The 279,123-nt window shown below is 40.1% G+C and overlaps 20 protein-coding genes, 2 long non-coding RNA genes and 1 other non-coding gene across 43 annotated transcripts in view; 6 read left to right on the plus strand and 17 right to left on the minus strand.

The window, feature by feature from the left end:
* The window catches only part of LOC148065414 (uncharacterized), an 8,697-nt gene extending 2,826 nt beyond the window's left edge, over window positions 1-5,871 (minus strand). Inside the window, exons 1-3 of the long non-coding RNA XR_015713400.1 lie at window positions 5,671-5,871; window positions 3,983-4,030; window positions 144-242 (exon numbers count right to left, since the gene is read on the minus strand). This is a non-coding gene — a long non-coding RNA (uncharacterized LOC148065414). The remainder of the gene's footprint in view (window positions 1-143; window positions 243-3,982; window positions 4,031-5,670) is intronic.
* A 15,624-nt stretch (window positions 5,872-21,495) lies between these two features.
* On the minus strand, window positions 21,496-36,853 carry LOC148065415 (uncharacterized). 3 transcript variants are annotated; one of them, XM_087809111.1, is made up of 19 exons: window positions 36,347-36,853; window positions 35,260-35,359; window positions 32,788-32,836; window positions 31,504-31,548; window positions 31,352-31,434; window positions 31,124-31,217; window positions 30,916-31,058; window positions 30,681-30,853; window positions 29,777-29,880; window positions 29,549-29,653; window positions 29,344-29,456; window positions 29,135-29,198; window positions 28,742-28,799; window positions 28,607-28,658; window positions 28,189-28,458; window positions 27,997-28,119; window positions 24,180-26,444; window positions 22,929-23,019; window positions 21,496-22,843 (listed from the first exon to the last, which is right to left on the minus strand). In XM_087809111.1, exons 1-19 carry the CDS (start codon window positions 36,510-36,512, stop codon window positions 21,860-21,862), a joined length of 5,082 nt encoding a protein of 1,693 aa, XP_087665237.1. In that variant the 5' UTR covers window positions 36,513-36,853; the 3' UTR covers window positions 21,496-21,859. The 3 variants fall into 3 exon arrangements, 2 of the variants coding, with proteins under 2 accessions (XP_087665237.1, XP_087665236.1); XR_015713399.1 differs by adding an exon at window positions 23,137-23,211 and having other exon boundaries at window positions 22,823-22,843; window positions 29,549-29,880; XM_087809110.1 differs by having other exon boundaries at window positions 29,549-29,880.
* Window positions 36,854-42,959: 6,106 nt separating this feature from the next.
* Window positions 42,960-63,868, minus strand: cacng3b (calcium channel, voltage-dependent, gamma subunit 3b). Its single transcript, XM_087809126.1, has 5 exons — window positions 63,458-63,868; window positions 62,875-63,380; window positions 50,614-50,697; window positions 47,983-48,123; window positions 42,960-46,501 (listed from the first exon to the last, which is right to left on the minus strand). Exons 2-5 carry the CDS (start codon window positions 63,089-63,091, stop codon window positions 45,993-45,995), a joined length of 951 nt encoding a protein of 316 aa, XP_087665252.1. The 5' UTR covers window positions 63,092-63,380; window positions 63,458-63,868; the 3' UTR covers window positions 42,960-45,992.
* An 11,703-nt stretch (window positions 63,869-75,571) lies between these two features.
* Window positions 75,572-124,439, minus strand: LOC148065417 (protein kinase C beta type-like). Of its 2 annotated transcripts, none has more exons than XM_087809121.1 (17): window positions 124,113-124,439; window positions 122,020-122,051; window positions 107,646-107,728; window positions 103,007-103,118; window positions 102,805-102,933; window positions 99,376-99,532; window positions 98,851-98,985; window positions 97,591-97,687; window positions 95,766-95,909; window positions 92,126-92,299; window positions 90,764-90,855; window positions 89,476-89,538; window positions 88,996-89,134; window positions 88,841-88,921; window positions 88,086-88,193; window positions 85,684-85,824; window positions 75,572-76,003 (listed from the first exon to the last, which is right to left on the minus strand). In XM_087809121.1, the coding sequence occupies exons 1-17, from the start codon at window positions 124,295-124,297 to the stop codon at window positions 75,848-75,850; spliced, it is 2,028 nt and encodes a 675-aa protein (XP_087665247.1). In that variant the 5' UTR covers window positions 124,298-124,439; the 3' UTR covers window positions 75,572-75,847. The 2 variants fall into 2 exon arrangements, with proteins under 2 accessions (XP_087665247.1, XP_087665246.1); XM_087809120.1 differs by lacking the exon at window positions 75,572-76,003 and adding an exon at window positions 81,095-83,277.
* Window positions 124,440-126,957: 2,518 nt separating this feature from the next.
* Window positions 126,958-136,130, minus strand: LOC148065418 (serine hydroxymethyltransferase, cytosolic-like). Of its 3 annotated transcripts, XM_087809125.1 has the most exons (16): window positions 136,011-136,130; window positions 135,736-135,827; window positions 134,125-134,214; window positions 133,662-133,783; window positions 133,344-133,499; window positions 130,856-130,964; window positions 130,398-130,543; window positions 130,213-130,328; window positions 129,959-130,119; window positions 129,458-129,539; window positions 128,879-129,091; window positions 128,706-128,819; window positions 128,512-128,634; window positions 127,864-127,980; window positions 127,687-127,797; window positions 126,958-127,610 (listed from the first exon to the last, which is right to left on the minus strand). In XM_087809125.1, the coding sequence occupies exons 1-16, from the start codon at window positions 136,021-136,023 to the stop codon at window positions 127,438-127,440; spliced, it is 1,938 nt and encodes a 645-aa protein (XP_087665251.1). In that variant the 5' UTR covers window positions 136,024-136,130; the 3' UTR covers window positions 126,958-127,437. The 3 variants fall into 3 exon arrangements, with proteins under 3 accessions (XP_087665251.1, XP_087665249.1, XP_087665250.1); XM_087809123.1 differs by lacking the exons at window positions 133,344-133,499; window positions 133,662-133,783; window positions 134,125-134,214; window positions 135,736-135,827; window positions 136,011-136,130 and adding an exon at window positions 132,036-132,105; XM_087809124.1 differs by lacking the exons at window positions 126,958-127,610; window positions 127,687-127,797; window positions 127,864-127,980; ... (6 more) ...; window positions 130,398-130,543; window positions 130,856-130,964 and adding an exon at window positions 132,224-133,053 and having other exon boundaries at window positions 133,348-133,499; window positions 136,011-136,038.
* A 353-nt stretch (window positions 136,131-136,483) lies between these two features.
* On the plus strand, window positions 136,484-137,677 carry bud31 (BUD31 spliceosome associated protein). Its single transcript, XM_087809130.1, has 4 exons — window positions 136,484-136,652; window positions 136,902-137,024; window positions 137,090-137,256; window positions 137,342-137,677. Exons 1-4 carry the CDS (start codon window positions 136,559-136,561, stop codon window positions 137,390-137,392), a joined length of 435 nt encoding a protein of 144 aa, XP_087665256.1. The 5' UTR covers window positions 136,484-136,558; the 3' UTR covers window positions 137,393-137,677.
* Window positions 137,678-137,782: 105 nt separating this feature from the next.
* smcr8a (Smith-Magenis syndrome chromosome region, candidate 8a) lies at window positions 137,783-143,836 on the minus strand. Of its 2 annotated transcripts, none has more exons than XM_087809119.1 (4): window positions 143,626-143,836; window positions 142,809-143,414; window positions 140,412-142,016; window positions 137,783-139,321 (listed from the first exon to the last, which is right to left on the minus strand). In XM_087809119.1, the coding sequence occupies exons 2-4, from the start codon at window positions 143,408-143,410 to the stop codon at window positions 138,862-138,864; spliced, it is 2,667 nt and encodes an 888-aa protein (XP_087665245.1). In that variant the 5' UTR covers window positions 143,411-143,414; window positions 143,626-143,836; the 3' UTR covers window positions 137,783-138,861. The 2 variants fall into 2 exon arrangements, with proteins under 2 accessions (XP_087665245.1, XP_087665244.1); XM_087809118.1 differs by having other exon boundaries at window positions 142,809-143,417.
* A 652-nt stretch (window positions 143,837-144,488) lies between these two features.
* top3a (DNA topoisomerase III alpha) lies at window positions 144,489-152,409 on the plus strand. The gene is made up of 19 exons (XM_087809117.1): window positions 144,489-144,930; window positions 145,024-145,083; window positions 145,154-145,227; window positions 145,361-145,436; window positions 145,775-145,883; window positions 145,972-146,115; window positions 146,225-146,395; window positions 146,479-146,579; window positions 147,005-147,079; window positions 147,160-147,242; window positions 147,320-147,530; window positions 148,172-148,357; window positions 148,426-148,555; window positions 148,760-148,873; window positions 148,946-149,111; window positions 149,187-149,333; window positions 149,479-149,601; window positions 150,308-150,981; window positions 152,010-152,409. Exons 1-19 carry the CDS (start codon window positions 144,721-144,723, stop codon window positions 152,165-152,167), a joined length of 3,012 nt encoding a protein of 1,003 aa, XP_087665243.1. The 5' UTR covers window positions 144,489-144,720; the 3' UTR covers window positions 152,168-152,409.
* Window positions 152,410-161,778: 9,369 nt separating this feature from the next.
* cbx7a (chromobox homolog 7a) lies at window positions 161,779-168,341 on the plus strand. Its single transcript, XM_087809532.1, has 6 exons — window positions 161,779-162,130; window positions 162,940-162,983; window positions 163,985-164,050; window positions 164,128-164,194; window positions 166,266-166,578; window positions 166,648-168,341. Exons 1-6 carry the CDS (start codon window positions 162,062-162,064, stop codon window positions 167,088-167,090), a joined length of 1,002 nt encoding a protein of 333 aa, XP_087665658.1. The 5' UTR covers window positions 161,779-162,061; the 3' UTR covers window positions 167,091-168,341.
* Window positions 168,342-169,174: 833 nt separating this feature from the next.
* ep300b (EP300 lysine acetyltransferase b) lies at window positions 169,175-191,507 on the minus strand. Of its 3 annotated transcripts, none has more exons than XM_087809107.1 (30): window positions 189,981-191,507; window positions 187,804-188,390; window positions 186,900-187,079; window positions 186,529-186,823; window positions 186,263-186,376; window positions 185,941-186,183; window positions 185,292-185,394; window positions 185,077-185,205; window positions 184,880-184,997; window positions 184,630-184,804; window positions 184,482-184,559; window positions 184,297-184,382; window positions 184,058-184,210; window positions 183,326-183,820; window positions 182,933-183,178; window positions 182,298-182,493; window positions 182,070-182,188; window positions 180,219-180,458; window positions 179,271-179,359; window positions 178,342-178,422; window positions 177,715-177,771; window positions 177,526-177,603; window positions 177,318-177,385; window positions 176,720-176,870; window positions 176,359-176,619; window positions 176,113-176,278; window positions 175,013-175,180; window positions 174,785-174,946; window positions 174,424-174,705; window positions 169,175-173,708 (listed from the first exon to the last, which is right to left on the minus strand). In XM_087809107.1, exons 1-30 carry the CDS (start codon window positions 190,072-190,074, stop codon window positions 170,421-170,423), a joined length of 8,502 nt encoding a protein of 2,833 aa, XP_087665233.1. In that variant the 5' UTR covers window positions 190,075-191,507; the 3' UTR covers window positions 169,175-170,420. The 3 variants fall into 3 exon arrangements, with proteins under 3 accessions (XP_087665233.1, XP_087665232.1, XP_087665231.1); XM_087809106.1 differs by having other exon boundaries at window positions 182,037-182,188; XM_087809105.1 differs by having other exon boundaries at window positions 178,342-178,452; window positions 182,037-182,188.
* A 109-nt stretch (window positions 191,508-191,616) lies between these two features.
* On the minus strand, window positions 191,617-199,784 carry xpnpep3 (X-prolyl aminopeptidase 3, mitochondrial). The gene is made up of 11 exons (XM_087809122.1): window positions 199,518-199,784; window positions 199,032-199,154; window positions 198,725-198,912; window positions 198,076-198,295; window positions 197,824-198,008; window positions 197,282-197,344; window positions 196,851-196,964; window positions 196,629-196,714; window positions 194,787-194,970; window positions 194,594-194,714; window positions 191,617-192,851 (listed from the first exon to the last, which is right to left on the minus strand). The coding sequence occupies exons 1-11, from the start codon at window positions 199,585-199,587 to the stop codon at window positions 192,685-192,687; spliced, it is 1,521 nt and encodes a 506-aa protein (XP_087665248.1). The 5' UTR covers window positions 199,588-199,784; the 3' UTR covers window positions 191,617-192,684.
* Window positions 199,785-200,989: 1,205 nt separating this feature from the next.
* st13 (ST13 Hsp70 interacting protein) lies at window positions 200,990-204,497 on the plus strand. The gene is made up of 13 exons (XM_087809866.1): window positions 200,990-201,093; window positions 201,445-201,580; window positions 202,350-202,398; window positions 202,482-202,572; window positions 202,705-202,778; window positions 202,871-202,937; window positions 203,003-203,087; window positions 203,159-203,269; window positions 203,339-203,441; window positions 203,507-203,623; window positions 203,701-203,746; window positions 203,815-203,972; window positions 204,035-204,497. The coding sequence occupies exons 2-13, from the start codon at window positions 201,471-201,473 to the stop codon at window positions 204,170-204,172; spliced, it is 1,149 nt and encodes a 382-aa protein (XP_087665992.1). The 5' UTR covers window positions 200,990-201,093; window positions 201,445-201,470; the 3' UTR covers window positions 204,173-204,497.
* A 351-nt stretch (window positions 204,498-204,848) lies between these two features.
* Window positions 204,849-206,424, minus strand: rbx1 (ring-box 1, E3 ubiquitin protein ligase). The gene is made up of 5 exons (XM_087809867.1): window positions 206,322-206,424; window positions 205,819-205,897; window positions 205,249-205,319; window positions 205,072-205,157; window positions 204,849-204,995 (listed from the first exon to the last, which is right to left on the minus strand). Exons 1-5 carry the CDS (start codon window positions 206,397-206,399, stop codon window positions 204,983-204,985), a joined length of 327 nt encoding a protein of 108 aa, XP_087665993.1. The 5' UTR covers window positions 206,400-206,424; the 3' UTR covers window positions 204,849-204,982.
* A 182-nt stretch (window positions 206,425-206,606) lies between these two features.
* trnaq-cug (transfer RNA glutamine (anticodon CUG)) lies at window positions 206,607-206,678 on the minus strand. The gene has a single exon. It is a non-coding gene; the product is annotated as a tRNA-Gln (tRNA).
* A 296-nt stretch (window positions 206,679-206,974) lies between these two features.
* Window positions 206,975-211,762, minus strand: chadla (chondroadherin-like a). The gene is made up of 10 exons (XM_087808390.1): window positions 211,604-211,762; window positions 210,206-210,400; window positions 209,991-210,146; window positions 209,783-209,928; window positions 209,478-209,716; window positions 209,147-209,397; window positions 208,244-208,580; window positions 207,827-208,179; window positions 207,385-207,551; window positions 206,975-207,248 (listed from the first exon to the last, which is right to left on the minus strand). The coding sequence occupies exons 1-10, from the start codon at window positions 211,760-211,762 to the stop codon at window positions 206,975-206,977; spliced, it is 2,277 nt and encodes a 758-aa protein (XP_087664516.1).
* Window positions 211,763-213,012: 1,250 nt separating this feature from the next.
* On the minus strand, window positions 213,013-220,306 carry LOC148065429 (ran GTPase-activating protein 1-like). 3 transcript variants are annotated; one of them, XM_087809873.1, is made up of 16 exons: window positions 219,495-220,303; window positions 217,322-217,441; window positions 217,001-217,128; window positions 216,847-216,906; window positions 216,504-216,683; window positions 216,273-216,407; window positions 215,640-215,798; window positions 215,439-215,552; window positions 215,209-215,308; window positions 214,900-214,984; window positions 214,673-214,826; window positions 214,493-214,609; window positions 214,266-214,371; window positions 214,097-214,185; window positions 213,733-213,854; window positions 213,013-213,475 (listed from the first exon to the last, which is right to left on the minus strand). In XM_087809873.1, exons 1-16 carry the CDS (start codon window positions 219,553-219,555, stop codon window positions 213,394-213,396), a joined length of 1,812 nt encoding a protein of 603 aa, XP_087665999.1. In that variant the 5' UTR covers window positions 219,556-220,303; the 3' UTR covers window positions 213,013-213,393. The 3 variants fall into 3 exon arrangements, with proteins under 3 accessions (XP_087665999.1, XP_087665998.1, XP_087666000.1); XM_087809872.1 differs by having other exon boundaries at window positions 214,493-214,826; window positions 219,495-220,306; XM_087809874.1 differs by lacking the exon at window positions 219,495-220,303 and adding an exon at window positions 217,966-218,030 and having other exon boundaries at window positions 214,493-214,826.
* LOC148065430 (zinc finger CCCH domain-containing protein 7B-like) lies at window positions 218,259-227,080 on the plus strand. Of its 3 annotated transcripts, none has more exons than XM_087809868.1 (23): window positions 218,259-218,496; window positions 218,557-218,640; window positions 218,733-218,800; window positions 218,867-218,903; window positions 220,339-220,536; window positions 220,609-220,767; window positions 221,118-221,198; window positions 221,596-221,659; window positions 221,723-221,880; window positions 222,019-222,511; window positions 222,582-222,628; window positions 222,697-222,775; window positions 222,970-223,131; window positions 223,784-223,998; window positions 224,099-224,199; window positions 224,264-224,445; window positions 225,010-225,080; window positions 225,168-225,331; window positions 225,414-225,522; window positions 225,793-225,898; window positions 226,061-226,197; window positions 226,270-226,439; window positions 226,650-227,080. In XM_087809868.1, the coding sequence occupies exons 3-23, from the start codon at window positions 218,742-218,744 to the stop codon at window positions 226,828-226,830; spliced, it is 2,973 nt and encodes a 990-aa protein (XP_087665994.1). In that variant the 5' UTR covers window positions 218,259-218,496; window positions 218,557-218,640; window positions 218,733-218,741; the 3' UTR covers window positions 226,831-227,080. The 3 variants fall into 3 exon arrangements, with proteins under 3 accessions (XP_087665994.1, XP_087665997.1, XP_087665996.1); XM_087809871.1 differs by having other exon boundaries at window positions 218,259-218,470; window positions 218,546-218,640; XM_087809870.1 differs by lacking the exon at window positions 218,259-218,496 and having other exon boundaries at window positions 218,503-218,640.
* LOC148065431 (uncharacterized) lies at window positions 225,118-229,549 on the minus strand. The gene is made up of 3 exons (XR_015713442.1): window positions 229,418-229,549; window positions 227,387-227,614; window positions 225,118-225,329 (listed from the first exon to the last, which is right to left on the minus strand). It is a non-coding gene; the product is annotated as an uncharacterized LOC148065431 (long non-coding RNA).
* tefb (TEF transcription factor, PAR bZIP family member b) lies at window positions 227,701-235,913 on the plus strand. 2 transcript variants are annotated; one of them, XM_087809876.1, is made up of 4 exons: window positions 227,701-227,840; window positions 230,417-230,998; window positions 231,550-231,758; window positions 232,930-235,913. In XM_087809876.1, exons 1-4 carry the CDS (start codon window positions 227,738-227,740, stop codon window positions 233,143-233,145), a joined length of 1,110 nt encoding a protein of 369 aa, XP_087666002.1. In that variant the 5' UTR covers window positions 227,701-227,737; the 3' UTR covers window positions 233,146-235,913. The 2 variants fall into 2 exon arrangements, with proteins under 2 accessions (XP_087666002.1, XP_087666001.1); XM_087809875.1 differs by lacking the exon at window positions 227,701-227,840 and adding an exon at window positions 229,916-230,134.
* Window positions 235,914-237,363: 1,450 nt separating this feature from the next.
* On the minus strand, window positions 237,364-243,539 carry tob2 (transducer of ERBB2, 2). Its single transcript, XM_087808452.1, has 2 exons — window positions 243,278-243,539; window positions 237,364-241,383 (listed from the first exon to the last, which is right to left on the minus strand). The coding sequence occupies exon 2, from the start codon at window positions 241,193-241,195 to the stop codon at window positions 239,981-239,983; it is 1,215 nt and encodes a 404-aa protein (XP_087664578.1). The 5' UTR covers window positions 241,196-241,383; window positions 243,278-243,539; the 3' UTR covers window positions 237,364-239,980.
* Window positions 243,540-248,852: 5,313 nt separating this feature from the next.
* LOC148065434 (uncharacterized) lies at window positions 248,853-257,886 on the minus strand. Of its 7 annotated transcripts, none has more exons than XM_087808460.1 (17): window positions 256,606-257,008; window positions 253,860-253,931; window positions 253,463-253,546; window positions 253,291-253,398; window positions 253,070-253,189; window positions 252,642-252,775; window positions 252,441-252,566; window positions 252,239-252,347; window positions 252,044-252,177; window positions 251,812-251,968; window positions 251,611-251,750; window positions 250,551-250,619; window positions 250,219-250,352; window positions 249,995-250,118; window positions 249,853-249,918; window positions 249,662-249,769; window positions 248,853-249,368 (listed from the first exon to the last, which is right to left on the minus strand). In XM_087808460.1, exons 4-17 carry the CDS (start codon window positions 253,391-253,393, stop codon window positions 249,270-249,272), a joined length of 1,623 nt encoding a protein of 540 aa, XP_087664586.1. In that variant the 5' UTR covers window positions 253,394-253,398; window positions 253,463-253,546; window positions 253,860-253,931; window positions 256,606-257,008; the 3' UTR covers window positions 248,853-249,269. The 7 variants fall into 7 exon arrangements, with proteins under 7 accessions (XP_087664586.1, XP_087664582.1, XP_087664581.1 ...); XM_087808456.1 differs by having other exon boundaries at window positions 253,459-253,546; XM_087808455.1 differs by having other exon boundaries at window positions 253,459-253,546; window positions 253,761-253,931.
* A 1,311-nt stretch (window positions 257,887-259,197) lies between these two features.
* Window positions 259,198-264,153, minus strand: LOC148065435 (extracellular serine/threonine protein kinase FAM20C-like). The gene is made up of 10 exons (XM_087808391.1): window positions 263,738-264,153; window positions 262,849-263,027; window positions 262,369-262,447; window positions 262,214-262,306; window positions 262,006-262,121; window positions 261,755-261,935; window positions 260,629-260,738; window positions 259,896-259,977; window positions 259,484-259,543; window positions 259,198-259,420 (listed from the first exon to the last, which is right to left on the minus strand). Exons 1-10 carry the CDS (start codon window positions 264,151-264,153, stop codon window positions 259,198-259,200), a joined length of 1,539 nt encoding a protein of 512 aa, XP_087664517.1.
* A 10,700-nt stretch (window positions 264,154-274,853) lies between these two features.
* Window positions 274,854-279,123, minus strand: part of nptxra (neuronal pentraxin receptor a) — a 7,330-nt gene continuing 3,060 nt past the window's right edge. Inside the window, exons 2-5 of one of the 2 annotated variants that reach the window (XM_087809480.1) lie at window positions 278,553-278,835; window positions 278,172-278,386; window positions 277,931-278,110; window positions 274,854-277,656 (exon numbers count right to left, since the gene is read on the minus strand). In XM_087809480.1, coding sequence (XP_087665606.1) covers window positions 277,429-277,656; window positions 277,931-278,110; window positions 278,172-278,386; window positions 278,553-278,835 — 906 coding nt within the window. In that variant the 3' untranslated portion in view covers window positions 274,854-277,428. Of the gene's footprint in view, window positions 277,657-277,930; window positions 278,111-278,171; window positions 278,405-278,552; window positions 278,836-279,123 lie in introns of both variants that reach the window. The other variant, XM_087809479.1, reaches the window with a different exon arrangement.

Raw genomic sequence — 279,123 nt, forward strand, 5'->3', positions numbered from 1 at the left:
GGGAAATGGACATTACAAGTTGAACCCAAGGAAGTACACATGAGGCTAATGTACGGTACCATGTAATTCCTAAACACCCAAACGAGTAATGTTATCGTGAAGATTGTTTTTCTGAGCAAAACTGATTTCTCACAGTTGCTTACCTCTTGTCCTGACTTTTATCTTCTTATCCTCCTTCCTTGTCACACAGTCTGTCTCTCCCTCTCTTCCATCCACTGCAAGTCCCTCTGTGGGTGAGTTCCCTGAGGACAACATTCAAATAAACGTTTGCGTCGATAATTAAAGACAAAAAAAGGTTCTACATTATTTATCATAACAACTGTAACATACATTTTCTTACGGTTAATATGACCTCTACCCTCGGACACAGGTGCAAGTAGTTTTCTTTTACACAATTATCAGGTGCTATAATATGTCAACAAATCATCCCCCTGTCTTCAGAGAGAACATTTCATGTACACAGGTTCATAGTCAGGTAGTCGTGTATATCCCTGTGGGCGAGCCCTTTAGCCTGCAGGAGAAAGCCCCAGGCTGCAGTCTAATCCGTTAATGGGATTACAGCATAGCATTTACCCGAGATATAAACAGACAGACTTATAGAAATGCTGAGAAAACTTGCTCTAGTACTGCACCATGAAATCCTTCTTTGAGAAACGCATAAAATATTAGAATTTTGCAATTTAGTATCTAAACCTATTATTTTAGTTGCATTAAAATACAATTAAAATGTTGCACCATGAAAATGGTTCCCGCATATATTCCCAAATATAAAAGCTTGTTATAAGATAATCGTAACACGTTACATAGCATTCATTTACATACAATTTGTCCAACAATAAGTGACTTCTTCCTTTCACCTAGAGTCACCGGCAGCCTTGCTTCTTGATCTATCCTATTGCCCTTAACATCAAGTACTTCAGCAGATGGTTCTGGATTCACACATCCACACAAATGCACCACAGACAGCATCTGTTAATGAATGGGCCGACTGCCCATCCCCCGACGTCTACAGCTGACGGTGAAAGCAGAGCAACCAAATAAAAGAAATCAGACCAAAAGACAGCAGGCAGACATAAAGTTGCATTTTCAAGCAACCTTCATACAAAAAAAAAAAAATCTAAATTTAATTTAAAGTCCTTTGCTCATATTTAGCCTGTGACTCCAACAGCTCATTATGCAGGATTCGTACAGTTGCAAGAACATAGATATTTTAAATGTAAGAAATGACTAGCAACTGATTTCCTCAACAAAATACAACAATGTACGTGTAATCATAAAAAAAGGCTTGCAACAGGTTTATTGCCACAGTTCCAAATAATCATGAATGAGATAATGTTTAAGCCTCAACGGGTGCGGATCCTGACTGCAGCAATAAAACTATTAATTTACTTCATGTATAAAATCAGGATAATATTACAATCCCCCCCCAAAAAAAAATGAAACAAAAAACAACTACCCATTTAAAAGGTCTTTATTCAATAGCTGCTAATCTTTTCTTAACCATGTGATATCTTTCCAATACATGATGAAAACACGATGCATTTGTTGACCAACTTATTTTTAAATTTAGAAACATTCCTATCCTGGTTATCTCAGCTATTGAGGTCGTTTCTAAACTTACACAAAAGTTCATCACCCAGAAATGTATACTGGTCTACCTGCTACCAGAGCAACAACATTTTCCAAATATCACTAATGTCCCCAAAACTATGCCAGAGGAAAAAAAAAAGTGTAGGCCAGAAGAAGAAACATCAATTAAAAATATAACCAGCTATAGCCTAATGTATCTTTGCTAATAAGTAATAACTACATATTGCAGCCATTTCCTTTTAACAGACTTGGGGGGGAAAAGAGTGACGATACCCACAAACAATCTATAGTTCTACATTCTTCCAAAATAAACTATATTTGTGTTTTTGGCACAGCAGACTAGAGACATGAGGGCTTCAATAGGCCCATCTCCGTCAGAATCCAGTAGGAGTATTCTTCAAGCCAAGAATTGTTTTTTTAAGAGCTCAGGCATTGCAAGTCTATTTGTAAAAATAAAACGACCTCAATATAGACATTTCTTGATAAAAAATATGTAGTTAAACATGAACAGAGAAACATCACTTGATTTGATATTAATTTGCGTTAGTTTGCGCTTACATGTGGATAAATGCCAGAAGCTCTTTGCCATGTGTAAAAATAAAAATGGCAAAAACAGGTGGATGTGAGCAAATGCTCACCTGATGAAACCGCGTTCATCACCATGAGATGTTACAGTTTGCTGTGATTTCACATTTAAAGAAAAACATTTTTAAACGATAATAAATCAGGCCCATAATTATGTCCACTTTTCCTTGCACTCTTTACAGTAGATCCTCAAGAATTCATGCTGCATTTTGATTGTCACAATGAGCTTGAGATACTTCTCTTATGTACAGCTGTTCGTTTTTAAAACCAGGACTTATTTTCTCAAAATCCACATCATGACGAGACGAAGACACAGCTTGTTTCCCACAGCTGTCAAACATGATGAACAGAGGTACTCTTACTTTCATCACCATCATCATCGCTTATGTTTGTCCCTTATGTCATTGTATCACCGTCTCTCAGGAACAAGCTTCACTTTTTGCCAGTGTGTGAAATGACAGCAAAAACTCTTGAATCAACAAAATATCACAGTAGTTCCTACGCAGAATGCTGCATGAATGTGTGCTGCTGTGAACTTCTGATGTTCACGTGTGAAGTTTAAATTTAGACAAACACTCTGTCTGGGTCGTTTCAGGTCCACATGGCGACGGCTCTATTGCTGTGGTGAAAAGCTCAAACCATGAACATGGTTTCCAAAAGCTGTTAAATTCGTCTTCATTATGCTGGCATTGTTGCAACCAATACAGAACAGCAGAAGATTCCAGGTGTTAACAGCTAAGAAAAAGTGGCAGCAGAAGCTTTGTGTAAAAGATTTAAAAGACTTGATATTTCCGGTCGCTGCTGTGAATCCATTTCTGAAATTGTGGAGGCAAAGTTTAATTTAGGTCACTGTAGCTAAAAGAAATGGAATAGGTTGTAATATGAGGTGCACAATATTTTTATCCGACGACATCTCAACTTCAACAACACTTCCAAACAATATTCAATGAAAATATAGTTATGTGGCGTTAACTTGCCTCCCAACATTTTTTTGACTTCACTGCATAACTTGAATTTTTGCTTAGTGTCGTTTCTTTCAAGTCTCAACTTGTGTAGGTCAATAACAAAAAAAAAAAAAAAAAAGGCTTTTTGTTTTTACATGAGCATGTTGTACACAGGGCTGTGAGATGGAAAATGAGGATCAGCTACCTCATATTCAAAGAATTAAATTCATCTTCACAAAAAGCGAAAGTGAAACTATGAAACATGAGTGACATAGAAAACAAATTTGTATATAAATCATAGTAGCTAGTTTTACATCTTATTTTAATTACATCAAACTGTCAGTTTACGACAATATAACCAAAAAGATCAAAACAAAATAATTCCAAAAGACTTAAAATAATAATAATAATCTCCATTTTATGAGCCTTTTTTCCATGTATTGATAAAGTATATGAACGTTGATAATGTTGTCCTAAAATGTGTTAAATGTTCAACTCATGCTCTTGTGGTGGAAGGGTTGACTTGTTGGGCTCCACGGCTCTCCATTGTGTGGCCGCATGTAGGCCAACTGTATAGATACAATGAACTACACAAACACCTCTTCGAACACAAAACATCAGGACTCAGGCTTCTCATTTAGCGATTTTAAAACGGCAAAGCTTACTCAGCACAATTTGGCCGAGACCAAACCAGGCCCTCAAATTCAATTGAAACGGAACTGCATGTGCTTGCATAAGCAGCAGCTGTCTGTCCTGCAACCCCCTGCTACACACACGAGCATTAGGTGCACCACGCCACACACACCAGGGAGGTACAGAGGGGGAGAAACGCATCATTACAAGATGGTAGCGAGAACACCGACCTGTTCAGATGCTTGTTTCTTTGGTGGCGACAGCTTCCAATTCCCAATCTTTAGAAGAAAACACAGAAACACAAATGTTTTTAATCCCAGTTATTGGAAATATGAAATCATCCGAGCCACAGATGGTATTTAATAACATGGCAAGACAACAGCTCCTGTATAACTCCTAATAATTTATGTACTCTAAATTCACTTCAAATGAGCCTGGTGAAAATCTTCTGTTTCTTTCCTGCGTCATAACAGTAGAATAAGGTTCAGTTGAAACAACATTAAAAAAAAAAAAAGTCTATAGCAAGACTACAGCAAATGGTTCTCTGACGTTTTGCAAAAAAAAGTATATTAACGTGTTCCGCTTGCCTTGAAATCGACCATTTTTGCATGAGAAAAACTATCAATAAAAGTTAGTTAATGAATAATTAATTAACCAGTTGGTTAAAAGAAAACAGTCCATTTGAAATGACACAATAATCATAATATTTTGTCAGTAAAATCTCTGTCACTAAGCAACAAAAGGTGAAATAAATGACAGCACTACATCACAATAAATCAGAATTTTGTTTTAAAAACAATGCACCGTTTAATATATGGGTGTAAATAGTCTACGGGAAAGGTAAACAAACTTGTCAGTGCTCAGCCCTAGAGGCACTTCAACTATGTGGAAAAGCAGGTTGCACTTTATTATAAAAAGGCATGTAATGGGCCTGCCGTGCTGGGGCCTACAAGGTGAATGTGTGTCTGGAAATGGCAGATAAAGACAGAGTGACAAGACTCGATGTCGTGTTTAGGTCAGAGTTACAGCTCGGGTCCTGATCGGCCATTATCTCAGCTGTTCTCTGGCTCGCAGCTTAACCAACATGGCTTCTCTTGAGCCCGAGGTTTTTTTTTTTTTTTTTTTCCTTCAGCGCCACTAGTACTAACAATGACCTTGTCGGGGCTTATTGTTCACGGCGATACAGTGCAAAAGCTCAGTCGTATCGCTGTTGGGAAGCTCGATATTGTGCTAGAAAGCAGGAATTATTGAAGAGAATCGTAAAGATCCGACGTTAAGCTAATGAGCAGCTCTACGTTTTAACCAACAGAGGGGGGTGAAAACGACATTAAAGCGCACATCTGCGGATTAGCACTTTTGGCTACAAATAGTACATCGATTCAAATGTGCAGCTGGAAAAAGCAAGCTAGCTTCGTCGTGCAACTATTAAAAATATCGAAAAATCGATTTTAACGGCCGCCGAATAATCTGCGACGTTAAATTAGCATACATGCTAACGCCAGCTAGCAGCTAATGCAGCTAGTTCAACCGATGAATCGTTACATTAAAAAACAACAACTATTAACACTATTGTAAGCGAAATAAATGCATTAGTAGGTACATATATAATTCTGGGGTTTTGTTTAAGCGAAAATAAAACGTATGCAAAGCTTCCGAGCTAAGGTTAACCAGCGACTAGTTAGCGATTAATGGCAATAAAACTGAAACATAATGCAAAAATGCTATTTCGCATCAAGACTAACCTACTGAAGTGGTTAGTTTTACTAAAGAATAAAATGAGCGGCTAAAAACATTGGTTTCTCTTCCTACGCGTTAGCTTAGTCGCAGGGAAACAACAGCGTCGCTGGAACTTCTCGACACCAGTCCCGTTTGGACCGGTGCTGCCCACACAAAACAAACACTCGAACATCCGCCTTACCTCATTGAAGTATAAAGTGCAACAGAGTGGAAAAGAAAGCCGACTGTAAGGCTAAAAGAAATTCAACGCGTTTTGCAGCATCTACGAGGGAAGGCATTCGTCCTGCATGATCGCCATTTTCTTCACTCGCTGTTGGCTGTAACCTTCCGCTGGAGCTCGCCTGTCCTCTTCTCTCTCTCTCTTTCCTCCCCCCCCCTCTCTCTCTCTCTCTCTCTCTAACACACACACACTCACTCTCTCCCCGTGTGTGTGTGTGTACTGCTACACAGAGCAGGAAACAAACACCACTTCCTCTGACTTATTGAAACCAAATAACCACAAGTAACTACACAATGAAAAGAAAAATAAAAGTGCAATCTTGTGAAGCTCATTTATGACCTTGCATTTAAAAAGTAGTAACAAAATATTTCAATAAATACACTGAACTAAGGTTTGTTTTGGTGAAAACATATCAGAGTTGTTTTATTCGGAAATCCTACTTATTAGAGTCAAATACAATGGCACCAAACAAAAACAATTAAATTGTTTATTCATATTGTAGCACAGATTTCATGGAACCTATCTCAGCTTCTTGGATATATATATATACGACACGTAAACATATTTGTATGCTTTTGTACCACTCAAACAGCACTATTGACTTTCAGCATCTTTTTTTTCCTAAAATAAATTACAATCTTGTGATCCACCATCATTTTGTCGTGTTACAGATTTATGAAAAAGTAACAGTTAATCTGAGCATGGTGTTTAGCTTTTTAAACTTTCCTATTTCACTTCATTTCCTGTGTGTCAATTCAGTTTACTTGCACTTTCTGTCAGGTGAAGCCTTTATTTGTGTTGTTACCAAACCTGCGGCAGCGCCCAGACAGTAGCATAAATAATCCATTCACTTTTAGCTAATTTATTATTAACCATGTGCACCCAATGATGTCCAGCGAGGAGGAAACATGTTGCATTTTCCAGAAAATATCCAAGTTAAATCCGGGTATGATATTTCGGCACTTGAACCAGTCCACATATATCTGGATAGTACTGTGCTTGGCAAAACTCCTTAAAATCCCTTTTAATTTGTCGTCATGGTTTTCCAATGAATTTACTGCAATCGATTAATGACGTTTTGAATCTAAAAAGAAGATTACACCATCAACTACATCAAAAGTATGTTTGTTATTGTTGTCTTAGCCTCAATGGCTAAAACTTGTAGTGCCTTGCAGGCAGATTACTAATCTCAGAGTCGTATTGACTGAGAGTGAAAGGTGAAGTTCATTTCCTGCCAAGTAATGATTTGGTTTCACCAGTATCAAAGACAATACGATTAGATCCAAGCGAGTGTAAACAGGCCAAAGTAACCTCCTGGAACTGGCAATATATTTGGGTGTGGCAGTGTAATCCTCCAGTGGCTTGTGTCCATGTGAATGACTTGTTTTTTAAATGGTAATGCCTTTTAAAAAATTATATCTGACAAGTCCAACTGGTATTACCACCAGTTTGATGTTTGTTTGTTGTAAGTAAGTAAGTAATTTATATTTGAAGAGCGCTTTTACAGACCAGGTGGCTTAAGGTTAAGTATTCTATTCATAGATAGTATAAAAGTCCTGACACTTTTTATTTCTCGAAATTCTTGCCTGGAAATCGCTAATGCTTGCTGAGACCGCAAGATTCATTAACCGCAGCTTCTCTGCACCCGACCCAGGTTTCAATCCCTACAAAAGGAGCCAGCTTTCCAGTCCTCGTAGACTAATAGCTTCCGTGTAGCTGCTTGATGTATTATGCAAACAAGAAAGTTATTTTTAAGGGACGTAAAGCTATGGTTTAATCACCATCTAGAAACAATTTAACATAAAATGTTCACGGATCTGTTTTGCATGAGTGCCAACTGAAACTGTGAGAGGCCGCTCAATGATGCTAATCTCTTCAGCCAATTGGCACCCAGGATACTGGCCACTGCACTCTGATTGATCCATCCATTAACCAATAGTATACAGCGTACCAAAGCAAACGAAAATAAAATAACAGAAGCACCAGACCAGATCCCAGAGAAGCCAAATAATATGAAATGAGAGACGAGACATCAGAAGCATCGGGTCTGATCAAGTCATTTTATGTGGCCCGCCTGATGATCACATCAATGAAGATGACTGTCCATGTTGATATGGTGACCTATAAAGTGACCAATAAAGATGTGAGTGTGTAAGATAAGAATCAGAGATTATGGATGAACAATACGAGTAAAACTGGAATTTGTCTAGTGAAGGAGCTCATACATCAGATAATCATGATACATTGAGCCTCAAAAAATGAAAAGACAATATCAAAATCAGACTCTTAGAGTAAATAGACTTGTTGTTTGCTAAAAGATTTTGGCCCATGTGTTATTGAAGGGGACATGCCTCATCTACGATACAATTCACAAGTACTTTCAAACAAGTAGTAAGAGAACCACAATTAAAATTGTTTTATGCCGCATCAGGGATGTGCATTTTCGTGCAGCTTCGACCTGGATTCAACCCATCTGCAGCCCACCTGTGTCAGCTGACACGAGAGGTTGGGGCACTATGACATTAGAAGCTAAACAAACCATTGTCAGCGGTCACATCCTCGCAAAGTATTCAAAACATGACCCGCGCGGAGCTAAAAGCCTGTTAATGTCAAGCTCCGATGTATTTATTTTTCGATAGTGAACAAATATAAACAGGGATTAAGAAGGCAACATTTTTAGTTGCACACACGTGTACTTAAGGGAACAAAGGACTCAGTCTGTTGACTCTGGTTTGGTAATATTCTCTGTAACTACTGTAACCTTGACGAGTTGAGCTGTGAGGCCAGAGCGAGCTGTTTAATGATTGACACACAAACACAGTCATATTGACATGGATTCAGAGTACAAGGCGTTTGAGTGCAGGTGTTTATGGGGACAATCTTCACCGTCGTTTTAACGACTCAAACAAGATCATATGACTCCAGGTTGTTTTTGTGAATAAATGCAAAGAAAGAAAAACTAACGATGCTCTTATCGGAGTCTTATACACCATTGATGATTTCACACACACACACACGACACAAGTGGCTACGTGGACATGTAAGACTTCATTGAGGATTTCTAATGGAATCCACCTTTCTTCAGGAAAGATGGTGTTTGTCAGACGTAAATAAACGTGGCATTTGAGTGGGCTTGTTCATTCACTACCACTTTTATATTTGTGAAGATGACTCAGTGTTTGCTCCTGTCGGAACAGTTCTACATTCCTTCCACAGTATTTGTTCTCCCAGAACTCCTCCAGTTTAATACAGAAGGGATGTTTTTTTGCCTACATGTAAATTTGTATCACAATGATCAGTTGCAGCTGCAGGAGAGAGGAATCCAAATCGCCTTTGTGTGCTGGACGCTGGTGAAGGACGGCCCGGAAAAATAAAAGTGAAATGTGGAACGTTTGAAAGGTGAAGAGCGAGTGAGCAGAGATACAGAAAGTTGGTTGAGGTTTCTTTGTTAGAGAGTAAGATGGACAGACGGACAGAAGAAGGTCAGGCAGGAGATTTGCATGTCAAGTAGTAATAAGCTTGTGTCCAGTACAGACACGAACGCTGCTGAGCCGTGTTGTTCCTGTGAGTGTTGCTTTCGTGGTATGTGCAGCCGGCAAGTCTTAACTAGCAGATTCAATTATCAACAAGTACCTGCAGTCAGAAAACATTTCTCTAAGAGGCAGAGGATGACATAAATACTTGATATCTGAGGCATCTATGACAGTTGATGTCACAAGAAAAAAAGCAATATATTCAAAGATATATGGGGAGTCTAAGCTGGGGGCCACATTCTACTATACAAGTTATTACAGAGGAATCGCCTTTTCTCTCTATCCCCTCTGTCTCTCCTCTCCCTCCCAGCTGGTCACCGCAAAAAATAAACATCCACAGTGAGTCTGTTTCTGCTCAAGGTTTCTGCCTACAAACAGGAAGTTTGTCCCATCCACTGTCGCTCATTGTGATTGGCTGGGACATCCCTTTCTCGTCTCTTATATAGTGTTATTTACGCTGTAATGTTTCTTGAGATAACTATGTTATGATTTGACACCTTAAGTGGCAACTAATATTATACTAAAATGGGCTTAACTGCATCAGACAGACTCACTAGCTGCTCCCTCAACACAATAGTTTCTCCACTAACTGTGGATGCAGTAAGACCATCATCGTGACGAGGTATTGAAGTTAATACTTCATATTCTGTCTGAAATCTTATTATAGTTTATTCTTCTCATTTCTTGGTTTTTATTCAGTATGGCTGGGAAAACTCCAGAGTGATAGTTAGCATAAAATGCATGACAAAGGTTAAACTAATTAAAAATAATTTTATATTAAAAACCACAAATTCTCTAACACTCACTAATAACAGCTGCTTACCTGTCTTGATAAGCACAAGTTGATCTACAAGTACATAAATAACGACAATGAACCTCATATAAACTCATTTCACAAATTTCACTTTAAAGCTGCTGGTTGTTATAGATGTTGACTTTGGTCTAGAAAAGCGATATATAAATACAAATGACTAACTTACTTACTTACTATGATATTTGTTGTGTTGTTGATTTCACCAGCACTAATGTAAGTAAGCTGTGGACCCAAGATTGATATTGAGCATTAACACAGTGACACACATGACAGGTTTATCCTCTCTTATTACCAACTGATGGTCAGACTGTGAAACCACTCAAGCCCATCCAGACACACACACACACACACTGTAAGAGACCACTGCAGTTAAGTCGTACCAGCACTCCGTGACGTGACTTTTGTAACAGTGTTAGAAGGAGCCTTGACCAGTCTCTATTGTTTATTCACCAGAGTGCATGTGTGGGTGTATACGCAGAGGTGATAAGAGGAAGTACAAAGCTCTGAGATTAAAGTGCTCTTTTGGCTCTGCTGCTAACTTTCTTAAAGTAAAATCAAGAAGTGTTGAGCTTGTCTTATACTTTCTTTTGGTATGTTGTTTGCACTGCTAACTCCCTTCTCCAGAATTTTTCATGGAGGTTTTTAACATACATTAGGAAATAAAGGTGCAGTTTAAATAAACTGTAGTAATAGAGCAAGAGAAAAGGAAGGAAAACCAGCATACATTTTTAGTTTTCGATGGAAAATACTTTCATAGCACTGGTACTACACTGCCTCGATCTGGAGGTGATAGTTGCTCGTTAAAGGACGTAGGTTACAGAATCAAACACCATTATGTGAAGGAGCCATAAAACCGGAGTGATCTAGAAAGCTCCAGGACTTTGATCGCTTGTGTCAAGTAAATCTATTTTTGTTGCATTATTTAGGCATGTTTAAAGACAGGCATGGGGGGTTATTTGCAGCTTTCTCCCCAGACTTCCTTTGGTCCACCATAGAAAGAAAATATTTCAGTCATGCTGTACAACATAGAATACTTTGTAGCGGCAGTACAGAATATAAATGACTAAAATCATACCAGATAAGCACTTCCTATAATTCAATGGGATGATTTGGGATCCAAATATATATACATTCTATGTTGTGTTTACATTTTAGGAAGATTAATAACCGTAAAGTACTTTAGGCTGATTGGTTTCCGGTGAACCATCATGGAGGCTCGATCAGCGAAACGACTCTGGACGCAAATATTTAGTGTAAGAATTCACAGTCAAGTGTCTCTGCTGGGTGGCCACGCACTGCGAGGCATGCAGGCAGCTTCGCAGCTATTGTCACGGACACAACTGCTGCCGGTCCATTGTTGAAGCTGCACAGACCCCTGACGGAGAGAGAGAGCGAGCGAGAGAGTGTGTGCTTCAAAGTGTGAATGACAAAGAGAAGAATGGTGTGGAGGGAATAGAGGAAGAAGTGGCAGACAGGGAAAAAGGAGCACTTTGTTTGTTTCATGGTCAATATCTTCAAGGGCTATGGCTCACCCTGTCAGCTCCAGGCTGCTTTCAAATTTGAAGAAAAACATTCTTACAATCAAATATTTTTGCATTGGAATTAACTGGATATATCCCCTTTTATCTTTACGCCACATTCCTGTTCCACGTATGGAAGAACACATGTCCGCCAGTCTGAGCAAGCTAAAAGTGTGTTAGTCTCAGAGATGTGCACAGAATGTTCTAGTACATGGGGGAAGGGGTGTGTGTGTGCGTAGTATTGTCCTGGCATGCTGCCAGTCTCTTGGTCTCTCATTACCAGTGTGTGTCTGTGTGTGTCTGTGTGTGTGTGTGTGTGTGTGTGTGTGTGTGTGTGTGTGTGTGTGTGTGTATGAATGTGCAACTGCGCAACTGGGTCCTGCCAGTGTGACGGGCGTTGCCATGGAGACGCCAGAGCAGGTTCCAGATGCACTGCATCATATTTCTTCAGGACGGTGCACACACACATACGCACACACACACACACTTAGAAGCAGCAGAGCCTGGAGTGGTCACAGAGACAAGCTTCATCAGTGAATCACGACTGATTTAAATTCTTCTTCCTCTTATCTGTCGTCAGTCCTATGATTGACAGCTGTGTTTTTATATTCATCTGCATCAGCTTTGCTGATGTGTCTCAATAAAACACGCACTACATAAAACATTTGAATTAACTCTTATTTTCAGATCATTTATTGCAAAGTAGTCGAATGACTTAATTATTTTTAAACACCTTTTAATGAGATACTGTCATGTATTGACTTTTTAAAGAGCCAATTTTATACATTTGTAAATGCATTTCTTATTTTGAATTGTTTTTGAGCCTGTTTCCATGTAAAAAAGATTTGAATCAAGCACATTAAGTGTCATTAGAATAGCATATATAAACGTTACATTAACTTGAACTTTCTAAGCACACATTCTAAAATAAAAAAAACATGCACAGGTCAAGAATGATAAAATAAAATGAAAAAGGTTTACTGTCGACCACCTTCAAATCTTCACGGCCCTCAAAACAATTTGACGGTGGATAATCAAAGTGTCAGACCAAAAAGCAATTTTTACTTGTCACTTCACTGAAGGGAAATAACTTGTTTTTGTGTGCCGCGTCTGGTGGTTTTGTGTGTTTTTGAACCAGTCGGTCTGAGAATAAAACGGACATGTCGCAGCAGACTTCGACACCTCTGCCACAACCCACCTTTATTTGTTAGCAGCTTGACATAAAAGGTACCTGTAGGAACTATAATAGAGAATTAAATATTTCTTCTCGAATAATAAAACATGTGAATGAGAAAAATAAAAGTCTGAGTAAACAAAACGGAGCGTCGAAGTGGAAGCGAGAGTGTGTTTCTGGGACATCATGACTTATTTATCGCAGCATTGAATTACAGACATAACAAACACAAACACACTGGTTAACTCCTACAGGCAAAAGCAACAAGCTAACATATCTTTTCACATGTTGCATTTCATAGCTACTTTAAGACAGATTTCATGGAATACCAGAAACATCTACAGTCTGAAATAAATAAGGTAAAGTAAATGGAAAAGATGTGAAAATGTGTCAAAGTGGGAATTAATATTACTAAGCTTAACTGATTCATTTTTCTTTATTTTTTACCCCGTCTATTTCGTTTTAACTTTCAAGTCGTGGTACTTCTGGTGATTGACACATAAGATTAACAGGATAAATGTATGAATCAGAAATAAATAAAAGTGGTAATATTTATTTCTATTTAATTTCATTCACTTTTTCTCTTTAACTTTGACATGAACTTCCAAATAATGGCACTATATGGATTCAGTTGACTGAAGATGTGGAAACCCAGTCGGATATTTGAGGAATGTGTGTGAGCCAAGATGCTCTCCTGGGATAAACTCTGCTAGATTGTTGAGGGAGAAAAGAGCAGTGTGAGGAACAGTCGCTGGTCTGATGGAGCTGCTGCTTCAGTGTCACAACACCTCCCACATACATTTCTTGACCGTTGGGACACATTTGTTACGTCACTATACAAACGATTGTGACAGTCAGCTGACGCCAAACATTCTACCCTTAAATATCCTTATAATGCTAATAAAACCAGAAACTATGGAGTCGAGCTCATTCATCGAGGCACTGTGCCGAAGAACAAAAGAGCAAGTGAAAGGAGAAAAAAAGAGAGAGGAAACAGGGGGGGAGTGAGAGACTGGTATAAAAAGTGAAAGCCAGAGGAGATGGGGGAGGGGGGGCTGCGGAGATTTCACAACTCAGTGGGCACACAGGACGCAGAAATGAGCTGAGATTAGAAATGGAGAGTGCAGGAGAGAAGAATGGATTGAGGGGAGGAGGAGATGAAGGTGAGCCGTGTAATTACAGAAGCGAGTCATTGGATTCATAAATGGGTTTCAGGTGATCCACAACCATACATAACGGTGACCTTTGTGAGGCTTCACTGGCTCCAGATACATTTGGACAAAAAGCAAGAGAATAGTCGGAAGTAGGGGTTTATTTATAAGGAAAATAAACTAATGTTACAAAGAGTATGTTTATGTTTTACGATTTGTGTTTGTAATCATGTGTCATCAATATCTGGTGGTTGAAGGAATATTATTTAAACATATACGTTTACAGTGATAATATGATGTGTCCATTTTGGGGAAAATGCAAACGAAAATTTAAATTCTGACTAGTTTCTGACACAACATATGTTTTGATCCTGCCCACAAATGTGTATCTGGCCATTCATTTTTTAATTTATTTCTGATGCGTTATCTTTACAGGTTCAAACTTGCCACATTTGGTCACTCCAGAGAGATATATCTTAAAGAATAATTATTTTAAAAGAGTGTAGCAAAACACATTAATGGCCAGACATCTTATTCTATTGGAAAAGCTTAAATGTTCTAATCATACTTTAGAGGAGATCCGACCTATTATAAGATATGGCAGCCAATATCTTTTTTAAATATATTAATATTTAAATATCAGTAGGAAATCAGTATCAGGATCAAATATATATAATGCTTTGATGATTACTGTGTGCATTTACATTTGACTACTGTTGTATATCATTAAATATTATTCTCCTAACTTTATTTAATTGTTTTTTTTATCTCACAGAATTGTATTTTTGTGGTAAACAAAAATGTTTTTTTTTTATGTAAATAGAAATGGAAAAATGTAATTTGTATTTAATAACAAAAATATTTAATAATAAAAATGAAACTTAATAAATGTAACTATACTTCTAAAGTGTTAATATTGTATATGTTGTGAAAAGTGAAATAATTGTATTAATGAAAGAAATGACTTTCCTGATAAAATCTTATGTTCATTTATTAAAATAATATAATTCAGATTTTGGTTTATAGTGTCTGTGTATACTCCTGACATTACTCGGACGTAATCGCTCTCTGCATATAAACATCTGTGTTCATCTTAGTTACATTTGCACATGTACCTTGAGAAGCTTTAAAACTAGACTGTCTAACAAGAGAATCTTGCTTAAATAAACATTTACATTACCGTTTCAAGAAATGTAAACTAAGTTCTCACCCTCACAGATAAGTACGCTTCACTATGTGGGGATGAAGTATGTGGCAGAAACATCTTCATGTCATTACCAAAAGTCTAAATGTGAGACCACATCCACGTGTGTGTCACTGCAGCCGTCACTTAACAAACAGCTTCTTATCTCGTCGACGTGTTAATGAGCTGCAACAATCCTGCGCTAATTAGCCGCGGTGCCGCTAACCAGTGCGATGAACACAGGAATGTCGACATCACACGCAGTCACATGTTTTCCTGTTTATTTCTTGAGACGGCACAAAGTAAACACATGCCTGGTACAAACACAAAAGAAGCATAGATCCGGCCTTGTTACAGCCACAAACACATACATAAATATGTGTGTTTAACAATCTATTAGCAACTCCAGTGATTCATGCGCGGCCACAAAAAACAATAAATAACGACGTCTAGACAGCGGAGAGTCTTTTCACCATGAACTCAGTGACATGGAGAGAATAGAAGGAGGCGATGATCATGATAAATATTCATGACGTGCTCCTCTTTTATGGCTCTCCACACTCTTAATGCAACATTTTTAAATACATTTGTGGCCCCATCTTTTCAACCACTCGAGCAGCTCACATTTGTCATGAAGGCTCATGGGAATTACAGCTCCCTGGACTTAATCTGTCGCCTTGGAATGTCCTCCAAGTTATTGATGCAGGAAATATCTTTGTTTTGGTCATTCTATCAAACCATTGCTTTTTGTTTCCATGAGCCCCAGAATTGTCCAAATCTATTTTAAAAATATAAAAATGTATGTATTAATACATTTACCACCATGTCACTCTTTGTTTGAAGATAAAACTATACATTCTGCTAATTCTGAAATCTAATAACAAACCTATAATTTCTAATATTAAATGAAGAATTTTATTTTTAATAAAGAGAAAACATTTAATGATTGTAACAGATGGAGTGCATCTTCTACGTTGTGGGGTTGAAAACAAATTATACACGGGTTACATTACATAGGAAAATATTCATAGGGATTAACACCTGAAATTTAAAGTTTTATACGATCTTGGTGAACCAGCAACATTTTAATCACATTTAAACTGATTGGAATTCTTATCTCTGCTTTATTTAAAACATGTAAAACCGTAACTTGGTTTATTATTATCCTGATGCTAGCAAACAATGAATTAGCCATTAAATCTGACTTTTTATTTTCTTGTGGGCTTTCAGTTTGACATGTGTCTCCTGGAGGATTTAACCAAAGTGGACATGGCAACAGCAGTAAGAAGCCATGCAAGTGAATGACTCTAAACCATCTTAAATCCAGATCAAACAACAGTACACTATCTCTAAATGTAATCACTTCCTGGTTTATCAATTATTGACATGTCATAAAAAACCAGTCATGCTTTTATGAGACAAAACAACACGTAGACTGAAAAGGCTTTTGAGTTATTCTAAGACTCCTCTTGTGTCTGCTTCTCTGGAATTGTCATTTTCTTAAAAAACTTTTTTTTACTTCCAGATGAGTTCAAAGTGAGAGAACTTTCTAGTTGAACTCGGGGAACAAAAGAGGAGAGTTCTGGAACTCCATCCATTGACAAAAACACACACTGGGCTTGCAGTCTGGGAAGCCTGAGACGCTTATTGTTATTCTGCACACAGTTGTGGTCACAGACGAGGCCGGCTGAGGAGCAGACACACACACACACACACACACACACACAGATGCACATGGGAGGCATTAGAAATGCAAAGTACGACACCAGATTAGGAAGTACAAAAGCCTCCCCGAGTGCGAGCATACACACACACACACACACACACACACACACAGTCACGGACGCATTCCATCACTACCAGAGAAACATCTGCCGCCAACAGACTCATTCTTTCAAAGACACTTCCATTTTCAAAGCCCCACAGTGGAGAACTTCAGCTGAACTAAAATAAGACAAACACGTGTCCTGATGTGACTCACTCTTGTTCTAAATATAAAAATGGCTACTTCATGTTTGATCGTTTATTGGAACGGACGTAACAAGAGTAATCACGTAAACATTTCAAGCACCCACAATACAGAAACACAATAAATAAATACACAACAAGAATGTTTTTAGTGTTTGGTACTCAAGGTCGACACTAGTGCTTGTGTTTGGACAGCAGGAATCCAGTTTTGACTGGACGACGCGCCCGGAGTCTGAGTCTGAGTGTCATGTGACCACTAAACTGCTTTACAGCAGTCGTTCAGAGACAGTTTTCATATGAAGTACTCAGACTTTTTGGAAGTTAACGGGAAGATAAAACTAGAAAGAGACAACAAGAGCCTTTCTCTTCTTTTGTAAACAAATGGGGGGAAGTTTCCCGAGACAAAACAGAGAATTTATGACACAGCATTCACAATATTGCGACAACTGTGAGACATTCTTTAATGCATTTTGATTAACTCCGATACATGAAATGATGCTTGTGTGATCAGTTTGAGTTTAGGTGTTTGTAGAAATAGTTCCCGTGAGTGTTTGAAGGTTAATTTTACAATAATCTAATGATAATTTAACACAAAAGCTTTGCACAAAAACATCAGGACAGAGATGAAGGCGATGAAGGTTTCATCCTAATAAGTGACTCTGATAAGTAAACTACTAAGCTGTCATAAATTGTACATAATGATTAATAACATTTAAAAACAACATATTATCCTTAAGAAAGCACAGTTTAAATGATAAACTAACCAAAATTTGGCTGAAATTTAGAAATATGTGCCCCGGAATGGGTGTCTTGTGGCTTGGTCAGTTTTTCTATTGCTTATTTTTTGTGTTATCTTATTTAATTATTTTATTCTATATTGCCACCATAAAGAAAACCTTTTTTGTGTTTACAACACTGGCAATAAAAGTTTCTGATTATGATTTCTGATACTGAATGTGTTTGATTAAAATAATTTTAAAGGCACTAGTGCTCTTACTATAATAAGTGAATTTTTAATTATTTTTACTTAACACGGAGAACGGCAACAACCTTCACTTTGTGTATAAGGAAATAAAATTTAAATACACAACATGTGAACGGCACCGTGACTTAAAAGCTCAACGCACAACAACAGAATGATGATGTTCCTTATATTGATGCCAAGAATGTCAAATTCTGCCTCATTTACTTTCCATGCGCCAGGCTTAACAGTAGACTCATCCTTACAAAGTGTTTCAAGCAGTCGTACGGACTCACAAGATGTAGAGTCAACAACAAATAAGAGCCCACAGCACTGTCAGACTGTGTTGGCGCGGCGCCCTGAGACGTCGACTAACATGGGCACAAAAAAAAGCAGGAATAAAAGAAAGAGAAGAGGCTGAAACGCGAAGAGATGCTAAAAACACACTGCTTCTTTATGAAGGTGGTAAACAAGAGCAGAAAACCTCATGGGAGATTAAACTGTACCTGGAAGCTGATCCGGGGAGGAGGGCAGGATGTTGTTATGATTGCTTCTATACACACGAGTATGTGAGGGTGTGTGTGTGTGTGTGTGTGATACAATTCTACCTTTTGTGTCTTTTCTGTCGAACACATGTCTCCATTCATGTGATCCAAACTAAAGTATTTATATATATATGTTCGGAACACTGCAACTGGCTCATTCCTGGTGTGGTCTGTTTGTTTTGAGTGTGTCACTGCACTCTGCCATACCTGAGAGCTATGTTTCAACGTGTAACACACAAAACATGACTTTGACATTCAAACACTATATTTAGGTTGACCATCCAAGTCCTTTCATTGGGGCACTGGTTGGGGTGATTTTAAAATCCTTCAAATGTATGAGGTTTGTTTACTTTATCTTTGCATCACATACCATTTTATCAGAATCAGAATCAGAATCAGAAAACCTTTATTAGTCCCGCGAGGGGAAATTCGGTTTAACAACAGCAAGAGAAATAAAAACACCCAGAAATAAAAACGAGAAAGAAAATCTAAATAGAATAAAAGATAAATCTGCGCTATATAATATATACACAATCATATTTACATAAATAACAAGAGGTGCAGTTAAATTCCGTTAACCATTCTTACCCATCTATCGCTCATTTTCCCTTAAAAACCTCTATTGTCACATCAATCTTGAGGGGTTTGAAATCTAACCTTGAAATTCAATTTTTTTTTCGTTTTGTTAAGGCATTTGATTTTGAAGAATTCACTACCTCAGTTTTTTTATTAGACTAAAAAAGGGATATTAAATTGAATTTTGTTAAAAATATCAATCTTTATAAGGGGCTATTACTATCAGTTGTTGGTTAATATATTGATTATAAACACATCTTTGTTCTCCTGGTTGTGGCCTGGTTGAGTATTTTGGTAATTCAGAATATGAGTTGAACGGAGTTAGAAGCTTAAATGATACTTGACCCAACCTAAGAAAACCCTCAAATTTTGCGACAACTCCACTCTACGTACTACTGTCCCTTTTTTAGAGGTTCAGAATATGGTCACCTGACAGAGAGCAGTGAGTACGTCTGCTCAGACTGAGCATCTTTGTAACCCAGATAACAGCTCAATGAAGCCTGGATGAAACTGATGGCTAGTCCGGTCTGAACGGATGATATGCTTCTGCTGAATTGATGTGTAGACTTCATTTGAGCCCATTCAGGATGGTTGGGTCTTAGGTGCCTTGCTAACTAGGATTAGCTTGCACATCCATTTCAAAACAAAGAAAACAGGTAGAAAAGTGATGACTACTTTTTCACCCAAACAAAAGCAAGCTATTAGAAGCAGAAGAGTTTATGGACTGGATGCATGATCCTTACAACCTGCTGATAATTCATGGACATCACTCCCTGAATGATTCTTCTTGTTCTTCATGTATGTCAAGACATAAGAAGACATCTGGATCAACCAGCTTCATCGAGCCACCGCCTGAGAACGACTATCCTGTTAGTGTGATCAAGTTGGAAACCTCTGAGATGGAATAAGCAGCTTCTTTGCACACATGAATAGTAAAGGTGTTTTATAATTCAACAGAGCAAATTTGGAGTTGAAATGGACATTTTACATGCTAGTATGAGGCGTCACATCTACACCACTGAGCTCCACTTGGATCATCACTAAGAAGTTCTCTGGGACACCGTTGAATTGAGCTTAAGATCACAGGACTGACTCGGGCTGATTATGAGGATAAAACATGTTAAATACAGATCCATGCAGGGAATTATCGAAGCTCGTGGACTTTTGGAAGGATCTTGAAATGATCAAAACTCGGCCAATTAGAAGAAAGCAGAAGCTACTAACTTGTTATCTGCTGCAGCTTCCTGGTGATGATGAAAGATTCTGCACAAGTCATGTCTGGCATCCTGTGCCCACGAGACTCTTCCTGTTCAGTCCCAGCATGATCTGGCACTGACTGGAGAGACAAAGGCAAATGAGAGAAGACCCCAGAAGAAAAAAAAGTCTGGATTGTCGCCACATCCCCCCTGCAGTGAGGTAATGAAGCAAAAGAAGCCTGGATGCACTTCAAACAAACATCACACACACACACACACACACACACACACACAGACACACATCTTCTGTCCAAACATGGATCCCTGCGATGGACCACCAACATCTCCAGGACAGACTGACAAGCATGTTTTTACTTTGATGGCTTCATTGATGCTTGTTTAAGATGAGAAGTTTTATTTGTAAAAACGTCTTCACATACCAGGGTCACAAGGCGCCCAAACAACAAAACAACACAGTTAAGAAAGGTGAGTTAGAATAGATTACTAAACGCGTTTTTTAACATTACGTGTGCGTCCAGTTGTAGTGTTAAAGGCAGTGACATCTAGCGGTTGGGATTATTATTGCAGATCTCAACTGATATCGGCTGTAAATTAAGTTAAACTAACATGAAACAATAAACAATAATTCAAGAAGAATCCATGTTGTTAAATAAAAGGAACAGCAGTATACATTACTAGTTCGAGAACAAGTAATGTAATTTCTTAAATACTTGAGGCAGAAACCAAAACGATCTTTGAGATTATATATAAATTGCACGACCTAACAAGTGATATTTATAATACCGTCTCCACATAGTAAAACAAAATAAACTGACAGGAATAAAGGATTTCACTGGTCGAGCTATAGCTAATCTAAACAACCAGCCGTTCAGGAAATAGCTACTTAGCATGCTAGCTGCTGTGCAGAGATAATCCCCATAATGTGCTGCTTGTTTATGTACATAAATTGACTTCTAATAATAACCAAAGATAACAAGGGGGATTGTTTACATACCTTTGCGGCACATTTCCTGGTGCCAAAGCGTTTAAATGTTGGCGAGACAAACGATGAACCATAAGTGATCTAAAATAACAGTCGCATTTTAAAGCGAAAACATAAATAAAAAACAACTAAAGAATGTAGGTTGGAGTCGAAAACTGCATTCATCACAAGTTTATTTTTTCTTCTTTTATTACCTTCAAAACAGGAAAACAAAAGATCGTACTGGTTATTTAAATACACCAGAAATTGTTTTTAAATTAAATATTTTAAAATGAAAAAAAAAACGAAAAAGAAAATAAATAATTGAAATTGTTCACAGTTCACCTGTACAGGCACTCTAATGGGCAGCATTTTTCATTTGTGTCAAGCATAAACTACAATGATCACCTGTGAAAATCAAGCAGGTACAGTTTGAGTGACAGCTCTACACAGTAGCTCGTCAACTGTAGATAAACAAAGAACATTCAGGCACTTTATTGCACAGCGAGAGAGAAATTATTCAAGTATTTCCTATTTTCTAACAAATTCACATTGACCTTATCCATCTGTCATCCACTTGTTGAACAGACGCCTTTAGCTCTTCCTCTTCCTCCTCCTCCGTTGGCCTCTTCTTGCCATCACCCTCTTTCACGAGTGAATCTGTGCCGTTGCTTGAAGAGCCAATGCTTGACTTCACATCCTGCACTAAATGTGCTTCTCTTTGAAGATGCGTGAGACTCATTAGGTGGAGAATCTCCTGCCTTTTTTCTTCTTCCTGTCGCTCCTTCTCCAGCTTGTACTTCTTCCACTGTTCCTGCCTGCTCTCACGTTTCCCCCCTTCTGTCTTCCCCTTGATGGAACTCTCCCGCCGTGGTTTAGGCGACTCTTTGCGGGAACTTTTAGACTTGGGGAGGTCAGGATGTGGAGTGTCTTCAACAGTAGGGTCATCAAAATCCAGACCAGGAATGAAGACTTTTGGCTCTTGAGGTTCAAAAGTGAAAGACTCCATCTTGTTTTTAGGCTGTGTGTCTTGGTCTTTATCAGCCTCCCCGACTGTCTGATCATGACTGTTAACCTGTTTTTCTTTAGTGTCTTTTACCATGCTTACATTTTTATCAGGCAGTTTAGTTTGTGGAGCAGAGAAAACTTTGATGCTCCCTTCAACCTCTTTTACCTCTTCGTGATCGGACAAAGGGGGGCTAACGGACGGGAAAATCCTCTCAAGGATATAAGCGGAGCTGCTGCTCTCACTTTCCTTTTCCTCCTTATTAGCGGTTTGTGATTCCCTCTCAGTAATATCAACTGCATTACTCTGTGTGTCCATCTCCTTCGTTTCCTTTTCTCCATCGTCTTTATTCTCACTTCCTTGTATGAATGTTAGAGCGTTTTCTTGACCACTAGAGGGAGCCAGGCAGGAGTTTTCTCTACTCTCATCTATTGGCATCAACTCTTTGTATTCATTCGCTTCATTCTCTGTCGTTTCTTCGGTAACCTCATTGAATGGAACATCTTCCTGCTGCACGGGAGAAGCCTGATTAAAAAAACAAAAAAGAACAAGATTATGTTTGTGTATACATTACACCAAATAAAATAACTAAACAGTAACAATGACTCACTTGACCACTGTAATCTTGGCTGCAGAGGTCAAGTAGGATCTTCTCCAACTCATTCGACCCTTCTTCAATCCTGCAGTTGTCGGTCACGATGCTGTTTTAACAGACATGTGTAGATTTTACATTTTAAGAACATCTGAACAAAGTTTCTGACCACTTCATTTCATTTATGAAGTTTCTCATTTGGTTTTAGAACTCATCCTTATCTAACCTCAAACTTGGTCACTTTTTGCTGCATCTTAAAGGTTCACTTCTCCACTTCCCTCTCCTTGTCTTTACACAGCAGCTGTGAAGTATATTAATACCATAAACTTGATGACTCCAACATGTCCACTGCTACCTTCACTGCCAGTTAGAATGAAAGCTTATTTAAAGTCCTTTTACCACAACTTGGACAATTTCCTTGAGTCTGCCCATTCTGGAATATAATTAGCAGAACCTAGAATTTATATTATTAACACGCTTTATACACACATTATTCATTTATAAGGTTATATATATATATATATATATATATATATATATAAACTGTAAATATCTTTATCCTTAACTATGTTTACCCCATAAACCTTCCTCATACAGCAGACAACGTATCTGAAACCCTTGCGAGAGCCCAGGTCTTCAATAAGTTAACAAACAATGTGATATAATGACTTTGTCCATATTTGGTTGTTGGACAGGATCACTTAAAGTGATAGTTCACCCCAAATTTTAATTTAATTCATTTTGAACTCACCCCCATGTAGACTTCGGATTATTTTCAAAGTAACAGTCGCTACATTAAAATTGACATTTTTGCCCATAACTCCAAAAAGGAATGGGTTACTCATAATAATAATAACAATATATATATATATATACATATAAAATCGCAACCTTGAAGGTGAGAAGAAAACAAGTGAATTTTTGGTGAATCAATTTTTTGTCCTTGCCAAACCACAGGACATTTTTATCTTTTAACTACAACATTAAGTAACTTTAAATATAATGCTACACTTGCTAGTTTAGCTTGTTGCTAACTGGGCTAGCTGCAGTCATGTTGAGGGTAAATTTACTACCCTATAAACACATGCTCCAACAGATTCCACCAGGACGTCCACAGGGTGGTTAAAAATGACTCCTAACAATAAAAGATAACACTCTGCTTATGAAATATAACTTCATGCCTGATATAGTAAAACAAAAATGTTGTCATTTACATGAACAGCACTTGTGATGCAAACATCTGCATTTAGATATCTCAGACATTCTGACCTCTCTGAGTTGAGGGCCACCACTGGTTCTTCAGGTGCTTCTTCTTGTGCCACCGCTGTGACAGTCTTTTGAGAATTGACCTCCACGATAGGCTCCGCACCCTCAGGCTGGTCATCCACTCTCTGTCCTTCCCATGTCTCTTCTGTTTGACTCACAATCGAATCCTTAAAAACCGTCTCATCTCTATCCTCTCCATCTGGAATGATCTTTTCTTCAAGTTTAACCTCTTTTTGTAAGGCCACTGATTTGACAGTCTCTTGAGAGTTCACCTCCTGATTAGGCTCCGCCTCCTCAGGCAGGTCATCCACCCTCTCAACGTCCGATATTCCTTTCGGCTGACTTGCGATTGAATCCTCCAGAATATTCTCATCTCCATCCTCTCCATCATGAATGATCTTTTCTTCCTCGAGTTGAACCTCTGTTTTTTGTAACGCCACTGATTTGACAGTCTCTGGAGTTTTCACCTCATTAATAGGCTCCGCCTCCTCAGACAGGTCATCCACCCTATCAACCTCTGATGTCTCTTCCTCATAAATCCTCTCATCTTCATCTTGTCCATCAGGGTTGAGCTTGTCTTTCTTAAGTCGAGCCTCCTCTTCCAGTGATGCCTCTGCTATGACAGTATCTTGAGGTTTCACCTCATCAATAGGCTCCGCCTCCTCAGACAGGTCATCCACCCTATCAACCTCTGATGTCTCTTCCTCAAAAATCATCTCATCTTCATCCTGTCTATCAGGGATGAACTTGTCTTCCTCAAGTTGAACCTCCTCTTCCTGTGATGACTCTGCTATGACAGACTCTTGAAGTTTCTCCTCATCAATAGGGTCCGCCTCCTCAGGCAGGTCATCCACCCTCTCAACCTCCGATGTCTCTTCCGGATGACTCACGGTCGAATCATCCAATATGTTCTCATCTTTATTCTCTCCATCAGGAATGATCCTTTCTTCCTCGAGCTGAACCTCCTCATTTTCCTTACTGAACTCCAAGTAGACATCCGTCACCTGCCAGTCTTCGCTCGTCTCCACGCTGTCCTCCTCTCCAATTTCAGTTTCTCGTTTTAATTCCTGCAATGTTTCTGCAACAGTCTCTGCCTGATCTGTGCCTTCAGAAACTTTTTCATCTTTGGTCGTCATGTTTATTTTGATATTTATCTTCTTGAGGGTGTTTACCTTTACTCTGTTTTCCCAGACGTCTTTCTCCTTCGTCTGCGTTTCCCTTTTCTTTTCTACTCGCTGTTTTTTGTGTTTTAAAGATAAATAGCGACTGTTTTCAGAACAACCTTTAGTTTTCTGAGAGTCTTCCGCTTCTCTCCTCCCGTATTCCTCCCTTCTTCTCTTCCTTTTTTTCTCTGATCCAGACGTGTCACCAGCATCTGAGAGGTTCTCGGATGTTTTTTTTGTGCGTCTAGAGCTTGTGGATCGTCGCCGTCCTTCTGGGATCTTCTCTGCCTGTTTATGTCTCTTTTCACTTCTACTGGATCTTCTTTCAGGTCTGTGCAGATGTTGGACTGGTTCTGAATGTCCTGCAGGCGTTCGCTGCACATCTTTACCATCTTTCTGTCCAGTTCTGCTTCCCGTTTTGACAGTACCGTCAGTGAGCACAGAATTGCACGGCTTCCCAACACCCTGCCCTCGACTCTTAGTCTCCTGTTTTTTGTCATTATTTTGATCAGAGTCTTTTTTCAAATTGAGACTAGTGTGGTCGTCCTTAGGTGGTGATGAAGAAGAGTCGCTGGAAAGGTTAGAAGCAGGAGAACGACTTTCCTTGGATGATTTGGAGAAGGGGGAGCAGCTGTCACTGGAATGACTTTCGCTGGAAGATTTCCGTGTGCGCCGAGGATGGGATCGCTTGTTGTCTGAACAACGCGCCTGTCTGTCTTCCTTCGGGTGAGGCGGGGGGTGAGGCGGGGGGTGAGGCGGGGGGTGAGGCGGGGGGTGAGTCACGTGTTGCGGTGGTAGTTGTTGGAAGTGGTTCACATAGCTGTTGAAATACTTGTCGCACCACTCTTTGTACTGACGCTTCCACTCAAGGTACTGCTGGGACTCCTGATCCTGGCTGCTGGGTTGACTTGCACACGGGTCGCGTGATGAGTGACCCTCGACCTTTCTGGAGCCGCTTCTGCTGGACCTCTTGTCGTAATGGCGGCCGGATTGGCGGCTCTTCCGGTGGTGGCTTTCGTGAGAGGATGATGACGAGGACGGGGTTGGCGAGCGGGACCGCTTGTAACCATAAGTGTAGGAAGAACCAGTGTGTTCAACTTTGACCCTGAAAGAAAAGAGCAGAGGTTATTAAACACATTTTGTAAGCTCCAAGAACATTTGACGGCTAAATATATTCACATTAAACGAATCACAATGTGTCATTTAAAACTTAAACCATAATCTTAAATGTAATTATAAACTAAACAACATCCCTAAATCTCTATAGCCATTAAAAATAAAATATCAGAGATTTAACAACTGCCTCCAAGAGAACCATCAGAGTCGGGGGGGCATTGAGTTTGAATGAGCCATGTTGTGGGGGCTTATTAGAACCATAAGGAAGCCGGTGCATGGAAGGAGAAACCGTTTGTCAATGCTGTGTAAAGTGGCCATGGGGAGCTGCTGTACTCGTCTTGAGACGTTAATTGGTGAAAGAATTACTTCAACTACTTTGACCCCTTCAATCCTGTCAATGTGCTCTCAAGGAGGAAGGTTTTGGTGAATCCAATGGTGGCCCGGTTGTTAAAATGCTCCGTGGTGGAACAGGATTTGATATGATCTAGAACTTCTCACAGCTCCATTACACATAACATTTTACTAATCCCCATTGCGTCCGCCAGGCCATAGGGCAGCAGCATAGTCCCCCCACTGCTGTTTGTGTTTGGCCATCCTTTCGATAGTTCCCCAGCTCTGTTGACGTAGTTGTACTTCCTTCTCTAAAGTGCTTTGCCATGGCATTCTAGACCCCCCTTTCCTTCTTTTAGGATAGTGTTTGTTTCCATCCTGAGGACCATGGCCGATCCAGGACCATCTTCATCCGGTGATTATGTTATGCATGTTATCTTGTAGGGCTGTTGAGAAGTTTATCGTTTCAGATTGTGTTGTGCCAGAATATACTGTATGTAGGATTTTGCGCAGGCATGATGAGTGTAAAGTGGATAGTTTGTGTATATCACTCTCTGTAGTCTTCCAGCATTCTGTACCTTTTGGCGTAGCTCTCCCTTTACTGAACAGAATTGGTGACAAAGGGCAGATCCACAGAAACACACATGGACAGGTTGGACAAACTACCATGCACCCTCAAAGATCCTGCCAAAGGTGTAGGAATGAAAATTGCATAAAATATTTGTTTCGCTTTTCTCTCCCATCTGGCAGAACCCTGATTTCAACATTAACAAAATGACTACTATACAGGGATTCCCTTGTAGGTGTAGACTTCCGGGTGACCAGAAGTATTTGTTCAGACAGTTAATGAATGAGAGGAATGAATAATGATTAAAGATGGAATGCTTCTGTGTTTAGGAAACATCTGCTCTTGCTACCTGGAGCCCACAGAAATCCTGAGTAGTTTTTTGCAGGTTGATTATTGAAAAAAGTGAAGCAGCTTAAGGTGTCGACCATCTGTTTGAGAACCACTGTGAGGAAATAAACCAGCTCTTTCTTCATTTAGCTATGCTCATGTACGCAGTCAGCAGTAAACACTTCAGTCCTTGTGCGGATGAATTGGAAAGAGTGTTATAGGTTCCACAGGTGACAAAAGTGGTTCGTTCAGCATATTATCCACTGGCAGTAATAAATGAATGAAGGGGTAAATACAGTAAAGGTGTATCAAATACCTTGATCGTTCTTTTGATCTTGACCGAGATCTTGATCTGCTGGGCGAGTGAGAGTAGCTCTTGGAATATTTGGACTTGGACTGAGAATAAGAGCTCCTGTAGGTGGCTCCTCTGTCCGGTGACCTTTTGGTTAAAACAAAGAAACAGGTTGTTGTACAAGATTCACATATTAAAACTCTCACAGCGCGCTACCTTCTGTTGTCTCTGTACCAGTCTTTGGGGATGAGGGGAGGGATGGAAGATGAGGAGGAGACTGGTGGACACGAGGGGTTCCACATTGCCGAGGGAGGCGGGTATCCAGGTGGGTAAACTCTTAGAGACTGCTGCTGCGACAGGTGGAAGGGTGGAAAGGGAAGCGTGGGGAAGAGTGCGGGAGGCATGCCATGAAGGGAGGAGTTGAGGTGCCGCTGTCGGTTATGATCAGCTTGACCATTGGTGGAATAGGACGAGGAAGAAGTTGAGCTGTTGAGGAAACCAATTTTAAGTCTTAGACTTTGTTTTTTAAAACTCTTCTACACAACTAATGTTTGGTAAAAAATAAAAAACATTTAAAAGACATTTCTTGTCTTTCATATTGTATAAACTTTATCAACTAAAATCCATCATCTACCTCATCGGCGGCTGCCAGCTGTTGGAACGACTTGACTGACTTTGTGCAGAACCTTCGAAAGAATACAGCGAATAAAATATCAGTCTAATCATATATGAATACATGAATTCATTTAAGCATGATGTGCTGGCTCACCACTGGAGAACCCTTGAGGATTTGTGCTCGCAGACTCCAGATGTTCTGGCGCTGAATCCTGATGTGAATGACAATACCAGAAGATATAGGTTTCATGCAGCAAAATAAAGCTGATCAATGAGGCTTATCAAAATATTGCTGCATTTCACTGTTGATTTATATGTGTTCAAACTAGAAAAGGCAGAAAAGCAGTTCATTTAAAGATATTTTTAGAACAAACAGACCTATGATTAAAATGTAATAATAAGGTTGACACACTTTTAGAGATACACTTAAATTTAATTTGGAGAGAAAATGAACACATGACCATAGACTGAAGGAGTGTAGTGTTTAAACCGTGATGACATTTTAAAGAACGCTTCAATTTCATTGTAAACCCAAAGGAGAGCTCACCAGAGTTGTCGCCTGTAATGAGGCAGTAGTTGACGACTCGTTTGACACTTTTCCTTCCGCATCACTGTGACCAGAGAATATAAAGACATTTGTAGTGAAGTACAAAAAAAAAGAGGAAACGATCAGAATTTTAATACGACACACAAAAATATGCTCATCTGCCTCTTGACCAAAAAGATCAGAGCAAATGTTCAAAGGTGAGCACATACGTTCCTGGTGATTCCCGCTGGACTGTTGCAGGCTGGTGGGAGGTGTCAGGTGTGCTGGAAGTAGAGGAGGCCGCAGGAAGTGGAACAGATACACGAGATTGAGGATCCACCTCCTGGAGATGGGGAAGAAAACCAGAACATGTTCTGTGAGCTCATGAATAGTGTGTGTAAATAACAAATATAAAAGAGGAAGTTATTAACTCACCTGTGTCGGTCTCTTGGGGCGGGCAGGAGGCAGAGTGGCTGCTGGAGTTGCACTTGGAAGTGTTTCCACGGCATCACCCTTCTCTTTTGTGTAGTTATTGACAGCCTTTGTTGAGAATAAAGCCGTTACATTATTAACCACAACTAAAATGCTGATAGAAATAGAAATAAAAATCAATGAAAAGAAAATTGAAAAAAATAAAATAAAAACCACAGAAAGTAAATTTACCTGCCGCAGGAATTTGTTTGCAATCAAAGTGTCCGGTGAGACACTGGACTGTTGGCAGGTGGGGCAGATATGGTCCTCCGAGTCCAGCAGGGCACTGCGGATACCTTGAGACATGCAAACACAGCATTTTGAGCAAAAATCCAAGTGAGAAATTAAAATATTATTGCAAATACTGTAATCCTTTAAATCTTATTAAAATCTTAATGAAGCATAATCTGCTTTAAAGGATCAATCCACATTTGAACATTGTCGCGGCTCAATATCATTTAATGATGTCTTCTAGATGGAAAAGCGTTGAAAGACAACATACCCCTGCCATGGAGAGCAATGCACGTCAAACAGCAAATAAACATCATACAATCAAACAACTTTTATGTTTCAAGAACTGCATTAGCTCATTGATACAACTGATTATTTGATGGTGCCTTGGCCTGCACCAGTCCCCAGTTATTTTAAGCTGCTACAATCAAACATAGTAAACCTTAAAACAATAAGCCAGTTTTCGACTTCAGTCATATTGGACTTTTGTCGTTTTCCAAGTTAAGCCCTGAACAGAGAGGCTGCAGTAAGAAGCCATACAAATGTTTATTCTAAAAACTTAACCCAAAACTGCTGACTGTTAGATCTCAGTGGCAAAGCGAAAGCAAATTTAAATTAGTAGGGACTGTTCAAATGTTTGGTTATAGTTGGGTGAATCCGACCTTCACAGTAGAGGTAATGAATAAGATTGTTGCAAAAGCAGTGATACGTTAAGTTAAATGCTCTCAACATGAACCCATCATAAACACTGAGCCTTTCTTAAACCATAAAAAGTGCATCTGCTGGATGATACATAATGCTATTGACCTGACTTAGGGGTTTATTTCTTGGACGTTAAACATGAATTTGGCATCAACACACTCACAGTCATCGCAGTAGCTGTTCCCACAGCAGGGAATGACCACAGCATCACTCATGAGGTCTTGGCAGATCAGACAGACTAGTTCCTGTGGCACCGGTACCTTCTTGGTCTCCAGCTTTGGAAGCTCGTGCAGTAGGAATGGAGGTCTCTCCTTCTTACCGATGGCATAGGCCTCGCTGCACACATGAGAAGACGTTCAGCATAAACACTTCTATAAGTTTGTTTGTGTGATACTCACGCATCTATAGTTGGAATGGCATAGCGCCCACTGCTGGTCAGCATGGCTCCCTTGGTGTTGGGATCATCCACTTCCACCATAAAGGAGCGAGGGATACCGGAGCTCTTCCTGATCTTCACGTTAGGCTCCATGTTTTTGTCAGTCTGAGAAAACAAACTCATCATCACACAGGAAGTATGTATGACGATGGTGCGAGAAAGTCTCTTACAGCGATGGTGGGGCAGTTCTTGATGTGGTGTCCTCCGTTGCCACAGCGATAGCAAGTGTACTTGGCATGTGGCACGTTAGTGAATTGACTGTAACTAGAGCACATTTAAAGTATGTAAGCCAAGATTAATTAAAATGTATACATTTTATACATTTATTCTTTTTTTAAATGTATGTTTTCATTGCAATCTCCCTTTCTGAATGATAAAGAGTTGATAGATACACTCACGTCAACGGGTCATAGAGGGATTGATTAGACAACGTTCGAAGTTTATCTTCCTCCGACGCGTCAGCGTGTGCCAGGTTTATCATCTGCACCGAACAACAAGGAAACGACAAGGTTTTGTTCTGTCACATGTCTGGATCCATTTAAGTAGTTACCTTTGAGAACAGTGGAGCAGATACTGAGAAACTCTGGTGGCCCACCTGTAACATGAAAAAATATAAAGTGTCTGTACAAAATGTGACCTTAATGTGATGGTTTTTGAGTTTTAGGTCAGAAACTTTTTTTGACAGTGTGGCTGACAAAGTGGTACGAGGGTGAACGACACCCTCTTGTCTTTTTGAGTGTAGCCTGAGAAACATGGGAAATATAGATACTGAAGAAATCTACCCTCTATAGAACTTTGGCAAGTTTACGAATTGGAGGCCGGGATTGTAACCATCAACAGTGACATAAATATACAATAATCATTGTTCTCTAGTCACAGCTGAGCCCATTAGAAGACATACATTTAGTTAGGCTCACACCTTCGACACAAATCTTTGTCCACTAGTGCGATATTGAGGATAATGGTACAAAATGAAGGTAAAAAGAAGGAAAAAAAAAACCAATGGCAAAATATTAAATAAATGAACATGAAATAAAAAGTTGCTTTATTTAATTAAGACCATTTAATTGCCAATAAACAACAATATGTAACCAACAGACATTAAATAGTTTAAAAACCTTAATTTCTGTGTAAAATCCCCTTCAGCACAAAGCTCTTGTTAAAAATAAAAGTGCTGACTTAGAGGGGCGTAAAAAAGTCATGGTATTGGGACAATGCTGCAGGACTATAACAACAAATGAGTTCATGGGAACTATTTGACCCTGATGGGCAACTAACCAGGCAATTCATTCAGAAAAGGCTTAAGATACCGAATCAAAAAAAAGAGAAGTTGAATTTTAGAAAACATGGTTAACATTAAAACCAGCAGTTATAGCAGAATTCAATTAAAAATGTGATTAAACAAACAAATGAACATGATTCAGATATTAAAGTGAAAACTAATGACAACAAAAGGCAGCAGAGATGTTCATTTTTTAAATAAAAATACTCATTTAATTTCTGTCGTACATTATATTCTTAAGTGAGGTTATAAAATAGGAAGGGCTGCATTGATGTTACAAACATGAAAAAACAGCAGTTTGTTTATCAGTAGTACAAGGCTGGTTTCGAAAGATAAACATTCACTCAGCGACCGAATCGATGCTCAAATAACATCTCACTGTGGGAATGATTAGCATTCTTGGATGATGGTGTAACTTTTATTTTTTATTAAACCACATATTTATATTAAAGTTACCAACTCATGAGTTGGAGATTTGAAGAATAAAAATATTATCAACACTAACTTTTATTTCAGTGAGGCGAGTGTGGTGGGATAAGTCTGGTTACGTACGGTTTTGACGGCTCCATAGTTGCTGTGAAGGCGAAGATCTGGTCGTTGGCTGAAATGGAAAAACAACATTTATTAGTCATCAACACAATTAAAAATCAGAATCTTTTAAAGACCATTAAAAACTAAAGTGAAAAAGCTTTAATCTTTGTTCAGTGTTGTGTGACTGAAAAACAAATGTACATGCAAGTATTCATTGAGTGATGAGAGAATATGACAGTTCTCAGTGACTTAAAGTCAAAATAAACATGAAGTTCATCTTTCTCTGATCATTATTGATGTCACAGAGTTCGTCCAAAGTACACAGGATTTTCCACAGACGCCAATCTTAAACCATTACACTTCTGTCTGCTGACTTGCATGGTCATGTGACCACCGTTACCGACGCTTCATGACTAAAGCTCACACAAGGCTCTAGTCTGAGCCGCTGATATCTGAATAATCCAACCATGTAACACTACAGCCGCTGTGTGGACTTCTGCCAGCCCACTGATGTCGGTGATGAGCTTTGTTTTTCTCTCCTGCTCCCAAATGACTCAGCAGAACCAGAGCTAGCAAACGCCATAACAACATGTCTAACAGTGCAGTCCACGATGAAACCAGTCCACATGTTCAGAAGAATATAAGGTAAGGTAAGGTAAGGTAAAACTTTATTGATCCCTCAGGAGGTCTCCTTTGGGAAATTGTTTAATTTGAATATGAGTAATATCAGACCGGTGATGAAGAAATATACATGTTCAAACATGCATTATGAATAGAGGCACTTCAGCAAACATTAACTTCTGCGATGTGCACGCATACAGATTGTAAAAAAAAATTGTAGTTACAAGCAACCCAAAGATTTTTTCTTGGTCTAGATCAGGGGTGCCCACACCTTTTAGGGAGCTACTTTTAAGTCCAAAAGATCTACCTTCATCAGATTTTCTCAACATAAGTGAGTGCATACAGATGACTTTCACTGAATGGACTGATAATCAGTCATGATGGAAGGATGTGTGGATTTAATAATTTCACAAAAATGCTGACTCACATAAATAACTAGTCAAATAGTGCAGTCAGTAATGAACATATTTTCACATATTTGGATAATTTTCCTCTAAGAGTAACTTCCGAAAATGCCCATAAGCCTTATGTACCAAGAATTCCATTGGTTTCCTACTAAAAATGGTCGTACGCTCAAACCCAGAAAATGCTGCACAAAATTATTCAGATGTATGAATCTGTGCGGAACAAGATCAAGCATTTTTGCTTCGAGTTCATCCCTTTCCATGCCTCCATTTCAATATGTCACTCATATCTAAATGAACCACAAGACCAGAGATTCTCCTTTCCGTGATCATGAAAAAACAAGTGCAAACATGAATTCAAACTTGACTGGACCTACAGTTGTTGTTCGTTAATTTTAAACATTTCTGACAAGAATCACACATGTGAATTAGTTCAGATGTGCTCCAGTGTAAATGTTTATATTTAACATACACAATTATTAAAAATAATACTGTATCTTCAGATAAAGTTTAACGTGAATAAAACTGTTAATGAGTAACTTATTAATCTTCACATCATCATCACTACCGAGTGTTTCGTGTGATCGTCTCTGAGAATTTGTGGCTCATCTGAGCAACACACACGCGCTTATTATTACTATTATTATTATTATTATATTATCTAAATAATATTATATTCATAGGATAAAAGTGTTATCCTGTATCTTATAAATAGTCATCATGTGATGGTACATTAATACAAGTGTTTTTAAGGATATAGCTCCAATCTGAAGAAAAACGCTTTTGTGGCGTTTTCAATTGAACCTGAAAACTCACTTTAATAAAACTGACTTTGTTTCTGTGACTCTCATAGAGGAGATTTGAGGCAATCCAACATGCATGATTTTGTTCATTATATTAAAAACAACAACAAGCCTATAATTCCTTCTCGTTTTTTTCTGAATTGGGTGAAATGCCTCTTGGGAAGTCCACACTTTTTGCCCTTTTCATTCCTGATCGGCGTATTGGGCAGCCCTGGTTTAGACTCTTAGAGATTATGTGAATAGCAATTATGTTCAATTTATGTTTCTCCACAAGGAATTGCCTTTTTAGGAGGACTCCTGAATTACTGGCTGGACATGTTCAACTGAGAGGAGACAAGTTGGAGAAACCATATCTCCTGCTTGACCTGGGAACACTTGAGTGTTTTCCGGGTATACCTGGAAGAGGTGTCTGGGTAATATGTCCGGACCCATTTGCTCCAACTGCTGCCCCCACAACCTGGGGACTCTGATACTATTTTAAAAAAAAAACAACTCCAGGAGCAGTCCTTCTCCAAAAATAATTAAAATTAAAAAGAGGCTGAGACTGAATGCAGTTTCATGAGTCTGATATTGAACCACAGTCATCTGATATTTAACACTTGAGCCAGGATCATTTGCAAGAGCAGCATGAAGACAGAAGGATGGAGACACACAATGAAACTCACATTCTGTTGTTCTTGCTGCCGACTTTAGCTCCGATGATTGGAACTCTCTTGACGATTACAGACGCACCTTTGGAGATGAGGCCTTCGCTTTCCGTGTACTCTGTAGGAGAGAAACAAAGTCAAAAGAAAATTGGTATCTTGGATTGGGAATGGGATCTGTGAACTGTTTACAATGTTTGCCGTTCATGATACAGCCTTTTTAAAGACCCAAACCTTTCGTCTTATGACCATTGTAAGTAAGTAAGTAATTAGTATTTATATAGCTCTTTTCCAGACCAGGGTCACAAAGCTTTCTGCATTTAGAAGTACTTAATAGGTATAAAAATTTGCTCAGCAAATCTTTTATTTTTAGTCAAATATGTCGAGACTTTGATATCATAGGAAATTGAAGAGCTTTCTGTACATACAGTCGTCTTTCTGAAACTAGAATAAAAAGTTTTATCTTTTTCATCCGTTAGTTACTTTAGATGTCTTTCGCTGAATTAAAATAAACAATAAAATAAATAAACATAGTAGTGGTCATAGAATGAAATGAATTTACAATAGTTTTGAGGTTCCTTCCTTTTTTGTAAACAAAAAGAATCAAACTTGATGTTTGTTAGCTTGCAGTCCATTTGAACTAGGACAAACCTTCCGTAGAGCTAAACTACACGCTGAGAAAATCTTAATAAATAAAAAAAAACATGGAAAAAACGAAGACACACGTTCTTACATATGCAAAGCTTGGGGTACTTTTCTTTTTAATCTTCAAACTGGTGAGTTAAATAATCCGTGTTCATTCATAGATATTAACGCTAAATTCTAAAGTATTGATCGTGTGGGTGGTCCTTTTAAGGTCCACTTGCTCTAGGGGCCGATCATCTGAGCTATTCTAGTCCTGGTCCTCCATCTCCAACTATATTCACACACAGTGCATTCAGCACTCATCTAAGGATTCATATTTAATGTGAATACACAAAAGTTACTCGTTCCATGTGCTGCTGACAGATGACAAACACGGACCACGTGTTCCCGCACACAACCGCATGCACGTCCACACAGCTCGTGAATTAAACCACTTTTGGACCGAGACCACCGCATATTTTACCTTCTCGGTTCTGGGCATTGGTGATCTGGAGGTCGCAGTCCGAGGCTCGAAGCTTCTCTCGGCCCATGATCCGGCTCTTCAGGTCCGCCAGGGTGATGTGCGGCCCGTCGAACACCAGCGTGTCGTAGCTGAGCTTCGAGGAGAATTTGTAATGCACATGAGCCATGTTGGGTCCGACGAGGAGGGCTCGTCGTCCGGCAGCAGGTGTTTGTATGGACCGGGAAAGTTAACCGGCTCTGTTAGCAACCGGCCGCTGCGTCGAGCGATTCTGCTTCTCCCTCTGTGAACAAGTGCCTCTTAAAAGTGAGCCACACCGGGTGACAGTCCCCGGAGGCGGTTTTGACAGCAGCAGAGACACAAAATAAGTCAGTTTCGAGTCAAATACAAACTTTTATTTCCGTTTAAACCGCTAATCGTCGTTAGCAGTCGCCTGACAGAAACTACCAGCTGTTTCCAGGCTCGTCAGCGTTGGTGCTGCGTTCAGGTCCGCCCCGGAAACACGGGCTTCCTCACTCGAAAGTCACAAATGCGACGATTTTATTTTTCCTCTCGAAGGCTGTTTCGCGATTCGTGCAGATGCGAATTACCCACAAGCCCATTTTAGACTGTTTACATAAAACGATTGAAGCTATATTTATAAAAGCAGGTGTCTTTGTACTCTGTTCTACGGTCATTGATGTTTTCTACCAGTGACGTCACCGTAAATCATTTTAAAGGAAAACTGTAAAATAAACAAATCTTTTGTAAACAATATTTTCATGTATCATAGCGAGTGCGTTAATAGTGTATTTTGTGATTTTGGGGCAATAATAATAACACTTCTTTAACCTCTATAATCGTATGTCTCATTAGTATATATTGTTTTTTCTGTTGTTACAATTTCTGCTTTTGTTAAAGATCCTCTTTTTCGACCAACTTCAACCAAACGCTAAAAATAACTGGAAATAAAAATGGCACAGTATTGTGAAGCAGTTTAGTTGTAATACTATCTTCTACCTTTGGGGGGAACTACAGTATCAATAACGGTGCTGACGATTGTTAAACAGATTTATTTTGAGTTATTTTATATATATATTACAATATAGCCACGTTTAATGATTAATTGAGACATATTTTTAGTCAAATTTTTTTAATGGCGTCATAAAGTTTTTTTTTCAAGTTGCTAGTGTAATTTCATCCAAGATTCCCCTTATCCCAGCTACTACTGACATAAATGCACTGGGATGTTCCACTGTACAGATGTGATCTCTCTAGACTGGATATGACCCCTAGACTATTCCCAGCTGCATTAAAAAGCTCCAGAAAGGAAATGGGTGGACAACAACCTCCTGGAGGCAACATGGCACAGTCAACCTCTGAAGTCGCAGCCTGTGTCCAGTTCGTGGGGCATTCCTTTCTTGGCCGACATAAATAATAAATACTTGTCGTATATATGATAATTTTTTTATTTACAAAGATTACAAGATTTCCTCTGATCTAATATTGGCCTGTGCCTCTTAAGCTGTCCAGGCATGTGTCTCGGTCATGTGATACTCAAATATCAATCTGATAAACAAGCCAAAATAAGTAAAAACAAAAACTAAATGGGACATAAGAACTAGCCCAGGGATCCTAAAAACTTTGTTATTTTTAGTGTTTATATGTTGGCTTGTCGATGGTGCTTAGAACATCAGAAGTGGAAGGTAGCGAAGAAGAGAGTGCAGACGTTGAACAGAAGATCTGTGACAGTATGATCATTGGTAAAAGGATGATAAAGTCATCTAATAGTGGGTTCTGAAGTTGCTGACAGCGTTTTAAGTTTGTTGTAATTGAAGTGTGAGAATGCGGGCTTCAAGCTGGACATGTGTGTAATCCTTGATCCACTTCATGGTTTGTCTCTCAGCCAGACCAGTTGAGAAAAATCTGGATTGAGACACAATCATACTGACATTTGTCAGCTAGTGGAGGTTGAAGATGGATCAACAACACCTTTACTTTGTTGTTCTTTTGCCTCCTTCTGTTGCTCCTCATCAAACACAACGGCGCTCATACTATCACCCCTTTATCTGGAGATGTTGGTTGTATTCCTGCTGACAGCAAGGCAGGAAACTAATGCATTAGAAAACGGGAGATGAGAGAGGAATGTTGGAGGAAGCTCAACTGCTCTCTCCTCGCTCTCCTGGTTGCTCAGCTCAGAGGAGGGATTTGTCCTATCTTGCCTGGCTTAGCACACCATTGTGAGGCAGTGGGAGGATGGAGGGATGGAGGATGGAGGGATGCGGAAGGAGAACGAGGGAGGAAAAGGGAGAGAGGATGAAAGGGAAACAGCTGCAGCCTTTAAACTGATGTTCTTATCGTGATATGATGCAGGACATGTTCAGTGAGTCACCATCAAAGCCACGCTTAGAAACAATTATACTCTGATGTGTGTGTGTGTGTGTGTGTTGTGTGTGGGGGTTTGTGTGGGAGTGTGTCTCTATGTGTGTGTTTGTGCGTGTGTACTCATGTGTTTGAGTGTGTGTCCATGTGTTTGTGTTCAGTGTGTGTTTGTGTGTATGTGTTTGAATGTGGGTGTGTATATTTGAGTGTGTGTAAGTGAAGATCTTCTTGTCTCGCTCCATCAATCTCTCAGCTGCTCTTCTGCTGTGTGTTTTTAAATATGAAGTCATGTGACGTGCACATGATCAAGAATTCAAGCCAGAGTTCAGGACTGGTGAAGTGCTAAAAAGACTAACTGGTGTGAGATGAAGAGAGAGTGAGGGGTGCACAGTGGTCACAGAAGATGTGTTAAGAGTCCATGTACATGTAGGAGCAGTTTATCTCTCCAATAATGTCTCATCCTTCTATAGTCTCTATGACGACGGAGAGCTCCATCAGTGACGTCACGTTGCAACATTCGTTCTTCCTTCACTCTCATCTAGACGTCTTTGTCGTTCCTTCGGTTGTCGTGTGTCCTGGCTCAGCTTTAACACAATGTTCAGTGTTGTGAAGGATCGACGCGACAACAATGTGAACAGACACAAGGTAGAGTCACACAGGTGCTTTTGAAAAGAGTGATCTTTATTTTCCAATGATGATATCGTATATAATATTCTTCCTCTTTAGATATAGGTCATCATATTCATATCATGTAAGTAAAAGTGTGCTTTTATTCACAGCGTCGTCTCAGTGCGACTGCTGTTAGCTGGAGGTTTACATTAGAAAGTATACAGTATATGAGTCTCTCTGGCAGCTGTGTGTGTGTGTTTGTATCTGTGTTTGTATCTGTGTGTGTGTACTGCTTGTGTGTGCAGATATGTGTGAGTGTTTGTGTTTCTGTGTGCTTGCAGTGAGACTACATGTCGAGGTTTTCCACACACTCAATCCAACACTACAGATTTAAGATGCTTCTGTTCCTCGTCTGTTTGTTTGTAGACTCAACGAGGAACACTTAAACACGTGAGATCAGAAGTATATTAACATATTACTCTGATTTAAGTATCTTTCATTAACAATATAATCCATGTTTTTAGGCTAGCTAATGCTTATCAAAGGCAAATATTGTTTGAATAAATATTATTTAATTCAAGTCTCTTGAACTGCTGCCATCATCAAGAATTTGTTAAATTTCAATTAATGTTAAGGATTTACTTAAGTTAACCATCCTATAACACACAGAAAATGTTCAACTCATGTTTTTGTTACTTTATTTCTAATGCTAAGGGATTTGAAACTGAATGCTATACTTTTTGCTATCTTAGCATGTGGCTAACACTTTATGTTTGTTTATGTGGAAGTTCGTCTACATTCTGTAAATCTAGAACGAAGCAACTTTCTAATTATAAACTGAGATATTTTGAAGACAGGAATATCAGATGGGACTGAGATTGTAGCCAGGGAGAAGACCCCATCTCTGGTACTCGGGGCATAATTGATGCATGGATCACTCAACCATGTGACATATATTCTACTGAAGCGCGACTCTACACTGAGTCTCTAGTGGAGGTTAGAGGTCCACCTCTTAATGTGAGTGTTGTTTTGAGTGACAGCTCCAACCGTTGGATCTCTAAAACCTTCCACACGTTCTACGATATGACGTTCACATCAGTTTCTTCGATCCGGTCAGTAATACTCCCTGACTGTCTTCACCGAGTCTGTCTGTGGACACACTCGCCGGGACAACATCTTCTTCACCGTTGATGGTTGACGACTGACTTTCATCAGGAGTTCATTGTCTACGTGGCTCAAGAACCCCCTCAGCCGGTCTAGAGTATCAAAATAAAACACTAAGAGTGGGAGTTGGAGTTCACCAGACTCATAAACAGTCCTTGTAGCAAATATGGCTGCATCTGCTGAGTAATGGTTCCAGCTCTGATCCCAGTGCAAAGTTCTGTGTGGAGGATGAGGAGGGTGTTCTACAGGAAGCCCCCGTTGGCTGATCTGGGAGCAGTCGGAAGGCAGGCCGGGCAGGCACTCGGTGCACAGCTAGGAGAGTCTATAGCGTCACACACGCGTCTGTTTTCTCACACACAGACATGCAGACACGCAGCCGAGAGCCCTCCTCACACAGCAACCTTGAGTGTGTGTGTGTGTGTGTGTGTATGTATTGAGTGCTACTAATGTTTCACAGATCAGTTGAAGCTTCAACATTTGCTGCCCGACAAAACACAACGATGATTGTTTTCTAGTTCATACATGACACAGTGATTCTTCTTCACGGGACGCACACATCCAGACAACACACCGGTATGTGGTGATGTGTGTGTTTGTGTTGGAGTGTGTTTCAGTCGATCTCTACTGTTGAGGACAAATTGGCCACACACGGTTTTCTTCCTTCTCAATCTGTTGTTATTGTCACTGCTGATAGCATTGTTGCTATGACGTTAGAATTCTTGCTCTTATGTAAGAATTTTTTTTTTGTTAATTATTAGTATTTACATGTCATAAAGACAACACCTGCAGTTCAATCATATTATTGTCTAGCATTTTGGGCATTAGCATTGAGGGTTGCGTTATTTACTTGTATGGCTTCTCAGTGTTGTTTGCAAAAACTGGAAAACACAACTTGGAAAATCTAATTTAATATTAACAGTTACCGTAAAAGGTGTTGAACAGATAAAACAATATTCCTTACATTCACGCCTAAGGAATCTTGTTTTATTTGTTGCAGAGAACAACATGATTTTATAATTTCGACCCAATACGGTGTTTAAATGAAATCAGTTGATGAGGTCCTTGGCGGAGGTATGCACTCGCTTAGTGCTTTTCCTGGTTTTAAATAATGGGGTGACTAATATTTAACTTTATTTACACGTACATGTTTTAGTGTGTTTAGATATAAAAGAGAATCCTCTCAACTAAGGTAAGCATGAAACTTTATGTTCAACCATGTGGTTTCACTGATAGAATTTGAAGCTAACATCACTTCACGTCTAGCAGGACGCTAACTGGTTAAAAAAAAAAGGCCAAGTTGTCCTCACAAGTATAGCCGTTAAAGACGCAACGTATGAACCAACATTAGGACAGAGGCCGCCGGTGCCGGAGAGGTGAACATCCACAGTCCAAGAGTACTCCTCTGCCGTCCTGTCCAGAGACTTCAGATGTGATCAGAACAACACAATCGCACAGACCACGTCAAGGTAGAAAAGTCAAACTAGAATATTAGAACATTACAAAGACTACAACCCTCCCGTCGATCGCCCCCGCCCGCCCGTAGATTAATAATCGTGACAGACTTGGTCACGGTGGCACCTTCATAGTAGAATATCTTTTTTTTTTTTGTTTACTAGTTATACAATTATTTGTTGATATCAAAGCTGTATGGCGGTAAGAAGAAGCTGAGAAAGACACATCTCAAAAAGCACCCTCTGCTCTGTGGAGTAAACATCAGTGAACACAGTTGGGAGCTACACGCCCCCCTCTAAGGCGGCAAGAACGTACCAGCTGGATTCCCGACAGATTCCAGAGATTAGGGTGCGATCTGAGACCGGTGTTACAGACACAGTGGAAAAGTGCTGGAAGAAGATGGATATGGCATGCATGATCGATCAATGCTGATATGGCTCATGGAAGGCAGTTCTTGACTCCGACCCCGGCGACAGGAGTCCAACACCAGAGCAAGCGGTGAACCTACGATCTACGGCTACACTGGAGGCCTTAATGCAGGAGACACTTGGAGTAATATTTGGCCTGATACTAATACATGACTCAGACAGCTTCATTTGTCCTACGTGTTTAAGGCAGTATTAATCGGGTCTAATCACTTGCAGGTCTAGCTAAGGAGCACAAAAGCACAGTTTTAAGCTACTTCTGCTGAGAGTTAAATACCGTAAGCTACACAAGCTGGTTTGAAAACAGTGGTTCCTGCGTGCAAATGTACTTTTGTCTTCAACATAACACCCTCACAAGGACAACGCCGCGGCGCGAGCATAAAAAGCCCTTGTGTGCTCCTGTCTTTTAAAAATTAAAAAGCCCTTGCTTGGAGAAAAGTACCTTTTCTCTTTCACAGCCCACGACAAGTATGGATGTTGTAAAATTAATATTTACATGTGAGGAACCGCCGGTGAAGGTCTGAGCCTGCACATTTGTCCCTTCAAGATGAGAAACACGACAGTGGATGAGGCTGCAGTGGCATGAATAAAACAGCTCGACTAAGTTTTTACAGCATTTTTTATTATGCTGTGACCGTGTGGCCCATATGTGTGACTCGCTTGCACACAACAGTGGGCGGTCAAGAGCGAGTGCAGAAAATATCTTCTTTTTACATTTTTCACTTTAAGATTCATAAAGTCTCACAGTTGTTTAAGACAATTTATTCCGTGAACTCTGCTTGTTCTGGTACCAGCATCCACATGATTTAAAGGTTGATTAAAGGTCCCAAATTATGCAAAAGTCACGTCTTCTGGGTTGTTACTTTGATCACACAGTTTACAGCCCACATCACAATTGAAATGTTGAGCTTTATTTCAATTTCTTTATTGTAAAAACAGACAAGGGTGATCCAGGTTTCAGGACCAGTCTCTATTCCTTATGTTATGTGATTGTCTTGTTTTCTGGCCTTCGGTTCTACACACCTCAGAGCAGAGACAACATATTTTCCTGATTCTAATTGACCAACAGCATTTCATAACTTTCTGTCGTGGTCGAGGGGAGACAATGCTTCTTCTAATTAGGTGGTGCCGAGAGGAAAGCTACATTTCTACTGTACATAAGATTTATTTTTATAAAAGGGAACTCACGATTATGCTGTACTCAGCCCTAGAATGGATTTAAAAAATGAACAATAAGTGGGACCTTTATAATAATTAGTTGACAATACAGCACTTATAGTGACCTATTATCAAACTATTGTGTTTAAACTGCTCTGTTTCAGAGAGCTGACCTTTAAAATATCTTCAGCAACATAAAAGACAGATGTACAGGCTCCGCCCTCTAAAAGGCTTCACTATCATAATCAACACTAGCAAAGCCTAGAGGGCTGTTCATGTTCTCGTAGACATAGAGTTTCACGTCTCCCCGATCTTTTCCTGTGAGCTGAAATGAAACTTTGTGTAAGGTGCGGTACACTTGAGTGAGTCGATCGATTATCACAAATGTTTACTACTAAAGTCAAACAAAAATTATAATAACATTTAGAGCTAGCGGGAGGTCAGAAAACACGTTGATATTTTGGATAGAACACATTAATATTTTGAATGTGGGAAGGTTAGGGGGGTTAGCATGTTAGCTCAGAGCCTTTAATAATGTTAGTCCAAATCTGTCCAACTATTATAGAGTTCAAGTTTAGAAATTAAACCAAATTCACATTTTGTAACACAGTGAACTCTCAGCTCCACAGCCAAAGGCTTGAAATAATCATGTGAAATTGAACTTGTCAATTGGCAACTCACAGTGTCACATGAATTCTCTTGCTGCAAATAAAGCCCTTACTTGGTCCTTCAACAATATGTTGCAATTCACTTTACTTCCGGATAAATAAAATCCACTCTCCACATTTTCTACTCTCATTTCCCGATAATAAACTTTCCTGAACTGGATGACTCGTTTAAGCTTTAGTCAAGTGCTGGTAGTTTTTGGTGACTGCATACTTTCTTGGCTTATTTTCCTTCACACACGGGCTGCTACATGTAGGACGAGTCATTAACAAGTGTGGCAGGACTTGAGCAAAGGTGGACACATTTCATCGGAAGTGATGCTGATATGATGACGTGAGTAAAAAGCAACCCAATCCAGCCCTGAGCACATCACTACATGTAGAGGTTATAATCGATATTTTCATATTTTTAGGGTTCAAATATATCTATCACTTTGCTCCATGATGTATTTTTTTTAACATGAGATAATTACGTTTTAAGCTCAGAAACTAACCACAACATTGTAGCCTTTAATACTTTTGGTCAAATATTAAACTTGTATTTACAGATATGTACTTTCCTCAGTGTTACAATTCTTCTGAGTTCGATATGAATACAGTGCGAGGTAGTGGGCGACTTATTTTTGGCTCCTGCCTCATTGCAAAAGCTCACTGGACTCATCAACAACCTCCTGAAACGTCGCTAGAAGCGACACCAACGGAAGACAAGACCGACAGCGAGCCCCTCGTGGACATGGAGGAAGAGAAGCAGGTGAAGGTGAAATGGGATTCAGAGCAACATGGAAAACCATTGGAGGTGGTGATGAGGAGTGACAGACACAAGTATCATAATTCTTTTAAGAAATAAAGTAAAGAAGACTAAAAACAGGATAAAAGGAAGCACCAATGATCTTAGATTACCCTTAGATTCTTGTTTTCCTGACTTCAGGAAGTGGAGGACTCAGGTAGAACTCAATTCACGTCCAGTTCAGCTTGTGATTGATAAATAAATTCAACTTTTATATACAAGATGTGTACAAAACAAAAGTGCCACACTGCTCTGAACATTTATTCTGAACTGAATTTGAATCAATTGGCACCTGAGTTCCTCTTACTTTTAAAACACGTCGCTATCCTAGAGAAGCGGCAGCGACATCCACACGGGTACGTTTTCAGGGATGAACGTGATGAGAATGCTTCTGGTTCATGGACGCCAGGCTACCGCATCATTACCCTGCGCATACGTCAGCACGAGCCGGTGTCAGCAGGTAGTTGATTATCCAATTGATTGTGAGATGAAAGGAGAAACAAAAGAGAAGCCCCCGTTCTTCCTGGGGCTCATCACCACTTTTGTTGTGCGGTATCATTAGCAGTGTGGTGATCTTGTAGCTACTGTGTAACTGAAGCGTTGTGGTGTAAGCAAATATGAAACAGATGTCATTTGTGGAGCGGTGACTCTTCTGCCTCATGGAAGGAGCATGAAAACGTAGTGGCGTGGATGTGGCTACACAGTTCCTTTCTGATCGGTCCTCTGAAAGGCAAAGAAGACGCTTATGAAAGACTTTCCTCTCCTCCGTCTGGGAGAAGCTGCTCCAAAACCACGTGAAAACCAATCAAAGGTGTGGACGTGTGGGTGGTTGAGTGGAACAACTTCTCCGTCGCTCACACTCCTGCTACACAAACTTTCACAGGGCTCAGAATTCACAGTTCAAAGGCTAAAAGTTCACAGTTCACAGTCAGAGTTTATCAAACACCCTCGGCCCCTCCCTCCCCGTTGACCCTGTGTGTCCCCCGCTGAACCTTCAGTGTGTTTCTCATGGGCTGGTTTCTGCTCCCTCAGACAGGCGTGGTCCTGCGGTTGGGGTCCTTGTTGTAGTCTTTAGTCAGAGTGCTGCTCTGGAGGAACTCCCGCTCCGAGTTGAGCAGCCCGCCCATCCCTCCTGGTTTGGTGCCGGCATTGCCCGGCTCGCGCGGGTTCAGCGTGTACATGGGCATCTCAGAGGCGGCGGGTCCCGTGTAGCCGCCTTTTCCTAGTGGCGATGTGTCGCGGCTCGGGACCTCTGACGACCGCACGCTGGAGCGACGCCGGAAACGGTAGCGGTAAGAAGGGATGCGGCTGAAGGCGGACTTCTTGATCAGCTCTGTGCGGGACTTGGCCCGTAGCTTACGGTGCTTCTCTATAAACATGTGCACGGCGAGGACTCCCACCATCTCTGCCATGATGAAGGAAAGAGCCCCGAAATAGAAGGACCAGCCGTACGAGTAGGACTTCTTGCTGTCACTTTGACCCGGGTCTCCGGAATTGGCTGAGATGTAGACAATAATTCCAATGATGTTACTGAGACCTGGAATTGGAAGAACAAAATAGAATCCAAAAATAGTCAGAGGTGCGAAGAAGAAACGAAGCTATGAACCACAAATAATGTTGGACACGTGTTAAGTGTTATTTTTGTTTGCATGAAGTTTATGGAAGGAATACCTTTTTTTCCACATTGTGCAATTGAAAAAAGTTGAACATTTGAATTTTTTATTAGTATTAGTATTAGTATTAAATATTTGTTTCAAGAATTTGATTCAATAATTTCTATATTGAAAAAGCAATATACTGTGTAAAAACATATTTTTAAATAATTAAAATGTTCAAAATCGAATATTTACTAAATTAATGGGTCTTAGGAGTTTGATATTCTACTTCCAATAATTAAAAAACAAAGTTTAATTAACTATATTTTAGTCATAGCCTTTTAAATGAAATAATATTATATTTTGGTATACAACCAACAAAGTATTTGAGAAATTAAATGTTTATATGGAGTCTAATTATTATTATTTTGTTTTTTTTAAGTGTTGGTGTGTGAGAGGTTGTTAGACGTTCGATTTTGCATGTGTAAAATTGTATGTGTGTGCTTGTAAAGACTTGCTCCATAGCCCATTAAAACAATATTGATCAATCCTGTATGTGATTGATTTATTGTTTCTTTTTGGTGGGCAAGGGGTGTGTCTAAATGACTCTAAGATTCTTCATTGTATTCCACATTAGTAACACTGTAAGTTTAATTCTTCTCTGTCCATATTTAGAAATGAGCGTCTTAAAAAGACACAGAGCTTTTAAAAATCTCCGGGAATGGAGACAATGTTCCGGCTGTAATTAACCAGAATCAATCCTCAACTATTGAGGTAAATAATTACCAATTTGGCTGCAGGAATTTACAACAACACCCAGAGGACCCTCATGTTCCACGGAACAGCAATTACAGCCCCTTTAAGTTCGCGAGTGCGTTGGTACTCTCAGACCCCCTCAGTGCATCATGACATTCTCACAATTGATTCATCAGCGTCCACTGTACACACTCCAGTCCCTCAGACTGTCTCATTCGTGTGCTCACAATCTCCCTCAACAAATAATTGAGCACATAAACAGTGGCTGAGGGAAAACACTCACACACACAGATTTGCATTCTTGTGTTTGACTTTACACTAAAAATCCTGGAGAGCAGATTAGAAGGAGGCAGCTTAGCTCCTCGGGTCATGGTACTTTAAGTCATTTGGATGCTACTGCAGCTAAGATGGCTGCTGTATTGTGTTCGGTGGTGTTGTCATGGAGATGCGCATTACAGCTGTTTAATATTGCATCTTTGCTGGCCCTCTGGTCGTTTTCTTACAAATACAACAACCCTGTGTTCATGTGGAAACATTCAGGATTCAGAGTCACCAAAATGAATTCTCACAAATTTTCTTAATTGGAAAAAATAGTAATATTTGTTTCAATGGTGCAGGCGTGTCATTCTAATGAAGCCAGAGCTTGGTTAATAACGTTTAGACGGACCTGCAGAGACGAAGAATATCCCTGCGCTGAGGATGACGTTGTGCCGACTTCGGTAAAACTCGCTGGCAGCAACACACAGTCCCCCCAAAAACAGCAGCCCCACACTCATGATAGGGAAAATACTGGAGGCACGGACAGCACCTGAAGAAGAGACAAAGAGGGACATTTTATTCTTACATGAGAGTCAAAATCATTACCCTTGGAAATGACCAAAATCTTAATATTGCAATAATGGAAACGCCTTAGTTTTTTAAGACATTTTTCAGAATCCAGCTCAAGTGTTCCTATACTAGTGATGTTTCCGCAGCATTGGAGTCAGGTTTCAAAGCAGACAAAGGAAGAACTTGTATTTCAATATCAGAGTAAGCAGATCTGCATTGAAATCTAGTCCTTTTTTAAGTCCTTGAAAGTTTCTAGATCCTAGACCTGGAAATTGTTGTGATGAATAACACATGAAATTATTATTTACCTCATTTATCAAACCAGGTTTTTGGGTTTAAATCATGGTCAACATATAATGAGATGATGTGCCATATTTTGCACCTAATGCTTGCACACATGCCTTCAGTGCAATAAACTTGCCAGAAGTGGAAAAGCCAGCAGTGAACGCTACAGGTCACATCATTACACTTGTGCGTCACATCTTTGAGGGGTGAGCGAGTTATAAAGTATTAAATGTAAATAAATAAATGTGCCTGTTGAGGACGAGTGACAGAAAAAAAATGATGATCACAAACTAATCTCTTTTCCATTTCAAAACCACCACAGCCGTAATGTCATTGCGATTGGTCCAATTAAAATCCAATTGTGTAGAGTGGGCCGGAGATAAATCAATGCAGTGCGAGCGCAGACTCAGAAACCAAGGCCAGCATGCAGCAAGGCGGTCGACTGAGTCTGGAGTCAGATCATGTTAGAGTGTTCAGAGGGCGAGAGAGAAAACATGGACAAGAACCAAGACAGATGGAGAGCGGCTCTGACACATATGCAGGCTAAATAACAAGACGGCAGAAGGAGCGAAATATTTGTGGAGGGCCCATATGTGTTCTGGATGTGATCACGACAGATTGCAAATGAACTGTGATGTTGTGTTAAACTGCTGATTCACAGGCTAAAATGTTGTCAAGCTAAACAAGAACTGACGTGTGCGAGGGCCAATGGCAACATGTGGTGGTCATTTAAGCCACTCCCACTTCAGTCCAAACCCCAGGGCAGTGTGGAATACCGGTCACTAGGTCCGGCCTCTCAATTGGCTGTCCGGTTCAGTGTCCTGCAGTGGCATTGGCTGCCTCTGGGAATGTCGCTCAGTGTTCAGTGGAGCAGCAAAAAAGGCTGAATACATTTTTCCTCCTTTTTTCTTTGATGCTGCTCATGTTTTTCAGCACCATCCATCTTTACTCAGCAATTACAATAGAAGAGTGAAGCTGCTTCTTCTCTTAACCTTCCTTCTCTTCCTCCTCAATCCCGGATTTCTTTTTGGAAGCAATTTCCCTTGATAAATCAGGGACAAATTAATGTTTTTTTCTTCTTTTTCATTTGATCATGAGATTTGGATGTGAGTTTTGGAGCCATTTTTTATGTTGGACAATTTTCAGAGATAATTTTTCACAAGTTTGGATTAAAGAAATGAATTCATCCAAATAATTATTCAAATCTAACAAGTATAGAATCATTAAATACATCACTCATCCTGTTTTAGTAGAATTCTGGAACTCTGTTTTTTCAACAGACATGACTCAAGTCAGAGACGACAATTGCAGCGTACATGGGGAGAAAACTTACCCAAAAGATATTCTCTGATGTTTTGTAAACAAATCCACATAATGACAGTGGGCCGAGCCAGAAACATACACAACCTTCTGTATTGCTGTTTAAACATCCAACATGTTGATACCAAAGAAAAAATCTGATTCATTTTAGACATCATTGAACTCGTTGGATAAAAATAACAACAAATAAAAGTCCACAAAACGCAGTTCTCATTTTTGCTGTTCTTTATGGGATGTTTAGAGAAATGTTATTACAAGAGGAATTGATTGTTGATGGCCCATGTGCATGTTTCAGGTTTGACCATCAGGATGATGTGGGTGCCATCATTCAACAGTCCTAAGACTCGGTGGTTAAAACACGAACCAAACAAAGACTAGTCCAGCCACCTGCTGCTGCCCCTCGCCCAGACATTGTTCTACGTCGTACATTATACGCCAATGCCGCTCTTGTTAAATCCGTGTAGTAGCGGTAGAATGCCAAGAAATTATTTGGTGAGACGGATCTGGCATTGTGGCCTTGAGTTTGACCCACATATTCTTATCTAATCTTCCAAAAAAACGCTATCATGCTTGGATGAAAGATTAGACAAAGCGATGATCAGCAATAATCCTGAAAGTGTTTGTTAAACGTTAGTTTAATGAGAAGTCAATTAAAGCGAGTAGAAGTGCTGGAAAACTCAAGATGCGCTTGAAATCCAAAATAGGTCAAATGTGTGTAAGTTGTGCGGAGCTCTTTGTAGAGGGATTCTCTGACCTAAAACGCGGAGTACAAGTGGAGGATCGCTGTGAATAAATAATGTGCATGTGTGCATTCATGTGCGAGGCTCTACAGGCGTGACACATGCATCTCCATCACTGAACTTACGGAGGAGATATTCAGCAGCGTCTGCTTCGTAGTCAGCATCCTCTGGGAAGTGATCAATCTTCTTACACACTCCTCGGAACGTTCCTGTGGATAAAGGAATTAGATAACGTTAATTCAAACTGGTTAAGGAAAACCATGGTATTCTCAGACGATACGATTAAGAGTAAACGTTAAGATATGAAGATGATTTATGATACATTGGTTGACTCCAGCATGACAGAAGTTACATTGGTATTAAAGGCAGATTATGTTGGAGAAAGAAAAGGAAAGACAAACATGATGATGTATATAATAAGTAAATATTGAGAAGAAAATGGAGTTAATGTAATTATAGGTGTGATGGGGATTTCAATGAAACAATAAAGATGAAAGATGTTGATGACATTCAGTTATTGTGACACATATCAGAGAGATGCTTTATGCTAAAATTAACGTTCAAGACAGAGACAGTTTTTTCCGACTTCCTGTTAGATGATGGACAGTGAAACACCCATCAATGAACATGAGACAGCGTGTGATTGACAAGTATAGAGAAAAAGGAAGAGCTTTACGTGATAGATCACAAACTTTTATGAGTGACGTGTGATGATAAGTATAAATAATGTAATGAATGGATGAAGTACATGTGAATAAAGTGGTAAAAATAGGCAGACTAGTTGATGAGACCAGAAACTGGACAATTGAGATGAAAGAGAACAGTGGGATACTAGAGACAAAACAAGAGTGAGAGATGAAGTGAAGAGAACAAATAGAAGGACAGAGAAGAGAATACAGATATAGTATTGGTAGTCTATGAATAAAATAGTGTTCACATGTCAACGAGGTGAGAAGGATTGTGTCGAGCAAAGGAACACATTTGTCAGAAGAGCGAGCCGTACATTTCCAGTCCAGCTACGACATGTAATGGAGATTTTTATTATCCTATCACACTGAATCTTGTGTCGAAGCAGCCTCTTAAAGAAAATGAAATGATTACCCTGAAAATACACACTTGAAACAGACATGAAGAGAACGGACACAACAACCAAGCTCATTAAAGTGATGTACAAACACCATCAATCATGCATGTAAGTAAAAGCCCTCTGCATTCAGCTTGTTTATGTCACTCACTCACTGTGTGTGTGTGTGAGCATGTGTGTTTTCAAGCAAGTGCGTGTGTGTGCGTCCAAGTGAGTGGGAATGTGTGGGTCTGTGTGTATCGACTAGGATGCGGTCCCTCATGAGTGTCAGCCAGAGAGTGACTCATCCCTCTTTGTGCGAGAGCGTCCACACACACACACACATTTAAATCTGCGTGTGTGTCGAGAAATCTTCCCCACACATCATTCCATCCCATTCACACATGGTCAACACCAGGGGGGATCGGGAACGGGGGTGAGATGAAGGAGGATGGAGGGAGTTGTGAAAGAGGTTGGGCACCAGTGAGAGAAAGAGCAGGGAGGATGGAGGCTGAACATGAACAAATGAAAGACTTGGCTTAATGACTTATTTTGCATATGAAGAGTTTCTTTCTAGCAGCTCCACTTGTGATGAGTGATTCATCCAGAACATGCAGGCCCGGCTCTGATTGAGTCATGTTTCCACTCTTTGATTCCAGGATTTTAAAGGAATAATTACCACATTTGACACAAATCAATCTTCTTCTTTTTTTTTACCCATTTATATATCACTGACTAAGCAAAAACACTCTTATCTAGTGATCTGAAGATCAATTTTATTTGGTTCTCCTTAAACAGTCCAGATTCAATAGATATTGGGCGACTAGGCCTTTTTGTGATGGTCAGTAAGACAGATACAGGTCTAATATAGGGTTGGTACACCCGATGTTTGAGGCAACAGGCAATTGAGAAAATTGTAATGGCTTTTAAAAGTGGCCTACAATAATAATTTAATGAACACATTTTTCAAAAGGTTGACAAGATTTCCCAAATTGGGATGTAAAATGTGTGTCTCTCGGCTGCAATAAAAACAAAATCATTATGATTTGAGCTTTGAGTTCAAGTGGGGCAGCAGCAGCGGGGGCGATCTAGAGTGTTTAGCTACGAAGCTTCAAGGTGTAAAACATCACCGGTCGGTCTGGAAACTTATTACACCTCCCGCCTTTTAAAAGGACAGCTTTGTATCGAGCCGTGCTGATAGATGGAGCACCAAACAACATCACGCCCAGAAATAAAGCCCCAATACACACTCGTGAACACTGAGGAAGGAACAGTGAGATAAATGGCTGCTTCAATTTCTCTCTCTGTGGCCGCAGTTGTACTTTGGAAAAACACAAAGAGTGGTTTTCATTTCTTCTGATGATTAGCTTGAGGATTTATCATTTAAGTAAACGGTCTAAAAGGTCTTTAATGTGTTTGCGAATCAAAGCTCGGAGGACACAGAGCAGCTGAGTCAACAGATAATAAAGGTACGTTTATTTAGACAAAAGCAAACGAGATCATAGATGATGCTCATTAGTTTCCTTGATATGTCTCTGTTGGTGTTTGACTTTGCTGTTCTGCTTACATGGAGGGAAAATGGATTGATAGTTCTACAAGTTCTACTAGCATAAAGCATTCCATGATAACAGGACAACCAGTAATAGCCTTTCATTTTACCCTGGTCATAATGTTATGACAATAGTTTTGAAGGTGGTTTAAGGTTAAGGAGAATATCAGTGCCTGAAGGAGTTTACATTGTATAATCTAAATGAACTTCAATAATAAAATGTATGTCAGTTGTGACCCACAACAACAACAGTGTTCAAGCTTTGATAGGTATCACTATCACTGCAGAAAACTGACCAGAAACTGTTTCCTTCAACTGAGAAAAATCTCTAAATTTAGGAAAATGTTGTCACAACACGATCTGGAGCTTTTATTCCATGCGTTTGTATCTTCTCGCCTGGACTATTGTAACAGTTTGTTTTCATGTCTTAACAAGAAGGAGCTGTCTCGCCTGCAGTTGATTCAGAACTCCGCAACAAGAATTCTGACCCGCTCTAGTAGAAGAACTCACATTTCTCCTGTCCTTAAATCTTTTCACTGGCTTCCAGTTTCTTTCAGGATCAACTTTAAAATTCTGGTTCTTACTTTCAGATCTATTCATGGTCAGGCTCCTCCTTACATCACTGATCTGATCCAGCCTTACACCCCAGCTCGGGCTCTGAGGTCTGTGGATCAGAATCTACTGATGGTTCCTCGCACACGGTTCAGGACCAGAGGAGAGAAATCTTTTCAGGCTGTTGCTGCTAAGCTTTGGAACGATCTTCCTCTCCCTCTTTGTTTGATGATCTACTGACTCCTTCAAGAAACATCTTAAGACACTTTTATTTGTTCAGGCCTTTCCTTGATTTTCTGATACTCCTGTGTTTGTCTCTGTGTTATCTTGACCTTTTAAGTATATATTTTATTGAGTATTGTTTTGATTGTTTAAGTGCTTTGTGACCCTGGTCTGGAAAAGCGCTATACAAATATAAATAACTTACTTACTATTAATAAAGTTAAATGAATGCGGAGGGAATGGAAACTGTGTCACTAGCTTTGAGGTGGAGTCCCCAGCGAACCACAAACATTTCTTTATGGAAAAAGTCCAACTGATTATTTAGATTATAATTTAATGCTTAAGATCAGTCTTGAACCAACAAACCGACATGTTGTAAATCTTTTTTCTAAACCTGTTACGAATTTATTTTGCAATAAGAACATGCTGTGTGTATCATGCATTCAGAGACTTAAAATATGTTTGTATTTTAGTTAATTTATTGTAAATGTAGAATTCCTCAAAAGTTATGTTATTGATAATCACATTTACAATTGCTGATTTATGGGATTTAATAGAGAAGCCAATATGTAAAACCTGGAATACAGAAGCAACAGACAGGTGAAACACTCCTAAAATAGACTAAGCTGTGTGAATGTTTATGATGGAAACAAGCGTTAGTCACACTTCTGCCTCGTTTAAAAAAATCCCTATGACGTTCTCGTCTCCAGCAAATGAGTGTGTGTCACTCCTATGTCAATCATTTAGTCACAGATCTTGAAGTGTGTTTGTTTCACTTGGAGAATAGAAAAAGTAACACATTAACATGTAAATACATACATGGCCACACACACACAGGAGTGGCGATCATGAGACATTTGCCTCATAAAGGTCAACAGGGCCAGAGGGCCAGCTGAAACCATCACCACAGCAAAGCATTATGGGGCACAGAACAGGGCTTCCAGCTGGTGTGTATGTTTGTCATCATATTGTGGATTTGGGGCTGAAGGCTATGATACACCATGACATCACGAAACAGAATAAAACCAACTATAATAGCAAGTTCTGCTAACAACGAGGCCAACAATGCATTGCAACAGCTGATGCTATGTGAGCTACTTGTTATCTGATTTGATTTGTTACTGATAAAAGTGTGGCGATAAAAGCAGGCGAGTCAAGTTGCAGGAAAAACAAAATGTATTTGTTTACCTAACAGGATGTAGGAGTCAGATATATATATATATATATATATATATATATATATATATATATATATATATTTTATTCTTTATGGCTAAATTTTTAATTACCTGTGTTTATATTGTTCCATCATCTCTGTCCTTTTTTAATCTAAACTATGGCATCTTTATAGGTCACTATTTCACCATGAACATTTACTTTAATTATTAATTAGACATAAAATGACACATGTGTTGTAGTGCAATTGTAACAGTAAAAACTAAATTCTCACCAACCACAGTTGATGGAAATAATAGCAATTGCCATCTTCCACCTACTGCTGCATAGCAGTTTTAAGGTCACATGGTAGCAACTACATCCTTTTGGGTCGGCCAAACAAAGTTGCGTAATGAAGAGCAATGAACGCTTGACAGCAAGACAGATCTACTGAGTCATGACTGTACAACACAGAACCATATTTATCCTGGTCAGTCTAGGGATGTAACACAAAACGTGAATCATTCTGAAACTGGTCAGGTGACTTGAGTCCTGTCGACAGCAGCAGAAAGCGAAAAAGCCGTGCCTTCAAACAAGGTTAAAGATTGCGAACACAACAATGTGTCCAGATGCGTCAGCATGTGTGACAAGCTGGTCATGAAGTGGCAGCTTTTTGTCTTTGATTTACTTTGATTTGATTACCGTCACACATTAGTTAACGTAAGCCACAACCGCACGTGTGACACCAGACAAGAATCCATCTGAAGTGAAATATACATAATATAAATGATAAATGAAGATTAAGCTTGAAATTAAAGACTTGTATTAAGATTAGATATAACCATATAACTATTTATCCTTTGGGATTAACGGGTTCATTTAGTAATATATCCTGGATATGTGAAACCATCCTGAAGACATCTTGATGAACATTATTTGATCCATTTCAAAGGTTTTCAAATAATGCATCTATTATATACAAAAATAAGGAATGGAAAGCATGGAGAAGATGAAGCTTTAATAGGAAATAATCAAACATGAAAAACTAAACAAGCTTAAATATATATTGAGATGTGGTAAACCTTTGATTTGTGCGAAACACAGACAAAATAAAAGGTTACTGAGCAGCTAAAACAGTGAGCAGATGAGGAGGCAGGAAGAGACGCAGGTAGAAAAGCCGAGCAAATTGGACTGGATGTTTTCTCGGAGCACCTCTGACAGTTCGGCGTGGGTGACTCGGCTCCTTCCACCATATCTCTCTTCTCCTCCTTCCCTTTCTACCTCGCTCGCTCCCTGATTATCTCTTTCCAGGCAAGGGGGAGCAAAGCCAGGAAGAGAGGGAAGGAGGGAGAGGCCAGTTTCCACGGTGATGGCAGATGAAAGCAAATGAGACAGGTTCTGCTTGGTTGCATGTCTTTTCTCTTTCTTCCCTCCATCCTGGGTTTGTTCATATTCCAACACCACTGCTGCTCTTAAACACGCCGTTTCTGCTGCTGTGCTTGAGTGCATCATTTTGCTTTTCTTTATTCCAGTATATATTTTTGGATATGTTGGTGGGTCACCGGTCTGTCACAGGACACAGACACACAGTCATAGCTGCAAATTAGCCTTGAAATGTTCCTGGCTTGTGGAAATGACTCATCCTAGCACCCTGAGGTTTCAACCTGAAGACTCTTTTCTCTGTCCACTGAATTATAATATGAGGGAGCTTATTGCTGCTTTTGTAACCGTTTTCAACCTTTTTTTCTTACTATAGATGTTTTAAATGCAAATCTCTGAAACAAGCAAAAGCCCCATTTGCACTCCTTCCTTTATATTGTTCAATTTTTAAAACATTAGATCTTATTAGTAGGATTAAAGAAACAAATTATTGCTTATAGATGAAACAACATGAACCTCACAGGGCTGGTCGAGCCAGCGTAAGCTGTTTGGCTAACTTAAGACAACCGACATAATGATGAATCATCCAGACATGACGTGGAATTGACTTGACGAACGTGGAAATAAAAAAAAGGATCAAAACGAGGATTTAACCAACGCTGAAGACTAAAAATAAACAAGGAGCCAATCTTCATTATTACATCTCTTCTTCTGCCAAATTGATCCTCATCTTCCCTGCCAGGTGTGGTCACCTGTTTTTCATTCATCTCTTTCTGTCATTCCTCCTGAGGCTCAATCAAAGCAGATAAATCTCCGCCTCCTTCTTTGAAAGATGTATTCATCTCACAACTAACCTCTCCTGGTATTCACCCCAACGATGACTCCGTTCATCGTATCATCAGAATTTTAACTGAGGAACCAACAGCTCAAGCAGGTCCTACTGAATCAAGCTATCCATCCAGTGCAGAAGCTACATCCACGTGGGCAGAGATAGATATCAAATGTGAATGATGAACAAATGGGTTTATTACAATTAGTGTCAAAACTATTTTTGTTTTTTTATATACAATATTATAACTGTTCATTTAAAGTAGTAATGTTGGCTTATTACTCGGATTACTACTGTAAACATGTTTTACTGTGAGTCAAATGTTTGTAAACATACAGAATATTGTAGGAACATACACTGTATTTTTTTTATTTTATTCGAAAGAAAAATTCAGCCTTTCGATGACATTCCTGCCTCTGCAGGTATATAGTTTCTATGCTGGCTAATGTGGGGCAGATATTTTATTTTATTTTATTTTTAAGACTGTAAAGACATTTTTTAAGCCAAACAAAATATATTTTTGATCACGTGTACCACAAAAAACATATTCCAGTCCAAATGAAACCAGAACCAGTGACTCTCTGCAGCCTCAAGTACTGGTTACACACGACACGTTTTTAATTCAATAGCATGAAGGAGTAGATGGCCTAATTTTGTCACCATTTGTCATCTTAACACCACTTGATAGAAGTGAGCGGACGACTAGATAATGTGCTGAAGGACCCTGAACTTCCTGAAGAAGAGTTGGACTAAACCTCCACACAAGCAGTGGGATGTTTTGTGCTAGAGTTGAACACCTGGTTCTTTGCAGGGGTTGATCAAACACGTACAATTAAAGTTGGTCCTATAAAACACACGATACTTTGAAGAAAATTATTTGTCGTTTTCTTAAGCCATGTTCAACCCTGCAGCCCCTTCAGTGATGATTTATATCCCGGATACAGTCAACACAATCCATTTTTAATAATGCCCAATTTCCCTAAAGCACCAGCCTTCCTCCTTCATCCTGTCCGGGAAAGTGCGTGATCCATCAGAGCCCTCACTCTCCTCCCCTCAATTCTCTCTATTACCAGGGGATCATTTAGATCTCCGTTGTGGTCAAACACTCCCAAGAGATTCACCTGAAACAGAGGCCGAGCTCAGCTCATCCATCACTGTCTGTCGTCCACCGCCCACGTCCCAGTGCAGCAGCTTCATTCATGCACAGCCACTCATTCATGCACCGCGACAGCGCACAGGTTTTCCTTCTCTACCTCCATGAATGTTTGATACAAAGTCAGATTAAGTCAGAGCGGGTTCAATATTTAAAGCAGAAATATGACCGGGGAGCAGGTGGACCCAAGGAAATCTCTACACATTTTACACATGGATTCTAAGCTACAAGTTGCTTGATGGTCACTAATAGGAGTTTGAATCTATGCAAGCCAAGAAAAACGTACTTTACATACGTGAAGATTATATGAATATCATTTGGTGAAGGAGAGAGTGCAGTGGAGGTGGAACAGGTGGAATTTTAGATCCGAAAACAATTATTTTAAATGTCATTTAAATGACAGTTGGCTAATCATATTTATTTCTCCTTAAAAAAGAAGGAAAAATACAGATCAAATAGACACATGAGTTTTTGTTTTTTATATTCAACATCCTACAGTATTGGAGCCGTATGAAGGGCAGCACATGTGATTGTGAGGCTGTGGGTTGCAGACAGCTGTTCCAAAACAACTTAAATTACTTATGTTTAAAAATAAATGAAGAAATGTTGACTTGATACATTTATTACTGACCTCATTAGGCTACAGGTCAAAGTATGACCTGTCATGATGTCATTGCCACTAAGGAACTGCATCATATACCAGGAATGTTGTGCACCATAAGTCAGAAGAAATTTGAGAATATATATATATATATATATATATATATATATATATATATATACAACTTTAATATGATGCCTTATTACCAAATTCAGTTCAACCCAGTCGGGCCCACGTGCCTGAGAGAGAAGGTGATGTATTTTTAACTCCCACGGCTGTTTCAACTACAATAAAGTTTTAAATCTGTCATTCGCAGAGGAACATCCAGATACAAGACTACCATTTGACTAAAAGAAGAACAACATGTCGGCACATGTGCTTAAAGTGGGCCACTATAAAATGTACGTGGCTCATATGCATGACTGCTCTATACATTGAAGAACACCAGCGCAGGAGTTCCTCTGATGTACTGGCCATGTGCACATCAGCCGAGACATTTACTGTCACTTTATGAAGCTTTAATGAATTATAAAACTGTGACATGCTGCGACTCAGAGAGGGGAAACTTTCATTCACTGCAGTGTTTGTGGATGAGCGAGTCCATTTGCATGTTGTGTGTGTGTGGGTTTGTAGTGACAGTGTGTTAACTGTTGTTCTGATCCCACGACTGTGCTTATTTGAAGGCTCGGGAATATTCTATTTATTCATCCATTTACGTCCATGGGCCTGTGTGCAAGTATGAATTAGAGAACGTGTTCTGTAAATCTTCGTACCTGCGCCATCTGGCCCCCGTAATAGCTTGTGATGCCCCCCAGAATGAGATGGTCATGACTGGCTGCCTCTCACTTCAGGTTGAGGAAATGCAGAATCAATCTAGCGCTGATTAAAAAGTTCACTTTCCCATCAGGTGGGAAGTTTATCACACGGATCAAAGTCAAAGCAAAGACGACAACCCATGCCAAATATTCAGTAACCGACACCATTTCACATTTAGACACAGACAAACTGATAATACCTTTGCGTGTCCAAAATCTCAAATTGTATTTAAACATATCAGAAGTGAAGTGAACTCTGCACTTTTTATTCATTCAAAATGATTATTGATTAATCATCAATGCCGCTGTTATAGTTATGCTCTCGTTACTGCACTATTTTTTGTTAAAAAAAATAATAAAGTATATTTTTATTTGTATGAAAAAAATGCCCTTTCCTTTCTGTGACATAACATACAGCAGATAAAATTACTAGAACAGCAGTGGTGGTTTATATGAGATGAGTATTACTTCACTTAACTTAACCAACCCATGACACATGACATAAACTGTTCTTTTGTTCTGTAATATAAGGTGAAACCAATTGTATTCTCATACCTGAAGCAACTGAAATTACATTTGCCCCCCCCTTTAACACTGTAGCATATTTCTGTTTTTTTAAAGATTAAAATATAAATGTATAAATCTCCAATGACACTCTTAATTTCAATGATCAAATTGAAACATTTTGCATGTTTTCAAATACACATATGTCTTAAATAAATGCATCTTGTCCATAACAGGGGGGTAAAGAATGAATCTGCTCTAAAAAAAACAGACAACAGGGTCGCAATAAAGGGATTATATTAATAGGGATTTGGAGTATGCCTGAGGTGGTCAAATATTCTTTGCAGGTCATTTGTGTCTTACATAATGTGAAGGTCTGAAATGGTCCTAGAATCCTTTTTTTACATTGTTATGTAAGACGTGAAATCTTTGGGTGTATGTTGGACAAAAACAAGAAAACAATGAAATAAAAGTTTAACTTCAAAATGTAATAGTTCATCGTTTAAAGAGTTAGAACAAAATAATAATTTAGATGATTCCACAATAAGTGTGTCCTCATCCCTCGCAGGAACCAGGTGGTTTTCACTTCCTAACAAGATGGCTTCAAAGCCAGAAACACCAAACAGCCACAGAACGGATCCAGGAACTTGTTAGTGGCACAGCAGCCGGTGTGAAATCAGTGCCAGCTGTCTGAGCTTGTGTCTCTATTTGTGCCTCTACTGTGGCACGTTTGATGAAAATCAGGCATTCCTTTTCGTCGAATCAACACAAAACTGATCCCAGCTCTGTTGTCCTGGAATTGTATCTAGAAATGTGTTAAACTCTGGGGCCAAAACCTACTCACCAACTTATTTTATGTGGCCAACAAAAGATTTACATTTTGAAATGGTCTCAACATCAAGCTTGATATTAATTTACAATGACCCACAATTTCAATAGCTTGTCAACAATGAATCTGTAAACCTCTAAATGAGAATAATATAGAAGACTTCTGTTAAAATGGATAAGTAGTCTCAACTAATCATTTTTCTGTTGGGACTCATAATTTCTCTTATGTTGGTTGAAAACTCTGATATATAGCCTCTCATATAGCCTAAAATAATATACAATCATTTGAATATGATATCTTACTTACAAACAAATCTCATTAATAACAAAATATGTTTTCATATGTTTCATTTATAATTTATAAAACATTTAACCTTTCAATTTATTTCCTTCATACACCTGTGGTGTCCTTATGTATATTCCTTTTTTTGAGTTTAGTTTCAGCATGTGACATTTTATCAACCTGCTAATTATTATAATTTACTTCATCACATGAATTTTAAAGAAAATGCATGTGTGTTATTTATATGCCAAAGAACTAATTTTATATTTTCTGCCCTCATCAGATATATATAATATCTGACCAACGGTGTGTGTGTTTTCGCCAACAAACCAGGGTAGAAGTCTTCCATGGTCGCCAACATACATGAGGTGCAGAGCAGGAAAAAAGTTAAAAGTTCAATCTGTTCCCTGCACCCCCAGGACAGAGGTTTTTGTTGTCAACAAAATGAGACCAGAACAGACTGTAACAGACCAGGGGGAACACAGAGGTTCATTTGCTCTCCATCCAGAGCGCTTACGTGGCCAGATTTAGAAAGAGGGCAGTCAACATCACCAAATACCCTCTGGACCTCTCCACATACAAATTGTATTGCATTGACACCATCCAGATACAATGATATGAAGACAAAGAGCGTTATATGGACACGCTGGTCATTTTCATGGCGAGGACAACCTCGCTGATATTTCTCACGACACTCGTCTGCATCGTCTGTTTTCTCCCCCAGCGAGTGAACAGAGCAGCAAAAGACTGACCCTGAAGCATTTGCCGCTCAGATAAACCTCTTGCTTTGCCGCCTGGGGATGAACATGTTGAACTTTGAAAGCAGCAAACGCCCACTAGCTAGCTCGTGTTAAGATGCCTCTGAAATGTTACAGAGCTGCAGTCACAGGAATAGGGGGGGGGGGCGAAATATGGAACTATGTTAGAAGTATGATTTTGTATTTTAACCATTTTATGAGCCTGTTTGTATCAATTGTAGACATTAGCACACCAATGCTTTTGCTCAACTCACAACGCAGAGTGGAGATTGGTCAGTGTTTAGCACAACATGGACGATTTTGTTTGTCTTCATAGCCTTAACTTCTTTGAAGTGACCACAATGGCTTCTGCATTTGACCTCAGAATAACCTCAGTTATCCACTAGCCTAGCGAGCAAATTCCATAGTTACTAAAAGGCGCCCCCACCACCCCCAAAATAAGCCTGAGAGAGAGCAGGAGCTGTGTCATTTGTCCGAGACCTGGAGTAGAGCCGCTCGTGCTGGCTAGAACCCCAGCAACAGAACCGGGCAGGACTACATGGACAGATGTGCTGATGCAGTCCTTCATGACATGTGAACCTGTGATGGACCACAGCACGTGCGGAGACGCTGTGCACGGTGAGATCCGGACACACGCACGCACACGCACACACACAGACACGGAGCCAGTCCCTCACCCCGACAGATCACGTACCTTCCAGACAGCAGGTTCGCCAGAGGCCGGAGTGCGTCATCACCTCCTCGTTCTTGCGGCTCGTGTCGTTGTCGCCGCTGCTCTTCACGCGACAGACCCCCCGCGAGTACAGCCAGTAGTCGGTGCCCACGGCGATGGTCATGAGGCTGAAGGCGGCGAAGGCGCCCACCGTCGTCACCAACATCTGGACGCCGCGGTCACACATCAGCATCTTCATATAGGCGGCTCCTGTTTTTTTTTTTAATTTTTTTTATTTGAGTCAGCCCTTCCCTGTCTCCTCTGCTTTCTCGCCTTTTATTTCCTCTCTATCCCGCGAGATTTGGAGCCCGCCGCTCGTGAGACACACACCGCCGTGAACGATGGAGTTACTGGGGAGTTCGGAGGAGGTGGGAGGAGGCGCGTCACTGGCATCCAGGAGCCACTTGCACTCCGACCACTTGTTCTCTGTTGGACTCACAGCAGACAGAGGAGCGACATGTCCCTTCACCTGGCTACAGTCTCCATCTCTGAAACACAACACATCCATTTCTTTGTTAACCATTTTCTTCTTCTTTTTTTTGGCGACAACCGTCCAAAGACTCACCAGTGCTCCGGCCGATGGAAACGGGAGTCGAGGGTTCAATTCCCAGTCCGCGGAGCCGAGGAAGCGTCGTGTGTTTTCCCGCGCCAGCTGTTCTCTCACAGACATGTCCACATCTGTCCTCCCGGCCGCGTGCGAACATCTGCAGTGAGGCGCGTGTCCCACACGGAGTCTGCTCGTTCGGCTCAGATACCGCCCGCCGAACGAGGTTCGCTCCCGAGAAACGTGCCCGATGGTATAGATGAAAAAAATGACAGCTGTCGCCTCCTCCTTGTCCTCCTCCTTCAAGTCTTTCCTCCTCCTCCTCCTCTCGCTCCAACCAACACAAACTAACCGCGCGTCTCCTCCAACTCCGCCCGAGGCCGCGCTGCTCCTCTGTGATTGGTCGCCTGCTTGACAGCCGCTATTCGTAGCCAATCAGCCGTTCGCATTGAGCCATGTCCCGCCTACCGCCGCATCGCCGCCAGTATAAGTACGGCGGCTGCTTCACTGTCGTCAGTAAACTAGTGCTGCTGCTTCGCTCGGTCAAATAAGTCGTGAAAATGTCAATGATCGCTTTGCTCTCTTCACTAGTTTCAAGAAACTAGTTTGGGCTCAAAGAGGGTCGTGTTTCCCGCGCTATACGCCCCTGTCCGAGGTGCTGAACGCACTGTCGCTGTCCGTGGTCCTGGATTCGAGCAGCAGTGACGAGCACAGCAGTGATGAGCTGGAGGAACACAGGGATGGGGGAGGAGAGAGGGAGAGAGTTTGGCAAGTGATGCATGAAGAATCGCGCCCGGGAGAGAAGCAGAGATGCCACTTAAAGAGCCACGGACCGTTTTTAATGATTCCACTCCAGCGAGGCTCCGCACAAGGCGGTCTGAGCTTCACAGTTCAGTTGACACACTCAGTGTGTGTCAGTGTGTGTGTTTTTGAAAGACGTGTTTGTGCCGCAGGCGGCCGAACAGATATGACTGTTTTAAAGCTATTGCCTGTTTAAACAGCAGCCAATAGAAGACGACTGCGAAGATGCACTTTAGGCTTCACTGGACACACACACACACACACACAGAGACACTTGTGCTCACTTTTGTGACACCATGTTAGTTTTCAGAGAGACACAGCAGCACAAGAGAAGTGGGAAAATGACATGATAGTTATAAAAGAAGCTGGAACCATTTTCTTATCAAGATGTTTTACTGGAGCCATCAACGTTTTGTGATGGTGTGATAGTGGTAGTTTGTGTTCTGGGTTGAGGACTGATGAATATTGTTTCAACTGGACCTGGATAAGGAGGAGCAGAAGTCTGCTGTGATGTATTCTTGATGAGCTGCTGAGGTCAGATGTCACACGCATGAGAAACCAGCAAACTAGCTTCTTGAAAAGAACCTTCCAAGACGCGGTACATGGTTGTGTGGAGCGGATGTGAGGAAGCTCCGGGGGCCCGTCTCACCTCAGGACCTGCTGTCTTTCTCTCTTTCTGTCTCTCTTTGTCTCTCCGTCTCTTTCTGAAAACAGGAGGAGAGGCTGGTGCAGATTTCCGGATCAAAATAGTGATGAACAGATCAAGAGAAGCGGAAGTGACAGGTGCTATCATCCCTCTCAGTGATGTACCAGCATGTGTGTGTTTGTGAGAGAGGGGGTGTGCGATTGTGTGTCCGAGGGCCACGGTTGGTGTGTTATCTCTAAAAGAGACTCATTAACATAGAAATGACTTCAGGAGGAGAGGAATGGTGTTTCACCTCTGCTGGGAGACAGAGAAATGGAGGGAGGGTGTTGGAAAAAACAAGGGAGAGTATACAGGAGGGCATGGAAGTAAGGGGAGAGAATTTGAAGAAGGAGGCAGTGAGGAGGATCTAAGTGGATGCAGAGGGAAAGATGAAAGGATGAAGATGTCAGCACAAGTGATGGATGAGAGAAAGATGAATGAGTGCAAATGTGTTTGATGAAGAATGTTCCTGTTTGTATTGCCAAACACGTTTCAAGGAGGATTTGAGTGTGGACTGACCAACTGCTGTTTGTTTTTTGAAAAGACTCACAGTCTGAGCTGCTAACAAGCTAACGTGGTCTCATGAGCGCCTGCTGCTGCTGTTCGACAATCTTCAGGTCATTTCTTGAGATGTTGCCAGACTTGTAATCTGGACTAACAACGTGTCGAGCTAGTACAGTCTTCGAGTCATTTGGGGAATCCTTATACTTTATTATTGTTGCTCTTAAAATACAGTCAGGACATGCTTCTGATTCATGACACTATTAATTCAATACTCAAGGGTCCTAGACAGGGATTCATCTTTCTCAGTGCATAGTGCAGAACACACGATAAAACATAATACATTTATATAAAAAAAAGTTAGGTTTTCATTTAACAAAATGTTCTAAATGTGATTTATATCATCATATTGAATCAGAATCATAGAGATCCGTGTTACCGGATGGTAGAGACACTGCAGCTAGCACTGTTAGCAACTAGCTAATGTAGCATTTTAAATTAAGTTTAAAATAAAATACATCTTAATTTGTATAGGTTTTTGTATCTGCAGTTACACTTATACCCAGACACTATTACCCAGACAAAAGTATTAAAGGTAGCATAAATATAGCAGTATATATATTGTATTAGTATAAATAATTGTATCAATAAAATGTGGTTATTTATTCTGTGTGTGTGTGACAAACCATCAATTTTGTTTATAAAGATGACTGAAAAGTGGAGATGACATTACAACATGCATTATGCACTTCACAACATTTAAAATAATAAACTATAATTAGATTTTGACATGATTTTCAAAAAGAACTTGGACTTGAACCTATTATAAGACCTAGCGTTGATCTTTGCCATGTTGGGAGTAAAATAGAGTCAGGAATAGAAGGTGAGCAACTATAGGAGATTTTCTCAGGTCAATATGAAATCTGTCGACCTTTACATGGTGAAGAACAATGTTCAGCTCCGCGTCTTGGTCGACCACGTGAAACGTCATCATGCCTGCAGTGTGTGAACGAGCTTCTTTTCCTTTAAAGAGGGAAAGATGGATCGTTCTTGAAAAGCGGAGCTGGACTTGTGGGTTTTTGTTCAGTGAGCTGGAACCTCCCGACGCCCCTGGCCGGCACTCAGAGTTCCAGAGGAGGAGGAGGAGGAGGAAGAGCGAGTCAGGAAAGTGGGATAGTAGAGGAGCTAAAACATGTTTGTTGCTACACATTATGTAGATGATGCCTTCAGGCGCCGTGTGTTGTAACAATACGTGTCATGGCTTGCTCTGCTTTTGTGTCAATCACTGTTTGTCTTGGTGATTGTGTTCCTTTCACCAGATGGGAGTGTCTGCGGGGCGAGAGAGCGGACATATGGTGATGTGGCATGATTCTGGCAGGAAGTAAACATGTCAAAAAATATGATTAATGACTTGCAGGTCTGCAAACAAGCCACAAGTTTCCAGGTCAGTATGAGTTTCAGATTGTGATATACTCATATTTTGAGTTTGTACCTATGCATGTCACACTATTTTTGTGTTTCTCTGCAGGTGAATGTGTATATGTAGTGCGTCAGTCACAATTACCTTTGTGTATGTACGGTTTGTTTGTGTTTTCAACCTTTTTTCTTTCTAAATGTCCGTGTTTATTCTTTTATTTTTGTTTTGTTTAGTGTTTTGGGTTGATGTGTTAACCTTTGTTTTATGCGTTTATTGCTTTTACAGCTGAGAGTTTGTCAGTGAGCCTCGATCAGGAAATCTGTTGACCTTTAATGGAGCCGCGGCCATCATATCATCAGCACCACAGCCATAAACTGACCTATAATGTCTGTCCATACGGTTCCTCATAATGTGAAAGGGTTTCTAGTATAAATGTATCACGACATGTGTGTGAGGGGCAGCGATGTGCGTGTGAAGGACATCGATTGGTCAATAGACTGAGAGAGATTGATTCATTAAGAGAAGGTGAATGAAAAGGAGAAGAAGATGTGTCTTAATTGAGATGTGGAAGTGTGTCTAATGTGTGTTGGCTAATGAAAATGTGTGTCGGCGAACAGCGAGAGACAGATAGGTGGAGAGAGAGGGGTGGGGTGGAGGGAGAGAGAGAGAGATGGGGAGGGGGGTGTAAGAGAAAGAAACAGTGATTTTTTCTTTTATTTCCAAGTTTATCAAATTTTCATAACTAAATACATCAACACAATTATAAAGAAAAACAAAAGTGAAAGTTTAAGGTTGAGAAGTTAACAGTCGTCTCTGACTGAAACCACATTTTCACAAACATGTTTTCCTAACATGGCTGTAGTAAGCAAAATCCACCCCGAGTCGAGCTGCCACGTCAGCATCAGCACCATGTCCTCAGACCCCTTCCCCCTCACACGGTTCTTCCTGGTCTTCCAGATTGTTAGTTTGACTAGTCCTACGACCATGATTGAAGATTGTTGAAAAGTATACTCTGGAAGATTGAAGAAAACGATTCTAGATCCTGGGCTAGGATCAAGGTGCACCAGATGCCTCTTCGTAGCTATGACCCCAACATGGTCATTGATCCACCGCGACACCTTTAACTCTGTCAGGGATCACAAGATAAAGTCTTCACATTGATTTTGTACGCTACTTTTTCAGTCTTAAAGTTGTGGAGTTAGCCTGACAGCAGCAAATATGTTACTAAATAGTTACTAAACAAAATGTGCAGGTCCATCATCAGTCGTCCTCACCCTGCCACCGTCCCACAGCAGGGGAGGCAGACAGGGAGAGAAAGATACACCACAGGTATCCTATTGGTCGGATAGAGCGTAAGCTGCTGGATACCAACCGACTCTTGGCAGGGAGACACAGACTTCCTCCGCCAGCTTGAGTAGCAGTCGGTGGGACAGGGGGTCTGCCAGTACATGAGTGGGGCGCTTCATCCAGTAGGGGGCTCAACAGCAAACCTCGTAACATCAGCCCGGATAGCCTTGAAGTATTGAGAAAAAGCTCAATTACTGAAGAATCCAGGTGTGCAGAGATTAGACAAACCTGCCTGACGCCCCTCGGAACCTCTACTGGACAGGTCAGGTCCCAGTCCCACTTTTGCACCATGCACAATCTCTGATGAGAAATACATTATCAAAGATCTCATCTCTGGATCAGTCGTCATTTGACAATTTGTGAGCGATTGACTCAAGAAGTTGAGCGTCCATGCCCTTATCGTTGGTGGAAGGTGCCTGTGACTGGCTGTGAGGTTATCAGTGGCTACACTTTCTTCTACATCCATGATTTATTTATCCAGGTTGTGAATTACATGTTTCATTCTGGTTGTGAAAGGAATCGTGTATTATTGAAGGAATACTTTCCTACCTCAAACCACTGGCTTCTGGACTCAAAGTCTCTCCTTCTTTCTCTACAAATCGTCCAAAAGGTCTCAAGTTCCAGGCGGAAATCTGCGTACTGGAGGATTTGAATTGATTACTAGTGCCAGTATCTAGTAGTTTGTGATCTGTGTAAGACTAAAGTCACAAAGTTATGATCAGGGAAAACAACTTGAGAAATGAAAAAAAATAGTTTCTACCTTCACCCGTGTTAAGTACCTGGCCTGATGATATTTAACCCTCCACACAACCACCACACTTGTGATAATGTTGAGGAGGATAGTAGATAGAGTCAAGTCTTTGGTGCAGTTCTAGTCTCCACTCATTGCCACACAGTCGCGTGGATCTTGTGGAAAAACTCAACCCTGTCTGAGGCCTTGTTTGAAGCATGGATGTTGTAAGGAAATGACAACTTTACTGTAATCAATCATCTAGATTTAACACACATTTCAAATAGTCACTTGATTAACTGATAATCTTTTATATTTAATTCATATTAAATAATCATATTCTTGCATTGCATTCACTCACTGTAACAACTCACAGGCCGAGGTCACAAAGCCTTGCACACACACAGAAAGATTAAACAATCCCAGATTCCAGCAAGTCTGTGGGAACCTGTTTGAGAACTCACACTGAAGGACACAACAGGCCAGCAAATCGCTGGGAACAGACAGATTCTTGAAGACAACAACTTTTGGTAATTTTCAACTCGATCACGTGCGACCGGCCATCTTAAAATCATGTGTTTACAGTTACTGATCAATCCTACATGTACAATTGACTAGAGGCGTTAACCTGAATATTTTACTATAAAGATCCACCATTTTGTCTGATCTTTGCGTTCTGGCATTCGAACACTGCGTCTGCGATAGATCTCTCTGCTTGCTAGCGCCCGTGTTCACGTAAGTTTGTCTCTGACTTCACTAATAATAATAATTATAAATAATTCACTAAACGAACATTTTTCTTAAACTCATCCATGTGTCTGTCCTTCATTCCACCACCACGTACGAGGCTGGGGAGGGGTCGTTTCATCGGAACACAAAATCCCCACAATGTTATTATAGAAACAAAAAGATGTTGTGTACTTTGCAACTAGCTATGTGGTAGACAGGATGTTCACATGGATGAGAGTAAAAAACAAAACTTAGTTACTGCCCTATTAGAGAGAACATCTTGTCCTCTTCACCACAGACTGCGATCTACCACATTGTTTGAAAACAATATTGAGTGATTTCTGTGATATACGTTTGTGTTTGGGCACAGGGGGGAGCGGTGGTTTGCTCAATCGCCTCACAGCCAGAAGGTTGCCGGTTTGCTTCCAGGTTGGGCGATAGAGGCAACTTGTGACCTTTCTTTGTGGAGTTTGTATGTTCTCCCCGTGTTGCGTGGATTTACTCCGGGCACTCCGGTTTCCTCCCACAGTCCAAAAACATACAGAGGTTGATTGAGAACTTGGGGAAATTGTCCATAGGTATGAGTGTGTGTGTGAATGGTTGTAGGTCTTTGTGTGTCCTGAGACAGACTGGCAGAAGAAACTGAAATGGGCTCCAGCTCCCCTTATAAGGGATTAAGCGGAATACAAAATGAATGAATTAGTTTTGGTCTTGGTTATTTTCCTCTATTGACTGCTTTTTATCCGTCTCAGTTTGGTCATGTGTTTCTTGAGAAGTAAACCCTTCTTCTCATCCAGTAAATCTAGTCCCACTAATCTCTGCGAAGATGACATGCTTTTAATATATTATTTTCCAACGGGGAAAATAATCAGCCACACACAGACTTTCCAAACGTCTGAGAAATAGTTGATCTAATGGGTTTAGTTCTGCACGGCCAGACTGTGAGCCACCCAGTTGTGTCCTTCTCCTCACCTATAACACTATCATGGCCACGCTTACTGTTACCTGTTCAGCAGGAGACTGAATGACTGCCAATTGCAATGAATTTCATCCACGTCTGACACTCTCTGTTGTCCACCTACCTGTCCAACCACCGCATGCGTTGAATCCTTTAACCGCCTCAACCTCTCTCGGTGGGGGGTGGAGGGGGGGCGACATGGCAGTTGGCCCGGGAGCAGCTGCGCAAAAATCGTCCACTTGTCAGACGACTCTGCCCTTCAGCTGGTCTGTGCGTACAGGCGGCCCACCCGTGCATCACATCTCCACATTCAAAACCTTTCATGCTAAGCTACAATTTGAAGGAGTCCTCCCCAGTGTGTGAGGGACAGGTAAGAAACAGGAGCACCTGTCTCTTAAACGTCTGCACATGCTTCAGCTTCCCGTCTTTACACCTTCACCCCACTGTCCTTAAACTTGAGTTTTTTTCAAAGCGTAGCAGCTGCTCTTCCAGCAGCTTGTTGGGGATGAAACGGAGGAACACCTGACGCAGCGATCCTGGCGGAGGACACTGCGAGCAGGGACAGTGATCCCTTGCCACATTGCAGTTCTTCTGCTGTCTCGGAGACTTTTTCTTTTGCATACAGTTCTGCATTTTTTGATATTTTGTTGTTTTCCAGACTGACTATGGCTAAGAGATGGTCTTTAGATTTTTATAAAACTGATTTGATAACTTAAGCACAGGATGCTCTCGGTCACAGCCCAGGCTAAACTCGTCTGTTGCTGTTCAATAACAATGACTCTCTTTTTATCTCTTTTACCCCTGAAACCAAAACACATTTCCTCAAACTCAGCCAATCAGAGTCAGTCACACCTTCACTGACCTATGTAGAGCGATCAGAGGAGCTGTAATATATTTTATAGGGCAAGTATTCTTTAATTATATAATTTTGTAAACATTATATAAACTTGTTAATTATGAAATTGTATAAACCAGGACTAGTCGACCAAAAATGCATATTTTTAAAATGGATTCACACATGTGACTCTCTTGAGCATTTGCTTTATGTAGATATTTAACTTCCGTTCAATGTTCAATCTTCTTTTTTTCCGTGTCAACTTAAGGTTGCTTTGACACGACCAAGCATTATCTAACGTGGAAGGGAAAAAAGGCCTCCGTGCTCTTCAACACAAACAAATGTTTTCAGAACAACATAACCACAACACAAGCGTCAAACACAGAGTCAGAAAAGACAGACTCACACTCAGTACACTCAGTCCCCAGCCTGCACTCCGAGAGAGAGAGAGAGAGAGAAAAGATAGTGAGAAATAAATCCAATAAGCCTCTCAGTCATGCTCCCTCTAAGATCCACTGAATAAATCAATAGAATTATTTTTTCACAACCACTGTGACCTTAGGCCTCGAACACTACCCTGGACATTTAACACCAGAAATGTTTTAATAGCTTTTGGTTACACAAAATGATTGTCGAGTATCATGGGCACAAATCAGTGGATCAAGAGACACATGGAAACAATATTTTTGCATGCATTTATCCCAGTGTCATCTAGTCAAAGTCTTAAAATATATCTATATTTGATCATGTCACTGATCTCATCGTGCGCTGTAGACACTTTATAACGTTTTATTGTTTGTTTTTACTTCTTGCCAGCAGATTCATGAGTATTACAACGCAGTGATTCTCCGTTATATGAATGAAATGACAATAACATTTCCACATATTCTCATATTTTATTCCAGACTGCACCACTGCACCGACACTATGACACACACAGAGTTAAAGTAATTTATTATTCTACAGTCAATACTTCACACATTAACTGAGCGTCTAACTTCTGACTCCCTTTGACCAACTTTGAGCAAAAAAAAATGCTGATTATAAACTTTGTGCGAGTCATCAAATGGAAGCATCTCATATGGAAGAGTATGGTGTGTATTTGCTCATCTCAACAACATGACATGATTCAATTTATCTAAAGAAAACATAGAAAAAAACAACACTGATGATGGACCTGTTCATTTTCTTTAGTAAGTCAGACATCTTCGCTGCTGTCAGGCTAACAATGCCATGTTTAACTGGTTAGCTGTGATAACTAGCTCAACAAGATAACATTGCTAGTCAACGAGGAAGTGCAGTGAGGTTGCTTGAAATGTTCTTCGAGGATTTCACATGGCTGGCAACAAAAAAATAAAACAAATGAAACCTTGTGTTTTGAATCAATTTTTCCGTCAAACTTGCAGCCTCAAACTCATTAAATTTCATTAAATTATTTAGAAAATTACATTGAAAACCCATCATTCTGGCCTCAGTGTACCTCAAAGTGATCGCTTCCCAAAAAGAATGAAATGTTTTATTCTAACTTTTATACACAAACCATAGCTTATTCTCTGATTTTGTAAGAGCATTACAGTGCCACATACAGGCCTGGCATGTGTACTATATAGTTTTTAGGGATCTCATTTTATATAAAATACAGGTTTTCGTGTAGACAAGGCTTAAATCAGGGGTGTCAAGTGTAAGTATCGTTTTTTATTCTTGGAGAGTCATTATAAATGAATTATCTCTTCATTTGTCCTCCACTATCGAACAAATTTCTTTCTTTCAACATCGTTTTACTAGGATTTGAAGCTTCTGTAAAATTATTAACATCAATGAGCGATGATCCTTATCTTATCTTAAACACTGGCATCTTTATAGGTTACTAAATAAACATGAACATTGATCTACTTTGATTCTAGTCAACTATCCGGCCGGCCGCATAAAACATTAACATGACGAGATGCTAAAAACTTTGAGGGACGGATTTGGCTCCTGGGCCAAGAGTTTGACACATGTGGCTTAAATAAAATGCAGCTCAATCTAGCCGAGAACGCTAACATCTGGAAAACAAGACAATGATTTGTTTGATTCCAGCCAAAACAATATTTTCTTGCCTACAGTACTTGAGCCAAGATGGTAAATAAGCCAAACTTCGTCACATCCTGTGAGATGCAATGAGATATTATGTTATTTTTATAATGAATATCAAAATATCTGAAAGACCTGTGCAAATTTTTTTTAAGCGTTTATATGACATTTGAGAAGTTGAAAGGAAGTAAAAGCACAAGCACTGTTGACAAGCTGGTGACTCATTTGTGGAGAAAAAGCTCATTTTTGGTACAAACAATCTCTTGAATCGTGGTATTGTAGTTGAATTTCGACAGCCGGGAAGACTTGATCGACACAAACATGAGAGTCCAGATCCCACCACACTAACAGAAGAAATCATCTTAACTATTAACTCTAAGAGAAACATGCAGTGAACACCTCGTCGAGAATATCCTGAATATCGCTCACACGTCGACAATATATTTACACTTGACTCGATCCTAAACTTGACCGTAGATGAGACAGAAAGCAAATGTGATGCAGATATTTAGAGTTGATGACATCATAGGATGAGTGACCTACAGTAGACGTCTCTGGCGCCTGAAGGAGCAGATATTTCTCTGCTATTGTTACGCTTCGCTTCCTATTTCATCCCTCAGTCTCAATACATCACGCTGGAAAACAGAGGAGATGATTCATGGATGGAGGAATTCTTGTTTGGTGTTGTTCTTGGCAGAGGTTGGAGGTGAGGGTGTGTGTCAGCACTTTTGTAGGACGGACAAGCTGGTAGAGGCAGCGGAGTTACACTCATCTAATAAAAGGATCTAAGAAGTGCATAAGCTGGTGTCAGCGCTGCAAACAAGCAGGTGTGAGTCTTCAGGTCAGTGAAGCAGACCTGCTGCTGTCCCTGTTCTGATGCTGCGTTCAAGAGAACCGTCATTTCGAATGTTAATAAAGAAGCTTGCACCCACAAGCTCAGGTTGTTTCTGTCGTCTGGGACTACTTCTAGTGTTTCAACGTTTTGTTGAATCTTTGTGAACTTTCTGGGATTTTATACGGAAATCACTAAATCGCTCGTCCTGTTTCTTCTGCGCTTGAGTTCGTTCTCTTCGCACACTCTGACCCTGACCCGCCGATGATACCCAAATACACTCCAACAGTTGGAGCTTATGATATATTAAAATGTCTGAATCACATTTGTTTTCCTGTTCAGTCAGTTTCCAAAAAATCTGAAGAAAGTTCATTCATTTGAAATCTAAGGGCGGCTCCAACTTGTTCATAAAAAGGTTGAGTTGGTGAAGAGAATAAATCATTTCCAATGACTACAATCAGGAAGACGGATGCTAAGTTTCTTCTGCCTCTTTAGGTAACGTTTTTATGGTGGAAATTTAACACAGACCCAGCTGAAGTCAGTCAGTTTGAGGATCACATGAAAATTAAAAAATGAATAGGGTTTTGAAAGGGTATCAGTGCCTTCAAAATATTAACTGCTAGAATTCAACATTCTAAATTTTGAAATATTTATTCAAGCATTGATTTTTATTTAATACGTCAATTTAATAATTTTTAATTTAGATTTTTCTTGCAGAATTATACTAAACTATTAAAAAATATATATTTGAAAATATATGTAGCCTTTTAAATCCAATATAAACGTTTTGGCTCTATTATAATAACATTTTTCTATTTAATTAATTTGAGCCTGAATTTAAAAGGCTACAAATAAAAAATATAGATGGAACTCTCAAAATATTGAAATTAGAATTTGAAAATAAGTGTAAAAAATAAATAATATTTTAATTTTGAACAATATTTAATAAATAATCATTTAATTAAATTATTTAAAAACTAAACCAATTTCAACCTTTCAATTTAGAAAAAATTGAATACAATTATACCTAAAATAACAATCCAACCTTCCGATTTAAAAATGATTGAATTAATATTGATTATTGAAAGAAAATTGAAAAAAAAAATTATAATCTTGATTTCAACCATTCAATATTCTGATGGAACTGATATACTTCCATGAAAATATTTCCACCCAAACGTAAACTCTGTGACAGAAGTGATAAACTCACACATTCACACTTCAGGGTTCAACTTCTACCTTGTATTGCTCATGGGAAGCGTTTCATGATTGATTTTAGAAAAACACATCCGTCAAGGTTTATGATTCATGTCTGGTTAACCATTTGTCGTTGGAGGAACAAGGCTGTCGTTGCACACTGATGGTGAGAGTTAAATATTGCTACGTCACTAGATAATAATACTGATAAAGAAAAGGAGAAAAACTATTGAGCGTAAAAGGTGTAAAAGTATTTTTCTTTGCCATCTTAAAAGAAGCATTGAGCTGAAGAGTCTTGGAATGGTGTTAAATTTTGGGGGCAATATATTCAGGGTTGGTGTAGGTGAAGCCCATGAAGTCTTCCTGGTCCATGTTCATGATGACCAGCTTGTCCGTGGGCGTCAAGTCTACGGGCATCTTGGTGAACTCTTTGTCGAAGTTGCACGGTTCCTTTCGGTTCTTCTGCAGATGGAGGGTGTGACGGGGAGGTGGAATGAGTCGGAGGAGTAGAAAGAGAAGCCGTTAGAAACGCAGATATATTAGATATTAATATTACATATTTGTAAAGATGTCTGACTGTAGGAGAGGACAGAGAGGAATACACAGTTCTGTCATTTGCGTGGATCATCACACCAGAATTGTGAAGGACGATCATCTTCATCCTTGATTTGATCCTTTCGTCAGTTTGTCGATTTATAACACGATTTAAACGCTGCGGCGTGAAGCAAGAGTGAAGTCCACTATGTGGAGAAGATGCCTCGGGACTCGACGCTGGTCACACAAATAACCACGGACGACTCACACAGAACCACACAAGTCTCGGCAGAATCCACAAACATACATATTTGATGCAAATACAGAGCACCAGAAGCCAGAGACTCACAAATCTCCACAAAAGTCAAGAGTCCAAACAACACATAGATGAACCGAACACACAGAAACAATGGAATCAGTTGGGTTTCAGACGATACCAGCGTGAGGAGTATCGCGAGTGTCCACTGTTTATTTGTCATGTTCTAGTTGAATGTTTTATTTAGACTTGAGCTCCTTCACAGATGAAAGTCTTGGTCTCAGGTTCTCTCAGGCCGGGTCCATAAGAAGTATGGAGCGGCCTGGCTGGTTGTATCAATGGCGGTGACACATGATATGATCCGTGTCGATGTTTCTGCAGCCGAAATAATGCAACACATGTCATACTTGAGCAAGCTTAAGTGTCCTACAACTCATGCAAGTAATGTGTTCAAATAATATATTTTTCCTGGTTTTTAGTGTCCTGGTCTCAGCTGAGGTGGCAACAGGTCCAGTTTTTTTTTGGGAGTGAAAAATACTATTTTGACTATTCAAACACTTCTTCGAAGACAGGCTTTTTTAGTTTTGAAATTTTTTATTTAGAATAAATAAGGGACATATTATGTTTTTGATGTCAGGTTACTAGCGTCTACGTCAGAACTGCTGCCAACATGGTACGGCGTGTCTGTACCCATTCCTACACGAACGAGGAGCAAAACAAGAAAGTTCCTACCTTGGTCTCGCCGGCAGCATAAGATCAAGCTTTTGTCCTGCCACACATCTGAAGCCGTGTTCTTGTCATGGCTTCTTGCGCAGAGAACGAGACGTCTTCATGACAACTGAGGCTCAGTTCATTGAAAAAGCTGAATTTCTTGAACCTTCAAATGTTGGTGGAGAACACACACACACACACACACAGACGCTCACACTCTTGCTGGCAGCAATGGAGGCCAGCTCGTGATGTGTTCCATCACAGCATGCTTCAGTAGCAGCTGATGCTGTGAGGCAGAAAGACGCAGATATGGAGGCAGAAGGAAGAGACGAGTGAGAGATGAGTATCAGCGTCGAGATGTTTAGATATAAAATGGGAGGAAATACAGTAGCGAGCACCAGAGGCTGCATGTTTAATAGAGAAGCGTTCCCTGGAGTCTTTAATTTAGTCTTTACACATCCTTTCCAACTCACTCTTCTCTTCGGCTTCACCCCTACCCACTCTCTCTCACCCCATCTCTTTTCAGCAACCGGAGGATTAGTGGGAGACGAGCCGATGTCAGCTGAGGATGAGGGGGAGAGTGGGAGGCACAGAGGAGAGAGGAGGTGAAGAGGAGAGGGGGTGAATGAAAGGCAGGATCGAACGCTGACCTGTTTTGGGCTGATAAGCGCAGCCTGCTTTATGCAGAAGCCACCAGCTTTAATTTGGGGGCTGCAACATTCAGAATTAATTATCACACACACACACACACACACACACACGAGCGCTGCAGCAGCTTACGGTGTACTCCGGCTATTACATCCACTCCGATACAAAGTTTACACAGCTTATGTGCCGGAACTCCACGCCACGTTCTCTCGGATGTTCCAAACTTCCGGCAGTGTTTGTACACACAGATCCAAACCGTGTTTGTTACAACGAAATCTACTGGAAGTTCAGGACGTCGCGGCTGCTGGGAAACACACCCATGCTGCTCACTTGACATCCTGTCACTGGACGTCCATTCTTCAACACTAAAGTGGTCCAAACCTAGAGATCTTTGCCTGGTCATAGTTAGCGTGTGACCACAGAAGCCTCTGTAAATTATAACATACATTGGAGTTTGAAACATGTGGCTTGAATCAAACGCAACTCAACCTAGCTGAGAAAAATATCGTCAGGAAAACAAGACTATGAATTGTTTGATTCCATGGAAAAAATGGGATGTATCCCACTATAACATTTTCTTACCTACAAATTGAAAGTTATTATTTAATGAAAAATGATTTTAAGCATTCAATCGTTTTCTTTAGATATAGTAAGTAAGAATAATAACTTTTATAATTTATTTTAATTTATTTTATTTACATGTAGTGTCTAATAATATACTGTATATTATATATATACAGTATATTTTTAAATACAGTATTTTTTCATTCGTAAACTTCAAAATTAAATTATAAATAATTTGGTATAGTATTGCCACCAGACAATACCGAAAGATTAGCAAGTTAATTGATCGTACTTTTACAAAATGACATAAAAGAAGCACTGGCTCATCAATTCATTCGTTGCTTTGATGGATTCCAAAACAACAGTAAGATTTCATCCTATTGCAACCAATAGTAGTTTTACATATTGTTGTGAATTATTAAAAAAAGATTCAACCTTTCAATATACAAATGATTGAATTAAAAAAAAGTTTAACAAACTTACAGTTTAACATTTAAAATGTTAAATTCAACCAGTAAACATTCTGATGGCCCTGATATACTTCCATACTATCTATGCTCACCAGATGAAACTCATTTGAAATTATTTAAAGCAGTTTTGTTCATCTTTTATTTTCCCACAATCCCTCCTTTTAACAAGTGAGGGTTTCATCATATCTATGATGGTCATTATCCTCCTCGAGCTTCAGAACCCCAGATAGTTTTCATTGAAAGAATAGATTGAAAGATATTTTTTCCTGAGCTAATCCGATACTTCAGCTCTCTCTCCCTCTCTCTCTCTCTCTCTACGTCGTCAGTTAATGACGTCTCCATCGCTTCTTCCAGTCATCCAGATTGACCATACTTCCGACCAGCTCACAGGTGCTTTGCACTCCTATTTTGGGAACATCCAGAAATGTTATGGTTGTACGTCCATGCGACCAGTGACCATGCCTTGGCCCACTTGAGGGACCCATCTAAGACCTTCTGCAGAGTTGGCTTCAGGGTCGAGCATTCACTGCTACAGAGGAGAACAGATTCAACTGTAGCGTAGAAGAAGCTGAGTTTGATTTCTCGGGGGAGGTTGGAAGTCCATATACTGGCCAGGCCTAGAAAAGCTAGAGGAAGCTCAGAAGCTGATGTTCAATGAGGGCAGTGAGGTATGTCCCATTACGGTTTGTTGAATCGTGGTAGGGTCCGGTCCTTACGTTGAAGAAACTCCTCAGATGGTGCCACGTTAGTGGGTGAGTACACAACAGTTGTTACTGGGTTGCCCGAGGACTCGGGGATGAGGATCCTGCTGGTATGGAGAAAGCCTTTGACCCAGCAATAGGCCTACGCCCTCTGTTGCAGAACTGGGTCTTATTTCACCATGTAGATGCAGTGACGGATGTGCATCGCTCCAGTCTGTCGTACGTGACCTGCATCCCCAGGATCTCCACAACTGTTGCCTCTGGTTCCTCTAGCCGAATTTGGGCTGACTTGGTTGTCCATTGTTGGGCTTACTATTCTAATTAAGGACCGTTGGGTGACACTCCTCGCAGTCCTGGTTTTTGTTCAGACTGTCCTTCTCCTGGGTGGGTTGCCCGCCTAAGGCCCGTGCCATTTACCCATAGCTTGGACAGTGGTTGGTAAGAGGCTGGGGCATGTCCACTCACGGGCGGGCCTGCACACCTTACCTCTAGGTCCCACTGCTGCCCCCTGTTGGATGGCGCTGTTGTCTGGATCCTCACCTTCGACCTTACCACCAGGATCAGTCGTACCAGGAGCTTGAGCTCCAATTCTATCTCCGATCGCTTGATGGCAGGAGTCTTTCCTTTCTTTTCCTCCTAAAGGAACAATGAAGATACCAGCCCAGACTGAGGATAAGAGGATACAGTCGACTCCTGCAGCCTTTAGAGCCGGTGTTTGGACATATTTTGGTTTCAGAACAAATTCTGCAATCCCAGAGTCAAGCGCTCGATACTAAACTAATACTGATACTAACTAAAGATACTCGTTCCTACTGTATTGCAATATATTGCAAAATATCATATTGTTGCGTATCGTGAAACGTATTGTATCGCCAACACACACCCCCGAAACTGAATGATCATCCGCATAGACAGTCCGTCACAGGAGCTTCTTCGTCACTGCAGACGGCAAGTGTCCATTTTGAAAAAAGGACCAGCAGGAAGCTCGTCCACAGAAACGAACGTGGAATGTGTCGGATCAGCTGAAGAGGCGGCGTGAGCGGCTCAGCAGGACGCTGCGTATGTAGGCCGTGTTCTGCATGTTATTTCCTGGAAGTCATCTGACCTGTGCTCCTCATCAAGGAAAGGCTCTTATGATAAGTGGCATCCATGAAATATGCACATCCCGCAGCAGCGGCACTTCTCCAGTCTTTCCCTGCACTCCTGTCCACGTCTTCCTCTTCACCCCTCCTCCCTTCTTTTACTCCTTTCCACTTCCAAATTCTGTGATTCCCTCTCAGTCTTCCTTCATCACTCTAATCTGTCTTTCTGCACACGCCAGCTCGTCACTCCATCTCAACCTTCGAGAGCACAATCTTAAAAATATGATTTTTTTCTTTAAATAATCGTTTTAGTGGAAAATTAATATTTTTATTTATTTGCCCTTTTCAGACGCTAGATATAGTCAAGCGCTTCACTCGACCACCTTGTAAAAAAAGTTAATTAATAATTGAGTAAACTTTTGATGATGAAAAGATAATGATTTTCTTTTCAAAGTGAAAGAAATGTTGAACTGGTGTACTGGTATGCTATCTCAGGTCCTGACGTACACTTTTCTTTCAACATTTTTGCAATTTCATGTAGCTTAGACAGGTGAAGCATGCACAGAAGAAATAAAAACATGCCTGAACACAGTCAACTCCTTTATTTTGCCCTTTGTTACGCTCCTAAACAAACTATTTTGGCACATGGAAAGCATCTAACGCATTTTTTCTTTTTTGGTACAGTACATTTGTTAGCACAGAACAACAGCGACATTAACTTGCAGCTGAACAGACAGAGATTAAATGCGTATAAATCCAATATGATATTAATTTTAAAAATCCATGCATGTAAAGATTGCTTGAGAAAAAAAAAAAAAACTTTTTTTTTTTTTTTTAAATACTGACCATCGGCATAATTCAACATTTGACACGCTGAAAAAGTGGTATATTTGTGGTATTTACAGAAGACTTTTGTTCTTTTAAATGAAACAAATACAATATATTTAGCTTTTCTTAATTTTTTTGATGGAACAACACAAGTGGATTCTAAATCGTGGTCCAGAAACAACACTGTTGTTAGTTATTCTGGGAGATCGTGTAGAAACCAGTGCACAGCAAACATGCTAGCTGCTGTTTACATGCTAGATCATCTGTGGATCGAAGGGTTCTGTGGCCCCGAGGTCGCTTCAGTGCAGGAGTGGGTCATTGTGTCAACAAGATTATTGCTACCTTGAAAGAAATAACTCAAGCGACGCGTAGTTGTCCAGCTTCGCTTCTCTATTACACTTCATATGTGCTTCAGAACACGTGATGTTGAGGCTGCTAGTGAGTGTGAGTTAGCAAGACTGTGAATCGAAGGATCAGGGGAGCAGGGTTCTATACCTCCACCTCAACACCAGGAAACACAGAAACCATTTCAACAAATAGAAACAACTTGGAACCATATCTGGTCTTTGACATTCACGAGGAAGATTCTAGTAGCTTTCTACAGAAAAAAAAAGAAAAAGGTTTGTCTTTTGGTTTGGGTTATTGATGTTAGTGCTTAGTGAACCGTGCATCCCCAAATTATCATTTATCAATCCATCATTTCTCTTCTGGGTGATAGAATGTGTCTGAAATGTTCTGATGCCGTGTAGAAAAGTGACTTTCTTATTAAATCACCAAACCAGAATCTATAGTTTTAAACATTTTGGTTTGGAGGCCGCCTAACAAACGGATCACAGCTTTGTTGTGGTGCTCACTTACATTCAGTGTCTTCTTATTAGTGGGGTCACAGATGGTCGCCATAGCAACAACCTCGCTCAGTAAAAAACAAAACAAAAAAACACTCACAAACGTAAAAAAAAGCTGTAAACGTAAGTCATGCTTCTGAACATTGAGCGACGACATGTCTCTGTTAATGCTCGACAGTGAAGTCAGATACAAGAAACTCTCCACAGCATTTGACTGACGGCGTCGTCGCCACATTCATTCAAAGCCCAGCCGGGTCCAGTTGATCATATATAAGGTAGTCATGCAGGTCAGGCATTCACACTTTGGCTAAGATAAGAATAAACATACAAACACTGACGATTGATATAGTCAAGAGCACGGCGGGGTCAAAGGTCAGGACGTGCTGGAAGAGGCGAGAAATAGAAGATAAAAGGGGCCAAGCATCACCTGGCCGGTATGATGCAACAGTTTCTCATCAATATATTGTAAATATGTTAAGTTTGTATCTTACCATAACATTATGACCACCTGCCTAATGTGTCAAATTCACTATTTGCAGGCAAAAACAAGGCTCTTGTTGAGATGCAGTGGTCAGTAGTACCATGGAAGAGACAGACAGTTGCCGGATGCTAACATGCACACAACCCTTTTCAGGATGAGACTTCCACACACACAACGTTCCCCTCTAACCCAGTTTCTGATGACCGGCCGCTGATACACTTGGCAGCCAAGCAAAGGCAGCCTCAGGCAGGTGGTCATAATGTTTGGACCAAATGTCTAATGTCTTGATTAAGTGTGTTCACGTGTATTTTAAAGCACCAGCGAAGGTGTTGCTTTTGTATATTTGAGGACTGTGGTATTGAAGAGAAAGATTCTTGGTCAGCAGATATAAGTGAGCAGTGAGAGGTGAGGGTTCTGCCCTAAAGTCCAGCCTGAATCAAGCCACTTTGGCAGCGGTGTTGGTGGCATCGAGGGTTCCAGGAAACTCCGGGTTGATAAAGGAGAATCCCTGGAACTCGTCCTGGTCCAGATTCTGAATGACTTCCTCGTCAGGGGGGGTCAACACCGGCGGGTGGCGAGTGAAAAATCGGTCAAAGTTCTCGGCGTCACGTCCGCACTGTTGGGGGGGAGGTTGAGGGGGGAGGAGAAATGGGGATGGATATGAGCAGGAGAAGTGGTGGGTGGGAACAAGATGACATCATTTGAAGTTCAAATATGTGCGAAGATGAAATGCATTCAAAATAAATGTTGAACACAGAAAATATCATTTTATAAAATTGATTGTTTGATCTTTTTCAAGTAAACTTTTTTTCTTTGCATTTAAAAAAAAACTGTCACTTTACAATAATGGTAAATGTTCGAAACATCACATTTGCAAAGTATGAAACATGATTTGTTTTTGCAGGTTAGTTTAATTTCCTGGATCACAGTAGGTCAATACTAATTATAGGCATGATTTACTTATTATTGTTTTTTACGAAAAGAAAAATATGTTTATAATAGTGCATCTGTACAAAAGTATAATTGTGTTCCAACCACAGTTAATGTGATACCATAACATTATCTGGAATGTTAAACACAGATTAAAATCCTCTTTGTTAGTTGATAATTACATGCATCATATGTACAAAATAAACTATATCTTCCTTTACATGATAACAACTCAAAAATGTGAAATTATTTGTTTGTTAGTGAAGATCAAACATCTAAATAAACACTTTATTTGATATTTTTCTGCCACATTCATACATTCAATCAAGATTGATTCAATTTGGTCGACACCATGTCAGGATTAAACAAGGAGTTCAGCTCAAGTCTTCAACAGGTATTTGAAACCCTCAAGCGTACTTCGCCGGATTAACTCCAGCATCTAAATCCTATGGCTTGTCGTCCAGAAATCTTAATTTAAAGCTAGAATAGAAACTCAATGATCATATTTGGTTTTGTAAATTCCTATTATTTAACCTTTCAACTCTTCACCGACAGAGGAGGGGTTGAGGGGTGAATTCCCTGCAGCATTCAGTTTCACCATCAATTTGACAAGAAAAAGTACTGACAGGATTGAAGTGAAAGTATTTTAAGTTTAATTTGGGGGAAAACACTAATCCATGTTTGTAATCTCGCACTTATCTTGTTGCTTTCACGCAACCTTGCTTCAGTCTCAGACTGTGCAGTACATTAAAGAAGTTATTAACTTAAAAAGTATATTTTCCCCGACAGTGACGCTCGTCGAGCCTCTGCTGCGCCTCCATCATCCAGCTTTAATTAACACAACAAGGATCGGGCGTCCTCTGACAACATGACCCAGAGGAAAACCACAAACTCATTAAATCTCTGCGACTCTCAAACCAGATGAAATTCAGCCAGACGCTGCAGAGTTTGGGGAGAAGCAGGAAACGTGGAATACACACGGGTCACATAGTGTTTGCAGCTAATTACTTGCTCCTGCACCTGTTTATGGGAGCAGATTGGGAAATGTTCCACGCGGGAAAATCAGGATTAGAGCTCAAAAATATTGAGTTGTGAAGTGGATTATTTCCGTCAACTCCTCCTCTTTTGACCCGGTGTTGATGACAAGAGCCTGAGAAAACCTTGTTTAATCTTGGGACACAATAAAGCTTTTTCTTTATAGTTTAATTCTGAGTTTGAGTTTGATGTGCACTCCATGATCATGCAGAGAAACCAAATCAAACATTGACACTCAAAGAAACAGTTGGACAGTAAAGATGTGATGAGAATGAAAGGATGGAGTGAATTTGAGTCGTGGATAAAGGAATGAAAGACGCTCGAAAATGTTTTTCTGTTTGGGATTATTGCTTCATATGGCTGTAACCGTACCATTAAAATATATATATATTTTTTTTAAATAACTGTAGGTCTCGCTTGCATGTCGAGGTTGTGTTGCCCTGACTTTGTTCTTCTGGGAGAGCCCTGCTGTGCTCCCCGGTCTACTGATGGATTATTTTTTGGCATTTTAGAAATGACATTGTCATGGAAACCAAGCTTTAGTTTCTCTTAATTAATCAGTGACTCCTTAAAGTGAAAAAAAACACAGGGATACTCAAATATTCCACCCTTCCCCTGACTGAGCACCATGGTCTTGGTGTTGGAGTAAGCAACTGAATTCAATGACTCAGAACATCATCTACAATCTGCAGTGATGAGACCCTTAGGACGCCAGACGGAGGAAGCTCTTATAAACTGGCTCCTGCAAAAGCACCATAGTTTTCCATAAATCAAATTCTGCTTTAAAGCAGAGGAAAAATCCCTGTAGGTGGACTCTGAACTCTGTCCAACCTTGCTGTCAGCAAAAAATTCCTTAATGTTTAATTAAGAAACGTCTTCAGCTGACGCTGTGAAGTCACCACCTCAAGTGTTGCCGCGATCTCAACTTACCTGAGAGCAGCTCCACACAAAGACATTGAGGAAGAGAGGAGGGCAGAACAGATAAAAGTGGAGACACCTGGAGATGGAGAAAAACCACAGGGACGCACAAAAAGCCTCTCCCTTGATTTCGACTTACGGATCGGGGCTTGAATGGCGGCTGCACCTCCTTGTTCTCAAGCTTCTCCCAGTCCATGTAGCGGAAGAAGCTGTGATCACGGATGTCCCGCTCGCCCTCCGGGCCGCAGCCCAGCCGTTTGGCAGGATGTTTCGTCATCAGCTGTGCGAGAAAAAGGAAATAATGTGAAAAACAATGACATCTAATGAGGAAGTTTGGAGAACAAGCAGCCATTGTTGATGAGTTGTGGAAGTCAATATGTGTTTAAAGGTTGAAAAGTGTGTTGTGAACTCATCTTCATCACCTGCCACCTCGTACCATGTTTGCATTGTTTAATTGAAGTTTCATGTCTGATATAAAATAAACTTAGTGTTGTTTTCTAGATACACAAATGTAATAGCAGCACCAGGCTACTGTGTTCAAGAGTGTGCACGGCCCATTGCACGCCATGAAAAATAGATGCAGGTACGAGTGAAAATGTTCCTGATCACTACCTGCGCTCACACACACACCTACCGTGCACACACTCTGTAGTATTATCCAAGAATAAATCATTCATCTACTCAGAGTGAAGCTATAAACTAGTGTGTTAAACATGCTTGTCAAGGTTCAGATGAAAAACAATCAGCTCTGAAATATTTACAAAACACAATGATGCTTTTTGCTTTCCCCAAAAATGGAAATAGCATGTTTGTGGAGGCCGACTCACACAGACACACTACGTTAACCCAGGAAGTGCTGGCAGGCTGCAGTGGTAGCTGTGAGGGTGGACACAGGCTTTCATGCTTCAATGACAATCCACTACAACAACGTAATCATCACTTAAACATAACATGTTAGTGTGTGCGCGTCTATGTGTGTATATATGCGTGTGTGGATGTGTGTGTGTCTATGTAAAGTATGTGTCTGTATGCCTGTATATGAGGGTCTATGTGTGAGTTTATATGTGTTTATGTACAGTATGTGTGAGTATATACAGTGGGTACGGAAAGTAATCAGACCCTTTTCGATTTTTATCTCTGTTTCTTTGCAGCCATTCGCTAAAATCATTCAAGTTCCTTATTGGTCCTTATTAATGTACACTCCCTTCTAGACAAACATTTCTACAATTCTGTTTTTTTTCTAATTTAAAAAAAAAAGGAAAACTGTGACCCTTTGCTGTGACATATTTAACTCACTAGTGTTCATTTCTTCCGATCCTCCTTGAGATGGTTCTACTCCTTCATTGAGTCCAGCTGTGTTTATTAAACTGATTGGACGTCATTAGGAAACACACCTGTCTATAGAACACCTTACAGCTCACAGTGCATGTTATAGCATAAGAATAATATCCAACAGTGAACATGGTGGCGACAGCTTCATGCTATTAAGGTGTTATTCAGCTTCAGGAACAGGACGACTGGTTGCAATTGAAGGAAAGATGAATGAAGTACTGAGATATCCTGGAAGAAAACCTTTTCCAGAGTGATTAGGACCTCAGACTGGGCTGAAGGTTCACTTTCCAACAAGACAATGACTTTAAGCACACAGTTAAAATAACAAATGAGTGGCTTCAGAACAACTCTGACCATTCTTGAATGGACCAGCCAGAGCCCTGACCTAAACCCAATCGAGCATCTCTGGAGAGACCTGAAAATGTCTGTCCATCAACGTTCACCATCCAACCTAACAGAACTGGAGAAGTTCTGCAATAATGGCAGAGGATCCACAAATACAGGAGCAAAGGGTCTGAATAAGATGGGGAAAAAAATGAACTTAAATTATTTTAGCGAATGGATGCAAAGAAACAAAGAGTGAAAAATCAAAAGGGGTCTGATTACTTTCCATACCCACTGTATGTGTTTATGTTTGTGTCTAGTCTCGTAGTTCCAAAGCGAGTTCATCGACTGAGTAGAGTTTAGGAAGACGTTTCATGCCAGAAGTTTCTTTAGTTCCAAGTGAGCTGGTGTGAGGAGCCAGTACATTCTAGGGGGAGGAACAGGGAACAATAGGGAGGGAGTTGAGATCAATGTGTGGTGCTAGGCCTGGTGAGGATCATCATCACCTAGAGAGGGTCGTTGACTCTCAGTGAGGGTTGGATGTTTGGAGAAATGTACATCTACAGGGAGACTGTATTATAAGTGGCTGAGAGGTTTTACCTGAGACTTCCACCTGTGTTGAGAGACAGTTTCTCCAGCTTCTTTAACTATGTGTGTATATGTGTGTGTCTGTAGGAAAGACGTACAATGGGGAGGCAGCAGCTCAACAATGAACCAGGAGGGGAGGGGAGATGGAGCAGGAGTGAGAGTGAACGATGTTGTTTCACTCAACAAAGATGTTCCTCCTCTACCGTTTTAATTATGCAAATCATTTTCATGTTTCTCGTCCTCCATTTGTTCCCACAATCGTGTCCGAGCGTGACTGAGAGAGCGTGTGGCGCTCACCCCTTTACATATAGCGACGGCCTCTTTGGACATGGACTTGGGATACGAGACGTGATGTTCCATGATGGACTGAAACAACTCGTCCTCATCCTCGCCATCGAACGGAGGCTGAGGGGAGAGAGAGGGAAAGAATGTTAATCATCACATGATGTATTGTTAATTTTAAACGGCTTCATTGATTAATTCTAATTTGACAAATGATATTTTGAAGGTTACATTCATGTTGGAGCTTCATATCAGGAATACATTTGGAATATACTGTCAATCATCACATTCCTTGTTAGTGATGTACCTCAACATTTTTTATAAATCAAACTTGTCTCAAATTTGTCTTAATTCTTACAGATTCCATCATTCATTTTTGTGTTCGACTGTTGTAAAGGACATTTCTTGTCCAAACCTGCACTTTTGTTATTAGCTTTAGCCCATTAGCTCCTGCTAGCATTAGCATTGCTTACCCCAGGACATTCCTTTATGCAGGTCTTGAGTGTGACAGTCACGCTATTTGAACCATTCTCACGCCACACTTGACATTTCTCACGCATAAATTTACCCATTCAATACTATATATTTATTTTTGGATGATAATAAACTTTGGCTGGATTTACGCAAAAATGACCAATCACTGAAGCCACCAGGCAATATTAACCAATAAGAAACAACATAAGGCAGTGACTGTGAGTTTAATTGTGAATTATGTTTACATTAGTTTTGTCGATCATGCTCGGGAAGTTACATCCTTTTTAAATTCTCACCTGTCCTGCTAGCATTTCATACAGCAAAACGCCAAAAGCCCACCAATCCACAGATTTGCCATAAGGTTGATACGCTATGATCTAGAAGGAAGAAGGGAAAATACGTGAATAAGAATGTTGAGATGAAGTGGAGTTCACTCTTGTGCACACCGAACCTCTGGAGCGATGTAGTCTGGTGTTCCACAGAAGGTCTTAGTGGTGACACCGTCGTTCATGTTCTCCTTACACATGCCGAAGTCGGCGATCTTGATGTGGCCCTCACAGTCCAACATCACGTTGTCAAGTTTCAAATCCCTACAGAAACAGACACTCGCTAACATGAAAATATAACATTTTATATCACATTTTTGCTTCCAATATTTGAGTTAAAAGGCCATAAATGTGAGTGAGTGGTTGTGTATGTGTTCTGTGATGGACTAGTGATCTTTCCAGGGTTTCTCCCGCTCTTACCCCAGGTAGCTGGGATGGACTGTAGCCCTCTTTTGAGCAGGTTAGGCAAAAGAAAAGTAAATTTGAAGTCTCTATTCATGGAAATGTTGATTTAAAAAATCATAATATATCCCAAAGTTACGAGAACTCCGTCTCTACTAAAACAACTTGGATGATATTTATGAATGCTATTTACTCAATTCTACCTGTAGATGATGCCCTTTAGATGCAGGAAAAACAGACCGATGGCGATCTCAGCTGCGTAGAATCTAGACCAGAAAACACACACACACACATACAAAAGAAGAAACAACACAAGCAATTTGAGACAAGATGAAGGTAAGTCAGGAGGTGAAACAAGGAATCATTTGTTTGTGTCAATATAAAGGTCATAGCCGTCTCAGATAGGCCAGAGAGCAGGAGCTGAGACCGACAGGAATCTGGACACGTCAGCTGTTGTCGATCATGCATGCATAGATTAACAGCACCAGTTAACTTTGGTGCGATTATAACCTTAAAATCACATCTCGAGTTCATCCACACCATGGACACGCCAGACTAATACAAACGGCTACACGGCAGGATTTAGATGAAAGGATTTAAGTACGGATCTGTGTCTGTGTTCGACTTGCCCTTCAGCGTTCTAAACATTCTGCCAGAGGGAAGTGTCTCTAATTCCCTACAAAGCAGATGAAGGGCAAACTCCCGCGCCGCACTCACCTCCTCGACAGCCCACTTGTCAAATTTGTCAGCGCGTTGGGTCGGCTTGACACCGGTGATCTCGCACGTTTCCCTAATTACGCTGCGAGCTTCGGCGGGATTGGACCACAGTTGGTGAAAATGGGTTTGCACTTTGTTTAGAAGGTTAACTAGCAATGTTCAGTATGTCCTACTAAAGGCAACATGTTCAACTCATTGAGCTTTTTTGTAATCACGTCAGAACTCTATCCATAAAGATCAGGAGCCTCTGGATTACAAATGTCTCTTGTTTAATTATAGATTTATAATCAGATTCTGATCTTCAACATATAAAAAGATACAAAGTGTTTGATTTCACATCACGGCAGCTAGGTCTGTTAGCCGCTAGCAAGTATAGTATTGAGTGAAGAATATCCTTCACTTTGCACGAGTTCATTTTAACAGCTTTACCAGAAATGTAAGTCTGGGCAAAAACCATGTTTTGGACCTTGGCTCTTGCAAGGGTTTGAGTGATAAAGAAAGAGTGTCTTTGTAAGCTTAACATGTTGGTATTTCAAACACCGAGCACGATGTTAAGATTTTTAATTAAAAAAAACAACTTTAATTTAAATGTAATCTAGTATAGCATTACGTGTATGATCATAATACTGATATCTCTTAACCCAAATAAATGACTGGTTTGATTTGAAAACTTCTAGAAATAGGTGAGAAGACCTTGCCGCAGCCAGAGTCTACCCACCATGTCATGACCTCATACACTATGATCGCAGCAGCAGCTGTCAACTGAGGACTCACACAGCGTGGGGCTCTTTAAACTTGCCAACTTGCTGGATCTGGTACATGAGATCTCCACCGTTGATGTACTCCATGACGAAGTACAATCGGTCCTGCAGACAGAAGGAAGCGAGAGATTCGTGTCACATGAAAAGGACCAGAGGGACAGATAAGATGGGATCAGGGTTCAAGCTGAGAGAGAAAATGGTGCACAGATTGAGGAGTGGAAATGGAAGTGGTGACACTAGAGGGGTCATGGGTGAGCTTGACATTGAGGCCGGACAATTTAAGAGACAATATCTGCAGTGATTGGCAATATTCGGAGCGATTATGCTCAAATTAAATGATTACAGATATATCGACCACAACATTATGACCAGATGCAGCTAGAACGGTGTGTCACAAAAATGCAGTTCTGTGCAAGAGTATGTGTGAATGTGAAAGAATGTTTCTTATTATACATTTATAATTTAATGAATGAAAAAAACTTTCCACAGGTCTGTCACACTCACATACTTAGTTAAGTCAACTTAAGAAACTCATGTTTCCGAGCATCAGCACAAGTTTCCACTCGTGTGTTGACTCATCTTCAGCCCTCGTCAGTGGATGAGCAGAACTCAGGCAGCGGTTCCGTCTGAGTTCCTGCTGTGAGCCGGTGACAGCAGGAAGGACGGCTGCTGTTAAGACCACAGAGCTCAGCAGCAGCTACCGCTGTGCCCTCCAGCAGGACATCACACAGAGGCTCACCTCTGGTGGTTGATGTCTCCAATTCCAGATGAGGAAAAGTGTATTTTTTAATAAGTTTGTTGCTGTGAAACCTGTCCCTTTTTATGATTTAAATAACACATTTTCAAAGAAACTTATTTAGAGCTGCCCCTAAAGTAGTGACAGGCAAATTGACCAATCAGGAAGCTGTATTTAATTACGCAATATACAGAAGTACCTTGTGTATTGTGAGGGTTACATACTGAAAATCTTCATTAAACAAAATAGTGACAAGCGAACAGCGAAGTGGTGTTATATTTCTCACTTGTTCAACATTTCGTGAGATGCCATACTTCTCACCAACCCTCAACAGCTCCCATAATTCTTTGCCGCCCAGCAAACCAATCACATTTGTATAATTTAAATACAGTATTGTTGTTATTATTTTATTTTTATTTTATATATTATATATTATTATAATTAGTGACTAACGGCAAGACAGTATAAGTAAAATGAGAAGTGAACCATGCAGGGTTTTATCTTTTTAAATATACAGCCAGTGAACTACCAGGTTCAACACCAAAATTCCCACGATGCACTGCAACAGTTTAACCATTATGGGAATGCAAAGTGAGGCTTGGAATTCTAAACAAGGTGGAAAAGAGAGTTAGTACGCACCATGGTTTGGAAGGTGGAATGCAGCTGAGTCAAAAACGGAGGCTTCCCAGACAAAGCCAGGACTCTCTTCTCCACCATGGTACACTCCACGTCGTCGTCCTGGATCACCACATCTTTCTTCAAAATCTTTATGGCGTAAAGATCCTCTGTTCCTTTTCGCTCTGCTAGCATCACCTGCAGGGGCGGAGTAACAGTGATTCAAATAAAAGAAAAAAAATGTCATTATCTTACGTTGATTAGCATAAAATAAACATTCATGAAGGCAATGAGTTTTAAAGAAAAAAAAAAGATGCATCAGAAAAGCTAATGAGCAGAAGTGTAGGCTTCAACCATCCAAGGTCACAGCAGCGAAGGAAAACGCAAATATTATTTTACTTCCACTCAGTTAAAACTTGTCAAAAAACCTTTGATACTCAAAAGCATCTGCTGCACAGATGTAAAATAGCCAAAAATCGCAGACGGGCGGACAGATGCTAGGTGACGACAGTGACCTGCCATCTTTCAGGCCAGAGGCAGACATCTGCACCGCTAGCTTCACCAAATATCACCAATGCTATTAGCACACTGTGGTTTGAGGAGAACACAACAGAGATGGGGGAGGAGTGATAAAGCACATTCGGATTTCAGTCGGTCACAGTACATGAAACGCTGAATCATCGTTTTAGTCACAACACCTGAGTGGAGCCGACATGAGCGATAACGAAGACAAAAAAGGAGAGACACCGCGAGAGCTTTTAAAACGTATTTACTGCTTAATTGTTTGTGTTCCACACTTCTTTATAAAGTCTTTCACAAACTTGACGCAGATAATCTCGAGAGCACAAACCTTTTAATCCAGCGTCAGAAGTTGAGAATGTCGCTGTGACTTTTCTTTCCAAACAGAGATTGTGACGGAAGTGGGAAGTCAACATTGAAATGATCAAGTGTATACTCTTTCGTCTGCACTAGGGTCACAGATGGAGGGGAAAATATGCTGATTTTTTATGAAAGTTCAAGTTTAAAAATATTGACCTTTTATTTCATAATCATTTCAATTTCATTTTTTTGCATAATACTGTACATCTGGGATGCTAGTATACACCCATTTCTAATGACTGTTAGAAATAATGCTTTGTTTTCATCTAATGTCTTATTTCATTATTTTATTCTGCACTGCCACCACAAAAAATCCTATGTTGCGTTTACAACACTGGCAATAAAAGTATCTGATTTCATTCATCCATCTACAGCTCATCAAAGGTGGGATCGTGGGAGCATCAGAGGTACACTTTCTTCTCCCTAAAAACTTATTCTAGCTCTGAGGTGTTCCCAGGTTAAGTAGGAGATATATCTTCTCAAACATGTCCTGGGTCTGCATGGAGGTCTCCTCCCAGTTGGATGTTCCCACAACACCTCCAGATGAAGGCAAAGAAGATGAGGAACATACGGTGATTGAAACAGAGACCTCATGACCGAGGTGGTCTGCACTGATCAACCTGTGCATCTAACACTCTGACGCCAACAAAGCCTTTTAAAGTGGGAACTGCTCAGAATTTTTTTATTCAAGCATCTGGGTTTAAAGACAAAAAGAAAAGCTGGAACTGAGCTTTCAATTCAAACATCCGACATGGACGGTGTGCAGCACCAGCGAGGCTAATTAAGTTTTGGGACCTCCTCTAAAAGCTATTAAAACTCTTTCACATCACTTTTGTTCATTTGCATAAAATCTCCGCTAAATAAAGGAGCTCTGCGGCTGCTGCTCGATGGACGGATGAGGATTGTGCTTTAGTGAGAGATGAAGTGTCAGGAGAGATCAGCAGTTCAATACACGTTAAAAGGTACAAGAAGGTGCACGGCTGAGTCAATATCATCCTTGTTGACGATAATAAGACTTAACAATGCTTGGATTCAGGGAAATATGTGACGACATGTAAATACAACCGAGTGTTGCAACACTGATGACACCATCAGGGCATGGAGCTCCTTCGACAAACAGATGATCCTGTGATGGAGAATGAGGAGTAGAATATGATGCATGTTTAAGGATCATTTGCTTTCAAAACACAAAATCATGTCCATTAGTCTTGAATATACAAGAAGGATTGGAGTATTTGTGCGTCTGTGTGTGTTGGATGATCTTGGACGTAGTATCAATTCAACAGTGAGTACACAAGCATGACAACATACTGTAGTTACACTGAAAGGCCACATGCGTGTGTTTGTTTGCATCATGTATGTCTGTGTACGTGTGATGTTTGTTATATGTGCGTATTGTGTTTTTGTTGTACTGCAAGTGCGTCTTGTGTGCGTTAATCGTGTGTGTGCATCAGTGTTATGTTTTATTATATGTGTGTGTTGTGAGTGTGTGTATGTGTGTATGTGTGTGGAAGAGCAGCAGTACTATGATGTTTTCAGGCAGTGAGGCAGAAGATCAGCTCTGAAGGTACGAGCCTCCCACGCAGGAAACATGAATCTACACACACTTGTTCAGCTTGTGTTGTTCCACCATTGTGTGTGTGTGTGTTGTTAGGTATTCCGGTAACGACAGACCCTTGACTTTGCTGCTCCACATCGATGTGGCTTTAAGAGCCTGTTACCATGGAAACAAGCAGCTGGTGCACAGGTCTGCTCCACAGACAATGGTCCCTCCTCCTCCCCTCCCTCTCTTTCTCCGTCATTCCACTTTCTGTCATTTCTTCCTGCTTTTCCGTTTACCCAATTTTCTTTCTCCTCCCTTCTTTCCTCCCATTCCTGCCTCCATTTTCATTCATGTCAGTGTTCCGTCGCCAAGGTGCATCTCTCCTCGCCCCCTCCCCCCTCACTTCATTCAGACACCCTTTTTTTTTTTTTTACCTCTCACAGCTCATTCATGTTGTCATTCCTCACCCGCCACTCATCACACAAATCCTCTTTGTCTCTCACCTTTCATCCATCTTCCTGCGCCTCATTTAAGATGCCTTCCCTCAATCGCAATCTAACCAAGACGATTCATCACAGCTTGATTTGTTTTCACAAGAGCACTTAAGGTCATTCAAGGTTGTTGTCGTCTACAGTTCTAAGCATTCGTTACACGGTCTTAAACGTACATCCTCCTGCCCGAGTCAAGAGCGGAGAGAAAAACTACTTCAAACACATATTCAGGGATGAGTTTATAGAGAGGGTGTGAGAGGGAACTAGAGCCGCGTCTGAAAGCCATTTGAAAAACAGTTGACGGATGTTCATTGTGTTCGACAGTTTCATATTTTCAGTTTTTATCAAAACTATCTATAAAACCGTATCATTTTAAGTTCAGGAGATGTTTCAGGCCCTAAGACAGAAGCTAAAAAACATTCAAATTGGAGTTTTGCAGAATCATTCTTAACTTTTACCTTAATTTAAATCGTGATATATTAAATGTACATACACAATCTTTTCTAACTTGAGAAAATCAGATAAAGACGGAAAAAATAAATCCATGAAGCATTTGACCACCTTTGAAAATATTGAAGACCCACCATTTCTGTTTAGTTTTTTCTTCATTCTGCTTATACAACTTAATTATGTACTAACCAGTTTGTGCCAAGTGATAAGCACTGCCTGTTTAAGGAAAATAATAATAATTCTACTGTTTAAAACCATATTGTTGCAAGACATTGTCAAGCTTAGTCTTTCTTTCTCTTACCTTTCCGAAGCTTCCTTTTCCCAAAACCATGAGGAAGTTGAAGTCCGACAGTTTCATGCGATCCTGGTTTCCGTTGGAGTCAAATCTGGCCGCTGCATTTGCAGATTTGCCTTCCGCGTTCTTCCCAGGACCAATTTTTGCCCTCTAGATAAAGAAAATGAGTTTTCATTAAAATTCAGGATTTCAACCTTTTATTTACAATTTCTTTCACCGAGCTGGATTTACGTGCACATTTCAAATATCCACAATTCCAAAAAGTTTATTTTATCATGGATATTCAAACAGCGGATTACTCCAAGTGAAAACTTGAGTGGATGAGTTCACTAGTAGTAGTAAAGTTAAGTCACATTCAAAGAGAAACCTTAATATCCAACATTTTCAATATTATGATTAAAAATAAATTAGATCAAATTTATGTTGGAAATTATTCTGTTTTTCATAATGATCAATATGATTCTTTAAATATTCAGGTGAAAAAAATTATATTGTTGCACAATACATGAAAACTTTTTTGTTGTTTTTTAAGTGTATCTAGGAATAACAGCTATAGCAGCACAATTCATTGAGATGTGTCACATGCTGAGGAATTGGAATAAAAGTCAGACTTTCAAATGTTCTGATGTATAACTATCGACACATGCTCAGAGGAACAGGACGTTTTATCTCCATTCAACCTCAAAACCTGAACCTTCATCCTGGATACTCTCTCTGATCTCTTGTCCCTAAAATTGGCTACACTGAGTCTGTTTAGCAAGATGTGAATGATGTGACATCACACACTGACAAAGTCATCAATGGTGGAAAACACTTCATCTCTCGTCATCTACTCTGACGCACAGGACACAATGTAACTTAACACTTAATATGGTTTATCTTTCAACTCATGAACCCTCATTGCACTTATCTACCTAGAGGGCGCTGTGGTGTATCTCACACTTATGTAAACATGTGTGTGAAGGATTAACATAGTCTGTTCTTCTAAATGACAGTTTCACCCTGGAGATTTAATGTGCATGTGTGTGTGTGCGCGTGTGTGTTACAGCACGTGCCCCCTCGAGAGCGAGTCTCACAGAACATCTGAGGACCATGACCTTGAGGAGATGGAGGGAATGGAAAACAGATAAAGTGAGAGAAGCACACAAGGGGGCGCTGAAGGTGAAGGAGGACAAAGACCCTGATAGGAGGAGAAGTAAAATCATTCATTCATATTTCTGACACACGGTGAGAGCATGAATGTTTTCTTTGCAGAGCGTGTGTTCATTTTACAATAATAGAAGTTTTCATGGATTTATTTATATTTTAGGGGCCAATCATGAATGTTGTGCAAGTTCTTAATAGGATTTTTATTCTACTGTGGTGCTTCTGTATTTTCACTGTGGTTCCATTCCAGGTCAGGTCACTTTTTAGGTTCATTAGCCGAGCTAGAAGAGTTTGATTTAAACATGTTTATTGTTCAGATGAACATAGAAGTTAAACATTTTAAACATTTAGTTCAGCTGAGAATCTAGTAGTTGTTATCATCACTGTTAATATTATTTTGATGCCATTATTAGTGACTCTGAAATGACATAGTTGATTGAAGTTGAAACCGGACGGAGATTAAACATCATAGAAAACGTTTTAATATACAAGTTTAAGAACACACACACGCACACTCACTCGCCTGCAAACGCACACGCCTGGACCAGCCATGTGCCAGACCGGATGGTACAAGAAGTGTTCCTGCCAACTGCTAACAGCTCTCCCAGAGAGCCTCTCAGACGCTCACAGATGCGTTGTGGACACACACTGGCACACACACACAATTCTCCATAACTCTGCACACCTCGAATTTCTGCCGGAGTTCCTCGTTGCCTTCCTCTCCTTCTGGAGCGACGGGAACATTGAAGTACTCGCCTTCTTCCTGAGAGAGCATCTTAAACCTGAGAAGAACAAAAAAAAAAAACATCTTCAGTGGAAAAAATTAAGGCTTTTAAGTGCAGCCATTAGCTGAAGCTGCAGACTGTAAACGCTGCAATTTGAAGCTGAAAACTCTGTAATGAGATGATTATTTACTAATTCACCGTCCTTCATGCTGGAAATGAGCCCATAAATGCTCATTTCACACATGGATACAGAGTGGACGCTCACCCGAAAATCATCTGACTTCAACCTCAGAGATGCCTTTCTAGAAGTTCATTTCACAGTCAATTATAAGCCGCGCTAATGTCTCACGTTCACTCACACAAGGGTGTATTTCAAGGCCTGCAGGATCCTAAATAACATGTTGACACACGTGAGCAAATAATCCTGAACCTGAGACATTGAGAGATCGTTCATGTCTTCATTTTTAATCACTCTAGAGAATTCACAAAGATTGTTTCATCCCCTGCTGAGATGCTGCTTGGCTGCCACCCTAGTACTTCTCTGACTTCAGCTAAAATATACAAGAGGATGAGTGATTTGTGGACTCAAACCATCTTGTAAATGTTGCACACTGCTAACATGCCAATGCTAATAAAATGGTGATTATGAGTGACTGTCTTGGCAGGCTGGTTTGTTAATTATTTTTTTTTAATTGAGTTATATCCTCATATGCATTTTTTTATTTCTCAAGGTCAAGATTTCAGCAGACCTTCAGCAGCAAAATCAATTAATACTAAAATGTTTGTTTATGCCCGTTGACAACAAAAATGTTAAGTTAAAATCCAAGCCTTGTGTCACAAGTATTGTATGTTTATTGAGCACTAATCAAGTGTCATGGAAACACACTTGAAGAGGTTTATAACGGCGTCTCTTCTCTTCCTCATCATTCTACCTCAAACGCTGGCATCTCATTAAAAGGCCTGACAAGGCAGCGTCAGCAAAATGAAAGGATGAGAGAGATAGAGAGATACAGAGACTGAGCCAGAGAGAGGTAGGAGAGAGAGAGAGAGAGAGAGAGAGAGGGGGACGAAGAAGTGCAGATAAAGAAGCTTTGGCAGAGACTCTCGTCAAAAAAAAAAGCTGCAACCAAAGAATTTCTCCAGCAGAGCATTAATGAACAAGGTAACCTTCATCCTCTTTCATTTCTGCTCGCACCATTCATCCCTCCTTTTCATCTTACCATCCGTCCACGCCTTGTTTTTGCAGCTCTGAGATCCCAAAGGACAGCGATCCCATGAAGTCATTGCGGCTGGTCAGGTCCCAGTCCCAGACCTCCACGGACAGACGCCGGTCCTTGTCGCACTCCTTCAGGTGGCTGCAGGAAGAGCAGCTCGTTCAGAACTCACTTCCTCACAATATTGAGACATCCATCGCAGAGGCCAACAATGAGGCCCATGTGATACCATCACAGGCACATTTGGAAGATCGACTGAACAAATCCATTCTTTCAGTTTGACAGTGAGGACTCTGACTTTACAGAAGTCACAGTTCACTTCCTGAGTCTCATAACTGTCAGCATGTATTTAAAAGAATGTCAAGTCTTGATAAAAGAGCATGTTTTACTTAATTGATAATATCATTTGTACAAGAACATATCATTGATTAATAATATTACATTACAATCATGCAATACATTGCAAGAATGCATTAAAAGACTTCTGGTGATATAAACCCCACAAAGACACAAGGTTAGTCAAAAACTCACAATTTAAAGGTCTCGTTCCAGGTGGGGTTCAGGCAGCATTTGATGGTCTTGGTCTTCTGTTTACTCTCGCTGCGAGGATCCGGGATCAGTTTCAGCTTCACGTAAGGGTCCGAAAGGCCATTTGGGTCCATCGGAACCAAATTCCTGGCCTCTTTGACTGAAGGAAGAAGAAAAGAAACACAAGCGACAAATGAATAATCGGTAACGAGACAAACGTGAGGATGGAACTCAGTAAGAATATCAGGAAAATTAAAAATTTACCAGGTAAACAACATGAAAAAGATCAAAGAAAAGATCCAAAAATGTTCATTAAGGATGGACATAAAAATAATGAGCGATCACATCGTTGTCAGAGAATTATCAAAAAAGGAACATGAACAAATGTGAAAAAGATCACAAATCACAAAAAATATAACATCCAACAATGGTTGATTCTCTCAATCCTGCATTTTAACATGATCTTAAACTAAAGCATACTAGTAGTAAACAAAAAAAAAAAGAAAAAGAAGGGAGACTCTTTATTAGAGAGCAGAGAGAATTTCCTGTGAAAAGAAACCGAACAATTGGAAATAACAGGAGATAATCCGACAATAAAGAGAATTGAAAACTTTTAAATTCAGAAGACCAACCAATAAGAGAAAATAAAAAGTCAAAGAGAGAATTTACATTTTAAGAAGACTAGGGGAAGTTTAGAGAGATAAGGTTCATGGAATGGGACAAGATAATCCAACACTTAACATGTATTAAAGATAGAAGATCTTAACAGTTAAGTTGATGCACAACAGACCAGTGGACTTAATAATAATATTAATAGACTGAGAAGATAAGATAATGCAACACATTGCAAAACCAGTAAAAAGCTACAGCGGTTTTATTTTTGCAGGTTAGATTATCTCTTCTGTAAGAGGAAGAAAGATGAGAATCTGACGCTATAAAGAAGAGGGAGAGAGACAATCTAATGCACTGTAGCAGCAGAGTAGAATAAAGAGTCAGTAGATTTAAACTACAGAAAACATCTTTCACTTCCAAACTAGGTGTCCTGCTGTAAATGCTGACGTGATCAGAGTGAAGCTGTCGGAGGACGAGGGAGTCGTGGTTCTGGGGGGGGTTCACCACAACAGAGAGCCGGCTTTAAACCCTCGACGGACAGGCCAGTAAATATTGCATGATGCCAGTTAAAGTGACCATCAAACGCTGGTCGAGGGAAGCCGTAAAGAGGGTAGCATGCCAAAGAGTCTCTAAGGACACTTACAGTAAATACAGGCCAGCGTGTGCACTCATGTGCGAGCGAGCGATCCGCTCAAGTTTCTCGTGCATGTGACCATGAGTGGGTACACCTACTGCGCTAATTGCAAAGAGCATTTATGGCTGCTCATGTTGAGGTGTGTGTAGAACAGGGAGTGTGTGCGTGTGCATGTGTGTGTGTGCGTGTGCGTGCATGCTTCAGAGAGTGTGGTGAGACAAGAGTGCAGGAGCAGCACAACAGAGGATGTGTGGAGCTGCGTGGGCGTTGACTGTGGACCTTCTCTCTGGTGGAGCAGTTCAACATTATTGTACAAATTCAAATATTCTCTCACAGCTCCTCCATTTAATGGCAACTAATGTGTTGATTTAAGTGTGTCTTGAATATATCTGGACCTCTATTGTACTCATCCAGATGATCAATAAAGTTCATCTATCTATCTATGTCTGTTTGTATGAAACTCTTTTAATTTACAATATTTACATTAGACAATGAGCACTGCCCACTGATAAAACTTCATTTTTCTGGAGATTAAATCTTGTTTACCATAACAACACCCACTCTGCTGTGATTTGTCAAGCATTGAGGTTTGTCATCACACACAATCAAACCGGGTTGTCTCCACCTCTGAAGGGACTTTATAAACATAGCGAGGCATGGTTAGAGTTGGCTGGAGGAGGTTGGAAGCCCCTTATTACATCAAAATGAACTCCAATCTCATAACGGGTGGAGAACTTTATAAAGTAATACTTCAAAATACAGTCATGATAAGAGACATACTTTACCCTTAAAATAATTCTTCATTTCACACTGTTTTATTCTTGATACATTTGCACTGCTACATCACCGCCTCCAGTCTGCTATCAAGTTCAGCAACTCTTTGGATCTCACCTCCATAACTCCTCCAACATCAAGTCTCTCTGCTGAGTCAGAGTAATCTCACAAAGAGGAACTCATCCACTATATTCACGTTTTCACATACTCTACTGCTACATTTGTTTTCATCTTACGTTTGTATTTTTTTGCCAAACTTGTCTAACTGACACTTGAGCTCTACATACATGCATTGACAAAAGTCACATCGTTTCTGATGTCACACTGAAAGAATCATCGTTCTGCTTAATGGCCACTTGTTTTGTTCCGTCTTCTAAATCAGTGTTTTTTTTCACTAGAATCATGCATGAGAAACAGAAAGAAACTCAAAACTTACTTTGTTACTTAAGATCAAGTTTTTACATTTATCAATGTCAGACTTTTACTACACGTTAAACTGAATTACGTTGACAAATCTCTTGAAGGTGGATATCTCATGCACTTTTTATATAAACGTCTGACGCCACCTTGAGGAAAAAGGGTGAACCAAATTTCTAAAGTTTTAATTTATTTACTCATTTTTAACTCATCATATATTCTTTTCCATGTACTTAGTGGCATAACAGAATTGGGTGGAGACCGGGGACACTCTGGACAGGTCCAAAAACAGACAACCAAGCACAAGCAGTTTAGAGCAGCAGTGGGCAAAATAAAGGCCCAAATACATGATTGACTATTTGAGTGAGTCTCCTACAGGAAGTCAGAAGAAATGAATTAGTAGAAGCAGTAATAGTGGGAAGAAAAAAATAAAAGAAAGAAAACTTGAGTGCTGTTATTAAGAATTTCAAAAAGTGTTCCCAAGTGTCAATTTATATATATATATTTTATTCTCCGCTATTGTCTGTCTTTGTGAAGAATTAAGTTACTGTTGAATAACAATTAATTAATTTTTACCTGAATTTAAACCATTGTGAATATGTATTTTCTATCAAGCAAAAGTATCTTCAATTTTTGAAGAAAAGGCAATTGAATATTTGAATTAGTAAAAAAAAAAAATTGAAGATACTTTTGCTTGATAGAAAATACATATTCACAATGGTTTAAATTCAGGTAAAAATTAATTAATTGTTATTCAACAGTAACTTAATTCTTCACAAAGACAGACAATAGCGGAGAATAAAAATAAATCGAGGGAAAACGACTTTTCAAGTTGTACCTGAAAAAACATTATAGTGAACTTGGACCAATAGACTTGCCATAGACGAGACCATTTCTTGCACTACTAGCTATTCACCACAAGATGGAGACAAATGACAGCGTCTTGTTGACCAAACGGCTTGATGACGTAACGAGCCGTCAAGCTTCTCACTTACTGGTGACAGTGAGAACGTTGGTCTTGATCTCGGCGGTGATCTGGATCCGACCCCTCCTCTCTGTGTGGTCGGTGCCACAGAGGCTTGGCACGTTGGCCACACAGCGCTTGTGGATGTTCATCATGCAGTCTGCAACGATACATGATATCTCATCACATACATCTACATCAATTCAACTTCCACATGTGTCGTGAGAACGCACGGTCGCATCTCATGCCCTGGTGCAGGAGTCCGTACAGCAGAGAGCCACAGTGGTCGCAGAACGTCGGGCTGGAGTAGGTGTGAATCTTGAACTTGTGCTTCGCCCTCGGATCCTGCAGAGGAACAACAATCGCACATTTTAACATGAAAGTTGACTTTCACTGGTGATGTGTGTGTGTGTGCACATTGATGTGTGAGTGAGGCTGTGTAGGTGTGAGAGTAACTAGTAACTATGAGGCATTAACATTTAAGGTGCAAGAGATCCTTAAAGTGTAAGAATCGCTTTAGGCATGAAACAACAAGTGTCAGAGTGCTGTGGAATAAATTTAAATCTATTAATATTTTCTTACACACTACTTCATTTTATCGATTTCTTTTTTAATAATTTGAAAGCCAAAAAAATGTATTTTTTTCAATTTAGTACATTTTTTTTTATTGTAGTTCCTTTATGTTTTTTTCGATAAGGATGTTTAAAATAATCAGATATTTTTAATATACAGAATTTTTCCGCAGCTAAAGTCACAATGAAATCCAGTGAGATCCTGTCAAGGACTGAGGACAAGAGGATACAGTGGACGTAATCAGCTTTTAAAAGTGGATTTCTGGATCAAGTATCCAATTTACTGCAGTATAATGTATCGCTGCCCCTGTATCGGGAAACATATCGCTATATCCTTGCAAATACACAACCCTGATTAGAAGTGTGTAAAAGTGATGAAAGTCATCGGGGGGATGAGAATCAGTGTGTAAGAGTGAAATTAAGTGTGGAAGGTAGTTTGGAAGTAAAACAGTGTCCAAATTTACCAAGAGTGATTGAGAGAGTGACTGATGTGCCGCGAGCGGACATGTGCATAGAGGGAGAGTGTGGGAGTGAATGTGGGAGTAAGATTGCCTGATTTCAGGTGTGGAGTGGGAGGGAGTGAGGTAGAGTGAGGCGCATGAAAGACTTGCATAAACTAGGTGTGGCTGACGGTTGAAGTGACAAGAAGAGAGAAGATGTGCATCAGTGACTGTAATAAAGGAGTGAGTAAGAATGTCGGATTAAACAAACTTGTTTAACTTCGCACACTGATGCAGAAAATCTGTTCTTTTTCCAGATGGTTGCGATCATGTGTATCTCTGGTTACACACCAGCAGACACAGGAGATGCTGTTCACGCCACAAAGATGAAGAATTATGTAACTCAGAACACATTTGACTTCAGTCACTGTGATCTCTGATGTCTGAGTCTGACAACGGTCTCCTCCGGACGCAAATGTTTCGTCACAAATGTGTGTTTTCCACAAGCATCGATGAGGGTGTCACAGATTTATTCTGTCTCTCCTTACCCCATTTCAAAACTGACTGTACATGTTGATGTGTCCTCGGAAGAGGAGGTGAAGAAGAAAGTGAGGTCGTTCTTATATGCTACATTGATTAGCAATAGCAGCATTAACAGCAGCCCTTACGTGATGTTTAGAAAGTTTGTTGACTCAGTTACTCGGGAGACGATTGTTTGTGTGACATGTGATGCCATTGTTTGGAACGTGTTCTTCAATCTATTATTATTCCTGCCAAAAACATCAATCAACAGCCCACGCTGCTGAACACACACACATTTATGTCAACTATGTTTGAGTGACAGACATTTTAATTAACAACTGAAGACAGAAGATATAAAAGATTTATATATATATATACATACACACATTAAATTATTTTTTTATTGGAACATCGGTTTGTATTATTATTTTTAATAAGGTCAGTCTTGCAGGTTTTGTCCAGACCATTAAATCAAATACATACTTGTAACATCTGGAGTTTTCTAATTGCTGTATAATATTTATCTAAACCAGGTTCATCGTTTCACGTCAAAAGCCTATTTTTCCAGTTAATATAAGAAGATATGTAGCATTATTTTTTAATTCAAACGGCAGAACATGTATACATTTTTCTACATTAACAACTAAAAATAAAAACGTGCATAGTTCTTTTCTTATTTAGTTGAAAAAAAAATATTCCTTTTTTAAATCTTTTTTACTACAATATTATTACATTAAATCTTCATATTTAAAGAAGTTTTCTGAACTTCTTGCATATTAATTGATTGCCTTGAATAGAACAATCAACTTAAACACATTGAAAAGACCCACGTCACCACAACCTTCCTCCTGAGGAAGTGCAACACATCTTTCTTAATCTTTTTGTTCAAAAAAATTCCAAGAAGTATTAGAAATCTGGTTTTAGACATGGATCAACACATGAATGAACAGAGACAGAGAAGACGAGTGTCAGGTCTCCTCAAGTGTGTGTCAGACGTTTCATATATTGGACTAAAGTGGATCAAGATCATTCGGAACAACACAATATTCATCACTTAACTCGATGTAATTCTGTGTGTCCGTCACTCAACAGACAGAAATGTAGGTTTCATTAGATGCTCTTATCCCAGAGGAAACTCGAGCAATTAGCCCAGCGCTATAATTGACTGTTAACCACGCACACCTGAACCTCGGAGCCATATAGTGGCTGGTAAATCAGGAAGATGACACAACACTTGACTTCCTGCTCTAAACATCCATCAGCTGTCCTTGACCCCACAGGACCCGTCACATGCTGGACCAAGATATGATTTAACCAGTTTAGGACAGAATAAGAAAAACATAAAACAAACAATTAATACTTTCAACACCTAAACATACTGAGAGAAAAAAAAAAAATATATTTTTAAACAAGGTCAATCTGACCTCAGAGACGAACAATATTAGAGTATTGTAATAATTTCCTTCAGCACCTATGATTCAAAAATGATTACAAATAAAAGGGTAACGATAACTAACAATAAATCTGTCATCTATATATAGTGTTTTATACTGCTAATAATGAATAATGAAATGTAGCTCTAGCAACATGTGGCTGATTAAAGATATGTTGGGCTGTGAGTGAACAAGGGGAGGTGAATTTGATATTTCTATTCAAATTCTCCCTCTCCCCTCCACTTAGTTAATTTAAAAGATTAAAAGTAAAACAGAGAAAAAAACCTTGAAACTATAGAACTTGCTGAAAGATCATAGCTCTCACAACCTTATATTTATTATTTTCTTTTAAAACTTGTATATGTGTATGCATGTCCTGTTTTACACGAGATTTTATAAAAATATATAAATAATTTTCTCATTTAAATGTCATGTAAAATGTAACATGTCATTTGGTTCGTATAAATCGGAGGAATTCATTTGTTTTTCTTCTTTGTTTAGGAACAGGCAGCAGACAACTGTTGTTTATTACTGCCACGTTAAGAATGCGCTTTACATGCATTGCATTGTGGGTGATGTACAGCTCTGGAGTGAAAATCAAGGCTTACTCGCTCCCTTTGCCTCATTGTATAAACAAAGCGGGCGTGATTAGAGCTGGTTGGAGGAGGAGTGAACCCCATTATTACATCATAGTAGACTCTGAAATCTCAGCGAACGAGAGGTTACGGGGCAGACTCGGGAGAACTTTATAGAGTAATAACTTGAAAACATGGTCATGATGAGGGACTTACTGCATCTTGGAGAGGAAGACTTGTGACATGCGAGTCGGCAGAGTTGTATGTGTACCATTATTTAAGAAAACTGAATAACAGTTGGTTAATATTGATTTTTTTTTTTATATAGAGGATTTAGGTTTACAAAGAGACGAGCAACAGCTCAAAAAGCTCATGTATCAGTAGTTCTGTCAGAAGAGATTACACTTTAAAATATGCCTGGAACTGTCTTCTGAATGAAATGACACTTTGTCACTGCTGAAATCTGCTGTCAAAAAAGCAGTGATGGGCTGTAATAACTGCACACAGCCACTAGGAGCAGTCATTTCCAGATGTGACCAACGTTTGCTCCACATTGTCCAGTATCCAAATATCCATACATCTATCCCTAGTCGCCGCTATATTTAAACGTAGTTTGCTGCCACCTACAGTCCCGCTGTGTAGGAAGTGAGGTCATAAGGACGTGAACTCATTAAGAGTATGACTCGGTGGGAGTGCTGAGACCCCGTAATTAAATGCAAGCCACCCCAGAGCGGAGCGGCCTTTAAATAGAAGTGTGTGCAGGAGGAAGAGGTGAAGTGGGAGAAGCAGGTGGGATTGAAGAGACGCCGGTTCATCATGCGTCAGCCATCTTGATTTTCAAATGAGAAAACGTGTAAGATACGATCAAAGATAAAATAATAATTTATGTTTCAATGTCATTGTGGATACAAAACATTTTAATTACAGGAAGTTGTTGGATGTTTGGAAATAAAGTCCTCATTAAAACGATCGTCAGTAAAAAAAAAAAAGGCTCCCAAAGTGGTACCGCACCAGTAGAAGGTTTAGGCATTTGTGTTGACCTGCTTCAGCAAAGTTAAATGTACATTTACTTGAGAACAGGAGAGTATTAAGCACCTTGCATTTGTTCCTTTATTCTATTGACTTGACTTCCTCTCCTGGTGTGAACTCAAATGACACGTGTGCAACCATCCATGACAAGATAAAATGACTGACTGATGTCTTTTAGGCAGTGCTAGACTCTGATGTTGGTCAAAATGAATTGAAAAGCACTGATCACATGTGACTGAAATCACTTTTGGTGACATTACTGCGTTTTAACTCTGCTCTGCAGTGAAGACGTCATACTCACGTCCGAGTCGGGTCCTTTATCGGCACCTGGACACTGGAATGTGACAAACTCATGGCAGCGTTTGTGAACCACGAAACAACACACTGTGGAGAGAAGACAGAGAATCTTTAGCAACTAGACTCATAAGAAAAATGTCATGATTTGAAATGTCAAACTAAAAGCACTATCAGGTTTGCTTGACTTTGGTCAGCTGACCTGTAGATGAGAACACAAGAGCACGTGAATGTTTATGTGCAGCATAGACAGACGCAGCCATTCCATCTTCACCATCACCCACTCGCTACTTATTGTTGTTTACTTACAGTCCGACTCTGAGGTTAACAGCTTTGAAATGTCTGGATTTCTTTAGTAAAACCTACATCTTCGAATGATTCAACAGAATAAAGTGTGTAAACACACACAGAAGCTGAAATGCTCATCACAAACTGACTTTATATCTTAAATAAAATACAAAAGAACAACATGCAGCATTAAACTTGTTTTTCTGAATGAAATTTAACTCCTTTTTTTTTTAAACTATAACGACTTTTATTTTTTATTTAACAACTATAAAAAGTATGTCTTGCAAATGAGGAAATCTTCCTTATTCAAGTTACACTTGTGAAATTCATCCATATTGATCAGTAGTCTACAAGATAAAATAACACAATTTGCTGAGCAATTTGGAAGTCTATAGGACAGCAGTTTTAAACAACAATAAGTCAACATCTTCAAGCAATCTATGTTTCCTGATATTGTCCTTCATTGATCAGCTTGTGTCGTTGTGTCCCTGAGCAAGACACTTTACCCTGATTGCTCCTGATGGTGAACTTGGCACAAGTGTGCAGCCTACTCCCATCAGTATGTGTGAATGGCTGTAAAAAGCACTACCGAATTTCCCGTCGCGGGACTAATAAGGGATTCTAAAAAATAAATAAATAAATAAATAAAAAGGTCAACACAAACTGTGATCTTTTTTGAGCCAATTAACCAATGGGTCACATCAAATTACTTGGCGGCTCGCGTTGAGTTTAAAACATGTGCTATAAGAGATTAGGATCAGGCACATGCACAGACACACCATGTCCTATATATATAGTATCTAAAAAATATATATATATATATAGATTCATCTTCACCAAGATTAGTTTATAATGAACGATAGAAAATTTGGATTTGAATTAATTTTAATACAATTTAAAGTTTGTCTGAACATTGCTGCTGTTGTGGTGATCCACGTACAAACACACACAGTACTTGACTCCCACACAATATCCTCTCTTTGGTCACACCGCCCACTCACTGCAACGATACAACACACACTCAATCCTGCAGCCCACTCTTCAGCACTGTGAATCAAGTGAAGGTGCAGATGTAGCAGAGCAACAGAGGGTGCTGCCTGCACATATTGCTGGAGGTAGGTCTTCTTCTGGAGTTCTGCAGACGCCAAATCCCAAACCAAAACACAAACGCAACCCATGTCAAAACAACAAATCACCATGTTCAAGCAGATGATATATTTAAACCTCACGTAAACTCACTGAAGTACAAAATAATTCAAATATCCTTATTTTACCCACCTTTCATGTACTCACTATGAACATTTCAGCTCTTATAAAAGTAGGTTTTCTTATTTAAAAAATATAAGTTATGCCTGTCCCTTTGTGACATCACAGACAGTAGCTGACACCAATCATACTCTTGCAAGAGCCAAGGCCTCAAACAGGGATCACAAAAAAGAATACGATTAATTTGCCATTTTTGTGGTTAGAAAGTCTTCATTTAAGAGCTAGAGAAATTGTGATAAATTATGTCATGAGTGGTATAGGCAGAAGTGTTTAATTTTGGATTTATTCATGAATTAACTTCTCTGTCACCAGCCTGTGATGGACAAATGTGGATGATTAGTGACGTACGACTCACACTAACAGAATAAAGTGGATGGAGAGATGCAACTGATGCATGGACGACTCCACACAAACCAACAACTTTGCGATTTCATCAGCAAAACAATATTCTTTTGCTGATAACTAATGTTTTATGCTGAAATATTTGTCATACCTGTTGCATCTCCTGGGGTTTCAGATCTAGGCTGAGGTGACCCAGAACACACTTCACAGTCTGAAGTCAGGAGGCTTCAGATTCCAGTCCAAGTCTGACATAAATCAAGCCTCTGGTGTTCCCTGAGAGGATCGCTGACACCCTGCCCTCTCCTTCTTTCCTCCCCTGTGACCTCGCACTGGCCTCTTTATACTGATCCCATCACGGCCACACTCTTGTGTGTCTGGCACCCCGCCCGTTTGCGTTTATTATTCATCACAAACATTAAATATCCATGCACACCCTCCAGCAGCTAAATGCCCGTTAACACGCTCCACAGCCAAACACATTGTTGTTTCTATATGCGGCTTCAACATGTGCGTTACTCCACACACAGGTATGCAGACGCAAGCTTTAAATTTCACCTGGATTCAGTCCACACCTCGTCAGTCCTTGCCCTGATTTCCTCTACCCATGTCAGTACTTCTGCCCAACATCAAGCCAAAGCCGTATTTCCATTTACTAGTGTGAACCAGTGATACAGTGGGGGAAAAAGAAAAGTAATTTTCATGAGCCCCTGACTCAAGAGACGACACGTCTCTGCCTGCAGGAGACCTCCAGAGACTCCAGGTTCAGTCCTAGTCTGACACAACGATGACAGCAACCGTTTCCATGACAATCCTTCACAAAAAAAAAAGAAAATACTACAAAGTTCTTTCAACCTCTTTTTTTTACTGTCTTCAGATAAAGATACACCTGCTAGGTCCATCTGTGTTTTCCATCAACAGCTTGTCGTTACCACAACAAACGAAAAGAATCATGTTCATTTTCAGTAAAAATTAAACATTTCCACACACTCCAGGTTCAGTGTAAGTGAAAGAAATTCGAATTTTACCAAAATTAAGTGCCTGACGTTACATGTTATTAATCAATAAAACACAGTTAACGGCCACCACTGCCTCAGACTCAACAGTCCCAGCAATCAAACTTCAGTTGGAGGATTACATAAGGAACAAAGAGCCACTTGGTTTACATAATGTCTCTTTCATCCGCAGCCCCCTCTTCGCCCTCCACAACATACTCATCTCCAGGATTGTTGGCAGAATCTTGTTCGTTCTCTAATGAGCATGAATGTGAGCTCACAACAGCGACACACGGCCCAGATTCAGACACCTAGAGAACAGCCTTGATGTTTCAGCACGTCAACTGTACACGTTGCTGCCATCCATCCACACGCATGTTACGCTCATTTTATAAACACAACTCTTGACAACTATAGCAATATCTGAAGAGTCTTTAAAACTCAGTCCAAAGCATTTCATTATTTTTTAATATTTTAAGTTCAATAATAAAAATATACATTTTCTAAATTCTATATTTTTGAATTCTTAGCCTATTAAATTCAATACTAGATAATTCCCCACAAGTAAATTGTTAGAGTGGGCTGTGAGCTTGTGACGAAAAAAGGACGAAATTTTCAAGAGTCAAATCCCACGTTGATAATTTGGATTTTTTTTTAGCTCATTTTAGAGTTTGATGGTGTTACTATGTGAACCTATTCAAGAGCAGGAGATTTTTGAAAAACATTTTGCGATTTTTCTTTTTACCTTGTCCCATTTATTCCTTATAGGAAATTCATCAAAAATGATTGATATTCTGTGCGGGTTCAGTCAAGCCACACATTTTGATGTATTTTTTTTATGCACTCAATGGGGCAGAAGTGAAAAGTGCCAAAAACAGAAGGAGAATGAATAATAAGAGGCCCGGGGGATTAACAATATTTGTATAAAAGTCATCAGACAATACTATACAAGTAAAAGTTACTTGATCGTACATTTTCGCCCACAATCACGTGACAGAGTCCTCCATGATAAATTGATGTGCTAGTGCCAAAGCTACAATATTGTCTGGTGGATATACAGTATTACACCTAGATTTTAACATTATATTTAAAAGACAACAAAAATTAAATGATACTGAATTTTAAAAAAATTAAATATTGAACTACTAATAAAACTGTAAAATATTCAATTTTAATTAGATCATTTAAAAACCAAAACAAATTCAAACTATCAATCTAATTATTGAAGGCCATTTTAAATATTTGATACTTAAAAAAATACAATCTTTCAAAAATAAAAAATAATAACTGACGTTTTAAGCCATTTGAAGATAATGCATTATGTCCCAAATCACGCACTTACAGTCAATATTTTGAGTCCACATTGAGCAGTGTGCCAAAATGAAGCGCGCACTCAAAACAGCCAGAAAATTGTTAATAAATTATCTTAGTGACGTGGATGACGATAAATGGAAGATACGTCATTGACAAAGTAAATGTCTTGAGAAAAAACAAATTTTAAAACACAACAACAACAACAATAACACAACTTTATAACTTGTTTCGATTGGCAAAAGGTGCTGATAGGGAAAGTGTCGATGCTAGGGTTCCAATGGCTGCAATCAGCGTTTAAAAGGAGAAGAAAAGAAGTTGAGTCGTAAGTGCACTGTCTTACAGTGTACTGTAAAGCAGTGCACGTAGAGAAGTGCATGATTTGAGAGACAGCCACGGACTTGAGTTAGCATGTTAGCATCATACTACAAATTTGGTAAACTTCTTCCCTTTTAACAAGCAAGATAAAAATTGAAGTTCAACTTGTTACAACCGAGCTGCGTATTTATGGTTAAAATCTAGGGAAAAAAACATCCCGTCGTCTCCAGCTTCTGGCCAGACTGCATTTGTATCTTCTCTCATCATCTTAGCGGACAGGAAGTGATTTGAGGAACGTCAGCGAGCGCGAGATGAGGGTGATAAAAGTCAGGAGAAGCGGTACATGCGATTCATGTGTGTAAGAGATTATATAAGGGAGCACTGCAGCCTACGCCGATGTATAAATACCCACAATGCTGCTTGTGAATCAGGGAGAGGGTCAGAGTGAGTCAGCACACCCATACCACTCCTCTGACTTTTTCCTCCTTTTCATCTGTTCTCTGTCTTTTATTTGTCATGTTTCAAGAGGAAGTTTTCACTGAGGATTTGTCTTGGCAGGCGAGCGCTGACCTGAGCTCAGTGATGATGACAAGAGTCAATGACTGTAGATCAAACGCTTTCATACGAGACGTTTGATATGAAGCCTCAAAATCCTGTGTCCAGATGGATTATCAAGAAAAAGAAGTGGAAGTGGAAATGTTGAGAGCCTTCTATGTGGAGTTGACGCCTCCTGACACTCCGATTCCCTCCCAAAGCCCCCCAAAAACTCCTAAACAGAGTTCAAATGTAGCATCCCTGACACACTTGTTGGGATTCACCATATTAACATGACCCCGTGTGTCACTTTAAACAATACAACGACTCCAGGAACATCCCCCGCCGTGTTTATTTTAGTTTGGGGAGACACAAGAAAGTGTATGTCTGACTTCACAAAACTCCGCTCGCCTGCCAGCTCCGTGGAGGATGTCTGGCACGAGATAGATCTATGTGGTCCAGCTCACACCTCCGACAGTAAACTTCTCATTCACTCCACACTTCTTCAACTCATTCAACTGCATCCGACAGTCATTCACCTGTTAAGAACCAGAAATATGTTTTTAGTTTCATCCACATCTTTATACTTCTGTAGTTTAAATGAATTAATTAAATGAAGTACACTGGAAAAAGGCAGTTCTGAAAATAAGTAAAATAAGTTTGACTAGAAAATATTAAATACACTTGGTATGAGGTTGACTTTATGGTTATAAAACTGTTATTTTTGTTATCATGGCAACAAATATTGATCGTTTTCTGGGGTTAACATTTGTGGATTGTTGCTGTTGTGCTGCAAACTTCCACCTCCTGAAGGCTTCTCTGACCTCTACTCTTAGCTTCACTCCCCCACAACCACCACCTGCTGCTTTAAATGTACGTATGTTCATGCAACACTGGCCTGCATCTGCTGTAGAGATGTGTTGGATGCGATTAAAGTGATGAGAAAAAGACAGAGAGAGAGAAAGAGAGGGCGGTCGATAATATTGTGAGAGATGATGAGGGACACACGATATTATTATTATCCAAATGTCACTTGTGAAGGTCTGAGCATCCATTTTACTATTAAATAAATGTCAATCGATATCCCTCAATATCTTCGATTTCTGGGACCTTCACGGATGACATTCTTCAGCCAACGACCTTCTTGGCTACGTTGTTCTGACGGGTGCACTCGTGGAAAACACTCCTTGATAACGAAGCAGCAGGTCACGACTTGGTCAAGGACTGTTGTGTAGCCTCCTCAGATGGACTCATAATCCTGAAGGATTTTCTAATCTCCAGACAAAACAAGTGCAGCGGCTACATTTTCCCTTAGAGTTTCCAGCCAGAGGTGGAAAAATTGAATTTCCTCAGGGTCCTGTTTTGAAGGGCTAACAAGTCAACATAAAGGAGGAATGAAGACAAATTTTAATTGAGAAAAATAAAAATGTATGTATGTATCAATTATTATGATGCCATTTAATTGTATTATACATTGTTTTTCTTCTATATTATTAATTTTAAGAAAAAATGGAATACAAATGTAGAAAAAAAAGAATATAAATACATTTATCTACAATTAACAATTAAATTAAACAATAAAATTAAATTGTTACTCTCAGGGAATTATAAATACAGGACTAGGCACTACGGTTTCCTCTCAAAGTCCAAAACCATGAAATATATGAATATCTAGAAGCTTTAGTGTCATTATAAGGTAGAGATAAAGAAATCTCCATCTATTCTTCTGTCAGCAGAAGAGTGTGTGCTGAAGCTTTTATTTTCAGTCTGCAACAGCTTGCTTGATGCCTGGCAACAGATCAGACCAGCCGCAGTCGCCGTTGTTCTTTTAGCATCGAGAAGATTTTTTTCACACATTTAAATAAATGGTTCATGAGGATCTATTAACACCTTAAAAATAATTCAACGATATTTCTGACTGAGACTAAAAAAATAAAACATTTAACTAAACTTCAGGAGATCAGGAAGTCATGCTAACACAAACTAACATCAATAGATGAAAATAAAGAAAGTGAGGGAGAGAAAAAAAAAAAGGAGGTCCAGGATCAGTGCACCCCTGTCCCTGTTGCTAGGTTACCATCTGTAGCCGAGCCAGTTAAAGGATCTCAGGAGCAACAGTGACATAGTTAGCTCATGTGTAACACAGTGGCGTTCACACAAGTAGAGCAAACCCGATTTGTGTTTTCCATATTTAGAGTCACAGACTGACCTCTCGTCTGTTGGTGTGCAGTGTTGATTTAAACACACTAGTTATGTAAACAGATATAAACTGAAGGCTAATAAACATGCCAGAAACCGGATATTACCACAGCAGAGCAGTTTACTTCAAGAGAGGGATTTTGCATACAGTTACGAACAAATATGTAATTTATTAGTATAATTTATTTAGCATTTTAATGTGGTTCTGTAAATGTCGTAATGTTGCTGGATTATCTATAGCCAAGTATAAAGTGGCAGGGAGAAGGATCGACTCTTTCAAATCCATTTTTAAAATTCATAAATTCAGGGGCTGGGGGCCAGATTCAGCTCGCAAAAATATGATCTTTAAAAATAAATGTACATCAATGTTTTTGTGCTCTTTCAAACGCAGCGTTCTGGTCTGTGCTGCGTCAGTTTCATGGCAACTAAAGAGCTGAGCCAAAAGGCAAAGCTGTGGAGGTGAGCAACATTTACTCTGCCTCCCTGCAGTCACTGTTCAATAAGCACAAGTCTACAGCGGTAGAAAAGTATAGTGTTTAAACAAAGTGCAGAAGAGCGTTAAGCTCTTTGAGTGCTGGTAGCTCAGGTGAGCCATCCTGCCTACGCGCCATGATTCATAGTTCTGGACGACGAGCTTATCTTACTTGTATCACCGTTTCACCCTGGGGTTCAGACTGCAGTTCACCTGCACACAGCTGATGTAACAACGCGCTGAGAGTGTTCATGAAACATTGAGTGATCTGAAGTTGATTACGCTGACGCTTGATCTCGATGAAGTGCAGGGATGTGTCGGGGATTTTTACAGCCACCCCCTCTGTTCTGACAGAAGAATTGAAGTGGAGATGTGTGACGTCAACGGGGGGAGGTTCCGGCAGCATCTTATAGACTTAAATTGTAAAGATAAGTGAAAATACAGAGGAATAAAAATGTATTTTAGCAACTTTTATTACCTCAGTAGTAAAGGAAGATGAAACTAATTTATAATGATCGAAAACATTTACCTCCAAAATTGATGAGAATATCACGGATTCTGAAGCCGAATAAGTAATTTTTCAAAACTAGTTTTGTAATCGTCATAAATGATTGTTAAAGAATACATATACTCAGCAGGTGCCGACACATTTAGATATGTTTAATACAACACAGTGAAGTTTAATTATGTTTCAAGTGCAGCACGATATTTTAGTTTTCATACGCCATTGATATTGATTTACATGGTAATCATATCCATCTAGAGGACCTTTATTAAAATCCATGATTTCTACACTTCAATCAAATTCATTAGTGTTATTAAGCAAATAATACGTCAAAATAAAAATATTCTTTGCTAAAATAATGATCAAACACACCTAGATGTTTGGGATGTGGTGATACACTACAATTTTTTGAACGACTGTAGGGGAAAAATGTCAGCGACATCTTGTGATTGTTTCACTGTCATTTGGTTGAATTAATAAAGCACAACCATGTCCAAACACTAGCTTTAAAGGCAGCTATAAACCATCCTGCTGTAAACCATCCTCAGTCATTGCCCAGGATCTCGCAGCATTTTATTGTTCTTTTAGCCGTGGAGGAAGTAACCACTGCTGCCATTTAATTGTAAAACCAAAATGAAAAAAAACCTTTTAAATATTAGCATGTTTATTGTAAATAAGGATATCGTTTTTGTATAGTGGAAGTAAATGACTTCCATATCTTAAGCATCTTAATGACTTACATCTCACTCCATCAATCATCTGTGACTTTTATGTGATGTTAGCTACAATTAAATAAACATTGTGAACAAGTGTGAGCACCCCCTGAAGCAAGTGAGATCGACAAGTCTCGTCATGAAACCGCTCAGTCAGTTTCTGGTTGAAATGGAAGGAGCCCACGCTCTTCGCCAGGTTCCTGTACATTACATTTAGACGTCCTACTGCCATTTCCTCTTTTGAGTGTTTGAAGGATCATTATTCACAAATCACACATTCTTTCCACATCATTATTACCCGTCATTGTGTCATAATTATACTAAACAGATTTCAGAGCCAGCAGTGTGACTGAGAGTCTGCAGAACTCCTTGTACTCTTCATTTGAGGAACTCTGAACAGCGAGGTTTCGGTTCTCCAAAAAAGCTGTATTTACTACTTCAACCGCACTTAAAGTAGCTCTGTGATGCAGAATTCATCATTTATTTTAAATCTTCTTTTCTTGTAAAGAAAATGCAAGCCTTGTTGATCTGATCAGAGAGATACAGAATTTAGACTTCCATCTTCAAAACGTGACATCTTGTTCACACGTAGAGTTGAACCACTCACTGAGAATGTGGCTAAATTGGCCCGTTCACTACAAACAGTTCAAAGTCCATGTAAAACGCTTTTAATAATACGGAGGTGTCAAAAGAGAGAACTTTCTTGTCAGGGAGTTCAAAAATATTTGGCCTCTGGCTGTTAAATAGCTGAATATCAGATGCTACACATATTCACACCCTGACATGCATGAAGGCTTTTACACCCTCTACGCGACAGTGAGAAGAGGAAGAAGATTTGGAGGAAACACTGGGTGTTACCATCAACATGATCTGGTAGCGAGGGTTCTTTGACCGTTTATTAAAAGCAAGCAGCAACATGATCGGCTCTGGATGGCGACGTGTGAAACTATAATGACAACCAGCAGGTACTGAATTTCTGAAACCTCAGGGTTGACTGACTGCAGCTCAACCACAGGGTTTACGTGGGGCTTGTCTCAGAATCTGCTTGTGGTCGGCCAAAAATAGAAAGACTCTGCTCTTCCTTAGTAACAGAAACTACGAGTACTAAACATGCTTCTTAAAAAAAAAGAAAAAAAAAGAAATCAGACTTCGGCAATATTTATAGTCGATCAAACATTTCCACAATTATTTATGGACTACGAAATAAATTACATCCACATTTTCCATGCGTCTGAAGTATAACAAGAGAAAATATTTTACTCATATGTGTCATCTCATCTCTGCTACAGGGACCTTATTTATTTTAGAAAAAAAGTTAGAGACTCATTTCATTTGAATCATTCGATTGAACCAAAACTTGAAGTGAGAAAATAGATTTAAATAAAAACAAACACAGCAGCCATTAATTCGTCAATGATCAAAAAAGATATTAGGCAAGAGTTATTAGGAACATGGCGCTGAAGAGCATTGGTGGTGTTGTGTAAGACAGATAAAACAGAAAATGAAGTCCTTGAATGCAGTGCGGACAAAAACCAGGAGACTTAAATAACTCACCATGCATCAGCTGCTGGAGGGTTTTATCGCCAAAATATTCCCCTCAAGGTCGCTTGTCGACTTTCATTTATCGTAGGAGTTGCCTCCACCTTTCACATTTCCCTGATCGTGGATTTAAAAGTTGAATATGTTCTACATGTTTGACATTATATTTTTTAGGAGGATTAAACGCTGTATTACATCTCATCAAGAACAACCTCCCATTTTCCTCAATTCATTTTTTTTCATTATTTCAGAGCACTCACTTCCCACCTACACACTCACTTTTCACTTCCACCTCAGTCTACAATCCCAGTCCGTCCATCATCCATCCATCCATCGGTACCCTCTGTGGAACACTTAGGCTATTTATAAAAGCATCAAAGCCCACAGCTTCCAACACATCACCACAGAGACGAAGGGATAGACTGAGGAAGAGGTGTGTGAAGAAGAGGGTGAGGGAGGTCAGAGGAAGCAGAAAGACATTCTTGTGGAGACAATATTGAGAGGAACAGGTTATACTAACCATCAGGTAATTTGGGGTTCAAGTTTCATAAATATTTAAAAGGAGAAGTGACATGTTTCTTTGAGCGTCATGTCCTTCTGTCAAATATTTAAAACAAAGAATTGTACACACTCGTCAACGAATGCAACCAAAACGGTTTCAAAGGTAAAGTCAAACTCGTTTACAGTGGAAGACTGGTTCTTCTTAACCAGAAAACATTTCAAAATGGCTTCACAGCAACAACACAACATGAAATTCAAAGCAATGTCACAGATCGAGTGCTGAAACAAACGAGATATCGTCAATCCCTTATGAAATTAACGTGAACCTCCACGGTTATGCACCTCGATCAGAGCCGTAACGTTTATTTTATGAAGCCTTTATGGTTATGAAGTCACAGAATGTTCTCCAACTTTATTGTAATGAATGTAATTGAGCATTTAAACACTTTTTAAATTTGATTTTTAATTCACTCAGAAGCATTTCGGCTGCAACCATCACATAAAACTGGACAACATGATGGAGTCAAATTTGTTACTTCATAGTAGCCCTCGTTTGATCCCGAGTGAGCTAGATCTGTTTGGATGGAGATTATTGAGCTTTTTTTTTTTTTTTTTCACCTCATATGTTCTAATGCTGGATCACATCCATGATGTTGATAAATGGACACAAGGAAAACGTATTCATCCCATAAGATCTTGTTCAACGATCCGATTCTTACTTGTGTCCCTCATCTGGACTTTAAAACCACTACCACATCTAAACATGCATGACTACTCAGCATGTGGTTGTGCCGTGTGTGAGTGTGTGTGTGTGTGTTTCTGCAAGCGTGGGAGGCAGGAGTTGGATCTCGGGACCTCTCGCCCACACAGGTGAGGGTTACAGCAGCACCTGAGCAGCAACACTAACAGACAACCATGTTTGCAAATAATACAGACCCATTTGAACCCAGATGGAGCCATGAAAGAGGCTGAATATATTCTAACGAACAACAGGCAGCGTGCCCAGTGGCGGCTGGTGGACGCCAAAATAAACTGAAACTGGTGGCGGAAGAGAGAAACAGTGTTCTCTTCCTGGTGGGAATGTCTAATTGTAGCGTCGAGGCTTGTTTTAGCCCAAACTACACTCGAGCCCACAACACTTCATCCCTCTCATTTCCTCTCTACATCCCCTCTTTGCATCCATTATCTTCTTCGCTCAGTGGGAAAAACTCTCCAACATGTTCTCAGTGTTCAAGTGCTACACACCTTTCTCCCTCCACCATCCGACTCATTTCATTAGTTCAATGTTTGCAGCTGCATCGACGAGCCACTTCAGATCAAGCGTTAATGAGATTCATCTTCTGCTAAACAGCCCGTTTGCTCAAATCATCATCCTCCACTGAACAAAGTGACGTTCCTGCTCCCCCCTTTCATGCCACAGGAATAGCACATATTCCTCTTTTGTTGTTCCGCTTGCTTTGAGCAACTTTAAAGAAATCCTGTTTAATGCAATCCTTCCCACACACTTCCCACTCGAGCTCCCCCCCTTTGTTTCCAATATTTCCCACGCGGAATTCAGCCTCCTCTATTTTCCCTCATCAGCTCCGTTCCTCCTTCTTGTCCTGATTCATTCCTTCATCACGAGTAAATCAATCTTCTTATTTGTCCTGAGAGAACTATTCAAGAAGTGTAACGGCATAGGTTGTGTACAGGTCCAAACAACACATAAAAAAAAAAAATCACCAAAAACATCAGTTTCAGCACCGAAACAAACATGGGAGAGAGGAAATTTTTGGAATTAGCATGAACAATTGGAAGATTCAATTTTGACGTATCAGCTTATTTATACAATTTTAAAAAGGATGTGTATTTTTACACAACAATTTATAATGGACACCATGGGTTGTATGAAACATCTTTGGAAACATCTGTCTCAAATACTTTGAAATCATCAGTTTTTTTTGACAGATGCTCAAACGTCAAAAAGAAAGGGTAGCTTCCTTTTCCCTGAAGAGTTTCTCAAATTATTATTTCTTGATTTCATGATGGCAAGTAGGAGGAGCTACAGAGAGCTCTCTGAGGAACCAAAGAGTGCGGTCGTATAACTCTACTGTAGCTTCTCCAACTTCATTAGACGACAGATCTTTTTCTACAGTAGAAGAATTTCGTAGACGGTTTTGTTCCAATGACCTCACTCCAGCTTCTACATTTTCTGTTTACAACAACAACAGGGAGGCCGCCCACACAAAACACCAGTGCACAGAAACACAGACCCACGCACCCACAGCAAAAACACAACTTGACTTTTGTACTCTGAAGAATTTACAGCAGGTTTCATAAAAATAACTGATCCAAGAAGTTAATGCTTCATATTCATCAGCGCATAAAAATGAGTTCTTATTTCCTTCCCACCCGAGACCCCCGACTTAGTGTCCTATACGACTATATCGATCATTCACAGCGCCTCATTAGCAGCCGCCCCACTGCTACCTCAAACTGTTCCATGCAAAAGAGACATAGACAGTTGCATATCAATGTTCCACTGTTGCTAGGCGACAAGAGCAAACTGGATATGCTCAAGGATTTTTTTTCCTTAAGTGCGAAAAAACAGGCATAAAAGAAACCGATTGACACAAAAGCTCTGGATGATTGTCGGCGGTGTGAGTCTGCTGTTCATGCTAAAGTCATGGCGGGCCCGTGGTGAAGAACTAAAATGAAGGGGGGAAGTCAAGACAACATTTTGCACTGCATTTCTGTCTAAACAGAGGTCAAAGTTCACAGCAAGCAGAAGTTCCTGGTTATGATTGAGACGTAAACGAACCAGACAAACCATCATGACGACAGGCATAATGCAGCGTTCAAACCTCGTTTCCTTTAGCAGCTCCACACACGCAACCTCAAAGACCTTCTGACAACACGGAAAGGAGGGGTAGGTATAATGGCGCTTGTGTGTTTTATAAACTGCTGGGGATCATGGGAGCTTAAACTCTAAAATAAAAAGGAGAACAGATAGAGATGTGACCTCATGGCCTGCATGAAGAATGCCGCAGAGATGTACCTGCAGAGATGTACGATGTGTTTTAACTGCAAAACCATGTTTCTATTTAACATTTAACTTTCTCCCTCGCTATAGTATAGATACCACTTATGCTCACCGACCTCACTGTTCAAGTCTCCTTTCATCTTTCCCTCTTGGCTCTGCATGTTCCAACAAGTTTTCTAATTGAGCCCCTCAACGTTGACTTTTCTCAGACATGCTGAACATGAAACTCTAAAGTTAAGAACAGACGGTCAGATGCACTTCCTCAGGAACGATTTCATGTTCAGGACAGCGTGGTTTCATGGGAGGTGCGACGCCAAATGATGAGAGAGAACTTGGACAGTGTTTCGCTGTCAAGAGTCGACGTAAAAAGACTTCCTACCTTGACACTGGAATCCCTGCTTGCCGAAACCCCTGCAGAGAGAAGAAACACAAAAAACTAGTTTAGCATCTACACACTTACACGCTTGCAGAGATTCTACGCTCACCCTGTGGGTGAAACACCTACAGAGGAATCACTGGAGAGGTGTCGTTACATGACTGGAGCTATTTTTGAAAAACCGAGAAAAACCCAGACGAGTGACTGAACATTTTGTTCGGCTGAAACGTTACACAACATCCTGGCGTAACACACCTTGACAAGGCGCTGGGTTACACACGTCCAGCCAATCTGAATTACAATCAAAGGAACAATTCATCATGTCATAAATACACTTTCCATGTTTCCACCTATGATCCGATTTAAGTCCTCATTACGTTATCTTTCCCTCAATCATGGCAAGTCCATCCTCTAAGCCATGAAGGACCCTCACGACAACATCGCTCATCCACCCGCCAACAAGGTATCCATCCATCAGTCCTCCAGTGCAGAACAATCACCCTGGTTTTTATTTATATCTCAGCTGTTAATCCATTATCTCTGGAACCACTCAGGCCTGCTGGTCATTATGTTAATTGACCCGGACAGACGGACGGAAAAAACGAAGCGTGTTACCACAAGCGAGTCCCTGCAGTCTGAGGGGTGCAGAGTTCCTCTAGTGCCAGATATTTGCAACCTTCCTTTCACGCACACTTAGGTACTTCTAGGTCAGATCATTAAACCATTCACAAATTAAAATCTCAGCACAGGAGCGGATAATCACTGTGGGACCGCTGAGATAATAATAAAGGAGATAAATGAGGTCAAGCTGGAGCCTCACACTTGCAGTGCACTGGGCTGGAGCGCCGACAAGTTTCTACAAGTGATCACCAGGAGGTGTGCGAAGAATTTCTCCAATGTATGCAAGACAATTAAAAATGTCTCCCCCTTATATACTTTCTACAGTGACCCTTGTATCTTCTATACAAACTTGTATTTATTTATTTTTAATGAATGTGTAAAATACCAAATGTGTTATCGTTTATAAAGAATCATGAGCAAATCTATTTAGAAATAAGAAAATGTTGAATGCTGATGTTTTTAAAGGACTCAAAATGGAAAATGTTTATATTCAAATCGATGAATAAATAAATGTATATTTTTGAACTCATTATCACACTTAACTTTTAAATTCTGCCTTATTGTTCTTCACTGATGATTTTTTAACTGTCTGCACGATGTCCTTGAGTGCTGTTAAGGGTTATGCAACATAAAATGTATTATTGTTATCATTACTTTAGAATAAAATTTAAAATGACTTCCGATTTCCACAGGTTTGTCGTGGGGGCAGCAACTGGAGCAAAGAGATCCGGACATTACTGTCCAGAAACCTCTTTCAGATCATCTGGGAGAGGACTAAAGATGTTTCCAGGTAAAGCTGAGTAGGACACCCTGAAGCATCATGGGGATTTGCATATAGAGCCCTTTCTTTTTGGACTTGGAAGGAAGCTGGTGCAGCAGATTCCACAGTACTCAACCTCGGGCTGCTTTGACAGCTGACAGTGATGTATAGCACACGTCCAGACACGACTAGTCCACTCTACAAGAACAGCCTGGATACATCTCAACCGTCAATACAATCCTAACAGTTTCAACCGTGTCAAGGTCCATCATTGCAAGGAGTCAAAATGTCAACACGGTCCAAGTCGAGTCTAACAACACGCTTGACGATGCAATAACAGTAAACTATACAAAATGGAGGCTAACTTTAGCTATAGCATCTCTGTGTCCCATATATATCAATAATACTCCTTAATAATTTTACTCTTTTTGTTTTCACTTTTCATTTATACATTAATTTTAATGCACTCAAGGCCCGGGTTTCAGTTGTTTATTTTGAATGGAAATACTTTGATAAAGAAGCATTAAAAGGTTTCATTTCAACATCCAAACTGAATCTATCAGCAACTCATAAAACTTGCGAATGACGTCACGGATCCATCTCTACCTGGACAGGTATCGATGGAATAAAGAGGATTTTTATGAAACTTCTATCTGAAGAGTTCTGGTGACAACGACGCGAGTAACTCGAACAGGTGAGCGACAAACTTTCTCACCAGATGAAGTCGGTGCAGTGGCTGCAGAAGGTGGGCTGCTTGAAGAACCGCGCGATGAACTTGTGGTCCTTGACCTCGTGGACGTTCTTCTGCCGGAGTGCGCCCTGCCGAGCGAAGCCCCTCATGGGCTCGCGGGGTCCGTCCTCGCCGTCGCTGCCGGTGCCGGTGGCCGCAGAGTCTGCCATTCTCCCGCCGGTGTGTCCGCGCGACTGGCTGGATCCGGTTCGGATGAGGAAAGATGGCACCGGGTGCTGGTTCCGAGCTGAGCGAGCAGGTGAGTCGAGGGTTGGAGGGACGCGCGCGGCTGCTGACTGTACTGAGCTGCTTCTTCTTCCTCCTTTTACAGAGGTGAGAGAGAGAGAGGGAGGGAGGGAGAGAGAGGGAGGGAGAGAGAGAGAGATGGGGGGTGGGTTTATTGCTTACATTCAATCTATATAGGTTTTTGATTTACGTCTTTCTGGATCAGCTTTAAATGCGTATTTTATTCACTTATTTTTCATTCAGTAAATAATTGTATAATAACAAGGCGTGTGTCATTTTGACACGTTATCCAAACATTGTTTTATTGTATTTATTTTTCAGGAAACCTGACCAGAAAAGCTGCCAAATATTTGAAAAACTATTAATGACATTTAAACATGTCAAATACAATACATTATTTTATCTACACATTTTTTTTCAACAATTATTGATATAGGTTGAAGTCTAATAAATAAAATAGACAAACGTAGTCTCTTAGATTTATCTTTTATTCCATTTAGATTTTCTTTCTCGTTTTTATTTCTGGGTGTTTTTATTTCTCTTGCTGCTGTTAAACCGAATTTCCCCTCGAGGGACTAATAAAGGTTTTTCTGATTCTGATTGCTACAGTAACACCTCCATCACCAATGTTTATACATCTACATTTGAACCATTATATATAAGGCAGGAAACTGAAGTTGGGAATGAGGTTGAAGTCCACTTCTAAATACTTCTGATCAACTCTATGGATACATATATATTACTCTACAATGTGGAGTTCACCTTTTTATTGAACTAGATGATTATGAAGCAAGAACATTAGGGCTCATACATGTCCATTAGTCTCTTCACTCGCACTTCCTCATTAATAAATCTTATGTAACAATTCCAAGAAATACGTTGAGAGCCAGGTTTGACTTAAATAGAGTTTAAGCAAGACGTTTTTGTCACTAAATACAGTGGAAAGCAGAATCAGAACAAGGTAAACATTGAGCTGTCACTTCTGTGATTTTTGACCTTGCACAGAAGAATAACAAATTAGAATAGAATAATATATTTTGTTAGTACAATACCTTTTCTCTGTAAGCTTCTGTGAATGTTTAAGGCTGAACTGGTTTAACTTGTTAAGGCGTGTTCATCATCATCATCAAGTGTTTATTGACATAAAGGTTTAGCAGGAAATAACAATAGACAACCTTTTAAAGAATGAGTGAGAAAAAAAACAACTACTCCATGTGGAACTTAATTTATCAGAACATATTTAGCAAAATAAGGCAAAGTCTTTTTGTCTTGCAATTACGAGGTTAAAATGTACCTGAAAATATTTCTGATTGACATAAACAAGTACTACTGGCTGCAAAGATTTGCATTTTAAAACAAAATCTCACCACATTCTCAACAATACACATACACATACACAAAAATGTCATTGTGAAGAAAACCATGTGTGTTAAGGAAATACAATATAAAATTCACCAAAAACTTTAAAATCTAAATCTTTAAAGTATTTCATGGATAATGTACAAAAGCTAATTATTCATAGGATTTACTCAAATAATTCCACTAGTATTTATACTGTATATATTTAGATCAAGATTTACTTTGTTATTCCCAAAGGGAGAAATTCCAGATTTACAGCAGCAAAAGTAATAGAACTATAGAACGGACACATAATGAAATAACAGACAACACCCTTGTAAAAATATACAATCACATTTTAAAAATGAAAAAGTATTCAATTAAAATGTATACATTATATTTACAATCGATTGTTTTATCTCCCCAGATCAACATGTTTCTCTGATGAGTCTGAAGGCAACAGCAAGGAAGGACCTTCAGTATCTCCTCCGCACACTTGGGATGGATCATCCTGTCACTGAAGGCGCTCCTTAAAGCAGTGAGTGTGTGTGGGAGTGGGTGTAAGTTGTTGTCCATCATGGAGGTTAGGATGGCTGATTGCTGTAGTGCATTTTCTGCTGCTTTGTTGTTAGACCATTATTTTTTCGTGAGAGAATTTAAATGCATTTTTTACGTTTCTTTCTCTTTCCTGTCCTGACTTTTGTTTATGTCTGTTATTATAAAGTACCCATCTCATTCTGTATAGGAGCAATGTATAGATGACTTGGTTCAATATTAAATATATATATTTAAACATTAAAAATAAATTTTTATCTCCTACGTTTAAATGTATAATAAAGTTTTACCTTACCTTACCTTATACAACATATTAAATAAGTGCATGTACTTTGTCAGAGTTATGTCAAACATTGATTTAACAAAGAAAAATCAACTGTTCAAGTGTTCATTCCATTATGAACAGGTATATTTATCATAGAAATAGAAACCACGTTTAATCTTTAATCTTTAATTTAAAAGCACTCAAAAACCAATATGATAAATATCGACAACAATTAGCTAATGGAACAGCAGGTGGCAGTAGAACTCACTTCTGGATGCACAACAAATTGCATAAGAGAGAAATGACGGAAGTTCTCGCTACTGTTACGAAACAATCCTGAACAAAGCATTTATTGAAATATTCTCAGAACTTCAAGTTATTTTTCCAAACAGAATGAAAACAATAAACAATTAGCCTTATACATAACTATTTATTTGAAATCCCTGATCAACGATAATGGTTTGAAGCCAACAAACACAAAGCATTACACAAACAGAAGTGTCACACTCAAACACACGGAAGTATGAAAAACACACACGGTACAAGATACAAATTAAAAACAACATTCATATGTTTTAAGTAAAAAAACAATGCAAATCAACCTAAACAGAAGAATAACACAATAAAGGTTGTTTTTTTTTTTATTAACTTTTATTTTGCTCAACAGGAAGCAGGGTTGAGAAAATCACATTCATTTTTGGGTTCCTCATTTGGATATCAGTTTTCAATGAAACAGTTAATTGAAAAAGACAACAGATCAACAACATAAGCTGTCAGTAAACTTGTTCTCTCACAAGATTAAAGCTTGAAAATTACAGTAAATAAGGTCCAGCAGCAGAACTGGAGAAAGTCTGAGAAAAATCTGACCATCAGAATGTTTTGACAAGCGGTGATAAGAATCAGAGCTTACAGCTCAGGGAGGCCTGGCATGGGGAACACTCCAGAGAAGGCCTCCACTTCAGCTCTGATCTCCTTCACTTTATGTTGAAACTTATCCTCCTGGTACAGAGCCTGGAGGAACTCCTTCAGAGGGGCTTTAGGATCCAGACTCGCCTGCACCTCCAGGGTCAGCTGGATGCCTAGAAGAAGAAGTTGGTAGAGTTTGAGATTTTTGTAAAAAATAAGTTCACAAAAATAAGTTATTCCTTTAATTACCTCTGTGGATGAAGTCTGCCACCTTCTTGAAATCATCTTCTACAAACCCTCTAGAGGTCAAAGCTGGAGAGCCGAACCTCAAGCCGCTGGGCCGCAGAGCACTTTTGTCCCCTGTGGAAGGGTTTCACACAATTATATATAACACACCGACAAACCACCGTTCTCAGCGCACTATACCTGGACAGGTGTTCTTGTTACATGCAATTGCACATGCTTCCAGAACCTTTTCAGCTCGACCGCCGTCAGTGCCTTTGCTGCGCAGGTCCAGCAGGATCAAATGGTTATCAGAACCACCTGACGATGAGAAGAGCTGAAGTTTAAAACTCACTAGCGGGGCGTAAGGGCCAGAATTTGGCAATAGAATATGCATGACAATACAATTGTATACTTATACTGTAGGAACAAACATATATTTGTAGTACAGCTCAAGTGTTGCAGAATTTACAGACCAGATGACTCTTGATGCATCAGAACTGCTTAATATGTTTTGAAACCTAAATATGTACAAACATCAGCTTTCGAAACAGCTGAAGATGTCTGTATCCTCTGCATTTGGGATTCCATTGTTACTTTAGCTGCGACTGCTGCCGTTTAGCAGACTGGAGTTTAATTGGAACACAAAAAATAAACAAACAGCATGAATATTTGCAGGTTAAATTTAAATTAAATTTAGTGAAACATCTACCATTAAAAGACAATGAATTAGAAATTTGACAGCAAAAATAATTCCAATTTAAAATAATTGGTACAATGTTGTTTAATATCTATACAGTTTTCTGACAAATTATCACGGTATTGATGGGTTCTAACGACCCTAGTACTCACCTGTCACAATCTTGTATCCGTGGTCCACCAGAGTGCTGGACAGGGACTTGCAGTTCTTAAGAACCTGGGTCTGGTAGGCTTTAAACTCTGGAGTCATGGCTTGCTTCAGAGCAACAGCAACACCTGAGGAATAACAGTCGCAGCAAAACTGAGCAAAGCAACTCATGTGAGTAATATCGTTGACATGAGGTCACCTGCTATGGCGTGGTTGTGGGGTCCTCCTTGAAGACCAGGAAAGACTGCCTGGTTTATCAAAGACTCCAGGTTGTAAAGGGTCTCCTTCCCTTTGGCATCGACGCTGCGCACGCCTACAGGATGAGAATAAATAGTTGTAGAGTGGAATAGAAAGAAGATTATATCAGCACACCTTTCTTGTAAAAGATCAGCCCAGCACGGCAGCCTCGCAGGGTCTTGTGGGTCGTCGTGGTCACAATGTCGCAGAAGTCAAACGGTGACGGGACGACTCCGGCTGCCACCAGCCCGCTGATGTGGGCCATGTCGCCCATCAGGTATGCAGCGTTCTCACTGGCAATCTGCTTCAGTCGGGCGTAGTCCAGGTTGCGGGAATAGCAGCTGGTACCTGCACAAGAGTAACAAACCCATTTCTACACCAATTTAGCCAAACTTAAAAATGTTCCCAAGCCAGAGATACTAATCTGTTGTATACGCCCCCATTTCTGCCTAAAACTGTTCCTTTAGTAGAGCATTTGAATCCCGGAATCGTTTGGAGATTATCGTGTTCTTGCATTCGAGTGCAGCCAGTAGAAAGCTACTGTCCTCAACTGTCCCGTTCAACTTAATTATCAAAAAAAGCCTTTACATTACAGTGATAAAATAGGGCCATAATATGTGGTAAAAATATAACTAATCTTTAGTGAAGAAAATTATGAAAGAAACCAAGACACATTTTATGTATATATGTATAATGTATATAAAGGTGAAAGACCTGCAATAATGAGCTTTGGATGAAAGAGTCTTGCATTTTCTTGGAGTCGATCGTAGTCGATGTATCCAGTTTCTGAATTCACCTGAAAACAGATTAAAAAAAAAAAAAAAAAAATCATTTAATGTTACTAATTACTTATGTAATAGAATATATCTATATATGAAATGAGAACAATTATATCACAATATATTCCTTATTATTAATCTCTAACAACAAATTTGGCTTCAAAATGGTCCATCTATGAATCAGAAGTCCCATTTTGTATCCAGCCATTTTACGACTTGACTTTTGGCAAGAACAATGGATCATGTGCACATACCAGCATTTGAATGAGGCCATTGCATAACAAAAGTAATCGCATTACAGCTTTTAACACAGTCAGCAAAATGTTGGCTGCAAGACATCTTACATTATATTGTTATTTTAATGAATCCACATATTTTATCTGGTTTTATAACATTTCTGTCAACTCACTGAAGGCTAACAATCGTCTTTCCTGACCTTGTAAGGCATGGACTCAAAGAAAATAGATGTGGCTGAGATCTTCTTTTTGTCAGTCATAAAGCCGTGGGTCAGGTGACCTCCGTCAGGAAGGTCCAGTCCCATGATACGTCCATGTGGCTCAACCACGGCCGTGTACACAGCAAAGTTGGCAGGAGAACCTGAGTTGGAGAAATACAAAAATATGAAACTTTTACAGAATAGTTGGTGAGAAGGAAAACGGTTATATTAATGACTTGAGTCTATCATTATACCTGAATACGGTTGCACGTTGACTCCCCACTTTTCAGAGTCCAGATTGTAGGTCTCCAGAGCTCTCTTCTGACAGAGTCGCTCTAGTTCATCCACATGCTCTGTGCCACCATAATACCTGCACACTTCTACAACTTTAGCGTTTAATTCAAAATCCCTCTCATCTTATCTAAACGATTTGACTCACCTCTGACCGGGATATCCTTCTGAGTACTTGTTATTCATACAGGAACCCAGAGCCTCCAAAACAGCTCTGCTGGCAAAGTTTTCAGAGGCAATCAGCTCAAGACCGTACGTCTGTCGATGCTTCTCTTTCTTTATAATGGAAAACACCTGGAAAATTAAAGCATATTGATTTAATATCGGTCTGTCTCCACGTTTAAATAAACATGTAGTTGTCTTATGAATCAAAGCTCACTTCTATAAATAAACATTTAACAAATTGGATTTAAATTAAAGAAATTAATATGTCTAGACCAAATCATTTCCAGTGAGCACGGTTAATAACAGTACAACTATTGTCCAGAAGGGGGAGCAGTTTCAATGGTATTTAAATGACTATGGTCTGATGAAGTTAGAAAGTTGGTGATGCCAGTAAAAAGTTGTATGCATTTTGAAACACAACGATGTTTGTAACACACACACCTCAGAATCGTTGACAGCCAGCGGCTCCAACATCATCTTGTTGTGCGACTCCCATGTGTCTTTGCTCACGCAGTGGCCGTTTGTCGACATAGTTGTTGACTCGCTGGAACTGAAACTCAGAGAAAGGGGAAACAAATTCCTTTTATCCACTTCTGGTGCTGCAAGTTTGGATAACAAGGTCAGTCAAGTTAGCATGATTGAGATTATGTAAGCCCGACATTTGGAATACTCTCACATGACGGTGATTAAATTAGAGCCTTTCAGAGTTGTATACATGTTTGTTTATCTTGCACAAATTTGATTAACCTTATTTACATTTGGATAACAGATTAATCATTGAAGGGTATGCAATGCCATTTACCTACACTACTATAGGTGAAGAAAGGAAAGTAACCAGATGCACATTTCATGCACAAACAATTAAAGCTTCATATATAGTTGAGAAGATGCTTGATTTAGTTAACTGTAATTGTAAGCAGGTAAATGGGTAAAAAAACAATTGTATTGCCTTCAAATCACAGCACTTTATTACAACACATCAGTTGTGGGGTGACATGATGTCATGGGGCAAACTTTGAACTGCAACAAGATTTCAAAACGGCGTCATTGTTGAGTAACACCACCAGCACTGTCACTTCTCTGCGCTTTTAAGAGTCTATTTTCATTTGTTCCCCCTTTTTATGCATGGCTATTATAACTGTAGATTGTTTTACTGTAGACCAGAATGAACTCAAGTGAACTCAAATGGAAATGGACCCATACTGATTAACTAAAATGACATTATTGTATAACCATTGGCATCATCTCAAAAGAAGATTTTATAAGTCTAAGAGATGTTAGCATGATTTTGTTTAGTCATCAGCTTTAAAGTTGAGTTTTAAGAGGGAGTTAAGCAACACGAAGTAAGTTCCCCTTTGTTTGGGTTTCTCATTGCAGACACAACCATCTCCAGCATCAAATGCTCCCAAACTTCTTAAATCCGTGGCGATACAAAGTTAGTAATTTGTTAAATACTAATGGCTGATGTTGTAACAATTATGAAGAGAATCTGACTGTCAAACTGCTTCAAAATAGCACTAATTCTTACCAATAAAGTTCCAGCGCAACAACAAAGAACTTCAGATGAAGTTTTAGAAGAACTACTTTACTTTATGAATCCTAAGAACATCGGTGAACTCACCTTCTTCTGTCTTCCTGCGCTGACAGATGCGTGTGTACAGACAAGAGTTCACAGAGCGCGTGCCCGTGCAGGATAAAGTCCGCGAATGTTTCCACCAATCAGATGACGGCTCCTCCTCCTTCTTCTTCTTCATTCAACTGGCTACCTTCAAGTTCAGCGCATGTGCGCCCCCTTTGTTTCATGTAAGATACAAACCCTATTTATGCAAAATCACGTGACGGCATTAGCTATTTCCTCTCGTTTAAGACGGAGGAATTCATGCAATGATTCAAATTAATATTTTAAAAAACCTAGGAACGTAAATATTAATGACACCTGATAACTTGTTTGTACAGAAAAGTACAGCAATTTAAACAGACACTCTGACAAAATGACCTGATAATCGTGATGCCAAGTCATTTCATCACTTGCATCATTACTTGATTGGCATGAAGTTTAAGGGAAATAAAAAAATTAAATAAAAATAAATCAATGATAGGCTTATGTAGAGCACAGTTTATGCAAATATGTTTACTCAATTAAATGAAAAAAAAAACAGTATATACTTTTGCTGACAATGTGTTTAAACTTACCGCCAAACTTTAGAAAAGTTAATACAGTGTTCACTCTCTTTGTGTACATTACAAGTTGAACCTACAACTGCAGCTTCTAAGCTTATCCACAATACATAAAAACAATATTTCACTTTTTATATAACTCACCAATGGGACAACATAACATTTGAATTATTTCATCATGCTAATCTACAAATATTTACATACAACGTAAACTACCGTTCACACACACACAAATGAACTTCTCTCACAAGTAAAATGTGCAAAGCCAGAACATTCTCTTGGCAGCAGGTAGACCAGACTGGCTTTCATTCTATAATACACAATAGTGCAATAGTCAAAATCTCATATGAAATACTCTTCTATAAGGTACATATATCTTGCTGTTACATGTGTAAGCTGGTTTCATCATTTGAGCGAAAGACTTTGAATGCCTCGAGCTGCCATCGCTGCTGCTTCTTTAGCTGCAAATCAAACAATTGACATAGGATTTAATGCTAGACATGTCAGAAAATTCTTCAGATATGTGTGTGCAAATCAAGCATTAAACTTGTTACAGTAGAGCATTTCGATCCTCCGATTTATTAACTGTCATCAAACTACGGATCAAAGGTTAAAAAACAAGATCAATTCCAATTGTCATTGTGACCTCTTCTATTTACCCTCCAGTCATAACCAAACAACTGATTTCTTCAACTGCTGCTTTAAATATTGGAGATGCCGCTTAAACACTCGCTTTTATTATAATATCCACTTGCCTTTTTTCTTTTCCTCCTTCCTTTTAGCAGCTTCCTCCCTCTGTTTTCTGATAATAGCCAGACGGGCGAGATCGGCTTTAGCCTGGTCTGTCTTTCCAGCCATGTGCAGCTTCATGTAGCGCTCCTTTGCCTTCACTTTCTCTATTTCCTCTCTGATGGAACAGAAAAGGATTAATAATTAGGTAATGCAGGGTAATGTCTTATACTGAAGCAAGTGGTGATGTGTGAAACATTAAATAATATAATAGTAAAAAAAATGTTTATACAACAACTATAAACTATACCTATACACTGAACAAAATATCAGCACAAACCTCTCCCTCCTCGACAACTCTCTTGGCTCATCCAGCTCAATCTCTGTCACTTTCTTGGATTTCTGAACAACTCTGTTTGGGTTTTCGATTTCTATCAAGCCTTCGATGCCTGTTCTCGTCCTCTGTGAACATATTGTGTTAAAATTTAATTACACTTAACTCCTACAGTGACTCCTGGATTAACTGTAAAAGAAAAAAAGATATGATCTTTAGCTTAATCTTTATAATTGAATATATAAGAAAAAAAAAGTATTCAAATCTTGAATAAAAATGGTATTATTATATCATTAAGTGTTGCTGAAATATGTTGGAAAACAAAACAAATCAGGCTAGTTATTTGATATAAAATGTGTTACATCGCTTTGCTTCTATTATTATTAATACACATTTTCCTGTCAATCAATTTGATGTGTGAGCAAGTTGCATGTCTTGTTGTAGAAACAGAATTTGTTCTTGTCTGCACCGATGAGCCTTCATCGTCACTGTCTTCTGATCCAGACCCTGGTAGCTTTGCTTCACCTAAATCGTTGTCAGCTGTGCCACCATCTTCATCCTTGAACATAGAATAAACTTTTGTAAATTTCCACCCGAAACAAAAGTTAATCAATATCATAGTGCTCCTTATGCTTGATTTAAATAAAAGCATAATACAATTCTGATAATTATTTAAAATTCAATTCTAACAAATACTTTATCCGATGAGAGACTGAGGAAGACACTGGGGGGATCATTAGGAAAGGACAGCAATGGACAAAGAAAATTGAAGATAACTGAACAAGGAAAAAGTAAAAATGCAGATAACCAATAAGCACTATTGCTTTCAGTGCCATCAGAATTTTGAATAGTTGAATTAATTTTTTCAAATGAAAGGTTGAAATAATTTTAATTATTCAATATTTGTTATATTTTAATTTCAATTATTCAATTTATTTTAATTCGTAGTAATTCAATATGATCAAAAAAATGCTAAGCCTTTTAAATTCAATCTAAAAAAAAGACCAGCCGAAACCAAACGAGTACCGAGTTATTTAGTACTTGCATGCATATACGCTCAGGTGACGTCATCACTGCTACATCAGTTTAGATATTTTCATGACAAAGTATCAACTTTGTTTTAACGTCTGAAGTTTGAACATCTTAAACGACATCTCACGATCAATCAGTAGATTCTGATGTCAAAGGATTTAAACAGTAATAAATATAATGGTCATATCGATTACCTCTGTTTAATTCAGTGAGTAATTGTGTTTTACAATCATCTCATATCTGGTGAGGCTGACTATCTTTATAACGCTGATTCTGTTATAAAAGGTACTTTCTTTAAAAGGTAGCAGGTTAAGAATGAATAGATTATGAAAATGTGGGAACTTTCCGACAGGTTTGACGGTGATTTGCAGTTTTATTTTTGTTAAACTTTCTCTCAATAGGTTTCATCATAAGATCGTCTCTGTTAATAAAGTATTCGTGTTAATGTATGTCAAATATAAACTTTTACACCGGAGCTCGTCTGAACTCCTTTACAACAGTGTGATCCATGTAAAAAAATATATAAAAAGAACGATTAGAAACTGTTAATACAGTCTTAATTCATGTTCTCACTGTTAATTACTATTTACTGTTTCTATCCTTTGATATCAGAATCTACTAATTAATCGTGAGATGTAGTTTAAGTCGTTAAACTCCAGACGTAAAAAAAAAAGTTGATACTTGAAAATATCTCAACTGATCGTTTATGAGTATGATCCAGTAACTCGGTACTCGTTTGGTTTTGTCTGGTGGCACTGTTATGCTGAACGTAAAAGGCTTCGTATTTTTTTTATATTGAATTTAAAATACTTCAAATTAAAAAGACATTGAATAATTAAAATTAAAATATAACAAATATTGAATAATCGAAATTAAAATATTACAAATATTTAATCATTGAAATTAAAATATAACAAATAATGAATAATTGAAATGAGTTCAACCTTTCAATATTGGAAAAAAATAAATTCAACCATGAAATATTTTGATGGCACTGATGTACTTAAAATAAGTAATTGTAAAAAGAAGACAAAGGTGGACCATGAACCTTTTTCTTTTCCTTCTCTGCCTTCATCTGGGCGTCTATCTCTTCAGGACTGGTGTACGTCCTCATGCGACCCTTGTGGCCACCTTTCCTACCTGACAGGATCATGGCAGAGACGTTTTTGTCAACGGATATATAAATGAAGGGGGAAATAATTAGCTCAACATATCTACTTTTACTGTCACTTTTGATTTAGCCTGTCGCCTGAAGGCTAACAAACATCCACTAAACTTCTGCTTACATATTAACAAACTATTTTAAATTATTGACACTCTTACCTCCCTTCGGCATTTTGAAAATCGATGTTGTCTGTTTATACGCCTGAAATAAAAAGCTGGCAAAACTATAAATATTAATGTTGTAAACGATCTGACAGCTGTCTAAACACACTTTGGGTTGGCTAAATATTTGCCTGAACAAAAATATACAGCTGACAATAAATTAAAAGAAAAGTAAAACTTGAAAAAATAAAAAAATTATAAAAAGAAAAGAAAATCTGTCATATACCGTGAATTCGAAAAATGTAACTCTTTTATATGAAGGTGGTTTACTATTGTCGTAAACTATTTCTTATTTAGTAATATGGTGGAGCCAACATTTACTGCAGAATTAAATCTGATAAATGTAGCATTCGGTCAACTTTAAAATGTTATATTAATTATTTTATTATTGATTGCAAACACCTGGCGGGATTTATTTCACACGATTCCTTCCTTCATGGCACGATTTTGAGCAGGGACCCTTAGTGACGTCATTCAGGAGTCGCTTCCGTCAGGACCGAGCGAAAGTAGCTAAAGCTTCTGTTAGTTCTTCTGTTTACACAAAAATGCCGAAGGTAAAGAGGAGTAGAAAACCACCACCAGATGGCTGGGAGCTCATTGAGCCAACTCTAGACGAGCTGGATCAGAAAATGAGAGAAGGTGAGTCGGTAAACTGAATCGTTTTACAGCCGACCGCCATCCTGCTAGCAGATGCTAATGCTAGCGCACAATCGGCGTTTGTTTACCTCAGCATGTTTAGTTGAGTTTGTTGTTGCGGTTTGTTAATGGATGTGATCAAATAAGTGATAAGGGTTAGACAATAAATAAACACGTGCTTGCAATTTTTTATTCGTTCGAAGACGACGATTTTGTTGTTGGGTTTTACTCAATTGTGTTGTATTTTCATAGCCGAAACAGACCCACACGAAGGGAAAAGGAAAGTGGAGGCTCTGTGGCCCATTTTCAGACTCCATCACCAGCGCAGCCGCTACATCTACGACCTTTTCTTCAAGAGAAAAGCCATCAGCAGAGGTATGGCCAGTTTCTGTTCAGTGCAGTGTTCTGAACCAGATGTTAAGACGTGTGCTGTCCCACAGAGCTCTATGACTACTGTGTAAAAGAGGGATACGCAGACAAGAACCTGATCGCAAAGTGGAAGAAACAGGGCTACGAAAATCTGTGCTGTCTGCGATGCATCCAGACACGTGACACCAACTTTGGAACCAACTGTATCTGCAGGGTCCCCAAGAGCAAGCTGGAAGTGGTGAGTCTGGCTAATGGTTTTCTCCATATTCTGAGTGTGTTTGTGTTTTCACAAAACTTATTTGAATGTTTTATTACCACTTCAGGGCAAGATCATTGAATGCACCCACTGCGGCTGCAGAGGATGTTCTGGCTGAGAGAGGTTCTTCATCGTTTCAACTTAAAGCTGCCCTCAAGACCTCCAACCATCTTTTTATCCTGTCTTTCATCAGACTGGGCTGCCTTCATCACCAGCCCAGAGGAGAATATAATTTTATGGGCTTTTTTTTTAAAATTACATTTGTTTTTCTTGTAATTTTTGTCCAGATCAGTTCTGAAATTCCATCTTTTGTTAATGTTTTTGTCTTCAATTTCTTGATAGCTGTGAAGGAAATGTGTTCTTTTTCTGATGATTCTAAATAAAATGTGTAAGTTACTTGCCATACAGCCTCTGTTTATCGGAATAAAAGGTACAGCATGTTGAAAGGATAACCATTTTAAAACTGCAACTGAAATAAAAGCTGATCATAGATTTCAAATACAAGAGATACAATTGACTTCAATAATTTAATGTGATGAATATCAATGTTACATTAAAAACCATCTGACATTCAAATCGTGCTTGGGAAAACTGATCGAAACAGCTTCTGTTGGTGGGGGGCAGACAGGAAGCCCCAACATGAACTCAAGCGTGTAGACATGAGAAGCACATGGTAGTATGGCTTTTGAGTTTACATTTTTGATCTTAAAGTTAAAACACCTGTGTTTGAAATCTCACCAATCAGCCCTAACAACATGACTTAACATGACAGTGTTTGGCATTTTCGTGTAATTTCATCAGATGCTACAATATTTAGCTTCTTAAATTAAATTACTGTATAAACTATAAATGACCAAAAGGTGAGATTTGTTCTTCTGGAATGACAAAAGGCAAATTTCTCCACTTTCGTAACTATACAGCAAAGGCCTGAGCCTGCAACATCTCCAAATATCACAAAGGTTCAACCTGGCACAAGACGGTCTCATGCTGACACCACGGCACTCGCATACGACTTTAAGGACAACGGTGAGATTCAACACTGTAACATGAGGTCCTGGACTGGGGCACAGGGTCAGCTCTCCGTACATGCAAACATCATGAGACCAATTCACACATTTTTCATGCAGCATCACATTGAAAGTGCTGCAGGAATGTTAAAACATACTCAATCAAAATCATACGTCAAGATATTGACACACAAAAATAGTGCAGGTGTGAATTTGAAGGCTCACTAACTTTTGCTTCAAGTAGATTTCCTCATCATAGTTAGACAGGGCTAACAGGGCTAGTGTATTGAGCTGCGCAAAATGGCTATACAGCTGCTTTTCAATGCTTGGGGATCTTGTAAGGATATTTAATATGCTACAACTGCAGTTTAAAGGAAGCTAATACAATATTAGCATATGGTCATTAATTTGTACGAGGAAAACAAGTTCCTGTTCATTAAAACTCAATAGGACTTCTGATAATAGAAACAGCGAGGCATCGAGAAACAAAAAACAGCAAACATTCAAAGTTTTAAAAAAAAGGATCTTCGTTGGATGTGATTTGGTCAAAGATCCTCTCAGCTCAAGGTTCATGGATCCGTCATATTTTGTATAAAATACTGCTGGTGTAGTGAAAACTAAAACTGGGTGGCGCTGCGCTGCCCCCAGTGGCAGACTGCAGGTACTGCTGAGTGATCAGCCGACTGAGGTAGAGCAGAATCTGACTGTCGTCGTCGCTCAGTCCAAGCTGCTCCTGCAGGAAGCAGCGGCGGCGACTCTCCACGCCATCTGACCCCTCTGTGCAGTTGATGGGCAGGTGGAGGTGGTGAGTGAAGCTGTGGAGGAACGCTTTGGCAGCCAGCCCACACAAGGTACTCTGGAGGTGGAGGAAGTAGGAGGAGCCACGGCGGATGAAGGTCCGGTGGTCAGCTACGTTGGAGAGCAGTTCACCTTGATATGACGGACAGCGGATGGTCTTCTGGTCAATGTCCAGAATGGAAATGTAGCGACTATAGCGGGACAGTGAGTGGAGCATGCTGGAGCCAACCGGTGATGCCACTCTGAAATACAGACCAACCCCAGATTAGAATAAAAAAATAAAATAAACATTAAGTGATCAACTGGTTTTCCACACAATGCAACGTATACAATAATTACATTATTGACTAAATCAATATACTGTAACTCAGAGGAATCAAATTCCTCCTTTCTATGTCTAACTGTCATTGTTGAGCATCCCTCGTATCTATTGCCATCGGCTTCTCACTAAATTAAAGCAATATCTCTATTTATCGAAGTACAGGTACAATTGTGATAGTGTTATGTTCTGGGAGAATTATTTGGAACAAAGGATTGTGTGTGTGTGTTTGACAGGTTAAGTCAAGTTATGGTGTGGAGAGAGTGTGTGCTTACTTCAATGCATCCAGCATCAAAATCTGTTTAAGGCAGAAGTTTTCAGACCTCCGGGTCACCATGACCCAGAGATAACAATTGAATAATTTAATTAAATAATGTATGTATTGAAAGGTTGAATTCCTTTTTATTAAATCATTTAATTCAATCATTTATATATTGAATGGTTGAACTGTTTTTTTTAAATAAATGAATACCTTTTTGTAAATTATAATATCTACCTGTATCTATCTATGTAAAATTGATTACATTTTTTTCCTATACATTTTGTATTTCTAAATGAAATATTTTTTAATTTGTAGCCTTTTAAATAAATAAAAAAATGTTGGTATAATAGTGCCACCTGAATATACCAAAAGAATATCGAGCTACTTGATTCAACCTTTAGCCAAACATCACGTGACGACGCAGAAGCACTGATGATGATTTCATCACGGCAGATTCTAAAGTTATGGTACTGGCACCTTGTAGAACTGTAGTCAAGGCCACTGCAGCCGAGACCAACGCAGTCATGAACCCAGCGCTAGTCTTCAGAACTCCAAGTCTGGTACAAAGAGTTTGTACCATCTCCATTTCAGACTTTATCATCCATTAGTTTTAGTCATATGAGTTCATCTTGACAACGTGTGACAAAGCGCTCGTCACATAAACATCATCTACTCACTGCCATCAGCTCCTCTTATTTAGAGAATACAAGATCAGGCCCAGAGTTAGTCTGAAGTGAAATATGAGGCGTACCTTTGCAGTCCGATGAGTTTCCATCTCTGCAGGTCGGTCAGGGTGAACGGGCCACTCAGCCAGGCCTGGACTCTCTCCGCACATTTCCCAGGAGCTGGGACAAAAAGGGCCAAGGAGGCGACTAGTCGTCGGACCCGGCCCTCGTCTTCCCCGAGGACCACCAGCGTGCGGCCGCTCATCAGGCTCCACAGCGCCTGTATGGCGAAAGGGTATTGGCGGACGAACCTCAAGGCCCCCTGTCCTGCCTTCTTCTTCTGTCTTAGGGTCAAGACCCCCCCGTACCCTAGAGGTGAAGCTGCCCGATCCGACTCTGTGGACGCGCTCATGGTGCAGTCCGACCCGTCCTCCACTGAGATGCGGGAAACGGCGTCCCCTACAGGCAGCTCCAGCGATGCTATGGGGTTATCGAAGCCAGGAGAGCCCACAGTGTAGTCGTCCTGCAGGGGCAGCAGTGCCTGAGGCTCCTGGTTGACCACCACAGCCTCAGAGGATTTCTGGTTTCGACCCGAGGGATGTGCCGAGTCTTCGAATAGGAAGCCATCTTGTGCCATGCAGCACGCCGTGTCTATCGGAACCAACAAATCGGCGTCGGTTTCGTACATCTCCTCCCGGCTGACCTCCAGCTCCAGCAGAGACATGGGGGTGTGCGCCCCACTGTCGTCGACTCCTGCCGTCTCCACCTCATCGCTCTCAGGGTCCGTGTCATGATTCATACTAGAGTCGGTCCGTTTCCTGATCTCACTACCGAAGCTTCCTTTGGTCTCCTCCGAGCTCTCCTGCGTCTCCAGCGTCAGCGATGATGGCGACGACTCCAGTTGACTCCCCTCCACTCCCAGACTGGCCTCTGATGTCGGGTCAAGAGGTTCCGCAGCATCCAGTAGCAGGTTCTCCGGTGTGAGAACAATAGGCGGGGGATGAAGGAAGATAAAGTTGTCTACGACGTGGTTCACAGCACAGAAAGGCTTCGGTGCTTCTCCTACTCCATCATCGTCATCCTCCTCGCATGGATGCTCGAACAAGAAGTTGGTCACTTCCTGCTTCTTCCGGATAGCTCTGTCCAGGCGACGTGTTTGAAGGTAACACAGTTCCCCCCGAAAGTTCTTCTCAGTGTCCTTCAGGAGGTCCACGGTGGCCTGGTAGAAGGTCTGGTCGCAGAGCTCCCCGAGCGTCTTCAGCCGCTTGTCGAAGCACTTGGCCGACTTGCCCTTGATGAGCTGCGGCGTGTACGACGACCTGCGTTTGAGACTCTCCTCTTCCTCCTCCTCGACCACCGCCTCATGTTCGGCTTCGTTCTCGCTCAGCTGTTCCGCCTCTCCTTTCTCGTGACGGCTGAACGGGTTTGTGATCTTGGCGTATTTCTCCAGAAGCTCCTCGCACTCCCGCAGACACTCGCTCACGCACTTTTGGCAGGTGGCGGCGTGAGGGTCGCGGCGAGGGCGGTGGGGGTAACAGCTGATCTGTCTCAGCAGATCTCTGTGCTCGTAGATGCTCTTCTCCACGTTGGCCAGCTCGTTGGCTTTCTCCACCGCGTGAGGCGAGTACATGTGCGTTGGCCCCGCCCCTCGCTGAAGCCCCTCCTCCTTCTGCAGGACAGAGTGCGTGTACCTAAGGAACAAGAGTGACTTTAGAGAGCAGGTGACAACATTCTTTTTTGTGTTTAAAAACATTGTATTCATTTGCTTAAATATACATCTTTAATGTTAATCATTGAACGTGGACAAACACATGAACGATCTTCCTCTCTCTTTGCGCTTGATGGATCTACTGACTCCTTTAAGAAACATCTTAAGACGTTTTTATTTGTTCAGGCTTTTCCTTGATTTTCTGGAACTCCTGTTGTATTATCAGTTTTATCTTGACCTTTAAAGTATATATTTTATTGAGTATTGTTTTGATTGTTTAAGCGCTTTGTGACCCTGGTCTGGAAAAGCGCTATACAAATAAAAATTACTTACTTACTAACTTACTAAACCTTTTGCTATCTCAGGGTCAAGGTGACCCGGTGGCCCGAAAACAAACATGTTTAAGGTATCCCTTGTGTTTTCTCTGGGTCAAGATGGTGAACCACCTCCACCAGAGACAACACAACGGACATAACAAACACATTTGTTTTCGGCCTTCAGGTCGATTAGACAACACAAGGGTTAACCCAATTATTTTTAATTCATCAGTAAAATTAGGTGGAAATGGTTTTATAGATTAGCCAAAACAATCACAAATATGCCTGTTCAGTTTAAAAAAAAACAACCTTTACAGGTTATTATTATGCAAAAATGTAGTTATCTAATTTTTATATAATCTAACCTATATTTTCAAACTATATATATTTTAGTTTATTAGTTTTTATTTAATATCACATTTCTTTTGCCACTAAAGCTCATTTTCAGGTGTACTCACTCCAGGTCCTGCAGCTTCCTCTGGAGCTCTTTGGCGAAGGCTCTCCTGTTCCCGGTCTTCAGACACTCGGAGGCTTGTGAGAAGCGCCGGGACAGCTCCTGGAACTGCAGCATGATCTTCCTCTCGTCGGCGGAGATGTAGGCCATGCAGAAGGGTCTCACGAAGCCTCTGGCCTCAAGGTCATACAGTGTTAAATGATGGACATAAGCGAAAGCTCCCTCTTTAGAGTCCCCCAACACCACCCTCGAGTCCTCCACGAAGCTGAGCCGTGGGTATCCGCTCCCAGGGGGGTGACCCACGAAGGAGGCCTGGTAGTCCACCGACATAATCCGGAGGGAGAAGTAGTTGAGGTCGAAGGTACCGCAGACTTTGGGGTCTTCGGGGATGGTGAGGAGAGGCTGAGGGCCCACCTGCTCCGAGAACTCGGAGATGAGGATGAAGTCTTTGGTGAACTTGGCGTAGGAGGTCTTGGCCCAAGGGTTCTTGTCGGCCTGCGGGTGAAGCGGGACCGAAAACTCCTCAGGGATGTCCCAGGGGTCGGATGAGGTCTGCCCATAGTCCACGTCTTTTGTGAAAGCCACCACGTCAGGGGAGCCTATCATAATGCTGCTGTGAGAGGAGGCATGAGAAGACAAGCAGCTGTCAGGGACACGAGACACAGAATGGAGGCGGACAAGTCATTGTGTTCCTGTAACATATGGTTGTTAAAGTGTCATCGTGAGGTCTGCACAGCCACAGTCCTCACACCACAGCAGAGACAGGGCGAGCCAGTCTGCTAACAAAAGCAATGATCGAGCATCAACCTCGGGTCACTCACGGATCACCCGAAGATCATCCGGGCATCCGAGCTCTGCTCTGGTCTCGCTTCCAGACGTCCGCCCGCCACCTCGCAACGTTTTCGGATGAGACGCTGCTGCGATAGAAACCCCGACGAGGATCTCTATAGTTCCCATTCTGAGACGGCGGCCATGTTTACCCAGCTGGATGTGTTCTTGTCACGTGACCAATCTTCCACCAAATACAGGAAGTCCAGCCAAATCACGATTAAATTAATATTACTACTGACCTTTGTACCTTAAATGGGTTTGTCCTCCATATTATATTTAATATAGTAATAGTAATAGTAATAATAAAGAATACAACTCGAGTCACCATCTAGTCAGTGACATCTTGATCATGAAAACCCTCTAGTCAGCTCATAAATATCAAACATGTGTCCATAGCGACACTCGTTTAACTAGAAATAAATAACTATTTTACTGAAAATTAAATAATAATAATAATAATAATATGGGTTTGTTTATATTTTTTGCGCTGATGCTCTAAAATGATTGTGTGCACATACAAAAAAGGTACGATATTAAAAACAACCGTTAAAACATTTTACACATTGTATTATTGTATAAAACAATTCAATAAAGTTTTACCTTTTTTTAAAAAAAATATTTTGTATATATATTGGCACTTTTTTTACTACTGTAATGCTAGAATCATTCACTTTTGAGAAAATAATTGTTTTATTTTGCAGTTTATATTCTTTGTTACCAAAAATATATGAAATTTCCCATATTTATTGTTATACTAGAATGCTTAAAAGGTTATAACAAGCGTACTACCTAGTTGCGACATTTTAACAGGGGTACGGCTTTACGACAATTTTAGCGTTTTACGTCAGTCTCTGACAGCGGGCGCGCAGTTTGTGCACAGAGTTCAGTCTATGTAGTTGTTTTATCAAGTTTTATACCCTTTAAATTATGTTTCACGCACCTGGATGTGTTTTCCTCTACTTGAGTGAGTGACGAGCTACTTATAACTGGATGACACTACTTTGGAACGATGTTAGGAGCTAATGCTAGCCGCGTGTAGCACCTCAGGCTAACATGAAGAGGATTCAGGTGAAAGCTGGCAGGAAATGCTTGTTTTGAAGGTTCTAGTGAGATCTCTAGTTCGACTGCAACGACCTCAAGTTCTGCGTAGTTGTTCATACCCGAGTCAGAACCCAGACGGGCAGACGGATATGAACCGAAGCAGGACTCAGATCAAGCGGGTCCTCTGTGTGGCCGAGAAGAATGATGCAGCGAAGGGCATTTCTGCGATCATGTCCAGTGGCTCAGCGAGGAGGGTCAGTGCAAACTTAAGAAAAAAAGTCATCACATGATCTCGAACAGGATTTGTTGTTCATTGTGTCATCGCCTAACCTCTCTTTCTTCCTCAGAGGGAAGGATTATCCAAGTTCAATAAACTCTACGAATATGATTATCATCTCTTTGGCCAGGTAGGTAAACTGTTGATCTTCACATGTGTTCTGTCTTATTTTCATAGTTCTTTCTCCCACTCATTTCCAGAATGTGTCTGTAACAATGACGTCAGTATCTGGACATTTACTTGGCATGGAATTTAAGTCACCTTTTCAAAAATGGTAATGTATGTTACTTTTGAAATTAACATTATATTATATTTGAAAAACAAATTATTCACACTGGAGCATAGTTAATTTACTCATGATGTAATTATAAACAAGTCATCAGTGTTCTTTTTTATTCTACCCTTAGGCACAGTTGTAATCCTGTTCTGTTATTCGATGCTGAGGTGGAGAAGTATTGTCCAGATAACATGATGCAAATTAAGGTTTGTTGATATTATCGAACGGTTATTTTCTTGCTCTGGATATTACTTGTGCCACAAGATATTTCATAATCAATTAAATTGGTCACTTTTAATAATTTTTTAAGTAAAGATTTATATGGTCGCAATATCTATCTATGTTTTGAAATACAATAAATTACTTTATTCTGCTATGTAGCTATTTACCAAAACCTCTGCACTGTAAGACAAAATGGTTTATAGTTAAAACATGTTTTGATAGTTTTGTACAAGTCATTCTTATCATCCTTTAAAACTATGAATTGCATTATTATATCCTATATTTTGTCTCATCTTCTCCTTTTCACCCTCTCTTTCCTCAGCGAACACTAGAGCGGGAGGTGCGGCAGTGCCAGGCCCTGATTATCTGGACTGACTGTGACCGGGAGGGCGAGAACATCGGATTTGAGGTCATAGACGTCTGTAAAGCAGGTAGTTGGAAACGTAGCTAGGAAGTTTAAGTCTTTTAGCGTAAAACGCCATATTCCTTTAAACCTCATGGAGCTCTTGTGTATTTAAGTGAAGTCCAATCTACAAGTGTTCCGGGCAAAATTTTCTGAGATAACTCCGAACTCCATTCGAAGAGCTTGTGAGACTCTGGCAGAACCAGATGTGAATGTCAGTGATGCGGTGGATGTCCGCCAGGAGCTGGATCTGAGGATAGGTAAGACAAGAACATGCATGTCAATTATATGGACAGTGTGTAAACCATTCCGTTAAAATTATTTCTCTTAAAATATATATTTACTTAGTTTTTACTTTAACCCATGTAGGTGCATCCTTTACGAGATTCCAGACTCTAAGGCTCCAAAAGATCTTCCCAACATCTCTAAGTAATCAGCTGATCTCGTACGGAAGCTGTCAGTTTCCCACTCTGGGTTTTGTTGTCGAACGTTTTAAAGCCATCCAGGCCTTCATTCCTGAGACCTTTTACAAAATCAAAGGTACAGTTTGAACCACGAAGACTCACCATTCACATGTGTGTTGAAATCATGAAGTCCTGCTTCTTCTTTGCTGAAATTTTCAGTGATGCACGAGGTGGAAGAAGACTGTGTGGAATTCAGCTGGAAGAGAAATCGCCTTTTTAATCACACGGCCTGTCTGGTGCTTTACCAAATCTGCATGGAGGTTTGTGCCAGTTTGTACATTTTCTATAATTACAGTGTATTCCATCACAATTCTGAGGGGCTAAAAAGTGGAAAAAGAGAAGTGTTTTTATTTGATGGGACAAGCTGGTAATTTTATTTATTATATTAGAAAGTTTTTATTTGATTATGTTTTTTCATTTAAAATTATTTAAAATTATTATTAATTATTCAATTATTTAAAGATCCTAAATATAGGTTTTCTGAGTAAATACATGTTATATTTTGAGTCTAACTAGTTATGTATTGAAAACTATATTCAGAAATTTCTACAGTTTATTAGTCTCACTTTGACCTTGTGAAGGCTGTCTTGTATTTTTTCTTTTGCCAGCCTGTGGATCTGGTTCCTACATTATTTTGTGATTTATGAAATTTTCCATAACTTATAAGTCCAATGATTGACCTCAGAATCCAAGAGCAACCGTTACATCAATCACAAGCAAGCCTAAGAGCAAGTGGAGGCCTCTTCCGTTAGACACTGTGGTAAGAAAATGTTTTTAAGTATCAAACCAAGATGCACTCGTGATATTTGTCACTGAGCTAAAAAAAAGTAAATTCACCAGGAAATGGAGAAACTGGCTTCTAGGAAGCTCAAGATTAGCGCCAAGGACACCATGAAGATTGCAGAAAAGCTCTACACTCAAGGGTGAGCCTGGCACTGATTTGTCTGATATCAACTATGATGTTCATTTTTCACGATCACTTCCCCTTTACTGTACTCAGGTTTATCAGTTACCCTCGTACAGAGACGAACATCTTCCCTGCTTCTCTGGCTCTCGGTCCCCTTGTGGAGGAACAGCGACAAAGCAACGCTTGGGGTACATTTGCCCAGAGAGTACTTGATCAGCCGGGGGGTCCGAGTCCTCGACAGGGCAAGAACTCCGATCAGGCCCATCCCCCAATACATCCCACCAAGTTTACTCAAACACTGCAGGTGGGTCACTTTAAGCCAAATATACAATACTAGATATTGGTCATCACACAACGGTCTACGGAAATATATCTGTAACAATGAATGGTTGAATTTAACATTTCATGTTAGAACTTGGTTTTTGTTTTTTAAACATTGAATCTGTTTTTGAACATTTCTAATAATTCACTTTTGTATTGAAAGGTTGAATTCGTTTTTTTTTTAGTAATTCCTTCATTAATTTCTTCATTTTCTGTGCTGCTTATTCATACTCATTCGCTTATTCCCATTATGAGGGTGGCAGGGGCTAGAGCCTATCCCAGTATCCTAAATCTTTTTTAATACATCAGGTATTTATATATTAATTATTGAATAAAAATATTAAATAAATCAGATTAAACCTTTCATTATAGAAATGATTTAACTATAATAATTCCAACAATAATGAAATGCTTAGAACAACAACAACATTTCCATTAAAACAAATCAAGTTTCAATGTTTTGCGATGTTAGATTCAATATTCTGATATACTTCCGTACAAGTCTATCTACTCTAGGATCTTTTGGACAAAAACCTTTGTCTCGAAACTTAAATCTCTTGTTAATTTAAAAAGGTGACCCCAGACATCTGCGAGAGGCTCTAAACTCTGTTGTTTTCCATTCAGGGAAACGAAGGCCGTGTCTATGAATTCATCGTCCGTCACTTCCTGGCTTGTGTGTCCCAGGATGCTTTGGGACAGGAGACAATTGTAGACATAGACATTGCTAAGGAGAAGTTCTCAGCTTCAGGACTAATGATCATTGCGAGGAACTACTTGGACGTTTATCCGTTCGACAAGTGGAGCACCAAGGTTGTGATCACTGGTGTGAGATTTTGGCAACACTAATTTGAACTCTGAATGACAAATGTTTGTTGTAGGTGATTCCTGTGTACCAGCCTAATTCCCAGTTCCAGCCCTCAGCCATTGAGATGGTGGAAGGACAGACGACTCCGCCACAGCTTCTCACAGAAGCTGACCTCATTTCACTGATGGAGAAACATGGCATAGGTGCGCTCAAACACACACGGTCACAAAGCTGTACTACAATTTAAGAACAAACAAGGGGAAAAAATGTGACGAAAATTTGATTGAAGTTATAAAAGTGAACAACAACAAAAATAACCTCACTGGGACAGCAGGCGGCGACAACTTTCCAGAACTCGCTTGCAAAAACGCAGAGTGACAAGTAAAATGAAACCTGTGTTGTAACAGGCACCGACGCAACACACGCAGACCACATCGAGACAATAAAGAAGCGCATGTACGTGGGTTTAACGCCCGACCAGAGGTTTCTTCCTGGAGAACTTGGAATGGGACTGGTGGAAGGTTCGTACCTTATGGTTCTCTTGGTTGAAAGTCTCTCAGATGATTAACATCCACTTCACCCAATATGAGCAGGTTACAACTCGATGGGCTACGAGATGTCTAAACCAAACCTGCGGGCAGAGTTGGAGGCGGATCTCAAGCAGGTGTCTTTGGGAAGGAAGGACAAACAAAGGGTTTTACAATTTTACATCCAGAAATACAAGTCTGTCTTTATCGAGTCTGTCCGGAAAGCGAAAAAGTAAGCCGTCATTTTTTCTATACTGTTATATACTGGCTCTTCATGAATTGTGCTGATGAGTTTCTTTTTCCTCAGATTGGATGAAGCGCTGACGCCGTATCTGGGCACAGCTCTGGAGATGCCAGAGACTCCCGATGAGGTCATGGAGATGCCTATGCCCGTCAGGAAGTGTCCTTCGTGTGGACAAGACATGGTGCTGAAGAAGAAGAAGGAGGGAAACAGGTGCGAAACTAATATTTCTAAAACAATTTTTCAAACCGCCAATAATCAGGCAGATGTTGAATAAGTGTGTATTAGGTGTGTTCGGAGAAGCCGAGTAGCACTTTGAGTTTCTAAACTGATACCTTCGTGTACTCACGTCCTCTAGTAAGTACCTGTCGTGTGTGGGCTTCCCTGCCTGCAAGACTGCCGTCTGGTTCCCGGATACAGTGCTAGAGGTCAACAGAGACGACAGCGTGTGCTCCAGATGTCGGCCGCATCCAGTTCACATGTGAGTGGTTCAATTCTCTCTCTCTCTCCATTTACATATTCCAGTCTCTGACATTGATTGTGTCTCAGCATCTCACTCCAGTAACATCTCATTTGCTAAATGTCAGATGTATTGAAATATGTGAGTGGGTCAGGAGAGTACGAGTTCGACATAAGTTGCCATTTTAGGTATTTTATTTCATTTATCCAATTTCATTAAATTTTTATTTTATTTATTTTATTCTATTCTACCATCACCACTAAAAATAAACGTGTCTGATATAACATGGGAGAAGAGGAAATGTAATTACCCACCCTTGGTCTGACATTACAGCCGTTATTGTGGTTGTCGTCAACAGTGGGAAAACTTATTCTTATGTGTTTTGTTGCAACTTGTCTTTCCAGCGCTCGCGCAACATCCACCCACATGTTGGTTAACATCTTTAAATTATTAAAGAATCAGAAACTTGTCTAAAATCCTTGTTTACATCAGTGGGAGTTAACCCCTTGACCACCTGCCTCAGTGAAGTCCAAATGTAAGTCGTGCTGAATATCAGCTTCTGTTTCCATGGCAACCCAAGGGAGTCTGAAACAATATCCATGTTTTTCAAACGGTTTTGCTTGGTTGATAAGTGGTTGTCACAGCAACCTGTGCCTCTGGGATTTGAAGGATTTTTTTGTTTGTTGAAATCACCAAAACGGTTTCTTGCCGGCTCTGTCCTCTGCAGGTTGAAGTTCAAGTTCAGCCGTGGAAGCCTTCCCGCTATGATGCCTCTAGAGTTTGTCGGCTGCATTGGTGGTTGTGATGAAACTCTGAGAGAAGTTTTGGACCTGAGGTACCTCCGAGGAGGAGGAGGAGGAGGAGGACAAGGACAAGGACAAGGAAGAGGAGATGACTATCGGCCACCAAGACCAGGTCCGATTGCTCCTTCAGTCCCTCCCCAGCCTCGCCCTCCCCCAGGCGGCGGCGGCGGCAGCTTTCCTGCAGATTCCAGCAATGATCCTATCGTGTGCAACTGTGGCCAGGACGCACTCCTGCTGACGGTGCGTAAAGACGGGCCCAACCAAGGCAGACAGTTTTACAAGTGCAATGCTGGAACTTGCAACTTCTTCTTGTGGGCCGGCGAGCCCGGTCAGCAGGGGGCGCCTCAGAGACATGGTCCTCCGCTGCCCCAGCAGCCACCAAGGCCTTCTATGGGCTTCAGTAACACACCTGGGTTCACTGGTCGGCAGAATGTAGGCTCGGGAGACCAGATAATGTGCAACTGCAACGAGGCCACGGTCACTCGCACGGTCCAGAAGGACGGACCCAACAAGGGAAGGGTGTTCCACACCTGCGGGAAACCAAGAGAGGAGCAGTGTGGGTTCTTCCAGTGGGCTGACGAGAATGTTCCACCTGAAGGTAAGACGCAGCCCTTCATCACTGATTCAACGACACTAATGTTGTGTTTGATGTAACCACCCTCACCTCTCTTACACACAAAGTCAGTGTTGAAAGTGTAAAGCAGCAGTTTAAATGTTCAGAGCCAGAACTGCTGTATGATTAGCTTTAATAAATGTTCATTTATTAGTGGATGCAAGAAAAAACAACTGTGCATCAGAACACACACACTGTGTCTGTTGCTATGGTGTAGAAATAAAGCTCCCACTGTAACCCAAAAAGAGGTGTCAGGCTTCACTGAGACGGGGCACCCCGAGGTTTGTAACTCATCTTTTTAGGCTCTTTTTGACTCCTGTCATTTATATTTTGTTGTTTTATATGTTCTTTTAGTTTAATTAAATTCTTTACATAAAATTAATCAACAACAAACAAACATGTACATGAATTCACAGGAATAAAATAAACTAAAGATTTAAATAAATAAATAAAGGATTGCTTGTACATTTTACGCAATTCTTTTAAAGAATACTAACAGATTGTACATTGAAACACTGAAATCAACATCCTCATGAATGTCCATTTTTTTGCATTTGTATATGCATTTCTCTTCAACTGGATTGTTTTTATCCTAATAACCAATAAATGTTTCATATTTTTGCTATTTGTATCTTAACCTTTGAGAAAGCAAAGTGGTTAGAATTTAATTGGTTATATCTGAAGTGACGACAACATCATCTGAGGAGGACAAAGTGAATAATGAAACATCTAGGGAGGACCTGAATGGTTTAAGTCTGTATTACGACACTAAGTGTGAGTAGAACGGCACTGACGTAAGCACTGTCGTCACTGTTTAGCAAAACGTTTTGTGGTTGTTTTCCACTCAAGAGAAACCCTCAAAATCTGACCTCCAGGCGCCCACTTTCTTTGTGTGTGTTGATGGAGAGAAAACCTTCATCTGTGATGACTCACCCACTGAGACCTTCAGACCCACACTCGCGTCCTCTCTACTGAAGATTATTTTACTACATAGTCTCTGTCTTCCTCGACAGGTAATTCCGTTGGTGGATTCAACTCTTCCGAGGGAAGAGGACAGAAGGGAAGGAAGAAGAACGGAGGACCGGAAAATCCCAGCGCTGCTAAAAAACAACGCAAGTGTGGCATCTGTCACTGTCCTGGACACACAAGGGTCACCTGTCCTCAACGGTGACCAGGTGTTTGAATTTTAATTGTGATATCTGTGAGGTGAACGTGCAAACAGAGTTTTAAGCTGCGTCAGCCAAGTCAAACGGTTTGTTCATCTACTGTTTCAAATAAAATACACACATTTTTGGTTTGTGAATCGACACCACCGTTATCACAAGTACTAAATGTAGGGCCAAAACAGAGTGTTGTTGATTTAAAAACGGTATCCAAGTTTGTGATAATAAATATATTTTAATGCATCGTTTCTGGTTTTTGACGTCAAATAATAATCTGATTGTGTTTGTTTCTTTAAGACATTAGGGAACTTACACATCAGTGATTCGTGATGAATCATTTACATTTTAAATATAAAGTATTAAAATACCTGCGCTCACAAACACCTTGTCTCTAAAAGTACGCATTTTTGGGTCATGCTGGGAGGTCAATTCATTCTGAAAGACTGCCCTCTAGTGGCGAGTGTGCAAAGCTCAATCACAAACTTGGGGGGTAAGTCAGGAGGTGAGTCATTCAACTAAAATGTTGTTTTTTTTAATCGACTTTCATCTTCGGATTCTAAACATGCTGGAGTGCGTATGCTTTGGTCAAACAGAAGGTGTTTGCAGCTGCATGTTATGAAGGTACAGCCATCATTAGCATCCATGACTCCAAAAAAGAAGCCCTTTTCATTTTTGTCAACTTGTCGAGGCTTCAGTGTATTTTTAACTGGCGATGAAGAGCGAGGAACACGCCACAGTTGGTCACAACTTCTATTTTAGTGCTGTGTGAAGAACGAGCCACAACTTTGTTGCAGACGTGTCAGTTAGAGCTGTTTGATGATGATGAGTGAAAGTGAAGATGCTTTTTCTTTTTTTTTTTTCAGCTAGTATCACTTTTATGTTGACTCACGCGTGTCTTGTGAAGTCCAGCTTTGAATCAGCAGGACTGTGAACCAGTTTTCTTTCTTCTCGAGAGGTCTTTGCCATGTAACAAACTTCCAGTTTGTCGCCAAGAATGTATGTTTAAAAACGACATGAAAGGACACATGACATTACAAAAGCACAGAGAGAGCGCTTACCTCCACCGCTTCATAAAAACAGCACACGATGAGTTAACAATCGCATAATAGTTTACACAAAGCTGGATATTTGAAACACTTCTTGTGATGAAGCGACAATGAAAGTAAGTCGTTAGTATTTAAAGAGCGCTTTTCCAGACCAGGGTCACAAAGCGCTTAAACAATCAAAACAATACTCAATAAAAGATATACTAAAACGGTCAAAATAACACTGAGAACAACAGGAGTTCCAGAAAATCAAGGAAAAGCCTGAACAAATAAAAATGTCTTATGTTTCTTGGAGGAGTCAGTACATCCATCACTATATCTGACAACTCTTCTAAAAACAAAGCTTCAGAAGCTTGAACTGTTTCTTAGTTTACAAAGAAACGGTTCAAATGTTTTAATTTCACATATTACATCAAACTGTGTTTCTGTGTCAAAAAAGTTAACAAATATCTGAATTCTCTAATAGTGTTGACGGACATATGTTCTGAATTTAATTTGCTCTTTTTGAGTAAAAGAGTTAAAGAATGTTCACAGCTCAATACAAGTAATATACGATATAATAATTAGAATTTATAAAATAAATAATGATTTATTCTGCTAGTTATGTGAGCCGCAGCACAACATGTGCACAAAGCGTACCATGAATGATGAAACCTTCAAACTGCATGAAAACTACTGAAGTGATCACCTACAAGTTCGTTTTCAATACAAGCGGGACGCAGCGTTTATGAACCACCATCGAGGGTGTCTAGCTGATGCTCCGGCGCTGGAGGAAAAGGAGGAAAAAAGAAGAAAAAGTGCACAAAGAGCGTGATCAGGTGACACAGTGACACCAGCAGTGGTTCTGGAACACCGTGTTCTGAAACACGAGCGGAGCGCACTTTGCTGCTCTGGTGTTTTTCCAGGCGGATGTGCAGCATGTGTGCGCGCAGACGGGACGAGGAATAACGAGGAGCGCGTGTTTTCCCGGCATCAGTTCCTCGGTGTTGTCGTTCCACGGAAGCAGCGCGAGCTTCTTACTGGCACGTTCGGTGACTCAGCGGTGAGTCACGGCGCGAGTGGGAGGGAGAGAGAGGTCCTGCGGCGCCGCTGCCGCTCCATCCTCGGTATCCAGGCAGAAACATTCCCTCATGTGATCGACGGATGGCTTCTTTAAAAGCAGCGATAACGTCCAACTTACGGGAATATACGAGGCTCTGATCCCGGCAGGAAAACTCGCGGGAACAACACCTGGTTTCCCGGAATGTATCCGAATGCAAAGTTCTTAACCAGCTTGTTTGAAACTAAAAACATAATCCACAATATGATTTTAAAACTGATCTCAACAAATAATAATTACTTACTTACTTAATACTTACTTTTAACAAAACGGGATTTTGTCGGCAGTGGACAGTACCTGGCAACAGGGGTCTACAGAAGTAAGTCAGTGAAACGACAATATAATATATATGTAAGTAAGTCATTTGTATTTATATAGTGCTTTTCCAGACCAGGGTCACAAAGCGCTTAAACAATCAAAACAATACTCAAAAAAGTACATACTTTAAAGATCAAGATAAAACTGAGAACAACACAGGAGTTCCAGAAAATCAAGGAAAAGCCTGAACAACTAAAAACATCTTAAGATGTTTCTTGAAGGAGTCAGTAGACTCCATCAAACACAGAGTGAGAGAGAGAGGAAGGTTGTTCCAAAGCTTAGGAGCAACAGCCTGGAAGGATTTCTCTCCTCTGGTCCTGAACCGTGTGCGAGGAACCATCAGTAGATTCTGATCCACAGATCATCTTAATCAGACTCATCCACAAACATTACATGTGAAATGCATTACAATGCTCTTAAACAACCGTTGTTTACTTTATAGCTTGTATTGTAAAATCATTGTGTTCAATGTAGACTTTGAAACATTGTCAAAATTACTTCCCCTTTGTTTAAAAACCAAACTTCCTTCTAATAACTGTTCAATCATAAAAGAATAGAGCTGTAGTTATTACTATATTCGGATGACCTTTAGTTTGCTCCAAATCTTGTACATTTCATTCCTGTTACGTTGTCAAATTTGAGATCTTTCAGTGAAATGTTTGCAATTAACAACTGGAGCATATGCACTTAACACATTTTCATTTAAAATAGCAAATGTTTTTTTTTAATTTCAAGGAATTCATATCTCTAATACAAAATCTTGTCAAGAGGTATTCAGAAAAGAAAAGATTTTAAAAAAGTCTCTTGTCAATCTACACTCACCAGCCACTTTATTTGTGCTTGTTAGCGCAAATTTCTGATCAGCCAGTTACATGGCAGCGACCCAATGCATGCAGGCATGTAGGCATGTAAACGTGGTCAAGACAATCTGCTGCAGTTCCAACCGAGCATCAGAATGGGGAAGAACTGAATGGAAAAACGTTGCCTGGTCTGATGAGTCTGGATTTCTGCTGCCAAAATCGGATGGTAGGGTCAGAACTTGGCGTCAACAACATGAAAGCATGGATCCATTCTGCCTTGGATCAGCTGTTCAGGCTGGTGGTGGTATAATGATGTGGGGGATATTTTCTTGGCACTCTTTGGTCCTCTTAGTACCAATTGAGCATCGTTGCAACGCCACAGTCTACCTGAGTATTGTTGCTGACCATGTCAGTCCCTTTATTATCACTGTGGTTTGACCACAAGACTGGTTTCTTGAACATGACCATGAGTTAACTGAACTCCATTGGCCTCCAAAGTCACTAGATCTCCATCCAATAGAGCACCTTTGGGGTGTGGTGGAACAGCAGATTCGCAGCATGGATGTGCAGCCGACAAATCTGCAGCAACTGCGTGATGCTATCATGGCAATATGGACCAAACTCTGCGAGGAATGTTTCCAGTAACTTGTTGAATCTATGATTGTATTTAGCGATAATTAACACTGTGAAATAAAGGTGTTTCCCTTTTTTGTATTCTGTTTTTCCATGTACTTTTTTTCATAAATTAAATAGCTTGATAATTAAATTTGTCTAGAATGAAATAAAATCCATGATTACAACTAAAGCTTTTCCAGGAACAAAAGGCTTTTGATGGCATGGAACTTCCCAATTTTCTTGTTTTTTCATTGGGCTGCGACTATTTGGAATCTCAACTTTTGGCTTCAATAAGTAAGTAATTAATTAAGTCAATTATATTTATAGAGCGCTTTCCAGACCAGGGTCACAAAGCGCTTAAACAATCAAAACAATACTCAAAAAAGTACATACTTTAAAGATCAAGATAAAACTGAGAACAACACAGGAGTTCCAGAAAATCAAGGAAAAGCCTGAACAACTAAAAACATCTTAAGATGTTTCTTGAAGGAGTCAGTAGACTCCATCAAACACAGAGTGAGAGAGAGAGGAAGGTTGTTCCAAAGCTTAGGAGCAACAGCCTGGAAGGATTTCTCTCCTCTGGTCCTGAACCGTGTGCGAGGAACCATCAGTAGATTCTGATCCACAGATCATCTTAATCAGACTCATCCACAAACATTACATGTGAAATGCATTACAATGCTCTTAAACAACCGTTGTTTACTTTATAGCTTGTATTGTAAAATCATTGTGTTCAATGTAGACTTTGAAACATTGTCAAAATTACTTCCCCTTTGTTTAAAAACCAAACTTCCTTCTAATAACTGTTCAATCATAAAAGAATAGAGCTGTAGTTATTACTATATTCGGATGACCTTTAGTTTGCTCCAAATCTTGTACATTTCATTCCTGTTACGTTGTCAAATTTGAGATCTTTCAGTGAAATGTTTGCAATTAACAACTGGAGCATATGCACTTAACACATTTTCATTTAAAATAGCAAATGTTTTTTTTTAATTTCAAGGAATTCATATCTCTAATACAAAATCTTGTCAAGAGGTATTCAGAAAAGAAAAGATTTTAAAAAAGTCTCTTGTCAATCTACACTCACCAGCCACTTTATTTGTGCTTGTTAGCGCAAATTTCTGATCAGCCAGTTACATGGCAGCGACCCAATGCATGCAGGCATGTAGGCATGTAAACGTGGTCAAGACAATCTGCTGCAGTTCCAACCGAGCATCAGAATGGGGAAGAACTGAATGGAAAAACGTTGCCTGGTCTGATGAGTCTGGATTTCTGCTGCCAAAATCGGATGGTAGGGTCAGAACTTGGCGTCAACAACATGAAAGCATGGATCCATTCTGCCTTGGATCAGCTGTTCAGGCTGGTGGTGGTATAATGATGTGGGGGATATTTTCTTGGCACTCTTTGGTCCTCTTAGTACCAATTGAGCATCGTTGCAACGCCACAGTCTACCTGAGTATTGTTGCTGACCATGTCAGTCCCTTTATTATCACTGTGGTTTGACCACAAGACTGGTTTCTTGAACATGACCATGAGTTAACTGAACTCCATTGGCCTCCAAAGTCACTAGATCTCCATCCAATAGAGCACCTTTGGGGTGTGGTGGAACAGCAGATTCGCAGCATGGATGTGCAGCCGACAAATCTGCAGCAACTGCGTGATGCTATCATGGCAATATGGACCAAACTCTGCGAGGAATGTTTCCAGTAACTTGTTGAATCTATGATTGTATTTAGCGATAATTAACACTGTGAAATAAAGGTGTTTCCCTTTTTTGTATTCTGTTTTTCCATGTACTTTTTTTCATAAATTAAATAGCTTGATAATTAAATTTGTCTAGAATGAAATAAAATCCATGATTACAACTAAAGCTTTTCCAGGAACAAAAGGCTTTTGATGGCATGGAACTTCCCAATTTTCTTGTTTTTTCATTGGGCTGCGACTATTTGGAATCTCAACTTTTGGCTTCAATAAGTAAGTAATTAATTAAGTCAATTATATTTATAGAGCGCTTTCCAGACCAGGGTCACAAAGCGCTTAAACAATCAAAACAATACTCAATAAAATATATACTTAAAAGATAAAGATAACACCAAGACAAACACAAGAGTCTCAGAAAATCAAGGAAAAGTCTGCACAAATAAATTGGAAGGATTTCTCTCCTCTGATCCTGAACCGTGTGCGAGGAACCATCAGTAGATTCTGATCCACAGACCTCAGAGCCCAAGCTGGGGTGTAAGGCTGGATCAGTGATGTAAGGAGGATCCTGACCATGAATAGCTCTGAAAGTAAGAACCAGAATTTTAAAGTTGATCCTGAAAGAAACTGGAAGCAAGTGAAGAGTTTTAAGGATCGGAGAAATGTGAGTTCTTCTACTAAAGCGGGTCAGAATTCTCGCTGCAGAGTTTTGTATAAACTGCAGGCGAGACAGATCCTTCTTGTTAAGACATGAAAACAAACTGTTGCAATAGTCCAGACGAGAAGAAACAAACGCATGGATTACAAGCTCCAGATCATGTTGTGACAACATTTTCCTAAGTTGGAGTTGAAGGAAACAGTTTCTAGTCAGTTGACATCAATATAACACTTTACAAAATCCTCCATCCTAGCTAGCTATTGAAGCTAAATCAACATGCCCAACGCCATTATCACTATATTACCCTATTGTGTTCTCCACCGATCTCTTGCATTACAAACACAGCTGATCTATCTTGGTATAAAATATGGTTATACTTAAGGTGTCATTTTAACATTTAGTCTTTCTTTCTTCTCTACTGGACAGAACTTTTAAAACTAGGATGAGATGGGTCTTAAAACTGAATCTCTTCATTAACAAAACATTTGACGGATAAATTCCCTTTACTTGAAGCACCTTTTTTCAGTACTTGCAGGAACAGAGCTGCTCACTAAAGTGGACAATTTCAATGATGTATTTATTAATTATTTAACATCTATCCGGACTCTACAAACTTATTAAAAAACCTCTCGGAGTAAACACTTATTTTTTCAAACGGGTACATGAATCATCGATATGTGGAAGACATGTTTCATGCAGTGTAAGATTGTTCATCCTACACTAAAGTATGTTGAGCAAAAATGTATAAAAACATATTCACTGAATGTGATAGAACAGTCTTCAGTTAACAATTCAATTGAAGTAGGAGGGAAGAGGTTTTACTGATCTTTACAGTTTTGTATTTTGCTTTCTGCAGATACAACAGGAAACACTTTCAACAAAGAAAGTTTAAAGATCAATAAATAAACAGGTCTAAGAAATAAACCGATGCACACACAATGTGTATGTTTGGCAAGAGAAGAATCAAAAGAAGAGAAACAAGAAAGTACGTCTTAAGGGAATATACCAAACAAGTTGATCCATGTTGAACCATCGTGATGCTGGAATCGACAACATTGTTCTACATCATGCAGGTGTATAAACGCTCAATTTATGTGTATTTGACAACACAACATCTGTCTGCTACGACCTTGTCGCAAAGTATCCGTTTCCCCCGCCACCATCGCAGAAGCTTTCCTCGTGAAAACCTGGCTGCTCCGCTCGGAGTCTTATGACTCATGCTGCATGAGCTCGAAAATCTTGATGATGGCTGGACATGCCAACACGCAAGAGACTTTCTGAGGAGCAGCCATGGTGAGGGACAGTTAATCCGACAACACCTCCATCCACTTCTCATCAAGAGAAGAACATGTCACTCAAATACATCTGCAAATATCTGCTGAATCCTCAAATGATTGATTCTATTTTACTCTATTCTTCAACCACAGTGTATAAACCACTTAAGTTCTACACTGTAACGCTGAGAAACATCATCAAGTTCAAAGGTCAACTTGATGTCAGGAGGGCTGTATAGGTTTCCTGTCCTGAACTTTGCATCAACTCTTCCTTTCTGTCTCATCATCACCCAGCTTTTCGCTGGTTGCCATAGAAACAGTCTCCATGACAGCCAGTGCCTATGAGTGATGCTAGTGTTACAGGTGAAGTGAGACATGAAACGTTATAAGCTGGTCCGTCCTGGACTCTCGTGAGCGACACACACACCTGTGAACGTCACTGCTGCGTGTCAAAGTTCAAGAGTCGTCCATCAAGACACCCGAGTTGAACTCAGCGAGGCAACATCTTTATATGTAAAGTTACACCTCCACATGTTCAACTCGCTCGGAATTGATCAAGAAAAAGAATTTCAATATTTAGTAGAAGCATAGGAGGAAGAAGTTCAAAGTTTTATAATAAGACTCGAGCGAAGCTTTCAATGAATCACTCACTCACTGTCTTTATATGTTTTATTCTTATTACTTCTCAAATACAGAAGACGTCTTTCTTCTTCCAACGATCCTAGGACGTTACAGTATATGAAATATCAAGTGACTTAAAACTAGTTAACCCTTGTGTTAACTCAGGGTCCAGACCCGAAGTCCTGAAAACAAATGTGTTTGTGGTATCCCTTGAGTTGCCTATGTGTCTAAGTGAAGGACCTTCCTGGCTTCTATAAATGCATATGGAGGTTGTTCACTTTGAGACAACACAAGGGATACCACAGAAACACATTTGTTTTCGGGCCTCTGGGTCACCTTGACCCTGAGATAACACAAGGTTTAAAAATTCTTGAATCCATCTTATGATAACAGATGTAGCTGGAAACTCGTTTATCAGTTGAAGCGTCTTCATCCATGTCTTTGGAAATATGATGATCAGTATTGAGTTTCTGAGATGTTCAGCAGCACATTATAATGTCTTTAAAGCAGTACAACTTAAATACTTTCTTCACTAAGACTGTGGTCAATGCTTTTTCCTTCATAGAAGCTTCATTAATGGCTCTGCTTCTTACTTATAAAGACTGGAAAGCAACACACATTTTGTTTTTCCACTTTGCTTTTGATGTCAATTTCGCTGCTAGAACGCCTAAAATACTACCAAATAAACATTTTGGAGTGCGAGTGAATCACAGAACTCTCACTTGGCATCAAAGCTCACCAGGCAAAAGCATGCATCATTTAGCCACAAAGTTATATATTATTATAAGTGAAACACTTTTTGAAAGTGTTGGTTTTAAATATTTATTTCCATGATATTCTTAAAGGGCCAGCACCACTTTAAAATCACAGGTTTTTGACGAAAAAAAAACAGTATCCGAATGGAATGCATGGGGAAATTAAATGAACCCTCCATGTTTTTGTTTTATTTAAGTAGCGTACAGAAACATTTCAGTATATTGAAATGTTACTTTCCAACTATCTCCTTACACGTTATCTAACTGAACACACCTGCAGTTGATTCAGAACTCTGCAGCGAGAATTCTAACCCGCTCAAGTAGAAGAACTCACATTTCTCCAGTCCTTAAAACTCTTCACTGGCTTCCAGTTTCTTTTAGGATCAACTTTAAAATTCTGGTTCTTACTTTCAGATCTATTCATGGTCAGGCTCCTCCTTACACCAGTGATCTGATCCGGCCTTATATACTTTATTGAATATTGTTTTGATTGTTTAAGCGCTTTGTGACCCTGGTCTGGAAAAGCGCTATATAAATAAAAATTACTTACTTACTTACCTAACAGATTGCTGATTTACTCATTAAAATGCCTTTAAAATCTATTTTTTAGTAATTTAGGGTAGTATTTAAGTAGCTGTGACAAGAGTTTTGAGTTGAGTTGTGCGTTAAAAAACATCCATCCTGAGGTCACTGCTCGTTCACGATAAAACACTTCGCCCTCTTGTTTCCTCTGCACTCTGCTCTAAATTACGTGCGCGCCTCCGCCGTGACGACGCGCTTTGGGGGCTCGGCCCTACGCAATGGAAACGGTGGCGCGCCTGACTTAAAGCTGCGCGCCGTCCGATGTTGATGTGTCGCAGCTTTTAAAAAAGTGAAGCGAGCGTGGCAGCGGGAGTTTGGCAGGAGGAAGGAGGAAGCTGAAAACAAACCCCTGACAGCGGGAGCGAGCGGCAGCGACACTTTCACGAGCCTCAGCAACTGTTCTCTCGGACACACGCATCTCTGAAGAGCGGGGATGGAGCTGTCATCGATCGGCGACCAAGTGTTTGCAGTTGAGTCCATCACGAAGAAGAGAGTCCGAAAGGTGAGCGACTCTTCTCAAACTTACATAACTTATTCTCCGGCTCCTGGCGCACATCTGAAACTGAAACTACGCAGTTTTACTTTACGCTCAAAAGCGAAGATTCTGCGCCAAAGTTTGCGCCGTGTGGCCCTGCGTGGGGCTGCGGCGTGTTTTTCAAAGAGCCTACGCAGTTGTAGTAAAATGTGAGAAAGGGGGTGTGTGTCCGGAAAACGGGTGCGCAGTTTCTGGGTAAATCGCTGCGTAATGGCAACACGCGTGTGCGTGGTGGTGTCACGTTATGACCGGAGCGCGCAGGTGACATGATCTTTGTTTACAGAAAATAAACATTAGTTAAAAAGAAATAGTAAAAAGAACAAAATAGAGTACAGTAAACTAATACAAATGACATTAAAGTGCGTATATCAAAAATATCACTTCAAAGCAGTTCATCCACAGTCACGATTGTTCGAGGTAAGTTTTTTGATGACGTCACATCGCGACAGTTGAGGCGACTCTCGTGGTGTTGCGCAACCTCACGCCGTTGTTTACATGTTTCTACCTCCGCGAGAGAAATGTTCTAGAACGAGCTCGTGCGCGATCGACGCCGGCTCGTGCTGCCATGTGCGGTCACGTCATCGCGATGGAGGGAACAAGATGCTTCCACTGCCAGTGACGTCACCCGCAGAAGAAAAAAAAAAACACCGACTGTAAACGAGAAGAATAGCCGTGACCCCTCCACCCCCCGCGCTTTAAAGTGACAGGCCTTGTTTTTGCTCAGGACACACGCACGCGAACGCACGCAACTTTCACGTCCTCTTGTTTGTCTCCAGGGTAATGTGGAGTACCTGCTGAAGTGGCAAGGATGGTCCCAAAAGTGAGTAATGTTTGAGTCATGCTGCTGTGAGATCATCCACACAACCGTTGAACAAAGCTGCTGCTGCTGCTTCTAAATATATCTTCAAAACACAAGCAGGTGCTTGATTTTTACAGTCTAACGGACATGAAAAAACTAAAACTTTAACTAGGATATTATTGAGGAGGAGCCGATTGAGAAAAATATTTTTTAATTTCATTCCACTAAGATTGAAGCTACATATATTACTGTCATCTCTGGTCCACCAGAGTAAATTGAATATTTCTCATAAGCTTTACTCCTTATTTTTATACTAGTTGGTTTACTTTAAGCACCTATTTTCAGTTTGCCACAAGAAATCTACATTGTCAAGCATTAATCCCTTTTAACCCTTAATCAAAGGGTCAAGGTGACCCATAGACCCCGAAAACAAATAAAACAAATGCGTTTGAGGTATTTCTTGTGTTGCCTCTGGTTCAAGGTGAAGGTGGAATTCGTTCACCTTTGACCCAGAGGCAACACAAAGGTTAAAATGATTATTTTGACTGTGGCCCAGGCCGGACAGATGTTGAATTATTGATCAGCTACACTAGAAATGATTCAGTTTTAAGTTTTATTTGCCCTACAGTGTCCGCGATGTCACTTAAAGAAACAGTGTCTCTGTAATTTCAATTGTTATGTTATGGGGTGTAAAGGTGGAGGTGGTGTTTTGGGAACATTTCACCAGGCTTCTGGAATATTAGCATGAACTAACATGTAAATAAACTGAGCTGTTTAGACGTGACAGGTGAGGCTGGTCTTCATGGACTATGGAGTTTTCTGATGATATAGTGACTTGATGTGAGAGTAAGGAAGGCGAGGAGGAAAGAGGAACGGTAGAAAAGTAAAAACTGTGGGGTTGTGTTTGTATAGTTAAATTCAAGTCACCCCTATCATTGACTATTACTCTAGCTATGCTAGCAGCAGTGCTCTCTGGGTAATTTGGAAGCACTCAGGATGACATTTAATGCGTTTACTGGCAGATACAGCACTTGGGAACCAGAGGACAATATTTTGGACCCTCGCCTGGTCTTGGCCTACGAACAGAAGTGAGTAACTGCTTGTAAAGAAGTTTTTTAAACAAATCTTCATCTTTTCATCGTCTGTCTTCCTTCTGCTCCACCAGTCAGGAGAAGAACAGAGCGCTGGCCTACCGCAAGAAAGGACTGCGACCGAGAAGACTCGTTCTGAGGGTAACAATCCTGACTTTTTAAACTTTCTTTAAAACAATAACAAGTTGATTGATTCTGCCTGATGATGGCGCCAAAAATAAACTCAGATCAACCATTGAGCACAACAAATATAGTTCAGTGTCAAAATATTGAACGGTTCAATTTAACATTTTTAACTGTTTGTTAAACAGTGAATACATTTGTTGAATTCAATAATTTGTATATTGAGGTTAAATAAAAAAATAAAAAATAAATTAAAGGAGTTTTGAAATGGTTTTTAACTGTACCCATTTATTTAGACAATACCGTTTGTTGTTCTAAATGTTCAAATTCAATACTTTTAAATTCAATATTAAAATACCTAATAAATGAAGGTGCATAAATTAAAAATATTGAATTTAGAACATTTATTTTTGCATTATTGAAATGGGAATATAAAACTATTATCATAAAAGTCTGGTTTCCTCCAAACAGTCCAAAAACATAAAGAGGTCGTTTTCGAACTTTGGGTAATTTTCCATATGAGTGTGTGTGCGAATGGTTGTGCGTCTTTGTGTGTCCTCTGAGAGACTGGCGTCCTGTCCGGGGTATCCCCTAATTAAGCAGCACGGAAAATAAATAAATACATTTCAAATAATTGAAATGATTAAAAAAACTAATTCAATGATTGAATTCTATTCAATAAATATAATTCAACCTTTCAATAAAGAATTCGATTTTATTATATGATTAAAAAAAAAAGGTTTTGAAAATTCAAAGTTTCAACATTTGAAATGTAAATTCAACCATTAAATATTCTGATGGCACTGATATACTTCCATAGCAAGTCACATTTGTTCAGGAATCAAGGTTTGGTCCTGGTCTGCCTGCAGTTGCTAGAACCTGGCAAAATGTTGCATGTACAAGCTAACCCAACACTGGACCAGTACATGACTCAGAAGTAGATGGTCATGTACGTGTTTTATGATCACAAATGTGTCGCGTACAGTCAGGGTAAGTAAACGACTGAACAGAAATAGGTCAGGCGTCTGAAACTGGACTGACTTTAGTTAGTTTTGACACATCAGTGAAACATCAGTACATTACGTTTGTCCCGGACTATTTTGAACCAAGTTTGATGTTTTAATATTAGATCTTACAACTCCAGTGTGTTCAAAAAATGTATTGTAGACTTCTGAAACGATTAGTTTGAGAGAGTCATCATCATCATGCTGTTTGTCTAATCAGGTCGACAACATGTCTCTGCTCTAAGTTCTGCGGCTTCCAGCTGCTGTAAACACAGACGGCAGGAGAACACAACTTGTTTTTAGTGAAGCTTTCAGTGGTTATACTTTTCATTGTGTCTCTTGCACACTAATCTTTAGATCAGGGGTTTCAAACTTGATCACAAAAGGGACTAAAACATTTTGGGAATTAAAGTGATAGTTCGACCAAAGTTGTGACACGTAACATTTTTTCTGGTTCTTAACAGAAAAAACAAGGCAGGGAATAAATAATACCAAAACAGTTCTGGTTTGAAAGTATGAACATTCTAGGGCCTATCTTTTAAACCAGTCCTTCTTAGAGACCCAAACATGTACGTCGGTGTAGAATACATAGTCTCTATTTTTATTTAGCTACTCAAATAAATTATTCACCCCCTAAAAAAGGATCCTATATTTTTGCTAAGCACTGAAAAAAATTCCAATGGTATTGTATTATACTAATATTTATTATATATCTGGTATTGTTCAGGGAGCAAGGGGGCCTTAGTTTGGGGACCCCTGCTCTACAGTATATAATTGTTTACATTAATAAAGTTTTTTTTAATTTGATCTCAAACACTGGCCTTTTTTGTTACATATAAAGATGTGTAACATAAAACTTTTTTCGATTTTTAGCCAACCATCCCGGGGGCAACAAAAAAAAGACCTGTCAGACCACATTTGGCCTGCATGCCTTAAGTTTAATGTTTAGTGTGCCTTAGGGATTATCGCAACAAAATACTTAACAAGATAGAGAGACTGTAGTGTCACTGTATTGAAATGTAAAGTATAAGGCAACGTATTAAAAAGTGAAGATTTAACATGGGATTCATCCTCTCTCCGACTAGAACCTCTTTGCCATGGACCTCCGCAGCGCCAACAAGATCCAGGAGAAACCGCCACCACGGATCCGGCTCTCGGTGACCCGTTCCATGAGCACAGACGTGGACCAGGGTGAGCGCAGAAGCGTGTTCTGTCGCCAAGCAAGGAGGCGGAACAAACGGGCGTTGAAAAGAGGACCCTTCGGACCCTCACCCAGACACCTCCACCTGTCCAGAAAGAAGCGAGAGGAAGACGAGGAGGACTGGGACACCACGAGTGAAGAGGAGAAGCAAGAGTCTGAGGGCACCTGTGAAGAGATGCCTGAAGACAGTTTATATGGTTGGTCACGAAGATATGTTTCATGTTCAGTTAAGATCTTCTTAACGTCTGATGTGTTTGGGGTCAAAGGTCGGTCAGAGTGCAGCTCTCCTCCACGCCTGGAGCCTCAGGACTCGGAGATGGAGGAGAAGGAAGAAGAAGCCCTGACCGCTCCGTGGACAGGACTGTCAGAGCACAATCAAACATTCGCATGCGAGCGATCCGAGGACAGAGCCTTCGTGGCCGACGTCGCATCAGAAGTGTCGGTGAGCAGCAGGGACCAGGAGGCTCTGGTGGACGGACCGCTCCGCCAGGGACACGGCTTCACCTCGGAGGTCGTGAGCAGCCCGGAAAGCAACAGGGTGGCGACGGCAGACAATCAGAGCGTTACCATGACAACCCACAGTGCACAGCCGCCCCCCACTGCAGACCAGCGCCCCGAGAAGATAATCGTGACCAAAGTGACGATCAACGCTCTGACAGTGACGTTCAGGGAGGCGGCGGCGGCGACCGGCTTCTTCAAGAGCTACTGAGTCAAGGTTTTGTTTTACAGTGTAAAATAACTCCACGTTTACAAAAAAACGCTCATTTCCTGCTACTGATTCAACCGAGACATTGTTGCCTTTCAGTTTCAGTGCTGGTCTAAATATTGTCTTCAGCAGACGTCGCTGTTCTGCCAAAATCCACACACTTTCATTTGAATACAGAAAATATTTTAACGCTCACCACGACTTCTTCGACTCCGATTCCAGCCAGATGTCAGAGTTTAAAATGTATTTTCTTTTGTAGTGAAGCTCATGAGTAGACTAGTGAAGCCTATGACAATATATACCCATGTAAAAAGGTGTGAAAAACTGAGGCCAAAATGAAATAATTCAGTGTCTTCCACTTGTGCTTCTAGAGGTCGCCGGAGACCATCAGGTGGTTAGTCCATCACAGTACAGACAGACGTCCACATACAGTATATGACAGACACACACACATATTTATAAACATCACTTCTGAGTCACAAATTGCAAATACGATCCAGTCTGTATCATTTCTGCTAAATGGTATATAAATTAGCTATTGTAACACATCCATGTGATTGGGATGGTGATCGAGGAAACGGTTGCTACATGTGCCTTCAAAGAATAGTTAGAACGATCAAATGTCTGGCTGTCACGAGCATTCGTTATTCAGAAAAAAAAAATCAAAGTTGCTTTCTAAGGCAATCAAATTTTAGGCTGAGGTCAACTCCATATGGTTGGTGTTAGTTGGCATTTATGATCGATAAGTCCGCTTCTCGAGTGCCCTCCACGTCTGCCCCTGAGGCCAGTGTTCAGAACATTTTGTAGCGCTGCATGCCCGTCAGTCTTGTGCCCGCTCATGCTCAAGTTCTGCTTATCTGGTGAGGTTTATTTCAGTCACTTAAAAAAGAAGAGAATTCATGACTACGCTTGAAGAATTGTTTTTTTGTTTATGTCTCTTTTTTTTTTTTTACTTGACAGGTTTCACACGCAACATGGGTCTATTTTTGTATTTTCAACCGACGGTCCACTCTCTAATCGTCTCTTTTATCATTGAAGGCGCTTTTTTCCACCACTATCAACTGTGTAGGGTGACGTACAGTTAGGTCTGATAGTATTGAGCTCTTACTGTTATTATTATTTATTGCATGTCACTTGTATAAGCTAAACTAACTTATGTGTCCGAATCCTTCTTGACAATAGATTGTCCAAGTCTTCTCTTTGAATAACGACTTTTTATTTTGACAGGATTTTCAATAAATATGAAGTAAATAACTTGTCTGAAGTATTATTTATTCATAGGTGTGTCTCTCACATGGAGACAAGGTTACTATTAGTTGTGTAAACCAAAAAAAACAGGGGATCTTAAAGGAGTGATATCATGCTCACTTAATAGGCTTATAAAATTATAATGATCCCATCTGTTTTGATTGACAATTTTGAAACGCTTCAATCCTCCTTAATGTGAGGTTATTGGTCAGACGGTGAACTCTGCCAAAACAGGAAAAGTAACATCTGATAAACATGCAGAATTCAGGATTTCTTAAGATCTGATTCACAGGAATATTGCTGTTATTGTCAAACTACATTTAAATTTAGTGAATGTTCTAAAACTAATGAGAATAAGTAAACTTAATAAAGAAAGCTTGCAAATCTGTAACACTGCAAAGTACAATAAATGTTAAAAAAAAAGAACAGGTTTTTAAAAGAAGCTATTTAACTTGTTTACCTTCTCCAGAAACATGGCGGCTCAAGATGGCGACGAAAACAATCAGCGACAAATATCTTTTCTTAAGGGTATGCTTCATTTAAATAACTCCGTTTTAAATAAATGTTTAAAAAGCTATCAGTCGCAGAATAAACACGTAATGAAAGGTCTTACTTGCTCGTGTGTTGTGGTGAAAATAAAGAAACGTATCATTACAGGATCTAATCGTTTATAGTTGAAGAAAGTACTTGAGGCAAGGGCGCCCTCTAGCGTTGCTTCAATCGGTTTACGTCACAATGCTGTTAATGATTACTTACAGTTGCAGCTTTCATCGTCAAATGTAAGTTAATATAATACATTTTATTGCGTCATGAAACCATCGACTCAGATGACACCTCACTATTAGACATTTTCACTTTTATTATAAAAAAAACAGTATTTAAGTCCACAGTTTGTGTTTGCTTTGTACAGTAAAAAATATTAAATTAAACTCCCAAAGTGTATAGCAGAAAGATAAAGAGGGGGAACTTTGTGGGAGGGAGAACGGTCTCCCCAGGAGGAATACGAAGGGGGAGATAAGTTCATAGGGAAGCAGCAAAGGGGACGAGGCAGAAAAGATGCTCCTTTCTCCTCATTTCTGTGCAACACAGTTCATTTGGATCGATCTCCTGATTTCTCCAAACAGGAGAATCTTGGGAAAAAAAAAAAAAATACTATGAAGGAGCCTGACCCCGCTCATGTTCACATCCCAGCCCACGTAAAGGTTTCAGGCACACAGGTATGCACGGCCCCTCCCCAAGCCTCCAATGCTCCATGTCAAGTGTCTTTACAGGAAGGAGTGCACAAACATTCGAGGGAGGGGTCTTGCATGTTTGCAAGAGAAAGAGAGTCCCGTCTAGCGTCACATGTCCATTATACTCTAGAATTTGGGCTGGGGCGCCACCGCGTGTCAGTTCAACATCTCAAGCTCTCAGCAGAACTTCAACAACTGCAAAACACTGACATTGAATAATTCCCGCTTTCAGGATCGGATCTAAAGTTCTAAGCTATATCTGCATCTGAAAGAGTCGATAACAAAAATAGAATTCTATAGTAGCAGTCTCAAAGGACAGACACCCCCATCAGAAAAGCAATAAATAAATCCAAACATTTAATTAAAAAAGAGAAGATATGCATCATGTTTGGGTTTACATTTATAATAACATCACTCTGAAGAACAGAAATGGACTGAAGGTAAACAAAATATTTGCATTACTTAATCATCTCCTCTTTAATTCCCCGACCACTTAAAAATCTTTAAAAAGGCAAGTGTCAGCAACATCTTCCCACCCGAAAATAGGACTATTCCTTTTCCTCTGGGGAAACTGGGCTGTTTGGCACCACCCACTTTGTCCATCGTTGGCAAGAAAAATATATTAACAGCAATAACTTACGATTCATTTACTCTAATTTATTTAACGACTTGTTTGATTTATTGTTTATCTCCCATAGGAAGTTCAGTTCGATGCAACTTTATTGAAAACAATTAAATAACATTTTTTAATAGTATAAAAAAAAAAGAAAAGGCTAAGTAACAATAACACTGTCCTGGATGGTTGTGCAGAGATGTTCGGAGCTCTTCCGGATTGACACTTGAAGTAGAATTCCTACATGATGTCTAAAGGGTTGTGATTCAGATTCTGTGTCATGGGGTCCTGACTGCTGCCCCCCGGCCCGTGAAGACCCGCCAGCTGAGACAGCATCGCACTGTCGGACCCAAACTGTTCTATGGAGTTTTGTTGCTGCTGTTGAGGGACCACCATACCTGGGTGGTGCTGGTTCAAGTGACCCGGATGCGGAGATCCAGTCTGCATCTGCGGCGATATGTGATGCGGTGACGGCTGCGGCTGCATGCGAGGGGAAGGGCTGGAACGCGGCTGGGACTGGGGTCTGGGCGAGGGCTGCGGCGACCGCACCTGGTTGGCGAGGGAGGTGGACATCGTCTGGCCCTGCAGGTGAGGGGATTGGGCCATTTGCTGCGGCTGCTGCGGGCTCATGGGGTTGTTGTGCTGGGCTGGGGAGCTATTGGGACCGAGCTGCTGCTGTTGTTGCTGTTGCTGCTGTTGATGTTGATGCTGGAGAAGCCGCTGATGCAGAGCCTGTTGGAGGAGCGCCTGGGAAGTTGGTGGACCACTTTGACCGGGCTGGGGACCCTGATGTGAAGGCCCTCCGCCTCCTGGTCCGTTGTCACCCCCAGCCAGGCCAGCCATGGCATTCTGCTGCTGCTGTTGCTGCTGCTGCTGCTGCAGCTGTAGGTGGTGGTGCTGCTGGAGTCTCTGCTGCAGCGCCTGTTGCTGAGCCTGTTGCTGAGCCACTGAGCCAGTATAACCCTGCTGACCTGGAGGTCCAGTGGCCTGCTGAGGACCGAGAGGCGGGCCTCCTCCAGGACCCTGTCCCACAGACTGAGGTTGAGTGTAGCTCTGACCCTGCGGTGGTTGCGGCTGCTGGAACTGCACGTGATTTACTCCCATTTGCTGCTGCTGTTGTTGTTGTTGCTGCTGCTGTTGCTGATTCTGAAGATGTCTCCTCATGAGCAGCTGTCTGAACTGGGGGTTGTTGAGATTTGCCATCTGTGGCCCCTGACCCTGAATCGCTCTGTTTCCAACCTGCTGTTGCTGTTGCTGTTGAAGCGCTGCCACCTGCTGCTGCATCTGATGTGGCTGCATCTGCTGCTGATGTTGTTGTTGTTGCAACTGCTGCGGTTGCATCTGCTGATGTTGTTGTTGTTGTTGTTGTTGTTGTTGAAGCGCTGCCACCTGCTGCATCTGCTGATGTTGTTGTTGCTGCAACTGCTGCGGTTGCATCTGCTGATGTTGTTGTTGCTGTTGCTGTTGTTGTTGTTGTTGTTGTTGCTGCATCTGCTGCAGCTGGGCCATGGTGGCCATGTTAGCACCGCCCTGACCTCCCATGTTCATACCAGGTTGACCAGATGCATTCATGTTGACCTGCGGCCCTGCTCCTCCGACCATGACGTTTCCAACAGCAGGTCCGGGGAGAGCTCCCCCGGGTCCCTTGTATTTGGAGGCCCTCTGTTTGATGAAAGCGGCCATGAGCTGCGGGTTGGACCTCAGTATGTTGAGGACCTGCTGCTGCTGATTCTGTGAACTTGGCGAGCGGAGAGTTCTTAGGAGATCCTGGAGAGCATTCTGAGGAATATTCCCGGCTGCACCCACTCCTGGAACAACAGCAGCCCTGGGCCCAACCGCACCAGGCTGCTGCTGCTGTTGTTGCATGTTCATCATCACATGACCCTGTGGATGCTGCTGCTGCTGCATTTGTTGTTGTTGTTGTTGTTGTTGTTGCTGCTGCATTTGTTGTTGTTGTTGTTGTTGTTGTTGCTGTTGCTGCTGCTGTTGTTGCTGCTGCTGCTGTTGCTGTTGTTGCTGCTGTTGTTGCTGTTGTTGTTGCTGCTGTTGTTGTGCCGCGATCATGGCTGGATGTCCCATCTGGTTCATCATGACTTGTCTTTGCTGCGGAGGCACACCCTGATTGGCCCATTGCTGCTGCTGCTGTTGTTGCTGCTGCTGCGGGTTCTGGTGAGGCACTGCCATTCTCTGCAGCTGTGGAGCAACTTGACCTGGAGGAATGCCGCCCTGCTGAGGCAGTTGCTGCATGGGGCCACCAGACCCGACCATCATTCCACCGTGTTGAGTGTCCATGTGAGCCCTTGCTTGCGCAACAGCTTGGGTCTGCGGGGACATTCCCTGGGGGCCCACCATTGCCACATTTCCAGGATGTCCCATGCCCATTGGCTGGTTCTGACCTGGCTGCTGCTGATGATGTGGGGGGTGTGGCGGTATCATCCCAGCTTGAGCCGCTTGTCGTTGCAGTGCCATTTTTCTCTGAGCATCTGCCACCTGCTGGATCTTCATAGCGATTTCCACAGCTGCAGGCGGTGGTCCAGACTGGGGCTGCTGCTGAGACAGAGGACCTGGTGGCTTGCTTTGAGGTTGCGGCCCACCAACCATTCCAGGAATAGGAGCGTTGCCTGGTGGTTGTTGCGGAGGAGTTGCTGAGCCAAGGATGGGTTTTCCTGGGGACTGGTGGATTGGGGAAGACCCGGGCAGTCTGTTGGAGTACGGGGGGATGTTTGCAGGGTGCTGCTGGAGCTGCTGATGGTTGGCCACCTGCTGGTGAGACACCTGCGGGAGCATCTGTTGATGTTGTGGCGAGCCCATTACCCCCGCACCTCCCCCTCCGGTCATCTGCTGGTACTGATGATGAAGGTGGTGTTGAGGCGTTAGGCCACCCTGGGATGGCATTCCCCCTAACTGCTGCTGGGATCCAGGGGTCATCGCCTGACCCGGTGGCATCGTCTGCGTTGGCGTTTGGGGTGTCGGGGGTTGTGTTCCGCAAGACGTGGGAGTGCTGGGAGCAGTGATGTTTCCAGGAGAGGGAAGCCCGACCCCCGGTCCTCCTGGTGGTCCTCCTGCAGCCTGGCCCACCCGCTGCATACTGGCCATCCTTCTCCTCAGCATCTGTGCCTGCTGGAGTCTGTGCTGCAGCTGCTGCTGCCGCAACTTGTGTTTGATGTTGAGGCAGAAGGGGACGGGACACTTGTTCTCCTGACAGTGCTTGGCGTGATAGCAGCACAAAGCAATGAGCTGTTTGCAGATGGGACAGCCGCCGTTCGTCTTGCGCTTGCAACTCTTCGTGTGCTGGACGACCCGTTTCATCTTCTGGCACGAAGGCAGGGAGCAGTTGGCGTTGCGGCACTGACATGCGTGGACCAGGGACTGGATGCAGCGCTGGATACTGAGGCGACGAGAGTCTCCAGGATGCTGTTTAGCTGCGGCGGACTGGTTGTTGCTGTCGTCGTCCAGACCCAGACCCAACTTGTCCATTTTGTGCTCGTGACCTTTAGTGTTGTAGCAGGTGATGCACAAGTCATAGTCCTGTGGGAAACAACAAAAACATTTTTAAAAAAGGGCACTTTATGGTATTTAAAGAAGTTGTTACACATTTTTCCAAGTTATTGTAAATAATATTGAGACCATGGTCAATTTCACCCACATAGAATTTGCAATTGACATGTTAAAACAAAACTGTAATTTTTAAACCAAGATATTTTCCTGGCACAATAACAAAAGTTAAAGTTTTTAAAGGGCAACTAATGTGTCTCTTCAATGAATAGTAATCGTACTTATCAGAATGTGGTTGTTTGTACAAAAGTCTTTTTTACATTTACTTTTTTACATTAGAAAATTTGCTTAAGTACTGCCCATTCAGACGGGGGAAAACTTTATGAAGTAATCTTCAAAAAATAAAAAAAATTGTTATAATGACGGACCTACTAAACAGCAGATTAACTTAAAGTGCAACTAATGTGAAAACCCAACTCTCCTGACTTCCTCTCCAAGATTAAGTGACTTTTTAAGGTGCATTATAGACAATAGATGAAATTACAGAAACTCCTCCAGGAGGTCTGAGACAGGAACATTATATATATATTGTTCTCAAGCTTCTTTTAACGTTCCATATTTGTTAATGAAGAATGCATGTCATTTAACTGACTCTAGCTCAACAAGTAGCTTAACAGTAGAATACAGATGCTAGTAAACAAGCGTAGCCGACAGCATCTAATAAGGGTAACAAATCAGCGACGCTCACCTCACACACGGTGCAGTGGAATCGCGTCTCCACATGATGTTTACACTCGTTGCAGGTGTAGACAAACCGGTCTTGGCTTTGGTTGTGCAGCTCCACCAACATGCACATGGAGCTCCACTTGGACCTCCTGAGTGAGCTGAACTCTAGGTGCTTGTCTCTGGCTATGGTTAGGAAGGCATCCCGTCCATCCATCAGGTCACAAGCCATGAGCGTGTCTGGATCAGTGATGGGAGGCAGTGAGTTGGCTGCAGGTCCAGCGCTCAGCCTGATGACAAAGAAGACCTGCAGGAGAGCATGAAACCGGTTAACATTAAGTTAACAAATCTTTTTCACTTTAACAAGGAAAGCTTATGGTGTGCACCTCTTTGTGTTTCTCCATGGTGGCATATAGTTTCTGGGAGAGGTCGTTGGAAACGTTGGGCATCCCTGGTTTCTTCTTATTGGTTCGACTCAGGCTGCTTTTGTTTTTGCTTGTCTTCTTATTGTTCTTCTTTTTGGCATTCTTGCTGTCTCCTTTCCCGGCCTAAGGGCAAACTAAGAGTTAGCATAGAACGTGTTTTGGGAAAAGAATATTATAGACTGAACTGACGTCTGTGCTTTCATTAGAGGTGCTGTTCTCCTCCCTCTTCCGCTCCTCCTCTTCCTGTTCCAGCTCCTTGATACTCTCCTCCAGGACATTCGGCCAGAAATCGCCCTCAAAGTATGGCAACTCCTTGGCACTGGTGAGACGGTCCTCTGTGGCTTGTTTGAAGATGTCCTAGAACACAAGAGCAGAACCAATACCGTGAATACATCCCAAAACACAATGACCTAAGAATAAGGGCTAGGGGGTATCACAGAAATATAATATCACATTAGTTTTTTTCTTCTTCATATATATTCATCGCCATTTATTTATTATATATATATATATATATATATATATATATTTCATGCGGTATACACCAGTTGAGTGGTGTATGAATACATCTATATGATAAAATCTTTATGAAAACCTTTTTTTGGTAAAAACAGTTATACCACACAGCCATACGTCAAACCCCCATTGTGTGAGAATAGGGCTGAACGATTATTGAAAAAAAAATATTTGCGATTATTTTCCAAAATATTGCGATTATTTTTCAATCACCTATTTTTTATGCATTTTTTTTTAATCCAATACAATAAATGATTAACTTTACACTAAAATGTATTTCTCTTTGATTCTCAAGATAACGTTATTAAGTATTTTTTATGATAAAGGCAAATTAAGCATAATTTAAAATAAAGGGAGAAGGTTTATTTAGTAACTCCAATTGCACTTGTAAATAAACATATTCACTGCAAATACTAAAGTCAACTGTAAAAACGTGATGTAAACATTTATATTTATGAGTCAATAATAAATGTCTGTAAACTTCAGAGTAAAGAAAAGTGAAAACAGTAGTCAGTCATTCTTCTTTTTCTTACTGCATTTCCGGTCATACACAATAATATATTATCAGTCACACAATTTGAATTGTGTGATTGCATAAGGTAACTTTGATGTGCACACACAAACATGCCGGTGGTGCGCACAGGCAGAGACGAGAGAAGACACACATCTCGATTCAAATGTACGAACCGATGTCAGGATGTGAAGTTGTTGAAAACACTGTAGTTTGGTTGGTTGTTTCTGCCCTAGTGAAGATTAAGAAAGTTTAGGCTAACCTTGTAATCATGGATTATTCGCTCAGAAACAGCCTTGTCCAGCATCTTCTTGTACCACTCTTGCAGCCGTTTCGGTTTAGGGATCTTCTGGTCGATTGGGTGACAGTGGAATATGTAATCGTCGCCCTCGCTGGGAGGGCATGCCCAGATATGTCCTCCAGTATACCTGCAGAGACAAACTCTTCAATCAGAGACTATTCTGAATTGAAATAATTAATCTATGGTTATGTAGAGAACTCTCCTTACCCTAATCTCTTCACATACTCCAGGTAGCCGAGCAGGATCTCGTAGTAGACCGCAGTCCTGAGCTGTCGCGGTTTGAAGAAGTGCACGCTGTCCAGGTAAGAGATGTAAACTCGTCTCTGATTGGGCTGGGGGCAGTCGGAGCCGTACTCTTGAACGTGCATTCCAAAGAAACACACGTCTGTGCCGTCTATTTCTTCAAACGCAAACAGCGCCTTCATCCTGTACGGGAACGACTCGGACATCTCGCCGCTGTCTACAAACCTGTGAATTGTTAACATAGATGAGTAAAGGACATTTTCTTTCTCAGTTATGATTCAACTTTAAATGAAAAGGAGGCAGAAAAAATTATGAATTAACTCACCGTGACTTCATGCCTGGCTTGACCTCAACCATCTTGTCCGAGACGTGAACCACCCGGATGGTGACCTCGCCTGCTTCTGGGGTGGTCTGGCGCTTGAGGTAGTCATTCACTCGAGTCTCCAAAAAATTACCCAACTTGGTCTGGGGAAGTCCTGTAGGGATGATATCGCTAATCAAAACACACGTTTCTAAAGAAGAATAGTCCACTGAAGAAAGATGGGTTAAATACCACTCAAGCTGTGACTTGGTTATGAAATATTCATTAAATTTGACTTGTCACAACCGTTAACTCTTTAGGTGCTGCAAAGTATCCTAGAGTATCCTATCATTGATGAGGTTGTTGTAAATTAAACATTCTAAATATGTAGAAGTTGAGTAAATAACTACAATGGCGCCCTCTTCTGACAGCATTTAAACATCACATATCATTCGTTTTAATTGAAAATAAATCACCCAGAAAAGTAATATTTCACTTCAGTCACAGTGCATAAGGTGGATTGTGAGATCATCTTTTCAATTAATATGTTCTTAACTCCTGTTCCCAATGCAAGTTTGAGAAAGATGTATAAATGGAATGACATCTTATGAAATGTACTCACGTTTGGCAGCATATTTGTTCTCTTTTCGTGTCTTGTTGGCCAATTTGAGGCAGTTGTCACACACAAAGCTGGAGGAGCAATACAAACATCATCATGTACAGCAGTAGGAATCTGGATTTCTCACTTTTACTTCAAAATTGTTTCCATCTTCACAACGATAAGGAGTTCTTTGCAGTCATTTAGCTGAGTCGAATATCACAACACTTACCCCGACGGCCAGATGGTTTCATTGTGCAGGACGCAGATCTGATGCATTTTACGACAGCAGTCGTTACATTCCACGAGTCTGAGCAGACAAATTTTGAATTACAACGCGTTGGAGGAAAAGTTTGCTCAACATAATATCGTCATACTTCTCATAAAAACAAGTATTCAACATTGAAAATAAGTTACGTACAACTCAGGGTCGAGTGTGTCGTTCTTCTTTTTCTGAAATTGATCTTTGTTGATGGACCTGTGTGACAAATTGAAGTTTCTGTAAATAATGTGAAAGTTAAGAACACAAAGAATTTTGCTTTTCATGTCATATGCATAAAAAACTATTTAATTTAAATACTGCTGTATCTATTTTTAAATACCACAAACATCCAACATTAAGTAACTATTTTCTTCATTACTCATAACCAAGAACAATGTAAGCATCAATATCAGTCTCACAAATACCCCCACATAGACTCAGGTTACTGTCCGTGAAAACGATCTTTTTTGTTATCAACGCAGTTCATCAGAGAAGGTATACTGAACCGAAGACCGTTTAGATCCTGTTGCCCTTGACATGTACATTAAGGACCCGTCTTTAATCTGTGTGTTTCTCTATTCAAAAATGCATTTTCACAATAAAAGTCTATTATTTAACAGTTATATTGTTTAATAGTTTGGTCCAGTAGATTAGATATTCAAAGTGTAAATAAAAGGCTGACCATTATAGTGTTTAATTAAGGACAGAAAACATTTATTGAAATTTAAATACTGATCAAATGAGCACAAAAAAAAACAAAACAAGAAAACAAAAACAGTTACTCACGTCTGGGGCTGTGAGGGGTCGTCTCCCAGGGAAACGGTCTCCCCTTGGATTTCGTTGAAACACTTCTCACAGAAGTGGTACCTGTCAGCGAGAAGCCCATATTTTGGTGAACTACACCGTTCGTAGCACAGCCAATCACAGAGAGGGCACGAGGAAGCAGCCGTCAATCAGGGCAGGAGAGGCCAGGAGGCGCGCACACACAGGAGGAGGCAGAGGGCAAGGTAGGTCGTCGCCAGGAGGTAGCAGCCAATCGTGATGCAGGATTTTTGTGTGGGCAGGTGTTTTGAGTTTGAGTGTAAATTTCGGGCGGATGATTGGTCACACCAAAGCAGGCCAATGCAGACATCACAAGCGTTAAAAAGGAGGGAGAGAAAAGGAGAAGGGGGAGGGAGATGGGGGAGTCAAAATGAATATTTTAAAAAGCGTGAGACAAATTGACACATGTAGGACAATGAAGGGACAGTTTGGGGGTCGGGGGAGACAAACAGGATGTGAACAACCAACAGAGGACAGAGAGCCAAGGCAAAGCAAAGATTAGCATCAGACGTCCAGTGGTAAACAACAACAACAACATTACAGCAACATGAGAGGCCACTAGGAGCTGTGGTGGAGGGGTGAGGATGTGAGTCTCCAAACAGGGTGGATGAAGTCAAAACATGGTAAAGCAACAAAGACCCATCATCCTTCTAGTTCATTCATAGAGTAGGATCTAGTCCCACTGAAGCTGCCGTAACGGCAAAATTAGCCAAACAAATATCAGCGGAGAGATCCCACTTTACGAATCAACAAGAGTTCAAGATCATGAAGAAGAACCTTTTATGCCAAATCCAACTGTGAATCCACCAACTGAGTGAAAAGACTAACTTCTCTTGGCTGCACCGACACAGCTGCTCAATTTCACACTCATCCAATGTGCCGATTGCCCTTACCTGTTCTGGTAGCTAAAGTAAGCAGCGTCTCGTTGGATGGTGCACAATTGTTTCCCGTAGCAGCAAAGAGTTTGGGGAGAAAATTCGTACTGAAAAAGACAAAAACACTGACTTGTATCAGTTGCATTTGGAAAGTCCAGTGTCCCCATAGAGCTCAGCTGTAATGTTTGCAGACTGAATATTGAGTCAGATGTGTCCAAAAATCAGGCCAGGGGGCCATGCTCAGATTTCATGCAGCCGGAAGCATGTTTTTATTTTGAAGATTATTTGTGTCAACAGTAAACAAACAACATGTTATTTGAGAATTTCATAAATTCTCTTTGGCAAGATTGTGTCAGTCAAAAACTTAAGACGTCAAAATAAAGCATTTGACCTCATGAGAGCGGCAATTCTTTAAAATTTAATCCAAGTGAGTCAAAATGCGAGTGTTATCAAAGTTATTTTATGTTGCTTGCCGGATTGTTTGCATCTTTACAGTTCACCATAACATGAACAATAAGTGACTTTGATTTTGAGACAATATTTAGTTTAAGATAAGACGTATTGTAAATGTTGGGCGACAGAGGAGAAACAAAGAAATAATCGATACTTTGACAGATTTAACAAAGAATTAAAAAAATTAATAAAATAAAATCAGGCAAACTTTCTATAAAGTAAATATTATTTCGTTTGGCCAGGAACAAAGACTGCTAAAGGATTTTGGCCTCTTGTGTGATTGAGTTTGACACCCCTGATTTAATCTATCGATTTGAAAATCGGCTCACACATCCTAATTTCCCAAAGGAATTTACCCGAGAGATCAATAGAGTTCTGTCTATCCATATACATATTTTCACAACAAAACATCTTACACTGTTGACAATTTTAGAGCAGCTAGATTGCTTATTCCCCCTCTTAACACAAACTCTTCCTATGTTTTCTGTATCAATTTAATTAAAAAAAACATACCTTTCTCCCACAGCAATATCCGAGACCCTGCATAACAGGGTCGATCTCCGCCTCGAACACCTCAGCCAGCTTTGAGCAGTACTTGTAGACTCGCGATGTCTTGCGGTTGTACAACCAGGCGTTGTTAAACATCAGCCAGATGTCTTCCACGTACTGCCAAGGCTCTTGGTACTGTCCGGTGTCCAGCTTTCTTTTGATGGTGGACAGGTCCATGGGGTTCTTCACGATGTCAAAGTAGTCCTGGTGAGGGGACAACGGTGCCGTCGAGAGTTGAGAGACAGTTGGAAGTTGAGGAGGAGGGTGAGGGAGACATGAGAAGACAGAGCAGCGAATCGACAGAAGGGGTTGAACGTCCAGGAGACAAAGGAGAGAAAAGTGGGAAAGAAGAACAGCGTCATCATCGTTGAGGTGTTGCAGTCATCCAGGAGGGACCAGAGGAGGGAGAGAAGAGGGTGCAGGGAGGACAATGTTGTTGAGCACTGCAGAGAAGAAGTTTGCGTGCAAACAGAGAGACATGACAACTTCTGCCCTACAACCCTTTGCTTTGCACCCCTCGTCCTCAAGCCCTTGGTGAGACTGTTGTTGCCTCTCGTCTGATTGATCAATCCAAATGGAAAGTAAAATTCAAATGCATTTTTACGCACACAAGTGCAAATGTCTCAAATATCTATCATTTATTAGCTTAGCAATAGGTTCAGGGTGCAAAACCAAGATGAACAGAGCAACAGCGACAAGCAGACAGAGGCTTCTTATTAAAATCATAGTGGTTGGCATCATCAGTGCCAGCAGCATCAGTGGAATTTTGGTCACATAAAAACCAATAGGTGAAGCAAAAGCAGGCCAATCCTAGGATTAATTATGTTTCCATGGTTTGTTTCCAATTTGCTTAAATTGATCATGAGTAACGAGAGATAAAAATGTTTCAAAATAGATTTTGACACAGCAGGGGCATTGGTACGATCCCCATAGCAACAGGGGTTTTGGAGATCTCATGTGGGCAATATATATCAAATAATGATGTTTTGGAAGTTGGCTTAACATTGTAGTTGAGCTGAAACATCCACACACTGCTCACTTGAACACCAACACACTACTACTGGTGAGGAACTGAACTAGAAAGCTAGCAGTGGAGAGCTAGGATGGGAACTACACAAATGATCCAGGATGAACGCAAATTAAGGTGATTCTTTTATATCATCAGATGAACACAAAAATTATGAACTAAACAAAAGTAACACACTCGAGGACATTGTAAAGAGCTTGAAACCAATTACATTCATTATGATTAGCAAAAAGATATATCATTTTAGAAGATATATTAGACTGTTTAGTGTTATCTTACAAAAGGTTACACTTAAATCCAAAATTAAATGTACATTATAGAGTAAATTCACTAGTTTGTCTGCCCTACATGGTACTTACCGATAACATGGGATCAATTTATTTGATTATAGCTGTACATCAAACATTTTCTTAAAGCATGTGCAGCCCTAACTTGAATTTTATCATTCTTTAACTTTAATAACCACTATCTAGTTCTGTTTTGATTTACATTTTTTAAAATTTTAAATAAAGAATGTTGAATTGGTTTTTGCTCACATGTGCCAAGAGCCATTGCTTCAGTTTGAAACACACAATCTATTAAACTTCTGGCATGCAATGGTAAAAGATGGAAGAAAAATCAGACTGAACACAAAAAAATGATGATCACTAATGCTAAGATGAAGAAAAATATTAAAGATGGGTGAAAAATAAAATCAAAATATCTACGTTTTGAAGAGGAGTTGAAGCAAAATGGCAGCCAGTGCAGTCCCTTACCAGGTTAGTTTTGTTACTAGTTCGAATACGTACGGGTATTCCCAGTAACTGGGGGTCCACTGGCTGACGAAAGGGCAGGGACTCGGGGTCCTGCCGGTACAAAGCCTCCAGCGTGGGCATGAGTGCCTGACGCAGCTCTTCTGGCTTAAAGACTGAAAAGACAAATTATTTCAAAGAGTGCCAAAAATGATTTATACTAGACCCTTCATATTAACATGAGCAACATTTTTTGCATTTTCAAATGTTAAGCTAAAAAGGTACCTTTTTTCTTGCTCTGGGCCGGAGCAGGGGAGCCGCCGTCGCCCGTGGTCCCTGAACCATCCTGCTCCTCTTTAGGCTCCTTCTTCACCTCTGGCTTCACATCCTCACCAGCTACAGCCGGCTTTGTTTCGGAAGTTGATGACGTGTCCATGGGCTCGCCTTTACACCCGTCCTCGCACGACTTTTCCTTCTTGATCTGTGAAGAATGGATTATCAAAATATGAATTCCTTTCAAAAATGGAACCGATCTCCACCAATCTTCTTATTGACCACTAGATTTGGACTGTTCCCTAGATTTAATTGAGAGGACAATTCTAAACTATTCTCAGCAGTAAAAATACATTGGATACATACATTACATTCTCCCAAAGTAATAATAGCAATAGAAGAACTAAATGTTTGAACATATATATTTTTTCAGTTTGACTTTCTTTTGAATTGAGTGTTGAGTTTTCATACAGTTGTGGTTTATGCATAATCTAAATGGATATTTCAAATGTGTGTTGTTTTAATTCATATAAATCACTGTAGCTGTTCTTTGAATTTAGTAATTTTGCCAACAGACAAAGAAACTAGATCACATTAGAGCAATGGCATAGGGAAAGATATGAGGAATACAACAACAATTAAATCACCTCCGATTTCACCTCAGTCTTAATATCAGGCTGATCTTTATCCATTTTCCCCAAATGTTTTCCTTCTTCTTTCTTTTCCATCTCTTCCTCTTCCTCTTCTTGCTTCTTAAACTCCGTTTTTATATCTTCCTGACTGGGAACAGGGTCTTCTACAGAGGGAAACTTGGAGCTGGGGTCAATACTTGTGGTGACTGAGTTAGGAGAAGACACTTGACCGTCAGCCGTCAGTGAAGGCTTTGGAGAGAGCTGTGTAAGAAAGAAAAAGGTGAGAATCCTTAACCTAAACAAGTGCTCTGCTTTGCTTTTCCTTAATCATTTTAGCAGAACTGTCAAATGTTAACGTTACAATCAAACTTCTCTGTTCAGGTGTTTAAGTGGAGGAAGAATACTAACCGGAGTCTGTGGTAGCTGCAGTGGCACATGAGCATTCTGACTTGGCACAGACAAAGCAGGACCTGGTTGGGGGCCCGAGGCAGCCACGCCACCCGTCGGCTGCTGTGGAAGCTGATTGGTCTTTTCAGAGTTGACCATCAGGTTCGATGGCGGTTGGTGCTGTGAGGGTAGCTGTTGTTGAGGAAGCATCTGGGGTGTGCTGGGTGTCTGTGGTTGTGGCGTTTGAGAACAAGGTAACGTGGGTGGGGTCTGATGGGGTTGAGGGGTGAGGCTGCGCGCCGGCGAAGGCGAACTTGTGCGCATGGGCGGGCAGTGAGAAAAACTGTTGGTCTGGTTAGGTGTGGCAGATGAAGGCAAAGTGGAAAGAGGTCCGGCACTAGTGACGCCAGCATTGGACATGGGACCTCCGGGGGCCATCGACCCCGGAACGGACGAGGCTGACGGTGCCGACGGGCTGCTGGCTGGAATGGACGGCGGTGTTGACATCTGGTTTGGCTGAATAGAAAGAAAATAATTAAATTATTAACAACAAATACTTTATTAAGAATACTATCCAAACAAGAAACTTATGAGGGTGCAAAAACAGCATGTTATTTTATAAACTCAATCACAGACATGGATGAATGCTTGGTATTTTGCCATCAACTGTAAGGAATACCAGACATAGACTTAAAATTGAGACGTTTTCAGGCCAAAGGAAACCATGACAACATTTAAAAAAAGATTGCTTACTGGCTGCACCGATTGTGACCCGGGCTGGTTCATACCAACAGGGCCGGAACCACGCCCTGGACTGGACCCGGGAAACTGTCCCGAAGAGGTAAGGTATTGGTTCTGTAACTGTGCAGCATTGGGTTGACCCATCCTCGGTGCTCCCATACTCATCTGAGTGAGTGGAAAAAAAAAATAATTAATAAACGAATTAACCGGGAACTTCAGTTTACTGCGTTTTAAATAACTTAACCACTAACCTGGTTAATCTGACTGTTGAGGGGCAAAGGAGGGGTTGACCTTTGACCCATGGACTGCATCCCCATCTGACCAAACTGGCTTAAGCCTGAGAAGGATTGAAAGAAAGGTCAAGATGTCAAATTTTTTTAAGATAAAAAGTTATGCGACATGTTAATGCTTTATATAGATAGATACACACACATACCTGTCGGGCTCTGCATTCTGGGGACCATCTGATTAGCACCAGTTGGACGCACCATGGATGGATCAGAAAGAGGACCATCTGAGGAAAGAAGTTTCAGAATGATAAGGGGATGTGTACTTTTTTAGCTTGAAGAAATATTTGTGCTTACTTGACTGTGCCAAAGGTGGCTGACCCATGCTAGGAGGGCCTTGTGGGAGAACAGACGGAGGCAGTCCAGGCTGACCAGGCATCATACCTTGCTTCTGTAGTCGCGTCCTCCTCTTTTCCTCCAGCTCCTTTTGGATCTTGTAGATCTTCTCAGCAAGCAAGTGGTAGTACTCCGCCTGAATGAGACAGGTGTACAAAGTGAGTGAAACACAGAAGAAAAAACAAGAGTTCTACATTTTTGAGATTCTTACCCGACTGTTTGCCGACTCGTACATGTCACCCTCTACTTTTCTAGCGTACGCCACCAGGTTTTCCATTCTGCGGTCCTTCAGTGCAGCAGGATCGGGTGTTGGGAAGATGGCCTGGACTCTGCGTACGGAAACAGATGAAAGAATGACATTTAATAACCGAACTTTTGTAAATTTAGAGTTAAGAAAGAAAGGCTTACAGCTTGTGCACTAGGTGGTTGCGGAGGTCTTGAGTGATGTCTTCATGCCAAGACTTCCTCATAGCGGCAGAAGAAAGAGGAGCTGCAGTAGGCATGGAGCCAATGCTTGCTACAGCATCATTCATTAAACTACAAGCATAAATTAAAAAAAAAAAACAAGGATCAGACACAGGAGAATAGATATTATAGTGAAGACTAACACAAGACTTTCTGACCTCTGTGCAGTCATGCTGTTGTGCAACATGGCATCTGGAAGAAGGGAGGACTGGTTTGACTGCTGCCCTCCAACTCCACCGTTCACCCCCATCGTGTTGCCTCCTAAAAGGAAAGTTGGCCGTTACAACTGATCCTCTCTGACTTTCAACCTTTGCATACTTCCAAAAAAAAGGTACTCATTATGAAAAAGTTCAGCTCTGGAAGTGCATTTAACATGCACAACAATGTATGTTTCTTATTTCGGTAATAATGTTTTGTTTGTCTTTTGGATGTCATCTTTCACAGTGAACAACAATTTATTCTGAACACCGCATTCATAAAGAACTATTCAATAAAAACTCCCATCCTACGTAGAGTAAAAAAGTGAAGATATTTTAAATTGACCAAAGTTTAAGTCATTTACTTGCAATAAGATAGCCTAGATTTGATTTTTTTGATATTTTGTTCCAACATTTTTTGTCTAAATAGCACGAGTCTTCATCCACATTGTTGATCTGAAACTACTTATAATCCGATTACAAATGAACTGTAGAGTTATTTCAGTAAGGTTAGTACAACGGTTTTTAAACATTTATGAAAACAATCTAGAAAAGTTGATGGTCAGTTTGAAAGTTGCTTCAATAATGTGCAAGAATCAGAAAAATGTACCCATTGAATTCATGCTCCTCATTCCAGGCTGTCCTTGCAGAGCCTGGTTCTGCATGTTGCTCTGCGGTGACTGCTGGGTTGTCTGGTTGCCCTGGTAGGTGAGACCAAGGGCGGCGTACGCACGTTCTATAGAGCTGGGGTCTATCTGACTGGGAGGGGTCAGGCTGGAGGGGTTCTGTTGCCCACCTGGCACTACAGGACCCAACGAGTTTACCAAGCCGACTCCAGCGCTGTTGACGAGGGCTTTGGTAAAGAAGAGAGGATATTAGAGCCGAGAAGAAATGATCAGACAATCGTTCACTCATTTGGATCCCACACTTACATTGCTGGTTCCGCTTGTCTCCGGCGTTTTTGAGCGGCAAACAAACAGGGCAGTCGTGTCTTGTGCAGTTCTTCCAATGAGAGATGATCTGTCTTGATGAGGCACAATGCGCCACTGGATAGACAAGAAAGAAGGAAATGACTTAAGGATAAAAGAAGTGTTGGCCGGCAATACTAGTTTGATATTAAGGACCAGCATAGCTGAGCAACATAGCTGAAATGTTCAATTCATTTCAAGGCATTATTAACTATAATTGCTGGACTCACCCTGGCAGGACTTGCCAGCCTGGCAGTGAGTCATGTGGTTAAGCACGTTCTTCATGGTGCGACAGTGGGGCAGGTTGCACTGACGCACTTCTCCATTAGCCTGTTCCCGCCTTTGGCACTTGTGTGCGTGCAGCAGAAGCACCAGTTGCTGTTGAATCAACTTTCTTTTCTCAGGATCCGCTGTAGGTGGCGCTGCACCGGGACCAGCCGCAACAGCACCAAGTCCGACCTGAGCACCTCCTACTCCGGCGGCTCCGATTGAGATGTTCCCGATGCCTGGAGACTGCTGCTGAGCCTTGGCGGACAGTAAATATTAGTCAAAATTACGTTTAAAAAAACGGAGCCAACCGTTTTAATAACCCAAATCCTACCATTCCTGGCATCCCTTGACCCGGTGGCATCTTCTTGTCCATGTTAAACTGACTGGCCATGTTGTTATGTAGACCTGCCTTATTCTGGAGCTGTGGGCCCAGCCCAACTCCTGGCATTCCCTGTCCTGCAGACTGGCTATACGGACCACCATAGGGGCCCGAGTTGGCCATCATATTCATCTACAATCAAATAAAAAGAAAAATGCGGATTAATAAATGGTAGAACATAAACCTTTAGTGCTTGTTGTTAACCTAAATGGGTTTTCTAACTTCACATTGTTTGTTAATCCTAAAAATAGGAAAGGTTAAAATTTAGAATGCAAACAAGATGTGAGTGCAATAACAATAAAATAAGACCGTTACAAATAAGTCTTGTAGATGTCGATTATGTGTTCAAGCTGCATAGGCTCGTGCAAAATGTATTTGAAAAAGGTTTTGGTAACACTTTCTACAAAAGGTCTTGTTTATTATGAATTCCAAAGAAATATTGTAAGACATCATAATGCATTTATAAGACTTCATATAACTTAGAATAGACAGGCATTCATTCGCTAAAGACTTACAATTATATATTATCAAGCTTTATAAATGCATTATAATGTCTAACAAATGCTTTTTTGGTGCAATGAAAATGAGACAAAAGTGTAACCTGACTGTATATTACAACACAAGAAGGTTTTAATTTGAATTGTACTCAAAATCATATTTAATATAACTAGAAATTATTTTCACATTTAGTATTCATTTGTAGCTTCTTGTGTACAAATCTTTTACCCACAATGTTCTACAATGTGTATAAGTATGTAAAAAGCACAGATCAGATTAAAGTAAAACTTATTTCAAAACATTGTACATCATTTAAAATTCACTTAAATTTTTCATTTTACATTATCAGTCATCTTACCTTGTTTAATGATCCACCTTGCTGCGGTCTTATCCCCGGCTGACCTCCAGGTACCATTTGCTGACCCCCTTGCTGCTGAAGTGTCTCAGCCAATAGGTTTCCGTTGTTCCCCATGCCTGCAGTGCCAGGGTAGCCCATTCTTGGAGACCCATTCATCACCGGACCTCCCATCAGACCAGGCTGCTGTCCAGTGTTGCCCTTCTGTGCATTCATCATAGCAGCTGCCCGATTCAGTGATGACACACCTCCGACCATCCCAACCTGCTGCATTAATCCAGGTTGCTGCTGCTGGCCCTGGAGGGTCATGCCTTGTGGTCCACCTGAGGGCATGCCAACACCCCCCATCATACCCATGGCTCCCACATGTCCAGTATTGTTGGATGTTGGGCCACCATGCTGTGATGGTGGCCCGCCACGTAAGAGCTCAGATAACTGTTTATGTTTAGCTGCTGCATCCTGGCCTCCTCCAAGACCCCCAAGACTTGTGTGGAGCTGACTGACATCCCCTCCATTAGTAAGTCCTAAATCTGATGAACTGATGAGCTCATCTGGAAGGTCATGCTCCAGGTCGAAGAGAGATCCAAAATCTAAAAAAGAAAAAAAGAATGTGTTGAGAAAATGTAAAGAAAAAAGTTCAGTATATACATTAACACCATGTTCACCACGGGCTGGTTGTTGTTTAGGTTCTCTCCTGGGCATCACTAGTGGTTTTATTGGATGCCAAACATGGAGGGTGAACACAGTAGTGTCAAGGTGTGAAGCATCACAGTGCTCTCAGGTGAGTGTGGGTTGTGCACTGAAGATACTTATTCAGTAGATGTTTATATATAAATAGAATTATCAGAATATAAATAATAAGCTTCTGAAATCTACAGGAACACCAGAAATCCAAGTGATATATGGAATACATTGAAGACTGATAGAGATGAAATAGTGATCATTGGCCACATTGAGATGTACAACTTGTGAAAGGTAACATGCAAGTTTGCTTTTAATGCGTTCTAACTAAAACATTAATATGAATTAAAAAAAAAAAATCTGTGCATTTTGCACAATTTTGAAAAGTTCAGATCGATAAGTTTTACAGTTGCCAAATTGTCACCACGACCTTTAAAATCCAAAATAAAGACCTTTTCAGTCAATTATCTCGTACAATTTTTATTAATATACAACGTTAGTTTCACGGATTTAAGTAAAAAACTACTTGAATGTCTATACATGGTGGTTTTTGGAGGTAAACAGCAGAAGCAGCTCATTGTCATGGAGCAGAGTCAGACAATGGACGGAGGACGAGAATGGGTATCGCTGGAGAACAATTGAAAAACTCAAAAGCTTTGAACAAAGGAGGTGAAATGAGCTGATTTAAAAAAGATTGGAAACCCAATAAAACGACGAACATGGAGTGCGAGCGAACTAAACCGGAAAACATCCAAAGCATCAATCCGAGCTTCGAGCAACTTTAACGAAGAGTCTGAACAATAGCTAGCTTCGATACAATAGTTGAGTAAAAGTGAGTGATCCAAAAACACCAACATCGATTAAAACAAATCACATCCAAACCAACATTTTACTGCCAGAACGACTAGAAACAGGAGAGGTATGAATGATCGAATGGTCCATTTTGTTTAGCGAATCACTTAATTTCATTGCTAGCCGGCTGATGCCGATTAGCTAGTTAGCTTCCTAAATCGGTTACCGTTACTTTCTAAACATCGCTGATACGCCAACAAAATAGCGTACGCGTTAAATTAACACACTATAATGTTTTTATTTACTACATCCTCGGAGGGGTTTGTCCAACTTGTGAATTAACCCAACTTTGGAAGAACCACTGGCTGGTCGACTCTTCCATTGTTTGGAGGTGGATCTTAATAGTTTCCAGCTAGTTAGCATGTTGATGCTAACGCTTCAAAACATCACCACTACTAACTTGTTTGTGGCAACAGTACGAGTGTGGAGACTTTTTAGATCTCCAGGCAAACAATCGCTCCACGTCGTGTGGATATAAACGCCAAAAGAAGGAAGCGAAAACTTTAAACAAAACTGCTTTTCAGGACAAGTGTGTGAGGAAAGTTGCACAGCGGTTTTTCTCGTTTCTGCGGCGATAAAAGCTCCGTGTTCGGGTGTCGTTGAATTAAAGAGTTCGAGGACAAAGCGTGCATTAAACTTCTACTCACCGTTTCCATCACTTGCAGACACGGATAAAGCCGGAGAAGACAGCTTGGGCCTCTTGGCTGACGGCGGGCCAGACTCCAGGACATTATCAGCCATATTTTTTGACGAATTCAGATGTTAAAAAAACAAAACAATGCAGTATATATCCACGGAGGTTGATTCCTTTCTCTGGTGTCTCCTGTTGGTTTTCCCCCACCGCTCGGGGGACGGTAGGGGAGAAAAGTGGTGGACTCTCGGTATAGCCCTCTCTCTGCAGAGATCAGTTCCCCTCCCCTGATTCCGTCTCTTCACAGATTTGAACAGGAGGTGGGAAGGTGGAGTCGGCCAAAAAGGAAAGCGTGCGGCCCTCTGACAACCTCATGTAGCCTCTTCAGCCACACAGATAGTGTCCAGAGATGCGAGGCTCTGGCCGGTGTTGACCGCCATAGTCGGCGGAGAAATCCCGATCGACGACCCCCCCACTGTAGGTATCAACTTTTGCAAAAAAAAAAAGAAAAAAAAAAGGATGGCGACCTGAAGTAGCTTGAAAATACAACTAAAGTGGCAACACTGAGCAAAAAATCAGCTTAAAGTATTGAAAACATTTCATTCCATGCATGACAGATTTGTGCACTTGTGTGTTGGATCATGCAAGGCACTGGGTCTGGAGAAGCGTATTGCACATTTTTTCGATGCAGGGAAGGAAAACCCTGCGAAAAAAAAAAAAAAATCACAAGTCGTATGCAACTGATGCAGACTTTTATTTGTTTGCAGGCAATTAAAAGGTGGTTTAATTGCCGATTTATCGAATTGGGTTTTTGCAGTAAGAGTTGCTTTAGTAAAAGTAATATTTGTCCAGCCGGAAGGAAAATAAATCTCACAAGAGGAAATTGGGAAATGAGGAGCAGATGTAAAAAAAACAACAACTTGGTTTTGTTGAAAATGTTTTGTCAGACAAAAATCCTCTCGGTGATGGAGAAATGCCCCCTGCGTGTAGGTTCTCTTTAAACCAGTCTTTCTTTCCACCTCTCCCTTCTTCCCGGCAGCAATTTATTTATATAATTGTCTATGCGGGCTCTTTCCTTCCTCCACGACGGACGCATTATTATTTTTCATGTTGATATTTCCCCCCGTTTTGCAGGTTTTTCCTCCGCGTTTCAAAAATATAACCCTCTTCCGCCTCTTCGCTCCGTAAAACACCCCCTTCCTGCCTTCCTTGGATTTCTCGGAGTGTTTCCTTCTCATGCATACATTTATATCACCGACTCGGTTCTCCCTCCGCGGTTTCCGATTCTTGACCGAGATGGTCCTTCTCTCGCCTGGTAACACGGACGCGGTCTGGACACTCGCTGTGGGTCTCCCGTGGTGTTCCGGAGCGGCTATCGTCGGTAGCCGTAGTCGCTCCTTCCCTTATCTCCTCCTGTTTCTGACGGTCTGTCCGCACAAACAAAATGGCGGCTTGTTGTTTCTACTCCTCTGATACGGGGGGAGGGTTGGAGGTACAGCAACATTAGGCGTGAAGGGGAGGAGGAGGAGGAGGAGAGGAGGGAAGACGAGGGGAAGCGATCTTCGGACGTGTTCGTGACTGTCCGGAACACCGCTCGAAGCGGATCCATCACTCCGCGCAATCGTTTAATAAATACAAGAATTACTCGTGGCGAAACTTTATTGAAGTATTTAATTTCCCTGCACAAAAATCGAGGATAAATGGATCAAAGAAAATATATCTCAAAGGCTCAGAGGAGCCATCACCAGAAACGTGATTCTACCAGAGTATTCTTTATTGTTAAGTCTTTTCATACAGCAAATAACTCTGATGATAGCAAATACTTGAAAGAAAGATTCAATTGTAGATGAATGGTTGAGTCAGATAGATTCAAAAGTAGTTTGGACGTTGGAAGAGGGCTGGATGAGATGTTGACTGTCCTTCTCCAGACTCTGTCCAGAACAGGGCCGGGTCTAGGCAGGGGCAAGAGGGGGCCTGGCCCCCTTAAATAAATGTTGTGCCCCCTCAAACTTACATGTAAGTAAGTAAGTAACAGCACAATGCCCCCTCAAGATTTGTGCCCCTCATACATGCCTGTCTAGACCCGGCCCTGGTCCAGAATAGTAAGCAAGTTTTTGGTGAAGATCTTCTCTGCGGTCTTTAAAATCAGCTCCATTCGTTCTTGTCTCTGAATGAGTGGAAGCATCTCCACGGGCAACTTGAAGTCCAGTGTCATTTCCAGTCACTTGATCTTGCAGACTAGTGCATGTATAGTTGGCTCAAAAAAAAAATCACACAGTGCCAGTTATAGACCCTTAAACAATGTGGAATTTTAATGAATAGAGCAACTGTTAAACAGTTAGTGTGTATATTTTTAAACCCCCATCTTAAAGCTTTAGCAAGAATATATATTTTTGTTTATGTAAACGTCCCTTTTAAAATTCTCACTCTTTAGTATTTACTTAAGTTAGACTATTTCCCATGTCCAAAAATTATGAGTCTAAATAAATAATGATTTTAAAGACAATAATGAAAATAATTCTGAGTGCAGTTTTGTTCTCCCCTGATGATCTTTACAGCCCACATTATAAGCAGTGTTATATCAATGTTTTGGGAAGATGCAAGTTGAAATACAGTCAGACTGGTGAGTGTGCAAGCTTCCTGTTCTGTTCAAGTGTCGGCAAATGATTTAACATGATTGAAATCTCTCTGTGTGTACATCAAGACACACTCTACCTGGTCTATCTCTGTGCACAGGCCTGCTCTACTTCAGCGATGGTCTTTGGCACATCAGAAGACAGAATCAAAGGTCCTCCTGTGTCCTGAATCAGCACATCATCCTCAATCCTGATACCCAAGCCACGAAACCGCTCTGGGACCTGGTCATTGTCTTCATTGATGTACAAACCTGCAAGGAAAGATGCAAATTAAGGAGAGGATTCATTTTTGTGGTATGAATATTATCTTTAACACAGTCATAACAAATATTATAGACATTCGTTTCATTCTCTGTCATTATTTTTGAGTAAATTAATGATGATGATTGTGTTTTACTCTTCTTCCATTATCCATTCGTTTCCTGTTGCTTTTGATTTTATGTTAAAAGCGAGCCCTTTATAAATTTGGCAGCTTTTTAACGTTCAACAAAACTGTATTTTAAAATTTACAACATAAGTAAGTAAGTAATTTATATTTAAAGAGTGCTTTTCCAGACCAGGATCACAAAGCGCTTAAACTATCAAAACAATACCCAATAAAATATATACTATAAAGGTCAAGATAATACTGAGAACAACACAGAAAATCAAGGAAAAGCCTGAACAAACATAAATGTCTTAAGATGTTTCTTAAAGGAGTCAGTAGATCCATCAAGCGTAGAGGGAGAGGAAGATCGTTCCAAAGCTTAGGAAGGATTTCTCTCCTCTGGTCCTGAACCGTGTGCGAGGAAGAAGATTCTAATCCACAGACCTCAGAGCCCGAGCTGGGGTGTAAGGCTGGATCAGATCACTGATGTAAGGAGGAGCCTGACCATGAATAGCTCTGAAGGTTCATTCATTCATTGACAACCGCTTTATTCCAGGGTCAGGGTCGCAGGGGGTCTGGAGCCTATCCCAGAGTCATAGGGCGAGAGGCAGAGGACACCCTGGACAGGACGCCAGTCTATCACAGGGCACACACAAAGACAGACAACCATTCACACACGCGCTTATACCCATGGACAATTCCCCAAAGTTCTAAATCAACCTCTACCGCTACACGGGGAGAACATACAAACTCCACACAGAAGCTCTGAAAGTAAGAACAATAATTTTAAAGGTGATCCTGAAAGATACTCCAAGCCAGTGAAGAGTTGTATAATCGGTGAAATGTGAGTTCTTCTACTAGAGTGGGTCAGAATTCTTGCTGCAGAGTTTTGTATCAACTGCAGGTGAGACAGATCCTTCTTGTTAAGACATGAAAACAAACTGTTATAATAGTCCAAACAAGAAAACACAAACGCATGGATTACAAGGTCCAGATAATGTTGTGGCAACATTTTCCTAAGTTTAGAGATTTTTCTCAGTTGAAGGAAACAGTTTCTAGTTGGTTTTCTGAAACTGTTGAACTAGAGACATGTCTTTGTCAAATACAACACCCAGGTTTCTCAGGCTCAGTTTAACAGACTGATCTAAGTCACTCAAGTACTGACTCAACCCTGGAATCTTATCACCAGGAGCAATGACCAGAGTTTCAGTTTTGTCAACATTTAACATGTTTAACTTTTGTACACATTTGTTTAAATATTTACAATTACAATATTTCTGAAATTGTATTATTAGGATTTACTTCTGGGTATTGATTGGTTTGCTATGACTGAGCAGTTTCCAATTTTGAGACTTTCTTATTCAAAGACATATAGAAATAATATCCCCAACAGCCTTCTGACTAAACCTAAATTGTATTTTCTGAAAATGGGCGTCAATCTTTGGTGGCAAAAACTGAAATATGGATTTAATATGTCTAAGTTTTCCTATCATTATTTAAAACATAAAATTATGTCATGGGTCATATTTAAAGAATCCTTCCAATTGTGGCTCCTGCGTCTTCAGTTTGACACACCTGTCCAATTCCTATCAAAGAAAGGTTCAACAGTAGTGAAGAAAGTTTCACCTGGCTCAATGGTAATGGTCATTCCTGGCTGTAGAGGTTGAGAACGAGAAAGTCCAGGAGTGTCATGGACATCCATGCCCAAATAATGGCCAACGTGATGTGGGCAGAAGTTTCTCGCAGCCTTGATGGGAATAAATATTTATTTAAGAAGGAGCAGAATTGTATTCAATGTTATCTTTGTTTGTGTCATTACCTTTAGCACATCAGCATCACGAGCACTGCTATAAACAATGCCCAGCCGCTTGACTTGTCGCCCCAAAAGATCCAACATGGTGCTATAGATGTGATCCAGACTAACTCCAGGAGTGCACAGGGCCAAACAGGCGTACTGGACCTCCAAGATAGCTTCATACAACTCTTGCTGGACTGGAGTGTATCTTGGATAGGGAGAAAAGGTATAGAAGGCTCCTTGTTTAGTTGGTTGATTTGTAGTTAATAGAGTTAAAAAACAACATTTCATAAAAGTGGTTGAGGCTTATGATGGCTGAGTCCCAAATTTAGCATTTCCTCGTGACCCTGAAGACTAAACTGACGTCACCTGTTCAGGTGATGGAGAGTACAAGCCTGCAAAGACTCAAAATGCTATACAGAGAGAGATACATCGGCTTCACTAGATGACAAGCGACAATCATTTTTTTAATTAAAAAAAGGGAGGGTGGGTTGAAAAAGATAATTAAAAAAAGGATTTAAATTATGAAATTAATAATATATAATTTATTTTTCAATTCAAAATGTTAAAGAACCTGCATAAATATACAGTATATTTTAAGCAGAAATAATAGAAATATAGATAATTCACATTTCCAAATATATATATAGAGAGAAAGAGAGAGAGAGAAAGAAAGAGCTAGTATAATTAATAAAATACAAATTTGAGGAATTCCTTGGGTTGTGTCTGGGTCAAAGTAGACAACCTCCACCACTGCATATAAATTTATGGAAGCCAGAGAGGTCGTTCACTTTAGCCCAGAAACAACACAACGAATAACTCAAACACATTTGTTTTCACCTTGACCCAGATAAGCATATGGGTTAAGGAAGCATCGTGCAGCCAACACGTGTCTTGCACCCCTTGATCAGGTGCATCAGGACACAAGTTACTTATATATATTACAGCAAAGAAATAAGTATAAACTTTCTCTAATAAAATGTGAAAGAGATTCTCAAAATATTAAAAAATGTAAACTTACATCAACAATAAATGTTAACTTTACACTCTGTTTTAAAGCCAACATTTGTCCAAACATTAGCTTTAAAAGCGGATGTTAAATATATATTTAAACTTTGAATTAAAGTAAAATGTTATTACAAAGTCATTTTGTTTATTAGTTTTTGGAGGAAAAAAAAATTCAAAGATTTCAAAGCAAGTTAGTAAAGCATTTACCGTTGTTATGACTAAACTTTAAACTTTAAATTAATTTTTGTGTCATCGTTGATCGTCTTGAAGTTTGTTAAATTAGCGAGTGTCCGGTTACGTCTCACACACACGGAACTCAGCGCTGTCAGCCTTTATTTAACCACTATTAAACTATTTATTAGATCGAAGCAAATTCCAAAGTCAACATTAACACTTACAAGAACGTTTGTTATTGTTGACTTTCATGTGCGACTGAACGTTTCTCTCGTCTCTACAGAACAGCAAAGTAAACTGCTTATTTTTGTTTCGTCTTAATCGTTTCTTCGATCTGCTCATATTCTTTGTCATGATGCGTCTTCAGATGTTTAATAAAGTTATTGGTGTTAAATCTTCTAGCGTGATTTCTCCTCTAGCAGAGTCGCTGCTGCACCGGCGAGTGGCTTCAGCACAAAATTACATGCATTTTAAAAATATCAATACAGTATTGTGAATAACAATATCGCGATATATCATTATATCAATATTTTCTTACACCCTTATTAACGAGTGCTTAAGCTCTAGATGTATTTGTTAATCACAGTCTGTTCACAGTTACTCCCACTAAATATATTTTCACGATTTATTCTTGCAATTTCACACCCAACTAGATCTTATACCTTCCTAGTTCAAATGACTTACTTCCCATTTACTGGCCATGTCCTTGTGACGTCACTGACATAACCGAAGTACTCACAACCACCATCCAGCAGGACCATCTCCCCATCCTTTAGATGAGAAGACATACAAAACATACGTTTAACATACACAGATCGGCCTTTAAGAGTCATTGGTAATAATGTGGCGTCTGCATCACTTCTGAACACGCACTTTTTGAACTCAAGACACAGGTAATACAATCACCTTTACAATCTGGTTGTTTTTGATGTAATGAAGGGTGTTGGCACGATTCCCTCCAGCAACCACAGGTGGATACGCCAGGAAGTTTGCACCATGGAGGCGGTTTTCAAAGTCAAACTGAAAGTTCCAATTAAAAATAATTGAACATTCATTCAACTTGAGTAAATACAAAATAAATTGTTAAAATAATAAAAAAGGTCAAATGTAAGGGAACATTATATTTTTAATTGATTTACAATGATTTAAAGCATATTTGTAACGTATTTGTGTAAAATTTGAGAACTCACTTAATTTTTTCCTTAACTAACCTTTCACAGAAATTAAAAATTCCTTTAAGTTTCTTTAGGATCATTTTCATGTGCTTGTTTTTTTTTTAACACATTTTAACGAACAAAGAAATCAGGTAGCTGCAAAAATAAAAGCTTGACTTGTACCTTTGCAAACAGAATGGCTTCATCAATATCACCATTAGATACGGCCATTGTCCCACGAAAAGCCTGAGACACAAGAAGCAAAAAGTTCAAACAGGTCCTCAAGGTTTTGTCATAATTGCAGTCAAAGACGCATGTGATTGTCTGATGTTGAAAGTCAGATCTCTAAAAGCACTCAGCATACCTGTGCCAAGGAGCTCATCTTAAAACGCATGCAAATAAATACAACGATTTTCATGGTTCATAAATATACAACTGCCCGCATTGGGAACTCACAAGGGCGAGTCCATAGAATAGAAAGTCTCTTAAAACTTTACAGTGTGCGATAAAAACCCATTTTGCTACCACATGAACATGGATTTACTTTAGTGAGTTTTTTGTTTTTCTGCTAACGTTCCAGAATACAGAAGGAGCAAAAACACCTCCCAACCAACTCACAACTGAGTTCACCAAATTCTAACCAATCCTGAAAATGTGTTCTTGATAAACAAATAAATGAAATCAATTTGATTTGAAAAAGTTCCATTAGACAAACAAACACCAACCTCTGCTGTAATGCGACCGGCTTCCTGCATGAGCGCCACCTCTGCTGAACTCTTAAACGCCCTGAGAGAATGGATGAGCGGCCTGAGGGTACGGGGTGTCGCCCCGTACTGCAGCAGAGGAAGCACATGTGACTTGTGGAGCCGAGGGTGAGCTGGCTCGGATCCATCGTACCACAACGCAGTGCCTAAAAACATTCATGTAAAAGTTTACATTTATGTTTTTTTTATTTCAAGTCAGAAGTTTCTGCTAACCTTGAAGGCTTTTCAGTATGACTCCTAACTCCTCTATGCTGTGTACTCTCTCGATACCAGTCAAAGCACTGGCTCCATCTTTCCCAGAGCGCGGTCCATCCCACAGCTCTCTTTCTGGGTCTCTGTGCGGGACAAACAAGATGGACTTGTCTGGTCGGCCTTTACCGTACAGAACCAAGGCACTGTCAGGCTCCAGGAACCCACTGAGGTAGAGAAAATCCTGGGGGAAAGTTAAATTAGAGGTTATATGGATCAACCTTTGAGAATATATCAATATATGTTGATTGAATAAACCTTTGATTGTTATTGTATTGAATGTAAGATCCAAGAATGTTATTGATCATGGATCATTAATTGATCAAAATCATTAGATTAACTATCCAAATAAATGTTCAGAAAATGATAATAATGGTAGGAGTACTAGATAATGATTTTTCTTTTTTTTTTTTTCCAAAATACAAGCTGGACCAACCATTTATTTGAAGGATTATTCTTTCTGTGAAGCGCAGAGCTCAAGTGAACTCTGGACTTCCACCTGCTGCCCAAATAATCTCATTGACTGGATGACAAGATGGTAGTAGATAGTTCAGGAAAAATGGACCAACTGGAAAGATCAATTAAAACGAATTACTATGAGACATATCAATACCTGGTTTTGGTGGAAATGATAAGGTATATCATTGGTCATGTAGCGGGTGGGATGCGACAGAACAACAGCCAAATGAGTGCTGGAAGAGGTTGAGGGTCCAAGTCGATCGGACTGTTCCTCGATCAGACAGGCTAGTCTATGTCTGCGAAGCTCAAATTCTGTCTTGCTCAGGCCTGGAGTCACTTCACCTGAAAATAGAAGAGGGTATTAGGAACTCATGAACAACACAAACTTATCATCTTCCAAGTGTAACGACGAGCAAGATGAAGACGTGTCGATGTGTCGGACCATCACAACTTATTTTTACCATGCTTGAGGAGGTGAGGATGTGTGAAAGGACTTGGCTGGCCTAGGTAGCGAGGAGGGACCGTCTTTGGTTTCAAACCACCAACATTCACTGATGCACTTCTACACGGACACCACACACGACCTACACAGTGACAAAGTCAACAGGTCATATAACAGCTAAATAGTTAATCCCCCCCCCCAAAAGGTTTACATTTTGGAACCATCGTTTTTTTTTTTAAATTATTTCTAACTCTGGAAGATACATTTTTTTCAATCATGTAGTCTGAAATATACATGGAAACAATGAAAATTTAAATAACCACGTTGTTGTAAAAAAAACATGTGGGGGAAAAGAAAAGCAAAATAAATAATGTTACAGTAAAGAATTACAAGACACTTTGACAACATTTAAACTAAATTAAAGTGCCAAAGGTGTTTGCAAAATAACAGAAGATAGTCGTTAGTCAGTGTTTAAAGAGTTGTGTCAAGTCGTTTCAAACTCTACCTGGTAACCAGCAGCGCCGGGACAGCGGCAGTACAGCCGCCCGGGCAGAAGCGACTGTACACGGCAACATTTTCAAGCTGAAACGAGGAAGGACCCCGACCCCCCACGCATGATGACCGCTGCCGAAATAGTACTGTTCAATTCAAAGAAAACGAATTGTATTTAAGTGAATAGTCCTTGTTTTTCCAGGAGGCTTATAATTGTTAAAAAACAATCTTTAAACTATATTTATAAGTGACAGCTAAAGCCGCTAGCATACTTATTTCACTCACGCTGCGGCTAGCGAGACATCATGGGTTATTTCACCCTCAGTTATGTTTCACAGGTTTGGGTAATGGTGCGCTCCAGAATATCAGGAAAATATATAGATTTATGAAACATAAAAGTCTATTACTTAAGAGTTTAATAACAAGTTCCGCGTCTACGCATTATTATTTGCATAACACATCACATTTGTCACACCACTAAATGCAGCCATCCCAGTAATAGTTGTTGTAAAAATGATATTTAATGTGCCACAGACAGACAGGCTGCCTTGGTTCTGTTTTTTATATTGTGTGTTATACAATTTTATTGTTTTATTTTGTAATGATCCAAAAAAAATCAAAAAATGTTGTGTTTACAACACTGGCAAAAGATTCTGATTCTGAAAGTACTTTTTCTAGGCTATGTGTGTACATGACGCACATTTTCTGTAGCACTAGTGTGTTCGCATCACCCCATGTTATTGCATCTCATACGTTAATATTAATATTAAGCACCTTTGGAGGTGCTTCTGATCCGTGGGGTTCAACGCTAGAAACCAGATGAACTGCAGCAATTCTATAAACAGTATGGGTGGAAAAGTACCAATAAAATTGTTATTTTATTTTAAATGTTCAAGAGTTTTAGGCGCAAGTATGCGGAACCTTTTTTCTCCTTGCCCTGGTGATTCAGGGGCACTGTGTGTGTGTGTGTGTGTCTTGCAGACAAAACTCGGAAAACAATCGCCCATGTCTATCCAGTCTGTCCTAAGAGAAGCCTGACTGCAAAGACGCCATGCCAGTCGGCAATGTGCACGATATAATAAGATTTTTTGTTTTCTTCTTTATAATGTATTTTAGGATTTTTTCCTATATAGCCATGGACTTCTATATGTACACCCTTCAAACTGTATATAATATGCATTTGAAAACATGTTATTTGGACTGTATTTATTTTAATTATAAACAATTATATAAAAGCAAAAACAATACAGTTTATTTGATTGACACATTGTGTGACGAAAGAGCTCTGGATAATTGTAAGGCACATTTCGGTGGAAGGCAAGTAGATCAAGTTTGATCTTCTTTATTTGTAAAGCTTTTTATTTATTTGTTTTATTCTACATTTTGTATAATTTATTATTTTTTCATTTTTTTGCCGAGTAAAGTCAAAAAACGCGGTGTGTCAGAAGAGCCTGTCAGTCACAACCCTGAACATAACCCTCCAAATCCGTCCGGTCTGTCCTGCGAGCTGCCTGAATGAAAAGACTGAAGCGACGCCACCGCCAGTCGACAGTGCTTCACGGATAGAGAGGCTCTTACGGTTCTTAAAGGTTTCTTCTGTTTTTTTATTTCAACATCAACGACGATTTAGTGTCTTTTATACTGCATGAGTCTTGCTGCTCACGTCGAGATTCACTCTGATTATTTGCGTGTATTGAGTCATGTAGTCAAGCTAGCAATGCTATCATGCGCCAGTCATTGCGCTTCTACTAGAACCGTCTTCTTCATCTTCTCGACCAGAGAGTTAAAAAACAATTGAACTAACGTTGCAGATTTGTGCTCTAAGTTCAAAACTTGCTTTTAGATTTTAATTTAATCAATCATAGCGGATCCCAAACATGCACTGTTATCGTTAGCAGCTGCTATTGTCAACCAAGCTAACATTTCTGTCTTTAATCCAGGATCTTTGCTTTTGGAGGAGAAGAAAATGGATTCACGAAAAGTGACCGAGTTGAAGGCGTTCGTGCAGCTTTGCGAGGCGAACCCCGCGATCCTGCACCTGCCTGAGATGAGCTTCTTCCGGAACTGGCTGCATAGGTGAGTTAAGGATCCACATGTTAGGTTCTAAACCCAAATGTTCCATTTTTGGTGGACACTGTTGGCTTTTACACCCTTAACAGTGTTTTCTTTGTGCAGCATGTCCTCATGACTTGCAGCCGAAAGGCAAATAAGTTTCTGTCTTTCTGTCAATAATGGCTATAAACGTGTTCAACCTTTCTTAGGGCGAAACATTACAAGTCCCTCTCATAGTCACAGTAATGTCAAATTATATAATGTATGTTTTTTCAATACTATATAATAAAACAAAAAATTACAAAATTAATAGATATTGTATCAATAAAGATTTAAAATCACAAAACTTTATTAGTAAATCATGAAAAAATTAAAGTTAATATTTGGTCATGGTTGTAATAAAGCCATTTATAATGATGAGTAGGCAATCAAGGGATGGGTTTTAAAAAACAAAGTATCAAATTGTTTTTATTAGAAAATGTATTATGCTATTAAACGGCAATGAAAAATTAAGTATTTATACATGGATGCCGCCAATTTGTTAACGGTTATAATACACATCTAATGGAGTATTGATGAAATCAAAATATTAACAGTCATAAATGCAAGCATAGGGCTGTATTTGGCCCTGGGCTGCAGTTTGCACTAGGGGGCTTTGGAAGGTCAAGAAGTGAGCTGAGATTTGGAGTTAACCCTGATTATTCAAGTAAAAGGATGAAAAAAAAAAAACAACCAAAATCAGTCACAGTTAATCAAAGATGATTCAAAGCTGTGTGTGTTGTTTATCTTTTAGCATGGGTGCTACAATCGCTCCTGCCCCAAAAGCAAAAGATTCCTGCCACGTAAGATTTACTATCCTTCATTTGAATAATGACCTTGTTTCAATGCGTGTCAAAAATGGTTTTCTCTGATTTATTTTTTTTAGGGTGGTTGCCCGTGTGGGCCTCCTCCAACATCTGCTGCACCGCCTGCACCTGAACCCCGTGGCTTGTCAGAGAGTGAGGAGAGTGATATAGGTAGCTTGAAGGTTTTTTTTTTTTTTTTGAAATAACCGTTTCATGGGGGGAGAGGGGTGGACTAATTTGTTGTGATGTGGAAGTTAGAAGGCTTTATTTTAGTAATGACGACACATTCATCCCACTTTTCAGAAATTGACCAAGAGGGCGTAATCCAGCCAGAAACTGACGACCTTCCAGAGATGTTGGACTTTGAAAACATTGAGGTGAAACAAATGTACTTTTTATCATGGGCCGCCCGAGGAACAGCAGAAGTGCAGCAGAGCTGATTCCTTTGATTCTATATGACATCATCTAGGTGACTGAAGAGATGGCCGACCAGGCCAACGAAAAGAAGATGGAGGCCATTAACGCTCTCGGTGAAGGTAAACGTTTTGTAAAACGACATCAAGACTCTCTAGCTGCCATCAACACCTTCCGTCTCCCGCAGGTGAGCTGCAGAAAGCTGTGGATCTGTTCACTGAAGCCATCAAGCTCAACCCATGCGTAGCTATTTTGTATGCCAAGCGCGCCAGGTGACTCACCCGAGATTAGCCTGAGATACTGGGATCAGGATTTCATAACGTATTGTTTTCTCATCCTCTAGCGTTTTTATCAAGATGCAAAAACCAAACGCAGCCATCAGCGACTGTGACAGAGCCATCATCATCAATCCGGACTCCGCACAGCCCTACAAGTGGAGGGGGAAGGCCCACCGGTAAGATTTCTTTGAACATCATTGTTTCTTGAAGTCGCAATGACTCCCTTGTCTTGTGTTTGGCTGAAGGCTGCTCGGTCACTGGGAGGAGGCCGCCAAAGATCTCGCCATGACCTGCAAACTGGACTACGATGAAGACGCCAGCGCGCTGCTGAAGGAGGTCCAGCCGAAGGTACTGAGGGAGGGGCGTAGCACCTCGTTGCCCCTGAAGTGACATGCTTGTCTAAAAAATTTTAGGCCACCAAAATTATCGAGCACAGACGCAAATACGAACGCAAGAGGGAAGAGAAGGAGGTCAAGGAGAAGCAGGAGCGCATCAAGAAGGCGAGAGAGGAGCACGCCAGAGCTCAGAGGGTGTGTGGATAAAGATGACCACGATAACGTGAGGTACATGTATACAAGCAAAACTAATGGTGATGTTTCTTCCACAGGAAGAGGAGGCCAGACAATCTGCTGAGGGAGGAGGATTCTTTCCAGGTAAGGCTGCTTTTCTGCCATCTTTATGACTGGAATGGTTGGCTCACCACTTGTCACGCCCCTCTCAGGTGCTGGTGGGTTCCCGGGTGGATTTCCAGGTGGATTCCCTGGCGGTTTCCCTGGGGGAGCTCCAGGTGGAGCCCCAGGAGGCTTCCCAGGTGGAGCACCTGGCATGGCTGGCTTTGGAGATCTGCTGAACGACCCTGAGCTCCTCATGGCCATGAAGGTAACAAAACACGGCTAGATTCATGGAAATGAAACACGGCAGTGACTGATCGTCTTTTCTAGGACCCTGAGGTGATGACTGCCATCCAGGATGTGACTAAGAACCCAGCAAACATCTCCAAGTATCAAAACAACCCCAAAATTATGGCACTGATCGCCAAGCTGAGCTCTAAGTTTGGGCCGCCCCCTTCACAGCCTTAGAGGAGCATGGCGAAGAGAAAATTGTTCCTGAGCAACAACGCTTTTCCACAATCTTTCTACTGTGTGCGGACGAGCAGGGCTTGCAACTTTTAAACATTCTTAACCTGTCTGCACTTAATGTCTCAAGGGTCTATGATTTGACTCATCTCAGCTGGGACTTTTCACTTCAGGTTTTTTTTGGATAACTGGGAAGGTTAACACTCAAGCTAGCTAACGTTCAATTGTCTGCGCTAAATCTGTTACTTTTGTTAATTAAAATGAAACCCATAAAAACTTATTTCTGTTCATTTGGGAAGTATCACAATAAAAGTTTTGCTGTAATGTGTTCAAGTGATCAGAGTTTCAATCTTAAGTTAACCATCTGCTTAAGTCTATGAAGGTAGTTTTCTGGAAGATCAGCCCATTAAACGGCTGCTCGTTCTAGAAGTTCAACTGGCAAACAACTTTGCATGAAATGTTAGACCACACGGCAGATCAGTTCTGTCCCGTTCACCGACCAGTGGATATCAGCTGTTGTATAAACGCGACAAGGACAGAAGTCTGGGTCAGCAAACGGATAATCCCTTAGGGTAAGAGCGAGCAGCAGGATTATGGAGAGCACACATGCTTGTCCTTGAACATCAGAAGTTCATTTTGTGTTGGAGGTCTTTGAAATGAGATAATTCAAACGAGGTGAAACTGTCACAATATTTTATTTGTGAATAACATATCAAAATAAACGACTAGGAGAAAAACATCCAGCTTGAGTGCGAGTACATAGATGAGGGAGGGAGACTTGCGGAATCTGTTAAGAACCCAACACCGCCACCACTAGTGCCCATATCTGTGGAGACAAGCATGTGGACAGGTTACATCTAGTTCAGTGTAACAGATCTAAACTAATTTAGGTAAATACTTACTTCTGAAACTCCCACTCTCTGTTGTCAAGGGGACACACTTGTCGGGTTTTCAGCCAACGAGAAATGCAGTGGAAGTGGAAGGCATGCTATCAAAGAGAAAGATGATTCTTTAAAGGCTTATCCATGTTTTACAGAGCATTTAGCTCTGATGCAATTGTCACAGTTACAAAGACTCACGTTGCACACGCCCCAGGCTACCGTGCATTCTTCAGATGTTGCAGAAGCCTGGTTGGCCTGACACTCGATGCCTGAAAGGTTGAAAAAGATCCATTCAGTTATTCATGTGTAGATCCAAAAATGTCCCTTTTGCATGTCGCTTGGTTGACGAATCCCAGGATTCGATGGTAACCTCAGTCTTGGAGTTCCTTACGCTCATTCCTCCTGCCTTTAAATCTACTAGCTCAGAGCCAACTCCATTCAAAGTTCAGTATTAAAGTGTTCTAATAAAATAGAAATTGCCTTGGTTGAACAACTGCAAAGACCCAATTCTCCCTCTTTGTGTTCTCAGCATGTGTGCTTTAAAAGGCAAACCAAAAATGTACAACACAATATTATAGTAACAAAGACCTGTTCTGTTCAACATTTGAGTGTCGGCAACAGAGTGTGTGTGTGACTTGAGAACTCGGTGAATAACAACTCATTACTCATACAATACATTTATAAAAAATAAAAGCTGTTCCTCCTACAATGTGAAATGGTCTTGTATCAAAGTAGGATCATCGTGAAGAAGCTTTAACGTCAACTTACAGAGGTCCATGATGTGATTGCGGCAGATGGCACAGTTGTCCACAACAATGTCCCAAGCCCACAGAGCTACGGCGTTCCACTGGAAGAAAACACGCGACATTAGAGTCAAGCTTACACACCTTTAGGAATAGATGAATAAACTTTATCAATCCCTCTGGAGATCTCCTTTAGGGAATTGGTTATAAAGAGATTAACAAAGGCGGTATTCGTCAGATAAAGCTTATTTCACTTAATCGTCGTAAATGATAATCATTTTCTCTTTATTTGTTTGGAATGAAGGCGAAATGTAGTAGAATCCTGCACAATGTTTTAGAAATACATTTCTGCCAGTAGTTACATTAACGTTAGACGTCACCGGGTGGAGTAGAAAAACAGAATGAGTTAGCATTCAGAAGCTAAGTTCTGTTAGCCAGCATTAGTCAGAAGACTCAAGATATCTAGAGCCTAAAGAAACGTCGCAGGCTGTCTTTCAAGTAATACAGTTCACAACATTCAAGTGTTACCTTTTTAACCTCAAAACGCTTTTTGCTTGAGCCACTGCTTGTGCCACTCGGCGCATCTACATCCATCGCAGCTGCCATCTTGACTCACTGAATTAGTTTTAGGGTCATCAGGAAGTGAAACAAATACCACTTCCGCTTTGGTCTCGCGTCACATGAAAGCGAAACAGTTTTATTTTTTATCTTTAATCTGCTTTTCAAATATATTTGAAGTGTTCGCTGCTAATATGAGTTATGGGTTTAAAAAAAAAGGAGCAGCATGTTGTGCGTATTTAAAACAAAAACATCAGGTTCTACCGAGATTTGAACTCGGATCGCTGGATTCAGAGTCCAGAGTGCTAACCATTACACCATAGAACCACTAAGAGACGTAGTGGAAATATAGAATTATATTATTAACACAGCATTTGTCAATCGTTAACCAGATAAACTTACAAACGTAACAACATAATTCTTGTTTTGAATGGTTTTGATTGTAATGCCCATACATTCTGTTTAACAATGAAGCAATTTATGATACGACATAGACGCACACATAAAGTCTTTTTATTTAAAGTAAATGGCATTTAACGCCAAAGTTACATACTTAGTAAAGAATACAATGTATATAATTTTCTGAAATCTCAATATATATTTCTAGCTATTATGCTTGTCTACTATACAGTCTCCTTCTTCTTCTTCTTCTTCGTCACCGCAGGTTTAGTCCTCAAAGTTTTTTTGTCTTTGGCTTTTTGCTTTACTGACTTAGCCTTAGCTTGGGAAGACTTTGTTGTAGGTTTTGATGTTTTTTTTGATGAAGATAGAACTTCAGAATGTGGGCTCGTATCAGGGCAGGACTTGAAGACCTGGACATCTTTGAGCAAGTGACCTCTGAGGTCAGCTGGGTGTCCACATGTAGCCATCACTTCCAGACTTACGTTCTCCATCCACCTAAAAAACATCACAGGAAGTTTGTTCAGTGAAAAAGTCGGTTGATATGTCTTCCTCTTCTGTTTTTTTCCTGCCATCTCCAACATTCTTGGTATAACAACGTTTCTGTTCGAGTCAGTGTGAAGTTTAAAATCACCTGTATAGCGACGCTAGAGTGCAGTCACAACGTAAGGGATTTTCCTTCAGGTCCACAACCTCCAGATTTTTTAGGGGTCTCAGGTCAGGAAGTTCTTCCAGCTGGTTTCCTTTCAAGGTTAAAGCTCTAAGTGTTGGGCCAAGACCTGACAGAGCGTCCTTTGAAATCTGGCAAGTAAATATACAAAATAGTGACCAGTCAGAAGATTCCAAGAGAGAAAAAAAAAGTGCTGTGTATATTTAGCATAGCCGTCTAAACATGATGAAAATATGTCCTTGATATCCACCAATACTCATGTTTTTTAACCTGTTTGTGAGGTGTTTTCGGATGCTTGTTTCTCACTCAGTTTTACACACAAACATTGTAACTTAAGTGTGTTAAACAAAAAAGAATTCCATGATGTTTTTAAATGACAAAAATCTCAAGCAGTCCTGAATCTCACCTTCTTCATATCCATGTGGTCCATGTAGAGCCTTTTTAAACTTTGGGAAATGGGCTGAAAAGCATCAGAACCAACCACATCAATTGAGTTGTGAGATAAGTTGAGCTCCTCCAGATTTGGAGTTCTGGACAGAGCCTGCGTCGGTACATGAGTCAGCTGATTCGAAGCCAGGTGGAGGATCCCAAGGAAGGCTGAGTCCAAGGATCCATCAGCAATCGTGGTCAAGGTGTTGTTGGTCAGGTAAAGTTCTCTCAGATTAGAAGTGCTGGAGGACAGCAGGCCGCTCGGCTCCAGTTTAGAGATGTTGTTCCTCTCAAGATGAAGGACAAACAGGCTCGGCAGGAGACCCAGAGCTGAAACACACACGAACATGAGAATACATTAAGATGAATCAAATAATCGATTCAATCCTCAGACCCGAACCAGGAAATCGGGTCAGCTGGTTTCCCTCCAGGTGAAGGTACGTGAGCACGGGTGCTCCTGCGAACGCTTTGGCTTCTAGGAATGTCAGCTGGTTGTCAGACAGGTAGAGGTAGTACAAGTCTTTCATTCCCTGGAAGGCTCCACTTTCCAGTTCCTGGATGTTGCAGTTTTCCAGGTGGAGGGAGAGAACCTTGCCGGCGCCTGGGAAAGAGTTGGAGGGGAGGTAGTGGAAGGAGTTGCTCCGCAGGTCCAGCAGCTGAGTCTTGGAGGGAAAACCACGAGGGACTTTTGTGTGTCCGCGACCCTCGCAGGTGGCATGACTTCCTTCAGCCTGTGGGGCAGAACAAATGATGGCGACATTACACAACTACATTATATGACCACTGCCAAGGGGATTGCATTTTTTCTCTGCATCATTTAAAAAATATTGAATGGTTGAATGTTATATATAAAATGTTGAAATGTTCATTTTGTATAGAAATGCTGGTCCCTTGGTCCTGGAATTTTTTTATTTAATAATTATAATTTTAATAGTTATATATCTTTAAGGTTGAATAAATAAAAAGAAAATACAATTCTAAGCTTGGTACTCTTTTATATTGTCTGGTGGCAATTATTCACCCACATTTTCATTTTTATTTAAACAGATACAAATTAAAAATGTTTTTGAATTAAAAACATTTCATTTTGAATGTTTGGAGCTAGAATATCAAACTACATGTGTAAAGAAAAATAAATAAATTTGAAAACTTAATTTAATTACAAAATTATTATTAGTTATTAAAATAGCTTTTTAAATAAAAAAATCATTCAAACTTTCCATTTAGAATTTAAAAAACCCACTAAACTGAAGGAACAGCAAGAGAACTTTTCATGATCATTCATAATGTAACTCACATCACAGTCGCAGCGGTCCGGACACTTGATTTTGGGTTTTGCCGTTGGACTGGGAGTGCTGCTGACCTTGGCTCCGTCCTCCTCAGGCTCCTCCCCTCTGCTGCGGCAGCGCAGATTCAGAGCAGCGACCATGTTCAGAGGCTCATCCGACAGATGAGCAGGTCCAGAACACGTACCCAGCAGCCTCACGCGTCGGGTTCTGGCCCAGTTTTTTAGAGGACGAATGTAGCAGTTACAGTAGATCGGGTTACCTACAAAGTAGAGATTCAGAACGTGTCAGTGGAGTGGAGACATTTCCAGGGTCTCCACACCTACTGGACCAAATTATTACCGGTCAGGTTGAGGGTGGACAGCTGCTTTGGGCCAGAGAGTGGCTCCAGGTTTCGAAGCTGATTGTGACTAAGGTCCAGTACGGACAGGAGAGGGGCCCCAGATAGAGCCTGCTCAGACAGATCCTGGAGAGACATGTGGTCCAGGTTGAGGTGCGTGAGTTTGGGCATGGTGATGGATTCTTCTCCAAGGTAGATCATCGGGTTGTGGCTCAGTTCCAGACGAGTGACCTCACGCAGCCTAGAGAAGGAGAGGAGGTTCAGACGGCCAATCGGAGCCGAGCAGCAACAGTAGGTACTGCTTCACCTGTTCATGGCCTGGACTGGGAAGAACTGGAGCTCGTTGTGGTCCAGACTAAGACGAGTGAGTGAGAACAAGCTGGCGAACGCCTCTGGCGCCAAGTTGTTAATGGAGTTGTGGCTCAGGCGGAGCCACTTGATGTTTTGAAGACCCTGGGAAAGTTGGAGAAGCATTAAAACCATGCAGGAGTACGACAAGGCAGCCAGCGAAGCACCTGGAACACCATGTTGGGGATGTAGACCAGCTGATTGTGGGTCAGAGCCAGCATGTTTAAAAACCCAAGCTGCGTGAAAGCCCCCGGCTGGATCTCCTCCAGGCGGTTGTGGTCCAGATTGAGCTCCTTCAGAGACGAGAGGCCATCAAAGGACTCCTGGAGGGACACTGGAGGGTTAAGAAAAACCTTTGTGAGAGAGGTATTTGAAGCTTCACCTGGTAGAGAACGTCTATCTTGTTGTAGGCTAGATTGAGAGAGACGAGGCGGCCAAGCGTTCGGAAGGCACCTTCCTTCACCCTCAGGATGTTGCAGCGCTGCAGGTTCAGGTGAGTCAGGTAAGGGGTGTGCAAGAACGCCCCTCTGGGCAGCTGGACCAGTTTGTTGTTCTTCAGGTCCAGTTTCACAGTTATCTGTCGAAAAATATTTAATAATGGTAATTATTAACATTACAAACATGAACATAATGAGGATTTTAACGCCTTAAATGTACGACCAATGGTTAGTTAGAGTGAACCCTTTTTATTGTCCACAGAAGTTCACATGAGCCTATTGCCCTGAGTAGCTGGGATAGTATGGATGTATATAATATAATATAATTAATCTATAATTAATATAATTAATACTTTAATTATTATTTTTGAAATAATGTAATATAATAACTAAAATATTGACAGTTTGTTTTCATCGAATAATCTAATCGTTAATAATAAAAAATCGTTTTGGCGAGTACAATCGATTATCTTCGCACTCTTTTGGTATCATCTGTTGTTATACCAACATTTTTTAATGAATTTAAATGGCTACAAAAAAATTGTTATAATTGTAAAAAAGTTATTGAATTAAATTATCTATTAAAACAACTATTTAACCTTTCAATATAAAAAATGTTGAATGCAAATATATAGAAAATTATTTAATGTTTCAAAAAAACTATATCTCAATAAAACAATTCACAGTTTTAACATTTCAAATGTTATATTGACATTCATTAAAAAAATAATGAATATTATCATAAACAAGCAAATACTAAGTACATTCAGTGAAAAGTTGTAAAAATAAAATAAAAATAATTAATTCATAGTACTTTAGTAGTCATTTAAATTGACCCAACACACCACTGAATAATCAGTGTAGTATATCATTAATGCCATAGAAAGAGAAATGAATAAGGAAAAGCAATATAAATACATTTTAATGGAAAAAAACACAACATTTTAACTTCTTATTTACTGCACCCGAGATATTCCCTATAGAAAAACTTTTTCCAAAGGAAGGCTAAATAGATATTTTACATTAACACACATGCAACACTCATCAGCTTTGATTTAATTAAACTATAGATAATGTTCCTTGTGCTACATTTGCGTTAAAACATTTCATTCTTAAAGGTATATTTTATCTCATGACTTGTCATGTTGAGTTTATGGTCGGCCCCAAAGCTTCATTAGTTGACACCTTTCAAGGTAGAACTGGAAGAGGTTTCACGGATGCATGGGGTCAGGTTAAACTTCACGCAACTCTTTCAGGCTAAAAATCTTATGTTTAAACTCAGTCTGCTGTGAGGGTGGTTCTGCAGGATTCTTCATTTACTTTTGGTTGGTTCAAGTCCTCACCTCATCGATCGCTCGAGGAACCTGCGCCAGGTTCTTGCCGACACAAGAGACCGAAAGAGTCTTGCTATCGCAGCTGCAGACTGACGGACATTTGCCGGATTGCACCGGGAACACCATAAATGAGGGCAGCACCAGCATGAGCACAGAGAGGAGCCACATCTGTACATGAAGAGAGATGATGGAGAAATGACAAATGGTAATACAGGAAAACCAATTAGATAGATTATATGATGATCATAAAAACCTGCAAAGAATTCAACTCTACTTACTGTAATGGAGGGAATCTCTGTTCAAGCTGGTGACTCTACGACTGTGTCCGCTTGTGAAATCTGGTTCAGCAGAGCGCCAAACAAGACTTTGGTAAATTCTTCTGAGGTGACCCCTGCTCCTCCTCGCCCCACAATGCAAATTAACACGTGGGCTTCACATTTCTATGTAACCACAAAACACTGACACTGTGAGGGGACTTAAACTCTCATTTGACTCTCTTAAATGACAAATAAGTAACTAAAGAAATATAATTTCAGCACATAGGAGGCATGAATGTGGATTATTTTAGAATATATACACTTCTATTGAATAATGTTAATATTAGTGTATTTCCTGTCCATGTATCTACATTATTTGACTTAAAATAAGTTATACGAAGTCTTGATAAGAATCTGAAAATTTGATCGTCATGTGAACATACCTTTCTTACGATAAGTTTATAAAGTTTACTCCTATGTTTCCCTTCTTACCAGTTAAATAAATATTCAAATTAATTGAAAAATACTATTAAACAATCATTTTCTGAAAATAAGACTTGACTTAACTTTTCTTTTTAATCCATCTTGGGCTATATAACTTTTGTAAAAAAAATTAAAAAAAATTAAACTCTATAACTGACTGTACAAAAGCATTAAACATTTTACTAGTTTTGCGAATGTTGAAACCATGGAGGTATGTGTGTTTGCACGCGAGTAACCATGAATATGCATAAAAATAGTGAGCTTTGGTAAGACAGTTCTGACATCAGAACCCAACCAAACTATTGGATGGTAAAGATAAATCAATCTCAACCAAATTTTTTTCTGCCTACATAAGACACTGTGCTGTTCGTTTGAGCAAACATTACTTCCTGTACAGCTTGGAAGGCATGGCTTCTGGGAAAGTTTGAAGAAAAAAAAGTATTTTTTTCAAGATCACCTACCCCTCCTTTAATATGAAACACAGTACCATTAGCAGCAACAGACTACACGACAGAACGAAGATAATTAATACCATACATCTTTCAATATCCAGCAGAAACTAAATTGTCATTTAATCAATCTTTGAATTTCAAACGAACATACTCATCTTGAGACACACATGGTCTGCCTGTTGCTCTGTTTTGATTTGTCACACAAGGAGAATGAAAGCGTGAAGCGCAAAGTTCACATCAAATACTTTATTTTACACTTGAAACAGCTGTGCCCTTAGAAAGACAAATCCCTTTATGAGTATTTTGTTTACATTCCAGGAGGTTCATATTTAATGGAAGACATCCCAACTTGTATTTAATCATATACAATTTTCACAAATAATATAAATCAGACAATAAAAGTCCAGCAAATGTACAAGACAGACAATGATGTGTCACGTCAGAGGTTTATTCTTGAGGTACGGAGGAGTGAAGATGTCTAGATCACCCTGACATTTTCAGCGTCACTACATAAGAAAGATGAACTACACTGACCAACAGCAGGTTGATGTCTGAGCTGCAGTTGTACCAGTTTCTAAAAGTCCATGAGTGATGAGAGAGATTGTCTTCAACTCTCAGACATGACCCTCTGCAGGGTTGACTGGAGGTTCTTCTTCAAACCAACGCAAGACTCCAGAGCCTTGTTTTCCCTGGACATGACAGAGACACATTGACATTTAGAACAATGTTCGTAAGCATGCAGATTCAATCATTGCACTAGTGACTTCCTAACACATCCATCATGACCAAGTGCATCAACGAAGCAAGCGCACACGAGGAGAACGTGCAAACCCTAAGAACCAAACCAACCCCTTGTGCTTCCCTTTACAGGACTGTGTGGAGATTTGGTACAGAGTTTTGTACCTGAATCCTTTCTGCTGATTGGCTGATAGGGTTGTTTCCTTACCGGGAAATGAAGGCCTCCAGAATGGCCAAACTGTCTTTAGGAAAATAATCCTGTCGGACGACATGCTCCAGGACTTGGAGGTGACCTGGTACCAGAATGACTGGCTTGACTTTGTTCTCACTCTGAGTGGATGACACACAATATTTCAGATTTAAGAAGAGGGAGGAGAAGGTCAACAAATTAAAATTATAATATTATTCCAGATTAAAATACAAAAAAAGTGTTGAAATTGAAAATAAAAGATTAAGGTTAAATTAATGATGTTGAGCCTCTGAAACTCAATAGTGGTCATAAAATGGTCTCCAGATTCTCCCACAACCAAACTTTTATGTACCATTTATCTAGCAAAGTAAATATGACGCACCTTGAGAAGTCCAAGTAAGACCAACAAAGACGACACAAAGTTGAAGCCTTGGACAGTCGGATTGCTGAATGCAGTTTTCAGAAGAGAATCTAACAAATACAAAAATAATGATTTTAGTTTAACGGGGTATTTTAATAACATGTTGGTTGAACCTTTTCAGGAAAGTTACCGATTGTTTCCAGCACGACCTCCTTTACACTATTATTCTCGTCTTTGTACACTGAAGCAATCTTGAGAAAAGCTTCTGCCGTTTTGGTGGCATCGGTCACATCCACCTGTGTACGAGACCAAAACTATAAAAACTGGATGGTGAAATGATTTTGTTGATAACTTACGGTTATTAATATTTCCTATCTATGGCATTGAGAGTGTGAACAAACGTCAATAAAACATCACCTGCTGTTCGATTAAAAGCGATCGTTTCTCTCCGAGTTTTAGAAGTTTATCCGGTGAAGGAAAGCAGAGGAAGGAGGAGACATCGGGCATCCTTGGTGCTGACGTCGGGGTGGAAAACTGTGACAAGGTAATAAAGAATGAATGACAAAAAAAAGAGACTTGGTCTGCACGGAATTGTACCTTATCGTCTGTGACTTCTTCTTCCTCTTCATCCTCTTCCTCCTCCTCCTCTTCACCCATTTCCTCTTCCTCATCAAGCCCCTCTTCCTCGTTCTCTTCTTCATCATCCTCATCCTCATCATCATCATCATCTTCTGGTTCACCTTCATCGTCACTACGGATGAGTTTCACCATAACATGTCATTTCTTTGCACGACCAAACATACATTTCTTAGTGAGATTGTCACCTTATTGAACCCAAGAGCTCAATCTTGTTCATGTTCTCCATGAGGTCCTTCAAAGATTGACAACCACTTTCACCGAGAGCGTTTCCTAGAAAAGGAAAACGCAGAAATGACTTAACAAAAACTTGTAAAAGAGCAAAAGACAATTATGCTGATGGTCCTCTTATCGGCTTCTAAACTGCAATACTGAGAAAGATTTCTAAATTCTGATTCGCCAATAATAGTTTTAACTATTGCTGTTGCTGAAAATAAAGAAATGTCTTATAAATCATTTTTTAAAAACAAATGTTTTCCTGTTGCACTCAAGTGTACCGTTAAGGTCGAGCTTTTCAAGCTGGTGTTTCTCTTTCACTGCTTTTGCAACAGCCAAAGCTGCTTCTTCTGTGATTTCCCCAAAAGACAAATTGAGTTCCTGTTAAATACAAACGAGACACATCGACAAACATCAGAGAAAGGTTTTTAAAAATGCTGCAGTGTATACTGTATGATTGTTTAAACTTCAAATTTGAATTGAACAAATATGAAACTAAATGTCTACTCACCTTTAAGATGGGAAGACCTTCAGAAACAGTCTCTGCGAGGGCCATGGCTCCAGCTGGACGCACCAAACAATCTCCAAAGTTGATCACCTGAATGCTGTTTAAATGTTTCAGTGCCTATGAAAAACAAATCAGTGTTAAGTAAACCATTCTTATGACTGGACAAAGACACAAAATGCACTACAAGCGTCATCATAATAATACCTGAGCCATGGCAATGGCTCCCTTCTCAGTGAAGGTGTTATCATTGAGGTTGAGGGTGCGCAGGTTTGTGTTGTGTTGCATGGCAGTGGCCAGTGCCGTCACACCGGGGTGATTGATGCCGTTCTGGGGCATGTGGACCTCTTCCAAGCTTCCCATTAACTACGGAGTACAATAAAGGCAATGATACAGATAAATAGAACAACTTGGCAAATATGAAAATATTTGTATATTCGATTAAATAGCTATTGAGAGAAATGTGTAACTGAGGTCCAGTAAGACAGCGATATAACAGCGTAAGAGACAGGCAAATCTAAGCATTTAAATCATAATAACAATATTATTGCTAATTTATTCAATAACCTTATTGCTGGTTAAAGCTGTACAGTACAAAAATATGAGTACAAAATGACAGAGCAGGAACCCTGTTTATCAGTCTGACAGCTGAGGGGAAAAGCTGTTCCTCAGTCTAATGTTTCTCCTCTAAAGGGATAAAAAAAAACAAATAAAAAAAAAAAAGGTTAAAATAAATGCAGTCACCCTGACCTCAGTAGTTTACTTACACATTTTTGCAGCGATAACTTTCAAATGTGTTTAGTCTGTTGAAGGATTAGCTGTTCCCTGTATCTTCTTTACCTTGAAAGCTTGAGCAAGGGCGGTTGCTCCATCATTCTCCAATCTATTCCTTCCTGCAACAAACACCTTCAGTCTGAGGGGGGAGCCGTCGGCTGTGGACTTCTGATGGCAGTGGATCAGTGAAGCGGACAAGATCTGACAAAAGCATGATGAAGAGTGTAAGATTTAGTGTTATGTATTGACACAGCATCAGCACTACAGGTGTCAACAGCTGATCTTTATGCGCCTTACTTTTCCTCCTCCAATTCCCATGCCGCAGTTGTTAAGTCGCAGCTCTTGTAATGAATAACAGGCGGTGCTCTTCAGCAAATTCTCGATTCCCTTCACACCGTCTGGGCCGAAGGCGTTGTCACTTAGATCCAGAATTGTCAGTTGGGCACCGGCCAGCATCAGGGCGTCACCTAGAGAGTTCTGCATTACACGGAAAATAGTGCAGAAAGTTGAGTTTGATCTCTTTGATTAGCTTTTTCCTCATTACATGATGAAAAACACCTGCTTTAGTATACAAACAGACACACACATGACGTTTCTTATTTGAAAGTTGATTTAAATTTGATGAGCAATTAATCATTACCAGAGCTGGAGGAATCTCAGAACGCAAACGACCGGTGAACATGTCACTCCAATAACAGCGCTGAAGAATGAAGGTGTACAGTTTCACAAACTTGAACACATAGTCTCACAGTAAGTCAGGCCTAACTTGAATGCGAGAAAGTCCTGATCCAAACCTTGAACTCATTCTTTGTCTCCAGAGCTTTAGCGATGGCCTGTGCTGCCTGCACACCAAAAGTGTTTCCCTCCAACCGCAGAGCTTGCAGACCTTCATAGTCCTGGATCTCTTTTACAATCTCTTCCACTGACGAAACAGTACAAGTCAGTTGAGATTTGACAGAATATTTAAACTTTTTGTTCGAATTTGGTTTTCAATATAGTGTGGTCATTTTATGAGCCAATAATTAGTTTCCAAAAAATGAAAGCAATTCATTCTTCATACTTATTAATTAAAAATCTGGTTTCTTATAATGTCACACGGTGCAGATTACATCTACCTGACTGGGCATCATCGAGCTTTCTTCCTTGACCTTTGTAGCTCAGTTCGGCCTCCTCCACTCCAGTCTTGGCCAGTGATTCAGCCAATTGTGAAACGATGTCTGTCGCCATGGTGACACCTGATAAGCAAACACATTTAAATAAATGTTATCCTTGCCATATTGTGGACTTTTATTTCCTACTTATCTCAAAACATTGCTTTTTTGACGGTTATTACTTTAGAAACAGATTTGAGTTTGCGGTAGCAGCTACAAGTTATGAATTGTTCTTTTTTGGTAGTGAACTAAATGAATAATGACATTTGTTTTGGTATGAAAGCACCAGTCTGTTAGCATTAGCATCCTGTTGCTAAGCCTAGAACCAAACAGGGAACTCAGCGGTTTGGTTGAAATAAATGAGTGTCTCAGATAAATACAAAAGTAAACTTCTAAAAAACCTTAAAAAGAAGTCGCTCTTGGTGTCACTTAATAACTTAACTATGGCATCTGAGTAAATGCCGCTAACTAGCCTGACGAGACACACACATTTTGCCAATCGGAAAAGTAGACCGGTTTATGATTCTTTATTTCACAGCTCGTAACTTAGGGAGTATTAAAGTCGGGAAAATGCAAATAAAATGATCACCACCACGAAATAAACTCACTCTCTCCCGCTCGATGTTGACGTTCAAACGCAGATTCGACAGTCGCACGGGAATGACGCCCTGTCTGAGCGATGGAGCATGGGAAGTGTAGTTTCTTCTAAATACAACGATGCGTTTATGTGTCACTCACGCAGCACCAGCTTTTCCCCATAAATGATTGAATAATATTTTTCGTCTTTATTGAATGGATGCCGAACACAAACCAGGATTTAAAAAAGCAATGTGTATAACATTTTTAATTATATCAAACAATAAATGAAAAGAGCTGTGCCCGGAAGTCAACAAGGGTGCGTTCAGGAGCAGTGTTTCAAGTTCAGACACTACTTTCTCAACGTCAAACATTTTTGTTGTTGTTGATGAAAATGTAGTCTAATTTAAAATGAAAAGCCAGTCCCGCGTTTTGAGTAATTGTAAATTGTCAGTGAAATGGAATATGCCTGAGAGACAGCACCCGGGACTCTGACGCACCAGTCGAAGAACGTCTAGTTTTGAGGAGGAAACGAAAGTTAGTTTGAGTCCAAAAGGAAACGAGTGAGTGCATCTTCCCATCGTCCATTTGTCTGTGTCTATTCAACTACAGGTCTCTCACAGATAGTCTTTCGTTGGCTGTTTATACACGTGATGGACACAAGTTCTACTTTATAATTCGACGTGATTTGAGGAACCACAGGGAGGGTAAGTATGTGACGATCCGACATGTTGTTTTTTAAACAAGGCTGAATGAAACTCAGTGTATTTAAAGTTACTTGTTCTTTTTGTCTCCTTAGGGAATACAAATGGAGCCCATCAGGCATAAACGCAAGTTGGACATAAACAAGCGCCTGTCATTTATAAAGTAAGAAAACTCGCTATTGCTCAATGTCGTGACATTATTCGTTTTATTCATCGGTGTCTCTTTCAGATCATCACTGCCTTATCCAGAACCCAGTCACTACCAGGTAAAGTTAAATAAAAAATCGTCACTCAAGTTTATATACAACAGATGAGTCCAAATACGTATTTTTTACACAATTTAAGCTTTTGTTGTGACTATGAAATCTTCTGATCTTATCATAAGTGTGTTTGATCAAAATACAAAAACCTTCTAATTGTATTTATCAAAGATGTCAGATGGCCTAACATTCTGCTGAATAATCCAAGTGAATTCTGGGACTTGCCTGGAGCTAAAATGAAAAAATAAAAAAACAACCTGTACATGAAGGTGTAAATGAGCAGATGTGTGTTCTCTTTTAAAGTACTTTTCTGGCTACTGCTGGCTCTTCCAGTTCACTTGACCTTGTATGAAACAAGTAAAGATTCTGTCAATTTTGATTTTAACTCAGTCTTTCCAAGTTTTATATCCCTTGCTTAGGGGCCAATTTAAGTAGGTTCACGTCATGAGATTTTTTTCGGTTATGAAGTCAAATCGGGTGCGTAAGTAGACTTGATAAATCTTTGCCTGGTGAGGCACAATATTAGGTGTTTCGTAAGTAATGGTAGAATGTTTGATCTGAACAACTACCAAAATAACAACAAAAAGTAAACGTTACCATCAGTGCAAGTCTCGTGAGAGGTTTCTCTCTCTTCTGATTGCAGGGTTGTGTCTGACATGTTGATCCAGATGATAAATTCAGTGTGTGCGCATCAGAGTTTTTAAATGACCCACACAATAGTGAAGTCTTTGAATCAGAGTGAACAAATGAGAATGTATTAAAGGCATATTGCTGCTTGAGGTGTATATCATGGTTGTCTTTATTCAAGACAACTAAAGGGATTGTAGGATTCAGGACTGTGAGTAAGATGTTCTCTGTTTTTCTGTCCAGCACCTGAACTTGTCGACGACAAGTTGTCGCTGTAGCTAGAGTAGCTGAGAAAGTACAAATAAGTAGTACAACTCAATAAATGTTCAGCATCATATGTTTCCTGGAGACTTCTTCCCCGGGAATGCTACATTTCAACATTCCGGATCTATAAGTTGTTCAATGTCGATGTGAAAAACACCTGAGCTCATATTTTTTAAACCGTTTCTATTTATGTCAAATATTAGCCAAAAGAAACTGTTTATAGCATGAGGTGCCATCTTAACCCAGAGATCTACTTTTTACCACATTCCTGCCTCAGTTCAGGAATCTGCTTGAATAATTTATGTGACCAGGTCAGTCAGGGGTGACCCCCACCCCCTTACTTTTTGTGGTTTTGTGGAAGCTAAACGTAAGCATTTCTAGAAGTTATTCCCTAATGTCTAACACGAGGAATGTTAGAGGAACTCACATCCTTCAAAACCTTGACTCTTTAGATAACGTCTCCAACAATTTCTCTGAAACTTCACTGAAGCTTGTCGTGTGTTGTTTGTGTTGCCTTCACAGTGCAGTAAATCACCTTTATATCTCCTAGGACTTCCTGATCCAGTTGGTCACCGACTTACTTGAGGAAGCCAAAGACTTGTTTAAGGATGGAGACCTGAAAGAGGCGGAGAAGGAGTTCAGTGAAGGTTTAAATGTTTATGAATATGCGTCCGTGCAGGGGGTCAAGATTCCGGACGTTCTGCTGGAGAGTCTCCACATGAATAGAGCTGCTGCTCACCACTCTTTGGTAATTTACTCTTAGAGTTTTGAGCAGAGGTTGAACCTTTTTTTAATTGACTTTCTTTTACCTGTTTTGCAGAAAGAATACAAAAAAGCAGTGAAGGATTGTGATGATGTTCTTCAGTTTAATAAGGAGAGTTGCGATGCTCTCTACAGAAAGGCTCTGTGTCTCAGGGACATGGGGCTCCTGAGAGAAGCCTACAACTGCACCACTGACTGTCTGTTGCTCAGCCGCCTGGTATGTCATCATAAATCACTATCTTCCACTGCGACCTTGAGTAACGGTCTACTCCTCACATTCTTTCTTTTTTTTTTAAAACCTCCCCTCATGTGACCTTCAAAAAACATTTCCCCACATAAAAATATAAATCTGTTTTAATCTTTCACAGTGACTCGCATGTTATTTTTCATTAAGCGGTTGAATTCATTTTAACCATCCCATCATTTATTTTTCTTTTTTAATAGGAGATTATTATATCATTTAGGCTCTAATCTTCAAAGTAAATTGTACATATTCCTGATTAAAAATAAGATTTTATATCTACAATAAATTGAACTTTTGTCTATTTGGGATCTTCTGATTTACAGGACAAACAGGTTAACGATCTGGCCCAGGAACTCGCCGTGCTACTCGGACTTAAAACTAGAAATCCCTACGTCAGTTCCAAGGTTTGTTAGTATAATCAAATTTAATATTCAAACCATAAAGAGTCCAATGAATGTAGTATACTGATGCAATTGTATACTGTTTTTAAGGATTATACATGCATTTAATAGAGAATTCATGAGCAAGATTCACATACATTTGCAGTGTATTTTGTATGTTTGTTGACATCTTAAATACAACATTTCAATTACATTTTATCCATTTGCTAGTTGCCTGTATTTGTACTAGTAAAACTGTAGAAATGTGAAGATCAAAACCAAAATTCATTTTGTACTTTGTTGGACAGTACAGTTTGACTTTTGAAATGTATCGTAGACTTCAAAACGTGTGTTGATTATTTTAATGTGCTATGTTAAGTGATTAGCTTCCTCATCTAACTGTTTTTCCTTCAACCTCAAGGCATCTGGGGCTCATGTTGAAACTGACAAAAGTTCAGTTGATGCTCAGAACATCAGTGCAGCAGGTAGGTTTCCAAGCGTAAACGCTTTTATCCGAGCAGCCAATGAAGAGTTGTTCCTCTATTCAGTGAGCACCTACAACGTCCCTCTTCCCTCGGCCACGTTCAGCACCTTCCTGCAGCCGTCTGCTCCGGTTCCCAAAGGTATTATTCCTCTGCCAGAATCAGAGCTGCTTGATGAGGACCTGGACAACCTGCTGGATGGTTTCTCTGCCGTGCAAACAGAGGTGACATCACAAGTGATTACGATCACCATCTTGTTTTCTGGACATGCTATCGCACTTGACAATATTTCAGTCTCAACCATATAAATTATGTCTAAAATGTGTGCATGTACCCACTATCATCATGTCTTGGTTTTCCAGACCCCAGCTGCACTCTCAAACCACTTTAGCACCCCCAACCACATAATGCCATCACGCCTCCCTGTGCCAACTCCCCAACTCCCACCAGCTTTTTTCCACACAGCCGTCAGTCAGCTCAACACTCCTGCCTCTGGAGAAGAGACCACCCTGGACTCTCTAGACGAACTGTTGCCCTCGCATGGCCTTGACTCGTTGGACGACTTTCTACCCGTCTGCACTGGAACTCCAAGCTTGATGCCGACCGCAGCTGCTGGTCTCGACACTCTGGACTCCCTCTGTGATGCTGCACCGAGCTCCAAGTTTGCTATGGCCAACAGAGGCGAGAAAGAGAACCTTAAAGTTTTGTTTGCGAAAACGCATTCACTGGAAAAACCAACAAATTACCAATTTGCTGGTTCTAATGGGAACTTATTGGACCAGCTGGACTTTTGTGACGGAGTAGTGTCCACTGGAGTCGAAAGTCTTGACTCGCTCTCAGATTTTAGCACCTCAGGTGAAAAGAGTTGAACTTCTTTAGATCCTTAGAATGTCTAAAATATAATTTGTTACTTGATGTCCCTCAGGTCTCTCTGACTTTCCTGCTGCTGTTTCTCCAAAAAACAACCATAGAGTAAGTGTTTATGACTAACATATGTTATTAAATAATGGCTAATAATGTATTTTTGTTGTTCAAAATAGAAGATGAATGCAAGCAATAACGTTCTGTCCAACACCCATGAGTTCCTTCAGGCCTGTGTCGCATGTTTCCCCAGACAAGGTGCGTCCACTCTTTTATATGCACATCATTCACATTCATAACACTTAAAGGATTTGATCTATAATCTACATCAGGGGTGTGGAACTGAATCACACAAGGGACACAAGTCTCATAGTAATCGTGGGCAAATGTTATATGTATCAAGCTGTCTTTAACAGGATAGCATGTAAAATGGTTGTTTGTGTATTTTTAAGGTCAAGGGATAAATACTTTTGTCCACAAGCCCAATCTGGTCCACAACTGCGAGCGAGACATCCTGTTGTGCAGACGAAAGTCTAATGTCCCTCTCAAGTGGACCAGAATTCGAGAGATTCCGACCTGGACGTCATTTAATGGACCGTTCGTGCTCTGCAAAGGTAAGAAGTTTCAAATACTCACCCTAAGGTTCGGTTCAAGACAGTGGGTCTCTCATTCAAGAAACATGAGCAGAACGAATTTGTGTGTAAAACGTGACCAGCTGGAAATTTGCTAGATTTTGATATTCATCAATATTCTAGTAGCTCATTTCTTTTAGCATGTGTAGAGCTTGTGTAAATTCAAGAATGCATTTAACTTATGCTTAACTAATACTAATAATTCATATTGCTGCTCTGCCATTTTAATAATATGCACATGCCTTTAAAAAACGTGATATGAACGTAAAAAAAAAATATATATATATGGCTGGCAATTAGAATTGTAAGATCAAGGAACAATGATATTATATAATTGCTCCGGAACCAGCCGAGTCTTTGTCAGCTAAGTGCAGAAGTTTGATCGCTGATCAAGGCTGGTTGAAGTTCAAAGAAGCCTCTTTAGCTTCAGCGGTTCATCTGTTAGGGATTTGATAGAATCATCTATAATCTGATAGGATCTTATATTATCTTTGGATGATTAACGGCATCCGTCACCTTCTTCTAGACCTAATGTCCCTGTCACAGCTTCACTTCTGATCTGTTGACAATGAATGTGTGGCACATATTTGAGGGAATTCGCGTAATTTAAGTCAGATTTGTTTTGCACCTTAAGAACTGATCAACTCCGGTGACCTGGGTTTATGCAAGTATGGAGAGGACTGCACCTTTGCCTTCAACCAGCTGGAGATAGACGTGTGGACGCAGGAGAGGAAAGGGACACTGGATAGAAATCTATTATTTGAGTTGTCGGCATCTGTCCGCGACCCTGTGGCCAACATTACGCGTCTGCTGCAGGAGAACAAGGGCACGTTCATCTTTGTTTGTAAGGTACCGAACACTTTCAATCAACTTCAACTTTAACTCGAACTTTTGCTGGATAATAAGGGCTCACGATAAGATGCTAATTATATTATAATTCTTTCTCCAGGAGTGTTTTGATGGCAAACCGAGAATCATCAGCAAACGTCTGAAGATGAATCCATCCATCTGCTCCAACCAAGATGTCTCCCACAACTTTGATGCTAACAAGTCCGTGTCTCGCCAACGAACGGCGGACAATCTGTGCTCACGTTTGCTTATTTTGACATTTTAGGTGCCTTGCTTTTTTAGTCAGGACGACCACGATCAACTACAAGAAGGTTCGCCCACTGAACGTCCTGTGTCAACTGGACATTTGCCACAAAGCCGTACGATTTGGTTGCCCTTACGAGGAAGACTGCCCTTACGCTCACTCCACCATAGAGCTTAAAACATGGAAGATTCAGCGCAGCACAGGTGCAGATTATTTGTCCAACTAGATTTTAAAGTTCCACTAATGTGTTGATTTAAGTGTGTCTTAAATAGATATTGGACCTCTATTGTACTTTTCAATGAAATATTTACATTAGAATTTTTTTTTCTGGAGATTAAATCTTTACTTTAATCACCCCGACCGTGATTGGTCAAGTATCAAGGTTTGTCACTGCGCGTCATCAATCCAGGAAGTATTCACCTCCTAGGGACAAAGCGGGGTGGGGGAGGGGGGGTGATTACAGCTGGAGGAGGAGTACATCATAATGGACTCCGAGTGCTCCTGTAACCTCTTGTTGGCTGAGATTTCTGTGAGGAACTTTATAAAGTAATAACTTCTAAACATGTTGACTTACTGCATCTTGGAGAGGAAGACTTCAACATTTGTAACATGTGAATGAGTCAGGAGAGTTGGGTTTTTACATTTGTTGCCCTATAAATAGTTATGGAGAATCCAACCTTCTTATATTGGTTCAAGTGCAGTGTTGTTGCTAACTGTTGACAATTAACATGAATAAAATCATCAAATTAAAATTTGACCTCTCACAGGGATCAGTCCTGAGGAGATTGTCAAAGTGGCAACCCACTTTTATGAGATGGAAAGAAAACCGACAACAAAAGTAGGAACCTATGACATTTATTAAATAGTACCTCACCTTTAGTTTGTATATCATGTATTTATTAACTTGTGATTTGGTGATAACAAGTTTGCAGAAGCAAGCCCTGGACACAGAAAAGCAGCTTCTGCAGCTGGAAAACAAAGAAACCTGAACATGAACATGAAGTTCGTCTGTGCTCAGTGTTGGCGGGATGGACGTGTCACAGAACCGGACAAAGTCTTCAAGTACTGCTCAGCCAGGGCCCGACACCTGTAAGTAGAAACCATAAAGAAAGTCAAAGAATGTTAAAACTTCTCAGTTTGCAGAAAATGCAATGGTGGTTGTTATGTTCAGGTGGAAAAGGGAGCAACAGATTCTGATGGTACGGTTGTTGGATAAAGCTAAGTGGGCTCAGGTGCGCCCACTCCCACATACCACCAAGAACTTTCCCTCACACTATGAGGTAACCACTCCTCTTCTTTAAAGTGATTATTCACCCAAAATTCTATTTTTTTTATTTTTTACTCACCCTCGTGTCAACCAAGGGTTTAAATTATTTAAAGTGTAATCCATCTCTTTTTAGAGTTAAAAGGAATAAATGTTAGTCCAACTTGAAAATAAACCAAACCCTTAGTTGACATGAGGGTGAGTAGACCATTGGTTTAATTGAATAGTTGGATTTTAACACTCATAGTTTACAAATGAACTTAAATAACCTGTGTTATGATTGCAGCTTTGCAACCGTAATCTGGAGAAGAACAAATGTACAGTTGCCAACTGCACATTTGCCCACAGCGAGGAAGAAAAAGACATGTGGATGTACATGAAGAATAAAGAGCGTAAGTGTTGAAACATTATTCTGTGAGAACTGTTGCCTTTTGTGCTTTTCCCTACTTGACATCAGTACTGAGACCACCATCTAGTGGAGAAATTGGTTATTACACTTGACTGCTTTTTTTTTTTTTTCTTGCTCGAGTTCACTTGTATGTTTCCCTTGTCAGTACATGACATGCAGCAGATGTACGACATGTGGTTGACATTAAGCACCCAAAGCCAACCTCCTGAGAGCTCCACACACACCCAGCCAAAAGCAGAGGAGAAATGTATCGCCATGCCAACTGACAACGTCGAGCAGTCGGTGTGTATTAGGATGTTAAATTGTAATCCTATTGTTTTACATTTGGCTATGACTTGAGTTTTGTTGTACCAGAGTGGCCTCCACTGTCGACTGTGCGGCAAGTACAGCAACAGTGAGCGTCAGTGGCAGCAGCACATTTCTACAGAGAAACACAAGGACCGGGTGTTCAGCTGTGAGGGAGAGGAAGAGACCCTGACGTGGAGTTACCGTTTTCCAGGCAAAAAGTTCCAAATTTGCCCAAAGTAAGATTTTTTTTTAAACTAGGTTTCTGCCTTTAGTCCCTGTTTCACATTAATCATAACAAACCTGGAAAGGACAACTGTGCACATTGAGATACATTATTATTACTGCCATCTTAATTGACGTAAAGCTCGGACTCCAATTATTTTACGTTTAAACCACTGCTAATAACTTTAAAATTGACTATTAATCACAATATTTATGATGTACAGACTTGGAGGCACATGCCCTGACAGTGTGAGCTGCGACTTCGCCCACAGTGCTGAGGAGCTCCAGGAATGGACCGAGAGGAGAGATTTCCTGCGAAAGAAGTTGGCCAAAGCCAAAGAAGAATTGCTCATCATGCCTGACGAATTTAACTTTGGAAAGTACAATTATCTACTTGAATCTTAATAGAGTTACTACAGTCAAATACTAAGTACATTTTTAAAAAACCAAGTGCTCAAAACTGAAAAATCTTTTTTTTCATATCATCCACTTTTTCCTCTGTTTGGTTAATGCAGTGCATTTCTTGGGATGCCTTGGCTTCTACTTAGTAGTCTCAGAAGAGAACTACAGAAAATCCCTGTATTACTGGAATCATTCCTTTTACATTACCATTCACACCTGAATGAAGAATAAAACTTTGTTAAACCCTAGAGAATTGAAAGATATTGTTATAATTGTGGGTGTTGGGAAATACATGTATAAAGAGTCATCGTGAAGATAGATGGATAAAACATGCAAGCTATTACAAGATAATGGGGGACAAGGATGTTTTATGGTAATACTTTCTCCACTCATTGTCGCCCTAGCGTTTAAGTGTTAAATATAAGTGAACTCGTGTTTTATAGGAATTGTCAAACTTGAAATAAAGCACAAGTAAACCCTTTAATAATATGCATCATGTTTTCATTGGAAACCTTTAAATATTATTGATTATATGTGTAATTATTTTTTCTAACGCTACCTTAAAAACTGCGTTAATAATGGATGAGTCGTCTTGAATAGCTTTGCTCTTCAAACTCGCCCGGTTCTGTTCCTCGGTTTCCACGTGTATCTGTGCGTGGAAGAAAATGTGCTCGGACTTGTTTTGTTCCCCCCGCACGAGACCCGCCTCCTCTTCTCTGATTGGCTGGGTTGTTTGATTGACATGTGTGCGGTGCATCCTGCGCTCAGACGTGGCTGGGGGCGGAGCCTGCTGGAGAAGGACTTGTTAGGACTCATGCAGAAGAACCCGTGATACGAAGCTTCTGCAAAGTTGCTCCAAACTCTCAGTCCTTCGTCTCACACACCGGGAGAAATACACCCTCATCCAGCAATGTCGACTTCAAATCAGTTCTTTGGAGACAGGAGTGATGTTCCAGATCTTCTGAAGTCTTTGGCTGACTATCCCTTCTCTTTTCCTGACTTAAATGGCAATGGTAAGAATCCTCAATTTTAACATTCATGTGTTACTGTTTGTGTATTTAAGAGCAGAACATTAATCCTGGCTGGATCATCTGTAATGACATACTTATACATGCATATAAACGGTACTTACAAACATCTACTATCATGAGTCCAGACATCATTCCACCAGATTAAATCACAACATGTACTCTTTAAACCATCACTGAATGGTTACAATATTTACTGTGGGGGTTACAGACTCAACAGTTGTGGGTACGAGAAGGTACAAGGGTCAAACTCGAGTGACACAACACTTCTCTTGCAAACCCAAAGTCTCATGATGGGTACAATTACATCTGCACAAATATTTAACCCACTTAGACTCTATTTCGTCTGGTCGGATAGTTGACCCGAGTAGTGTGAAAAAGACACAAAACAAATGTTTAAAAGTATGTTTAAATGTATAAAATGTTTCTACATGTTTAAAAGACAACTGGGTGTCTTTGATGTTTTGTATTGTTGACGAAACACCAAACAACTTTCAAAACCTGAGATAAAAATTGTGTTTTTGCCCAAAATATTTACTGATACACCACACTGTAGTTAAAACGCTTTGATGAATTAATTCATTTGAATTATCCCTCGATGTTTATCTTTTTAATGCAAAGTCACAACGTGGTTTAATTGTTCTTTAGAGAAAACCAGTGTGTTAATACCTTCTTGGGGATGTCAGGTGCATATATTACAGGTGTAACACCTGACTTAGACAAAACATTGCGTCCTCCAGACGTACTTGTGGTTTCAATAACCGACGCTAGAGGTCATTAGAGAGTGTTTACTATCAGTCAAGCCACACTAATGAAGCAACTAGAAAGTCACTTTCGAGAACTACTCCATTTTTAAGCCTATAATTGAAAACAAAAAAAACTATTTTAGGTGTGTGCTTTTCTTCACAAAAGAAACTATAGACATGTGGATTTAAGATGATCGTCGCTCATGCCGCGTTCACGAACTTCAGTGCCTCAAACATTGGTCGAAGTTTGTTTTGTTTTTGACATATGTTGACAGGTGCTAACCACTGCACACTCTTGAAGGATGATGCGAGACAAGAGGTTATCATGGATGACCTCACTGTTGCTGCTAATATCCTACATTAAAATGTGTTGCTATTGTTGGTTAAACTCCATTGTAAAGTAAAACCAATGACAGTCCAAACATGACTTAAGGTGTGTCCTGGCACGAGACATGTCGTCCTCTCTGTGGGGTGAATGTTTTGAACATTCTGTTCATGGACCTACAACGAGATCTAGAAGGTGCGCACACCGTATGCGCGTGCACAGAAACGTGAGCCATTCGGTGACGTCATCCAGCAGTAGAATTGAACGGAGTTTAATTTAAATACACATTTATAAAATGATAACTACAAACTTAAAGACTATACGATAATATGAGGTATATTTGTTAAGAATGTGTAAAATGAATGCCCTTATTTGAAATCGTTATTTAGAGGGTGTTGTTATTTTCTTCTCTCCCCATATTAAAATGGTGGATGAGAGTTTATGATTTGTTGTTATTGTTATAAATCGCGTGAAAAGGAGCTCGACTGTACCCGGAAGCGTCTTCTCCGTACACGCTGTTCCCGCAGCTCCCCTCGGCTCACACGTGCTGGACAGCTGAGGCCACGCCCACGCACGGTTGTACTTTCACGTGAGTGGGGAGGCGTGGGCACGTGTCGTGCCACGAGTGTCTACTTGTTCGCCCTGGTGTTCTTTTTAACAGCATTTCTGACGCGACAGGAATGATTTTATTACACTTTTGATCGATACAATTTGTTTTAAATAATGAGAAAACGTTTATTATAGTTTAACTCGTCAACTTTGGTGATTTTAATCGAGTTTTATATTTAATTTAAAATCACGTTGTTCATATGGTTTAACTGAACATACAATGCTGAAAATAATAATAATAATTTATAATAATTTTTGAAATATCCACTCGTTTCTATACTGCACCCACGGGGAACGTCTAATCCATAATCACGTGACGGTCTATTCCAACCAATAGGCTTTTACTACAAGCGGAGTGGGCGGGGCGTGCACGAGCACAGTACACAAAGGAGGTTCTTTCGCTTCAGTGTCGACTTTATCGACAAAAGAGCTTTTTGAAAGTCCATCTTCAGTTCGCTCGGGTCGCGTGTGAAAGATGTCAGGCAAAGCTGCGGTGATAGTCGCTCCTCAGCCCGGTGTCATCGTCTCCCCGCACAAGTTCGCGATGAGGAAGATCATGGACATTCCTCCTCCTAACATTCTGGAGGACGGCGGTGACGGTAAGAAAGAAGTGTGTTGAGGTTGTATTTTAGAAGATTATGCGAGGAGTTCAGGGTCTCTTTTTTGTAAATGAAGGTGTCTGACATGTGTCGCACTGTCCTCCTGAAACATCAGCAGAAGTTTTTTTTTTTCTCTACAGTCAAATACTGTCGATCTTGGTTTAATTCCACACATGAAATGAACATTTTGATCATCTATTCTCAACTCTTTTGATTCCAGCTACACCCAGATCTTTGCTGTCACTCCACCTGTGTGCTCACGTGCGGTCTGTTTTCTTGCAGAAATCGAGAAGGAGAAGCTGTGCTCCACCGAGGAGGGAGATGGAGCCGAAGCCACCAGTGTCGGTGGAGGTTCAAGAGGAGGCAGCGGTGGAGGTGGAGCTGCAAGTGGGGGAGTGTCAGCCTCCCTGACTCCAGCCATTTGGGAGAAGACGATCCCCTACGATGGGGAGACCTTCCATCTGGAGTACATGGATCTGGATGAGTTCCTCCTGGAGAACGGGATCCCCGTCAGCCTGGAAGAAGAGGAGCTGCAGAAGACGCTCACGCCGGGCAAGATCATCCCGAAGGTGTCTTCCACGGCAGTCGCTCTGGCCGCGTCGGATCCTTCCACCTGTGAGGTCAAGCCTGAGCCGGAGGAAACGTTGACCGTCACCACGCTGCAGCCGGCCAAGTTAGTCATCGATGAAGAAGAAGAGGAGGAGGAGGAGGAGGAAGAGGAGGAGCACGAGGAAGAAGAAGAAGAAGAAGAAAAAGATGAAGAGGAGGATGATGAGGAGGAGGAAGAGGAGTGTGAGGAAGAAGCGAAAATAGAGCCCAAGAAAGTCCCGACTGTCATAGTGAAAGTCAAGAAAGAGAAAAACAGTAAGTAATTATATTCTGACACAAACCACTCTTAATGGAAGTCAATTATTGACTTCCACACAGTTTCGTAAGACAGGATCCCCAATACTGACCTTTGAACCAAGCATACAAATCAACACAAGGGGTACTTCATTACATCAGGGTTGTCCGTTTGTGCCCCTTGATCAGCTTCAAACAGCCAACGGTGTACGTTTCTGTTCGCACTGTTGGACCTTTAGATGTAAAATATATTTCAGTAGGTTTAGTTTTTGAGGTGATCTGCTAATGTGTAATGTGTGGTCCAAAGATTTAAAGTCAGGTGGACATAAAACAAACCTCTTTATTTAGTTTGTTAGCTTGTCATTATAATAATTAGTATGATAATGTTAATTTAGCATGTTTGTCATTTACTACCATAATAAATAAGTGTATTATATTATTTTAAATGTTAATTTCCTTATTTGTCATCTCTAAACTAAGTGTGGGATTATAAACAACAATTCAATTTAACCTGGATAAACTAGAGCTATAATTAAATGTAAAAAGTTTCTTAAATCTGTCTCTTCCTGCAGAGAGAGATCGGAACACTCCCTCCCCCGTCGACCCAGACGCCATCGAGGTGGATATTAACTTCCAGCCGGACCCAACCGACCTGGTCCTCTCCAGCGTACCCGGTGGAGAGCTTTTCAACCCCCGCAAGCACAAGTTCACAGATGAAGATCTGAAGCCCCAGCCCATGATCAAGAAAGCCAAGAAGGTGTTTGTTCCTGATGAACAGAAGGTATGACCTTTCACCCCAGAAGCACTAGTTTTGCACCAAATATGAATCACTTAGAGGTGACAGAGTCTAAGTTCAGTGCTCAGCCGAGAGAAGATTGAACGCTAAAGCTCAGGATTAGAGCTTTTTCAAGGGGGAGGGGCTTTCACCACACAGATGTTCGTTTACGATTTATCTTCCTGTGCAGACTTTAAATGTATCAAATGTCTGTCAGCCTTAGCATTACATTATACATTTAAAAATTAAATACATTATTTTGAGAAAAAGAAGAAAATAAAACAGACAAAAAATAACTTAACACACACTAAAAATAACAATAACACATAAAACAAGACTGAGATCGACACGGACAAGAACATCGTGATTCAAGAACTTTTTTTACCTGTCTGCTGCCTGGATCATGAATATTGTTTAAAGATATATATATATATATATATATATATATATATATATATATTATTTCCTTTTTTTTAAATCCTTAAACCACCAAAATTCCTGTGTTATGTTTACAACACTTGCAATAAAGGTTTTCGGATTCTGATTCATATAAGTAATGGATAATGTAAGTAGATATAAAATAGTTAGTTTTCAGTTTTACTGAGAGCCTCAGGAAAGGCCTAATGAATGCAGTTACAAGAGGACACGTCGTAAGTTTTCAGCCAGTTGATCAAGAGTCTACTCTTCGACGATATATAGACGTATATCCACTCACACAATAATTAGAGCAGTTGTCTCAAGCTTGTGGTTCTTTGGGTGCTATTTTGTGGCCCACCACTAGGTGTCCAAATGTGCCTTTTTGTACAACGTCTCAGACATTATCTGATGGTTTGGAAATCGTTTAATCGTATCTTACAGAGCCTGACTCAGATGTTAAAAATATTTGATGGATGTTTTTAGTAAGATTCTTAAAAAAATATATTTTAATAGTATTGTGTACATGGGAAAATGGTATTGTGTACAGGGAATAATAGTATTGTCTACAGGGAATAATAGTAATGTGTACAGAGAATAACAGTATTGTGTACAGGGAATAATAGTTTTGGGTTACAGGGTCGATTAGTAACGTGTCACAGGGTATAATAGTATTGTGTACAGGATATAATGGTATGTGTACAGGGAATAATAGTATTGTGAGTTGGATGGAATTTTAATCTCTCTGCTTCATCTCCGACAGGATGACAAATACTGGTCCCGCCGGAAAAAGAACAATGTCGCAGCCAAGCGTTCCCGCGACGCGCGGCGTCTGAAGGAGAACCAGATCACAGTGCGAGCCTCCTTTCTGGAGCGAGAGAACGCAGCGCTACGACAGCAAGTGGCGGAGATGCGCAAGGACTGTAGTCGCTGCAAGACCGTCCTGGCCCGGTACGAGGCCAAGTACGGCCCGCTGTAAAGAACCTTGAGAGAAATGTCCGAGAAGAATCAATGAGACAGAACTTCCTTCCCCGCAGAATTCAACACAGACATGAACACCAAGTGAAATTACATTTGCACTGTTGTCTTCGCTGACTGCCAGTCACTGTGTCGAGCTCCAGTCGGTCACCTGACGGCAGAGCTGTGGACACACACTGGCAGGCGGACCAGGAGCAGAGGTCACAGAAAGGTCTGTGGAGAGCGCCTGGCTCCTACACGATGAGAGGTGAAGGGGACGACACTCCCAAAAACACACATGGAAAAATAGGCTTTTAGAGGGAGTTGAGTAACAAACTAGGGTGAAGTAGAATTGCAGGCTTTAGGATCAATTAGAATCATCACACACTTCTTCTTCCTGGACCAAAGCATGAGACGTCCATGTCCCACTCTTTTCCTTGTGTTGCACTTTTGTTCGCGTCTGTAATTCTTTCAAAACTCCCCCTAAAAGAGGCTCTAAGTCGGCCGGAGGGAGCAGCAGATGAGTCCACAGAGGCGAGGTGGACGGATGCCGCCAGGTCGGCCTAGTTGTTCTTCCTTTAACACAAAAAAAATAACCAGTTTGTATAGTTCCTGCACCACCTAGTTGTGTGTGTACCAGTGTGTAACTAGACTTTGCACTTTTCTTGAAATAAAAAAAGTTTTAGCAAGTGAAACCAGCAACAAGCAGTAGCTTAAAAAATACAAAAAACAGCATGACCTCATGTTTACTAAAATCACTCACCATTATAAAACATTTATTTTGTCAGAGTCTCTGATGAGAAAGGATGAAGCAAGGACTCTGATTGAGGGAAGTTTATTTTACTGCAAGTAGGGGGCGCTTGTGATGCCCAAGTGATGGCTTCTTATTTCTCCTGCAAAGCCAGGCCCAAAGTGGACTGCTTACTGTAAATAAATCTTGTATCCTGTGTCAGGGACCGTCTTTGCCAAAATCACGTGCTGTATTTATTCTGATGGTAATAATGGATCTGTTGATTGTGACGATATTGATAACCAATGACAACGCAGGGACTTAATGGCTATACTGTGCTTTTATGACTCAAAAAGATTTATATATACATATAAATATTAAAATGTATCAATATGTCTATTGACATGTGTTGGAACACATGTGAGGGCAGGAGACACTCTTATTTACCTCATCCAACACCTGTTCTGGACGAAGAGAGGGTGCTCACGTTCATACTGCAAGAACCTGCATGAGAAGTTATCAACACACACATCCATGCACTCGCAAAACATTCTTACACACACACACACACACGACAGTTCCGGCGCTCGACCTGCTGCTGGACAGAATCCAGCTTGGGGTGTGGTTTGAATTGTCTAAATTAGTAAAAACTCAAGAGACTGTTAAAGAAATCGAGTGTCTTTGGAAGAGAATCGATGTGGCAATAATACTCTTGCTATGTAATATCATAATTTCAGTGACATTTGTAAAAATTGCAATGACGTGCTTCGTAGAAAGTCATTTGTGCTTCCAGTTTTGGATCCTCTGTAGTCCGGTCCAGATGCATGAAACCCAGTGTCTCTCTTTTCTCTTGAATTTTTCACACCAAGTGTACTTATGTCTGTAAACCATCACTGAGATGTTTTTTTTATTGATGAAGAGATCCACCTTCTGTTGTGCGATCCAGACAAACATGATGCGGAACACGGACATTGTCGTTCTGTTTGATTATGACTCAAATTTGGGGCTCGATGGCATTTTCTGATCACTGTGTGGATTATGTTCTATTGATAATGATGGATCTATATATAGATACACTGGATCACTTGGTGCTTTCATGGTTCTTTTCTTTTCCTGTTGGTGTTGTATAAAAGTAACACCAGAGTGAATCAACAAAATATTTTAACACCCTTATTTTAAAAGCAGAATTGGAAGAAACTGTATGTAGCAGGCTCTTTTATTGTCTTTTCTTTCAATGTGAAAACTTTAGAAGTTTATGTGTCAACTACAAAATTCTAAAAAAGGTTTTCCAAAGTTTCCAAAATACACGTATATACACATTCAATTGTGGATGTTTAATCTGAAATCACATGAGGCATCTTGCCATGCAACTCAATCTTAGATGTATTATGTAAACACTTCTAAATCTGGACATTAAGTGTTCTTAAATATAGTTAAGAATAATACTTAGTTGGTTTGTTTTTTTACATTAATGATATATTTTTAAATCAAAGGGAATTTATTCAAAGTTAAGATTATTCATATTTTTAAAGTAAGATATACACAATATAAGAATAAAGTTATTATTGTTCTGAAATTAGCCACTTGTTTAAAAAGAAAAAGTGTCAAGAAATAAAACGTGATCAATAATTGAATCTAAAGAAAACAAGTTGTTCTGGGCAATTTAACAAGCCTTTTTTATTGTACAAACGGGATACTTAAATCCGATGTTTTTACTATAATTTTTTAATTTTTGGAACTTTAATTTGAGAAAAATGGATGTTTCTGGAAAAAGAGCTCATTTGAAGATTCAGATCTGAATGAAGAATCTGTGGACTTGTAAATGAGCAACATCCTTCTGCTGCCGAATCACATAGTCCTTGTTTACTATTTGAAGTAGCTCTAATTAAACATCTCCTAATGGTGACATTTTAAGAGTTTGTTTGGTGGTGTCTTTGTGTTAATTTTTTATATAAAAATATACTTCTGTTTGGTGTTTTGTATCGTGCAGCAGGGTCTGCAGCACCATGTCTCGCTGTATCTTGTATCATGCAAATGAAATAAACTGGGATTTGCTGACATGTGCACTGTGTGACCTTGCTCGTGTCCTTGCAGCCGCTCGGAGACGGAGAGACGGATCAAAAAGGTGTGGTTTGTTTTGATTCTGTTGCAGTGCATGTGTCCCCTCCATGCCTCCTCATCGGTATGCCAGAGGAGTCGTAGATGTTGCGTAATGATCGCATCCACACTCAGGGGAGCACTGTTGTGTAACAGCAGAAGCCTCAAAGTGTGTGTGTTAGGGGGACTGGGGGGGGTGGTAGGATGAAGAGAAGAGGAATCGGGTGGAGTGATGGAGAGGATGCAGTTAAAGAGCAGAGACATGTGAGCCGAGGATGTGGATGGGGGAGGAGGAGGTGGTAAGACCGTGCATACTAATGCCACACCATCATGTTACTGAGTACAGAAAGATGCGCTCCCTATGTTCACATACCGTGAGCGAGTCGACCTTGCAGGCGTGTTCGCTGCATGATGAAACCAGCGGCAACATCAGCCAGGACGGGTCCGGCGGTGGGTGGCGGTCTCTCTACTTTTCATTTGAGAGATCCATGCTGTGAATTATTGATCGCTTCTGCTATAATTGAACACGCAGGATGTTTTCGTGAGGTGTAACGCTCCCCCTACTGTGAGACTATCACGTGCCGGCATTTAGGCCAACCGTAGAAGAGCTGAGCGTCACATGGACAGCATTCTTTGGGGCCTTGTTGGCATCCCAGGCTTGACCTTTTTATGGGTGATTGATAGGCAACATCAAGGTCAGTTAAGACCTGCTGCTTTAATTAAAACAGCCGAGATCATGTTACGGACATGGACATTAAAAATGTGTTGCCTGCTCCTTGTGAGTATCATCTGCTGAGCCTGCACTGTACATTTATGGACTGTGACAAGGTTGAAGACGCATGAGAAAAGTGTGACCTATAATTGTGTATGGTTGCATGACACACAATTAAAGAAGAAGCTGTTGCCCGTGTCATTCTACGAAATGAAAAGCTTTTAGGTTCATTCCATCACCTCTTATGCTCTAAATTAATTGTAAATGATTTTTTTGTTTGCGTCACATGCACGTTTCAATATCAGTATAAATTTGACATTTTAAAAAGAAAACCGACAGTTTCTCCTGATGCAGAGAACCTAGTATAGCAAAAAATATATTCAGTTAAATCAATATTTTGTCACATTTAATGGGAAAAAAACCTCACCTTGTTGAGAAAAGATCTACGATTAAACTGGATGATCAAAAGTAGATTTTACTAAAACACATTTAGAAAAACGCATCTTTCCTTTTTTTTTTTTAATAGTTACAAATAGAATTTTGTGTTTAACTGGCAATGATAAATGCATAATGGCAAGCTATTGCCAAGTTAAGAATCTATCAGTGTTTCACGAGAACAGTGAGAATTGAGTTACAGTTGCCCAAACGACAATGGATCTGTTAAACAACCACAAATACACAATCATCTTATTTTCCATGCATTTTGTTGCCAATCTCATTTTATTACAAACTTAAAAAAGAATCTGATACAATAAGAAACTGCAGTAGTAACTCCCCTTCACCAGGGGGCAGCACAGAAAACAGGTCATTGCATTTCAGTAGTGAAAGATCAGTTACACATCTACAGGGTGTTCAGAGCACGTACAATATAACAAAGCAAAAAACAAAAACAAAACAGTAAATAAAGGGCTATATTCATCATTTAAACTCTTACTTAGATTACCTTTAGATGTTAAATTGTTTTTATTACATAGAAAATAAACTTATTTTATGACATTATAATATCCCAAAGTGCAAAATAAATCGCACAATACAAGCAAAAGGGACATCGGAATTTTAAAAAATAGTGTTAAATCTCAATCCTGATCGCAAAATAGCCTGTGAAAGAGTCAACACTGGATCAACACGTGAAGAAAACTAATCACTGACATCCTGCAGAATTTAGCAACACACCTCGTTTGGTAATCGGACAAACAACATGAGGAAACATAAATACGTTCCACACATTCACAGCACATTCAATTCCTTCATTATTCCAAACCTGCTTTAACACCCTATAGGAATACTGGGAATACGTTGAGGGAGGTAGAGACCCGCGACAGGGTGGTGTACATTATGGCATAAGGAGGAGGGCGAGTGTAAGTAAGACAGTCTGATATATGGCTCTTTAATCTGGAGCACCGGGACTATAAACAACTTTAATTAAAATTACCGGCTGAATCATCTTCTGCAATTCCTGAATTATAAACTTTGAGAGAAGGGTTCTGGGATAATTAGAGTTAAGTAGAGATAAAGGTTTTTCTTTCTGTAAACAACAAGGGGAGAAAAAAAAGGATTATTTTGTGAAGAAAAAGCGATCAACTGCCAATAATGGTGTTCAGACTGCCCCGGGAGCAAAAACAAAAAGATGTCGGCCATCTTTTCCTACACAAAGCCACTGTAAACATTCATCATCTCCAAATTCAACCAGAGGATACATTTACCCGTCTTGTTAGACTTCACAAGGTGGGATAAACATTCAATACTTTGACTCTGTACATCTTAATTTTTTTCTGTTTGCATATATATTTAGGTTTTTGAAAAAATAACTTCAGCGTGTAAGAAACTAAACAAACCATCTCAACATAAGAACTCTATCTATTTACATGTTCCTGGACTTTTTCTTGTATACAAATGTAAGTGAAAATGAAAATCTAGAAATAAATATAAATGCGTTTTTTCCTCGCTCGTCTATTAATAACCCAGTGTAGCCCCGCCCACCCACATACCCTTGAGAATAAGGTTGCATGCGTATGACAAGCGATCACAATTCAAGTCAAGGGGTTGTTGGTTAAAAAACCCACTTACAAATATGGAAAACATTCAAATCAAACGCGACAGCATCTTTGTCTAAATGTGCTGCTGTCAAAGGGAGGCGGAGAGGAATGAGTGAACGCTCTGGTTATGTGGGCGACACACAAACCAGAGCGTTGTAATAAAGTGCTGACAGCTCAAATGGACATTTTCAGGAGGGAGCTGGGGGATGCTGCACTTTTTTTTCTTGTTGTGATGAGAGAGGACGACGTGTCAGAAAGAACAGAGGAACGGCTGAGAGAACTGTATGTTAATAAAAGAACATTCATCTCTCACTTCTGCACCTGCTAGGAGACACACAGCAATCTTCCCTCGCTCTCCGTTCGAGGAGAATTTAAAGAAGGGAGAAAATGGGAAAAGCGCCTTTAGCTTCAATACTATTTAAGCTCACCAGAAACGTGCCCGGGGTTTTAAAGTGTCGTCTTTCCGAGCCAACAACCTCCTGGACATCGCCGAGGCAACCTTCTAGCAGCTTCTCTTTCGGTTTCCGTCTCCCATATCGTCATGCTAAGCCATTTATCACAATCCCTACTGCTTAACTGCTGCATTCCCTCCCCCCCTCAAGCCCCTTTTCTCTGCTCGTTCACCTTCACACACTGCTGATTGGTAATGTGTGCCTGTCCGTTTGTATCACTGCATGTAGAAGTGAGGAAACAACAACACATGGCCACCGCATAAAAGCTTCATTTGCCCTCCGGACCCTCCCCAAGCAGGTACGATACAGTCCACTGTTCTTTCCAACCACCTCCAAACCCCTGCTAAAGATAAACTGCATTTAAAATTCACCTTGCAACATGGACGGTGACATCCAGTCAGCACACGTGTCTCTCGGAATAAAGGAGTCTCCTCGCGCAGCCACAACAGAGAAACTCGCGCCGCACAGCTCGTCTATATATTAGTGGCAAGTAGGGCAGAGCAGATTGCAGAGCAAAGTGCTGAGCTTTCCACAGCCCACGTCCTCTGCAGGACTTGGCGAGGTACATTTTCACAGCACAGTGCGGTGCAAAATGGAGATCGGTTTATTAGACTAAACTGCCCAAACAAGAACCATCATGTTGAACACAGAAGAAGAAGAAACCTAAGATGTCGGACAGAGTCCAGGACCAAAACAAAGCAATTTCCGTGGATACATTTACCTTAATCTCTGTAGTAAAACTAACCCTTCGCTTGTATTAGTATGAGAACATCTTGTTAGAAAACTGAGAATATCTAAAGTGACTTTTAATTTTTGTTACAAATGAAGGCTTAGTTGGCCAGCACCACGGGCTGGAACGACTGGCTGGGATATTGCAGGTTGTAGCTTCCTAAACCCTCCACAAATGAAGGCTTTTCCATGTAAGAGATTCCTCCATTGCTGCCAATGATGCCCACGCTCTGGGCGGGAGGAGGGCTGGAGAAAGGGTCAAAGGTCGGGTGGGTGTTGCCGGGCTGAGTAGGCTGATAAGAGCTGGCATGGGGCTGCATGGGCAGAGGGTCAGTCTCAAAGTAGAGAGAGCTGGGGGATCCTGGGTAGACAAACTCTTTGGCGTTGGGAGAGAGCTGGCTAGGCATCGGCCCCCCGAGGGAGTGCAGGGAGAGCGACAATGGCTTGTGCTTGAGCAGATCTGGAGCCAAGATGGTGGTGGGTGAACGAGTCAGCATCCTTTGAGTTGGTGGCGCGCCGACGGCAGAACCAGAGCTGCCTGCCGTTCCGCCCACACTGCACTTCTTCATTTTGGTCGAGCCAAATTTTGTGGCGGCGAAGCTGGCGGTGGTGAAGGTGATGGGTTGAGGACGGGCAGCAGGGAGTGCTGAGGGCGGCTGCTGCGTGGAGAGGTAAGGCAGCCCACCGGGAGGTGAAGGAGTGGAGGTGTTGGAGGAGTGGACTGCGGGGTCGGTGGGAGTGCTGGAACTTGGGTAGTTAAACAGCCCGGGACAGGTGGACACAGAGAGAGGAGTGGGCGAGCTGGAGAGGGACGGCATCAGGGCGGGCGATGACTGGCTTCCAATCGGAACGAATACCTGGGCATCAGGATTAAAGCCCAGATTCTTGGCCTCCTCCATGTCTGCGTCACTTTTGACATCCCTCATCACTGCTTCAGGCCTCTCGGGCTCGCAGCCCAGTCCAGGAGGGTCTTCCAAGTAGAGCACTTTCACTGTGCCCTTCTCCCCAATTTGGTAGGACACCTCATAAGGGTCGATCCACACGCTGAGCTCAGCAGGAACATTCGCATGCACCTCCTCTGTGTCCAAACCACTTCTTTTAGCCGCCAGCTCCACAACCGGGTCCCTGGGGGCTCCCAGATGAATGCAGCGGAAGGCAGAACCACGCAAAGGGGCTTCGGGGTACCAGTGTCCTTCAAACCGAGCCACCAGTATCCTTTCCAGCTCCTCCCCAAAAAGGTCAGCCCGTCGCCGTGGCAATTTGTTGTACAGGTACGACACAATGAAGTTGAGCGCCACCTTCACCTCTAGATGCATCGCAACTGACAGTCAGCACAATTTTTGGAGTGGAGGGCTACAGAGGAAGAAGTGCAAAAATGAAGGCGAAAAAGACGGCTTATTGGAAAGAGCCTGACGGTTTTATCGGCACCATGTTTAAAGGGGGTGAGAAGGCAGGTGAAGGCTGTTTGCAGGTGGTTGTATGTCGGTCTTTTTCAGGGTCCCAACTGTGAAAAGGAAACAGAACAAAGTCGTCACTTAACATAACAGGAAGCACAGTGACACCAAAAGAACAAATAAAGCCAAAAAAACAAAACATTCAGGCGTACTTTATGAAAGTATGGCAAGAACAGAGCCTGTAACAAGATAGAACAAAATGTATCCCTGATAAAGTTTCATTACATGAAATAAACCAAGTTTGTCATTGATAAATGTCTTAACTGCTCATTTAATATGTAATATTGCTACTATAGACAATCTTAAATTAGCTATGTTAGGTTAAGTAGCCTGTTTATTGCCATCCGTTTGCCAGATAAGAGACGATATAAAACATTTGTGTATGTCCAACAATCGATAGATAAAATGACAATGTGATATCTTGAACAAGGAGGAGATAGTCCAGCGGTCACCAACATTTTTTGCACCTGCGAGTTACTCCGTGTGTGACCCGAAGGGCTACCATCAGTTCGGCACACATTATGATTCTTTAATAATTACAAATGGGGCAACAAGAAAGAAAACTAAAAATAATCTAACAAAATAGGATGGTTATTGAATGAAAACAACAATATAATTCAATATAAAACTGCAGGTATAACAGCAGGCTGATTGAATAACACCAAAATATGGATGAATATTAACCTCATCCATTAAATAGATAATAAAGTTTTATCCATCAAAAAATCTGGCGTTAAATAGATGGACGCCGGCAGAAGTCAAACATTCATCAACTATGACCGCACTGGCTTATATTTAGGTTATATAAAGAACAGGATGTACTGATGGATGTAACAGATGCTGTGTTGTGGGCTTCATAAATCCTTTATAATCTGAATCTGATCCTGTGGGGCGCCCTCCTGCCTAATGCTTTGGCAAATTCGCACACTTCATTCCAAGCCTAGATTATGAAGTGAGACACCACAGCTTCATGATATATACACTCAAGCGAAGGTGAGTTATAAAATGGCAGGACAGTTGGCCGAGCAAGCAAAACACAATATCCCACCATGCAGTGCAGGCGGTCACCCCTCCCCCATGCGTATACACAAACAATCCACTCACATGAATTGCCAGATTGAGATTCGGAAGATTTCAAAGATGACGTTCAGATGACAGTCTTAACTAAGGGGCCCATTACCTGCACATGTCAGTCCCCGCGTCACATTAGAAAGGCGACATTGTGAGGGGGGTATGTTTTCTATAAATAGAGTTTCTCAGATTTGACTTTCAATATTTGAAATAAATATATTTTAGGTTCAGGGGGTTCTATAGTGCACGACTTGCTAGCATGACTTAAGAGCAGATACATTGTACTGCATTAAAAAACAAGACCATCTTGATGCTGCAGGACTGTCAAAATAAACAATAAATCCATTGGCCATTTATTCTTTTCGTATCATCATATACGAGAGCTCACGCTTCAAGTCAGACCAGCAAAAAAATCACTATAAATAGTCCAATAAGAACCTAGTTTTAGGAACATTATGTTCATCAAAAAAAGGCCCATTCGATTAACATTCACAGCAGTTTAACCAGCAAATATTTCAACAAATCTGCGAGTACAGCGACATTAGATTGAAAGGAAAGCAGTGGATTCGAGACCAACACCAAACAAATGATGGGTTTTGGATGAAACAAGATCGTTGAGACGAACACGTTCATTACGGATGCAAGTCAAGACTTCCCAGCATAAACAAGCTCGCCTAACACCATCATAAACATGTCAGCTGCAGGCAGGAAGCCTCACTTCTAAGAGAGAAAATGACATCTTTACGGTCACCACACACATCCTGATGGTTCTGAACATGATCATCGACACGAACCAACACAGATAAAACGGATGTCAAAACACAGATCGACTATAGAAATGAGATGTTTGCATCGACAAGGATGCTTACGTACCGTTAGCTTGACTGCTGCTTCTAAACCCTCCTCGCTCGCCAGTAAATGCCAGTTTAGTCGAATTCTTCGTGTCCGATCGAAGTCAATATTGGATAACTTTCACAATATCTGGTCAAATCCAAGATATTTTCAACATATGCCCAGCGTGTCTCCACTGACAGTTTCCTCAGAGCTTCCAGGGAAACTTTACTGTTTGACAACCCGGCGTATTTATACGACGTGCTTCGCCCACACCCCCGTGACGCCGGGGACTACTTTTTCCATAATAGTTTATGATTTTCTATTTAAAATGTGATTGGTGTGCATTGGCGTCTACTTTACTCTGTCTATCAGTTTCAATTTGAAGTCAAAACATTTTCACTTGAAAACCCATTACTTCCTTATTTTATTAACTCATTATTATTTATAGTCGTCTTTAAATACACGTTGCGACAGATACAATTATTTCCCCGTTTTTTAAAAGCCACTTCTAAACCGACAAAGTGGGTCTAGGTTTAGATGCGGATGGATATATTTTGATTTCTCGGGGTTCAGAACAATTTGCTATAAATATAATCAGTGATAGCAACAGAGCTCCTATTGGCTGATAAGAAGGAGGGTCCTCTTCTTATTGGTCCCCTGCGACCACAGCACCTAGCTGGGGTTTATGGGAAATGCTGTTTTTGCAGTTCACACAACTGTTTTTTTTTATATACGTTAAAGGTTTTTACAATAATAATAATAATTTAAATGTATTACTTTTTTTTAAGTTCCTTTTATTTTAAATTGCCACATATTTGTTGGACGATTCAGGTATAGTGTGCACAGTATAGAAACGAGTTCCCAGTGCAGCAATGCAATTCTGACTTTGTTGCCCAAAATCAACACCTGTACAAAATACTATATACACCAACCAAATGATGTACAGTGTAGTGCAAATAGTATAAGTATACGATATCAAGAAGAAACAATTAGATGTTTTAACCTTTATAAAAACAAGAAAATATATGTGCAACCATTTAAAAATAGAAAGATTTTAAATTTAAATTCACACATAGTCAGATAATTCATGTGCTAGAGCAGAAATTGTTTGAAGATTGCAATAAAAGTCAATAACATTCGTTTTACCTTTACAGAAACGATACAGTTCATTAAAAAAAGTAAACAACAGTCATAGTATAATTTTCATATTAATATTAGTAAACGCAAAATATTGATAATAGCATTTTAACACCATCTTGAATAAAAGACTGCTCAGCAGAGAATCTCATTGATATATCACAACATTGAAACACTTTCAGTAAAACAATAAGTCAGAAAAAGGCTCCTACAGGTCACTCAAAATAAAAGATAAAAAACGATGTAAAAAATCTTAGAATCAGAGTCTCTGGCTTGACAAAATGTATTTTGTTTGTATTTAATTTCCACAACAATAGTATTATTTCCGTCATAGATTATAAATCACCCTTAAAAAAACCAAAATACATTGTTTAAAATCTCCAAAAAAATAAAGAGTCTGAGGCTTTCGAATGCATCATATCCGTCCTGGAAAAAATGTCAATAGCGTCATTATTTACCTAATTTATATTTGTCAAATATATATAGTGCTTTCTATGCATGATGATAAAAAACTGCCTCACCTAGCTGAAATCTGTCGCAACAGATCAGTAATGCAACATCTGCGTTTAATGGAATCTATTGACTCCTTCAAGAAACTTAAAGAATCTTTAGACATTCTTGTTTGGGCAGGCCTGGGACTCTTGTGTTTGACTTATGTGTCTTGGCCTTTTAAAGTATATATTTTAAATGTGTATTGTTTTTGATTGTTAAAGCGCTTTGAGACCCTGGTCTGGAAAGGCACTCTACAAATAACCTTTACTTACTTACTTACTAGTGATAAAGAAATACAAAACGACAGATTCAAGTCACACACTTCCATTAGGGTCTGGGCGCCAAAGAGTAGTTAAGTGAAAGCCGAGTGTAATGAAACCCCAGCACCACTAGTGCAGATCTCTGTCATGAGTGTCTTTCCACTTGGAATGTGGTCACCTGGAGACATATCCTGCATCCTTTTATTTAAAAAAAAAATGCTGACATTTCCATAAAGGCGAGACAATTGAGGAAGCAGGGAAACATCCAAAACCCCTGCACACAAAACTGCAAGATATATTTATTTAACGGAAGGGTACCCCAGAAGAGGCCAAAGTCTTGCTCATCAGAGACATCGAGAAATGGGACAAACTCTGATGGAGCCAATTAAAGCGAAGAAAATAATCATACGATGGGACAAAAAACACAAGCCATGGAAAATGACATTGATCCGTAAAATAATCTTCAGAAACATCAATATTAGCTTCTGGTATTACACTGAAAATCAATATAATGCAATGTTAAGGGAAGACAATAACAGATCAATTATTCGCCTTAACACCAGAGGACTGTATGCTAATTAGAAAAAATGAAGGAATATCAATTTATAAAGAATAAAAGCGGACTGAATCCAACTATCACAAGACCAAGCAGGAACACTTTATTTTCAATCAGAGTGGCAAAGTAAGAGTTCCACTTACAGACATCAGCGACCACCTGTAAGTTGATCAGTGCCATCAGAAAAAAATAATGGTTGAATTTTAATTTAACGATTTCTGTATTTAAGAGTTTGAATTTTTAATTAATAGTAATGTAATTTAATGATTAAAGTATTCTCAAAATTAATGGATTTCTTTTATATATACTGCGTTTCATTTTCTAGATCAAATTATTTTTAAGAAAATCTAAATTAAACATTTTTTAATTTGTAGCCTTTCGAATTCAATATGTGGTCAAATTTAAAATTTACAAAGAAAAAAAAATCAATTGCCAAGAAAGGTACAGGGAATGTTTATGGAAAGGGATGGGATATATAATCTAAGGGGAGAAAGAAATACACAAAATCGGATGAATACAAAAATCATGTGCGTATCGAGCTGTGGAGTGTCTTTGTGGCGACATAAATAAAACAGTACGTAAGTAAGTGTAAGTATAGTGTAGTAAGTGTAAATCTGTTTTAAAAAAAGATACTGAATAATATTTCTAAATAAGAATATTAAAGAGAAATTGTGATGATGAAAGAAATACCTACCTACCTACTCTACCATGAAAAGTAGTGTTCATGGTTATATTGCTATTCCACAAGTATACAGTGTATTTACTGATAAAGATATCTTCTTGGTATATGCATATAACTATATCACATAGATATAACAAGACAAGATAAGATACGTGATGTATTGCTATGGATGCTTATATATTATGTATTTTTTATTTTAAAAACAGGTAGGACATTTTTTTTGTAAATTTAATTTTTTTGTATTACTTTGTCTTTGTATGCACAAATAATTACACATTTTATGTATTACTTAGAAAAGGAAAGCAGATCATGACTTGATAACATGAACGTAAATGATCTAGTTTTCCAACTTGCTAGTATTCTAACATGGTTTGCAACAAAGCAAGAGATAGCTTTGCTCTGCCAGTAGTGGTGTTCACAGTAGCTCAGGAAGATTGGGAGATAGAAAAACACCATACAAAACGTTCACTCAGTATAGTCGCTATTAAATCACGATTATGACCAAAATAAACCAATCATTGATCAAAATTATGAATAAAATAAGATAATTTAGTTGCTAAACGTTCCTTTTGGTGAGTTTTTCTTTTCTTACAGTTGGTGGTGCTAGCTCGTCACTGTCCTGTCATTCTGGGTTTAATTAGGAACTCTTGGACTTTGTCGCCATCACCTGGATAGTTTTCGCATTGTACTTTTTGTTATGTGGCTATTAAAACTTGACACTGATTTTTTAATTGTTTTAATTTTACAGCTCCCAGGTTTCAATGAACTGTAGCAGGCTCTGATAATTGCAGCTTGCAGCTGAAAACCTCAAAGACCAAGGAGCTGGTCTTGGACTTCGGGAGGTCCAGGACAAAGTGTCCAGTGTCCGAGGCGACGAGGTGGAGATAGTTCACAACTATGTAAGTACCTCGGTGTGTGGCTGGACAGTAAACTGGACTGGCCCTGCAACACAGACCATGTATATAACAAAGTTATATCTAAGTAGGCTGTACTTTCTGAAGAGGCTCCAATCATTTCACATCTGCAGGAAGCTCCTCTGCATGTTCTACCAGTCTGTGGTGGCCAGTGTCCTGTTCTATGCTGTGGTGTGTTGGGGTGGGAATGTGTCCAGGAGGAGTGGCAACAGGCTGGACAGGTTGATCAGGAGGGCTGGCTCTGTGGTTGGCATGAAGCTGGACTCACTGGTGACAGTTGCTGAGAGGAGATCATTGAACAAACTACTGTCCATCATGGACGATGACAGTCATCCTCTCAGCACTGTCATCAGTGAGCAGAGAAGCAGATGGAGCACGAATGCTCCTTCCCAGATGCAAAACTAATAGACCTAACCTAATTCATTGTCGCTTCAGAGAATGACCCCCGTTCTTTTGGCTGCTTTCTTCTCTGTGTTCAAGAAGGACTAATCCATACTTCCATTTATTGATTATGAAATCATGGTGAGAAACAAGTAGGCATTTCCTTTGATTAATCACATATTTGAATCTCTCAACCAAACCCCCATTTGGACTTACTGACTGCCTATTATTCAGGGGTGCAAACAGTTTTTGCAAGAACTCGGCTGGTAGTTTGTTCCAAACATCTTGGAGAACTAACCACAGATCTTCTGTAGATGTAGGCTTTCTCAAATCCTTTGGTCTCTACATATTATCCCAGACAGACTCGATGATGTTGAGATCAGGGCTCTGTGGGGGCCATACCATCACTTACAGGACTTCTTCTTCTTGTTTCTTAATGACAATGGCTGTATGCTTGGGGTCGTTGTCCTGCTGCAGAAGACATTTTGGTCCAACACTACGCCTCCCTGGTGGTATTTCATGATGCCTGTATTTCTCAGCATTGAGGAAACCATTAATCCTGACCATCTCCAACTCCATTTGCAGAAATGCAGCCCCATCTCCAGCCCTTCTACAAACTGCCTTCTGCTACAGACAAATATTTAAAATTGTGATTAAAAAAAAATCATAATATAAGTACTCACTATGCAACGTAAACAACAAGTATATTTCAACTTTTTCTTTCACTTTAAATATAACTTTTTTCGACAACCTTGCGACACGAAGCTTTTTTTTAACCAAATTTTAATTTTAATTTTCCCATAAAACTTAAGACCCCAACCAAGAAAAGCTGTTTTTAAATAAATAATTGCACCCGCACTCCCGGAATTCAAGCAACCTCTAAAGGGATTATATAGATGCCTCTATACTCTGCCAAAAGGGCATTCTGTTTCCTGCAACTCAACAAATTGACCGTCCAGAACCGTCACAACACTATTTACATCCATTTACCCGACCAGGGGGTTTGGCTCTTCCGGCCGAATTGTTCTTTGAAGTTTTCCGATTCCTGGTGTCCCGCTGGGAGAGCTTGCCTGTTGTCTTCTGTAATCTAATAATTCAAATGTTCCCGGGCAGAGGTCACACTTTAAAAACATTTAAAACATTTGGTGGGTGACTACCCATAACCCACTGGGTGAGAGAACACAACCCCATGTACCAGCAAGAGTATAATATATTTCAGGATATAAACATAATTTCAGGACATACACATAATACAAAATGTATTTACTTTTCCTTTTATATTGTGAAAACATTCTATGTAATACACACCAAGCATCCATGTAGCAAAAATAAAGAAAGTAGTAGTAGCAGCAGTTTGCCAAAGGCAAAATAGGAGAACTCTTTAATAGTTTAGTCTAGCTGCTCTATTTCTACACTTTATCAAAGCTTTAAAGTTCAACTGTCAAAAAAGAAATCAGTGACTTGGATTCAATGTATCTTTTGAAACAAAGTTCACCGCTGTTATTCACACAGGGTTTATCATGGCAAGACCATATGAATAATCCATATTTACAGGTAGGCCTCGCTCTGACTAGCTTCAGAGTCAGATTGAGAATAAAAAGGACGTAAATTAGGCATCATTTTTTTGAAGAATGTTAAAGACCTCGTCAAACTTCTTTTTGAACTTCCCCTGGAGTTTGACACAGGTTTCAAGGTGCTTCTTGTTACCCTGCAGGAGAGAACGACAACAACAATCTGTCACAGTAATCAAAAAGTAATGCCTTAAAAAAATACGTTTCGTAGCCATGGGTATACTGATGTCGAAATGACATATGAAACAATGATGTCAAAACAAGTGGCAAATCAAGTACATTACCTTTAGCAGCTACTATTCAGTTTGTATTAACTTTATTCTATGGACGATGAAATATTATTTCATAAGTACTCGATAACACAATTTTTTTGCGACATTGAGCAGAAGAATAAATATTACTCTGTGTTTTAACAAATTCAAGAACTTACTTGATTAACTGTAAGACAGACTTTGAATAAGGACTTGACTTCAGCCGCAAAGTCCTTCAGAGTATTGATTTGGTTATTCTGGAGTTTCATGCCGAGTTGGTTCATAGTCTAGAATAGATAGTGAAGAGTGGTCATGTTTAATCAATTTAAAATAAACTTCCAATATAAAAAGAGGTTATTAATGACCTAACCTTGTCTTCTGGTAAAACTTGATCCTCATCAGAACTGTAGAGATATAGGAACAGATACTGACATTGCTGCCAGAAGACAAAGAGATAAATGAACACGCAGTAGCCATGTTCTGATCAACAATCTGGTTCAAGGTCATCTTACCATCATGTAATCGCTCACTCTCTTCCCGGCTATCTCCTTTCTGCTCTTCCTTGTTTCATTTGAATAGTGCCAATCTTGAGCTTGTTTAAAAATGCAAAATGTGCAAAGCCATTTATTGTCATCCCTAAACAAAAGAAGAGTTCAGCCCACAGCACTTAAATCAGCTCTTGCCATCCCACCGATAAAAGGAAATATTGAGGTCCAAGCAAGAAAGCCTAACTCACCGCAGTGTGCTGTCGTTCACCTGAGGTAGGTGACACTCCTGGTGGAATGCGAGTGGGCACTGATCGCAGGCGACCAAGTGTTGGCTGGTGTCAGATTTGCACACACAACACTTGTCGTCGTTTTTCTGATTCTCCTACCAACACACAAATAAAGTCATATGTCCCATTATAAGTCATCGACATTTACCTTTCACAACCCTGAACAACCTCTCAGTTTCATCATCATAATATAATTTCTTGTTAATAATTTGGCTTGACTGGAGTTTTGTCCATATTAAAAAAAAATACTCTCACTTTCCTATATTTTTCTTGAGAATGAGTTCAAAACTTACCAAGTCTTGATGAGATGGTTTGCAACGAAAACAAAGACAGTCAGTTGGGTGCACTCTTAAAGTTGCTCTCTGAAACAAAAATATATATTTACATTTGAAGATATATTTTAATGCTCGCAGGATTATCACATAAGAATGTTTTATGGTATTATTCAAGGGGAATTAACATCTTGATTTAAGTGTGTCTTAAATTGAGCTTGGATCTCTGTTGTACAAAGCAGTGTCTGTTTGAACAAAACTCTCTTTTCATTGAAATATTTACATTAGAAAATGTGCTTATGCTCTGCCCACTGAAACCGGATCTGGAGATTATAATTTGTCACCATAACCGCTTTACTGTGATTGGTCAAGTATCAAGGTTTGTCATTGTGCCTCATGAATCCTATCCGTCTCCACCTCCTTGTTGTATAAACAAAGCAGGACGTGATTACAGCTGACTGGAGGAGAAGTGAAGACATTATTAACTCATAATGGACTTATAATTAATAACTTCAAACGAAGAGTTGTCATGATGAGGGACTGACTGCAGCTTGGAGAGGAAGACTTCAACATTTGAAACATGTGAGTGAGTCAGGAAAGTGGGGTTTTCACATTAGTTGCCCTTTATTTACACTTCCAAGAATGTTTTTTAACCTCTGCATTCATCTCAAAAAACGATTTCTGGAAATGGGTCAATATTATATTCCTATGTTGTTCCATATTACTATCTGGATCCATAAATGTTTAAAAAAAAGTTTTTCAGCCTCTGTGGAGAGAGAGTGCTGCAGCGAGAGCTTCACAATAACCTTTTCTCACTTACAGAGCATATTGAGTGAACAGTGTTGCCACATGTAAGAGTTCATTGTTATCAATGATATTTCAAATGCTTGCAAAATATCTGACACTGCTTTACCTTCAAACTGTTCAGTCAATGGCAATGTCTAAGGGAAATAATAATGGGTGAAAAGAAGCCTCTGGCTTAAGATAATGTGTGTTGTTGCAGCACAGTGTCTGTACTTTTAGTGCTTTTCTGGTTTGGTTTGACAGAATCTATTTTGAAATGATTTAGTGAAAACCCTACCTCGACTAAAACACTCAGTGGTCGACCCTCCCACTGAATATCTTTGCTCCATTCAGGATTTTCAACATGTGATGCTGCCTTTACAAATTCATCAGGAGTCATCCAGCATTCCTCTGTACGAATGGACAGTCCACAACCTCCTGGATGAGACATCATAGTCAGTGCTTATTAAAATGTTTCTAATACATTATAAAATGTTACCTGATGCAAATCGTTCCTTGTGTAATTTTCCAGATAAAGCTCCACACTTCACTTTAAAATGTGTTTTTGTTTTGTTCTGTTTCCTTTTGTAGGCCCCATACTGCAAATGTTTTACCTTCTGTTTTCTTTTGAATGCCCCAAGCTGCAAACGTCCATCCTGTCATCATGCCACAGAAACAGAAAACGCATCATGAATGACAGAAAAACAGCAACATGTGAATGCTATGCTAACCTTTATTCGTTTCTCCAGTGGTTCATTCTGAAATCTTGTACTTGTCTTCTCCCTGTTGCAACTCTTTTTTCCACCAACCTTAACAAATTCAGTCATCGAGTGTTCCTCTGTATGAATGGACAGTCCACAACTTCCTGGATGAGACAACATAGTCAGTGCTTATTCATTTTTTTCTAATACATTATAAAATGTTACCTGATGCAAATCGTCCCTTGTGTAATTTTCCAGATAAAGTGCTACACTTCACCTCAATATGTGTTCGTGTGTCAGCTAGTGTTAGTTTCATCTGCATCCCATTGTTCATCTATAAACAAGTATGTTTAAAATTACAGGGAAGAATCAAACATGAAACATGTCTATTTATTTGTTTTAAATCTACTGAATAGTTATGTTTTACCTTCCGTTTTCTTTTGAAGGCCCCACACTGCAAATGTTTTACCTTCTGTTTTCTTTTGAAGGCCCCACACTGCAAATGTTTTACCTTCTGTTTTCTTTTGAAGGCCCCACACTGCAAACGTCCATCCTGTTATCATGCCACAGAAACAGAAAACGTATCATGAATAACAGAAAAACAGCAGAATGTGAATGCTATGCTTACCTTTATTAGTTTCTCCAGTGGTACATTCTGAAATCTTATACTTGTCTTCCACCTCCTGCAATTCTTTTTTCCACCAACCTCTTCAAATTTTGCGGGAGTGAGCCATTTATCTTTGTATCGAATGCAGGGCTTTCCTAAAAAAGGGTAAAATAAAGGAGTTTCACATTAGGTGCAACTTCAAAACTGTTGGTTTGTGAACTAGTACTTTAAAAGGTAAATATGTTTTATTTTAGTTGTTGTTATATAGCTGTGTAATTCATATAGTATTTGAAGTGAGGAGATGGGTGGACATGTCAACGCGTTGTCTAGTTTTGTTTGAGTTAATCTGTGAATACAAACAGATGACATCGATATTGGTGTAATCGCAAAGTTGAAGGACTCCTTATATTATTTAAGTTGTGTAGTCCTTGTTGTTTTTTTTTAATGACCATTTTTAAGTCTTTCTCTGACTAGGATCCCCTCATGGTCACCACAGGTCACAGGGAACTGATACTTGTAGATGGCCGACATCCCAGTATCCAGGTTGTCTCCCGTTTCCATTATGGCAGCTTTGGAAAAAAGCATATATTGTGATGGTTGTAATAATCCACATTTTTGGAACAAGAGCCCATATTAATCAATGAGTATTTACTCATGTTAGTTTACTCACAGTCTGCTCTTGAAGATGATCCAGATGGCTCATCGTGGCCGGCATGATTCCGCGGTGTTGATGTATTCTCATTTAATGAAGGAATCGAGGGATTTCTGTGCATAGTCACTGTAAGATTAAACAATTAATATCATCTTGCCTACTCTCATGTGTACATCTTCCACTTACATACAGTATCTAACACCCCTTTTTTAAGAATGCATGTGCAGGATGAAGTAAAACTGCTTTTGCTCTCAAAGGCAGTTAAGTGTCTTTACTGGAAATTGAGACAAAGCACAGTGTTATTGCAGAGTGAAGGTACATTTTCATTTCTGTTACATCGTTTAACTTTTAGCTCATGTAAGTAAGTAAGTAAGTAAACATTATTTGTAAAGTGCCTTTTTAGACCAGGCTCACAACGCACTTTAACAAACAAAAACAATATACAGCTAAAATACATGCTTTAAAGGGCCAAGACACATAGTACAAACACAGGAGTCCCAGAAAATCAGGGAAATGCCTGGAAGGATTTCTCTCCTCTGGCCCTGAACCGTGTGCGAGGAACCATCAGTAGATTCTGATCCACAGACCTCAGAGCCCGAGCTGGGGTGTAAGGCTGGATCAGATCAATGATGTAAGGACGAGCCTGACCATAAATAGATCTGAAAGTAAGAACCATAATTTTAAAATGGATTCTGAAAGAAACTGGCATCCTGTGAAGAGTTTTAAGGATCGGGGAAAAGTGAGTTCTTCTACTAGAGCGGGTCAGAATTTTCGCTGCAGAGTTTTGTATCAACTGCAGACGTGACAGCTCCTTCTTGTTTTGACACGAAAATAAACTGTTACAATATTCTAAACGAGCAGAAACAAACGCATGGATTACAAGCTCCAGATTGTGTTGTGACATCATTTTCCTAAATTTAGAGATTTTTCTCAGTTGAAGGAAACAGTTTCTAGTCAGTTTTCTGCAGAGTTGAACAATAGACATGTCTTTGTCAAATACAACACCCAGGTTTCTCAGGCTCAGTTTGACAGACTGTCCTAAGTCACCCAAGTACTGACTCAACCCTGGAACCTTATCATCAGGCGCAATAACCAGAGTTACAGTTTTTTCCACATTATAACGTTTTCACTCAGCCATTGTTGGATTTCTAGCAAACAATTGACTAAGCTGTTCAGCCTCTGGGGCTCAGTTGGATCAAATGAGCAGTAGAGAAACATTTGAAACATAACGGTTTAATTACATCGAACAAAAGAACTGGAAGGACCTCTTATGAGGACGAGTGTTATTAATCCTAAATGGAGCATATATCTAAGATATTCAGTGGGAGGGTCTACCACTAAGAGTTTTAGTCAAGGTAGGGTTTTCACTAAATCACTAAATTAGTTCATTTTTTCTTCTTCTATTGATTGTTTAAAACGGATTTTGATTTTGAGCCTACTGAAAGGTATCAGATAACGAAATATGGGAGCTTAAAGATTTTGAATATAGAATTTAAAATAAATTGACAAATAAAACAAAATATTTCAGGTATGACTCTTATGTTAATGCCAAAGATGACCGGTTTATGATGCTATAAATCAATATTCATCCACAATCAATGACTTGCCATAGAGCTAGAGGATATAGAGTAACATATCACAAAATATAAAAACAATTAAGTATAGACTTTTGTAAAAAATATTAATTAAAACCCGCTGGTTTCCAAAACTAAGTTGTCAACTTAACTGGCTCGTTCGGCGGTGGTAACTTGATGTCCTTATAGTTAAGTTGAAGATTGTCACGGAGAGTCTTTAGAGGAAAAACAACTTTTCTGGCTTGAATGGTTTTTATTGCTAATAGGATTTTTCCGGGCGAATATGCATATGCGGCTTTACTGCTCGCCTCCTCGCCAACACAACACAGAACATGCACACGCAAGACACGCATGTATGTCTAATGAGGATCGTGGTTGGTAACACTAGTGTCCTTATTTCATGTGCTTTATAGTTAATCTGGAATGATTAAATGATGAATGCAATACAACCCCTGGCTCAAATTTAGGAAACAGGATTAACACAGGAGCTTATGACAGGACTCTCCTGGTTCTTGTTTGTTTTCAAAATTATTGTCCTTTTTGTGCAGGTGACATTAAAAGAATCTCTTATTTTAAAAACAATAAATTTAATCTGTAGTTCAACATGTTCCTGATGATCATTGGCAGATACATTTTTATGATGATGAGTAACAAATGAGTTCTTCCTGAATCGCAACACTGGGTTGGGCTCAGTACTACTTACTTTGCATTAAACTGGCACTTCCTGTTTTTGTCTCTACCAACAACCAACGTAGTTTGTGAAGTTGAAGCATTATTAAGGACGATGACTGGATCTGCCAGAGTTTTTTGAATCAACATGACCTGAAGACTTTTTTGGCAAGTAATTAGTTACAGCACTCGTAATTGCAAAAAAGGAACTTAGTTACTGTAACGTTTTACTTAACCCTTGTGTTATCTCTGGGTCAATATGACCCATGTGGCCCGAATACAAATGTGTTTGTTGTGACGAAACAAGGCTTAATAACACTTGTCCTTCCAGTTCTTTTGTTTGATGTAATTAAACCACACCTAATGACTCATTTCAGGTTGATAGATTATTAACATGAACAGTGACGCCCTAAGTTTGATTTAATTGATGAGAGGAGCTGAAATGGTCTGTTTAAATAAAACAAGTGTTGGTTTGGAATCACTTCCTGTAAAGAAAGTGGTAGAATGGAAGGTGAAAGGTGGCTACAGACCTATGTAACTCATCAAGAAGTCAACAAGTGGAAGTTGGACCAAAGGGTATAGTGGACTGAGTAGAGAATATAGTACATGCATGGTTTCACTGAAAAAACTAAATTGATCAAAGAGAAAATCCCTCCTCTTTTGTGTGGAACCCCTGTTGTCACTGAGCCTGTCTCCACCCTGTGGGCCTTCTCTAAACCTATAACTCTGGCTGAAATATTATGTTGTAATTATCAATTTATTTTTAAATTCTATATTCAAAATCTTTAACCTGCCATATTTCATTATCTGAGACCTTTCAATTGGCTGAAAAGCAAAATCAGAATTTGTTTTGAATAATAAATAGAAGAAAAAAAAGGACTAATAAGAACATTTTAAAAATGATTAGCAAAATTAATTTAAACTAGGGCTGTTATTGTAAATTAGTGTGATATTCCATTTTGTTTCCGAAATCAATAATAAATCCCACGTCCTTGTACACGCACACATAACAGTTTAACAACTTAGGTTTACACTTGTTTGGAAGTTCACGAACACTGAAAACAACTGAGACGAGATGAAAAGTACTTACAATGTGTTGCTTTAGCGAAGCGCGTTGAAAGAGATGAGTGACTGGATCACTCGTGTTTGAGTAGCGCTCATATGTTGATCTTACTTCCGTGTATATACTGTAAATACTGCCCCCTGGCAAGACATGTCGCCAGAGCACCCGAGCCAATTTATGCAGAAAGGACCAACGTCTATTATCATGAGAAGATAAATATTGAGTATTAAATGGGTCAATATAAGCGTGAGAAAAACAACCAATATTTTATTTAAGGCCAAAATGTAGTTTTTAAATATTCTATTGTATTTTTCTTAGTCTTAGCTCTATTTTATATCATTGAAATTAAAAATCGTCTCTAGTCTTACCTTTATCTGTGGATAAAGTCCATGCACCTGTCCTTCGCCACACAAACTTCTGTTACTTTGTTGTCATAGTCCACCTTATTTACTTTCATTTTAATAACACTCGTCCTGATAAGAGGTCCTTCCAGTTCTTTTGTTTGATGTAATTAAACCACACCTAATGACACATTTCAGGTTGATAGATTATTAACATGAACAGTGACGCCCTAAGTTGGATTTAATTGATGAGAGAGGAGCTGAAATGGTCTGTTTAAATAAAACAAATGTTGGTTTGGAATCACTTCCTGTAAAGAAAGTGGTAGAATGGAAGGTGAAAGGTGGCTACAGACCTATGTAACCCATGAAGAAGTCAACAAGTGGAAGTTGGACCAAAGGGTATAGTGGACAGAGTAGAGAATATAGTACATGCATGGTTTCACTGACAAAACTAAATTGATCAAAGAGAAAATCCCTCCTCTTTCGTGTGGAACCCCTGTTGTCACTGAGCCTGTCTCCACCCTGTGGGCCTTCTCTAAACCTATAACTCTGGCTGAAATATTATGTTGTAATTATCAATTTATTTTTTAATTCTATATTCAATATTTTTAACCTGCCATATTTCATTATCTGAGACCTTTCAATTGGCTGAAAAGCCAAAATTTGTTTTGAACAATCAATAGAAGAAAAAAATAGGACTAATAAGAACATTTTAAAAATGATTAGCAAAATTAATTTAAACTAGGGCTGTTATTGTAAATGAGTGTGATATTCCATTTTGTTTCCGAAATCAATAATAAATCCCACGTCCTTGTACACGCACACATAACAGTTTATAAATGACCTGACGCTAACAACTTAGGTTTACACTTGTTTGGAAGTTCACGAACACTGAAAACAACTGAGACGAGATGAAACGTACTTACAATGTGTTGCTTTAGCGAAGGGCGTTGAAAGAGATGAGTGACTGGATTATTCTTACTTCCGTGTATATACTGTAAATACTGCCCCCTGGCAAGATATGTCGCCATAGCACACGAGCCAATTTACACAGAAAGGACCAACGTCTATTATCATGAAAAGATAAATATTGAGTATTAAATGGGTCAATATAAGCGTGAGAAAAACAACAAATATTTTATTTAAGGCCAAAATGTCGTTTTTAAATATTCTATTGTATTTTTCTTAGTCTTTGCTCTATTTTATATCATTGAAATTAAAAACCGTCTCTAGTCTTACCTTTATCTGTGGATAAAGTCCATGCACCTGTCCTTCGCCACACAAACTTCTGTTTCTTTGTTGTCATAGTCCAACTTATTTACTTTCATTTTAAAAGTCTCTCCGCCTCAATGGAGTGTGACTGTGAAGTGGTTTGTAGAGACTCAGCGGTGTGTGCCTCAAGCTTTGCCTTTTCACTGCGGTTGTATTTATGATCAGCGAAACTAAATAAGACCCTTACAAACATTACACTTTAATGGTTAAGAACATGAGACTGTGGGAAATTATTATATAAAATTATATTGCCGACTTTCAGAGATAGGACAATCGCGCGTGAATTGCATGTATCAATGCAGTTTGTGATGGATTGCACATTGAGAAGTGAGACACTGCCTGCTCAGCACCTCAGACTGGGCCGAAGGTTCACCTTCCATCAAGGCAATGATTTTAAGCACACAGTTAAAATAACAAATGAGTGGCTTCGGAACAACTCTGACCATTCTTGAATGGACCAGCCAGAGCCCTGACCTAAACCCAATCGAGCATCTCTGGAGAGACCTGCAAATGTCTGTCCATCAACCTAACAGAACTGGAGAGGTTCTGAAAGAATGGCAGAGGATCCACAAATACAGGAGTGAAAAACTTGTTGCATCATTCCCAAGAAGACTTATGACTGTACGAGCTCAAAAAGCGGCTTCTACTCACTACTGAGCAAAGGGTCTGAAAACTTATGACCAGTGATATTTCAGTTTTCCTTTTTTAAACATTTTTTTTTGTCAAGGTGTGGTGCTGAGTAAACATTAATGAGGAAAAAAATAAATTATTTTAGCGAATGGCTGCAATGAAACAAAGAGTGAAAAATCGAAGGGGTCTGATTACTTTCTGAGGAATCATTCACTGGCAACTTGCTTGTAAAACAAAACATTTCTGATATTTAAAAAAAGAATATCTATAAAATATATATACATAACCATATATGTTATTGTATAAAAGGTTTTAAATATGTTTATTAAATTGGAACCTATGATTAGTTTTCATTCATTTTGCTGTTGTCATAACCTTATAAATCATCAAAAATGACGTTTTTATGATGTTCCTGGCAGGTATTCACTGCCTGCAAAACGGTTGCTAGTCGACGGTCGAGTGCAGAAAGGTGTGGCTCAGTGAGAAGTGGAGCGATGTCTGCCAGAGGATCCTGAGACAACGACTCCCTCATGACATCGCTCAAACGAAAATCTGGAAGCGACAAAAGTTTCAAGCGGAGCAGGGTGGATTGACGGATCCTGCGAAGTAAACATTCACGGGTGACCATGTGCAACCTTTCAGAGAGCTTCATTTGTGCTCACCTGCAACACTGCTGTAACGGAACCAGGATGGAAGGCTCATCTTGAGAGTGGCGCCCGAATCTATGGAAATATTGACAACATTCTTTTTACAAAATTATTTATAGGACTGTAGATAGAACTAGAAGTACTGGAAATAGATATTTTATTGATGGAAAACATTCCAAACAATGAAGAATGAAAAAATATGTACATTTAGCATCTAGACTTGTAGAAAACCCCCTTAAATTCGGAATTGTCTCATTCGTAAATTAAACATGATTCTTCTGTATTCACGAGGTGTCTTAGAGCACAGCGCAGTCATTTATTACTTATACACACAAACATTGTTTTTCCACAAAGTGAAAGAAGACGAAAGTTCTCCGTTATTTTTTTCCTTCTTCAAATTAAGTCAACATAAGTTCATTGCACTTACCCTCGCCCGTTATCGAGATGCAGCAGAAAAGTGTTGTTTCCAAATGTCTCAAATGTTTCATAGTGATGTCGATCCATGTTGCCTTGGAAAGGGAATTAAAACGAAAAGATGGCAAGAGATTTTTCTGACTCTTATTTTCACTTATATTTCCACGTTAAGTGTAATTGGATAATTACTCTGAATTTATTTTATATATATATATATATATATATATATATATATATATATATGTATATATATATATACACATATATATTTATATATATATGTATATATATATATATATACATATATATTTATATATATATATGTATATATACAGTGGCTTGCAAAAGTATTCATACCCCTTGAAGTTTTCCACATTTTGTCACATTACACGCCACAAACATAAATATATTTTATTAGAATTTAATGTGAAAGTGAAAGAAAAATACTTTTGCAAGCCACTGTACATATGATTAGACACCTAGTTTAGCACTTGCAATAAAATTTATATCAGCCATAGTAAAATTTGCGAACAGTCAATGTTATAACAATGTTATAACATCCAAGAAAACGTGGTATGTTAGAAGAAAAAAAGTTGTAAACCTCCAACAATATTTATTCATCCCTGCCTTTGAGCAGTGGTTCCCAAGTGTCTCTCTGTTCATTGGTTACTTGACCATAAATACAACTTTTGTCTTTATTAATGAAGAATATTAGATCTTTAACACCTAAAAAGTGTGTATCTTACTCATGAGGAAGTCCAGTATCACCATGTCCATCACATCTAATAGTCTGGTACCACTGTTGTAAGGAGGAGTCTCTTTCACGGTGTCACAGTAATCAGGGTTGTTCTCCCACCTTAGAGCAGAGAACCACATTTATATTTCATTATTTATTTCTTCTGAAATCAAAACAATCACAGGAAAAACAGAAATAATGTACTGCACTTTAAGCTTGTCTTTCAAGCTTAAAGTGCGGGTGAAGTGGTAAATACAGCTTATGATGTTTTAATGAAGCTCATTAAAATCCTCAAAAGAGGAAGCAATAGCAAGAGCTGGTTATTTAATCTTTCACTGGATTACACAAGGATATGAACGTTGGACGAAACTTTAGGGACTTTAGATGCATGAAAGAATTTAAGAATTTCTTTCGCTTCAAGATTGTGTGTACTTGAGATGATCTCCATTGCTTTAACGTCATGATATTAGTCGTCAGAAACTATGTAAGTCCAACATTTGCTTCTATATCTTCCCTTTATATCTCATCAGCTGTTTCATGTTGTTGTCCAGATATTTAATTTCCGCTATAATCTCCGCTTTTGAACTCTATAAAAACTATCCTTGAAGTTCAGTTAAACCTTTTTGTTCATGTTACTTAACGCTGATGAGAAGAATATATGACTTTACATATCATCATTACAACCAAGTGTGTGCAAGTATTCCACAACAATCATTTATGATGATAAAACAAACTCATTTTAAATACGTTTCTACTTCAGAGTCTCTCAAATTCAAAACTATATAGAGTTCATTTCAGCTGCAAATCTCTCTGATCATCTTTACACTTTTTGTTCATCCTCAACTCATACTAAGTGAAATATATGTCAGATTCACACTTATTTTTCTTTATTTACACTTTTTTCTTACTGTGGAAGTCAATATGCTGGCACCCATTGATATCACAAATTACCAAAACCATTTTTCTGCGAGACCAGAGGGGGTGGCAGTCACTCAAAACTATATTAAATATTTTTTAAGCAGAAATGTATGTCTACGTGTCTATACATACATAAACTGTCATGTAGTATTATGCCTGTAGAGGACGCCAAAGATCAACATTTTCAGAGGAAAAAAAAAGAAAAGAAAAGCCCTTACTTTGCTAACTTTGAGCGGCTGTATGATCGTCTCCATGGTGACCTCCAGGATCTTCGCGGCGCAATCGAAGTGTCAGGCAACATGACGGCCAGAGAAACCTCCAGCGCGTGAGGCTGACCGCAGGTCGGGTGCTCTGGGGTGCAGTAATAATCGCAATTGCCGTGGAAGCAAACGTTTCCCGCTAGATGGAGGCAGAGAGCAGCTTTGGTCGGACCAGTTGAAGGTCATAAATGGAGCTAATGAAGACAAACCAGGAGAGATGAAGAATGTTTTAGCAAGTTTGCGGTCTCTGGTGATTTCTCTGACATCTGTGGTGACGTTGATGACTCGACCTACTACAGGGGGGATCCTGTTGAAGCCCAGCGCCCTGACGGATGAAATAAGACATGACTTAACACAGGAAACATGTCATCAGATGAGCTTATTAAGTTGGTTTCAGCACACCCTAGATAAATGTACCTGTCCAGGTGGAAGGCAGAGACCTCTGCGTTGTGCCGATCGAAGTCAGAAAAGTAGAAAAGGTTGGTGTTTGTCTCCGCGTCTCTGGTTTGCCTACACATTCAAAACCACTTTAACATGGTGGAAACACAAACCTGGTCATTCTGCTTTCTTACTTGATGGGTTTGAGAAGCGCTTCACCGTGGTTGGGAAACGAAAGAATAAGTTTCAGCTGTGTGCCGCCCTTCATCTCGACTGGAAACAGGAGAGCATCACTTTAAATGAAAATATTCTTGGATATCACCATTAAATGAAATTGCACTGTGTTTATTTTTTATTCTTTCTCCACACTATTTTTTTAATTATAATTTTGTATATATTGTGTATATATTGTTTATTTGATCTACCTCTTTTACATTTTGACACCAATTCTGGACACGTCCACAACCACAAAAAATTCCATGCATGTATATCAATATGTACTGGTAAATAAAGCTGCTCTTGAATCTTGAACATTTGAATGAATATGTACGGTGCTGATTGTAATTGTTCCTTTAAATAATGACTTTGAGGTTTTGATTTGAATTCCAATCATGTAACTAAAAGCAGCCATTGCAGATTGTGATTGTTTCAAATTATTTTCAATCTCTCCTCACCAGCTCCTATGATTCTCTTTGTGGCCAAATTGTGAGACAGCTCCGCAATGTTGGGGTCATTCCTGTCGTACAGCTGCCAACGGTTGATGCTCAGGTGGAAGCGCAGCCAGGGCGGGTGAGTTTTGAGATCTGAGGTCCAGTCCAGCATGTAAACCCCTTCCTCCACGCTGTCACTGTACCTTGGGGTGTGAAACACAAACTAAAGTCAGCTGAAATCCTTTCACATTCTTTGGATGACATGAACCCTATATGAATGACAACATGCCAGTTTTCCAGCTATGAGGTTGGGTTTGATTTTAGCTGATGATGCAGAACCTCGAATATGTACTTTTGGTGACGTGGCACTCTACTGAAGATACTGCTGACCACTGTCAAAAGTCGGTGATATAACACCCCCAAACCACACTGGAATAAATTGTTATATTTAAGATAATTAAACGGTTAATTATTAACTTGATAATTGTTCATATTGATGGACATCACTAGTGTTCAGGTCCTTTAAATACAGTCTAGGTTTCATCAGCAGTGAAGCACACACGTACAACAAGGCTCGTGGAAGATACTCATACTCGTGCAGTCATAAAAGTAAGATTTGTCTCTCGGCAGCTCTGAACGCTGCATCAATTGCCCAGAGGTACGATATGAGATCCTAAAGTGTTGGTGCTAGAGATGCTGCTGAAGATTTGGCAATAACTCCTCATCCATGTGGGAGTGCATCACGGTGTGGCACGTGGAAGCAGCTCATCCTGCTCCATTTTAATGTCTGAACAACGTACAACTACGATTGTCCTTTTACAGACTCTCCCAGCTTTAGAAAGAAATCTTTAACGTATATTTAATTTGAATAACAATCTGAATACGGAATCAACAATAGTTTGATGTTGCTCACCGCTCGCTGTCCTCCTCACTTGTGTCGCCCTTTGACAGCGTCAGCAGCAGGTCGTCTTCCTGCAGCTCAGGCAGTGGCAGGTTGTAAAGCGGGTGCTTGAAAAGTTCCTCTAGCTTAGAATGACCTTCAACTGTTTCTCTGACTTTCTCAACACCGACCGGCTCCTCGACGGCGTCCTCAGCCCAGTCTCTCTTTTTGACGGCTAACAGTGGGTGTCCCGACACATGGTGATGTGACAACTGCTGAAGACTGTCTGAAGAAGAGCAGTCCCTGGAGGAGGGCGACGCTGGAGCGACCACACAGGACGTCTGGAGGACTGAGAGATAGAAAAGGGCCAACAGCAGGTGTAGAAGGAGGGTCACAATGGCGAGGCTGAGATATATGGTGCGAGTTGAGGGTCCGGGGGTGTTTCTCATCGCGCTGGAGCAAAACATGACAGCAGAGCATCAGATACTGCAGTTTTAAATTTGATGCACTTTTTTTAAAAACATATATATACTCGTTCATTCTCTATTTATATGAACATTTGTTTAAATAAATGTTCCCTTTTTTTATATACTACTATATCTATATTCTAGTTGCAGAGAGTAGAAAGATAGATAAATCAACTTTATTGATCCCTTATCAAACTTGATTTACCTTCTATTGTCTGCTTTGTACAGGAATATAATTTCCCGAAGGAGATCTTCAGAGGGATTAATAAAATCAATCGAATCCAACATCTCATTCCGTGTTGTGGTTCTGTATAGTAAAATTATTAAGTATCTTATGTGTTATGATTTAAATAACAATAAAAAAGGAAAAATAAAGTAACAGTTAAATAAATCGACATTTATGTTTAGTAAATATTCATTATATAGATGTTATTATTCATATTTATATAAAACAATATTGGCTTCTGTTAAAAATAATTATATGCTAGAAATACATACAAATTCAAGTACTTTTTGTAATAGCCTATATTTGTCTTTTATTGTGTTTTGATATTATAACACTTAGAAAATGTTCTTTTCCTATTCTTTCATATGATTATTAAAATACAATATATATTGATGACTCCTACAATGAATACATTAAAAATGAAATCATTAAGTCAAGAAGACATTCAACTCCTTCAAATTCAATAGCGTACATTAACACAACCTTCATCATTTTCACGACTCCGTAGAATTGATATCTGCTCACACACACAATAGGTGTGCGAGAGAGACACTCTCTAATGACTTCACACAGCTGTCAGATAATCGTTGACATCACATACGCAAGAACACAAAAAAGTTCATTGATGTAAAAATCAATACATTATTGATCGCCTCACTGCTCCCTCGTCTCCAGTGGACCAGCAGGCTGAAGGAATTACTTACATGTCTTTCTGCAGAGCATTCTTCTCACCAGCCTGCACAGCTAATGAAACGACAGCAGTCCGTCGCTCTGCTGCGGCACACGTCTGTTTATTCTAGTCATCTGCTGTCCAAACACAGCAGCCGTCGATCGGTTGTACTGACCTGTGTCTGTGTGACCCAACCCAGAGTCCACACAACAAGGCAGTCGCTGTACATGTCCTCTGGTTAAGCCAGAAAATAATTTTTTCCGACTAAACTCACAAAGCCATATTCATACCTCTTCTTTAAAGTCTCGCTTACCACATCTCTCTAGGCCAGAATTGGAAAAAATAAAACCCCGTAATGAATTAAAAGTAACTAGAGTAGAGCACAGTGTGTTGGAGTTTAGGTTGGCGCTGACCTTAAAGGTGGTGGCTGCAGCAGATTACCAGATGGTGATGATGGTGGGGTAAACCCATTTCTGGAGGAGCAGGAGTTGGATTCATCTGCGACAGAAGAAGAACTGGTGTTGAAAATAGCTGGAAAAAAGGATGTATTTCAAGTATTTCAGATAAAGAAACAACCTTCCTATTTGTGTTGACACACACTATTTTGTTATCTTATTTTTCTATAAAATTGATTCTTACACAATTGACTTTCAGATTTAGCATGCGTTCCTATGTTTTCTATTGTGTGTGTGTTTGTTTATTGCGTGTCTGTATGAGTCTTTCTCTGTGTGCATGTGTGTGTGATCTATTGTGTTTGTTTGCTCTATTGAATTTCTGTTTGAGTGTCTGTGTTTATACGTTATATTGTGTGTGCTATTGCCTGTGTGCTCATCTTTTTGTGTGTGTGTTCTATTGCATGTTTGTTCTTCTGTGTGTGTGTGTGTTTGTGTGTGTGCATATGTGTTCTATTATGTCTGAGTGTGTGTGTGTGCTGCAGTATATTTGGAGAGATAGGAGTTACAAACACAAATCTGGAGCAGTACCGCTCATGAGCTTGTTGTGAAGCCTCTTCAGGGTGGGACACTCCTCCATGAGGGTCTCGTGAAAGACACATTTCCAGAACAGCTCAATGTGCTGATGTTTCTCATTTTCAAACCATTCCAGAAGGTTATAAACGACCTTCTTCTTGTGTGCTTCTTTGCGTATTTGCCTCACTTCCTGCCAACATCAAACAAAGGTTTAAAAAGAGAAAAACATATTTTATGTTTATCTTAATTCCTTATACTACTGACATACATACTTAGTCTTATGTTAGGGTAGGAAGGAAAATAGAAGATCATATTAAAGAAAAAAAAAGTCAATTTTGTTTAATATATTTATTGATGATTGAAGCTATTATCATTCATAAATATCTCTGACATTAATTTACAATTAAATGTAGTACTTCAATCCCCCATTGATATTTCAAACAAAGCTCTTTAAAGTTAATTGTTTTTTACATTTCTTTTTTTTATTCTTTACGTTCTTTCAATCTGTGTGTCTTTGTCTTTTACCAAAACATTTGAATTGGATTCAATTCTCCTTTTTCAAGATGTAATTCTCTGAATTGTATCAATATCCTTTATTTATCTCCAAATATTCAATGAAAAATAACATGTTTGCAATACTTTTTTTCTACTTAAAGTCAAACACGTCAAGGAAAAACAGACACATGAAAGAACTGCCACTAACTAAGGCGACTATCAAAGACAATTATGAGCACATCAAAATGACAGATACATTAAAAACTATACATTGTTATTAAATACAAAAGAAAGTTGTTTTATTCAAATGTCACATATTCTGTTTTTCTGATTCTTGAAAATAGAAAACTTACTTCATATTTATCCTCCGGGATGAGCTTACAATCTCGCAGTTTACTGAGTAACAGGTCAGTGTTTTCCAAACGAGAGAGTTCAGTTTTATTTCCATGAAGAAAACGCAGAAGTTTCCTTGAATCAAGAGCGTCCAGCTGCTCCATGTTCTTGAGAAAGTCCACGTATGAGGAATAGCTTGTTCCATTATACATTATTTGTCTCATGACACATTTGAATAGAATGAATCTGTGAGTCCAGCCCAAACAATTTGAATAAGTAGTCATTAAAAAACAAAGGCGGGTGGATATTAACTGTCAATTAAAGTGTTTAAATAAATTACATGACAATCAAATAGTTCTGTGTTAATTATGTTAAGATTAAGACAACTAATCAAAACCTGAAAATCAACGTCTACGTGGCAGAAAATGATTATGAAGACTTCTTTGATCTACAAGTTTTGAGATGAGAAATCCGTTCGATTGTACAAGTTCCTGGTGGTTCACCTTCCCCGTATCAGCTTGATGGTCTTATTTATGACCACACTAACAATAAATCTACTTGCTAAACTCACATTTCTGTTTGGTGAGTTGGCCGAGTCACACGGCTCTGCTAATTATCCAACTGCTCGGAGGAAGATCGTATAATGTGTGTAGCAGCAGGTCCCAGTGGAAACGGCAGATTGTGTTATGTTCGACTCATCTGGGTCTGATCCGTCGTCGTCCGTGCTCTTTGTCCTTAAACACAGTCAAACAGAACGTTTGAAGAGCTTTGAAGCTGCATTTCACTCGCAGCCTCCTAATGTAGGTTGCTTGGAAACAACCCAGAATTCGGAACCTAATTGGAGCATGCACACCGTTCCTCCAGCCAACAAGTGGACGACTCTGTTGCAAACTCACATCTTTACATTTTAAAGTGTGAACACGTTGATTTAGAGAGAAAATGACCATTAAAATGTGTGTGTGTGTTTGTATGTATCTGCGTGTGTGTTTGTTCATATACTGTATATGTATGTATGTATGTATGTTTTTGTTTGTGTGTTCGTTATTTGTTTGTTATTTCTTTATGTGTGTTTTATACATGCATGTGTGTGTGCCTGTGAGCAAATATATATGTATGTATATATGTATATATTTGTGTGTTTAGGCGTTGGTGTGCCTATGTATTTGTGTGCCTGTGTGTGTGTGCCTGTGTGTGTATGTGTGTTCATTTGTGTACGTGTGTGCCAGGTTTTGTTTGTGTTTGTTTGTGTTTGTGTGTTTTAGTGAATTCATGCATGTGTGTGTCTGTGTGTGCATGTGAGATTGAAAGTGTGTGTTTGTGTTGCTGTGAACATTCCTGTGTAGAGATTTTAAGCTTGTAGCACTGTGAATTGTGTGTCTGTGTGTTTTAATGTGTTTGTGTCCGTTCTGTAAATTTGAAGATTTTTTTTTTTTTAAAAGCGACTGAACGTTTTAATTCTGCTAGGTAAGGCTTGATGCAACAGAGTCGATCTGATTGGCTGATGGTCAATGTAGTTGCTGCACCAGCACTGGTTCAACTTTGTAGCAATTTTAAAACTTTATTGGAAATATAGGGGCCTCGGATGATGAGTTGCTGTGGAGACGGAAACACTGTGTTGAAATATTTGTTCACATTAATCATGATCATGGATTCATCTGCAACACATCAATCCTTCAGTGACGACTGTCCAAAGTCATTTTCATCCAACAGAAACAATGTCACTTATGTGTCGAATTTAGGGTCACTTTAGGTCACGTTTGTATCGCTAAGAGGCCACAAGTGTGACTCGTCGCTAGTGAGTTTTGATGTGATCTGCTGCTCTTTCGTTGGTGCACCTTATCTTCCTCTTCTTCTCTTCCATTTCTTCACATCTCGTCCTCGCCCTCCACCCTCACCCTTCTTTTATGCCTGGAGTCTTCGAGAGCGTTGGCTCTAGTGGCTGCAGCTGCAGTGTGGATGAGCATGAATATTTCAGCGGGGGGAGAAGAGAGAGAGTAAAAGGGGGAGGAGGGGAGGTGAATGTAAGACCTGTAAGCTGTGTGAGGAAAAAACCTGCAACACAGGTGAGAGAGGCAGCTCCAAATAAAGACAAAGAACACCCCAAAACATAGCAGAAAAGAAGATGGATGGCTGAGCCGAAAAAAGCGGGGAGAGGAAGGAGTGTGGATGTTGGAGAGCAGAAGAGGGGGACACGAGTGGAATACCAAGTGTGCAGCCACGAGGTGGATTGTCTTGCTTGAGTAGTGGGCAAACATACAGGAAGTAGCATCTCAGCAATAAACAGAGATGATTTTTTTCCAAACATTTCTCTCTACACAACAAGGTGAAGGTTGGTGGTTGTAATATGAGTCCACGTGTGAGAATAAAAAAGACAGGTGAGTGACATAATCAGACAGTCTCAATACAAACGCAGCCTCGTCTTCATTTGATCTTTCCTTCGTTCAGTGCTACAACTATGAACTCACCTTCACCCTGATGTGGTCAAATGATCTGTTCATCGTATCTGCCATCTGTGGTCCCTTGACATATTCAGTTTCACTTTCCACAGATTTCCTTTTTTCCTAACAAGCTACTGCATGTTCAAATAAGCTGCAGTTAGTGACATTAAATCTCCTTGTCATTTATCACTTTGTTTCAAACCACTGTTCTTATTTAAAAATACATTTCACAATCACAAGCTCAACTAATTATCGTACCCACCTAACTTACGGAGCCAGTAAAACACTGAACTCCCATGATGCCTCTCTATACACTGCTCTATTTGGTGCCGCCTCATTATTCTCTACAATTCTGTAGTTGAATTCTACATCTATGTTGCTATGTCAAAAGTGATTGGTTCGCTGGGCGGCAAAGCATTATTGTAGCTATTCAGGTCACTCTTTACTGAAAGGGTTGTTGAGAGGGAAGGCACCACATGGTCACTACTATATATAGTGGCTACTACTATATATATATATACATAATGGCTCAAAAAGCCAGGCTTAGATCCGACTGACCTCATTAATTTTCGGTCTATTTCTAAGCTCCCTTTCTTGTCTAAGATCTTGGAGAAGGTGGTGTCTGAGCAGCTGTCTTTGTTCCTGGATCAGAGCGACATCCATGCAAAGTTTCAGTCTGGCTTCTGCAAACATCACTCTACGGAGACAGCTTTACTGAAAGTGTCCAGTGACATCATGATGTCGGCTGACTCGGGTCAATACTCTGTTCTGGTTCTCTTGGATCTGTCCTCAACCTTTGACACAGTTGATCACCAGATCCTGCTGAGAAGACTGAGGGATGAAGTGGGACTGTCTGGGTCTGTGTTACAGTGGTTCTCGTCATACCTTTCTGGGCGCAGTGTTAGTGTATCTGCCAATCAAATGAGGTCTGAATCGGCATATCTGTTGTTTGGAGTCCCTCAAGGTTCTGTTCTGGGCCATTTATTGTTTTTGCTGTACTTGATTCCCCTGTGTAAAATCATTCAGAGATTTTCTGATGTTTCTTATCACATTTTTGCTGATGACATCCAGCTCTACTGCTCATTTGATCCAACTGAGCTCTAGAGGCTGAACAGCTTAGTCAATTGTTTGCTAGAAATCAAACAATGGCTGAGTAAAAACACTTTGCAGCTAAATGTGGAAAAAACTAAAACTCCTGGTGATAAGGTTCCAGGGTTGAGTCAGTACTTGGGTCAAACTGAGCCAGAGAAACCTTGACAAAGACATGTCTATTGTTCAACACTGCAGAAAACTGACCAGAAACTGTTTCCTTCAGCTGAGAAAAATCTTTAAACTTAGGAAAATGTTGTCGGAACATGATCTGGAGCTTGTAATCCATGCGTTTGTCTCTTCTCGCCTGGACTATGGCAACAATTTGTTTTCATGTTTTAACAAGAAGGAGCTGTCTCGACTGCAGTTGATTCAGAACTCTGCAGCAAGAATTCTGACTCGCTCTAGTAGAAGAACTCACATTTCTCTGATCCTTAAAACTCTTCACTGGCTTCCAGTTTCTTTCAGGATCAACTTTAAAATTCTGATTCGTACTTTCAGATCTATTCATGGTCAGGCTCCTCCTTACATCACTGATCTGATCCAGCCTTACACCCCAGCTCGGGCTCTGAGGTCTGTGGATCAGAATCTGCTGATGGTTCCACGCACACGGTTCAGGACCAGAGGAGAGAAATCCTTCCAGGCTGTTGCTCCTAAGCTTTGGAACGTTCTTCCTCTCTCTCTGGGTTTGATGGATCTACTGACTCCTTCAAGAAACATCATGAGAAATTTTTATTTATGCAGGCTTTTCCTTGATTTTCTGGAACTCCTGTGTTGTTCTCAGTATTATCTTGACCTTTTAAGTATATATTTTATTGAGTTTTGTTTTGATTGTTTAAGCACTTTGTGACCCTGGTCTGGAAAAGCGCTCTATAAATATGAATTACTTACTTACTTACTTACTTTGTTTACAACCCCCCACAGGAAACAAGGGACAGCTGTATATGCTATAACTATAGTATTGTTGCTAAGGTTTTAAAAGGGTGACAACATTCTTCTATAATCACCGTCATCATTCTAGCAAAGGGGGGTGACTCAGATGTGTAATTAACGCCAGTGATGGTGGCTGGTCGTCCATCACCATCCCAATTTAATCACAGAACATGATGCACCTGGTCACATGACCAGTTTTCTCTGAGAAAGCATGGCGTGATTCATGTGAACAGAAGGAGACAAATTGAAAACTATTTCTGCCATTTTAAAGAAGAAAAGCAAGTCTATCATCCTGATTTGATGACACACATAAACACACATACACACATACACACACACAAAGTGTATCAAGCATGAAGAGCATGAAATGCCAGGAAAAGACGGCCAGAGCTACAAGACAGGTCATGAAAATATGAGATGATTCCTGCAGCATCAACAAACATTTCAACAGCGACTGTATAAAGGCTTTGTTTACACACATCTAGGAAATAAATGTCGTTCTCATGGCTGCTGGGATATCCTGTTAGCAATGTTCGCATTTTGAAATCCTCGTTGGACTTTGAAATATGCAGACTTTTCTTCTCGCTCAAGAGTGTACAGACTTCTACACACCTTTATGAAATAACCTGTTTTGACATCACCTGTTCTGCCGTGAGTCATGTGTAATTATGTAACAATTATCTGATAATGCCACATTATTCTAAAACGCATCAAAGCACTCACCGAAGCGTCTAAATTATTGCTTTTCAAAGCGATGTATTTGCTTTTGTGCTGCTGAATAGTTGCAGAGAAGCTGTCAATCTCCTTCAACCCGTCAGATGAGTTACCACCACAGTGAGTGACAAGACTCTTATTTCATGACGATGAGAAAAGTAGTGAAAAGCTCAACTTTCAATTGTAGTTTAATTCAAGAAGTTTATTTCAAGATTTATTCTGGTCATATTTTTACTTTTTTTATTGCAGATGAAGAGAAAAACCTCTGAAAGTATTTATCCTCTGAAAATTAAAACATGTTTGACTAGTTTCTTATAATCCCATCAGAATGTTAATGTTGTTTGCTGGAAAATATGTCAAAGTATGAAGACAATAAAAATAAACATTTTATGATAAACATTTTTTTTTAAAAGATCTTAATCCCTCATCTCTTTTCAAATTTCTACATTTGAGGAGATTTCTGCGACAGAAAAATGCTTTTTTCTTCTTCAAGAAATATACGTTTGAAACAAAAAAGTATATATTTGAATATAGTTTAAACTGATGTAAAGGTTGTCATAGAAGGTTTATTTACATATGTTCCCTAGAATGCGTCTGCCAGAGTTATTCGATATTTTATAACATTTTTTTATTTTTTATTCCTAAAATTGAAAAGGCAAATAAATACCAGGCCGGGAAGCGGTAACATAGTCAAAGTACAGCGCAAGTCCATCTTGAGGGTAAAATAAATCACCTGATCTCGATGGGAAATGAATGACTAAAGCTACAAACAAGTGAATCTTTCTGGATCTTGAGGGATCCGATGAGGGTTTTGAGCAGGAAAATCAACTTTCAAATGTATATGTCATATCGAATGGATAATTTGTGGCTACAGGTGTGTGAAGCATGCAAGTTATAATGGCTCCATAATTCAGGAGTGATTGAGTGTCAAGCTTGGGTCACTCTTGCGGAACACGGTAATGACATTTTATTTGATATTCCCTGAAACATTAAAATGGGTTAAAATGAGGACGACAACAACATAAGAATCCATCTCTCAGGGTTTTTTCATGTTGTGTCTGTTTCCTGGCAGGAATTCTATGTCTGGTCGCAAAGACGCTGTGTAGTTACGCAACACTACCTACTCCACTCCACAAACGTGCCAGGGGAGCCAGGGTGGGAGGCAGGAGTATGAAATGCAAAGTAGGGGACAAAAATGAGGAGAGCGCTTTCCTGACCAGATGGAGGCTCTGTGTGAAATTTGGCCTGTGTGCGTGCGAGAGAGAGGATGATTGTGGTATCTCAAGGCTGAGTGGGTGGACCTCCCACTCGAGAGGAGAAGAGGAAGTGCTGAGAATGTTCTCTTTTTTTCTCTGAAGGTCTGGATTTAAAAAGCATCACAGAATAAAAGTAAAAGAAAACTGGAACATTTCTCTTTTATCAGTGAACTCTCAGGATGTTCACGCCTAAACAAAGACAGGTGTACTTTTCGTTCCCTTCTATTTGTTTTAATAAACCCTCAAGATTCTAAGAAAAGATAATATAACACACAAATGCACTCACAGTTATTAATGCTTTGCAGCTGAAGATGCGTCCTGGTGGTTTAAAGACCTCCAAAGAAGGTGAAGAAGAGAGTGTGATCAGGGTTGATATGAATGACAGTATAAGTATGAAAAGTTTGTTTTGAAATGCCAAATAAACAAAATGCGAGAGGACATGAAAGACAAAATCAAAACAAAAGTCATGTGTAGAAGTTTTTTTTATATGTGATATTTGTGTTTCACTATCATATCCAGTTATTGTTAATTCATGCTTTTTGATTGAGGAAAAAAAAAGGTAAGAACAAAGTTAAAACGGAGAAAACACAACTGTTTTTTTAGCTGATAAAACTCAACACACTCAGCTCAGTATCCATCAATATGAGTAAAAATAGAACAATTTAAGTGATGATGATAACGATAGATTGAAGCGGAAGTCTTTTTTTCCGGATTAAATTGTAGCGGTGGGTTTATCTGGGATGGATGCTGTGTATACACTCCTCGAACAAGGCTTTAACCTCTGACATCCAGAAAAAAACCTCCAGCCCACCCATAATCATTTTCCATAGTCATCAAATCTGATCATAATAATGCTGCATTTGGGATTACTAGTCGCCATCTAATCCCTCATTCTCCTTCTAGGAAATGGCAGTATGTAATCCGCAGTAATCTGCTGAGAAGATGAACAACAAACATATTGGGCGGAACTTTGATTTATATCAAGTTGCACTTTGGGGATTATAATTCAAGCCTGTGATTGCAGTGGTTTTGGATTGTGCTGTCTGTGGCAGGAGAGAATGGGAAAGAAAAGATGGAGAGTAAATTTTCTGAGGTGTGCCCGGAATATGGGTCCTTGAACTGGTGTAACAGTTTCTCACACACACTAAAGTCAAGATCAGTTGATGAGCTTTATTTGTAAATCCAACAGTTGGAGGAAAGATTGCGTGGACAAACGTTTCTAAATCTGTACTTATGTGATCAGGAAGATTACCGGGGCTAATTAGGGATTAGCGCTTTTGTTGCTTTCCTTCCTCACAGGCAACGCTGCCAAACATCTGAAGATCGATCGGCTTGTTTTGGGGATTCAAGATGCTTTACTCCAAGGAGATCTGCTCTGCAACATGTGCTGAAGTGAGTCTGAGCTTCCTCAAACTCTAAACTGAATAAAGTCAATCATGGTATCTTATTCACTTGACGCGATGACACCTGATCGTCCCTCTAGATTCTGCTCTGATGACAGCTATTCAATCGAAGCAGTGAGAATATCACATTCATAGCCGTCCTTCAAACGACTGACACTTCTTGGAAAAATCTTCTTTAATCGTAAATATTGGACACATAAACATGTGACTACAACATTCCAACACAGCACGAAACATTACACTGACACACAGAAGGATCAAAGAAAACGCAACGGGACATTTCAGATGTAGCGTTTAAGTATTTTAGGCACAACAAAATGATTCACCAGAGGCTCCATAAACAACAGCAAAGCCTCATTTGCACAATAATATCCCGCAGTGAGGATTTCCATTCAATTTTTTGTTAGTGTGCAAAACCTCCCGGCAGGCACTTCCCATTGCACAACAGGGTAAAACATTCCTCTTGTTTTGACGTATAACGCTGGCTCACATGTTCCAAGACAGACTTGAAGCAACAAGGCATTAAAAACACAAAATCATGCATTATATAAAGATCCAGAGAGGTTGTTGGTTCGATACCCCGTGGCCGCAGACGGCAGAACGTCTCCATGCAAGTGATTAATAAAACATTGTTCTGTCTTCAATATTAAGAATGTTTTGAGATGTTTCGTCAGTTAACTGAAAGTTTTATCATTAAAAAAAAAATTGAAACTGGGCCAGAACTTTCTACTCGTTTTAAAGGGCAAATAATGTGAAAACTCAACTTTTCTGACTCGCATGTTTCAAATTCCTCTCCAAGATGCAATAAGTCTCTCATCATGATGATGCTTTAAAGTTATTACTTTATAGGTAAGTATATATACTTTCTCTCCCATCTGAAATCTCAGCCAACGTGAGAAGATACCATTATGATGTAATAATAGTCTTCACTCCTCCTCCAGCCTGCTGTAATCACATCCACTTTGTTTATATAATGAGTCACTTGTAGGTGGATACTTCCGGGATTGACAAACATTGATGCTTGACAAATCACAGCAGAGTGGGTGCGGTTATGGTAAACGTGATTTAATCTCCAGTGTTTTCAGGGCTTGAGCACATTTTCTAATATAACTATTTCAATGAAAAGAGAGTTTTGTACAAACAGAAACATACTGATGAGTACAATAGAGGTCAAGGATCTATTTAAGAAACACTTAAATCAATACATTAATCGCCCTTTACCATTGACAGCAGGCCAAGTGTGAGGTCTGAGGCCATGGAGGTCAAGTATCTCGAGGTTGTGCGTGAAATGGATGTTCAGTTTGGCACGTCAGCTGGGTCATTTTAAAAATCCTGCTGATAAAGTGTGGTGTTCAATCCAGAGTGATTGTCAGACGACCTTCACTTCCTAGAAAGGTGTTCTGCTGTGGGAGGAGTCTCCTGAACATGCTACAGAGATTACATCTTTCACTTCACATGCATCGTCACGTAGGATTTTCTTGCTCCCTTGTACGAGCGGGATAACTTTTGCAAAGACGAATTTACATTTGTGGTTCACGTCGTTTCAAAACTTGGTCATGTGATCCAGCAAACCATAAAATTCAGTCTGACACCAGTACGTAATCAAAAGGTTCATGAAGGTCAGCAGAGGTTGTGGGTTCATAAATATAATCTCTGAAGCACTGATCATTAAACGAGGTATAAAAATAATCAGACAGTGGCAGTGATTCATTGTTTCACGCTCCTGCAAATGAAGGAGGCACTTTTCTTGACTTGTGAGAAACAGATTTATCTGTCTCTAACCTTCAAATTTCACCCTCTCTTGTGTATTTTTCCAACTCTTTCATCATCCCTCCTGCTTAAGATTCCTTCCTCTTTCTCTTTTTCGTCATCTCACCTTGGAGCTCAACTACAAACACTTAATTAACTTCACGTTGACCCCAAATATGTTTTATGTAGCCTGACAGGCCCTGGAGCAGAACATCTGTCAGCTCATGCTGGTTCTTTTTTTTTTTAATCAAACGCAAGTGTTGTAGTTATAGTTGGCGCTGAAAAACATGTCACGTTATTTACTCACAAAAAGAAAACTCACAATGAGGAATGTCTGTAATAATATGAACATATTTAAAATCGGTTTTATCTGAAAAGATTGTCAGCAAAAGTATGCAAAAAATGACAATCAGATAAAAATGTTAAAGGAAATGTGGATTACATTTTGGTCACATTCTGGATTACCATCTGGATCCACAAATAATTTGAGGAATCTAAAAAGGAGCTATAAAATTCTTCTGGTTCTTGCTCATTTCTATGGTCTATGTTTGTGGTTCCAGGGACTTTCATGAGGCTACAACCCCCCTCCCCCTCTCCCCCACCCCCTGGTGTCCTATTGAGTTCAGTGATAGCAAAATATTTGATATGGTTAAAAAAGGGTTTCTCATTATCTCAATTATATGAATGTAGGACAAAAATGTTGAAAAAAGATTTACATTATAGGTGTTAATGTTTAGCTTGACAAAGGTCTGTACTTTTTTCCTCATTTTATTTTGGAATATTGTGCTTTCAAGGCCCTTCAGAATTTGATCAAAGTTTCACTGTATGCATGTTGTAATTTGTCAGTTTAGAATGTATTTAACATCTGAGTTGTGAATGATTCCATCCTAACAGTCCATGTTTGGAAACAGAAGTTAAAAAGCTACAACGCCCCCCTTGTCCCTACCGTCCCGTCATCACCGGCTCTTATGTATCTCTGCTCTCTATGAGCTCCGACTGTGTTTGCTGCACGGCTCCCCAGGGTCTGCCGTGGCTCCTCCGTGCACCTCAACTCCAGTTTCAGTCCAGGGGACGACACTGCCCTGGGAGACTTTCCCACAGCGAGCCAGGCTGGCAACTTGAGTCAAGGTCAAGACTCGGTCCCAAAGGCCAACCTGAGACAACTCTCCCACCAAAGCCTGTGTGGAGTCGAAGCCTCCGCCGACAGAGTCCTGAAGAAACACAGAAACATGAGCTGGAGATTCGAGTACAAGGAGGACACGCACAAATTGACGTACTTTTTCAGCTCAGGTTTTACATTCTACAAATTATCTACTTTTCTACTATTATAAAGTGAACATTAAGGCTTTTTTTGATTTAACTTAAGTACAAATTACATTTCCTGCTTCATAGGTGTTCAATAAACACATTCAATTTGGACATATCTTCTTTTTTACGAAAAGGTTACTTAAGAAAAACAAAATAAAGGTTGCTCTGGTGCTTCACCTGCTCTTGTCCCAGTATGAGAACTCCTCCAGGTCTGATGTGGTGACCCGCTGCCAAGCCGTGACCCTCTCCCCTCAGCCGGCCACCCTGGTACGCCTGCCACGCTCCGGCTGTCTGACTCCAGCTCACGCACATGTGCTGCCAGCTCCCTTTGTTCAGCTGCAGAGGCAACTGCGCCACCTATGGGAGTCAGACAGTCATGAAGTGATGTCCCGTGTCAGCGACGTGACTTCATCATCACCTTGTCGTTGACGAGCAGCTCCGTGGACGAGTGCAGACCCTGCAGCAGCACCAGTTCGTTGGGCTGCTCAGGAACAGCGTAGGACAAAGGGGTACCGATGCCCCCTTCCGCGGGCCGGACCCAGAGGCAGACGGTGAAGGCTCGCAGCTTGGGAACGGGCCACTTTACAACAGCATACATGTAGTTGGTGCGAGTCGGGAAGGAGAGTCGGAAGCCTTCAGGGAACAAATGGGCTGCAGAATGAGACAAATGATGACCACAAATTCTTCACTTGACCTTTCCTTTCTACTTTTTATTCTTCATTTCAGTTTCTACATCCACAGATATATTTTCACAAATGATTGTCAATAAAAAAAAAGACGTTATGGTATCAATACTGACCTTCCTCTAGTCCCGCGATCCGCTGGTATACTTTATTGATGCCTTTGTCTATTTCCTGTCTGTGTTTCTCTGTCTCCAACCTCAAGGCTTTTCTCTCATTCACCAGCAGCTCCAGCTTCTTCTCCAGCTCCCCCTCCAAGTCCTCCACCCTCCTGGACGTCTGTGCACCAGCGGAGTGTCCAGGTTCATGGAGCCACTGATGACCAGCAGGCCTGCTCTCTTCAGCAGGACCCAGTGTGATGTTACTTTCCGAGAGGTTGTGTGGAAAAGGCCCGAGGTCAGCCTGCATGAGGAAAAAACACATCCTGAAGAAGAAGTAAGCAGTAAGCACTATATTGTGCTAAATATAGCTTGGGTAAACACAAATGACAAAGGGACAAATAAGTGGATAATAGACCGAATAAAATAAAATAAAAAACATCACGAAAACTTTTGCTGCAAATGGCTAAACCAGCAAATTCTCCCTGATACAGAACACATTTTCAATTTATTCCACTTCCTGCTGCAATGCTCTGCCACTCATCACACTCACAGGCAGATTTGCTCACTGTCCAATGTGATTTTAATTTAT

The sequence above is a fragment of the Callionymus lyra genome, chromosome 15 (assembly GCF_982586985.1).
Source record: "Callionymus lyra chromosome 15, fCalLyr1.hap1.1, whole genome shotgun sequence".
Classification (NCBI taxonomy): Eukaryota; Metazoa; Chordata; class Actinopteri; order Syngnathiformes; family Callionymidae; genus Callionymus; species Callionymus lyra.

Excerpts from the sequence above, each read along its gene's own strand:
- bud31 (XM_087809130.1), top strand. The coding sequence starts at position 136,559 with ATGCCGAAGGTAAAGAGGAGTAGAAAACCACCACCAGATGGCTGGGAG. Across the intron at positions 136,653-136,901 it reads GGATCAGAAAATGAGAGAAG|CCGAAACAGACCCACACGAA; the intron begins GTGAGTCGGTAA and ends GTATTTTCATAG. Across the intron at positions 137,025-137,089 it reads GAGAAAAGCCATCAGCAGAG|AGCTCTATGACTACTGTGTA; the intron begins GTATGGCCAGTT and ends GCTGTCCCACAG.
- smcr8a (XM_087809119.1), bottom strand. The coding sequence starts at position 143,410 with ATGATAGGCTCCCCTGACGTGGTGGCTTTCACAAAAGACGTGGACTAT. Across the intron at positions 142,017-142,808 it reads AGGAAGCTGCAGGACCTGGA|GTACACGCACTCTGTCCTGC; the intron begins GTGAGTACACCT and ends CTTGTTCCTTAG. Across the intron at positions 139,322-140,411 it reads AAACTCATCGGACTGCAAAG|AGTGGCATCACCGGTTGGCT; the intron begins GTACGCCTCATA and ends TCTGTATTTCAG.
- ep300b (XM_087809105.1), bottom strand. The coding sequence starts at position 190,074 with ATGGCTGATAATGTCCTGGAGTCTGGCCCGCCGTCAGCCAAGAGGCCC. Across the intron at positions 183,179-183,325 it reads TGCAGCTACCACAGACTCCG|CTCTCTCCAAAGCCTTCACT; the intron begins GTTAGTATTCTT and ends TTTCTTACACAG. Across the intron at positions 180,459-182,036 it reads CTAGTAACAAAACTAACCTG|GACTACTTTGACATCGTGAA; the intron begins GTAAGGGACTGC and ends TCCCCTCACCAG.
- cbx7a (XM_087809532.1), top strand. The coding sequence starts at position 162,062 with ATGGAGCTGTCATCGATCGGCGACCAAGTGTTTGCAGTTGAGTCCATC. Across the intron at positions 162,984-163,984 it reads TGGCAAGGATGGTCCCAAAA|ATACAGCACTTGGGAACCAG; the intron begins GTGAGTAATGTT and ends GTTTACTGGCAG. Across the intron at positions 164,051-164,127 it reads GTCTTGGCCTACGAACAGAA|TCAGGAGAAGAACAGAGCGC; the intron begins GTGAGTAACTGC and ends CTGCTCCACCAG.
- chadla (XM_087808390.1), bottom strand. The coding sequence starts at position 211,762 with ATGTGGCTCCTCTCTGTGCTCATGCTGGTGCTGCCCTCATTTATGGTG. Across the intron at positions 210,147-210,205 it reads AGATAGACGTTCTCTACCAG|GAGTCCTTTGATGGCCTCTC; the intron begins GTGAAGCTTCAA and ends GTGTCCCTCCAG. Across the intron at positions 209,398-209,477 it reads GTCCACCCTCAACCTGACCG|GTAACCCGATCTACTGTAAC; the intron begins GTAATAATTTGG and ends TCTACTTTGTAG.
- cacng3b (XM_087809126.1), bottom strand. The coding sequence starts at position 63,091 with ATGAAGATGCTGATGTGTGACCGCGGCGTCCAGATGTTGGTGACGACG. Across the intron at positions 50,698-62,874 it reads GCGAACCTGCTGTCTGGAAG|GAACGTTCCGAGGAGTGTGT; the intron begins GTACGTGATCTG and ends CTTTATCCACAG. Across the intron at positions 46,502-47,982 it reads GATATTCTTCGTCTCTGCAG|GTCTCAGTAACATCATTGGA; the intron begins GTCCGTCTAAAC and ends TTCCAATTCCAG.
- LOC148065415 (XM_087809110.1), bottom strand. The coding sequence starts at position 36,512 with ATGGCTCATGTGCATTACAAATTCTCCTCGAAGCTCAGCTACGACACG. Across the intron at positions 30,854-30,915 it reads GCCATTCCAACTATAGATGC|CGAGGCCTATGCCATCGGTA; the intron begins GTGAGTATCACA and ends TCATGTGTGCAG. Across the intron at positions 28,459-28,606 it reads AGCTGGCAGCCGCCGATGAG|CTCAACTTCTTCCTCGTCCT; the intron begins GTAGATGATGGA and ends TTTCCTCAACAG.
- LOC148065434 (XM_087808457.1), bottom strand. The coding sequence starts at position 253,393 with ATGCACAGAAATCCCTCGATTCCTTCATTAAATGAGAATACATCAACA. Across the intron at positions 252,567-252,641 it reads CACTGGAGAAACTAATAAAG|GATGGACGTTTGCAGTGTGG; the intron begins GTAAGCATAGCA and ends GCATGATAACAG. Across the intron at positions 252,178-252,238 it reads CAAGGGACGATTTGCATCAG|GAAGTTGTGGACTGTCCATT; the intron begins GTAACATTTTAT and ends TGTCTCATCCAG.
- top3a (XM_087809117.1), top strand. The coding sequence starts at position 144,721 with ATGCTTGTTTTGAAGGTTCTAGTGAGATCTCTAGTTCGACTGCAACGA. Across the intron at positions 145,228-145,360 it reads AAGTCACCTTTTCAAAAATG|GCACAGTTGTAATCCTGTTC; the intron begins GTAATGTATGTT and ends TTCTACCCTTAG. Across the intron at positions 150,982-152,009 it reads CGAGAATGTTCCACCTGAAG|GTAATTCCGTTGGTGGATTC; the intron begins GTAAGACGCAGC and ends CTTCCTCGACAG.
- st13 (XM_087809866.1), top strand. The coding sequence starts at position 201,471 with ATGGATTCACGAAAAGTGACCGAGTTGAAGGCGTTCGTGCAGCTTTGC. Across the intron at positions 202,399-202,481 it reads AAGCAAAAGATTCCTGCCAC|GGTGGTTGCCCGTGTGGGCC; the intron begins GTAAGATTTACT and ends TATTTTTTTTAG. Across the intron at positions 203,624-203,700 it reads AGCACGCCAGAGCTCAGAGG|GAAGAGGAGGCCAGACAATC; the intron begins GTGTGTGGATAA and ends TTTCTTCCACAG.
- LOC148065435 (XM_087808391.1), bottom strand. The coding sequence starts at position 264,153 with ATGAGAAACACCCCCGGACCCTCAACTCGCACCATATATCTCAGCCTC. Across the intron at positions 262,307-262,368 it reads GCGCTTCTCAAACCCATCAA|GCAAACCAGAGACGCGGAGA; the intron begins GTAAGAAAGCAG and ends TTGAATGTGTAG. Across the intron at positions 261,936-262,005 it reads AACATTCTTCATCTCTCCTG|CGGGAAACGTTTGCTTCCAC; the intron begins GTTTGTCTTCAT and ends GCCTCCATCTAG.
- tob2 (XM_087808452.1), bottom strand. The coding sequence starts at position 241,195 with ATGCATCTAGAGGTGAAGGTGGCGCTCAACTTCATTGTGTCGTACCTG.
- LOC148065429 (XM_087809872.1), bottom strand. The coding sequence starts at position 219,555 with ATGTCAGACACAACCCTGCAATCAGAAGAGAGAGAAACCTCTCACGAG. Across the intron at positions 215,799-216,272 it reads CCCTTGCTCAAGCTTTCAAG|TTAATGGGAAGCTTGGAAGA; the intron begins GTAAAGAAGATA and ends TGTACTCCGTAG. Across the intron at positions 214,186-214,265 it reads GGTCGTGCTGGAAACAATCG|ATTCTCTTCTGAAAACTGCA; the intron begins GTAACTTTCCTG and ends TGTATTTGTTAG.
- rbx1 (XM_087809867.1), bottom strand. The coding sequence starts at position 206,399 with ATGGCAGCTGCGATGGATGTAGATGCGCCGAGTGGCACAAGCAGTGGC. Across the intron at positions 205,898-206,321 it reads AGCGTTTTGAGGTTAAAAAG|TGGAACGCCGTAGCTCTGTG; the intron begins GTAACACTTGAA and ends GTTTTCTTCCAG. Across the intron at positions 205,158-205,248 it reads TAGCCTGGGGCGTGTGCAAC|CATGCCTTCCACTTCCACTG; the intron begins GTGAGTCTTTGT and ends TCTCTTTGATAG.
- xpnpep3 (XM_087809122.1), bottom strand. The coding sequence starts at position 199,587 with ATGTTGCCGTGTACAGTCGCTTCTGCCCGGGCGGCTGTACTGCCGCTG. Across the intron at positions 198,913-199,031 it reads TCCTCACCTCCTCAAGCATG|GTGAAGTGACTCCAGGCCTG; the intron begins GTAAAAATAAGT and ends TTCTATTTTCAG. Across the intron at positions 192,852-194,593 it reads GACCATTACCATTGAGCCAG|GTTTGTACATCAATGAAGAC; the intron begins GTGAAACTTTCT and ends CTTTCCTTGCAG.
- LOC148065430 (XM_087809868.1), top strand. The coding sequence starts at position 218,742 with ATGGAGCCCATCAGGCATAAACGCAAGTTGGACATAAACAAGCGCCTG. Across the intron at positions 220,537-220,608 it reads CTGCTGCTCACCACTCTTTG|AAAGAATACAAAAAAGCAGT; the intron begins GTAATTTACTCT and ends CCTGTTTTGCAG. Across the intron at positions 224,200-224,263 it reads CACAACTTTGATGCTAACAA|GTGCCTTGCTTTTTTAGTCA; the intron begins GTCCGTGTCTCG and ends TTGACATTTTAG.
- LOC148065417 (XM_087809120.1), bottom strand. The coding sequence starts at position 124,297 with ATGGCAGACTCTGCGGCCACCGGCACCGGCAGCGACGGCGAGGACGGA. Across the intron at positions 103,119-107,645 it reads ATAAAGGACCCGACTCGGAC|GATCCGAGGGCGAAGCACAA; the intron begins GTGAGTATGACG and ends GTTCCTCTGCAG. Across the intron at positions 97,688-98,850 it reads AAACAAGGCGTGGACGGATG|GTTTAAGATGCTCTCTCAGG; the intron begins GTAAGATGAAAA and ends TGTTCTTCTCAG.
- LOC148065418 (XM_087809125.1), bottom strand. Across the intron at positions 133,784-134,124 it reads GTGACGATGAAGGCTCATCG|AGGACGAGAACAGGCATCGA; the intron begins GTGCAGACAAGA and ends ATATGTTCACAG. Across the intron at positions 127,798-127,863 it reads TAACAAGAACACCTGTCCAG|GGGACAAAAGTGCTCTGCGG; the intron begins GTATAGTGCGCT and ends ACCCTTCCACAG.
- tefb (XM_087809875.1), top strand. The coding sequence starts at position 230,011 with ATGTCAGGCAAAGCTGCGGTGATAGTCGCTCCTCAGCCCGGTGTCATC. Across the intron at positions 230,135-230,416 it reads TCTGGAGGACGGCGGTGACG|AAATCGAGAAGGAGAAGCTG; the intron begins GTAAGAAAGAAG and ends GTTTTCTTGCAG. Across the intron at positions 231,759-232,929 it reads TTGTTCCTGATGAACAGAAG|GATGACAAATACTGGTCCCG; the intron begins GTATGACCTTTC and ends CATCTCCGACAG.